At 37.6% G+C, this 288,358-nt stretch overlaps 2 protein-coding genes across 11 annotated transcripts; one reads left to right on the plus strand and one right to left on the minus strand.

Annotated features, from left to right (window-relative positions):
- Window positions 1–22,930: 22,930 nt before the first annotated feature.
- TTLL7 (tubulin tyrosine ligase like 7) lies at window positions 22,931–144,438 on the plus strand. Of its 10 annotated transcripts, none has more exons than XR_008550147.1 (24): window positions 22,950–23,035; window positions 56,682–56,882; window positions 57,101–57,232; window positions 65,429–65,550; window positions 66,350–66,417; window positions 71,463–71,621; window positions 75,264–75,480; window positions 79,872–80,036; window positions 82,617–82,775; window positions 92,727–92,821; window positions 97,506–97,653; window positions 97,739–97,812; window positions 98,906–99,041; window positions 100,499–100,585; window positions 105,100–105,289; window positions 108,220–108,422; window positions 110,183–110,317; window positions 112,288–112,368; window positions 117,760–117,828; window positions 126,796–126,956; window positions 133,098–133,271; window positions 141,220–141,332; window positions 141,692–141,785; window positions 144,115–144,438. XR_008550147.1 is itself a non-coding variant. In XM_054690887.1 (23 exons), exons 2-22 carry the CDS (start codon window positions 56,858–56,860, stop codon window positions 140,313–140,315), a joined length of 2,721 nt encoding a protein of 906 aa, XP_054546862.1. In that variant the 5' UTR covers window positions 22,950–23,035; window positions 56,682–56,857; the 3' UTR covers window positions 140,316–140,321; window positions 141,218–141,259. The 10 variants fall into 10 exon arrangements, 8 of the variants coding, with proteins under 8 accessions (XP_037354036.1, XP_054546862.1, XP_054546861.1 ...); XR_008550146.1 differs by having other exon boundaries at window positions 141,681–141,785; window positions 144,115–144,437; XM_054690887.1 differs by lacking the exons at window positions 141,692–141,785; window positions 144,115–144,438 and adding an exon at window positions 140,195–140,321 and having other exon boundaries at window positions 141,218–141,259.
- LOC119235086 (60S ribosomal protein L18a-like) lies at window positions 85,846–86,514 on the minus strand. The gene is given in 1 exon segment (XM_037498146.2): window positions 85,846–86,514. A coding segment is annotated over 1 exon segment (561 nt). The 5' UTR covers window positions 86,496–86,514; the 3' UTR covers window positions 85,846–85,934.
- Window positions 144,439–288,358: the final 143,920 nt, after the last annotated feature.

The following is a 288,358-nucleotide window of genomic DNA, read 5'->3' on the forward strand; positions in this document are numbered from 1 at the left end:
ATGAAATCACCAAAGAAATGGAGCAAGAACTTCATGAAATCTCAGCTTTCATAATTGAATCCATCTTTGACCAAGGTAAATTTGACCCACTAAGTTAAAAATTGGATTCATATTAGTGACAAACTAGAGAGGTGTGTAATGAAGTGAAGGGTTTGAGCTTTATAGTCATAATAATCTGGTTATGGCCACTTATCTGTGACCTTCACATAAATTACTTCATTTTCCTTGCCCTTAGTTTTCAACATGTGAAGTTATGTGGATTAAATCTATGAAAAGCACCTAAATTTTGTTATATCAGAAGGCACTCAATAGATGTTACCCAGGACCCAACCCCCAATAACATTGTATGTTTTCTTGTATTTGTATTTCAGCTGTCACTTAACAAATATAACAAATTTCAATGAGTTTCTAGTAGATGCAAAGCATTGTAGGGGTATAAAGTAAGCAGAACCTCATGACGTTTTTGTGGAAGGCAAGATAAACATGAAAATAAGAAGTATACAAAATAAGACAAAGTTGTACTATAGAATGACTATAAATAAATCACTGAGGAAAAGTAAAAGAAAGTCCAGTTAAGTGATCAACAGCGTAGAGAATTCAACTTTGGATTTAACTGTTAATGCATGTGGGGGAAATCACTGGAACTAAGAACAGCACAAACAAAAGTTTGCAGCCTTAGGTCATGCTAAGATGTCGGAAGGAAGTTGTAAGAGTTGCAACATTCCCACAGGAATGTAAGCTATTTTGTCTTCACTGTTTCTGCTATTTCCTTGTAATGTCTGGCACATAGTAGTTGCTCAATAAATATTTGTTGAATGAGTGAATAAATGAAAGACTGATGAGACAGATTATGCTCATTGGGGAAACTATAATGCTATTTAAGAAATGTGGACTTTGCAGAAGGAAAATGAAAAATATCAGATTGTCTCACTTACGGGAGAATACAGAAAAACTGAACAAAGGATCAAGAAAAAGACAAAACAGCTGGCAAACCAGATCTGAGGCATATAGCAGAGGAGGGGGAGGCAGAGAGGTAAAACAGGTGAAGGTAAAACAGGTGAAGGAAGAGCACAAGGGACTAATGGTGATGGCTCACAGGTACCATAGTGGTGGGAGAATTATGGGGACTACACCTAAGAGGAGAAATCAAATATTACGCAAATATTACCAATGATATAATAAAATAAATAATTTTTTGAAATGTACTCTGCGGGGGGTAAAAGGGAGCCTCCGTCCTGGTTAAGTCTCAGCGCTACCACTGCGATGGCCTACTATGGCAGCCTGAGGTCTATCCCCAGCCAGGGAGCTGACCTACATTGCACAGCAGACCTCTCCTGTCTGGCCTGCTGCTCCCCTCAGCAGTGTATTTCAGTTAAGCTGCCTGTTCTGCTCCCTACTCTGTCTCTGGTGAATCCTCTCATGCCCTGCACTTCTGGCCTAAAACCCAGTCCTTACATGCAAAAATTTTTTTAAATGTGGACTTTGTTCACCATGCAATAGAGAAGTATGATGATTTTTAAAATAAAGGAGTAATATAATTTCATGTTAATAAGCTATATAAGCTAATTTTGATAGTGTAAGGGATACAGCAGGATGATATCCTTACAGTCAAAAACAATTCATTAGAACGTTGATAAAAAAAAAAAAAATCCTGACCAATGTTAAACAAAATGTTACGCAAAATTACTTTCCTTACACATGGCCATTTTGCTTGAAGTCACAGTTTCCAAGAACCTATCAATTACATTAAGTGAGGACTTAACTGTAACTTGAATGAACAGATTGGTAATAAGCAGACCTATAAAGTGAAAATAATGTTAAATCATTGGGTAGTATAACAATAGCGGAAAAGAAGAGATTTTTTTGAATGCAAGATTAATAGGATTTCTTAAGCATGATGAACGATTGAAATTCAATTCCAGCTAGCATAATAAAACATAAGCAGAATTTGGGCCTCCCCGGTGGCGCAGCGGTTGAGCGCTGGGTTGCGAGGCTGCCCGCAGCCTCTGCAGCGCCGGTTCGATTCCCGGCTGCTCCCCGGCCACCGGAGGAGGGTCCCACATGGTGCGCAGACCTCTCCTGCCGCCCGCTGCTCCCCTCAGCAGTGTACTTCGGTTCTTCTGCCTGCTCTGCTCCCTGCTCTGGCTCTGGTGAATTCTCTCACCCTCCCGCGCTTCTGACTGTACCCGGTGCTTGTATAAATAAATGAATAAATCTTTAAAAAAAAAAAACATAAACAGAATTTATTGGGTCAAAGAACTTGAAAGTCTAGATTGAACAGGGCTTCAGGTTTAAATAGAACCAGGAGTTCACATTTGTTTATCTTTACCTATTCAACCTAATTCTGTTTATGTAAATAGAGCCAACATCCTCCCAATTTGTCACCTGAAAGAATAATGCTTTCTCTTTCCCAATATCCATATATTATAAATACACATATTAGTTCTGTATGGGTCTCTGTGAAGAGGAGGTAGGGTATCGTGATTGACATGGAATGAGAGACGTGCAATTTTCCAAAAGAAACATATAGGGCAGACAAAAATAAATAGTATAGTGAAATAAGAATGACTTAAAAGCTTTCAATGAATTTTCTACTCTGGGTGATTGGCTAACAAAGGTCAAGAATGAAGAAGAAAGGGTCTCCTGGTGGCACAAGGGGTTAAGATGCAAATTATGAAGCTATCCACGGCCACTGCAGTGCAAGTTCAATCTCCAGCACACCTCTCCTGTCTTGCCCTCCTGCTCCCCTCAGCAGTATATTTCAGTCAATCTGCCTGTTCTGTTCCCCACTTTGTCTCTGGTGAATTCTCTCACTCCCCCCGACACCTCTGACCTGTACCCCAGTTCTTGTATGCATAAATAAATAAATCTTTAAAAAAATGAAGAAGAGAAAAATCAGTTTTTAAATTAATCAAAAATGTGTGACTTTGGTCAAACTGAATTACAGCTAGTAGTGTGAGAATGATCTATACAGGGAGGATGAATTACAGGCAAATGCAGAATTATGAATACAAGGGTTGTGAATTCACTATAAAGATGAGTGTCAAAGTCACAGTTGCAAATGAAATCTCAGAAAATGTAAAGAAAATAAAAACAAAACCAGCTAAGAATGGACAGGTATAGAACAGAGAAGGGAGTCCTAAAGAATGTGTCACAGGTTGCATTTAAAATGTTTAAAGGAGGGCCTCCCTGGTGGCGCCACACTGTGAACTGTCCGCAACCTCTGCAGCGTGGATTCGATCCTGGCCGGCTGGCGAGAATCCCACATGGCACAGCAGACCTCTCCTGTCTCGCCAGCTGCTCCCCTCAGCAGTGTACTTCAGTCAGTCTGCCTGTTCTGTTCCCCACTCTGTCTCTGGTGAATCCTCTCACCCTCCTGCGCATCTGGCCTGTACCCTGGTTCTTGCATAAATAAATCTTAAAAAAATAAATAAATAAAATGTTGGTAAAGGGCCTCCTTGGTGGTGCAAGGGGTTAAGCACCGCACTATGAAGCAATCTGCTGTGCAGCCTCTGCAGCACCAGTTTGATCCCTGGCTGGCCAGGGAGCAACCCACATGGTGTAGCAGACCTCTCCTGTCTCACCCGCTGCTCTCCTCAGCAGTGTACCTCCATCAATCTGCCTGTTCTGTTCCCCACTCTGTCTCTGGTGAATCCTCTCACTCCCCCCATCTCTGGTCTGTACCCAAGCTCTTGTATGCATAAATAAATAAATCTTTTTTAAAAAATAAAATGTTGGAAAATATGAAATTACTTTTTACCTTATATACATGTCCTTGACTATCCAACTGACCTTTACTTTATATTACCTTTGTTTATACTTATATTTTTGGATATATGTTTAGCTCCTTAAATCAGATACCAAGCACTTTGAGGAGCAGGGTATTAGCTTAAACAGTAGAGTTTGGCACCTTGTTATATAGGATCTCGACTTTTTCCTCCTCCTCCACATTCTTCTTCTCCTCTTCACCTCCTTTCTTCTCTTTGCCTGTGATGATGGTAATCATAAAGATTTCACTTTCTATGAATGAGGACCAAACTAGGTGTTCTGGAGCTATCAACCCTGTGACACAGTATCCATATCCATTGATTTTCAGGGACAATGTCTACATAGACATAAAACATAAGGCCAGCGTTGTCCCTACAAATATTTGATACAAATTTGAACAACTTCTTGAAAGATTTTGGAGAAGAAAGGGGAAGCACAGCAGAGAGATCATCTGAAAGCCTTTAGAAAGGAAGTTGATGTTTTCTTTATAAGAGTAGAAGGAAAAAAAAAAGAATGTGTCACAGGGACCTGGAGTGCTCAGATGAAAGAGAACTATGGAATACAGTGAAAGAACTCAAGAAAGAAGGGTATCAGTTAGATTACATGCTAGAAATTGACTCCAAGTAATGTAAGCAAACAGAAATTTACTAGAAGACTCTACAGATACTTATAGACAGGTAAAGAAAGTTGAAGGAGCAGGCTTCCTTAGAATCTGTCAGAGAACAGAAAGCTCCAAGGAGTCAAAATAGTAGTTACTGCTTGCCATTTTCCCCTGAAATAGCCAATGGAACAATAACAACAACAACAACAACAAAATAGTGGTTTCAGTCTTGTTCCTTTTCCCATAATTCAGTTTCTGAGAAGAAAATTCAATTGGCCTACCTTGGGTTAAGTTTCTGCTTCATACCCAGAACAAGATAACTGACTAGCTATCCCATGGGACTCCTCAATTGGGAAGCAAAAATTTTCCAGTACCAAAAAAAGGATGGAATAGAAGTCCAGCACTCAATAAAAAACAGTGTCCACTACAGAGGATGTAAACAGCAAAAGTAAAAACAAGTGGTGCCACCTTTTACTGCCTCTGCTCCCATCCCAAAAATGTGGTGGACTTTATCATAAAACTGTATGCTTTTTTTGTTAAATATACCATAAATATTCTGTTACCTGATATGGTAAGCAGAATAATGCCCTCCCCGAAGATGTCCATGTCCTAATTCTCAGAATTTGTGAATATGTTATCTCACATAACAAAGAGAATTTAAGGTTGCAAGTGAAATTAATTTGCTAATTAGCTGACATTAAAATAGAGAGATTATCCTGGACTAGCCCCATGGGAGCAATGTAATTACAAGGGTCCTTAAAGGTGAAAGAGGGAAACAGAACAGGATGTCAGTGTCATGTGAAGTGATGTGAGGACTCAACACCACTGCTGACTTTGAAGATAGGAGAAAGGGGCCAGGAACCAAAGAATGTTGACAGCCTTTAGATGCTGAAAAGAGAAGACAACTGCATCTTCCTTAGAGTCTCCAGGAAGGTCCCGGGCCCTGCTGACACCTTGATGTTAGCCCAGTAAGACCCATGTTGGACTTCTGTTGTTTTAAGTCACTAATACACACCCCCTTTTTAAAAGTAAATAGAGAGTTAGGTTAAGTGATTTTTTAAATTGTCTAAGGCAGAAACAGGACTGAAAAAAGGAGTATTTCAGTTCACAAGTCAGTATTCATCACACTTTAGGCAGGAGTGGAAATTCATTATTTGGAAACACTGATCTCCTGGCAACAGGATAAAGACGGAATATTCCATATCAAACATTTTAGTTTATGTCGTGTGTTACTTATTACCACAATTATTCCCTAAAAAAATGATGAATCTTGCTAAATAAAAGATGCTGTTTTTTTTATGAGTAGTTATGCAAGGTTAGGAGAGGATAGAAAGAGTTGAATTGCTCAATCTAATCATAGGAAAATTCAACTTTAACAGTAAAATCACTATTTCCAAAATTCTAATGCTAACCATCTGCATTAATATGATTTGGGAGTATTTGTTTCAGAAATGAAGATATCTGGAGCTATTAAATCAAAGCTATTAAATAAAAATCTTTTGTGTGGACTCTTAAGTAAGCTGCTTTTTAATAAAGCGTGATCCTTTGTGTGTGTAGACTACTAACTTACACTATTGTATTCAAAGTCTTAACTGATGCAGATTAACAATCTTAACACAAAGTTGGTGAGCAACACTTGAGAATATTTAGAACAGTATTACCACCACCTTCTCCCACACCCAAATCCATAGAAGTTTCCAAATTGTTATACTTCCTTTTTTTAATAGTATTTATTTATTTGTTTGTTTGTTTATTTTTGCATAGAAGAACTCAGGTATAGGCCAGAGGTGCAGGTGGTGAGAGGATTCACCAGAGACAAAACAGGCAGAATTACTGAAATACACTGATGAGGGGAGCAGGGGGAAACACAGGAGAGGTCTGCTGCATCATGTGGGTCACCTCCCTGGCCAGGGACCAAACTTGTGCTGCAGTAGTTGTGGTTTGCTTCATAGTGCTGACACTTAACTCCTTGTGCCACAGGGGAGGCCCCTGGACCACTTCTTCGTGTCACTTATGCCTTCAGGGACTGCTTAGGCCCAATAGCAGCACTTGCACCACTTCCAAATTGGATGATACAGTGCTGCTGTGATGCTCAGCTTTATGGTTGGTGGATTATTTACCACCCAGTACATGATGGGTAGCTCAGGTCTCATGGTGAATTGATGGCCCAGGTTAAACAGTGTCTTTTAAGGCCCTGTAGCAGGCCAAAAATTGTTTTCCAATAAGAAAGTAGACAACGGAGACAGATAACAAGATTTGCTTCAAAATTTTCAGGGCCCGTGCTGCCATTGACATATGTTGACCTAGGTCTCCACCACTAACTTGTGACACCATGGATCTATTGGATCATATGGCCCTAGTGGCAGAGCAATTTGCATAGCAGACTGGATATATTACAGAGCCTTCTCCTGATCTGGGCTCCTCTCAAATATAGCAGATTTTTGGGTCACTTAGTAAATGGGTCAAAGTAATACACTCAAACGAGAAATTGCTGGAGTTACGAAAAATCCCAACATCTTGGTTGCATTACAAAAAGGATTCTTTCTTATTCTATTACATGTTAGTTAAAGATTGACTAAAATTCTGGACCACATCCTCTAATCTGAGAATCCAGGCTGAAAAAGAAGCCTGTTTCTAAGCATTGTTAGAATCGTGGAATCACATGAAGACTCATAAAATTCCTGCTTAGGGCCTCCCTGGTGGCGCAGGCGGTTGAGCACAGCGTGGTGAAGCTGTCCACAGCCTCTGCAGTGCTAGTTAGATCCCAGTAGGCCTCGGAGCAAAGCACATGGCGAGCAGATCTCTCCTGTCTCACCCGCTGCTCCCCTAACCAATGTATTTCAGTAAATCCTACTGTTCTGCTCCCCACTCTGACTCTGGTGAGTTCTCTTAACCCCAACACCTCCTGGTGGGAACCCATAGGAAAGGGACAGAGGGGGCCAGATTAGTTTGGATGGAGAAGAGCGAAATCAAAATCAAGAAAAATGCTGCCATTAACCTCCCACCGGTCTCTCCCTCAGGTCTGTTTCAAGTGTCTTCTTTCATGTCCCCCAGGGCTGAGAAGCAAGCACCGCTGCTTCACAAGTCTCTCCGCTTCATGTGCTTCCTTCAGGTCTCCTTCTTGCTCTCCATCCTGCTTCCTTCCTTCTCCAGACTCCTCTCCAGCTTTTTCTGCTCCCTGCTCAGCTCCAGCCTTCCCTGGGTGGGACAGAGAACCCAGAACCAACCCTTTCCCTGAGGATATTACAGTACAAGTTTGATTTTTTTCTGGTACAAGTTTGAGAGACTGAAGTTTGTTTTAGATCTCAAAGAGTTAACTATTACATTAGTAAATGTTCATAGTTTCTTTGACAATATAATTTCTACAAATTTAAAATGCTCTTGACCAATTTCTCTGCTGAAATTCCTCAACTGGTTTCTGCATGTTCTCCACCTTTTCCATTTGATATTTAAATATGTTAATGATAATTAAAGATTCTGATAATTCTAATACCAGGATCTCCTCTGCGTCTCTACTGTTGATTGCTTGATCTCCTCTTGGTATATTGTATTTTCCCCTTGCTTTTAATCTGCATTTTTTTTTTACTTAATATTGGACATCATGTGGAAGACAATAGAGACTAAGGTAAATAGAATTTAACTCCTAGATATGGGATTATCTCTTCTGTCAGGCCACTAGTGTGGGGTTGAGCTCATAGAATCAGGAGTTGAATTGGATTTGGGCATCCTTGTTTTGTCATCTTCAGGGCTAACAGACTTCCAGTTCCTTTGGCTATCAATCTATTTGATGCTTTGTGCTTTGGAGGGAAGACAAGAGTTCTTGAGGATTTCTCATTGTTTCTGCTCTTCCCTTAGTTTTCAGTCTCTTTGTCCACTCTCTTGCCCCTCCCCCATTGGCAGAAGCCTCCTGCAGTAGGGACTCTTTGTTGTGCTGCTCTCCTTTCATTCTCTGGGAGGTCCTATACAATTGTGCCTTGGAAGTATAACTTTTTCAATGTCTGCACTTCTTCTTATTGGCAACTGAACTCTACCGTGTATCTCAGGGTGGTCTTGAACAGGAGTTTCTTGCCTCTTCTCCAGAAATAGGTAGATTTTTCTTCTCATCTTTCCTCAGATACAATGAGTCTTTGCCTGTAGGCAAGAGAGGCTTCTGCCTCTCCCTATTGTCATTTAAACCTATTGTGATTTTGGGCCTCCCTGGTGGCATAGGCAGTTGAGCGCCTCACTGTGAGGCTGTCTGCAGCCTCTGCAATACAGGTTCCATCCTGGCCAGCCAGTGAGAATCCCACATGGTGCAGCAGACCTCTCCTGTCTCGTCCGCTGCTCCCCTCAGCAGTGTGTTTTGGTCAGTATGCCTGTTGTTTTCCCCACGCTGTCTCTGGTGAATCTTCTCACCCTCCCGCGCATCTGGCCTGTAACCCAGTTCTTGTATAAATACATAGAATCTTAAAAAAGAAAAAACCTATTGTGATTTTGCTTCATAAGAGAGAAGAAAACTGGGGAGCAAGTAAGACTTGAACCCATCACCCCTGACCATTACTTCCTTCACACCTGCATTTGTGAGGCACTTCTCTAAAGTCTCCTACCCTGGCCCATCTCTTTGTGAGGACTCTGTGGGGACTTGAGAGGGAGCGCTTGAGTGTGACTGCACTCTCCCCATGTTTCTGGGATGCTCAGCTCTCTTATGCTGATACCTTAACTCCTGTGTGGAACCCTAGAGTCTCCTAAGACTGCCTGCTGAAATTTTCACCACCATAGATTTAATGGGAAAAAAAATAAATAAAAGACAGTGGGGATTGTAACCTCGCCAGGGAAAGGGGAGGTCCAGGTTCCATGCACCATCATGGAAGGGAGGAGCTGAGCAGAGAGGAAGGGAATCAAGAGGAGACTGGGAGGAAGGAAGAAGGAAGAGAGCAAGACCTGGAGGAAGCATATGGAGCCGAGAGACATGCGAAGAAGCTGTGCTTGCTTCTCAACCTTGGGCTTGTTTCAGGGACTTGGGGGACATGGAAGGAGACACTTGAAACAGATGTGGGTGGGAGACCTGTGGGGAGGTTAACAATGGCAGCTTTTATCTTGATTTTGCTCTTTTCCTTCCAGACTTGTCTGGCTCCTTCCCTTCTCCTATGGATTCCCTCCCAAAGTTGCCTTAGACTTGTGACAAGTTTGTAGGACTCAGTGGTCATGCTTTGGGCCAACCTTGTTTGGCTTGGCATTTGCCCACAAGAGGATGGATAACTTTGTGTGTTTGATTTGGAAACTTTGTCTTTCTCTTCTCTCCTCTTTATTACAATTAATTGCTTTAAAGTTCCTTTCCATTAAAAGTCTTATGCACTAGATTATATTTTTTCTTGATGCAGTAGATAGCAGATCCTATTTAGAACAGATAGGTTTGGAGGGTCCTGAGGTGCCTTGTAACATTTTGAATTTAAAAAAGAAATTTAGTACTATTTTCTTACAATTTGTATGGTGGCTACTGTTTTTATCCATCCTCTGCCATGGTGAAAAGTTTTCTGTGCTCCATCTTTCCTTGAAGGAGATCAGTGGAATTTGGGTTATTCAATGGCTTGATGATCTCAGTTCTGTGAAATGCTAGAAAAAAATTATACTTTTGTAGATTAATTGCCTTTTTACTCATTTTTAGATTTATTCATTTCAGTTTTACAACTTTGTTCATCCTGCATCGAAGCTGAAGTATTCTTCAGTTCTAAGTAATGGAATTAATTCTGGCTAACTTAAGCAGAACAGAGATCTTATCATATTGATACTGGAACATGAACAAAATCCACAATGATGGTAGAGTCAGGTTCAAATTAAAGAGTACAGGGTAATTCCAAGAGTCCAGGCAATAAAGTGCTATCAAACTATCTTGTCAGGGGAGCTTTATTGGAAGGAAGGAAGATTCAAAGTCTTCGGAGAATTTTTGATTGGTCACTTACAATCCTCAGATTATCTCTTGGTTTAAGGAAGATACCATGGTTATACAAAGAGAAAACCAGGGTGTACCAAAAATAGGTATAATATCACTGCAACAGTATTAAGGGATTCTGGGCAAGCAAAAAAAAAAAAAAAAAAAAAAAAACCAACTATCAGTTTTCCACTATGCTTGTAGATGTTGCTGCTTCGTTGTTTCAGTTTGTTAAAGTCAATATTTCACTCACTCATTCAATAAATATTTATTGGGTATTTGCTTTATGTAAACCAATGTCCTTGTTGGATTATGGCAAATGACCACAAAATAAGGAGGGTTTCATAATTTAAATTAACAATTTAAATTTTCTTGAATATCTAGATAATAATGAGCATGTGAAATGCTAATCTATGTTGTCTTGGCAGTGAGTTCAAAGAATCGAGAATAATACCAGGGAACCTATTTTTGCTCACTGAAAATGCAAACTCATCAGCAGACTATTATAGGATGTTTTAAGAGAGACTAATTTTTAGAAGATGAATGCTCTGTCTAGTAGCAAAAGTACTTTTTAAAAAATGTTTATATAGTTAGATGAATGTCAATGATTATTCTCTATATCCAGAGTTTTATAGTCTTATTAATTTTGGCAGAGACTTAATGGAAAAAGGGCGAGGTCAGAGGCAGTACAGTAGTATATTTGATGGGATTTTTATTGTGAGTCAGATTTTCATTCATTGTACTTCTAAGGAAATTACTCTTCTTAGAACCTGAGAGTAGGTCAAAAGGTTACAGTTTAATTTTGTATTATTTGCTTTGCAAATGGAATGGGTTTTCCTAAGGAATTGACCCGGTGATAAATTATTCTCTGGCTGAGGTGTTTGGATCCACAGAGGGGATGGACATTACTAGCTTATCTTTCTTAATTAAGAAGTAGAATGGAGGGGCCTCCCCAGTGGCGCAGTGGTTGAGCGCTGGGTTGCAAAGCTGCCCGCGGCCTCTGCGGCGCGCTGGGTCGATCCCCGGCTGCTTCCCGGCCACTGGAGGAGGGTCCCACATGGCTCACAGGCCTCTCCTGCTGCCCGCTGCTCCCCTTAGCAGTGTACTTCGGTCCTTCTGCCTGCTCTGCTCCTCTCACCCTCCTGCGCTTCTGACTGCACCCAGTGCATGTATAAACAAAACAAACAAACAAATAAAGAAATAAAACATGCCTCTATTAAAAAAAATTGCAATAAATATTGTAGAGTATAATTAAAAAAAAAGAAGTAGAATGGAACAGTAAGGATGGGAGCTCAAGAATCGAAAAAAGCTAGACTTATGCAAACTAGAATATAAGACCCATTTTGTCAATTTCTAGCTTTATAACACCATGGAAGCTATTTAAAACTTTTAAAATTTCATTTTCTTCATCTATAAGATGGGAGCAATATACTGCCTTCATGGGGTTTACATGAAGATTGAATGAAGAAAATCAAGTACTTAACATGTGTATCAAATTTATTAAAAGGTCAATAAAAATTGCTGTCATTAACTTTCTTATGATAATAATCTACCAGAATTTTTATCCTCTATGGGTGATTAAGGTTGAATTGTTTAGCTTTTTTTTTTTTTTTTTTTTGAGATGAACTTCATGCACTGAAATCCTGTCATTAACACATTGGCTTGTTATAATTATCAACCAGAAATGTTGTAGTCTCACTCTAAAAATAACCAGACTTGCAAATTACAATAAAAAAAAAAAGGTGTCTGTCATTGGGAGCACCAAACAGAAAATTTAAGTCTTATCCTTGACTTGAAGAAGCAGAGCCATATTGCATAGGAAGGGTCACATTCCTTCTTTAAAACATCACTTTTGATAGGAATCTTACTCAAGACTGGAAATCGCTCTTTCTGCTTGAGGGCAATTTGTAGTCCCTCAAACCCAATCATAAACTCATGGAGTCATAATCAATGGGAAAAGTAATTGGGGAATTTTATTTTTTAACTGCAATTTTGATTTCCTTTGAATCCTTCTCTAAATGAAAAAGGGACGCTATGACATTATGGGTTTAATCTAGATGAACTAGACTTTAATCCTTGGACCAGGATTTCTTCTTTGTAGGTTCTAGCAGGGAAGAACAGTCACTCATATACCCTTGACAAGGAATGGTCTATTTCTTTTTGGGAAAGGCCAGCCTCTCCCTTGGAGCACACAGCTTTAGGGAGGGACACATATAAGTGGTGAGGGAGCAAGGAGACACCTGCCTAGCCAGCCAGCTCAGCCCAGTCAACCCTGGTGATCAATGGGGTGACAGATGTAGCCATATCATCTTGACATCCAAGTCTTTGATTTCTTATGTGACACTGACATGTGGTTGTGTGACTCAGTTTTCAAACTTTGATGAAAAAAATTGTTTCCTACTGGGGGAGGGGAAGGGAAGGAGGGGTTAGGGTCAAAATAAGGTGGGTGGGAATTGTATGGGGAATATAACCAAGACAAAAATGAATATATTGTGCATAAATGAAAAATGATGTAAAAAATATATAAATTAAAATAAAATTAAAAAAAATTTTCCTAGGGGGTCCCTAATGGTGTAGGGCTTGAGTTTCAGTGGTATCACTGCTAGGGCGTGACTTTGATCCCTCCCTTGCCAGGGAGCTAACCCACATATGGCACAGTAGACCTCTCCTGTCTTGCCCCCTGCTCCCCTCAGCAGTGTATTTCCGTATATCTGCCTGTTTTGCTCTGTACTCTGTCTCTGGTGAATCCTCTCCCCCCAACACTTCTGGTCTATACCCCAGTTCTTCTACAAATAAATAAATCTTTAAAAAAATAAATGTTTCCCTTAAAGAGGGTTAAAATGGAGATGTTGTAATGACAATCATTAGTATTACCATTTTCTTTCTCTATTTTTTTCTGTTTTTTTTTCCCCTCATTATCTTATAGGGTCCACTAAGTTCCATGCAATGTGTTCCATACAATAGTGCGTTCCAAAGTAATTTCAATGAAAAAAATGGGGCTGATGGAGTGTTGCTTGGAAACTGAGGCCAACCATTCCTCACTGGACATTTGCCATTTTCCTTCCCTTCTGCTTGAGTTTCCAAGAAATGCCTCTGGTGTGTTTCCTCCCCAGTTTTCTGCTACTACTTATGTCTGTGGTAAATGCCTGTCCTCCAAAAGAGACCATCTAAAATTAGGAAAACAAGCAGCATCAGCTCCAAAATTAAACAAAAGCCTCCCACCCATGTTTGTCATGGAGGTCCTAAATAATACTGTCGTGAGCTTTCAATGTCTTACTGAGTTTCCAGTAAAACAGGTTTCCGTTTTTCCTGAGTCCTCACTTGCCCCAGATTTGAATGTAAGTGCTGGGCTGGAGGACAGTGTGAGCAAAAAATATCAAGGTGTATTCAAATTTTAGCTCAGAGGGAAATATATTGAAACAAGTTTGTGTGCCTAACTTTTTCTGCCTTAGGGTGAATCCTTTCTTTACCAGATAACTCTTAAGACCATACAGAGGTATAGTTGGCTGATATTTCTTCCAGACAAGCCCTAAATGAGCTTCAAAGCACAGAATACCTGAGCTCAACAGAAATCCTCACTTCATTGTCCTTTATGTATCTTTTTTACAACATCAAAATAGATGTCAGAACATGTCATAATAACTAATACAGACAGTCTGGCTCTACACAGGTGGAGCCTGGAAATGGGTCAATGACTCAGATGAGATCCTCAGCTCCTCAGATGAAATTAGTCTGATGCTTTTCCCCTCACGGGATGGACAAAACATCAACAGGACGCTAATGAGGACAAAAAGCAGCAGACCTTAGAGAATCCTGGGAGATCAGAGATCTATGGATCTCCAGGCAGAAGACAATGATGGCTCAGATCTTCTTACCCTCACAAGGCAAAGAAAGAACAGGATGACTGGATCTCCCCATTGTTCAGGATGTGGGAGTACCAGGAGGTTGTAGAGCAGGACATTGCTTTTAAGATCGGCAGCAAAATCTGGGAGCCTTTCTGCTTTACACAAGCATAAAAAACTTGATACTACTGACCCTGGTAGGTAGTCATAGCTTCATTTTTCACTGTGAGATTTCTGTCCTTTAGCATCTGTGCTCCAATGAGTTAATATAGAAAAATAACCCAACCAACAGCTGAGAGAAGAGCAGTCATCAGAAAAAAACTACCAATGATAAAATACTACTGGAAGAGATAGTGACATCCCAAGTTAAAATTCAAGACTGGCATAAAAATTTCTTCTTGGGGCCTCCCTTGTGGCACAGGGGTTAAAGAAACAGCACTATCAAGCTATTACCAGCCACTGCAATATGAGTTCTATCCCGGTCAGGGAGATAAAACACATGGTGCAGCAGACCTCTCCTATCTCACCCGCTGCTCCCCTCAGCAGTGTATTTCAGTAGATCTGTCTGTTTTGTTCCCCATTCTTTCTGGTGAATTCTCTTACCCCCTGCACCTCTGGCTTACACCCCAGTTCTTGTAGAAATAAATGAATAAATCTTAAAAAAAAAAAAGAGAAAAAAGGGGAATACAGGATTTTTGGTAAGCACATAATTACTATCTTGCTCTCTTAAGATAGTCCAGTAGTATACTCTGACTCTGGTGAATCCTCTCACCCCCCGCATTTCTACATCTTTTATGCAAAATTAAAAAATGAAGAGTAGAAACATAATAAAAATATAGGTGTACTGGATTGTTCTGTATAACTTTCCCAAAATTATAATTAAATAGATTAAGAAAGAGCCTTGTGGTGGCGCAGCAGGTTGAGCGCAGTGCTGTGAAGCTGTCCTCAGCCTCTGCAGCATGGTTTCGATTCCCGGCCAGCCAGGGAGATTCCCACATGGTGCAGAAGACCTCTCCTTTCTCCTGGCTGCTCCCCTCAGCAGTGGATTTCGGTCCACCTGCCTGTCCTGTTCCCAGCTCTGTCTCTGGTGAATCCTCTCACCCTCCCACACCTCTGGCCTGTACCACAGCTCTTTTATAAAAATAAATAAATCTTTAAAGAATAAATAGATTAAGAAAAAACTACAGAGAAGATATTTGGGAAATGAATCATACAATTAATAAACTTGATTTAACACATTGCATGTTAAAATATAGAACATTTTATTCCTTGAGTAGGATATACATAAATATTTATGAAGAATTTTACAAAAATGAATCATGTACTTAACCAAAAAGAAAATCTCAACAAATTCAAAGAAAGCTATCAGTTTACATTCTCTCACCACAGCCCAATAAAATTAATTGGAAGTTAAGTAAGACATATAAGATGGCTTATGTGAAAGAAGAAATTAAAAAACTATCTTAGTCTTTTAAGGTTCATGTGACACTATACCACAGTGTAGGTAGTTCATACATCTATTTTTCACAGTTTTTTAAATGTTCAAGATTAAGGCACCAGATGGTTTTTTTAAGCCAGGAACGTCTTCCTGGCTCATGTAGGCACTTTCTTGCTGTGTCTCACATTGTGAAATGGGCTACGAATCTCTCTATAGCCTCTTTTATAAAGTCATAAACTCTACTTATGAGGGCTCCACCCTGATGATTTATGAACTTCCACATGCCTCACTCCTAATGCTATTATTTTCGAGGACTAAGATTTAAACATAAATTCTGGAGCACGCAAACAATGAGACCATAACAAGGAGAAATATGGGAGTGCCCAGAAGACCAATGAAATAAATAAACACCATGTAAGTCTGATAAGGAAAAGAGAGTGAAATCAAAATTAAGAAAGAATAACAAGATGAAAGTGGGAAAACGATGTGCAGGATTCTAAATAAATACTAAAGATTACTCTGTGGCAGTACAGTAAAACAATAAACCCTAGAAGAAATGAATATTTTCCTAAGAAAATATACATTATCACAAATGACAAGGAACAAATGAAACTTGAATAGACCAATTATTATAGAAAAGACTGGAGAAGTGATTAATGATTTCCTATTGAAAAAGGCAGGAGGCAGATGAATTCACAGCTGAATTTTTAATTTAACCATTAAAGAATAGACAATTCCAGTATTATTTAAGCTACTATTAGTCTTAGAAAGAGATGGAAAGTTCTCCAGTTAATTTTATGAAGTCTGAATAACTTGAACACCAAAGCCTAAGAAAGAATGTAATAATTAAAAGTTCAGACCTATTGCATGTATGACTAAAGATGCCAAATGTTTAAATCATATATTAGAGAATACAATATAGGAATGAATCAAAAGAGGAATAAACCATTATGAAACAGTCTTTATTAAAGGGATGGAAGGGCGGGGTGGTTCAATAACAGGAAGCCCATATACATACTGATTACATTAAAAATTAAAGAGGAACAAAACCAGATCATTACCATTATGTGGTGGAAGACTTGAGGTAAAGATCAAGCAAATAATTGCAAGGGAAACAGAAGGAATAAGAAGAAAATATTTCTCTAGTAAAGAAAATCTCATTTAGCAGACATTATCTTAAATGACAAAAATTAAGTCTTTCATTTAAAATCAGGACTCAGATAGGAAACACCGTAATCACTTTTATCGATGATTCTAGCAAATGTAAATAAAAAAGTAAATTATAAGAACATTTAATTCAAAAGATAAATGCTTGAAGATAATTTGGAATAAACTGAGTAAGAAAGGTGTAATATATATATGAACAAAACTATAAAAATATTATTGGGAAATGCTAGATAAAATATAAGCAAATGGAAAAGTCTGTTATTCTTGGGTGGAATGACTTACTGTTACACACATGTCACTTCCCCCAAAACTTACACATAAATTTAATGCTCTTCTTTCTAATTAGATTCTCCTTTCCTCTTGCATAAAATACCATGTAGAAATTGAAAACAGTCTTAAGTCCCAAGTACCTACATACAGTAATAATTGTCAAAAATAATAATTGTCAATGGATGTACTCTTTAACTAGAGTTTTTTTTTTTTAGATTTATTTTATTTATTTATGCATACAAGAGCTGGGGTGTAGGCCAGATGTGTGGGCGGGGTGGTGAGAGGATTCGCCACAGACAGAGTGGGGTGCAGAACAGGTGGATCTACTGAAATACACTGCTGAGGGGAGCAGTGGGTGAGACAGGAGAGGTCTGCAGCTCCATGTGGATCAGTGCCCTGTCTGGGCATCGAACTCGTGCTAAAGTGGCTGCTGATACTTCATAGTGCTGAGACTCATCCCCTTGTGCTATATACAAGTTAAAGGGAAGGCCCATTAACTTGAGGTTTGTGAAGAATTTTCTGAATGAACCCCACAGTATTGAAAAAAGTCCTAAGGGCCTCCCTGGTGGCGCAAGGGATTAAGCACCACACTGTGAAACAATCCACAGCCTCTGAAGCATGAGTTCGATCTCGGGCCGGTCAGGGAGAAACCCACATGGCGAGGCAGACCTCTCCTGTCTCGCCCGCTGCTCCCCTCAGCAGTGTATTTCAGTCAATCTGACTCTTCTGTTCTCTATTCCGTCTCTGGTGGATCCTCTCACCCCCGTGTCTCTGGCCTGTACCCCAGTTCTTGTATGCATAAATAAATAAATCTTAAAAAAAAGAAAAAAGAAAAGTCTTTAAATTTGATACATTCCTGAAAGTAAATGTGAAATTACATATAGTAGACTTTAAATATCAGTCTCTTTCTTTCTCAGTAAATGTTAAGACTATGGGATTATGTCTAGGAAACCAGAAACTAGATGATTCTGTGGCTCCATATCCTTCTGGTTGTGCATTAGAATCACCTACAGTGCTTCATAAGAACATTGGCGCGATTAGAATCTGCAGCAAGAATTTAGAACTCACTGGTCAAGTCTATGCTGCAATGATCATTTCTTATTTCAGGGTCTCCTTTGTAAACCCAGGCCTACAAATGGGTACTTCTTGTTTCCAGTGTGAAGAGATTCTTTCATTTTTTTTAAAAGATTATTTATGCATACAAGAACTGAGGTGTAGGCCAGAGGTGTGAGGAATGAGAGGATTCACCAAAGACAGAGTGGGGAGCAGAACAGGTGGGTCTACTGAAATACACTGCTGAGGGGAGCAGTGGATGAGACATGAGAGGTCTGCTGTGCAATGTGGGTCAGCTCCCTGGCTGGGGATGGAACTTATGCTGCAGTGGCTGGTGATGGCTTAATAGTGCTGAGACTTTAACCCCTGCGCCACTAGGAAGGCCCTGAATAGATTCATTTAAATCTTTGTGGGACATGACTCATTTCCTTTTAGGAATGAGAGTTGAAAATACATTGCAAAAATGAATAGGAATTAGATGTTATTTATTATAGAGACACGTTCATATATACCTGCTTTCTATGTTGCAAGAGACGCTATAAAGTTTGCTGAGAATAATGTATTGGGTAAGGTTTGAAATTCTGCTTTGCTTCTCTCCAATTGTGCTGCCTTTGACAAATTAACCATTGCAATGCTCAGTTTCTTTATATAAAAAGAAGATAACTTATCTCAAACATAAGTTTTAGCTAAAAGCAAACAAATGGAAATAACACTATTAAATACTGTCCTCAACATAAGTAACTTGGGATATTAATGTCATACACAGCCTTTGTCTGTGACCAACAAATAACAAGTACTTAATATTAAGTCTGTAGGCAGGGCCTCCCTTGTGGCACAAGGGGTTGAGACACAACCTATGAAGCTATCTGCAGCCACTGCAGCATGAGTTCGATCCCCGGCCAGGGAACTACCCACATGGCACAGCAGACCTCTCCTGTCTTGCCTGCTACTCCCCTCAGCAGTGTATTTCAGTCATTCTGCCTGTTCTTTTCCCCACTCTGTCTCTGGTGATGCCTCTCACCCTCCGCATCTCTGGCCTGTACCCCCATTCTTGTATGCATAAATAAATCTTTTAAAAAAGAAATAAATGCCTTTCTAACATTATAAAAAAATAAAGTCTGCAGTTAATGCTGGTTTGTGAATACAAATAAATTCACATAACAGCATTGTTTAAAATGATCAAATATTCATCTTAGTTTAACAAGCACCTCCCCTGACCCAAGCATCCTCATTTAAGACAGGAAATTCTCAACTGTGACTTAGAAACAATGTCACTGATTCTTACTACTCTGGTCTCTTAGACAAGTTATCTGATGCTGTCTTGGCCACCAATGCCCTTTATGAGATTAGTTCTTTGTTGGCAGAGCCATTTCTTATTAATGGCAACACTGCATAGAGACCTATGGCAGACTGAACAAGACAATGGTCCCTCCCCACCAGTTCTGTGCTAAACATTGCCACCAACACCCACAACATCAATTGTGAAAAGGATTTCTCAGTTTCTAACCCTGACTTCTTTCCCAAGGGGATCAAGACAATTAGGAAAGTCTATGGGTAAACAAGGAACGTACAAACCATAATGTCTATTCCTTCTGACAGTCTCTCAAGGCTTAATTCAGAAACAAATGCTCAAAGAATGTCAACTTAGACAAATATGTAGCTGGAGAGGTGAACAGTCCAAGGGCGTATAAATGATACAGTTCTAGTCACAATTTGGACTCAGATGGACCACCAAGATCTTACCCTCTCTTCCGATGTCCTTGTTAACCAGAATCTGACAGAGAACTAAATGCATCTTGTCTACTCCATGCTCCTTTGTTGTCTACTGTGAAAGTGAAACAACTGTGTATGGAAAGAAGATTCACTCATTTTTGAGGCTGAGGACATGTGACCCTGAGTCGCATCTGCCTGTTTTCACTGGGATCTAGTGTCCCAGTTCCTCAGCAACATGGAACTCTGGGGATTTCTGTTGTGCTAATGTGTGAACATTTATAAAGTTGACAAAGCAACAATGGAATGATATAGGGAAACACCTTAATTTTATTCTTGATTTCTTAAAAGCTTCCTTAAAATGTGAGTTGTTACTGTCCTTGCTATTTTTTTTGTTCTTGAAATTGTGCAATATATGAGGACCTGAGACAATAGGTTTATATAAAAAAAACTCTTGCTTCTTCCTGGGATTAGAAGAGTGATAGTGTCAAGTGGTGTAATAATATAGTGTCAAGTGAAAAATTAGAATAAATGATGTTGTAAAAATGATTAACTGAAAGGTATTAGAGAATTCCTCTTTAGTCTCACATGACCTTAATAGTGCATATTTGACATTGTTGTTTCTGGGTTATTCTAATAACCATTCTTAACCTCAGGGATTTCCACCTTAGATTTCTTTTTTATTTATTTATTTTTTTTTAAATAATAAATTTTATTGTTATATTCCCCATACAATTGCAGCCCCCCCATTCTGACCCCAATCCCTCCCCTCCCGGCCCCGCCCCCCTAAAAGTGTCTCTGGTTCATAGTTTTTTGTTGATTTTGATTTTCACTTTCTTATAGTTATTCATTTTCCTGGTTCCTTATTTAAGTTTTCTAGATTCCTGTTATGAGTGAGACCATCCGTTATTTTTCTTTTTCTTTTTGGCTTATTTTGCTGAGCATGATCCCTTCCAGTGCCATCCATGTTGCTGCAAATTGCATGTGTTTATCTTTTTTGAATGCTGAGTAATATTCCATGGTATGTATGTACCACATCTTCTTGATCCAGTCATCTATTTTTGGGCATTTGGGTTGTTTCCAAAGCTTAGCTATTGTAAACAGTGCTGCTGTAAACATAGGGGTGCAGGTGTTCTTTGGAATTGATGTATCTGTGTCTTTTGGGTAAATACCTAGGAGTGGAATTGCTGGATTATATGGAAGTTCTATGTTTAGTAGGTCCAGAAATCTCCACACAGCTTTCCATAGTGGTTGGACCAGTTTGCACTCCCACCAACAGTGCACAAGAGTTCTTTTTTCTCCACACCCTCGCCAACATTTGTTGTTGCTAGTTTTTTTAATATGTGCCATTCTCACTGGTGTAAGATGGTATCTCATGGTAGTTTTGATTTGCATTTCCCTGATGACAAGTGATGTTGAACATTTTTTCATATGCCTGTTGGCCATTTTCATTTCCTCTTCAGAGAAGTTTCTTTTTAGCTCTTCTGCCCATTTTTTGACTGGATTATTTTCTTTGTTGTTGTTGAGTCTCGTCAGCTCTTTGCAGATTTTTGTGATCAGTCCTTTATCATTAGTGTTGGGTGCAAAAATGTTCTCCCAGTTGTCCACCTTTGATTTCTAAGTGTCCCTTTCTCTACCTGAAACTTGGTTTTTCAGGAAAGAAGGGTAAACAAACCCATATTTAAGTGCCAGTCATAAATAGACAGTGTATCTTTCATAGAGATATTCTAGTGCAAAGACACAAGCCAACAATTCCTAGTTGTAACACTAGCTCTGTCACTCTTAATCTATAAAATGGGAATCCAGAACAAACTCCCCAACAAAAAACAGGTACAATAATACCAATTTCACAGGAGCTTTTAGAAAAATAAAGGCACGAAACTGGAAATACAATCAAGACAGTACTTTGTCCACACTAGGTGGCTCAATTTATGTCAGTTTACTCAAAAAGAGCACAAACACTTAACTAGAGAAAATGACTTTTACGTACTACGTAATTTCATATTGTTTGGGAGGACTTGTAACAAATTTTGGCTGCTTCCTTACATTATCTTTTAAAGGTAGTTGCAAATTCCTTTTTTTTTTCCTTCTGTTAAAAAAAGTGTACAATTGTATCAATGTTCACCAAGACTCGACGTGAACCTGGGTAAGCCTGGCTGTGACAGGGACAGGGAGCAAAAAGTATTCTCACAAGTTTAAGGTATGTTACGTGTTGGGACTTATCTTGCCACCTCTATGAAGCTCATTTCATCTGAGGACACGATTCCCTTCCTTTCCCAACACATTAATCTCTAACATGAGAGTCTGAAATATTCTTGAATTTCTTTACTACTCCTTTATAGACCCCGAAATTAAAAGTTCCTAAATCTACATTTTCCAATCGCCGTGGTCCAACGGTGCGTAGTAGCACTAACCCTGGGATTGAAAACTGCCTCTCCCAGTCTCTACAAAGCATCTACAGCATGTGAGCCCCACTTGATCTAATTGTCTAACTTTCAAGCGGGCCTTGGATACCCTTTTATTCTTTGCTCCACAAAGGTACTTGTATTAAAGATCTGAGCAGCCAGTTCAAGGACTCAAGATGCCTCCTCCGTTTCGTGACCAGACACCTGCGGAGCGAGATGCACCGGGAGCTGGCGCCACAGGGTGCGATGGTGCAGACGGTGGCTTGAAGCGCGGCTCCGGCCAGCGCCCTTTCGCATCTCCCAAGCAGGGACACCGCCCAGGCGCTCGGGTTGCTAAGTCCTCTGTTTGCCGCGTTCTAGAGGCGCCCCGAGCCGCACCAAGGCAAACCGGGAGGGGGGTGCCCCGCAAAGCCAAAGCACGATCTTCAGCCCAACAACTGGGACGAGCAGCTGCTCCAGTGTTGGCCGCTCCCGCCCACCAGCCCTCCTGGGGCGTGGGTGGGGGTGGGGGCCCGGAGGGTCCCCCCTCGTCCTTGGTTCCTCCCAACAGTCGCCCGCCCGACGCGCCCTCGGCGCCCGTTCTGCTCCGCACGGCGCACACCCCCGGCCGCAGCCCGCGAATGGTCTGTCCCGTCGGTAGCCACCACCACCCCTTCGGCAGCGACAGCTGCTCCAGCTGCTCCGGGTCCAGCGCCGGAGCCCGAGGGGTGGCTGCCACGGGCCGTGGGTGGGTGGGTGGAAGGGAGCATCGAACCAACAGCGCGGCTGCCGGGCCGGGGTACGGCTGCCCGCGGGGAGCCAGACAACGCGCGGGCCGCGGAGGGACCGCTTGCAGCTGGAGGCGAGGCACCGGGCTGGGCTGTCCGCACCGGGGTGAGTACCTGCTGCCCCAGCCTCCTCGAGCCCCTTTCACTGTCCCCTGGACCTCGAGGTCTCGGCCTCCACCCCGGAGCGCCGCTGCTCTGGGGACTCTGTCCCCCGCGGGAGCAGCAGAGCGGGGAGCTGCTGTGTTAGTGCACATGATTCAGCACCATTCGTGTCCCGAGAGGTTTGGACGGAATGGGGGAGGGTGGGGGCGCGAGGTCACTTGCCGCGCCTCACCTCAGTTTCCAGCCTCCAGAAGACCGACCTGGGCGGACAGGATTGAGTGGGGTGAGCTAGGAGGCTCCCCACGTTGGTCTGTTCTGTAATTCCGTCCTATTCCCACATTCTGGTACAAACCTCGTGAGTGTGCCGTGCAATCTTGAAAGTGTCAGATTCGTGTCTTTTTTTTGAACAGGCGATGGAAATGTAGGGCCCTTGTCAGTACTACTCACTTTCTCTACTTCTTGTGCTATTGAAACCCTAAGTCCACTCAATTTTACATCGCACAACGTTCCTCCCTTAATGTTTGGGCAAGATGCTGTACCCAAGTTGTCATGGATTGAGGATGGGTTTGATTCGTCCTGGCATAGGAGGAAAAGATTTGAGGGTGGTGGGAAATGAGTAGTGCTTTCAGAGCCTAGACACTTATATATGTATTATTTCATCAAATCATCACAACTCACAAGCAGATGGACTAAGTGCAGAGCAGGGAAGTTAATTTTACCCACTCAAGGTCATAGAACAGGAAATTAAATGCGAGTCCCTGACTCCAACGTTCATGAGACTTCCAGTGTATTAAGGAATAGTATGTCCGGGGGTACATATCTGCTTTCACATAGGAAATACAGAAATAATTTCCATGGGAGTAATCTCAAACAACAGCAACAATAGCCTGTAAATTTCCTTTATGTGGAATTATTGTTCTTTAATATGGAAGTAAGAATATTCTTTAAATCATGTGGACAAAAAACGATTTTCTTAGACATTATATACCAAAAAAATAAAAACAAAAACAAAAACAAAAAAACAAAAACAAACAAACAAAAAAACTGCCTAACTGGACAACACTACTTAAGGGAGTTATGTCATAACAAGAGATACTCAGTGCATTTTGTCAGTGATCTACGGTGGATGTGCAAGTGTTGGAGAAATCAATTAGGAAAGTAAAAAGATCTAGAAATCTTTTCCTTTTTAAAAAACTCTAGGGAAACATTTGCAGTTACAACAGTTGTCTAGTTCATGGCATGTGTGTCTGAACTACACCCCACAGTAGGGTGACATAGAAATCTAGACTGATAATTTGTTTTTTGGTTCATTACAACTCTGTAAATTTGTATTACAGGTGACAACTCATTTTACAGACTAAACTGAAATAAAGAGAAGGTTCAAGATCACCCAACTAGTAGTAGTTGGTGAACACACTATTAGGTGCCATGTTTCCCATTTAAAAAGTCATGTGTGTTGTAACAATAAGTATTTCTGTATAGTGGGAAATCAAATTGATTTGTGTTTGCCTCCCCTTCAGATTCAACAATTATTGATATATTGACCTTGTATGCTCCTGTTGCAAAAAATAATGGATGCTAGGTTGTTTTTTGGTTCTTTGCTTTATCGTTTGACTTGCTTTCATTTATGATTTATGTGTTTTCTCTAAAGATATACAACTGGTATTGATGTCTCAGGAGGCAAGTTGCTATGGCACACAATGCTCATTATCTCTAAGCACTGGATTAGTATTTGATGGCAGTCAGAAACATAGTCATCTTAGTCATCATTTCTAAAGTATTGAGCCATTTGCTTTGGAGAATTTTTTTTAAGTTAATGGGGATATTGATAGACTAATGCCCACAGCCTAAATAAGGCCATTGAGGATGGAGGCTGATATTTACATTCGTAGTTCATACAACACTATAAGGGGAGTAGGGTCCTGTGATGAGTCTTAAGTTTGATTCACAGAAGCTCATTTCTATTTGTTGTTTATATGGCTGTCTGAACCTCAGTGAGGCATTTTACAGTCTGATCTGTTCAATTCCAACAGGAACAGAAGAATTGGTATGAGATAAGCAAAAACACAATACCACCGTTATTAAGACAAAGGAAAGTGAATGTCTTAGTAATGGGTGCCAGCCAGGAGCATTTTATTTTTCTATTATTTATTTATTTATTTAAAAAAAGATTTTTATTTATTTGTTTGTTCATTTATTTATTTATTTATTTATACAAGCACTGGGTACAGTCAGAAGCGCAGGAGGGTGAGAAAATTCACTAGAGCCAGAGCGGGGAGCAGAGCAGGCAGAAGGACCGAAGTACACTGCTGAGAGGAGCAGCGGGCGGCAGGGAAGGTCTGCGCGCCATGTGGGACCCTCGTCTGGTTGCCGGGAGCAGCTGGGGATCGAACCAGCGCTGCAGAGGCTGCAGGCAGCTTCGCAACCCAGCGCTGAACTGGTGCGCCACTGGGGAGGCCTCCAGGAGCATTTTAAACAGAGGCAACACATATATAGATGACATCACTTAGAGTATGAATACAATGTGATCTTTTTTAGAACTACACTTTCTTTCTCTTTTTCTGTATGTGTGTATGTATTTGTCAAATGACTATAGTCTGTACACTATCTAAGTTCTTGACTTCAAGGAACTTAAAGTCTAACCTGGGGAAGATATTTATTAATCAAGAGCAATTAGCAAAATAATTAGAATTGATTTAGTACCAGAAAACCAGTGGTGCAGACTTAAGTGCTGTATCAACACCTTAAGTAATAATAGAGGCTATGATCATCAGAGGGTCAGGAAAGTCTATTTGGGTGGTAGTGAATTAACTCACTTTCTGAGAGATGGGAAGGACTTTAATTGTCAAAAAGAAAGCCAGACAAAGAGGTTCAGTTAAGAAGTGCTTGCATGCTGTTTGGATATACTGTGAACAAATTATGAAGAAACTTGAATATCAGGCCATGAAATCTGTTCCTTATCTGCTAATTATAGGGAACTAGTTTAGGTTTCTAAGCAGGTCAAATTTCTCCTTGGCTGGTTTGCTCATGATTTCCATATTCCTTGCCCTATGTTCTCTTCCTAAAAAAATGGTATATTCTCTAGGTACTGATAATAAAGGGATTAGTTGTCAACTAAACCTAGAAAAAGTTTTCTATGCAAGTAGAATTTTTACATTGCCAGAAAGATTGCTCTTTAAAAAGCCTTCCCTCTCGGGCCTTCCCGGTGGCGCAGCGGTTGAGCGCTGGGTTGCGAAGCTGCCCGCGGCCTCTGCAGCACCGGTTCGATCCCCGGCTGCTCCCCGGCCACCAGAGGAGGGTCCCACATGGCGCGCAGACCTCTCCTGCCGCCCGCTGCTCCCCTCAGCAGTGTACTTCGGTCCTTCTGCCTGCTCTGCTCCCCGCTCTGGCTCTGGTGAATTCTCCCACCCTCCCGTGCTTCTGACTGTACCCAGTGCATGTATAAACAAAACAAACAAACAAAAAAATAAATAAAAGCATGCCTCTATTAAAAAAAAAAAAAAATTAAAAAAAAAAAAAGCCTTCCCTCTGCATTGCAGAATTATGAACCATTTAGCCTATAAAAAGGAAAAACATGACCAGATTCTTATAAAAACAACCAGTGTTAATATTTTGGTGTATTTCCTTCCACGCTTTTTTCAGTGCATAGTTTTAATCATGCTATGTATATTACTTTAAATATATTTTTACATTAAAATCTATAACATTAATTTTCACTTAATTACAACTGCCCAGTGAACATTTAAAATCCTTATATAATTTGCCATTAGATAAATTGTACCACAATTTCCCAATCCTTCCTTATTGTCACTATATTTTCAATGATACTAACTAGCATTGTGATTATAGAACTGGGGTTAATATCTTTGTTCACAAGCTCTTATCTATATTTTAGAAATTAATTCCTTAGGATAGTCCCAGATATAAAATTGTGGGTTTAGAGGTATGAGTTCTTAGTTTGGCTATTTTAAAGCATGTTTTGAGACTTGACTGAATTCTGTATGTTGTCTTTGGAACATTTATAAAATAAGCATAGAATATTAGTATGTTAATAATTAAACACTAAATCCTGTTGAAGCCTCCTCAGATTACATTCCTCCAGGCAACCTTTTCTTTTTTTTAGATGTATTATTTTATTTTATATAATTCTTACATCATTTTTCATTTTTGCATAATGTATGCATTTTCATATTGGTTATATTCCCCATACAATTCCCACCCCCTTTTTCTGACTCTAATCCCTCTTCTCCTCCCCCCCACCCCCACCCCAAGCAACCTTTTCTTTTGATTAGAAAGATTGGTTAAATCTTGGGAACTGAGAGTTTCCTAAAGGAAATCACTTGAGGTCATTGAGGAGAGGATATGTAAATAAACTTGGAGACTGTGTTTGATGAGTGTGACCAAGAGTTCATAGTTTAGAGAAGGGGCAAACTCTAGTCCTAGTTTTGTATTTGTGGACCTCAACTCCGTCTTCCACCAACATTTACCCACATTGCCACAAAATATCTGTCCCCTTCAAACTCAGCTCCTTCCATTCTCCTTTATCAGATTCCCAGGTCTCTGGCTTCATTATCCTGGCAATGTAAAGTAAAGATGTTCACTTATCTTGCACTCTAATTTTGAGAATCCTCATAGGTGAGAGCAGAAATTACACCTTTTCTCATTTATCAGCAAAAGCCCTGGATATCAGATACTAGGGGTGTGGGGTAGATATTGAAGACCCATAATTCCTTCCCTGTGCACATTCACCAAGATAGCTTTTGAAAACAGTGGTCAAGGGGAGACATAACATTCCCAATGTCACTTCCTCACATTCTGATGTTCTCCTCCCTTCATTCCTAGTATCTCTCTACTAGAGGAAATTCTTCTCATGGAGGAGACACTGTACCTCAGTTTCCCCATCAGTTTCAGGGACACATGTACTACTCCTTGTGTGAGGCAGGGGCTCAATGTTGAACAGATTGACCAAGTCCCTGACTTGTTCCCACAGTTTCTTTCTTTCTTTCTTTTTTTTTTTTTTTTTAAAGATTTATATGAGGCACAGGCCAGAGTTGTGGGGGGTGAGAGGATTCACCAGAGACAGAGTGGGGATCGGAATAGGCAGATTTACTGAAATACACTGCTGAGGGAAGCAGTGCCCTGTTCCCACAGTTTCTCAACTGAGTTTCCTTCAGGTCTTTTCCCATCCTCCTTGGAATAAAAGGCCAGGAAGTCATTGAGGCAGGAAGGAATTAAATTTCTCTGAGGGCTAGTGTAAGGAGAATCAGGAGCTCTGGACACTCTTAGAGGACATGAATAGGGATCTGAGAGGTAGGTTGTTAAAATATATAGTCTTAGTCTTAGGAAACCTGAGAGGAAATAATGAAAGCTGAAGTAATACGTTACAAACCAGAAGAACAGACTTCTCCCTCTTTGAGGACCCGCAGATGATTTCTGGTTGATGCTTAACAGTGAGGTCGGCTGATATTTTAGGCAAAATTTGCCCTATGCTTAGCTAAGGTTTTAGAAGGTGCTCAATATATTTCCTTTCTTTTCAGGCATTATTTTTCAAAGTTGAACTGGATTTAGCCAACAATTTTCCTAGGGTTATGTTAAAATTAAAACTGTAAACTTAAGTAAGCTTGCTTATTTCTTCTTCACTATTTCTTAGTTCTCTTAGTTCCCATTTGACATTTATCTGCTGACATATTTCTGCCCATAGTACACATGGTAGTTGGCAACGCCAAGGTATTGGGATGTTTTGGTTCTGGGAATTTATTTTTTTTTAATAATTTTTTTTTTATAGAGGCATGTTTTATTTATTTGTTTGTTTGTTTGTTTTGTTTATACATGCACTGGGTAGAGTCAGAAGCGCGGGAGGGTGAGAGAATTCACCAGAGCCAGAGCGGGGAGCAGAGCAGGCAGAAGGACCGAAGTACACTGCTGAAGGAAGCAGCGGGCGGCAGGAGAGGTCTGCACGCCATGTGGGACCCTCCTCTGGTGGCCGGGGAGCAGCCGGGGATCGAACCGGCACCGCAGAGGCCGCGGGCAGCTTCGCAACCCAGCGCTCAACCGCTGCGCCACCGGGGAGGCCCCCGGTTCTGGGAATTTAAATGATACATGTATTTTTCTGTCTTTTCTTCCACTTTTTATTTATTTGCATCCATCTGGTTGGCTCATATTCCTTTGACTTTTTTTTTTAAGATTTAGAGTTAGGTGCTCAACTGGTCACTGAGTCTTCTCTGGGGCTGACGGAAAGGTCTCTGACAATCCTTTCTTTTGTAGTTGATACTGCTGGTGCACTGGGTATGCCGAACCATCCACATTGTTTGATTTTTCTAAATTATTGTATTTGGCACCGGAGCTTTCAAACTTCTGTGTTATTTTTGTCCTTCTGTTTAGCCATGTGAAGTGGAATATAATGTTTGACAAATGATTATTTTGAACATTTTTGCTTCTTTTACTGACTACTTGCATTTTGAGCTGATGCCACAGCTAATTAAAAAATGTGGAAGTAGTTTGTTTTTATAAAAATTCTTCTCCCTCTTCTATTGGTATATTTGCAGTGAAGTTGATTTTTAAGTAAATTGAGCATTTGTAGATTTGGAAGGTAGATCAGCAGTAATGCAGGGAAAAACTTCAAGATTATTTTAAGGTACTTTGTTGGATTAGAATTTTAGCACTGTTCATTCCTCTCCTTTGTAAGGAAAGTATCTGACTTAAATTTTTTTGCATAAATCTGTTTTAATTGATATGGTTTTAATGCTAGATTTGACTGATTTTATATGAATGATCATGCATGTGAAGTATTGATAGGAAGAGTTTGCATCTATGAGTTTATTTTGAATGATGGCATTTGATGGGAAATTTTTCATGAGCAATTTTGTCATCTTTATTATCTGAAATCTGTTTTTCTAAGTACTTAACAAATAAAATCTGTGACATTCATAGTGATTGCTTGAAAATCAGGACAGTGATTTTAGCACACATCTCAGTTTATATTTAGAATCAGTCAATCTGCAGTTACCCAACAAATATGTGCTAACTACTCTAAGACAAGATAGAGATTGAACGTTTTCTGTATTCAACTTAATTTATGTGAAACTAGGTGGGAGCATTTTCATTTAGTTTTAGGTTTGATCACATCCAAGATGAAAATATTTAGTTACTTAGCATCTCTCAGTCTTGAATCCTAAAGATTTGCAGATATTATTTCCTCTATTTTACCAATAGGAAAAATGAAGTTAGAGAGGAAAAAAAGAACTAGCAACATATGCATGCAGAATCATAATAGGATTAGACACTGGTCTATAACCTCTCCTTTTAGATACTAATTCTGACACTTGATGCTCGTATTTCCTGTGATGTTTTTTGTATAGCTTATACACTTTTGCTTTTTTAGGGTATTTGAGGAAAAATAACTTTGCCAGTTAACTAGCTACTTTCCCCTAATCTTTTACATCAATTTTTAAAAAATATTTATTTATTTATACATACAAGAACTGGGGTGTAGACCAGAGGTGCCAGGGGTGAGGGGATTCACCAGAAACAGAGTGGGGAGCAGAACAGGTGTATCTACTGAAATGCACTGCTGAGGGGAACAGCTGGCAAGACAGGAGAGGTCTGCTGTGCTGTGTGGGTAGCTCCCCGGCCAGCCGGGGATGGAACTCTTGCTGCAGAGGCTGCGGATAGCTTCATAGTGCTGTGCTTAACCCCTTGCACCAACAGGGAGGCCCTCTGACATCAATTTTTAATGAATTAATGAATGAATTAATTTATTTTTAAAGCATTTCCTCAGAAGCCACATTTTAAAGATTTATTTTTATTTATTTATTTATTCAAGCACTGGGTACAGTCAGAAGCGCGGGAGGGTGAGAGAATTCACCAGAGCCAGAGTGGGGAGCAGAGCAGGCAGAAGGACGGAAGTACACTGCTGAGGGGGGCAGCAGGTGGCAGGAGAGGTCTGTGCACCATGTGGGACCCTCCTCTGGTGGCTGGGGAGCAGCCAGGGATTGCACCGGCGCTGCAGAGGCTGCGGGCAGCTTCGCAACCCAGTGCTCAACCACTGCGCCACCGGGGAGGCCCATCATCAATATTTAATTTAAGTGAGCTTCCCCCTTGGTCCAAATATATAAATTTCAACTTATATTTTTTTGAAAATTGAAGCAAAATTATTTCTATTGCTGCAAAGGAAATTAGATATCTTAAATATTAAGAAATGCTTAAAAGGGAGGGATTGATCAGTACTTCTTAGAACCAAGAAAACTATTTATATATGGGAAAGCTTTTTCACTTGTCAAAAATCATTGCCAAATGAGTTTTTAGTAGAAAGGTTTTTTTTTTTGCTGCATTTGTGATGGGACTGTTATTTCTGACTAGGAAGCATTTTCATTAAAAAATGTTTTCTTGGGTATATAATATATATGAAGAGGTATTTTCATCTTTGAAGACTAGAATATTAAGAATATTCTAGTATGGTATATTTTCTTCCATATGTACTTGAGAGTAAATGTGTGATTCACATGCTAAATGTAGGATGAATGGAAGGGCGAAAAGTGTGGCTTCTACTGGCAATAAAATTAAGCAAATATACTTAGGGATTTCTATGAAGATGGGAAATATACATATAAATAGAATTTTCCCCCATGTGTACAAGGTTGATTCAATAATCAATTCAATCTACCATATCAACAAAGTAAAAATCATGTGACATATTAATTGATGCCAAAAAGCATGTGATGTATAGTAATTCAAAATACTTTCAGGATAAAATGTCTCAGTACATTGGGAGTAGAGAGGGAACTTCTTCAACCTAATAAAGAATTGCAAAAGCCCTTCAGCTAGCGTCATGCTTAAATAGTAAAAGACTGAATAATTTTTCCTGTAAACTTGGGGGCAAGGTAAGGATGTCTACTTTCACCATTCTGTTTAACAAACACACACAGTTCTAGCTGTATTAATAAGGCAAGGAAAATAATTTAAAGGGACACTGAAAAAAAGAAAGACTACTGTCATGTTTGCAGTTGACATTGTTTACATAAAATAAACCCTCAAACTTCAAAGGATGTATAATTCTAGAACCAAGATGTGAGTTCAGTGCAATTTTAGGATGTTAAGATCAACACACAAAATCTAATTGCACTTCTGCTTACTTTGGAACGTTTTTATTTATTTTTCTCTTTTAGTTTCTTGAGGCTGGAACTCAGATGCTTGATTCCAGCTTCTCTTTCTTAATATAAGCATTTTGAGCTCTAAAAATTCTTCTGATCTTGGCTTTAGCAGTATCTCACAGATTCTAAAATACTATTTTTCATTTTTATTCAGTTTTATGAATATTTTATTTCCTTTGAAACTTTTTGACCCATAGACCATTTAGAAATATATTGTTTGAGTTTTAGTGTTTGGAGATTGGGCTCTTTCTGAAATTGGTTTCTAGCTTAATTCCATTATGGTCAGTGAATATATGGTTTAAATGCTTTTAAATGTCTAATCTGTGTTTTATGAGACACCATATGGTGCACATTAGTGAATGCTTTATAGGCACTTCCATCAGTGTGCTTTCCTGTTGTTGAGCAGCGTTCTTGTGTCAACCCATCATTGTCTAGTTTTTCCACGTTCTTGTTGATTTTCAGCCATTTGCTTGTTCTGAAACTTTGTATGTTTGTTAGAGCTGGGCATTCATAATTCTGACTCCTCTAACTTTCAGGCCAAGTGGGAAATATAAAAATACAATGGTTAATTAAAAAACTCATTCATGAGAAGAAAAAACCGGTTGTTTAAGAGGAACAAAGTTGTACTTGTATTAGATTCAGAGTGAAATTTCTGTTATGGTTTCTTTTGAGGTGGATTCAATATTGTGTAGTGCACAGTGTCCTCAGGATCATTATAGTGAAATGCAAAAGGATTTATTGTAATACTTTTTATAATATCCTTTGATGGAAGCCCCTGCTATGGCTCTGTCTTTGAGGAAAATAACCTCTCAAAATCTGATTATTTTCTTTCTAACGTGAAAATGGCATTACTGCATTGTATTGGAGGTAAATCATAGTACTTATTCAACAAATAGTAACTGCTATTCTTAAAGCAGTTCTGCTAGGGCGGCTGTGACCAGCAATGTGGTGTGATTCAAGTATAGGGCTCTCAGATGACTTGGCTTAAATCAGTTGTGGATGTTACAGTTTCTCAGAGAATGAAGGGTGTGTATATCTTTTAGAAAATCCATCGTGTTACAAGGTAGGGAGAGGGGCACACCAGAACCCCCAAACCTGCCCACTCTAAATAGGTTCTGCCATCCACTGCATCAAGACAAAACATATAAGACCTTTAATGGAAAGGAACGTGAATACAATTAGTGAGCAATACAGAAAAGACAAAGAATATAGTTTCTAAATCAAGCACTTTTACTTTGGGTAAAAGTCCACCCAAACAGGATTGGCCCAGAGCAAGGCCCAAAGCCAGGCCCAAAGCCTGCCACAAGTCTAAAGCACCTTCCAATAGGGACCCATAGAAGAGGTTTAGAAACAGCCAGACAAGTCTGGGAGGAAAAAGAGCAAAATCAAAATCAAGATAAAAGCTGCCATTGTTAAAGTCCCCACAGGTCTCTCTCCTACATCTGTTTCAACTAGTCCAGGACCAAAAAGCAAGTAGATTTCTTCATGTGTCTTCTCTGCTCCCTGTGCCTCCTCCAGGTCTCCATTTTGCTTCCCTCCTTCTTCAGTCTCCTCTGCAGCTTCTTCTCCTCCCTGCTCGGCTCTACCCTCCTTTGGGTGGGGCAGGGAACTTGGAACCTCCCCATTTCCTGGGCACCACCCTGTTACAATTGTAAATGTTGAGGTTTGTACATTTGAGGTTTTAGTTCCTGAAAATTGTACATTTGAGGTTTTAGTTCCTGAAAATTGACCAGCTATTATTTGTTTTCTGTCAAATGAAGAATTCCATAATTTGAGATTCTGCTGGGCTGAGAGAGAGGAGGAGCTTATTAGATATATGTACTTAAATAGAAGCCCACAGCCCCTCTGCACTAAAGTGGGCTAGAATGACCATACAGATTTTAAAATTTCCTTCAAAATCAGTTTTTTTTTTAATAATAAATTTTATTTTTATATTCCCCCATACAATTGCAAACGCCCCATTCTGACCCCAATCCTTCCCCTCCCGCCCCCCACACCCCAAAAAGTGTCTCTGGTTCATAGTTTTTTGTTGATTTTGATTTTCACTTTCTTATATTCATTTTCCTGGTCCCTTATTTAAGTTTTCTAGATTCCTGCTATGAGTGAGACCATCCGGTATTTTTCTTTTTCTTTTTGGCTTATTTCGCTGAGCATGATCCCTTCCAGCGCCATCCATGTTGCTGCAAATTGCATGTGTTTATCTTTTTTGAATGCTGAGTAATATTCCATGGTATATATGTACCACATCTTCTTGATCCAGTCATCTATTTTTGGGCATTTGGGTTGTTTCCAAAGCTTAGCTATTGTAAACAGTGCTGCTATAAACATAGGGGTGCAGGTGCTCTTTGGAATTGATGTTTCTGTGTCCTTTGGGTAAATACCTAGGAGTGGAATTGCTGGATCATATGGAAGCTCTATGTTTAGTAGGTCCAGAAATCTCCACACAGCTCTCCATAGTGGTTGGACCAGTTTGCACTCCCACCAACAGTGCACAAGAGTTCCTTTTTCTCCACATCCTCGCCAACATTTGTTGTTGCTAGTTTTTTTAATATGTGCCATTCTCACTGGTGTGAGATGGTATCTCGTGGTAGTTTTGATTTGCATTTCCCTGATTACAAGTGATGTTGAACATTTTTTCATATATCTGTTGGCCATTTGCATTTCCTCTTCAGAGAAGTTTCTTTTTAGCTCTTCTGCCCATTTTTTGACTGGATTATTTTCTTTGTTGTTGCTGAGTCTCATCAGCTCTTTGCAGATTTTTGTGATCAGTCCTTTATCATTAGTGTTGGGTGCAAAAATGTTCTCCCAGTTGGTGGGGTTTCTCTTTGTTTTTGTTATTGTCTCTTTTGCTGTGCAGAAGCTCTTTAATTTGATGTAGTCCCAGCTGTTTATCTTTGCCTTCACTATCACTGCTTTGGGTGATGTGTCTGTAAAGATGTCTTTGATGTGCAAATCCCGTAGTGTTTCGCCTATATTTCCTTCTATGTATTTTATGGTTTCAGGTCTTATGTCTAGTTCTTTAATCCATTTTGAGTTGATTTTTGTGTATGGTGTGAGGTAGTCGTCAAGCTTCATTCTTTTGCATGTAGCGACCCAGTTTTCCCAGCACCATTTATTGAACAAACTTTCTTTGCTCCAATGCATAGTCTTTGCTCCTTTGTCAAAGATTAGTTGACCATAAATCTGTGGGTTTATTTCTGGATTTTCTATTCGATTCCATTGGTCTGTATGTCTGTTCTTGTGCCAATACCATGCAGTTTTGATGATTATGGCTTTGTAGTATAGTTTGAAGTCTGGGAGTGTGATGCCTCCATTTCCTTCTTTTTTTTTCAGTAGATCTTTGGCTATTCGGGGTTTTTGGTGATTCCATATGAATTTCATCAATAATTGTTCTATTTCTTTGAAGAATGCCATTGAGATTTTGATTGGAATAGCATTGAATCTGTATATTGCTTTTGGTAGGATGGCCATTTTAATAATGTTTATTCTTCCAATCCATGAGCAGGGGATGTCTTTCCATTTCTTTGTGTCTTCTTCTATTTCTTTTAACAGTGTTTTATAGTTTTCTTTGTATAGGTCCTTTACCTCTTTTGTTAGATTTATTCCCAAATATTTGATTTTTCAAAATCAGTTTTGTGTCTTTTCAACACACAGAAGAGTAAGTGATGGGGGTCCCATACTTATGACATGGAAAATGCCTCCAAATGCCCATTTCAAGTAGGACAATATTATATAGAATAAAGTAATCAACTACCAACCACTTCTACCTCTCTCAAAGGGAAATGTGATTTTCTTCCTTCAAACTAAGATAGGTATTGGTTAACCCATCAGTCAAGTCACTATTGATTGAGCAAAAGTGAAAATGAAATTTTTGGCATTTAACAATTTCTCATTTAGTAAAAGTTAAATTATGCCTTAGGCTTTACCTGTATTTTTCACTTGAACAGAGGAAGAAAATTAGTTTGTAGTAATTGCACAGACATTGGAGAAGGTTGGTTTGCTTCATTAGTAGTCTTTTAAAATCACCTATGAAACAATGTAATGGGTGTTTGATTTTTAAAAATCTTTTGAGTCTTTGTTAGAGTAGAATTTTCTTTCATTAGTATTCCCTTAAGAATTTGCCTTCAGCAAGTCCTACGGTCAGTATACATTTTCTACCTCATTAAAAGCTTTCCAGGGCCACACACTGGGATTAACTCAGATTCACTGTGGTGTCTGCAGGCTGCTAAAGCTAGAGTATGGTCTTGTACCTGCCTCCAAGAATTGAAACTAATTTACTCGAAAGGTCATGCATGGTTTTAGAGTTGGAGTCAGTTAGGTACTTTGAATATGTTGAACAACTTAATGAATTAGAGTCAAAGTTTATATCTTACCCCCATAACTATTTTGAAATTATATGTAATGTAGCTCAAAATTTCATATCAGAAATTTCCATTTCCACCACTGCCAGATTAGTTTCTGGGTTTAAAATAAATGCTCATATGTTTATAATATAAATAATTTAATGTATTATCATTAATTTCTAGTGAACACTTATTAATATATAACATTACATAATATAATAATTAATGAACTATCATTCTCACTTATCCAAATTCCAGAACAATTCTTGATTTATTGGAATGTCATTTTGTATGATATTGATTAAAATTAATTCTTAAAAATTAATTATAAAATGAATTGTTACATCAGTTATAAATATATGTATGAAATGTTTAAAGTCTACATTTATGCCACCTAGTTATTAGTTTTTCTTTCATGGATAAGATTTGTAGGTTCTCATTAAGAAATCAGTTGAATGTTTGATTTTTGGCAAGAACATTTGATTTCTATAATATGCAAAATCTCCTTAATGCCATATTCCTGTCTAGAGGGGCATTAAGAAGGATAAGCAACCAACCTCCCTTCCCCCCCCCTCCTGTCCCATCCTTCCCCCACCTCTTGTAATGACTGTAATTTTTCTGTCTCATTTAAATATTGGATAGGGTTTGGGCTTGCGGTCCCTTTGTTCTTGTTCTTTGGGGTCCTGGGCTTCTTGTCTGTGAGGAGTCAGCTAAATTGACTGGGCAGCTGAGAAAGAAAATTTCTCTGTTTCTTCCACTCCCATGGGCACGTTTATAACTCAATTTCCCTTTCTGACTAGTGTTTACATCATTTTAATCCAAATGCTCTGCTGAAGTAGCTGTCTCAGATTTCATATGGATGAAGGGTTATTATTTTAACGCTGTGATGTTTAGTTATATATATATATTTTAAGATTTATTTTTTATTTTTATTTATTTATTTATTTAATTTATTTATACAAGCACTGGGGTACAGTCAGAAGCTCGGGAGGGTGAGAGAATTCACCAGAGCCAGAGCGGGGAGCAGAACAGGCAGAAGGACTGAAGTACGCTGCTGAGGGGAGCAGCAGGCGTCAGGAGAAGTCTGCCAGCCATGTGGGACCCTCCTCCGGTGGCCGGGGAGCAGCCGGGGATGGAACCAGCGCCGCAGAGGCTGCGGGCAGCTTCTCAACCCAGCACTCAACCGCTGTGCCAACGGGGAGGCCCTGTTTAGTTATATATTTGATAGGTGAGATAAATGCTATCTAAAACTAAATGAACTAAATTAGCTAATGAACTAAAATGAGGATAGTAGGGAATTTATTGTTTCATTATAGGTTATACAGAGGAAGTTATATTCAATGTATAAAGTAAATATTTACCATAGTACAGATCACATAATTCTTGTTAATGGAATTTCATGAATAAGGAAAGCATTGTACTATTTCAAAAACATACCTAAATTGTCCAGTCCCGGGATCACAATATGACTTTGCAAATTTCTACTCTTTTTTTTTTTTTTTTAAAGTTTTATTTATTTATTTATTTGTTTGTTTATACATGCACCGGGTACAGTCAGAAGCGCGGGAGGGTGAGAGAATTCACCAGAGCCAGAGCGGGGAGCAGAGCAGGCAGAAGGATTGAAGTACACTACTAAGGGGAGCAGCGGGCGGCAGGAGAGGTCTGCGCGCCATGTGGGACCCTCCTCCGGTGGCTGGGGAGCAGCCGGGGATCGAACCGGCACCGCAGAGGCCGCGGGCAGCTTCGCAACCCAGTGCTCAACCGCTGCGCCACCGGGGAGGCCCGCAAATTTCTACTCTTACCCTGCCCTGAACTTCCAACCTCTGCTGCTTTTTCTGGCCTCAAAGAGTCACATTTAAATTGAAATTCAAATGTAGCAAGCTGTGAGCTTTGTCTACTTCCAGTTCTCCTGTCTGTGCTTCAAGAGGAAATATTTGCTTGTGACCGATTCTTCACTCTCTTTGGACATCATCAGAACTGTGGATGCTGAAGCCTGTTTCTTCTGCAGAAGAATCAGCAGTACTCTGTTTAGCTCATATTTGATCCTAGTTCTCACTAGGATCCTACCCTTTCCAATAAAGACCTTTATTTATTTATTTATTTATTTATTTATTTATTTATTTATTTATTTATTTATTTATTTATTTTTGTGGGACCCTCGCCGGTGGCTAGGGAACGAACTGGAGCTGCATAGGCTGCAGGCAGCCTCGCAGCCCAGCGCTCAAATGCTGCGCCACCAGGGGAGGCCCTCCAATAAAGACCTTTAAAACAAACATATTTTTTTTAAAAGATAGTTTACTTATGCATACAAGAGCTGGGGTACAGACCAGAGGTGCAGGGGGTGAGATGATTCACCAGAGACAGAGTGGGGAGCAGAACAAGCAGATCTACTGAAATACACTGCTGAGGGGAGCAATGGGCGAGACAGGAGAGGTCTGCTGTGCCATGTGGGTCACCTCCCTGGCCCAGGGATTGAACCTCATGCTGCAGTGGCTGTGGATACCTTCATAGTGCTGCAACTTAACCCCTTGCACCACCAGGATGGCCCCCAAAACAAATATTTAAAAAATACCACACAATGTGGTAAATACTGTAACACTGATATGAAGTTGGTTTGGAGAGGTTTTGGGTTTGGATCACTAGGTCCTTTGGTTAACTCTGGGAAAATTTTCATCAGAGCGCCTCTTTCAGCAGCACTCAGCGAGTTTTTCACAAGACAGAGTCATTAGTTATATCCAAAAGGGCAGGTTTATTATAAAAGGGAGAGAAGAATAAAGGACACTTGCATAGATGCAAGTGGGCAGAAAGAGCTGCCCCTAGGTTTGTTAAAATAGAGGCTGGCATAGGCGGGCAGGAGAGCTTCAGTCTCTTGCCAGAGCTAAAATTGCACTGATACAGTCTACTTCTCTTTGGGAGGGGCTCATTCCTTTATGGAATTAAACTTTTGTTAACCTAATTGCTTCTAGGGTTTGACTAGTTTGATCTGTGAGGACCAGTGATTCTCTACCATGGCCCTCAAACTCCATATCCCCACCGCTGGTCTACGCTTTGTGATGCATATTCTTTTTTTTTTTTTTTTAAGATTTATTTATTTATACAAGAACTGGGGTACAGGCCAGAGGCATGGGAGGGTGAGAGAATTCACCAGAGACAGAACGAGGAGCAGAACACTGCTCCGAAGACACTGCTGAGGGGAGCAGCAGGTGAGTCAGGAGAGGTCTGCCACGCCATGTGGGTATCTCACTGGCCGGCCAGGAATCAAACCCATGCTGCAGAAGCTGCAAACAGCTTCACAGTGTGGTGCTCAACCTGCTGCACCACCAGGGAGGCTCTGTGATACATATTCTATAGCAATCCGATACTTGCTATAGCAGTTGGCACCTAAGTTTAAGGATGTTTCATTTCTATAGCTGGTTTAATGACTATATTAATTACTTCGACCCCCAGCTCCAGCTTTTGGCCTTGTGTGAGCCAGGTGTCTGCTCTTGTGGTGCCTCCTTTCCAAGTTTTTTACTCTGTCATGATGCACCAAAAGGCAGTTCTGTCTAGGTGATAGAACGGAAGGAGGTGACAACTAAGTTTTGCTTAAGTACTGGGGAGAAAAGGAATACATTCAAGGATTAGAGGAAATCATAAGTAAGTGTATGCAAGTTTTCCAGGGGTGTTTTTTAAAATCTTACGCTCTTATGCATAGTTGGAGTATCTGCTACAACATATTGTGCCCTTACTAAATTGATTTTATGAACCTCAATGGGTCAAGATTAAAAATATGGTAAAAAGTAAACAAAAAATCTGTACTAGGTCTCAGAATTCAGCCTGAAAGGAATACCCCTTTCATTACCAATATGCAGATTTTCAAAGGAATGATTAAGGCTGTTTATCAGCAGGGTTTCAGGATTGTAAGGAAATTGATGGCTTCAGCATATTTGCAGAGTTCACAGACAAATTCCATTGATATTTTCAGTGGTTTTCAAACTGGACTACATATTAATTTGCTTGGGAGAGCTTTAACAAGGATGCATCTCTGACCAAATAATTTAGAATGTTTCTGTTTTTAATTATACATATATATGTAACATTGGAATATAACACCGTGTATGATTTAGGGGAATAGGTTCACACACCTTTCAGATGTTTGTCACCACACCACTTCCACCACCAGAGCACCCATAATCCTTCCATTATAATCCATTGGGCCCTCTTCCTTCCTATGTTCACCACCCCCTAACCTCCTCATTTGGGTAGCCTCCATTCTACAGTCATATATCCAGGGTTTGTTTTGGTTTCGTTTTATCTGTGTCTTTGTCTTTTTTTTTTTAAAGATTTATTTTATTTATATATGCATACAAGAACTGGGGTATAGGCCAGAGGTGCGGGGGTGGGGGGTGGTGTGTTGAGAGGATTCACCAGAGACAGAGTGAGGAGCAGAACAGGCAGATCTACTGAAATACACTGCTGAGGGGAGTAGTGGCAGACAGGAGAGGTCTACTTAGCCATGTGGGTCAGCTCCCCGGCCTGGCATTGAACTGATGCCACAGTGACTGGCAATAGGTTGATAGCACTGAGACTTTAACCCCTGTGCCACCAGGGAGGCCTGAGTTAGATATTTGTAAAAGAGGTTAAGGAATTTTAAGTTTTGTGATTGAGAATAAAAGTTGGTATTTTGGCTTCTCAGTGTAACTAAAAATGAAATGCTCTATTTATCAGCAGGGATTATATATTCAAAATTGAAATTGGTATTTAAAATTGAAGTGTCTGATTCCAGGAGACAAGGCTAGTTTTTTGAGGTCTTATGAGTAATTTAGTTTAAAAAGCCTCACTATTAAGGATATTTAAAAAATTGAATTGTTAGCCCAAAGAAATGCTTAATCCTTTACTTTGCTAGCCTTTGTAGACACAAGATTAAATTCTCTCAATAACAATAGAACAATTTTAAGAAGTATTAATAGAGAATGGAAGGACATTTTCTGAATGCAGGTTTTGAGTAAAGGAATATTTGTTTCTAAAGCATCCTAATATGATAAAAACCAAGCTAGGAAAAATCCACTTGGATTGTATTTTAGAATTTGTGGGAAGTATCCCAATCATTGAGTTGAATTTAATAAAGACTGACATGTGTTGTCAGAATGATTATCTGCCAACTGGTCTCATTCTGCTGTTGTCATTCTCAAATTATCTTCTCTGACATTGTGGAAATAGGAATCTCTCGTGATTGAAAATTGAAATCTAGTGTGTAACAGAGCTAGGTTTTGGGACATCATTGTCCGATGCTATGAGAGAAGCAGAAATCACTAAGAGTGATACGGAATAAATTTTCATAAGAATTAGAAGTCAACCACTGAGGGCTTGTATCTCTACGTCTGGTGGTAGGTTAGTAGGGTTGGCATTCATAAAGAACAGCTAGACATGAACTAGAACTCACTAAGGACAATTGGAACCCACAGAACAAACTGCAGTCTATAAATGACTCTTGCTCCTTGCAATCTTGACATGTGGGTCACCTCTTGGCACAGCTAGTGTTCTTTGCACTAGAGCTGCACATGTGCCTATCCCAGGGAGACTAGACATTGCCAGGATTCAGAGAGGCTGCAGAAGATCTGGCAGATGCTGGAGGAGCTCCAGGATCAGATCTGCTCCATGCAACAAGTGTCAGCACGTACTAGCTGACAATGCTTGGTGCCCTAGGTTGACCATCAGACAGAGTGGTTTTTGTTTACTTCTGCCTTTAAAATTGCATGTAGATTTCTTTTGTGATTAAGTCTAACTTGAAACTCTGTAGGGAAGGCATTTTTAGGAAATACTGGTTAGATTAGCTAAAGTGCCTAGCACCGTAGGTCCATTGAGAGTATCCAGATGGAATGTTTACTAAGCTGTATGATATTAATATCAGTCATTGACTTACTTTTTGGGAGCCTGAAACCATTTCTGAATTACTTATGGTTACTCAGTGCACTGTTCCCTAGTATAGACCAGGACTAATTTTTTGTATGTCCTTGCTTACTATATTTTGGCATAATCACACATTTTCTACTCTTTTCCAGGGCAAACCCTTTTCCTCTGTCAGTTTTTAAAAATATATTTATATTTATATTTATTTTTATTTATGCGTACAGGAACTGGGATATAGGTGCTAGGGCCAGATGAGAGGATTCATCAGAGACAGTGGAGAGCAGAACAGGTGGATCTACTGAACACTGCTGAGGGGAGCAGTGGGTGAGACAGAAGAGGTCTGCTGAGCCATGTGGACTAATTCCCTGCCCGGAGATTGAACTTAGACTGTAGTGGCTGGTGGTAGTTTGATATCCCTGAGACTTTAACCCCTGCACCACCAAGGAGGCCCTGTGTTTGTCAGTTCTAACTCCTTCTAGCTCCTAGAATGGAGTCAAACAAACTCCAGAGTATAGTGGAGTTGAAAGAAATGAAAGGTTCAGCATTTGGCACTGAGGGGTATCCTATAAATGTGGACCACATGACCATTCTCTATCATTTCTGTCAAAATCACTTAAAAATGAATCTAAGTAAATATAGAATGCCTGCTAAGCAAATAATGACAAATAGCAATGTAAGTTACTGTGGTGTACTTGCTGTTCAGTATCAGATCTCCTAGCAACACCTACCCAAACCAGATTGCTATTCCTAAATCCACCAACTAGAAGCTGCATCTTGGACTTTGCTAAGAACCAGTGCTGATGTTTTAACTGGATTTTATGATTGCTGGGCTGTAGTAGGTGGTAAATCAGTTGAATTTAAAGGCTATTTCTGGAATGGATTGCTATCAGGTAAGTGATAATTGAAGTTTTACATACAAATAATATAATTTGGGCGTAGGTGCTTCTTTGTCTAAGGGCTTTTGAGGTCTTTCTAGAAGCAGTGGGACTAGATGCCCCTGGTCCTTTTTTTTTTTAAATATATATAACAAGTTAGTTTCATTTTTTTTTTTTTTTTAAGATTTATGTATTTATTTATACATGCACTGGGTACAGTCAGAAGCACGGGAGGGTGAGAGGATTCACCAGAGCCAGAGCGGGGAGCAGAACAGGCAGAAGGACCGAAGCACACTGCTGAGGGGAGCAGCGGGCAGCAGGACAGGTCTGCGTGCCAAGTGGGACCCTTGCCCTGTTTGCGGGAATCCAACCGGTGCTGCAGAGGCTGCTGCAGCTTCGCAGCCCAGAGCTCAGCCGCTGTACCACCAGCGGAGGCCCTTGTTCTCAGAGATTCTTAGGGGATTAAACTCAAACAACCCACAGAAAAGCAGATTATAACATACCCCAATTGACAACTACTTTCCAGTGTGGGGGAACCTAAACTAAGACTCACAACTAAAAGGCAGAAAGGGGAAAATATGCATTTTACTTATTCTCTTCATTTCCAGCTGCTTCCTGGAATTTCTGCTTGAACATACCATTGATGTCTCAAACTTGACATTACCTGAGATCAAAGCTTGAAAAACAAACAGCTCCCACATTGATTAGAAAGAGGTTTCTAGGATTTTGTCTGTGTACTTTATTTCTGTTCCTCTCTAGAGGGAAACTCTTAGATGGATTCAGTATGTACTGTGTGTTCCTAATTTTCTCTGATTTGGGGTGTGAATAGCACTTCATACAAATATAACATGTACTGTAATTTCACTGCTAGCTATTTTTATGTGATGATCTGAGACTTGGCTTCAATTTCTAGTGTCTGGGATCACATTTTGATTTATTCTAGAAGTGTTAACCTCAGAGGTTGTTTAGCAAATATTCTAAGTACCAACATAAACACAAAATGTTGTAATTTTTAATCATAATATTTATGTAGTACTGGAATCAGTGTCTTTTAGAAGGGGCCAATTTTATAGATTATTTTAGCAAATTTTTTGCTAATACTGTAAAGTAAAATCCATCCTGGCATATGCTTCAGAATTGATGATTTTCATATCTTTGTTTTAAAATAATCTGAACTTACAAAAAACAAATGAAATATGACAGGTAAAGCAGATAGGTGTATTTGTTAGGTTTGGTAAGTTAAAGCAAATCTGAAATTTTATCATTTAATCATTTATGGTAGAATGAATGATATTATTTAATTTATGACAAAGCATTCATATCCTTATTCAAATAATTACGTATGTCCCATAGCAGTAAAAATTCTTTAGTCATTGAGCATACCATTGTTTGGCTATATTACAATTAACTTGATTTCTCTATTGTATATACTTAGGTTGAGGTCAGTTACAGATATAAATAATGGTTTGATATACATTCCTGCATTCCTGTTGACAAATGTGCCTCAACATTTTAGATGGTTTTATCAGGATTGAGTCCTAGAAATGAAATTAGTAAGCCAAGAGCATTAAGCACATTACTTATTTTAGGCTTTTGCTGTACTTTCTAGATGTTTTCTAGAATATTTTCCTCTTTATTCTTGTCATTAAAAAGAATAAATTGTATAAAATTACATAACATGTAGTAAAATGTAAAATAAAGGATAGACAGGGAGATTGCATCTAAACAATTTTAATGTTCATTATAATTATCCTCACTGCAATTTATAACTTCTTTGTTGAAAGAACATTTCATTTATCATTTATAGATTGATTTTATGGTGTCTATGTACCTATTTTGACTTGAGACTGAACTCTGTCAGGGGATAAACATGAGGAACTCATAAGTTGAGAAAGTTATCTCAGTTCCCTAGCCTCAGTACCACAAGAGGCCAAAAGAAATTAATTTTACAGGCCACAATCCTAACTGACTTTTATTAGTGTTTGTAATAAACCTCTTCAACTTGGAACTTAGCTGTTTTAAAGTTTTGTCTCACTGGAATCCAAGTGAAAATCAAAAGTAAGGAAAATTAACTTATGATTAGCAAGAATGGAGTAGTATCTATCCCTATTGAAAACATGAATTTAGATCTAACCGATGTGCCTTAGGATGCCATGCTAAAGTTTTAACCTCTCAGTGGACTAAGTACGGAGGGTAGAGAAAATGGCATACATCTTCATTTTGGGATTGGATGTGGTAGAGTGGAGATGCTCTTGCTTCCAGTATTTTCTGGCCCAATATTATTAAAGCCAGGATCACATCCATTAGGCAATTGTGATATTGACCTTCCCTGATTTTTTTTTTTTTAAGAATTTTATTTTATTTACGCCTACAAGAGCAAAGGTGTAGGCCAGAGGTGGGGGTGGGGGGCAGAAAAGGTGTGTGTGTGAGGATTCACCAGAAACAGAGTAGGGAGTATAACAGGAGGAGCTACTGAAATATTCTGCTGAGTGGAGCAGCAGGCAAGACAGGAGAGGTCTGCTGCCCATATGTGGGTTAGCTCTCTGGCTGGGGATTGAACTCATGCCATTGTAATTGGCCATAACTTGATAATGCTGACTTTAATCCCTGGGCCACCAGGGAGGCCCTCTGCATCCAATTTTATTTGGGATGTTGGAAGTTATATATATATGTGTGTGTGTGTGTGTTTAATTTTTAAAAATTTATTTATTTATTTATTTATACAAGCACTGGGTACAGTCAGAAGCGCGGGAGGGTGAGAGAATTCACCAGAGCCGGAGCGGGGAACAGAACAGGTAGACTGACGAAATACACTGCTGAGGGGAGCAGCAGGCAAAACAGGAGAGGTCTGCTTCACCACATGGGATTCTCACTGGCCGGCTGGGATCAAACCCGTGCTGCAGAGGCTGCGGACAGCTTCACGGTGCGCCGCTCAACCGCCTGTGCCACCAGGGAGGCCCCCTCCAGGAGATTTTGATGCACATTCAAGTTTGAAAACTGCTGTCTTAGAGTGAAGGCTCAAAAGGTGGTTGAAGTTGTCATTAGTCTGTACACCTAAAATTCTGATAGCCAGTATGCTGCTATTTTCCATCACAGTTATGTTCACATTCATTGTAAGACACCTGCTGCTGTTTGGCTTGCTTGGGGTGCAGGGGGGACGGCCCTCTGCAATTTCATCTATGAAATAGTAATTTCTTAGTACAGTAATTTTATTTTATACATTAGAACAGTCTTTTAAAGGCAATTAAAAAAGATATCACATCATTTGCATGCATACAAAAAGGGAAAATATAAATAAAATAAATTCATCAAGGAATTTTTTAAGCTTCTTAAAATTCAAGGACAGATTCTTGAATCTTTTCTTCATTCAGAGTCCTTTGTCCATATTTTACCACACATCATTCTTTGTTTCATCAAGAATTGGTGATGCAACATTTATTTATTATTTATTTTCAATAATTTATTTATTTATGCATACAAGAGCTGGGGTACAGGCCAGAGGTGTGGGGGGTGAGAGGACTCACCAGAAACAAAGTGGGGAACAGAACAGGCAGATTGACTGAAGTACACTGCTGAGGGGACCGGGGGGCAAGTCAGGAGAGGTCTGCTACACCATGTGTGTTTCTCCCTGGCCCGCCGGGGATCGAACTCTTGCTGCAGTGGCTGCAGTTAGTTTCATAGGTTATGTCTTAACCCCTTGCGCCACCAGGGAGGCCCTGATGCAACATTTAAAAGACAGCACTGATATAATTCAGAGGTGTGTTAGCACACACATCTTCAAGTGTGTGTTACCAACCACTCTTACCACCAAAGTACTAATCACCATTCACATTTCATTAAGCCCCTTCCTCCCTTGTTCCCCACATTTCCCCTCCCCTTCTGCTAGCCTCATTTCTGCAGTCAGATGTCTAACCTGTGTTTTGATTTAATTTTGCCTTTGTTTTGTTTCTTTATATTCCACGTGTGAATGAAAGCATCTGCTGTATTTCTTTCTCCTTCTGATTTATTTCTGCTCAACGTAATCCCATCCAGTTCCATCCATGTTGTCCCAAAAGGCAAAATTTCATTTTATTTTTTTATAGCTGAGTAGTATCCCATTGTGTATATATACCACTTCTTCTTTATCCACTCATTTATTGTTGGACATTTGCATTGTTTCAATAACTTGGCCATTGTAAATAGTCCTGATGCAACATTTGTTAAGAGAGTATTCCACTATCATGTCTGGGTTTTTCTCTCAGCTTCTGATAGTGATTATGCAACCTTGGATGTGTAGGTACAGACAATCAACTATCCCAGGACTGCTACCTGGCTGAAGGTGAGTGTAAGATGCATCACTGTTTGAGACATTTTTAAATGTTAAAAACAAAGTAAAAGAATATGACTTAGATTCAAAGAAATATGGTGGTAATCTTGGAATATATCTGTATATTCATTTCCTCATTTAGATTTAGGGATACATCCTCTAGCTTGTTATTTATACAATTATCCAGGTTGTTCTTTATATAGCCATCCTTATCCATTCTTTTTATAATAATCTAGTTTCCTTAGTTTATGCCTTAGTTTTACTTGGATTCATATATCTTTTGCTCCAGTATCTTCTTACCTTAAATGGTAATTAAAATCACATTGTTAGTCTTATAAGTGGTAGCTGACCCTGTGGAAATAATGAATGTATTAGTCAGTGTTCTTTAGAGAAACAGAACCATTATCTGTAAATGAAAAGGAGGGGGATAGTGGGGATAGATAGATATTTATATAAGGAATTTCTTCATGTGATTGGGGAGGCCGGAAAGTCCCAAATCTGAAGGGCAGGTTACAAGCTAGAGATATTGCAGCTTGAGTCTGAAGATAGTTTAAGGCAGTATTTCCTATTTTTTTGAAGGAATCTCAATCTGTTTTTTTCCTTAAGGTCTTCAACTGATTGGGTGAGGCCCATCCATCACTAGAGGTTCCACTGTGGAGAATGCAGATACTCGCCATGTGATAATACATCTTTATAATAACTCTTTACTGTGTGAAAAGGGAAGGTAGACAGCAAGAGGAGGACGATTAAAAAATAAATTTACGTGACTTAAGTATTGTATCTGTGGATATCATATTACTGTGTTAGCTTTAGGCACTGGTTCTGCTCTGCATTCCATTATTGTTTGTTTGAATGAAGGACAAAAATAGTTCTTTCCCTCTGCATTACTATAAAAGGGACTGTGGGCCCACATAGATACTGAATTTTTAAAGGTCTGCACAGACTTATGGGAAAGATCTTTTTTTTTTTCAAAATGAGCTAAACTTACTGAAATATAGTTAAATTTGATCGGTTTTCTTAATAGTTAGCCTATTTGATAAAGGCTATTAGTATTTTAATTTTTCCCATAGTTTGATCTTATAAATTCACATTGTTGCCAAATTTAATGCTCTAGAAACAAAATAGGCTTACTGTTCTTTCCTCCCTTAAGATGTTATGATTATATACTCAGCTGAACTCATGAAGGCATGCATGCAAGAACATTATGGGGATAGGCCTATACATTTTTTTTTCCATATGGATTGTCTAAGCTTGACTGTATGATTATCAACATGGCTTAATTTTACCAGGATTTAGTTTACTTTAGAGTTATTAAATTAAAAACTGCAACAAACTTATCTGACTTTTTGTATTTTAAATTCAAAAACCAAGATAGCTGTATCCCTGTGACATGGTAGCTCAGCACTTTAGGTCCCATGTTACTAGTTCAGTGTTTGAGATTTGAGAATATATAAATTAAAAGACATTTTTTTTAAAGCTGCTGCCTATAAGCCAATTGTCTCATGAAGGAAACTTGCTGGGAAACCTATTATTTCTCTTGAGTGATAACATTTCATGCAAGGATATTTTGAAGTAATTTTCTGTATTTAAACACAAAATTAAAAAAGGGACTGTTTGTATTGGTTAGGAACCCAGTTTAAGCAAAAAAATCAACCAGACAAACAAACGAAAAAAAAAACCAAAAACCCGGGGATTTTGTTTATTGCTGAAAAGTTCCAGAATCTGTTATCTCTTTCTCTTCCTGCCTCCCTCATGTTGACTTCATCCTCAGGGTCTGTTTAGGGGTATGATGAAGATCAGCAGTGGTAGGTATGTCCTTCCAGAATCAAATCGAGCTTGAAAGAGAACATGTCTTCTTTAAGAGTCTGAAAACAAGCCCTGAGCCTGAGTATCTCTGACCTTATTTGGATACTGTGTTGGTCACTGAGCCAATCCCATGGTCTAGCAATGAGATTCCACAATTGTTTTAGAGCCAGTTGCTTGCCCAGCTTTGGAGCTGGATTCTGTGTTAACCTCATCCAAAGCACATGGAATGAGAACAGGGGGAGTAACGCTTCACCAGAGGAAATGGAGATTACTGTTTACAGAAAATGGGTGAAAGGTAGGCTGTGGCAAAAACAATGTCCAAAGTTATTGTGCTGAGTGACTTTGCTTTTAGGCAGCTTTTCTTTTTTTTAGAAAATAAAGCAGTAATTTCTATTGCAGTAGCATGTCCACTAGAAGGTACATTTAACTGCTGGTAACAGAAGCATACAATAACAGTGGCTTAACAAAACGAAATTTACTTTCTCTGGAGGTAGACAGTTCAAGACTAATGTAGTGTTTCTGTGACAAAACCACTGTTACTTTGAATTGTTGCAGCTCCTGCAGAATTCTGGATTGGAAAGAAGAACAACAAATAAATGAGTGTCCACCCATTGGCTACGTTTCTCTTAAGATGTTTTACTGGAAAGTACTGCTCAACAACTTTAACTGCTGTTTCTACCTTATTGGTTAGAACCTGGTTACATGATCATATACACCTATAAGGAAGTTTAGGAAATGTAGTTAATTAGAAAGACACAATGCCATCCCTAATAATGACCCAATAGGTGTTTTGTTAGTAAGGAAGAACTAGTGAGTGGCTTTTAGGTGGGTAGCTGGCAGTCTTTTGATGTGTGTTAAATCATTTTACTGATATGGATGACATAGGCTTATTTAATAATCTAATGAATTTTATACATTTAAGATTCAAAACTCATTTTAGTAATAGGTGGAAATGTAAGTCAGAAAACTCATGTGTATCATAAAAATTTATTTTGTTTATCTCTTGGATGTCTGCCTATATAATGATGCCCCCTTTACCAATATAAGGAACATAAGAGGAGTACCAGGTATTCAGTGGAAGTTCAAGTGATAGCTTTTAGACATTTAAAACTATAAATGCATCAAGTGACATTTGGGTGATGCCATTTGCTGGCTAAGCAGCTGCATATTTTATTTTGATATATATTGTGTATTTTCTGGCTGAACAGTAGTGAACTGGATATTTCTCACTTTCCTCACTTACTCTGTTTCAAGTAACCTGTGATCAAGGTTACTGAGCGCCAGGGAGAATTTAGTCTAAAGATCCATCAGTTCCAACTCCACAGCTCAGTACAAGAAAGGTATTTATATAGTCAAGCATAGGTTAGGTTGAAGTCCCCTGTTTTAGATGGGTACGTTTCTTTGCGGGGCCAAGAGAATGAGAGAAAGTAAATGGACTTACAAAAGTGACTATTCAATGCAGAAGTTAGCTAATAGCATCACATGCTATTCCTAGGGGGCAAGCGACATGTTTTTTAAAGGCTTCTGGAGGGCCTCCCTGGTGGCGCAAATGGTTAAGTCAGCACTATGAAGCTATCAGCAGCCACTAAAGCATAAGTTCAATCCCAGGCAGGGAGCTAACCCACATGGCGCAGCAGACCTCTCCTGTCTGGCCCACTGCTCCCCTCAGCAGTGTATTTCAGTCATTCTGCCTGTTCTGTTCCCCACTCTGTCTTTGGTGAATCCTCTCACCCCCTGTACCTCTGGCCTACACCCTAGTTCTTGTATGCATGAATAAATAAATCTTAAAATTTATTTTAAAGGATCTGGAGAATTACATAGAACTACAAAATAAGCATTTGAGGAGAAATATACCCAAAGAGGCTTTTGGCTGTACTTAATGGTACACTATGAAATCACCTTATCTTTTGTCATTTTAATAATGAAGTTATAGCTGTTACTTTGAATTTTATTGAGATCAACAGTCATTGAGTGAGCATTTAGCCTATTTCATGATCCTACATACTGGAAATGTACCAATAAGGGAAAGAAACTTTCAAGGTATACTGTGTTATCATTGCCAACTTGCCACTCCCTACTTTTTCATTTCAAATTCTAAAGAGGATATTTCATAAAGCTTAGGAAACATTTTGCATGGGTGCTGTAATTTAAACATTCACAAATTCTTATGCAGATTATGGCAATTTGAAAAATAAATAAGCTGTGCATTATTGGGAGCTCCTGTTGATTAAGGTCAATATTGTTACTAGAATGAATAAATTGTTCTGTTTTTTTCTTACATGACCTCACGTAAGATACTTGGCTTTCAATCAAGTTTTTAGAAGTGGTTGATCACACGGTATTTTCAGGTCTAGAACACACCACAAATCTAGCTTTGGGGAATATACTCATTTGCAGAAAGGCAAACAAATGCTCCTATGTTTAGGGAGACATTTCTCTAAAAACCCTTTTAACTTGTACACACAATGAGTGGTGCCAATGTATCCTTGTTCTGATGGTTGTTTGTGTGATGTCATTTGTTTATCCATCAAGCAGCTGGGCACTTTGAAAATCTATTGTCCTTTCTTGGCAGAGAACATAGAAACAGGAGCAGTTATGTTTTAGAGGGACCTATCTATGTTTAGATAAAAGATTTTTATTTATAAAATTGAGGTTTTTCCTTATCGCCAATCACTAATTCCATTGTCTTATTTCAGTTTTTTTCCACATGTATCCTTTTCTACAAATAAGAAACTGAAATCATCTTTCCCCTCAAAGCGGCTCTTCTTTTTGTAGAGCTTCTTTGGGTAAATGGTGCCATCTTCTTCCCAGTTCTCCTAGGCCAGAAATCTACAAGTAATTGAGATTACTTTTCCCTTCTTGACCACCAAGTTCTGTTTGCTCCCGTAATAGCAATATTCTTTCTCCATCTCTCTGGCTTCTGTTATGAAGATTGTACCATCTTCTCCTGGACCTTTGGAATTTCCTCTTAAGACTCTCTGCCTCCTTACCTGTGCCTCTCCCTTCCAGTCCACAAAATAACCAGCAATGTAATCTATCAAAAAGAGATTTTACATTATGCTCAGTGAAATAAGTCAGAAGGAGAAGGACAGATACCAGGTAATTTCATTTATATGTGAGATATAAGGAAATAAAACAAGCCAATAAATAAACCAAATAAAACTAAACCAAACAAACCCTAGAAATCTAACTATAAAATTGAAGCTACCAAGGGGGGAAATGGATTTGGGAGCAAAAACGAGGAGGGGGCCCTGTGGAGTATGGTGGGAGATTATGGGCACTCTGACGGTGGGTGTGGTATGGTAACACATGTCTGAAGAGGTGTGAACCTGTATCACTGAATCATATATAGTGTTGTAAATCAATGTTACCTCAAAAAAAAAAAGATTTGGATTATATTCTTTTTCAAGTCCTTCAGTGACTTAGCATTACTTATGAGTCAGAGTTAGACATAAATTTCCAACACTGTGACTTAGAACTCAATAGTTCCCAGAAGATATATAATGGTTCAAACAAAGGTTTTGTGGTTATATCATTTCTACATATTATTTCGGATGGCTAAGGAATGATAAATATATATCAGTCTTTATATTAAGGATTATATCTCTGGTGTGTGTAAGATTACAGGTACACACATGCTTTCGAACAGAGCTTGATATTGCATCTTCCCCCTTTTGCTCAGCAGGTAACAATCTTGGAATTTATCTTTCCTGGGTAGTTCTTTACACTTTTATTTCCCAATAGTATTTCCTAAGTGATATATTTGCATTAATCCCTAAGTTTGGAGTTTGTTTGTTATTGCAACAATATATAGCCTGCCCTAACTAATAAGGATTCTTTTTGGGGGATTTTAAACCTGAGAAGTCATACAATATGATAGCAAGTATAGATGTGGGATGGGGTATGCAAGTTGTTCAAAATTAGGATGCTGTGAGCCAAGAGCCAAAAAGGGGTGATCAAGAATGTGTGAAAGTCTAACAGCAATCCTGAGGATGCAGGGTGGAAGGAGAGGTTGGTATCTTTCTGTCCCTTCACCTTCCAAAGAAAAGTTGTCAGGGAAGTAATAAAACTAAGTTTATGAAACTGGTTAACAGACATTGTGAAACATGTTTGTTCTGCTTATCAATGTGAAAATAGTAATCTCAAAATCTATTTAGAATACATACAAATAAATACATAAGAAAACCAGGATTTAGGAAAAAGAACTATGTTGACAAGCTAAAGATTGTTTGGTACCACAGAAAGTATTGTTTCACCATTCCATAAGTTTACATCCACACATGTAAGCATAATGCACAATAATTTTATGAATGTCACATTTCCAATGGGGATGACCTGGATACAGTATTTAAAAATTGTATTCCCTTTCCTTCCTTTTTCCCTCCCACTCTGATCTAACCAGTTCTGTTTCACACACCCCTCCCCCATAGGCCTTAGCATTTTCTAAACATTTAATGTTCACTATTATTGTTTGTTATTCCTTCACTAGAATGCAGGCTCCACAAAGATGATTTTGATCTAGTTTGTTCACTGAAAACATGCTGTTGACTTACAGTACATTTGTAAAGTGGATATGGGGAGATACCTAGATACAGCTAGCTACCTAGGTGTTCCAAGAATAGAAATGAAATCTGATGCAATTTGGTGATTTCACCACCTTATTTATTTATTTATTTATTTAAAGATTTATTTATTTATGTATACAAGAGCTGGGCTACAGGCCAGAGGTGTTGGGGGGGCAGTGAGAGGATTCACCAGAGACTGAGTGGGGAACAGAACAGGCAACTGACTGAAATACACTGCTGAGGGGAGCAGTGGGCCAGACAGGAGAGGTCTGCTTTGCTATGTGGGTTGCTCCCTGGCCTGTTGGGGATTGAACTCATGCTACAGAGGCTGCGATTGCTTTACAGTGCTGTGCTTAACCCCTTGCGCCACCAGGGAGGCCCAGATTTCACCACCTTTTAAACTATTCCCTAGCTTTAAAAGTAGCTCTAATCAAACAGAATTAAACTTTCTTTCTTTCTTTCTTTTTTTTTAAAGATTTATTTTTATTCATTTATACAAGCACTGGGTACAGTCAGAAGCGCGGGAGGGTGAGAGAATTCACCAGAGCCAGAGCGGGGAGCAGAGCAGGCAGACTGAAGTACACTGCTGAGGGGAGCAGTGTACACTGCTGAGTGCGCGCCATGTGGGACCCTCCTCCGGTCGCCGAGGAGCAGCCGGGGATTGAACCAGCACTGCAGAGGCTGCGGGCAGCTTTGCAACCCAGCGCTCAACCGCTGCGCCACCGGGGAGGCCCACTTTCTTTCTTTTTTAAAGGATTTATTTATTTATGCATACATGTGGGTCATCTCCTGGTCTTGGGATTGAACTCGTGCTGCAGTAGCTGCAGATTGCTTCATCGTGCTCACACTTAACCGCTTGCATCATCAGGGAGGCCCTGGCTTTAAGTATTTTGAATGAAACTGAAACATCCCTTCTGCTTTGGGAAAGTAGGTGACCATGCTCCCCTGAGTGGATATGGTCCTTCTCTCTTCTCATATCTCTTGTTTAGAATAAAGTGAAATAATTAGAATTGGGATGGTAGGATCAAGTCCTCAAGTTTGTTAAAGCACTTTTATTGTTATTCACCAAAGCATAAATGGAATTAGGTAAAACACACACACACACACATTGAGAGAAGAGAGAAATAAGTCTGAGGCCTTTTAATTCCTGTGTGAATTGGGGAAGAGATAAAAGGAAGTCGTTGTTTTGAACTGTATACTAATCAAAGTCATTTGACTCATTATTTAAGTCAGAATTAACAAGTCTGTTTTCACAGCCTGTAACAATGACTGACTTATTGTTAGCATACATTGAGAACACTGTTCTTAAACTTTTGTTGACTTTGTCACCTACTTTTAATGTAATAAGTACTCTGGTACAATGAGAAAGTCTTTTTGTTTACTCCAGTAATCAACTGTTGGACAAAGACCTGTAAACACAAATTGTTGCCTTCCTGGGGTATCAGAGAGTTTCCAGAAAGAAATCATATCAAGCTTCAGACTATTCCTTTTCTTTTATTCTGAGAAATGATCTAGTCTGTTTCTAGCCTAGAATAAGGGGCTGAGATCAGTTTATGGATGTTTACTGTTTATTCACTGTTTAGTTTGAAGTATTGTGAATTCTCAGACTACACCCATGTGTTATAGTACAGCAGAGTTGCAAAATTTATTTTATATCTATGTAGCATATTAGATTGATGATTGAAAATAGTGGATAAACTATAATCCACATAGAATTGGGTTCAAAGCTAAAGCTTTCTATTTATAAGCTGTGTTACCTTTGATTTATTTCACTTTTTTAACCTTTGTTTCCGCATCTGGAAAATTGGGGAGGTATGTCAAAGTTCCAGATTTGTAAATGAGATGTGAAAGATTTTAAAATTCTGAATATAGTGAATATCCAGAGTTAGTCTGTAATAAAAAATAGTTCCCTAGTTTTGATACTGAATTATTTTAGAAAATTATCCCAGTAAAAATGATACTTAAGAGTGGTGAACAGAACAGGTAGATCTGCTGAAATACACTGCTGAGGGGAACAGTGGGCGAGTCAGGAGAGGTCTGCTGCGCCATGTGGGTTGCTCCGTGGCCTGCTGGGGGATTGAACTTGTGCTGCAGTGGCTGCAGAGAGCTTCATAGGTTGCATCTTAACCCCTTCTGCCACCAGGGAGGCCCAGGTTAATCTTTTTGATCCCTGAGTAGTATTCCAGTGTGTGTGTGTGTGTGTGTGTGTGTGTGTATGTATGTACACCACTTCTTCCTGACCCACATATCTGTTCTGGGGTACTTATGTTGTTTCCGTAGGTTAGTTATAGTAAACACTTTGTAAAGATAGATAAAATTTTTTGTCCCTTTGAGCTTCATTTGCTTATATGTAACATGGGAATAAAAGCTTTTACCTCATAGTTTTGTTGAAAGATTAAGTGGTATAAGAGGCCTACGATAGTGTTCACTAAATGCTAGTGAATATTGTTATTGTTATTATTTGTGTGTGGAAATTATTGATTGTATGTAAATAGGTATGGTGCTTAAATGAGACCTCTTCCTTTAGACTCTGCACATTTTAAGACAGAGAACTATCACTTAGTGGTTGCATTAAGTTTAATAAAGTACCAACTATTTGTTGATTGAATATATGGTAGCTTTCCCTTTTATTTGACTTTTAAAAATATCAGTGGTTTATAGCAAAAACATTTCAGGGAATTTGTTTTCTAAATGCCTTTATTTTAAAATCCCTCCAGGTAACTTTTCATCCCATAACTCCGGTGTCTTGAAATCTGATGATTCCACCAAGATAATGTGATAGGAACACTCAGTGATTTGTGACAATATCCTCCTTAGACTAATGCTGGCCTTCCAGATTAGCTGAGAGCTTGGTACAGTAACACACACTGCTTGTTAACCTGCACAGGCAATAATGCCATCTCTGCCACAAGAGAGAGGTAAGCAGATTGACTTTCATGTTACAAAATATGGTTGTGTTATAAATTATCATTGCTAGTTTTTTATTTTTTAAGAATTAAACAATAACTGGGGTTTCTTAAAGAACCAGAACTTAAAATTTTCCTTGTTGGGTGTGGGTGGGTTAGGGGGCTTTTGTATCCTCTGCTATGGAATTCTTGTTTCAATGATGTTTCATTGGTTTGCATTTCTTTTAAAGTTATTCAGGGACCCTCTTCTCTGGATCTGGATTCAGAATTGTCTTACCAAAGCACTATGAAAGGGAAAGTAAGAAAGAAGAAAAAGAAAGGTACCATTACAGCAAATGTTGCCGGCACAAAGTTTGAAATTGGTAGGTCTCCTTAGAATCGTGACATTTTCATAATTGTTAGGAAAATTAATTTGATGTTGAAAACAGAGAGGCAGAGAGCTAATTCCCTTTTATGTAATGGATTTTTGAATGCCTTCTATAGAATTTTCTTTTTTAGGAGGCATTTAACATGTTCATAATCAAATAGTACATCAGTGTAAATTAAAGACTTTAGTTATTAATGAGATAGAATTAATTATATATAATTTTGATTAACACTTGATTTTAAAATTGAGTATAAAATAATAATATTAAACACCAATGGTTGTAACTCTAATGTTTAAATATAATTGTACTTAGGAAAATTTACCAGTGTATTTCTCACTGGAGGCTAAAGTTATGCTTCATCTATAATATTCATTATCTTGGATGTAATTTTTAAAACAGAATCACATGTTAAAGGTAAAATGAAAATTGCAATATTTGAGATTTTTATTAAACAATGAGTAAAAACATTTCGGAATAGAGTAAAAACACTTTGGAATAGAGTAAAAATATTTCTTTTTTATGCTTTAAAAATTCTTCAATAACTAGCTGTTGCTTTTTTTTTTTCAAATGGAACTCTTTTTTATATGTGTAAGCAATATCTTTAGTATAGAGGCTAGCTAAGAAAAATTAATTGCTTTAAATTAAGCATCTTTGTCCAGCATTGCAAAACTTATCACAAATACCACAAGTATTCAAATATATTTCCTCCATTTTCAATAGTCTTATTAAAAAGTTGAAGAAAATCTTGTCAACCTCAACGTTGTTAGTTATTCGTATCCTTATTAATCATTGGGTATCTCATTTCTATGTACAGTATTCACCTAATTCCCTCAGCAATCACTGGAATATTTCATGAGAACTGAGGCCCCCTAATACTCTATGCTAGCTAGTGTTCCTCAGGGTAAGTGACTTAAACTCGTTAGTATGGAAGGCGAGAAAATAGGATTGATTCAGGGTTTATTAGCAGCATATTTTCTAGAGCAAAAAAAAAAAAAGGTGAATTATGAGTGCTATTAATTTACCCCTGTACTTTTAAGGTTCTAGAGGGATTCATCGATAACCTTAACCTGAAGGAAAATGTTTAAGTGCAATTCCCTCTCACGTTCTCAGGACATTTTCTGAGGGCTGAAGTTGCATTAGCGGTGTTCATACTGATAGCATACTTATTTTCTGAGTTTAGCAAAATTCATGGCTACAGCAGGCTTGGTGCATGTACTGAAAACTGTTGGCCTCCCCGGTGGCGCAGCGGTTGAGCGCTGGGTTGCGAAGCTGCCCGCGGCCTCTGCAGTGCCGGTTCGTTCCCCGGCTGCTCCCCGGCCACCAAAAGAGGGTCCCACATGGCGCGCAGACCTCTCCTGCCGCCCGCTGCTCCCCTCAGCAGTGTACTTCGGTCCTTCTGCCTGCTCTGCTCCCCGCTCTGGCTCTGGTGAATTCTCTCACCCTCCCGCGCTTCTGACTGTACCCAGTGCATGTATAAACAAAACAAACAAACAAACAAATAAATAAAACATGCCTCTATAAAAAAAAAAATAAAAAGATTTAAAAAAAATAAAAAAAAAAAAAAAAAAGAAAACTGTTGGGAGAATATACAGAGCTAAGTATAGGGGAAGGAAAGAGAGAGGGCCAGGAGAAAGTGCTACTGTGATTTTCTGTTATTTAACTGGTTAAATGTAACAACTTGCTCTTGCAATTTAGTTACTGCCCCTTTAATAGTCTGAGTCATAAAATGAAAAGATTATTATGTTGGAGTAAGGACAACTGCCTCTTAGCTCTGGCATTGCCTGTTCTCTCCTTAGAATACTTTGCTACTAGTTTTAATATTAATCCTTTAATAACCGTTGACCTAATATTTTCAAATACATTACCTCATTTAATCTTCCAAATTACCCTGTGAAATAGTCTGTATTATTCCCTTGTTCCCTTTCCCCTTGCCTTTCCTCACACTAACATTGAATTTGGACTGGCTTATAGCTATATGAAAAGAAATAATGAAAAATACAGTAAGATACAGCATTGGTCTTGTGACTATGGTAAGATAATAGAATACATTTCATGAGATAGCTTCTGTAGTCAGAGATGGGCATGGAGTTGACTCAAAGCAAATATTGAAATATAATGAACTGTAGAATACGTAACTCCTGGTAGATAAAATCATTCTGGTTAGTCAAAGGAAATACAATCTTTTCTATTCCTGAGTCTTGAGCGAAATTTTTCTTATTGCTCATGGAGACATGTTCTGGAATAGTGAAATATAACCTCACAATATTCCTGTATTTAGTACATTATGAAATTTCACATTATTATTTCATGTTTCTTATGGAATAGTTGAAGAAACTAAAGTTCTGTGAAGATAACACCTCACTTAAGGTCTCACATGGCCAAAGTGGAACTTGAATCCGAGTCATTCAGTGGTCCAAAGTTCAGTGTTCTTTACTGTATCATGGTGTCCAAATAAAATATGGTTTGAATTTTTATTTATTTATTTTAAGATTTATTTTTATTTATTTATGCATTCAAGAACTGCAGTGTAGCGCAGAGGTGTGGGGGGTTAGAGGATTCACCCGAGACAGAGTGGGGAGCAGAACAGGCAGACTGACTGAAATACACTGCTGAGGGGAGCAGCAGGTGAGTCAGGAGAGGTCTGCTGTGCCATGTGTGTTAGCTCCCTGGCCCAGGGGTCAAACTCATGTTGCAGTGGCTGGTGATAGCTTGATAGTGCTGAAACTTAACCCCTTGAGCCATCAGGGAGGCCCCCAGTTTGAAATTTTAAATGAGAAACATTGAGTTATTGTCTGTATCTGAAATTCAGTGAACTGTTTAATAGATTGTTATTTTTAAAACTGATATCCCCGAAAGCTCTATGGGTCAAGGTTAAACATGTAGGACTAATTTGTGAGGACTGTATTTTTGGTAATTTTCATCAAATGGAAACAAGAAAGGATACATAAGTATGCAAAGGGAAATGTGAGAACTATAGTTGGTTTGATCATCTCTATTTTACCACAGGGAAGTTTGATTTGATAGGAATTCAATATGGAGGCAATTATTTCACCTCTTCTTTATAAAGAGAGCTCCTAAAAGACTGACAATTAAAAGCACAGACTTTGGCTTTAGCTGTCAGCACTCTATTTGGAACTGCTATCATAAAGGGATTTCTTTTCTTTGTAATGGAAGATGGTAAACATATTCCAACTGATTTTTAAAATTTCAGCCCAAACAGAAAACTGATTAGCTTAGCTGCAAAGAAAACGAGAGTTTAATACCCAACATTGCATTTTTCTTTGGAGTTCAACTTTGTTCAACTTTGTTCAACTTTGATTAATTGTGATATCCAAATCAGAGAGGAACATATAGCTAGTTTGTAAAAAGCAAACTTTCCTCTGAGCATAATTCTTTTTCAATGTGATAAGAAGGTTGGGAGCAGACAGAGAGGCCAGTATCCAGTCTCTGCTTGTTTCATTATTTTATATCCCGAGTCAAAATAGCTGACTTGGTTTTAACTACTAAAAATATTTTGAACTAAGCAGACGGAAAGTATAGGATAGGTCTGATGATCAAGGACTATTTTTATCTTTCCTCTTTTGTACTTAGCTCAAGGTCATGAAGAGCCATAAAAGTACATTTTTCTGAGTAGAGGTGTTGTCTCAGCTATGTGAATCTTTTCAGTGTGCCATGAATAATTACTAAACTCTTTAGCAGTGTTGTGTACCTGTTAAATCTCAGAGGATTAAAACTAGTGATTTTGGGTGCAACCAGAATGCTGTTCTCAGTTACTATTATTGAGTCTCATTTATCCCTAGATAATATTTTTTTCCTGTTGGCAATTAGTCAGTCCCCCTGCCTCATATTTTGGGATTCATGGAGATATCTTTTTATTTAGTTTTGTTGCAGATATTATCCATGGCTTTTTGGTTTTACTATCTTATTTTCTCTGTATTTATACCGGGTTTTGAGGAATTAAAAAAAAAACTAACATCTCTACCACCTTCCAAGAATTACACTGTTCATTAAGTTTTCATTGCAGTTATTATATTCTTCATTTTATAAGATACTAAAATAGTTTTCAGTCAACTTTTATGTTATTTTCATTTAATAAAATGTACCTATTTTATAGTTTAGTGAGTTCTGAAAAATGAATACACCTGTGTAACCACCTATGATACCATCAAGGAGAACATTTCTGACATTCCAGAAAGTTCCCTTGTGCCCTTCCTAGTCGATCCTCCCCTCCAATGGCTCTGGGCAACCATTCATCTGCTGTTATTATAGATTTGCCTTTTCTGGACTATCATCATATGAAAGGACTCAAACAGTATGTACTTTCTGGTGTGTCTGAATTCTTTTACTTAATGCTTTTAAGGTTCACTCATATGTTGCCTATATCAGTAGTTTTTCATTTTTAATAATGAGTATACTCCTTTGTATGGATATGCCACCATTTATTTAATTATTCTTTTATTGGTGGTCAGTTTGTTTGTTTTGAATGTTTGGCTATTATTAACTAAACTGCTATGCTACTGGTGGATACATGCGTTCTTTTCTGTTGAATGTTTACCTAGGACTGAAAATGCTGAGTCATAGAGTTGATGCATGTTTAGAAAAACTATTTCACATAGTTTTCCAATGTGCTTGTGTGCATTGCAATTAGAAATTATCAGAGCTCAGATTGCTTCACATTCTTGTCAAAAGTAGATATTTTCAATATAAAAAAAATAACCTTTTGTTGAGAGACAATTGTATTTTACTAATTTTGGAGGGATAAGCTGCTTATTTTCTTTGGAAAGTCATTTATGGGAATTTTTTGAGACCAAGGTAAAGAATATTCCTGGAGAAACTGTGTTTGTTTCTACTAGACCTTTATGGGCTGTAGTAATCTTGGGACCATGTTAACTAAATCAAGTTTTTTCAATGCCAGTTTGTATACATTTAAGTTGAAGTTTGTGAAATGATCAACCGATGTTCAATTTTCCAGCAACTTGATTCTCCCCTGTACTCTATTCAGAGTCAAGACAAGCTTCCCTTCAGTCCTCTGTACTTGGGTAGGGTTTTCTAATTTTCCCTGATTTATGTTAGTAGCCCTTCAGAATCTAATTAAAGGTACTGAAAGAGAGTATTTATTTATTTATTTATTTTTAAAGATTTATTTATGCATACAAGAACTGGGGTATAGGCCAGGGGTGAGGGTGGGTGGGTGAGAGGATTCACCAGAGACAGAGTGGGGAACAGAACAGGCAGTTCTACTGAAATACACTGTGGAGGGGAGCAGGAGGTGAGGCAGGAGAGGTCTACTGTGCCATGTGGGTAGCTCCCTGTTTGGGGCTCAAACTCATGCTGCAGTGGCTGCACATAGTTTCATAGGTTGCATCTTAACTGCTTGCGGTACCAGGGAGGCCCTGGAAATATCCTTTTGTATTCATATTTGATTGGTGCTATGACTAGGTTTTAAGTTCTTTTTAAAATTAATTTACCTCAAGATTTTAAAGTGCTGTTCTAGCATCCAGTGTTGTTAATGAGAAATCTGATGTTTTGAGGTTCCTTTAAAAAGAACATTTATTTTGTATTTAACAAAACTTACACTGTTTATATATATAAACAGTGGTGTTCACTGTTTCCAGACCCCTTTGTAATTATATTGGCCCCATGTGGACTAATTCTTGTCAATAGACTATGAGGGAAGATAATATGCATCAGCTTCAGTATGAGCTATTCAGGAGGCTCTGGCAATCACATGTTAAAATGCTTCACAACATGGAGGGAATCTAGATCACTGAGTTCCATATGAAGAGGCCTGGAGAGTTCCTTTCCACGTTCTACATGACTGAAACACAAACCTTTTTTGCGTTTAAGCCACTGAAATTTAATCCTGTTTATAATCTTTTTTTTTTTTTAATAGAGGCATGTTTTATTTATTTATTTATTTATTTATTTATTTATTTATTTATTTATTTGTTTGTTTGTTTATACATGCACTGGGTACAGTCAGAAGCGCGGGAGGGTGAGAGAATTCACCAGAGCCAGAGCGGGGAGCAGAGCAGGCAGAAGGATCGAAGTACACTGCTGAGGGGAGCAGCGGGCGGCAGGAGAGGTCTGCGGGCCATGTGGGACCCTCCTCCGGTGGCCGGGGAGCAGCCGGGATGGAACAGGCGCCGCAGAGGCCGTGGGCAGCTTCGCAACCCAGCGCTCAATCGCTGCGCCACCTGGGAGGCCCCCTGTTTATAATCTTATAAGCACCATAACTCCCATTTAGAGGAAAGAGGCAAAAAAAAAAAAAAATGTGTGGTAGCTTTTTTCAGGCTAAGTAGCACACCTAGGCTTTGAATACAGGCATCCTGCGTCTTTAACCACTGTGCTGGACTGGTTCTCACAAGAAGCGTCATACTAAAGTATAAAATTCAAGGAATTCATTGCCATATATCTTATGCTACAGAGATTTTGGAAATTAAAGCAGGGTAGGGTAGGGGAGAGAGTTGGGGGCTCAGGCAGCCCTAGATAGCAACTCCAAGTATTAATCCTTTTTTCCTAACTCCATGGGATAAACTGGTCATTTCCAATGTGATAAAACAAAGGGAACTTGGACTTGGATCCATGGAGTTCAATTTTATTTTTATTAACTAATTAATTAATTTATATTTATTTAAGATTTATTTATTCATACAAGCACTGGGGTACAGTCAGAGGCACGGGAGGGTGTGAGAATTCACCAGAGACAGAGCGGGGTGCAGAACAGGCAGACTGACTGAAGACACTGTTGAGGGGAGCATGGGTGAGGAAGGAGAGGTCTGCCATGCCATATGGGTTTCTCCCTGGCCAGCTGGTAATCGAATCTGAGCTGCAGAGGCTGCGGACAGCTTCACAGTGTGGCCTTCAACCTGCTGCGCCTCCTGGGAGGCCCTACTTATTTTTTTTAAAGATTTATTTATGAATACAAGAACTGGGGTACAGGACAGAGATGTGGGGGGGTGAGAGGATTCACCAGAGACAGAGAGGGGAACAGAACGGTAAACTGACTGAAATACACTGCTAAGGGGAGCAGCAGGCGAGCCAGGAGAGGTCTGGTGCTGCAGAGGCTGCAGATTACTTCACAGTATGGTGCTCAACCCCTTGCGCCACCAGGGAGGCCCCTTGGAGTTCAATTTTAAACTCCAACTTTTCAAATTATCCTTCTTTGAAAAAATTCCAGCCCGTTTTAGTTGGAAGACACTCACACTCAGAAGTCAGGAAGCCTGAATTTTGCTTCCAGGTTCTACTGGCAAAAGGTTGTATGACTTAAGTAATTGCTTATGGTTTCGTAGGACCACAGTTGCTGCATCTGAAATTTAGGGGTCATGATTTCCATCTCATAGGTTGTGTGGACAGTTCAGATTAAACAGTGCATGTAATGATGCTTTGGGGAGCTGTAAAATGCTTTGCAAAGGTAAATTACTACTTTTATTAAACAATCACAATTAAAGAGCCAGGAGGACCCTCCAAGATCATAACCCCTATGACAGGAAAACTGAGGTCTCAGTGACTAGCCCAGGAGTATTAGGCATTATTGGAGCTAGAGATGTTACATAATTGTTGTTGTTGTTGTTGATAATAATAACAAAAACATTTAAGTGCAAGAAACAGGAATGAGGATCTCAGGTCTTTAGCTATGCAGGCATCACTTTTCTTATGAGTCTGATTTGAAAGTTTCCATTTCCTTTCATAGTGTGTCCTGGATTGCAGGTCTGGGGCCAAAGCAACAGAGAGAACAGACAGTAGAGGGTAGTGGCTGAGAGACTTTGAGCCAGACATACCTAAGTTCAGATCTGATCCTGGGGCTGTTGATGGGTCTCCTTTTCTCATTTTGTTAGTGCCACTGGAGGTGCTCTCCCCATTCTTGACCTTAACTCTGACCCTTAGATCTTCAGACATCTCATCCACCTTTTCTCTTAGGGTGAACAGGAATATGATTTTTGTTTCTTATGGGTCACCTGCATTTTCTTTCCAGAAGCACTTATAATTTTCTCTATTTCTGATAGTGAAAAATTATACAGTGTTTAGATAGATCATTGTTGTAACAAAAAATAAGGTTATGCTATGACTGATGGATATTTTGCAAATGAAATGCTGTGAGATAAAATTTACGTATATCAAAAATGTTTCCACAATGAATATATTTCAGAAGTAATTTAATTTTGGTCTAACTTAATCATTTATTTGCAGTTCGTTTAGTAATAGATGAAATGGGATTTATGAAAGCTCCAGATGAGGATGAAACAAGTAATCTTATATGGTGTGATTCTGCAGTTCAGCAGGAGAAAATCTCAGAGCTGCAAAATTACCAGGTGGGAAATTAACTATGGTCAATTATTGGTCATTAGAAAAATTATATATATTGCATTAGTTTTCTTTAATAAGATTCTAAATATGTTGACATATTAAATTTCAGTTCTAACGTTTATGTTTTGTTGCTATCTGCTTATTCTGACTCTGTGTGAAACCCAAATCCTTTCAAAATTAACTTTTAAGCTCTTTACATCTTTAAGGAAGAACTTTGCACTGTACTTAAAAGATATGTGATATGTATTTGAAAGCTTAGAGAGATCAGGATGTAGAAATACCTTGTCAGCTCTGTATAATCTGACTTTATTCTTTTATTTTAGAATGAATTACAAAGATATTAAAAAATAGACAACAAACTGAAAAACCAAGGATTTTAGACAATTGACATTTTGTATAGTTCATCTGTTAGTGTAGAAGTAATGTAAAATTGACTGTATGGAACAAGTAAGTCAGTTTTCACCAGTATTTCTACATTGCCTATGTGCACGAATGTAGTATGCCTAGAATACCAAAATAATTTGGACATTGAATTATCAGTAATTCAACATAGAAAATTATGACTTTAATATTGATGTAATATCATTTTCTTATTTCTTTAAAATTTTGTAATTCTATTCTGATTACCATAAATTTTTTTAATTCTACAAATTCATTGTAGGTCATTTAATTTGAAATATTTGCATTAATAATTGTCACTTTATTAAAACATGTAACTCAAAGGACAAGTGTAACTATTGTGGTATAAATTAATATGTTCATTAAATTAATGAAAATTTTCATGTTTACCTTTTTATTTTCCAGAGAATCAACCATTTTCCAGGAATGGGGGAGATCTGTAGGAAGGATTTCTTAGCAAGAAATATGACCAAGTAATCTTCATTTTCTTATAAAATAGAAGGCTTGTTTGAATATTTTGAATATTATAGTGCTATCTTTCACAAGGATATATTGACATATTGATTTAAAATGCTATTTTAATGAAAGAAGTAGCATTTTAGAACTGCATGGGTTTTAAATGTTCCCTGGTTCTGTTCTTCCACTTTGCAGAGACAATAACTGAGGGTTGGAGAAATGAATTATCTTGAACAAAGTTAAATAAATTGTTAATAGCAGGACTGGAGCATAATCCTCCAAAATTCAGGAGATTCTTCTAGACAGTCTAGATTCTAGGATCACTGTACCTTGCTATCTCTCTAGCAACATATTTTTTCTTCTTTTAAATGTCAGAGATTATCTGTACATGGCATTCAGTATATATGTTTTTTTATTTTCGGTTACCTTGAAGAAACTAATTTTTGCATTATATGCTGTGTATGTTTGTGTTCTCACTGGTTATTGAGTATCTATTTGTGCCAGGTATTGCAGCAGATATGTGTGTGCAGACAGACAGATGTATACCTGCCCATCCAGGGGTGTACATGCACAATTTATTTATGTCTGAGACCAAAATTTAGAGTAGAATCTTTTTTTATGGGAAGAAATGTTAACAGCTAAACTCAGGTGTTAAGCCGAACGAATTATATGCAGTTTATGTTTGTGTTGATTCGCTTTTTTTAGTTTGAGAAAATTGAGTGATAAATTGAGAAAGATTTCTGAGAACATCTACAGGGGAAGGTTATTAAACTTGTCTGTGTAATTAAAGAAATACTTGTATGCATCCGTGTGAAAGTTTATGATTAGATAGCCATTCATTCAACAAATATTTTTTTCAAGTCTCCTGTATGCCCTAGAGACTGCTAATTTTGAACAGGACAAATAAGGCCTAGTCCCTGCCTAGAACTTATATTTTACTAAGAGAGGAAGACTGGTAGGCACAATATAATTTGATGGTGCCACATGGAAGGCAGTGTGTTGTGGTGACAAATACAGTGGGAAAGAATTTTTGGAGTACAGGAAACATTTCAGGAGAAGTTAAAATACAAGATGGATATTACAAAGTTTGTAGGAGTTGATTCTGAGAAGGAGACTAGGTATTGTAGGCAAGACAACAGTGGTAGAAGTATATGGAGACTAACCAACATATGTTTGGGGAACTTTAAGCAGTTTATATAGGCTATTGGGAGACCCAATCTGAGATGATGCTGGAGAGAAATGTGAAGAATAGTACATGTAGATCATGTTATTATATTTTATTTAATAATTTAATTATTATTAATCTTTTTTCTCAATAAACCTTTCTGTTTATCCTGAAAGAAATGAGTTATTTAATGGATTTAAACAGAGAAATATATGTTTTAGATAATCTTTTTTTTTTTTTTAAATAGAGGCATTTTTATTTATTTATTTATTTGTTTTGTTTATACATGCACTGGGTACAGTCAGAAGCGTGGGAGGGTGAAAGAATTCACCAGAGCCAGAGCGGGGTGCAGAGCAGGCAGAAGGACCGAAGTACACTGCTGAGGGGAGCAGCGGGTGGCAGGAGAGGTCTGCACGCCACGTGGGACCCTCCTCTGGTGGCCAGGGAGCAGCCGGGGATTGAACCGGCGCTGCAGAGGCTGCGGGCAGCTTCGCAACCCAGCGCTCAACCGCTGAGCCACTGGGGAGGCCCTGTTTTAGATAATCTTGGTGACACTGAAGGTAATGGATTCAATAAAAGTAAGATTGGAGGGAGAAAACCCTGGAGGAGATAATTGTGAACATCTAGGTAAGGAGTAACAAGCATCTAATACAGCAAAAAAGAGATAGTGGAACCAGGAAAAGAACATAAATCTGAATGATATGAAGGACATAGAATTGGAAACTGTTGTGATATGAGAATTAAAGGGTAGAAGAATTCTTTAAGATGATTCCTAGATTTATGACTTAAGATATTGTGTATGTGACATGATTTGTCATCAGAGGGATTCTTGGAGAACAGTGGGCTTCAGAGGAAAGGGAATTATCTTGTTAAGTTTTAGGCATGTGTTTCATTTAAGCCAGTTATTTTCATATAACACACATTTATTAAATATTTATTATATCTCAGGTATTATACTGGTTTCTGGGCACTTGAGTCATCAAAAGCAGATCTATGACTTCTAAAACTTTGATTTGCAATTTTGATAAGTGCTGTGAAGCAGAGGTACATAGTTCTGAACCAATGTGTATATTAGTAGGACATCTGACTTAGGGAAGTATTAGTTTCTCTAAGGAAGTAACCTGAAAGCTAAAATATGAATGATAAGTTAGACATTTTCTTCTGAAGTTGGTAGACAGGGAGACTAGCATGGGCCAACGTCATGTGGCAGGAGCAAGAATGAATAGTCAAAATACTAAAATAAGACCAGTTGTAACTGGAGCTTAAAAAGATTGATGGCATATCAGGGAGTGATTAACTGAAGGGTGTTGTTCCTGAGTATGATGTTTATCCTAAATGCCATAGAAGAGAAGGGGTTGAAGTTGGTAATATGATCAGCTTTGCGTTTTCAAAAGATCATGTGGTGCTTGATAACAGAAGTCTTTATGGTTGGGAGATATGAGGTGGTTTAATGTAGACCATTTGCAGGTTATTGCAAATAGACAACTTCTCATTCTATACATCCTTGAAATTTTCCGTAAGGAAAAAAATAATCTATTAGATGAAAGTTATGATCTAGTAATATAAAAATAATTAAGTAAATTCCATGTTTAATAGCGTTCAATAAATCCATGATAGGAAGAGGAAATATCCCACCAAATTCTTAAGTAAAATTACATGTATATTTTGAAGCTATACATTTTTTTAATTCAATTTTATTATTTTTTAAAATTTTTTTTAATTGAGGCAACATTCATTTACAATACTGTGTATGATTTAGAGGTATAGGATCATTCCCTTCAGGTATATGTTACCACATCACACCCATATTTTAACATCAAATGGAATATGTAAATGGAATAAAGTATAAAAATAAAGTATAAAGCATAATATACTTTATAAAGTATATCTCTAGTATATCTGTGCTAGGATTTTTTCCCCCTGAATACCTATCATATTCAGGAGTGCTATCATTCATAAATACTTGAATAGTTTTAAGCTATATTGTTCTGTTTAGAGGTCTGTTTTTTTTAAAGATTTATTTATTTATTTGTTTGTTTATACATACAAGCACTGGGTACAGTCAGAAGCGCAGGAGGGTGAGAGAATTCACTAGAGCCAGAGCAGGGAGCAGAGCAGGCAGAAGGACCGAAGTACACTGCTGAGGGGAGCAGCAGGTGGCAGGAGAGGTCTGCCCACCATGCGGGACCCTCCTCCGGTGGCCTGGGAGCAGCCGGGGATCGAACCGGCGCCGCATAAACTGTGGGCAGCTTTGCAACCCAGTGCTTAACCGCTGCGCCACCGGGGAGGCCCTAGAGGTCTATTTTGATCTAATTTTATATCATTGTTAAAAGTATACACAGTTAGAGGTATTGGAAACAAAAGGGCTGTTTCACCTACTTTAGAAGTGTGTGTGTGTGTGTGTGTGTGTGTATGTGTTTCAAATCAATCTATGTTAGTCTATTTTATGTTGAGATTATTTAGTATGTTTTGATTATTTAGCATGAATTTGACAGAGTTGGTAGTTATTTCCGTCTCATTGTGGAAACTAGCTTTTTACAGTGTTCTATTGAAAATGGACTTGAAGTTTGATAACTGTACTGAAACTTCAGTTATGAGACAAAATTACTTACTCCACAACTTAGTGTTGGAATGTAGGTCCTATCTCTTTACATACTATACCGTTATTTGCTTTAGTTTTTCCTAATCTCATTTGAGGACAATATCTGCTCATATTTGAAAGATTTGTATGTATTTATGAGACTTTTGGAGAAACAATCAGATTTTCTTTGATAGGTAGCATTTGAAAATACATTTTCTATTATATTTTTATTGGTAATCAGTTATACACAACATTTAGAGTTAGTCAAAGTAAACATCTTTACTTAGTATTATCTCTAAGTCATGTGTCAGATAGACATTCTGATTTGTAGCAAATATGAAAATACCAGAGCATACTTTGTAACAATGAAACTGCATGCATAGGCAACATAGTTCATATAAGTAAAACTTCTACTGACCCAGAGGCATCACAAGATTTTCTCAGAAAAGAGGTTACATTCCAAGAGACTCTGGAGTAGAAGTGTTAATGGCAGTTTCTCAGAGAAATCAGGTAGGCGCTCAGAGAGGTGAGAGAGATTTGTTGTACCAGTGGGCTCAGTGGTGTAGCTCCCAAAAAGTCTGAGCCCCTAATTGCAGGAATGGTAAGATTTTATACAGTTTGTATGAGGAAGCTTGTTACCCCATCCATCATAGAATTTCTTTATTGTTCGGGAAGAGGGTCAGAGGCAGCCATAGCTACTACTGTGGGCACGCACTACACTGCAGGAACTTTCTGCTCCAACAAGCAGCAGACTCCAACCAGCAGGCTGAGCAACTTCCTGCTTCATAAGGTCATCAAAATCTTGTCCCTATGGGTGACTCAGATGACTCAAAATCATCTTTAAAGAAGCAGTATAAATGACATCTGCTTGTGAACCATTTACTGCTGCCTATCAGCATCATTGAGGCTGTTAATGACTCCACGTGTTATGTTACCTCATAAGCCTTTACTGTACTTACCACATTGTATTTAATTATTAGCCTATTTGTAAATGCCTTAACTCAGACACCATGTTAATTTATCTTAATGTCCCCAGTGCCTACTACATTTGAGTACGCACTCAAATAAATGTTTAATTTACTAATATATGAAGTAGTACGAAAGTCAGAAATTGTCAATTTTTTAAAACTGATGTATCTGCAATATTTAGCATAGTGCCTAGTACATAGTAGATGCTTAAAAGACTTTTGTTGACTGACTCAATAATTGAAAAAAAAATGGGAGGAAATAATTGTAGCAAGTGTCAGTAGCACATACAGAGAAAATTTACATAAGTTTGAATAGAAATTACTTTTCATATTATCTATGCTTTATAGAATGATCAAGTCCCGGCCTCTGGATTATACCTTTGTTCCCCGAACATGGATCTTCCCTGCTGAATACACACAATTCCAGAACTATGTGAAAGAACTGAAGAAAAAACGAAAGCAGAAAACTTTTATAGTAAAACCAGCTAATGGTGCAATGGGTCATGGGTAGGTATTTTTCAAAAGGGTATATAAATCTTTTTTTTTAATATGAGGAAAGAATAAATGAGTATTTGCTCATTATTGAATACTAATATAAAAGTTAATAAAATTGGTTTCTGTTGCTTTCTTGAACTAATTATTTGAAACTAGCCTCTCACAGGCATCAATATTAAACTAATAATCCAATGAACATGTTGTGAGACTATTAGGAGACAACAAAATAGAAATAAGCTTTCTTATTTTTTCTTAAACAAAAAGTTTGAACTCGACACTTTTAGAGTGTGCTTGGAGAGTAAAATCAATTAATTGGTAGACCCAAATTCACTTGGAGAAAGAAATGGGATGGGAGATAATAAATACTCTTTTCATGGCTAGAAATCTTAAAGCAAAATACTCCTTTGCTTTAAAAATGTGTTTTTTCTTCATGTAACCATGGTAATTGGATTGAAAATGAGTAGAACACTTTTTAGAATAAATTGTGGAGAAGTAGACATGTTAACTGAGAATAATTATACAAATTAATTCTGTTTCCTTTTACTTTCTTATGTTAGTTTTCTGCAGTATACTTTTTCAAAGAAAATATAGCTGAGGCAGCTTTTAATAAAAATATGAGTCATTTTAACATGTTGTTTTAAAATACTGTGTGGATAAAGATATTTGGAAATGTAGCTACCAGGTGAATTATTGTTCAGATTTCCATTTAACTTGTAATTACATTTTAATCAAACATTTTTATTGGTGATTTAGCAATTTAAATTACATGTACAAGTAATTACATGTACAAGTTCATTCATTAGATGTTAGTTATCAAAAGAAAAGTTTTTTTGGATACAATTTTTTTCAATGTTAATTTTGAAAATTAGTGTAAAGTTATTTATATTTATGTATTTATATTTAATGTCAAAACATAAAGATCTGATAGACAGTAGTACAAAAAGTAGCTGAAAAAGCATAATGTGCTACTGAGCCACCAAGGTTTATCCCATGAAGTGCAGTAGCACATAGATAAAGGCTGCCTCCCCATCTATGGAGTCTATTTCCATGCTGCTCTTTTTTGTAGTTGGTACTTTGCATTTGTGAAAGACAAATTATATTTGTCTTATAATAAGATGGTAGTATGGCTATTCCATAGCTGCACAAATTCTGTTTTGATTACTATTTTCATGGAATATGTCACCCATCTGTTTACGTCTATGTGATTCTTTGAATATAAAATGAATCTCATATAGTTGGACCATGTTTTTTTAAATACATTTGCCAAATCCTGTTCTTTAACTTAGAGACTTAACTCATTTGTACTTAATGCTTTTTGCTTTTCATTTTCAATGTTTATGTAATTTTAATTCCACAATTCCTCCATTTTCTGCCCTTTTGTGTGTTGAATAATTTTTTAATGTATTTAATTTCTTTTTTGTTTATTTTTGATTTTTTTAAATGGTTACCATGGGAATACAATTAGCATTTCAATTTATAGCAATCTAGTTTGCATTATTTATCAACTTAATAACAAAAAAACTGCCTGCTCCTATATAATTCTTTGTCCTTGTATATTGTAATTATTGCAGATTTCATCTATATACATGTTGTGATCATCAACATAGATTTATAATTTTTGTTTTATGCAATTGTATTTTAAATAATACAGGAAAAATGAGGAGTACTAACCTAGATGACACTAATAGTGATTATATATTTATGAAGTCACCTTTACAGTTGTTATTTATTTGTGTTATTTGAAAAGGCCTAGTGTCCTCTTATTTCAGTTTGAAGAATTATTTTTAGTATTTCTTCTAGACCAGCTATATTAGGAAGAAGCTCAGTTTGTGTATATCTGTGAATTTCTTCTTTAATTTTTAATAGTTTTGCCAGGTATAGAATTCATTGTTAATGGCTTTTTTTTTTTTTTTTTTTTTTGGTCAGCCTTTTGAATATATCCTTTCACTACCTTTTGGCCTCTATTGTTTCTGTTGAGAAACCAGCTGTTTATCTTATTGAGGACCCCTTGGGCTTGATTAGTAGATTCAGTGTTGTTACTTTCAGAATTCTCTCTTCGTTTTGCTTTTGATAGTTCAACTATGTCTCAATGGGGATCACTTTGAATTTATTCTACGCAGCTTTCATAACTTTTCTTGGAATGTAGACTAATGTTTTTCACCAAACTGGAAAATTTCTAGCCATTGATTCTTGAAATATTTATTCTGTTCCTTTTAGTCTCTCCTTTCCTTTTGGGACTCCCATTATGTATATACTGATATTCTTGATGGTATCCCACAGAACTCTTAAACTCAGTTTACTTTTCTTTCTTTCTCTCAGATTAGTTCATTGCACTTGATCTATCTTCTTATTTGCTGATTTTTTTTCTACATTCCTAAATCTTCCATTTAGATATGGTTTCCATTAGCTCTTTGAACAAATTAAAAATAGTTGATTTAAAAGATCTGTTCCTTAGACCCAATGTCTGGGTTTCCTCAGGGACAGTTTCTATTGATAATTTTCTGTGTATGGGTTATACTTTTTCTTTGCATAACATACAAGTTTTTGTTGAAAAACTGGACATTATAATATTTTGTCTCTGGAAACCAGATATTCCCCCTTCTATAGTTTTTGTTGCTGCTTCTTGTTGTCATTGTTTGTTTATTGACCTTTCTGAAATCATTTTGTAAATTCTATATTGTTTATTGTGTGTGGCCACAGCATTTCTTGTTCTGTTAGCTCAGTAGTCAGCTGATACTTGGACAGAAATTTTCTTAAACTCTTGGAACAATAACAAAATTTCCTGTGCCTTACAGGAGATTTTATGTGTGCTTTAGCAGTCACAACATCTGTGTGTGTGTATGTGTGTGCTTTGGCAGGCAGGCAGGCAGGCAGGCAGGCAGGTTACAGTTCTGCCTTAATCTTCATTTCTTGCATTTGCAGAACCTGATTGTTATCCAGCAGTAAGAACTTAGGGCCTTCTCAGATTTTTCCTTAGCATAGGCTTAGCCCTGGGCATAAGTTTAGCTCACAAATATATCAGAGCTCTTCAAAGCTCTTATTCCTCAAAGAGTCTCACTCCTCACTTTTTCTTTCCAGTCCTTTTAGTTATTATATTGGTTTCCTTGTTATTTTTTTGCCCTGGGCAGCAGTGACTAACCATTTGCATGTTTTAAAAAAATTGCCACCTAAGTAGCCATATAAGCACTGCGATAGTTTCTGTTTTTGCAAGATAAAAGTTATGTCCTTTCAGGTCTTTCAGGGAGCCACTAATCAGGTCAGAAAAAGCAACTGCAAGAATAAGGCCCATTCTGCTCTTTCCAGAACTGCTATGTTTACCTGCTGTTGTTCCAGACCACTGCTGAGCTGGGGGGCTTGGGGACAGGACCAGAGTATATTAAAATGCCACAAAGCTCTTTTATACTGATTCAGCTGAGGACTTTTATTTGTTTGCTTTGATTTTCTGATTAAGTACTGGTGGTTGCGAGCTTTTGGTTGGCTCCCAAAGTTCCAAAATAGTTGATTCTATCAATTTCATTGTGCTAATCATTGCTTTTATGGAGGGACACACTTTTGGAGTTCCTTACTCCTTCTTTTTTCCTCTTGAGTTTTATCTGTAACTGTAAATCTTGCTTCCATATCAAATTATTCTTTAATTCTTTCCTTTAAACTTAGGATTTCTTTGATAAGAAATGGTGACAAACTTCCATCTCAGGATCATTTGATTGTTCAAGAATATATTGAAAAGCCTTTCCTAATGGAAGGTTACAAATTTGATTTACGAATTTATATATTGGTAACATCGTGTGATCCACTAAAAATATTTCTCTACCATGATGGACTTGTGCGAATGGGAACTGAGAAGTATATTCCACCTAATGAGTCCAATTTGGTAAGTGACACCAGACAGAATCTATGATTTTATTAATTTGTTCAAAACCTACTTTTTAAAGCACCCATTATTTATATAAAGATTATATCACAGTCCCTCCTTTCAGGTTTTTATACAAGACTTGTATAAACAAGATTGCTTCTAGACAACTTTGTGAAAATTAGAAAGAAAAAAATGGTATCTGCTTTGGGAATGGTAATCAAGAAATCACCTCTGGTGCTGTAAGCACCAGACTGGATTTCAGAGCACACAACATGTACATGCAGTGTCCCTCTATGGAAGTGGATGTCAGAGTATATTTGTATGCGGTGGTTATGTATAGAAATGACCTATATAGAAATATAAGTCACAGATAACATGCCACTAAAAAGTTACCGGTCAAGTGCTGTGGAGTTGAGTGCGGGGATAGTTGTGTTTAGATCCTCGTGGAGGAGTCAGTATTTGAATATCTTCTTGCTATTTGTATTTCTCAGGTAAAGCTTAAACATCTAAAATGTGGGAGAAAGTATATGAAACAGGAAAAGCCAGTTAGAGGAAGTAGAGTTATTAATTTTTTCTGGAACAAAAGAGGAGTAGTAGTATAAAGATGTGAAATAAATACATAATTGACAGTTCCAGTGTATATTTTAAGTCTATCACATGGAGCTTTTTGTAGATATTTTTTCATTAAGATTTCCTTTGTATAATTGTGACATATTATGTCACATAATCAAGTGATTATGAAAACCAAAACTGTAATTTTTAGTTCATGAAAGTGAAACTATTGTGAAAGTCATAAAGTATAATTTATAGTTTACGAAAGACAAACTAATTTATCATCCATACTTGAAATTTTAGTTAACCTTTAACCCTATTTTGGGATCTATTAATCATAGTGAAAATTATTTCCCATTTTGTCAAAATCCTACCTATATGTGCATAATTAACCTCATTAAAAGTTATATTTTCAGAATTAAATAATGACTAATCATAAATTTGCTATCTTCAATAACTGAAAATATTTTAAACCTGGCAAAGGAAGAGTAAGGGAACTGTGAAAAGTTTTTGCAGGAAAGGAAGATAAAAGAAAGAATCATTTGGTGTGGATCTATTCAATCACCAAGTAATATTTGAACTCTACTGCGTTCTAGGCATTGTGCTGGTTTTGGAAAAAACAGTGACCCAAGACAGATACAGTACTTGACCTGACAGAAGCAACAGTCTAGTGGGGAGGCAGAAAATAAAATAAGCAATTATAATACTCTATGGTAAGTGTGATGGAAACTGAGGGTGCTATGGCAGTGCATAGCAGGGGAATCTATCCCACTTGGAGATAAAGGTTAGAGAGAGGGAGTTTGTAAGGTGAAATCTGAATAATGAGGAGTTAGCCAGGTTGGGGATGGTGTGGATTGGGGTAGGGTGGAGCTTCAGACAGAAGAAGAGCCTGGAGGTATGAGGAGCAAGCTCTGTGTGGAACTGGCAGACAAGTTCAGCGCAGACTAGAAATGGGTGGGTGTTCAGAGGTGAGGATGGAGAATTTGAGAAGCCATGTCTTTCAGGGTTTTATAAATCAAGTCTGAAATTTAACCCAAGAAGGAGGGAAACATTGAAAAGTTTTAAATAAAGGAAAGAAGAAATGAGTTCTGTGTATTAAATAAGTCACCTTTTCTGTAGTGTGGACAGTGTGAGATGGGAGTGACTATGGATGGGAACCACTGAGTAAGGGAGGCCAGTGGCTGTATTATATAGTCTGAGCACATGTGAGAGGAAGGATAACTTAATCTGATGTAATGGCATTAGGGCTGGACTAAGAGTAAGAAGATATATTTAAGATATGCTTAAGATAATCATGGATAACAATATCATCACAAACCAACAAGTTGGATTTGTAGAGTAAGAGCTAGGGAGAGAGATTAAATATAAAAGTCAAATTTTTTGGCACAGGCCTTTGAATGGACGGGGTGTTATTCACTATGATGGGGAATGCAGGAGCTATTAAAGGTTTTTCAGACAGCTGATGTGTTTGGTTTGACATGTCTGTGTGGCCTCTGAATCTGATACCATTGACATTTGGATATGCAGTATAGGTTGAATTCAGAGCTCTGAGCTACAGGCATAATTTGGGACTTGTCAGCTCATAGGTTATAATTAAAATAATTGGAGTGGGCAAGAAACTTATTTAGGTGAAAAAGTAATTTGATCTAGTATCTTAAGTTATGTGTATGTAATTTGCTTCAGTACATTTAAGCAATCACTTAGGCAATCACAAGGAGAGATTGGGAGTTTGGAAAGTGGTCTCTAGGTTTCACTTTGCCAACTGCTCTTGAATTACATAATCTCTTAAATTTTTTTCCTGTATAAGTATCAATGTTCCTCAAATCTCTAAAATTTCATGATCAAATTCCTAGAAAAATGTATGAAAAAAAGTGAAACACAAAGTTTTATCTAAACTGAGACCACAATTATGTAAAAGGTAAGTTTAAGAAAACAAGGCTGGAATAAATAAACCAAAATGCTATAATTGGTTGTTTTGGATTACAGACTCTTGTGTTTTTTTTCCTTCCTCCTGTTTCCCATTTTTAAAATAGCAAACATGTATTTTGCAATTAACTCATTTTAAATTAATAATTAATAATTAATTTTACTTATAATAATTAATTTTTATCTATAATTATTATTATATATAGTAATAATTAATAATTAATAATGAGCTTTAAGGGGAGCAAAAGAGAATTTTAGATATCAAAATGTTATAGACATTTTTTTTTTGCTACATGTATTGGTTGACCAATTCTTCAAAAGTCTTGCAAATACTTTATATTGAGCCTATTTGCTGAAAATAGGGCGGAGAATGTATATATCCTTTTTATCCTTTGCAGGTTGCTTTATGTTTCATATCTGCCTTCACTTTTCCTTATGGCAAGCAGCCAACTGGCAGTGATCTGTTTAGAAGGGAATTTTTGTCAAGGTGGATGTGAAACTGTGGAATTTCCAATCCTACTTACAAAGTTAATTTTTTTTTTTAAAGACAAAGTTCCATTTATTTACTTCTTCACTAACATAGCTAGTGTTTTTATTTCTATTATTATTTTAAGAAATTCTTGCCAGATGGAGAGTTCCTCAAATAATTATTTTCTAGGTTTTTTTTTTTAACATTAAAAAGACTTGTATTTGGGAATCTAGGGGATGTTATTCTTTGATTAATTTCTTTCTTCTTTAAATCAAGCAGTTAAAATTAGACAAGCATAAATTTCATGCACTTTCTTTTAAACATCACCTCATTTAAAGCTTTTTCTAAGTCTTATGAAGGTAGGGAGTATGTCTGTCTTGTTTGTATTTGTATCCCCAGTTCCCAGCGCAGAATTCTGCTGATAGTTGATACTCCTTAAATATTTAATGAGTAAAAAAATGAATTCTTGATTAGTGGTGGGCTCATGGATTATTAAAAAGCAAGTAACTAAAATGATCAATTCTATTACTTCAGAGATTTCAGTACTGTGAGACCTAAGTAACTGCAGTGAAAGTAAAATAGCATGTAAAGATACTTTGTTATTAGCAAAATAATAACCATGCACATAAAATATATGTTCATCGTGATGCATCAATGTAATTTCTAATAGAAAGATTCTGATAGTAGGCTATAGACCAGATGATTGTTTTTGCTAGATTGATATGGAGCCATAATTGACAACTATAAGAAGTTTTAAATTTCGGATTCTTCTTCAAGTTTATTTGGGGGAAGCAGTATCAACAAACATAAGAAAATAAAGAGACTTATGACCTAATAGGCCCAACGTGGAGCACTGAACCCGTGAGCCATTTGGACATCTGCACAGCGTGCCATGATGCGTCTGTCTGCTGACTCTCAAGCACTCTCTGTCTTGTATGGGAGTTTGTGTGGCTTCCCAGTCCATGTTGGAGAGGGCAAAGGTTATGTTTGGTAGTCCTGCCTCTTGATTTATGTTTCTTACTTGAGCTTTCACTTTTTATTTTTCTATGAAAAGACATGGAATGCTATCTCAGAAAATTCCTTTGCCAAAACAAATTGGGATGAAAAATGTAGATAATCAGAAACACTAAAAAACAATCAAACTAACAAAAATAAACTTAGAGCATTTTTTTTTATTTAGAAATATGTAGTTTTAGATTTTCATTTATTTGCTTTCATTATTTTAGTCTTTTTTATGGTAAGTGTATTTTGAATAATAAATAATTCTGTAGATAACTGCATTCTCAGTCTTTTTAAGGGAAATGTACATTCTATTTTATTTGGAATCTAAATAATTTTGAAATTGCCGGTCTGTTATTTTAAACTTGAATATTGTCTTTTGTCTTTGGGTGCTTTCTTTTCTGTGAAACCTCATAGTTCAATAGTCATAGGTGGTAACAACTTTGGATCTCACTTGTTACAGACCCAGTTATACATGCATCTAACAAACTACTCTGTGAACAAGCACAACGAGCATTTTGAAAGGGATGAAACTGAAAACAAAGGCAGCAAACGTTCCATCAAATGGTTTACAGAATTTCTGCAAGCAAATGAGCATGATGTTGCTAAGTTTTGGAGTGATATTTCAGTAAGATTTTACTTTTCCACAATTATAATTGTCTTTCCGGAGATTAATTCAAAGGGTTGTCAAATATTTTAAACAGTTTACTTTAGATTGGGTAGGTTAGTAGTGTTTTCATGAAGGACATGGAACTTGTGATGGATTCATTCTGCTTGAAGTGGGATTCTAACTGCTTAGAAGTGGAGAGGGGTAATTCTAGGCGAAAGCTTATGTCAAGTCATAGTGGCATGAGAATAGTAATAAGTAGTCCAAGTTGACACATATGTTTTTTTTGCGAAAGACTCATGGGGATTTAGGATTAAAAAAACATATTGAAGGTCCTCCCTGGTGACCTAGAGGTTAAGTTTCAGCGCTATCACTTCTATGGCCTGAATTCAATCCCAGCCAGGGAGCTAACCCACATGGTGCAGCAGACCTCTCCTGTCTTGCCCGCTGCTTCCCTCAGCAGTGTATTTCAGTAAATCTGCCAGTTCTGCACCCCACTGTATCTCTGGTGAATCTTCTCATGACCTGAACCTTTGGCCTCCACTCCAGTTCATCTATGCATAAATAAATAAATATTAAAAAAAAGAATTGCATACTTATAAAGGTAGCTATTTAAGGTAAACCCAAGGATATTATAAAAAGAGAATAAGTAGGTGGAGTAGGCAATGTTGCAGTAAGTTTTTATCTTATTTTCATAGTTTGGAAATTTCATGAAATTGACTTAAGATTACTTTTCAGTGACCTCTGTTTTGGAGGTAATTTTCTAAATTGCTATTGTCCATTATGAAAACTAACATTCAGTACCTACTTACTATGCAGCAAAGATGTGTGCTTATCAGGAATGAATAGGAAATTAATAGAAAATCTGGGCATGAAGATTAAAAAGAATCACTTATGAAATGCTTTCTGTATACTTTAGGTAAAAATCTTCAAATCCTATTGCAAACCAATCAATATGTTGAAATTTCTCAAATATATTAGTGGAATTTGATTTCTCTTTCCTTATATCACTCCTAATTTTCACATATACCTGTGATCTTGCCTTTAAATGCTCCAAAATATGTTGTTTTTCTGTAGAAAAAACTCAAATTTGTAACTCAGGGTCTATTAATAATCACTTTTACCCCCATATGTCTTGTTCATGCACACATTTATTTGCCAAGATTTTACCTTTTCTCCTCCTACTCTTCAGTGCTTTCACTGTGAATTTGTTTTTTTGAAAATAATCTTGAGAACAATCCCTCAGAGCATCTATGATATTTATCCCCATTGTGATCTGGTTTGGATTCCTAGTAACAGCTCCATTTCTGTCTTTTTTTTTTTTCCTCTCTCCCATGTAATGAATATTGTTCCCATCAGGTAGAAAATGTTTTGTGCTTGATATTACATGGAAATGGAGTTTTGGAGAAATGATGGAATAACTATAACTATGGTAGTCATAAAGTTGCTAACAGTTATTGAAGATTTACTGTGTTCTAGGCACTGTGCTAAGAGTTTTACATAAAGCCTATTTTATTAATATATCGTAGGAAAACATTAAAAAGCAGATGCATGCCAAAAAAAATAAATCTTTTGCAGCAGGTATTATTACTTTTGCCAGCTTAAGTTTGGGGGAAAATGTGACATGTAAGATGTAACCAGCACAACTGAGGTTGACATATCACTGAAGTAGCAAAGGCAGGAGTAAATCCAGAAAGTGTGATTTTAGAGCCAAGTTCTTAACTCTTCTGCTATGTTGCCTATACCTGTAGATGGGGTTAAAAAGACAATATATTTTAAGTGAAACCCAGTGAGACTTCTTTTCCAAAGCCTACAGATTATACTCAACTTGGGTAAACCAATTTAAAAAATTAGCATGTGTAATTTACCCTAGTAGTATTATGTGATGTATCGAATATTTACTAGCTAGTTCTTTAATTGACAGTACTCTCATCTCAGACAAACATACAAAATCATTACTGAGCAAGGAAACACTCTTAGATCCTGACTCCTAACGCTTTCAGTCTTGGTCTGAGTAGAGGTTCTGAATGTTGTTTGTGAAATAGTTAACCTTCCTTGGCATTTTTTTCTCCCTGCCTCCACTAGCCACTTCATGGTTTCTGAGAAGAGTCTATGATCCTATCCTTATAGAACAATTAGAAACCATGTTTATCAACTTCAACTTTACTTATCTGTTCACAAATGTTTTTGAGCAGCTACTAAATGCCAGTTGCTGTTTACAGGAATTAGGAGAGGGGTTGCATATAAAATAGACAAGGAGCATCCACCAAAGAAAGATTGGCTGGCTCTATGCTATGAGCATGATGCAGTGAGAATGGAGGCTGGGATGTAACCAGATGTGGGAATATTAAGAGAAGTGTGTCCAGGAGAGGGCCAGTTAGTACAGGGCCCAGAGAAAGAGAGTGTGGTTAGAGTGTATTGGGCAGAGGAAGTGCTGGATGAAATGAAGTTAGAGCAGCCGTGGGTCTGGCTGCCTTAGAGCTTTATGATCTTGGTCAGGACACCAGTTTGTAAGTCTAGGCCTTATTTCCAATATGTAAATGAGATACACACAGATAATGCATCTTCACATTTTTTTAAAATAACTCATAATTCTCCTAGGAACTGGTGGTAAAGACTCTGATTGTAGCGGAACCTCATGTCCTGCACGCGTATCGAATGTGTAGACCTGGTCAGCCTCCAGGAAGTGAAAGTGTGTGCTTTGAAGTCCTGGGATTTGATATTTTGTTGGATAGAAAACTAAAGCCATGGCTTCTGGAGGTAAGATATTTCTTTAGGAAGAAAGAGAAGTTATCATTGGGCTTGTGTATTAAAACAGATGTTTTTTAAATGTGTGCTTCGCATGTTGTCTCATTAATTGAGCTGAAAGAGGCTTGGATAGAGCATGTGGAAGGAAGAGAATAGTCAGCGATCAAATCAGTCCTAAGAATGGATCAATGCATTTGATATTCTTTATTTTAATTATTTTTAAAAAAATTTACATCATTGTTCATTTTTAAACAATGTTTGTTTCCTTCACCAATGCACCCGTGCACCATCACCTCAATCCCGTGCCCCTCCCTCCCTCCCTCTGATCCCTCTCCCACCTCCTTCCCTGCAGTATGTCTCTGATTTATAATTGTCCATTTTGCTTTGTTGTGTTTTGTACTGTTATTATTTTTTTACACTGATGTCTTATTTGGTTCCCCTATATTCCTGCTGTAAGTGAAACCATCCAATATTGTTCTTTTTCCTTCTGGCTTATTTCACTGAGCATAATTCCTTCTAGTTCCATCCACATTGCTGCAAATGTCATGAGTTTATCTTTTTTGATTGCTGAATAATATTCCATTGTGTATATATACCACATCTTCTTGATCCCCTGCTCATGGATTGGAAGAATTAACATTATTAAAATGACCCTCCTGGGGGCCTCCCTGGTGGCGCAAGGGGTTAAAATGCAACCTAAGAAGCTGTCTGCAGCCTCTGCCGCAAGAGTTTGATCCCTGGCTAGCCAGGGAGCAACCCACATGGTGCAGCAGACCTCTCCTGTCTCGCCCGCTGCTCCCTTCAGCAGTGTGTTTCAGTCAGTCTGCCTGTTCTGTTCCCCACTCTGTCTCTGGTGAATCTTCTCACCCCCCATACCTTTAGCCTGTACCCCAGCTCTTGTATACATAAATAAATAAATCTTTAAAAAAAAGAAAAAAGAATCAAAAAAATTAAAATGGCCATCCTACCAAAAGCAATATACAGATTCAATGCTATTCCAATAAAAATCTCAGTGATTCTTCAAAGAAATAGAACAAATACTGATGAAAATCATATGGAACCACAAAAAGCCACGAATAGCCAAAGCCCTACTGATGAAAACAAAGGAGAGAAGAGGTATCACACTTCCAAACTTCAAGCTATACTACAAAGCCATAATAATTAAAAGAGTTTGGTATTGGAACAGAAACACACATTTGATATTATTATCCCAATTAACTCTTGAATGTTTTTCTAGGCTAGGAGTTTTAACTGTATGTGTGGATCTCTTTTGCTAATTTGCCACTTACTTTCTCCACTACTTTCTCAGCTTAAGAATTCTGGATAGTCTTTCCTGTGCTTGGGTTTTAGGACCACAGCTTCCCTGTCTTCAGTGTGTCTCGCCTCCAAAATGTCCAAAAAGAGATTCCAATTGGGTTATTAGTCAGTAATACCTAACCCAGTGGCATGAATTCTCAGGTGGGACCACCTCATGTCCCCAGGGCTTCTTACCAAGCCTGTAGGAAAACAAGGCTTCCTACAAAGCCTTTGGTTTTGTTGTCAGTTCCTCTTATGGTCAGAGTTGTTACTATTTTTCCTTGATGATAAAAGGTCACATTTAAAAAATATGAGCTAATACAAAGGAAAACTAAAAAGGATTTCTGTTTATTAAAACCTTTCCTTCTAGTTCTATTTATGTTTATAGTTTATTGATAAAGGAACTTTGAACTTTTGTGGTCCAGCAATTCTCCATCTAGCAATTTTCACTAAACTCCCTGATTTGGGGTCATATAGCCCATGGTCATGAGATGCTGTCCTTAGCATTTTTTTTTTTTAAATAAATGAATGAATAGATAAATTAGCACAGTAAGTGATTTCTGGTTACCTTTTAAAAAGGAACATTTTGCTGTAGAAGATAGAATCAGCTACTTTCATTTTAAATTATCTTTTTTAAAATTTAGAATTGAAAGTTATGTCTGTAATAGCAACTTTTGCATAAGTAAATTGAATGCATGATAGGTGAGATCAAGACATTCAAAATACGTTTTTCAAGAAAGAACACTTCCAATTTGAGAGTTGAAGTAGTGTGTTCAACCTACTGTGGACAAATAATGTATATTATCTTCCTAACCAAACACAATTCTTGTAGGTGTTCAAATTTTGCTCCTGCTTGGTCCTAGAACTAAAATAATTGTGAAGAATTTTGCTTGTCCTTTTGCTTTCTCAGTTCTTTGTGTATAAAAGCACTTAATCCTGCCCTATGGGCCTGCAATACTGTAATTTGTAGGAAACACATTTTACTCATTCAGAAGACCAAAATAAGTATTTCTCAGATATATTTGTTCTCCATCCTGTTTCTGTTGTAACTCACAACTCACCAAAGGCCTTTGAACTTATTGGGAGTTGAGAGTAATAAAGGTGACTTTTGTTAGGCTAATGAGTGGTTTTCTTGAGGAAATCACCTGAGGGTGGTGGCTGGTTGTCAAGGATACCAACCTTGTGATTAGAGGGTGGAACTTCCAGTCCCACCCTTTGGGAGAGGAGAGGAGCTGGCAGTTGAATTAACAAAGACCACTGAGTTAATCAGTCATGCCTATGTAATGAAAACACCATAAAATCTCAAAAGGAGGGCTTTGGGAATTTCTAGGTTGGTGAACACAGAGATTAGGTCATAGAGGTTATGGGAGTTGTGTGCTTTTCCCAAGAGCGTTCCCTCTGCATCTCTTCCACCTGGCTGTCCTGGGTGAGTTATATCCTCTATATTAAATTGATGATCAAGTGCATAAATGTGTTTCCTGGGTTCTGTGAACCCCTCTAGAAAAGGAATTGAATCTCAGGATGGTGTCCTCTGGTTTACAACCAGCTGCTCGAAGCACACTTAATGTGTTTGGGAGTGGCACCTGAAGTCTAAGAAGAAAGTAGTGAGCATCTTCAGTCTGTAGCTGGTTGGCCAGAAGCCCAGGGGATCACCTGAGCTTGTGGTCAGCATATGAAGTAGAGGGCATTCTTGGGAAAGAGCCTTTAAGGTAGGAAGGACCACTGAGCAGGTTTTATATGATCCAGCAGACTGACCGGGTAAAGGAGGAATCGGAGTCTTCAGTGGTTTTGCAGGGTTTTTTGTTTTTTTTTGGTGAGCACCCGGGTTTCCCAGGACTTTATTTGTGCAGAGCCAAGATGGAGAGGGCCTTGCATCTAAAAGAAGGTGTTGGGCCTCTTGGTGGTGAAGCGTGGTTTGTGCTGGCCACGCAGAACCCGGTGGGGCAGTGGGAACTTGATCTTCGAGTTGTGGAACTGCTTGACTGCTGGCCGGCGGCATTTGCTTGCAGCTATCTCCTCCACCTTCATGATCTGGATGGAGTGGGCCCGGGCACGGTGTCGGGCACCCATATCTCGGTAGCACTGGGTGACCGCACCCGCGGTGGTCAGGTCTAGGTACTCTCGGTACATATTGTGGGTGCCACTGCGGGAGTCATAGCGAAGCCAGATGCCAAAGTTCTTCACTCGCAGAGGGGATTTCTCGAACATCTGCCCACAGTAGACAATTTCTCCTGAAGACTTCTTCATCTTCTTCAACTAAGACACGAAGTACCAAAAGCACGACTTAGTGACAACGTGATTAGGCGCAAAGATCCTCATTCGGTAGAGGGGTGGTGTGTGGCATTTGGGGGTGGGCAGGCAGCGCCCCACCACCTTGTACTCTCGCAGTGTTCCCGAGCTCTTCATGGCATCCTCGCCATGCTTGCCGCCACACATGGTTTTGCAGGTTTTTATGGGAATTACCAGGTATACGGCAGGCAGGGGTGCTGGGGGCTGGGAGGCTGGCAATACTCCCAGCCCCCAGCAAATCCTCACTCTGTCTGGGCTCTCTGGTGTTCTCTCTACTTCTCTCTCTCGGCTTCTGCTGCTTCTTTCTCGGCTTCACTTTCGGCTTCTACTGGCATCCCTGTGACGCCACCCTTAAAAAGCCCAGTCTTAGCCCAGGTGAATCCCATCTACCTATGCCCACACCCTACTCCAGGTGCCCGCCATCAGGCATGCATTCAGGACCTCAAGGATCCATCATCTATCCTGATGGCGGGAGGGCAGAAAAGCCTGATACCTTTTACCTTACCCTACAGTGCCCTTCCTTAGTATGTAGAATCTGATGCTCTTTCTGCATAGATAGTGTCAGAACTGAGTTTAATTCTCAGACACCTTGCTATGAATTCTTGCTGGTGAAGGGGACGCCTCCACACAGGCTCATTGAGCTTGGTCTAGGAAGCCAGTGCAGGCCTTTTCATGTGACAGTTTCTTCTTTAGATTTACTATTTTATCTGCAATCAGTCTTTTCTGTTTTTAGCTCTGTAGGGTAAGGAAAAATGTCAGGCTTTTCTGCCCTCCCGCCATCAGGATAGATGATGGATCCTTGAGATCCTGAATGCATGCCTGATGGCGGGCACCTGGAATAGGGTGTGGGCAGATGTAGATAGGATTCACCTGGGCTGAGACTGCTTTTTAAGGGCGGCGTTACAGGGACGCCAGTAAAAGCCAAAAGAGAAGCCGAGAAGCAGAGAGAACACCAGAGAGCCCAGACAGAGTGAGGACTTGCTGGGGGCTGGGAGGACTGCCAGCCTCCCAGCCCCCAGCACCTCTGCCTGCTGTGTACCTGGTAAATCCCAATAAAAAGCCTGCAAAAAACCACTGAGGACTCTGACTCCTTCACCTGGTCTGCATGGGATCAGAAAACCTGCACTGTGGTCCTTCCTGCCCTTACAGTTGGCGTAATTGTACAATTGGCATAAGTCAGCAGGATGATCCATGCATACGGGTATTGGAGCCCTCCGAAGACCTGGAGGGACTAAGAGTAACAGACTGTGTTTGACTGTGATGACGCTGGAGGCACCATGGTGCCTTAGAAGGTGGACACCGTCCGGGAACTGCGGGACCAGACCTCAGCTGGAGGAGGAGACGCCCGAGAGGACCAGCCAATGACTCCTGAGGCAGCAGGATCATCGGCGAAAAGAGGACCATGATTCGGAGCTTGTCAGTGCTGATGCAGGGAGAGGCCTGATGGACTAATGGAGTTGGCAGAGGAACTTGCAGGTTCATATGTTTTTGGGACCCTGGGGGTGGAACAGTTTCATTTGTAAACCCCAGGAGATGGGAATCTGGGGGTGGCCAGTGGGCCTTAATGGCCAAAAGCAGCCTGTGTATGCCCAGCAGCCAGGCAGAGGAGAAAAGCCAACTGAGAAGGCAAAAGCTGGTGCTAAAGCTAAGTTGCTAAGTTTGGGAAGCCCTGAGTGGCTGTTAAGCAGCCTGAGTATGCTGAAGACCTGTGAGTCTCGTAAAATCACCTGTGGGTGATGCCCTGCTCGTTGTCGAGTGAGGGTGAGTTGCTGAGGAACCCGTCCTTGGGGGACCGGTGGGGAACGTGGCTTGAGGTGGAGCCCAAGCCGAATGTAGAGTTTGGATCCCCGACCCATGTGCTTGTGCAGTGGGTTGGCCTGAGTGCAGGGGTCTGTGAGTCACATTGATGGCTATGAAGGCTGAATGTTGGAGTGACTGCAGACAGAAACCCTGAGGGTTGGTGATTACCCCCAACGGAATAGAATCGCCAATCCCAGAGCGAGTGCATCCTGGGGGTGGATGCTGTGTGTGGCTTGTAGCCGAGACTACAGCCAGAGAAGGCCAGGAAGCCTGACAGCTGGTGTGTTACAGTAGATGCCATGAGTGATTCCCCTCTCTTGTATGAGCAGTGCCTTTGGCAGCAGATTTGGTGGCTCATCTGCTGGTACCAATAATTGTCTTTTGCACTAGGTTGGTGCCCTGCCTGGACTTATTTGTGTTCTGTTGTATTTTGTTATCTTGTGATGTATTTGCTTTTGTGGGCCGTGGCTGCATTGCTTATGTTTGCTAAGAAAATTGTATATATATGTAGATTATATGGCAGAAAACCCTGAGGGGGTGGACTATAGGGTAAGGAAAAATGTCAGGCTTTTCTGCCCTCCTGCCATCGGGATAGATGATGGATCCTTGCGGTCCTGAATGCATGCCCGATGGCGGGCACCTGGGGTAGGGTGTGGGCAGATGTAGATAGGATTCACCTGGGCTAAGACTGTGCTTTTTTTAAGGGCGGCGTCACGGGGACGCCAGTAGAAGCCGAAAGAGAAGCCCAGAAACAGCAGAATGAACAGAAGAGAGAGAAGCAGAGAGACCACCAGAGATCCCAGATAGAGTGAGGACTTGCTGGGGCCTGGGAGGCCTGCCAGCCTCCCGGCCCCCAGCACCCCTGCCTGCTGTGTACCTGGTAAATCCCAATAAAAAGCCTGGAAAAAACCACTGAGGACTCTGACTCCTCCTTTACCCGGTCTGCTGGATATCAGAAAACCTGCACTGTGCCCATTCCTGCCCTTACAAGCTCCTACTACTTGTTTTTTATCCTTGATGGCATGGGGAAGAGGTGAAGGCATATGCATGAGGTGGAAATGAAAGGATAGCAGGGAATAATGATTTTATAGATAGATATCTTAGTGTAAAGTATTTTTCTGACAAACTAGCTTGGTAAATCAGAGTTGGCTGAATGGTTGAGTTCTGTGTGTGTTTTTTCAAAGGTGCAAAATACCCTTTCTTCATACTTCATTCTTTTCATCATTTTTATATCATTCAGAGCCCTTAATAAACTATTGTTTGCATTAGTATATTTTCATTTCCTATTCATTCTTTCATTTTCATATCCATCAAAACCATTGAAAAGCCTCCACAATAACTAACAGCCGTGGATAATGAACATTTATTATATTGAAACGGTTAAAAGAATCTCTTAGATTTTGCTTCTTTATGTTTCTTCCAGCTGAGACCTAGTGGTTCTAATCTACTTATTAAAAACATTTTGGCGCCATCAAGTGGAATAAGATAGAAATTGCTTCTGAGAATGTGATAGTTTTGAGTGAATTGTATTAATTGATAGTAATGATTGTACAGGCAAGATTGCAGAAATTTTCAAGCATAGAAAACATTTTTGGAAAAACATGGAAATTTGGTGGAGCATGGATATAACTGATAATGCTTTTAAGTGTCCTTGAATTAATTTCAGCAAGTCATTGTTCCAGGTGATGAAAATACAAAAATAAGACTGAATATTTGTTCTTGTCTAGTGGGGATTCCAATATATATCTGTAGGGTAAAGTCCCAAATGCATGCCTGATGGCGGGCACCTGGAGTAGGGTGTGGGCATATGTAGATGGGATTCACTTGGGCTAAGACTGGGCTTATAAGGGCAGCGTCACGGAGACGCCAGCAGAAGCAGAGAACAAACAGAAGAGCAGAACCATGAGAGCAGCAGAGACCACCAGAGAACGCTGGAGAGCCCAGATAGAGTGAAGACAGGCTCCCGGCCCCCCAGCACCTCTGCCTGCTGTACCTGGTAAATCCCAATAAAAGCCTGCAAAAGCCACCGAGGACTCCAGGACTTTCTCCTCCTTTAACCCCTTCTACTCAGATCATAGAGAACCTGCTCTGGCCCTTCCTGCCATTGCAATGTCTTATGATAATTATTATTAGGGACCAGGAAACTACCACAGACAACAGAATCATTACTCTTTCTGTGTACATGTGTGTATTTGAGAATTAAAAAAAAAAATCTTGCAGAAAGAGGAACAGTAAAGCTGTAACAGGTGGGATGGGGTTTGAGGGTAAGATATTGCAGTTAGGGGGCGGGGAAGGTACTGGGCAGAGGAAACAGACTAGGAGCTCAGAATCTAGTAAGGATACTTTGCTATGTGCATGAATTGATTGTGCTTGCTTTCATAATAAAACTATGATTTGGACAGTTACTAAATAGCATCTATTAATTCCAGTTGCTTTGTAGTTCTCATTTTTGCTTGCATTTACAAGTTGCTGAAATTTAAGACCGGCATCTGCTGGGTTTGTCTGTTTTAGAATTGGGGTAAGAGATAAGAACCAAAGAAGTCATCAGCACTACAGAGTATGTAGTTTTGGCTGGATAGAACTCTAATTTTCAGAGTTTCTTTTGTCAGCCATTTGTGGTTCTTCTAGTTTATATTTTTTAACATTTTTCAGAAAACTTACAAAAAATTCTGAGTTTTTACCTAAATTGAAAAACATATTTCTACCTTTTCATGTATCAGTTTACCTTGTATGGGTAAATTTTTTCATAGACCAATTTCTTTCATAGACCAATTTCTTATAAAAAGAGAGACAGGTCTGAGATTGTGTTGCATCAAAATCTCATGCCCTCTTCAATTAGGGGTATATCCAGCAGAATTCCAAATTGCACATTTGGAATGGAATACTTAAAGTCTATAAAGGTAGATAACATTTCAGTGAACCACCTAATCAGTTCTTGAGTGGTTTATTTTATAATTTTGCTACATGTAGTGGCAGAATTAGCATGAATAGTATCATAAAAATTTTTGCTATATTTGAATCAGTGTGGAATGGTTGAAACTTTTTTCCCACAAACTTTCGCATTACCCTTTCTTTGCACTTATAAGAGGAAATGCTTAGAGCTTTGAAGTAGCAGATTAATAAACTCCCTTTTTCAAATTTACCTGGAATAATTCAATGTTCTTGCACTTGCCAAGCTATTGCCTTCCCCTAAGACAACATCACAAGGATGGGCATATATCCATCACCTTTTAAACCAGAAATCAGCAAACAAAATACAGTATAGTAGTTCTCAATAAAAGGGGTTTCTTGCATCCATCAAAATGTTGGCATGAAAGATTTTCATAATACAATGTTAGGAGAAAAACTTGGTTTAGAAAATAGTATGGTTCATATAGCAGGTACTCATAATATAAAATGATTACGTATGCATAGGAAATTTCTGAAATACCCTTTATCAAATTGTTAACAATATACTAGGAAGTGGGACTGATTATAGGTGATCTTTTTGCTTGTTTAGCTTCTATTCACTGTTTTTTCTGCAGTAATTTTGTGCCATGTTTCTAGTAAGATTTGTATTTCTGAATCATTTAAGTATGATGTGGTTTCTTTCAGCTGTCAGTTGTAAAGTATATGCTATCAGTTGTCTCTTGTGATAGATTTGCACAAAACAGTACACTTTATGACTAGTAGCAGGCCTATTTTTTGAGATAATGTACAGGTTTAATTGGTGGACATGAAGCTAAGCTTGCAATTTTGAGTTTAATAGTGTTCTAACCTACTGAATTAACAATTTTCTTAAACAGCTGCTATTCCAGTTACATTGTCGTAACAATAACATCAACCAAGGACAAAACCAAAAATTCCAGCTCTTGAAGTGGTAGCATATTGTATAATGAATTTCATGGTATATTCAGTTAACTTTTATTTTCAATGTTAATGGAATACGGAAAGTGATATTGGAAAATAGAACAACCATAAGTGTCTTATGTTATTCCCGTGAGTCCTATCCAGTTAAGGATTTTTATAGAAATTAGTCTGCAACTACACTTAGTGGTGTCTTTTGAGTAATATAAGTAATGTAGTCAGTGCCTTTGGAAATGAAAGTTGATGAATTATTGTTTGAGCCAGGTGGAAAGAAACTATTTTTTTAGACCGTGATAGGCTAATTAATCCAGAAGATATAAAGTAATGAGAAAAAGGCACTGATGGTTTCCATATGCTAAATACATACATATAATTATTACTAGATTGGTAACAGTATTTTTTTTTGTCATTATTACTGTTCTTTCACTTTTACCTAAACTTAGAAACTGCAGTACCTGGGATAAAGCTGTAGAGAGCAGAAAGAGGGCAAATAAATGTGCTCACTAAAGATTCTGAGCAAAGGCAGAGTGGCGAGCGGAGGGGAGGTGGCACTAACACTCAGTTCCTTGACTTTGGGTGATAGAAGTGGAGGTATGGCAGTGGTAATCTGGGCCATCTCCCATGTAAATATCCACTGGTTGGGGATTCTGTGCCAGATTACCAAAAGTGTACTGAATATTTATTGACCTTCTGACATTTAACTACTCTCATTATTTTATCTGTACATTTTAGATCAATCGAGCACCAAGCTTTGGAACTGATCAGAAAATAGACTATGATGTAAAAAGGGGAGTACTGCTAAATGCACTGAAGCTACTAAACATCAGGTAAAGTTTTTCCTCCATCTTCTGGAACTTTCCCTCCCTACTTGACATATCCCTCATTTGTACATGGGATTTTCTTGTCATGTTTTGTATTTCGTATTTTGAATGTCTTCATTTTATTCATTAAACCCATTTGGTTGTTAGCATTTGTAAAAAATATTTTTTCTATGTTCTTGCACACTGCTTTTCCTTCTTTCCATGTAATACTCTGAACTTGCAGTAAGTGTGGTTAAATTATAGTGTGGCATACTTACTTATTGTAGAGTATGAGACTGAAGTGAAGAGTACCTTAGGAAATGTTCTAGATGATCTTTCTAGCCTTACAAGAAGAAACAAAAGCAAAGAGGTCCTTTTGGAAGTGAAAAAACAAAACCAAGTACTCAGACATAGATTTTCTACCTTTCTGTCCAGAGATCTCCTATCTTATAAGCTGAGTAAATAGAAAAGAAGAAGCATTTATAGGTGAGGATTAACTTTCCCACTGGAAATCAAAGATTAGAATTTGTTCTTTTTTGTATCATTAATAGTATTCCATTGTATGTACATGTACATTCTCTTTACCCGTTTATTTATGTTGCTTCTATGTCTTGGCTATTGTGAGTAATATTGTGGTCAACTTGGGAGTGCAGATATCTCATTGAGATTAAATCTTTTTTTTTTTTTTAATAAAGGATGGGAGAGTCTTATTTCAGCTCCCTATGAGCATATACTCTGAAGTGGGACTGCTGGGTCAATGGACTATTTTTAGCCTTAAAAAAAGGAAATCCTGCCATTTGTGACAACATGGCTGAAACCGGAGAACATTATGCTAAATGAAATAAGCCAGACACAGAAGAACAAATACTATATAATATCTCTTATATGAGGAATCTGAAGTAGTCAAACTCATTGAAGAAGAATGGTGATTGCTAGGGCTAGAGAAAGGGGTAATAGGGAGATAATATCAAAGAATACAAAGTTTCACTAACGCAAGATGAGTAAATCCTAGAGCTCTATTGTACTTCATAGTACTTATGGTAACAAATCTGTATTATATACTTAAAAATTTGCTGAGGGGTAGATCTTATGTTGTGTTTTTATTATAAATAATAATAAAGAGTGAGAAAAATTTTGGAGGTTACAAATATGTTTGTGACATGCTGTGGAGGGTTTCATGGACATTTGCTTATCTCCCAGATCATTAAATTATACACATTAATATGTTTATATCTTTGAATGCCAGTTATAGATCTCTTCATAAATGGTTTAAAAAATAAACACATGGCAATAGCAATAATAACAGTAACAATAAAAAGAAAGCATTGACACAGTGGGAAGTAAAGTTTGAAAGAAAGTTTGGTTGGTGTGGGTGGTAGACTACTTGCAGGTTACATGATCATAGATAGCAAATTTTTGAAATGTTTATTGTTTTAGAAAGCTTTTGGGTTACTCCAAAAGAAATTTATTAAAAGTTTTAACTGAACTACTTAATGCAGGTAGTGAGTTGTCTGCCATTATAAGTGTTCAGATAACGCTTAGGGTGTTGGATTGAAAAAGACATTTGGTGTTGGATTGAAGCACAAAGATTTTATGATTTCTTTATTCTGATTGTCATTTTAAGTCCGAGAAGAGTTGTGGGGTGCTTCTTAATGACTTGTTCTGATGTTTTCAAGCATTTAGCAGATGCCTGGTTGCAAAGTGGCTTTATATTGAAGGCATCATTTTTTAAAAAAAGGAGGTGGACATATACACTTGTTCAGAAATGTTCTCCAGTTCCCTTATTTTGCTTGACCAAAGAATGTTTTGATTAAATTCTACTGATACATTAATTATCCTAAAATAAATGAATAGAAACGGAAGAGATATCTAGAACTAGAATATTAAATAAATAATTAAATAAAATAGAGAATTAAATAAAAGTTGGAATGATAGAAAAGGGTGGATAAGAACATCATTCAAATGTGACTAATTGTAGAAAGATAGGGAAGTGTTTTAAACAAAGCACAGCATGTTCATAGAACTAATGAGTTCATGTTACAGGAGTCTAGAGTGTGCAAGGCAAATGGTTAGAGAAATTCCTTGGATGGAATGACAGCGATGGTTAGGAAAGGATTCCATGAAGTGGTAAACAAGACTCAAGTCAGTGTATGGATACAGCTGTATGAATAATTGCTGATTAAAATGCTAAGTAATAGAGATTGTTTTCACTTTGGTTAAATTTTATTTTGGTCTGGGAGAGATGTACTAAACATTATTGGTGCTTGTTTATGCCATATTTATAGAAATCTAAACTGATTTCAGAATGGCAGAATTCCTACAGGGTAGAATTTGGCAGCTTTCCTCTAGAGAAAAATTCTTATGGTGATTTCCTGTGTTTTTGTCTTTGCTTCTATTTTTCTTCTTTTCATTTCTATTCCCCTTCCTCTCTCTTCTTTCCTTTTATATGAGATGCTATATGGAAATGGTCATTCTAGACAAAGTGAAATATAAAAAAATAAAAATTAAGAACTACGTAAGCATGGCACACCCCTTTTTCCTTAAACAGGAAATTCAGCCAAATTTAATATTCATCTTTGGAAAAATGTTACTCTCAAAAAAGTAATCACTAAAAATCACAATCTTTTAATATCTAATTAATCATAAAGTGCATTTATTTCTCCTCCAAAATAATTCAGCTTTTTTCCCTTTAATGTAATTCCTGTTTTCTTGGGTTCCACCCTCATGTTTCAAACTTTCTGACGGAAGAAGCATTCCATTTGTTTTAGCCCTTTAGGACTGTCTTAACAAAATACCACATATAATAGCTTATAAACAAAAGAAATTTATTCCTTACAGTTCAGGAGGCTGGAGGTCAGAGGTTAGGTACCAACTGGTAGAAGGAGAGTGCTTATCTGGGTCACAGACTTCTTTATCTTCACCCCTTGGAAGGGTTAGGGAGCTCTCTGGAGCCTTTTTTAGTAAGCACCAATCCCTTTCAAGAGAGTTCTGCCCTCATGATCTAATCACTATCCCTTGGCTCCACTTACCAATTCCATCACCATTTGGGGCTATGATTTCAGTATATGAATTTGGGGGGGGCATGCTCAATACACTGTACCATCTTGACTGCCTAATTCTTCTTATTCTAAAACACTGTACATATTGCCAAGGAAATACACATATGATTCTGCCTTCTTTGAAATTTCGCCTCTTTCTTCATTGACTAAAGTTGAATTTGAGACTTAATAACCTAATATTAAAGCCCTTTTGACCAGCGGAATTCCCCGCATTCACCCACAGCTCCAACAAAACTGAATGACATGCAGTTATCTGCCTGTGTTTGTTTCTTTTTTAAAAAATTATTCCTTCTAACCTATTTGTCACTCAGATCTCAATATTATCAGGAAAGAGATCTGTTTCCTAGTACTCCTATAAGTTCAAGTTGTGAGGGAAAAGAATATTTTTTATTTATTTTATTTTTTAAAGATTTATTTATGCATACAAGAACCGGGGTACAAGCCAGAGGTGTGGAGGGTGAGAGGATTCACCAGAGACAGAGTGGGGAACAGAACAGGCAAACTGACTGAAATACACTGCTGAGGGGAGCAGTGGGCAAGACAGGAGAGGTCTGTACCATGTGGATAGCTCCCTGGCCGGGGATCAAACTTGTGCTGCGGACAGCTTCATAGGTAGCGTCTTAACCCCTTGCGCCACCAGGGAGGCCAAGAACAATTTTTATTGTGAAGGGTCTTAGCCCCATCATCTCAATGCAATTGCCTGATGAACAGATGGGATCACACGTTACCTTAAGCATTTTTTTTTACCTCTCCACACTAGAAGTTGATCAAATGGCCTTATTGTACCTGTTCCTTTGGTTTGCACCTTCATCTTGATCTTACCAGGCTAATGACAATGGAAGGCATAGGAACTTAAGCTCACGCATACAAATCCTATTTTTTCCCAAGGCTGAGTGAAGAATAATCTTTGCTTTTCCTTTCCCCACCACCCATGCGTTTGCCCTGCTCTTGCTAGATCCTTAAGGGAGGTATATATAACTGTGAAGCTCGAGGGAGTGTGAAGGAAAGACCTCAGGCTTCTCTTAATGCACCAGCTACATGAAGAGAGATAAGAGGCTTATAGGAAGGCACTCTCACAATAGGTCTCTCCTATAAAATCAGACAGTTGTCACTAAATTTTCATGATTTTGCTAAAGTAAGAAAGACTGAAAATGCTTTCAAATGATGATTGTTAGGCTGGGATTTCAGTAACACTGATAATCTTAAAGAGTGGCTAGTATAAGTGGAATGCTTAAACATCAATGGAACTGGTTTAGGAAGGCAAAAAGGAGCTAATATTTGTTAAGAGTCTATTAGTGTTACCATAAGTTAATCTTTGTAAGAACTCTAGGAGGAGGAGATGCTATTAACATTTAGCAATTAATTGACCTAAAATTGTAGAATTAGTAAATTATGTTGGAAAATGAAACTAGGCATGTCTTACTCTGAAAATTTATAGTTTCTGTTATATCTTTTTACCTTCAGAACATCTACATACTATGTGGAGACCTATATTTGATGAATGATTAAATGAATATTATATGTATGAATATATAAATTTAATAAACATTTATTCCTATCCCCACTGTGTCTCCTCTTCTGCTACTTCTCTCCACAGGTATAGGATCTGAGGTATTTGAATTCTAGAATGTAGCCTATGTTTTATGTTTTAGGACTAGTGATAAAAGGAAAAACTTGGCTAAACAAAAAGCTGAGGCCCAAAGGAGGCTTTATGGTCAACATTCAATAAAAAGGCTCTTACCAGGTTCCTCAGATTGGGAACAGCAGAGACACCAGTTGGAGAGGCGGAAAGAAGAGCTGGTATGAAAATTTAAAAAACATATCCACAATTTGAATTGCATAATTTATTTGTCAGGTTTTACTTGTGAAGTTTTTTCATTTTTAGAAAGAAAGACTGGCTCAAGTACGAAAGCAGGTCTCAAAAGAAGAACATGAAAATCGGCATATGGGGAATTATAGGTAATTTTCCATATTTTTAATAGATTGAAGAAATGAAGTGTCAACACAATTCTACATGTTTTTGAATTTTGTGGGCTTATTTTGGCTACTGTTTAATTTATTATGAGAAACTGCTTTTTGTTTACTCTTTCCAGATAGAAAACATAGACAGGAAGTTGATGGTTCAGACTTAACGTTCTTGCTAGCCAGCTGCTGGGGTGATGGAAGTCTTTTAAACTAGACATTATCCTGTGACTTTATTTGATTACAATTTGGTATTTTGAGAAAGTCATGTTTCAGATTTCTTAATATTCATTTTGCAGTTCAAAGTGGTTGCTGTGCTTTGTTTTAAACTCAAATGTATCAGGAGTCAGACAATTAATGAAAATGTGTGAAGGAGCTAAATATGAGATGATAGGGAGGGGTGTAGACTGTGCCAAACCAGAACTCTTCCACAGTATCACTTTTGATAGGATGAAAGGGGGATCCCCAAAGCTCTTTGTGTTCTTGAAAAGACTACTTCTCCTCCCAAATTTTGACCTTAACTCAACAGAATTAGGAAGATTTGAGGCCAGAGAGCTTCCTGCCCTCCTGGTAAGATATTTTCTCCTGGCCTTAACAATACCAAAGTAGAGATGAGGACTACTCCTCTCATTCTACTTCTACCCAATTCTTTTCTAGACAGGCAAATTCTAGCCCCTAAAAGAGATCATCGGGATTACTTACTTTATTCTTGTATACCTCAATAATCACAGTAAGTCCAAAAATTCCCAGTTATCTCCCATCACCTGAGCTCTCTCCCATAAAGCTCAATATTTCTCTAATATGCCCAATTGTAATTTTCCAGCCACCTCCCTCCAACCAAACCCTTATAGCATATACTTTCTGCAACTGCATTGTTTAATGAAATTCTATAGATAAACTTTACTTTTGTATGTGTAACAGATAAAAATTCATGAATTTATCATGGCTATACTTTAGCTTTATTTCTAGATTTCTAGCACTTAGTAAAATGTCTGACACAGAGAAAGTAAAGATTATTTATGTAATTGACCTTAACTCTTGTGCTATGATAGCTTCTTTTACACAAGCTGTTTTTCTGATTTTATTGTAGACGTATTTATCCTCCTGATGATAAAACACTACTTGAAAAGTATGAAAATTTGTTGGCTGTTGCTTTTCAGACCTTCCTTTCAGGAAGAGCAGCCTCATTCCAGCGAGAGCTAAATAATCCTTTGAAGAAGATGAAGGTAAATAAATCAGTATTTTTAAGGAGAAAGGAGTGATGCTAACAGTATGTTTTTAAAAACAACCTACCCAATATCCCACATAAAAAAACATTTTACTTTTAAAATGCACTTTCCTTCCATTTTAACAGTTGATAGCATTTCATAGTCAACTAAGTGATTCATAAATAAGTTGTTGTTTAACAGGGCAAAATATGCAGTAGGGAATGTCATTATCTTGTAATAAACATATTATAGAGATGTATATATATGTAACTGAACAAAAAGTCATTGAATTAATCTAGTGATATCCTCATTATTAGCAATGTAACAAACATACAGCATTTTCTTCTGCATAGACCTGGCATATTAGAGATAATTAAAGTACATGTGTGCACACATACACACATGCGATAATCTGTTTACCTTACTAAAAGGGCTATCAGTTATCTATTAATAATAATCTATAAAAATCATCTAATAATATATTATTATAGCATGATGGACCACTTAATTCTATTACCCACTAACCTGCCATCTTAACTGGGCTGAATTGTGCTGTTGTTCTGCTGGCCTTGCTTGAAATAAATCATACCGTTGTGTATATCTGAAAGCTTAACTGGAGCTGGAAATACAAGATAACTTTGTTACATTTCTGTTATCTTTGTTGTGATAGTCGGAACATTTGGAGAGCTGGATAGGTATGTCTTTCTCTCTGCATGGTCTTAGCAGGGTATTCACACCTCTTAATTTGGTAACTTGGATTTCCAAAGGGAGGATTTCAGGAGGACAAGGCCATTATGCAAGTATAATCAAGCTTCTGCTTGAATCATGCTTGTTAATATCCTGCAGGACAGACAAGTTTATCTGACCTGTTAAAACTGTTGGTACTTATATTTCTGGGTTGCTACCTACAATGATAACTCCCAGTATCTTGGATTCCATGCTATGAGTGATTGAAAAAATAGTAATAAGATCTATTATAGATCAACTTTGCTATGGTCTTTTCACTCAAATTCCACAGTCTGTATATTTCTTGTTACATTGTTTCTATATGAAACTGGTATAATGAAAGAAACAAAAGTTTTCTGTCTGAAGTTATAATGTTATATTGCAGTAATCAACATAGAAATGAACAAAATTGTGGTTTGGAAAATTAGAGTTAACTTTTGGAAATTTTAAATTGTCCAATAGGCTAATTTATTGAAGTATTGTACTCTAAGCTTTTAGTAGCATACTACAACACAGAGATACATTTGCTTATAATAATTAATACATAATAGATTTCAGTAATATATTATTTCTTTTGCTGATTTTAGGAAAAGTTTCTTCAAGAGATTTTGTTGTGACTTTTTATTTATTTGATCTGAGCTATCATTAAGTAATTTCAGGAATACTTGTACCCTGCTTTATGGCGATTGAACTTGGAAAAATTCAAGAGTCTGTTAGTGATCACAATTTTTATTAAATATTTTTATAAGGAGGAGGATATTTTGGATCTTCTGGAACAATGTGAAATTGACGATGAGAAGTTGATGGGAAAAACTTCCAAGTCTCGAGGACCTAAGGTGCAGTACCTCAAATTTCCTTAGTAGCAAAGTAGATGCTACTAATAAGCACAGCTGTTTTCCCTTTATATTTTGCCTAAGAATGACTGATACAACTTTCAAGGACTATATATCAAGAACTATATCTATCCAGTGTAGATGGAGTTGGGAAGATAATGTTACTTACACTCGGGCTTTGTTCATTTCCCTCATTATTGATACTTCCCCTAATTCAAGTGAAAACCCTGAGGATCAGGGGCCAAGAAGAACCTAGAACCTACTAAACTTATTTTATACTCAGTGTTAAGTTTTCTGCATATCTCTAGATACATATTTATTGGAGATATATGTAGCACTCTAGGAAGTGAGTCAGGACTCCAGAGGCCCTGTTTTTGGTATTCCAATGATATTGAAATTCTCTTACATAAAATAGGTTGTTTCTAGGACTAAATAGAATACTGTCATGCAGGCAAAAATGGACAGGTGTTTGCTTTACCTTCATCTGCTCTGTGACATCTAGTGTTTTGATATATATTAGAGTCTTTGCTAGTAGGGTAGGAAGGAATTGACTTTGTAGTGTTGTGGAAACTTTTCATTCTGTTCTTTCTACTTTATAGTTCAGCAATAATAAGCTTTTTGTTATGTCCTTACACACGTCATATTGTCATGTTTTTGGGCTTTTCCTATGTCTTAGGAATGCCTGAGTTAAAAACAATCATTCATTTGTTGTTTGATTGATCGGAATTCCCTTCTAATCCAGTTGAACCATTACTGCCTTTGTGAAATCTTCCCTCACTCTGCCAGTGAGACTCAGATCTTCCTTCCTCTTCTCCTGCTATACCACAAAGAACAGTTCTAAAGAGCTGTTGTGACAAATAATTGATGGCGTGTTTTCCTTAATTGGGCTCATAAATTCCTTCAGACTTAGAAACATATTTTTCTTCTTTTTATTTCTAGCACCTAACATATACGGCACCTGGCACTTAGTAGGTTCTCATAAGCCATTAGTTAGATTTTTGAATGTGTCCAAAGGATGTCACTGGCTAGTGGAAGACAAATGGGTGAACACAAAATCAAGGATTATTATAGGTAGTTCTGTAATAAAGGGTGTAGAAAGTACTGCAGTAGCATAGAGAAGAAAATAATTGCTAGACTGTATGACGTCTTATATAAAAGAAGCGCCATATGCACTGGGTCTCGAATGAGTAGTGTCTGAACATTTCAGTGGGCTGGAAGGTTATGTGGGGTAGGAGGATCATTAAAGGCAAAGCCATGGAGGTGTGACACTGTGTAATTGTTGGAAAAACAATGAAGAATTTGGTATGACTCAAGTGGAAAGTTCTTGGAGAGTAAAATGGTGCAAGAAGAACTGGTGAAAGATACATATCTAGTGGAGACTAGAGAGCTGGGATGTCAGCCATTTTTCTGAATTATGTGTTTTTTGTTGAAGAACTGTGGAAGCTGTTGACAATTCCTTTGGAACAAATAAGAGTATCTGTAAAAGTAAACAATTCCATGAGTGGAAACATTGGGAAGATCTATGCTTGGTATATTAATTGTTTCAATTCAGTAAAAGCAGATGTGAGTCAACCTAAGGGCAAATGCAGAGACCCTAAGATAGCCCTTTGCTTGCTTATATCTTCCTTTACTTCATCAAATTAGGATTATTCAAATAAAAATCTAATTTCCTGAAGAACAGAATTCATGTTAAAAATCTTTTCACTTCCCTTATTGATTAGTTACTATAGTTATTAAAAATGCCAGCAATATTTCACAGTGCTTAAAAGCTGCATAATCAGTCTAAAGTAAAAGCATTTTATTCTTCATTCTACACAGTTGGCTTTTGAGTAAGCCAAACTTCAAAGTAACCTTTCCTGATAGCACATGGCAAACATTGATTTCTACTATCTTTATTGGCAGAAGAATGATTGAAGATAATTAAGGTTAAATGAAACTTGTATGAGAAGAAATAAAAACTTTTTACATATTTGAGAATCTAATAATATTAACTGGCTTCACAAATAAAAAATATTAGCATTGTTCTTTCTTCTTCAGTTTGTTATTATTTACATGGGTATTTTATAATTTCTTATACCACTTACATATTTTTAAAATGACCCAATTTACATTAAAATTGGACATAAAACGTAGTAAGATTTGTATCATAATTCAGTGGCAGTTTTGCAATTCCATTTTATAGTTAATGTACTGTTTAGTGTTTATACAGCTGTGATTTTTTTTTTTAAAGATTTATTTATGCATACAAGAACTGCGGTACAGGCCAGAGGTGTGGGGGGTGAGAGGATTCACCAGAGACACAATGGGGGGCAGATTGACTGGAATACACTGCTGCAGGGAGTAGCAGGCGAGTCAGGAGAGGTCTGCTGCACCATGTGGGTAGCTCCCTGGCCAGCCAGGGGATTGAACTTGTGCTGCAGTGGCTGCAGATAGCTTCATAGGTTGCGTCTTAACCCCTTGCGCCACCAGCGAGGCCCCAGCTATGATTTTTTATTATTTGAACATTGTCTTGGTCAAACAGTTCCAAATGCATATATGACATATAGGTTCAGTTATCCATTTCTTGTTGTGATTTTTATAGGATTAAATATATTATCATGTAGTCAAGTTTCTTAAAGTTTAAAATGATTTATCTACATGAAGTAGGGTACTACTAGTCAGCCTGATTGTGTTACCACCTTCTGGGTATGCTAGACTTCAGAAGAGACAGCCTCTCTGTATAATTCATAACTGTCAAAATGTTTGATGATTGTGTTACTGGTAAATGTTTTTATGCATATCACTTTGAACATTGTTAGTGCTCAGTAACTATTAGATCTCAAAAGAAGAACATACTTTTAAACTCAGTGTGGCACCTCAGTGTACTACTTCCCTGCTTTGGTTATTTTTTAATCCTTTGCAAAGGCAGTACATTTAAGATCATGTTTTGGCTTAATATGTATTCCAGGCACTTCATAAAATGCTATTTCTCTTTATCTTTCATCCTACACTGTTACACAAGAGGATACACCTTATTTCAGTGAAATCTTATGGTAACCAAGGATTTTATTATGGTGTATGCTAACATCAAAACGTTTTGTTTGATTTAACAGAGAAAAAGAAACTAGTATACAACTGCAGGGACTTTTCCCAGCAGGAATGAGAGGCATATGGTGTGTGTAATAAATAGTATCTTAGAATGACTAAGTTACAAAACTGTCTTGTTCTTGGCTGTGCAAGAACAAGTGAAGCCCTCCCACTTTCCCGTCTTTGTTCATTTAGTGGCATCATTAGAAGCAGATTGATTGGAATGTTTGGAGATAAGTGATTCTAATAGAGATATTGGAACACAATAGCTTGGCATTTTGAATCCTTACTGATTTACCCTCTACTTGGTGTACCTGTCCTCTAAAAACCTCATGCCATACTGATTTTTATACTATAGCACTAAAAAGAAAATGTTTTATAGGCAATGAAAAGTAGTGTTGTTCCAGTATGGCCAGAAGGTATATGTCAGAATTAGGAATTCTCTGAGAAAAGGCATGAGTTGTTTACAGGAAATTTGAAAATGGACAATTAACTAAAATGTTTTATTGTAAAAATGTACACAGTGAATTAGGCAAAGAATACCTTGCTTCTTTTTTTTTTTTTAAAGATTTTTATTTATTTATTTGTTTGTTTGTTTATTTATTTACAAGCACTGGGTACAGTCAGAAGCACGGGAGGGTGAGAGAATTTACCAGAGCCAGAGCCGGGAGCAGAGCAGGCAGAAGGACCGAAGTACACTGCTGAGGGGAGCAGAGGGCGGCAGGAGAGGTCTGCGCACCATGCGGGACCCTCCTCCGGTGGCCGGGGAGCAGCCGGGGATCGAACCGGCGCTGCAGAGGCTGCGGGCAGCTTCGCAACCCAGCGCTCAACCGCTGCGCCACTGGGGAGGCCCAATACCTTGCTTCTTAATGTGTATTATTATATTGTAAATATTGTTTTAAGATGTGTACTTCCTTTATTGATAGTGGTTTATCTTATAGTGGTTTATCTGGTTACTTATTCTTTTTATCCCTTTTCTTCTCTCCTTATCTTTTCTCACTTTCATAAGGACATACAGTGCGCTTACAGGCATCTTTGAGTGACTGTTAATATGAATGAGAAAATGAAAGGACATCTTTGAGACTTGATGAGTGATGAGTAAACTGTAGAATGAAGAAAAACTGATTGTATTTCTGATTTTTATATTTTTATTGTAAAAGTTTTTCCTTTTGTTATTCTTTGTAGATATTTGTTCCTTTATGCCAATCATGAAGAAGCAACATTTTCTGCATCATGACTGAGCTATAGCATTTAAGGAAGACTATTTTGCAGGAACAGAAAAATTAGTGAATGTCATTGCAGACTAATAGCAGAACTGTAGCAATAGTACTTTGGGAGAGTTTTAGCTTTCAGTGAAAATCAGCAAGCATATATAGGAAATTGAATATTCTAACTGATATGTTAATAGTCTTTAAAAAATTCTAACAAAATAACATTTCTTTCTACTTTAGCCTCTGTCTTCTATGCCTGAGAGTACTGAGGTAATGAGGAGGAAGTACTACAGCAGTGAGAGCAGTTACGACAGTCACAGCAGTTCTTCAGAATCAGATGAAAAAGAAGACTGCCAACATAAGAAGAGAGAAAAACAAGTTACATATAATCATAAACAGCCTAACCCCTACAAATTAATTCAACAATCCAGTAAGTTATTTTCTTCTAATTCGGTTGTTACGTGAAGGATTATGAAACTGAAATTACTGATCTCAATAAAAGACCTTGGGCTAAATGAACCCTTGTGTGTGAGCAGACCTGAATTCAACCCCTCCTTCCCTAACTCTACCAGGGCACATCCCACAGTCCCTTTCAGGACCTGCATATAGGAAACAAAAGTGAGGAATTAAGGATATCTGAGATCCATTCTTCTGTATTCACAGCTGTTGCTAAGTGCTAGATTTTTGCATGAATTTTATGGAATGTGTCACGTGACTGACCTGTCCATTGCATTCTAATTTAAAACAATATACTCTTCTATTCCTGCTTTCCCTACCTCCCTTTTCACTCATTTAAAAAACAAAAACAAAAAACATTTGGACAATGAACTAAAATGTTTTATTATAAAAATGTCCACAGTGAATTAGACAGGCAAAGGATACCTTGCTTCTTAATGTTTATTATCTGAGTAGATAGACTTTCACACAATTGTGTGAGCCACACAATTGGGAAGTAGGTTCGCCATTTGTGAGCCATGCAGTTGTGAAATACTTCACCACCTGTCCCCTCCCCCCATCCCCCCGCCCCATTTTCATCATGAATAAGCACTGAAGTCAGCACAAAACTGGAGAGTTACCAGCTGACTTTTCTGTATCCTTCCTTTCCTGCTTTCTTTTTTTCCTTATCACAGTTTTTCTGTTTTCCATTCATTCCTTCTTAGATTCCTGTGTTTCTTAAAGATGCCTTAGGTACTTTCAGTGGGTCTCTGTCTAACTGTGACTGTCTCTTTTGAAAGCTGACCTGGTCCCGCCTAGGTTTTATCAGTTTTTGACCCCTGTCCTGTTGCTTAGTGTTTGCCTCTAGTAGCAGCAGGTATTGTCAGAGCATTAAGAGTAGGGCTGAGAAAAAAAAATGCTAAGATTCCTATGGCTCTAAGATTGTTCTCTGCTCTTAGACCACTAGATTAGTAAATTGAGATCAGATAGTATAATAAAAATGTGATACAGATTTAAAGTATGTTTTTAAGTGTGAATCCTGATTTTATAAGTAGGCTAACTCAATGACATGTCTTTTTTTTTTTTTTTATTAGTTACACAGTTTTTGTAGTCATTGGGAATTAGAACAAGGGTTTCACTTTGTTTTATATTCTCTCTTTAATCTTGCAGTAAGGAATATCATAACCACAATTCCCCTTGAGTTTTGTTGATAAAATATTGCTGATGACTGGGGATAAAATCAAAATTATATGTAACATTTTCTGTTGTAGAGAGTTTACTTAGGAGAGTCAAGCCTGTTATAGCTTTAATGAATATATTTTGGTTTGATATAAGATAGCCATATACAAAATTATATAAAATATATTTTTTAAATACTTTGCTTGGCAGATTATAACCATTTTTTACTAATCTACACAAATATCATGGGCATGTCTAGCCTATTGAGTTATTTTCTCTGAATTTCCAGTGTATGTTGGAAAAAAATGGAAATCTGCAGAGTTAAAAGAAATTTTTCTTGGGCTTGTGTGATCAGGTTATGTATGTCTAAACCTTCACCTTAAACCCTCATAGAACAGGGATGAGATATAGATTTTTTCCCATGCTTTTGGGTATTTTCCTCAGTAGAAGTGTGGCCAGGGGTATGTTCCCCGCTCTAGAAACACTGTTCTTTAAAAAAAAAAAAAAAGTGTGATTTTTTTTTAGGTTCAAAAGGAAGTTGATATTTGGAACAAATGGAAGTGTTTTTTTAATAAAAACATCTTTTATAGCTTCAGTGAGTATCCTTTTTTTTTGTATTCTCCAGAACCTAAATGAGGGCTCTTATCATCTATTCAAAATATACTTTAGAAATACATCCCTAAATATAAGGTTTATGTCCATTACCTTTATAAAGGTTTAAATTTTTTTCAACAGCTAATGAAGAGAAATATTTGGGTATTCAACCTGCCTTCATGTGAGTTTTATTAAATTATTTAATTAATGGAGATTGATATATTCCCCAAACAGAGAGAATATAGAACAGAGGGTAGATAGAATATGACTAAAACTGTATACATTTTGTTAACACTGTATGGTATTTATTTCCCTGTGTTAAGTATCAACATTTACCTGGAATAGTTGGTTCTCTTTTTAAAAAATTTTTTCAGTATCCTTTGGGGAAGAAATTCTATGGTTTTCCTTAGTTGTTTGGTCTTATAGCATCCCTTTAGATCCTGCCTTTTCTTTTTTTAACTTACTATTACTCTTATATATTTAATTATATATCTAAAATCCATTACTATAATCTTTATGTTCTTTTATTTATTTTTTCTTATGGACCCTAAATTCTGTAACTTATCCATTTTTCCTGACTATTCTCTAGATGCCTTTCCATCCCTCTGTATGAATCGATGTAAAATATTCTATCTCTTACCTATACACAAGATTCTAGTAAATGACTGGTCTAATCCAGGAATAGTGGATGACATCATCAAGTAGGGAGTTCAGGATTTATACTTGAACTTGGTCACTTTCTTTTCATGTGACCTTGAGAGAGTTCTTTCTCTGAACTTCCAGGTGATGGATGGAGATCCTACATTAGAGGATTAGAGGGTTTCTGTGAAGATTAAGATAAAATGAGCACCTAGCATGATGCCTGTCTTATGGAAGGTGCTTCATAAATGTTAGTTTTCTTTTCTTAAGGTTCCTTTGTGTCATGTTTTGAGAATATTGCATTAAGTATTAATCACATGATAGTCATTACAAGATATGACAGGGCTTCAGTACCAAGTTCAACTATTTAAACTGAAGAATTACTCCAAACTCATATTCTTATGATAATGCCTATGCTTTGACATTTATTGTTAAATACAACTGTTAGTTTATATAGACCCAAATAGAGTGGAAACTTCTTCTAATACTATATCTCTTCTCCATCATCATTAGGCGCCATAAAGCGTTCAGTCAGCTGTCCTCGGTCCATCACTGCTCAATCAACTCTCAGTGGGGACAGTCGCCCCTTTTCTGCTCAACAAATGATAACAGCACCCCGGGCAACTTCAGGGTCTCGATCACATTCATTAAACCGTGCTTCCTCCTATCAGAAGTATCTGCCTCCCACGAATGATACCAGTTCTGACTCTCAACAAGTAAGTCATCTGTTACACTATTTGGCTATTTCAGGGTACACTCTAGTAAGGATTTAGGTGGCATAGGGGTCAGCTGGGTGGAAGAGAGATTGACCCTCAAATCCTTTCTATAATTCAACTTGTGGTCTTCTGAGTGGAGTTATAACTTAGTATAGCCTCTAAAAAGGCAGACACCACTATATTACAGATAAAGAATGGATACTGCAAAGAGCATTTTATTTTCTATTTCTGATGGAGTGGGCAAAGTTTACTTAAAGTCACCTGAGTAAATATATTGTTTTGCAGTATATTATGTGGTACATCTGTAAATTTGGAGAAATTTGTTACATGAACTTTTCCTTCATGTGACTATTGATGAATAAGTTAGAAATTGATTTTTTTTAAAGATTTATTTATTTATTTATGCAAGCACTGGGTACAGTCAGAAGCATGGGAGAGTGAGAAAATTCACCAGAGCCGGAGCAGGGAGCAGAGCAGGCAGACTGACGAAGTACACTGCTGAGGGGAGCAGCGGGCGGCAGGAGGGGTCTCTGCGCCATGTGGGACTCTCCGGTTGCCAGGGATCGAACCGGCACTGCAGAGGCTGTGGGCAGCTTCGCAACGCAGCGCTCAACCGCTGCGCCACTGGGGAGACCCTAGAAATTGATTTTTAACAAATTCTTTTTAGAACACTTAAATATGATTGTTTATGATGTTTCTGTTTTTTCTTTTAACTGAGGTAACATTTGGTTTACAACACTATTTATGACTAGGAAGTTTAGGTTCACACCTTTTCAGATGTATGTTACACCACACCCACCACTAAGGCAAATTATTATTTGCTTTAATTTATTTTAAGATTTATTTATTTATGCATAGAAGAGCTGGGGTATAGGCCAGAGGTGTGGGGGCTGAGAGGATTCACCAGAGACAGAGTGGGTACTGAACAGGCAGATTGACCAAAATACACTGCTGAGGGGAGCAGCGGTCGAGTCAGGAGAGGTCTGCTGCACCATGTGGGTTGCTCCCTGGCCAGTGTGGGGGCCGGGGATCGAACTTATGCTGCAAGGCTGTGAACAGCTTTATAGGTTGTGTCTTCACCCCTTGTGCCACCAGGGAGGCCCACTAAGGCAAATTAATACGTGATATTCCCTCCTTAGCATGAATCCCAGAGAGTGGATCTTAAGGAAGTCTGTGAATTTTGCTATTAGTCTACTTGTAGTTGTTCAAATACAAAGCTCAAAGGGATTTATTTAACTAATTGATTTAATATGAATGTTTCCAAAGGGTAGAGCCTAGAAAATATTAGTGAATGAATTTTTCTTGGTAACAATGAATGATATACTTCAGTTAAAAAAAAAAATAGAAACCTCAAAAATGTTAATATCTTTTTCCTGTTCAATTCCATTATAAAACAAAGTCTAAAGACTTATCAATCATAATTAATATAAAATTTTTAAACAAACAATTGCCTAAAATATATGTAGCAAAAGAAACTGACCAGGAAGTCAGTTTTAAATAATCATATTTTTATTTTAGCACTTTGAGCTAAATAAAATACAACTTTGTGTAGGTGTGAAAGACACTGTTAGGAAATCAGCCATTTAATCCCAAGAATTTAATCCTGAAGATAAGTGTAAAAAATTATTTTCTTCCTTTTTCATTGTTCTTTTTTTTCCCCAATTAAATCTGCCTCATTTTCACCTAGAAATATCTTTCAGATTATAGTGGCACAATGAAATAAGACCCCCTCCAAATATCTGTATTCTTTCAAATTTAAGAGTGAGTCTTTGCAGCAACTGAGAACAAAAGAACAAGAAGCCGCTATGACAAGTCAGACCTTATTTGTTCTCAAGGACATGAGGATCCGGTTTCCAGGAAAATCCGAGCTAGAATCAGAACTCCTGATGGAAGAAGTGAGTATTTGATTTATATAAAATTCCAGGAGCTCATGCTCTTTATTCTTTAGGAAATATTAAAATTTATTGACTGATGCCATTTTTCTCGATAACATGGTAAACTTAACTGATACTCTTTTCAACCCGTTTTAGGCAGTATAGGGGTTATTTAAATTAATATGATTCTTGAGCAATGAGATCACGTTCCTAATCAGCAATACAAATTTCTAGTGTATGGTCCTATTTTATGGCTACCACTGTTTCATCAGTGAGAATAATCTGTGTTACATAATTATTATTCCTAGTGAATATAGAAATAAAAATGCATCTATACAGATTAAGAAAGAAGGTGCATGGAATGAAATGTAATGAAAAAAGTAGAGCTCTGGGTATAAAATATTAAGAATATTTGAATGTGACACCTTGATTGATTTGGGTCAGATTTTGAAATGATTTTTGTTGTGTTTGTTTTTCTTGTTAAACACTCATTTGCACCATCCAGTGGAACTTTCTAAAATGTAGAGTTCTAAAATTCGTGTTAAAGTCAATTACTTCTAATTTAGAAAGAAGGTCTAATTATGAACATATTTTTGGCAAAAGAACATTTCTTCATTCAAAATTCTATTTCTTCATTCAGCTACCCTTTTCAAATTGTCATTTTTAGATGATCCTTCATAATAAACTTTGTTTTTTGGTCTCCCACTTTTTTTTTTTTTTTTTAATTTCCAGAGGAGAAGGCACCATCTGGTGGCCAATTGTAGAATAAAACCCACAGCCATGAATGGCCTTTTTCAGTTTTCAACATTCTTTAGACCAGTCAAAAGCAGCTGTGTAGGAAAAAAAAATCAGACAATAATAAAATTTTTTTTCATTAAAAAAATCAATAGTTTCAGTTTATATTTTGTAATTGACACAGGTATAATCAAATATTGTGCATAGTGTTGTTATATAAATATATATATATATTTTAAAGTGAAAACTATATTGTTTGTAAATTTGTTGCTTCAGGAGAAAAGGAAGAAAAATATACATGTTTAAAGCATGCTGCATATTTTTTATTTACATGTTCACTTAATCAATCAAGTTCTAAGTAAAGCTAATAACTTCGTACTAGACATTTTATACCACCTTGTAAAATTAGGTAGAAAAAAGTTAATCAGAAAATAGAACCAATATTTGTGGCTAATGTGATTGTTTTCTGAAGAACATACACGAACTAATGAAATTAGCAAAAACATAATCATCTTTGACATTAAATTGTTTAACTTTATATTCACTCCATACAGTAAATATTTGTTTGCTTTAGTATATACGACCACAGCATATATACGTATACATTTTTAAAGATTTGTTTTATTTATTTTTGCATATAAAAACTGGGATGTAGGCCAGAGGTTCAGGGGGTGAGAGGATTCACCAGAGACAGAGTGGGGAGCAGAACAGGCAGATCTGAAATATACTGCTGAGGGAGCAGCAGGTGAGACAGGAGAGGTCCCCTGCGCCATGGGGGTTAGTTAGTTTCCTTGCCGGGGATTGAACCAATGCCCCAGTGGCTGGATAGCTTGATAGCTCTGAGACTTTAAGCCCTGCGCCACCAGGGAGGCCCTAGAACATACATTTTTTATTCAATATTCTGTTATCTGGTAATTGCAACTCACAATTAAAATGGAAAAATGGCTTGGACTTCTTCTCAAACTTAATAATATACCTGAAGACATTTGAATTTTCTTTATTGGTGATTGTTTGCTTGGTAAAACAAGGAGCAAATGCTTTGAATCTTGATTGGTTCTTTACCTTAAGTTAGGAAATCTTTGTGTGTGTCTTTTTTATGAAAGTATACAACATTTATGCAAGAAATATTTTAATGCTTTCATTTCACAAATGAATTAAATTGATTTCAATTCATTTGTTTATTTTTTATTTGTTACCTTTGAGGAAAAATTTTTGAGGAAAATTCTCAGTTTCTTAATTTTTCTACCCCAAAACAGATGATTGATAACTGGAAGTTTCATAAAACAAAGGTAGCTTCATACTGGCTTATAAAATTGGACTCTGTAAAACAACGAAAAGTGAGTAATGTCTCCAAACAGGTTTGCCCTTTTCCAAATTCATGGTCAAGCTATGTTTGTTCACTTGTTCAACAAATTTCATTTGTTTACTTATGTCTTCAACAGATATTTTATTCTGTACCTACTATATGTGCATAATACACATATTTACTTGTACAACAGATATTTTTTTATGTACGTACTATGTGTCAGGTGCTATTCTAGGTTCTGAAGATAAAAAACATGAATTAAATCCCCATATTTTCATAGACATTATATTTTAATAAATGCATTTCATAAGCTATATCATTTATATATTAAATTATATACAGCATTTTTTATAACATTTATGTGTATTAAATTATTAAATTTTATATAACATAAATTATCTTAAGATTTATCTACTTTACAAAACAGTGAATCAAGATGAAAAACCCAGAAAGTAACATTTGTGCAGAAACCTAAATGAAGTATAATACTGTGCATGTATCTGCAGTGTGTCAAAGGGGAGTGCAGCTACAAAGACTCTGAGACAGTCTTGATGTGCCTCTGGCATAGAAAGCACCATTTCATTTCCTTATTTATAGATCAATTATTTTGTGCTGGTCAATAGTAAGTGACATGGTGGTGAGAGATGAGCTTGGACGAGATAGGCCGTGCTCAGATCACAACTTTATAGGATGTGGAAAGACTGGGCTTTATTTTAACATGGGAAGCCCCTGGAATCTTGAGCATGAGAGTTACATAGATTGGTTTATTTTATTTTTATTCACTTCATTCATTCATTCATTCATTTTTGACTTCCTCCTACATGGACTCATTTATAACTTACAAGAATCATGAGAACTGCTTGTGCAGAATAGAACTGGTGGAAAGAGGATGTGGCAGAATAGAAGTAGACACTAGCCAGAAGGCTTTTAAAGTAATTGAGGCAAGACTATGGTTCCTTAGCTAGGGTGGCAGTTAAAATGCATCCAACAACCCAAAAGAAGAGAGGAGTAACACAGGAAAGAGAGGTGATAGAAAATCCTAGAGTCACAAACTGGGAAGGAACATTTATTCTAATAAGAGGAGGAAAGGCAGAGTCTATGGCAGCGTGCTGGCAAGATAAGGTTTTCTTCTGATGGGGAGGGTCTTTGGACATTTGAGGAAGGAGTAAAATGTATTGACATCTGTCTTGGAGAGTGGGAGGAGGATGTGACCAGAAGCCTGAGCATGAACATCACACATTCATTTTTTTTGTAGATATACTATTTTAATAGTGTTAGTAAAATTGTATTCCTTCAGTAGTGTAAGCTATCATTTTCTCTTTCTAGTATTTACTGCTAATAAATTAAAACTTGACACTGATCAAACAATGACTTTTATTTTTTAAAATTTTTTATAGCTTTCATCTGCTTTTTTTTTCTTTTTCTTATTTTTTAATTTTATGTATTTTTAACATAATTTTTCTTTTTATTATTTTATGTATTTTTTACATCATTTTTCATTTTTTGCACAATATATGCATTTTCATCTTGGTTATAGTCCCCATACAATTCCCACCCCCCTTATTTTGACCCTACACCTTTTCCCTCCCCCCCCATAGTGTGTCTGGTTTATAGTTGCTTGTTGATTTTGATTTTTACTTTATTATAATTAGTCTTTTTCCTGGTCCCTTATTTAGGTTTTCTGAATTCCCGCTATGAGTGAGACCATCTGGTATTTTTCTTTTTCTTTCTAGCTTATTTTGCTGAGCATGATCCCTTCCAGCTCCATCCATGTTGCTGCAAATTGCATGAGTTTATCTTTTTTGATTGCTGAGTAATATTCCAGTGTGTATATGTACCACATCTTCTTGATCCAGTTATCTATTTTTGGGCATTTGGGTTGTTTCCATAGAGTTTAGCTATTGTAAATAGTGCTGCTATAAACATAGGGGTGCAGGTGCCCTTTGGAATTGATGTTTCTGTGTCCTTTGGGTAAATACCTAGGAGTGGAATTGCTGGATCATATAGAAGCTCCATCTTTAGCAAGTTGAGGAATCTCCACACAGCTTTCCATAGTGATTGGACCAGTTTGCACTCCCACCAGCAGTGCAGGAGAGTTCCTTTTTCTCCACATCCTCATCAACATTTATTGTTGCTAGTTTTTTTAATATGTGACATTCTTACTGGTGTAAGATGGTATCTCATTATAGTCTTGATTTGCATTTCCCTGATTACAAGTGATGTTGAATATTTTTTCATGTGCCTATTGGCCATTTGCATTTCCTCTTTGGAGAAGTTTCTTTTTAGCTCTTCTGCCCATTTTTTTTTTAAAGATTTATTTATTTATTTTACAAGCACTGGGTACAATCAGAAGTGTGGGAGGGTGAGAGAATTCACCAGAGCCAGAGCGGGGAGCAGAGCAGGCAGACTGATGAAGTACACTGCTGAGGGGAGCAGCGGGCGGCAGGAGAGGTCTGCACGCCTTGTGGACCCTCGCCTGGCGGCCGGGGATCAAACCGGTGCTACAGAGGCTGCGGGCAGCTTCGCAACCCAGCGCTCAACCGCTGCGCCACCGGGGAGGCCCTGCCCATTTTTTTGACTGGATTATTTAATCTGTTTTTGTTGAGTCTTATCAGCTCTTTGTAGATTTTTGTGATAAGTCCTTTACATTAGTGTTGAGTGCAAATTTTTTTTCCAAATCTGTGGGGTGTCTCTGTTTTGATTACTGTCTCTTTTGCTGTGCAGAAGCTCTTTAATTTGATGTAGTCCCAGCTGTTTATCTTTGCCTTCACTATAACTGCTTTGGGTGATATGTCTTTAAAGATGATACTGAGGTGTATATCATGTAGTGTTTCACCTCTATTTCCTTCTATATATTTTATGGTTTCAGGTCTTATGTCTACTTCTTTAATCCATTTTGAGTTGGTTTTTGTGCATGGTGTGAGGTAGTAGTCAAGCTTCATTCTTTTGCATGTAGCAACCTAGTTTTCCCAGCACCATTTATTGAACAAACTTTCTTTGCTCCATTACATATTCTTTGTCCTTTTGTCACAGATTAGTTGACTATAAATCTGTGGGTTTATTTCTGGATATTCTGTTCAGTTCCATTGGCCCATGTGTCTGTTCTTGTTCCAGTACCATGCAGTTTTGATCATTATGGCTTTGTAGTATAGTTAGAAGTCTGAGCATGTGATACCGCCATTCCCTTCTTTTTTTTTTTTCAGAAGAGCTTTGGCTCTTTGGGATTTTTGGTGGGTCCATATGCATTTCATCAATATTTGTTCTATTTCTTGAAGAATGTAAAACAATGACTTTTATTGTATTTTTCTTTAATTTTTATTTATTTATACAAGCACTGGGTACAGTCAGAAGCGTGGGAGGGTGAGAGGATTCACCAGAGCCAGAGCGGAGAGCAGAACAGGGAGACTGATGATGTACACTGCTGAGTGGAGCAGCGGGTGGCAGGAGAGGTCTGTGCACCATGTAGGACCCTCGCCCAGTGGCCGGGGATCGAAACAGCACTGCAGAGGCTGCGGGCAGCTTTGCAACCCAGTGCTCAACTGGTGCGCCACCGGGGAGGCCCCAGCAATGACTTTTAAATTACATACCTTCATCTGAGTAAACTGAACTCACTATTAGACATTAAGTCATTCAACAAACAATTACTTGGTGTTCTTCCATGTGCAAAATACTGAGCTGTTGTTGAGGAGGGTATACAGCAAAACTGGTAACAGAGGTAGATTGCAAAACATACTGTAAGCTGTGAATACATGCTCACCAAGTCACTGATGGTGGTCTTGATTTAAGGACCTTTTATTGGAGTGAGAATTCTGAAGCTCCCCAATTTCATGTACTTTTTGTAACCTCGATTATAGAGGAGACTGAATGAGCTGCTAATGAAAACAAAATATTCTAGATACAGATGGAATATTTGTAAGATATTTATACATGATAAATGTAATGTTTCAGATGGGTGGAGTAAAGATACCCCCCCCCCAAAAATATGATACTGAAATGATAGACTATTTAAGAAATTAAGTTGGGACCTTATCTCTCACCACATACAAAAGTAAATTCTAGAAAGATTACAGTTTTATATGCAGAACAGGAAAATATTACAAGCTTAAAAGAAAATATAGATGGCTATGTTTGTAATTATAGATTGTGGAATCAAAAGAGACCTAAAACCCAAGAAGTCTTAATGGGTAAGACTCACAGAATAGATTACTTAAAAAATAGGAAAACAGGCATAGATCAAGTTAAAAGGCAGAAGCAGTGAGAATGGGGGCAGAGGATATAAGAGGAAGGGAGACATTTCCAGTACGTAAAACACCAGTAACACCAGTAAACCAGCACCTCCTATAAATTCATCAGCAAAAGATAAATTGTGCTATAAATATTAGTAAATAAACTTGCAAAGTGTATTCAAAGACTATGAAAAGATGATTATGGATCTTCAAATAGCCCATTAACTTTGTAAATAGATACTTGACTTCTCTAATGAGGAAGATAAAGCAAGTAAAAACCATCACATTGGCAAAAATTAATAAGACTAATAATATCAATTGGTGGAAATAATGGATGAAAGGGCCTTTATTGTATTATTAGCAGACATTGGTGCAACTATTTGGAAAGGCGATTAGCAGTGTCTCTTTAAACTGTTAAGTGTTTATAACTGTTAAGTGTTTATAACCCTAAGATAGAATGCTGTCACTTCCAGCATCCTATCTTACAGAATAGTATGAATGTGTAAAAGATTGGTGTGCATGTGTATTCACTGCAGTGGCATTTGTGAAAGCAAAACATTTGATGTAATTTCAATAATTTTCATCAATAGATTGTTATATTAATTACAGTACATCCTTACTATTCAGTTGCATTATTCTGGAATCATAGATCTTACTCTGAGATGTAGCATAAGATTATGCCTCATGGCATATAAAACATACATTAGTAAAATTAGCCAAACTTTACTAATCATGAATGAGGGATACAAACAATAAGCTGTCACCAAATACATTGTGGTTGGGAGAGCATGGGCCCATTCAACACACACAGGCATTCTGGGTTGAGAGTGATAAGTGCCAGCTACGTGTGGCTCACACTGGCACAGAAGGAGCCTTCTAGATTTGGGTGACTTCTCTCATTTTACTCTCCTTTAATCACCCATGTAGTCTTTATGACTAACTTTCATCCTCTAGCCAAATGAAATAGAAATGCCAGGTTTATTTACTGTAAGTGTTGCCCCATAATGCTTTCTGCCATGATGGAAATGTTCTGTATCTGTGATGTCCTATACGGCACTGAAAATGCAGTTACTGTGATTGAGGAACCAAACTTTTAATTTAAATTTAAATCTAAGTATGTCTAGTGACTACTGCATTTGACATTGTGGAACTAGACAGACCAGGGGTAGCCTTCTAATTGCTTCTTTGTATTGTAGATAAGAACTTTCTTGGTTATCTTCCGGCTGAAAAATTCCATCAGAGGGTTTGCAAGAATGTCCAGTAAGGTCATCAACACTCATTGCTTTGGAAATCTCCAGGAACTCCTTCTGCCAACAAACTTTTTCCTTCCACATCCCATCCTATAAAGATATCAAGATAGTAAATTGAACATATAAGTTATACAATGATATGTATACAAGTTTTGTGTGTATACTGTTTTAAAAATATTTAGCATTAAAAAAAAACTCTAAAACTAGTTACCAAGTAATAAAATTCATTTGTGCAAGGTAAACTTACTGTGCCGGAGAAAGGAAATTGATGAAATTTGGTGTCATTTTTCCTTTTGTTGTGTATTTCTATGTAGTTTTCAAGTTAAAATAATCTTTTTGAAAAATAGAAGAATGATGGGGAGACTTTGGAGTGTCTGTGAGGCCTCTCCTAATTTCTTTAGAACCAGATACTATCTTCTCTTATTCTGAGTCCTAATGACACTATGTACTCAATTGTACTTACGATCTGCCTTGAGAGGTTTATATATTATATTATTTTTTTCCACCTCTCTAAAAGCTAGGTAGAGCATCATATTTTGTAGTCATCTATGGGAAGTTTTCTATCAACATTTGTTAAGTGATTCAAAATAGACTCTTTTATGAACTGTTAATAGCAAGCTAGCTTCTCTCTGTATCCTTTCTGTACTAGTGATAAGTACATTTATTTGAACAGCAACACTAAATTATGACAATGCTGTTTGCGTTTTATCTGTGGTATGAGAAGTTCTGAAGTTTGTGATTTGGAAGAACCAATTTATTTCATGATTGAAGGTTGTTACACTCAATTTGGTTTAAAAATTTCGAATAAAAAATGCTTCCTTAAAAAGAGATGCTTGTAAATTTACTAGCAAGTATTCAGGCCAGTTTATCTACTCTAAGAATATTTATAGTGAGATGTCTTTGTATAAGCCTTTCCTCTAGTTCTCAGATGTGCAAGCACATCTTTGAGTTTATTATACACTATTATGTTAAGGGAATGGTTGCACTAATGTGAGGGGGCATGATTTTTACTACAACTTATCCAGGTACCCTTCCTTTGATTCTCCTCCCTGTGTTGTTTCTTCTGTTGTGGCATAAATCAAGGTATTATACTCATAAACAGTAAGGTGTCCAGATTAATACAATATTTTCAAAACTCCCATAGTTTGTACTACCTAAGCAGTTACAGTCATTCTTTCATAAGGTAATTTAATACACAATTCTGATTTGGGCAAAAGAATTCATAGCTTGAATTTTGAAAACAATAAGGGCTGCTCCTAAATTTAGAGCAGTGGTCTTGAAAAGTGACCTATTTTAACCCTTTGCACTCCGAACCATTTTACGATATTTTGATTTAATTTCTTGTGCCATTTCAAGATCAAACTTGAGGGAAACATGCATGTCTCAAAAAGTTGCATTGAAATAACCTCAATTCCCCGTAATCACTAATAAATTGCAATGTCCCCTGAGAGGGGACATCCGAGTGATATGCTAGAATTCCGATGTCCCCTGAGAGGGGACAGCGGAGTGCAAAGGGTTAATGGGGGGCCTGAAAGGTGATGGAGGAATGGTAGGCCTACAACATGATAAGCAGGGGAACCCCAGGATTTGCATATGTACAACTTAATTTATAGCAATTTTTCTTGCTTCTTGTTGACCATTTCTTTTTCTTTCATCAACCATTTTATTCTTTAAGCTTTCCTACCCAGGCTCTGATTTATTAGCTATACAGCACGAGGTGGGTGCTCCTAGGTAAAAAGCAAAGGGTAGCTCTCAGCAGCATTTTCTTCTGTGATGACATACAGCCCTTTACTACACAGGTAATTTAAGAGATTTGTCCATGAGTAATTACTTGAACAATAAGGAAATTTTTTTTTGGTAAAACTTTCCAGTTTTGTAAACTTATCCCTACCAAACAATGGATTCTTTAACCCATATTCACATAAAAAGGCATGACGAATATGCACATCGTGAATACAAATTATCCTGCCAGCCAGCAATGGAGGTAATGAGCTCTAACATAAACAAAGGTTTTTTAATTGGGATTTTAAAAAACATTAGTTCACTTAATCAATAGCATTAGAATTAGTTAAGTGAAATACTTAAAATTCACCCCAGATGGGGGTACATTTTTTTTTAATCTTTCTTACCTTGTTTATTCCAGATGAAATCAAAGGTAAAGGGGGATTAGAGAAGGACTGACTGAAATAATATTTTCTTGACAAAAAGAGAGCTAGTGTAATAAATTGAAAAGTGCATTGTGATATGTAAAAAAAAAAATTGTATGTTTCAGCTAAATGAAAGTGGCAAAAATAGATAGTGGAAAGAGGTGCTGAACTTGCGACCAAGTGAACCCAGATTCAGTCGTGCCTCTAGGAGTGATACCTTCTCAGAAGTTCTCTGAGATTTGTAATGATTGGAAGGTTCTTGTGAGGAGGTGAGACATCATACAGGAAGGGGTTCTAGCCTGAGAAGGTTTAAAATACTAATTTTCTTTGTTTCCTATTAACAGTCCTCATACTAGGCTGTTTCTCTGATGCATTTTATTTTACTAAGAATTCTTCATACGTAGACTTATGTGGGATATGTAGAAATGAGGTAGAAAATGTCTGTTGGAGTGTTACATACTGACCATTGTACTGTTGCCTTATTAAGCTAGAAAGTGTGCAAGACAGCAAAAGAAACCTAGCTTGTAGATCAGCTGTGGAATGTTGAATTAGATAATATAGAAATTTCTCTGTTTTTAGAAGGCCAGTGATTTGACCAATTTATGACTAGATGTGGATTAATCAGATCTGTTCTTTTAGCTGTAATGATAGTCAATAATCATTAGATGGCTTTGTCAGTTCAGTTCTCTGGGAAGAAGATATAAGACAGAATTAGAAGTGAAAGAGATTTATAAAAACAAATACCCCAAAGTTAAAGGGGGGCAGGAAGAGCCTTCAGATTGCAGTGCAGGTCTGAAATCTGTGAATAGAAAGGAGGAAGTTTGGGGAAGAAGAACCTTGGACTTTAGTGAAACTGAGAAAATCTTAGGCTGATGGGGAGCTTAGAAAAAGATTGCCTTGCAGAGGGGTTGCACTGAGTGGAAATAGCCCCTTTCTGGTGTCTCTTGACCTGGAGCTGTCTAGGGAGAACATGAGCCTGGCTTGACTGTTGCAGCCAACCTTGAATTGGGGGGCAGGGAGGAGTGTGCTGTCAGCTAGCAGCGCTCTTGGAAGCAGGTTGATTCAATAGCATGTCTCCATGCTGCCACAAAAGCTGTGTGTGATGTGATTTAACTTGACAAACATCTTTTGGTTGCCAATTTTTTACAGCAACTATGCTAGGCACAATTGGAGATTTTGAAGTTGTGTGTCCTTAATTTACTTGCTCATTCAAATAGGCATTCAATAGATGTGGATTGAGGGACTACCACATCCAAAGCACTGTTCTAGGTGTGAAATGCACAATACTCTCGCTTAAGTCTCTTACTTCTATTGTAGACCATGGTTGAATTACATATCTCATTTTTTTTTTTCTGTTCCAGCATCCAAGTTATTTGCTGGTTGCTCATTAGAATGTTGTAAAACTCTGATTAGAATGCCATACAAACAAATTCTTTCATATGTTTTCCCTTTTAGTGTTCCTGGAAATAAAAGGAAATTATTTGCCTTATTTCAAATTTTTCTTAATCAGTATAAAATTTAAAGGTCAAGGATGTGGGAATTAGATACTGAACAGAATTCTCACTAGGTGAAAATGGAAACAGTTAATCTTATTAAATGCCATGTGTGATAACTCCACACTTAGATAATTTAGCTTTGTGCCAAGAATGCAGTTGCTTTATATAGTTTGTAAAGAATATATGTGAAGTCTGAAAATATGGCAGTGTTGGTGGTTTGTGAAGCTTTGCTAAAAAGTTTATTCTGATGTGATATCCAGGCATAAACTAAGATTTGGGGATAAAGAGGGATAATTAGTGATATTAAGAATGTACTCTATTTGCATTTATTATAGGATTTAAGAGATCCTTGTTTATCAAGTATTTCTTCTCTAAGCAAAAACTTTTTAAAAACACTGAGAGCAGTTGCTTCTGCATGCATTTTGATGTTACTGTTTTCCATCTTTTTTCATTTGGACTAACATAGGTGCTGTACAGAGCTGTTCATTCTGCATCAGCAAAGATGCCTTTACCCTATAGCCATGGCTGCATGCATCATTAGTGCAGCATGTAGTGATTTTAATGTTATTTCTAAGCCTCCCTCACCTCTTGCCATTATTTTAATTTAGGGCCAACTGTTCAGCCATATGGAGCAGTTTGTCATTCAACATCTGTATGTTCTTACAAAATATGAATTTGTCTGTGTGCTTTATGCCTTCAAATGTGCTATATTTCATATGGAAAAGACAAATCTTTTCATTTTATTAATGTTTTCATTGACTGAGTCTCCCATTTATTTTTTCCCTTGGGGACCTTAATGTTGGATCAGGGTGCTTTTAAAAGTCACAATGTCAGGAAATGGCGACCAATATTCTACAGGGGAGCCCACTTGAGTTCACAGATAAACACAAAGGGCACCTTGCTGACCATTTGTTTTTGTGTTTCACAAATTATTCATCTTCTACCCACTTACTTCTAAGCCCAAAGCACCCAGAAATCCAAAATAGCATTACAGATAGAACTGGTGCTGTTACCTCCTCCCAGTCTGATTTCTTGCCTGCCTGCTTTCTGTCTTAAAATTCTTCAGTCGGTCGTTTGCTAAAGGTGAAGTCATGTCTCTCCACCTTTATAGCCTGTGTAGCAAACCCGACTCTGCCCTGTGGACCTGAGGGAAGAGATGCCTGTGTAGCTGTTTGTACACAGTGACCCCATCCATCTCCCCAAGTTTTACTTGACTAGAGGCAAATCTGAATCTAAGAAGAGATAATTGGATTCTCTTCTAAGGTTTGCTATTAGTGCTGGTCAGATCAAATTGGATGTTGAGACAGTATTTCGTGGTGCGTAAGGTGTAGGTCTAGCTATACAGCTGTATATTTATTAGCTGTGTAATCTTGGGTTAGGTACTTATCTGCTCTATGGCTTAGTTTTCTGATCATAAAATGAAGTTCAAAATGTTTTCAAAACCCAAAAAAATCCATAATTAGGAATTTTTCCTAGTCAGGGAAATGTAACCTACCTGAATTCATGTGGTGACAGTGACCTGCTGGGAACTCGTGTTGTTTTTGTCTGTTGCTTTGAATGTTCACATGCTTTCCTGCCAAAATAGTAAAGGCTATGATTATGGAATCTAGCCTCAAGATTTTTGGAAAAGGACTGTGGGTCACCTGTATGTACTTTGTGTATTTGTTTTGAGGGTTAAATAAATTTTACTACCTGTGAAAGAGCTTTGAACAGTAGTGCCTAGTAAGCCCTCAGTAATTCTACCTTTGATATGTACCTTTTCTGCATAGCTTCCTTTTTTTTTTTTTTTTTTTTTTTGCAAGGAACAGTGTCACTCAGGTAAGCACCTACTAGGAGCTAGTTCTGTTTTGAGCCTTGGTGACATGATAAATTTACCACCAAGATGCACATGATTCCTCCCTTTATGTAGGTAACAACAGTCTCTAGTAATTGGACAGAAAATTAAATAAAGTGAGACAAATATTATTAGGGGGACAAATGGACCTTAGGGAAGCTCATGCAATAGTTTGGTGACAGGTAAGGAAGGGTCTCCCTGAAGATCTTAAAGATAGGGTATGTAAGTCCACCAGGTGAACAGATACAGTTTCAGGCAGAGAGGAAGGAACTAAGTGGAAGGCTCAAAGGAGAGATGAGGGATTTGGATTCTTGCTCACTTGGTTTGTCCTCCTCCTGCCCTCCAAATTACAGGTCTCCCTAACCATTCCTCTCCTCAGGACTAGAGTCGGCTTCCCTGGGGAAGCTCCTTTAAAATTGAAGGCAAGTAGTATCACAGAAGAATATATTTTCCCAGTGGGATGCTCTGGAAAAAAGTAGCAAGTTTTTGGGTTGTCCAGACCATGCCATCTCTCCAATCTGGTATATTGCTCCTCTTGTAGAGATGCTTGATGGGGCTCAAGAGGTCTGAAGATTTATCCATTTCCCTGTTGGAGGGACGTTAGGAATGGAACAAAAACATTCCTCACCTCTAACTCACTGGCTGCTTGCTGAAATTTGCTGCTTTTAGTCATGTGTGGGCTTGGACATTAGACATCATGCTTTTAAATTCCCTCTACATTAAAAATAAAATGTATATAGAGCAATGACTAAGGGAGTCTTTAAGTACATAGAGCAGACAACAATACCTGTTTGGTGGTTCTTCTCTTTAGTTCTTATACATAGTACGTAGTTTACCAGGCAGTGCATTCAAGAAGAAAATTATAAATAAGCCATAATCTCAAATGCTTTATCACTTGAAAGTTGAATAATTATGTAATAATTGAATATGAAAATAAAGTCATATTAAAATTCCCAGTGTCATTAACATTTTTAAATTTCATTTATTATATAGAACTTTTATTTAATCTTGAGACCAATTTATGGATTATCTTGGCTTCTTTTAAATATTTCCTACATTATGATTTTTGACTCATTATTACTAATACTCAGAAAGTAGAAAAGAAAATTGAGAAATTATTTAAATTTATTATTTACTGCCAATGTTGATTCTTGTATCACATCAGCCATGAGTACAGCTTTTTACTTTAAAAAAGAGTTTAAACTAGTAGCTTAAATGAAAGTTATAAAAAATAAAAGGTGTGAGTTAATGTCTGATATGCATATTATATCAGTAATATTGTGAATAATTCATACTAAAGTATTTTTTTAAATCCTTCTTTATAATTAAGCATTCATCATGTGTAGTAATGAGCTTTCCCAGGATAATTTTTTTTCACACGTTACTTTATTACAGATTGCATTCTCTTTCTCACTCTCTTCTCCTTGAATCTACACACCTGTGACCTGCTGTAGGATTTGCTTTACTGTTCTCACTTCACAGCAAAAGAAACTGGATCAGAAAGGAAAGGAATGATACCACTTACTTAATTCATCGATAACTAGACATTCTCCCACAAATAAAATTTATTTTGACAGTTTCTTACTAAATTGATATTTATACAGGTGTTTATTCTAAATTTGTCTTGATTAGACATGACTAGTATCACTTCTTTAATTATAGCTTTTTTAAAAAAGGAACAGTATTTTTTTTAGCTGATCCCAGCCCTCTATTCATTTGTGACTATTTGGAGAAACCATATCCTCCACTCAGCCTTTATGCTTGAAAAATCTCTCTTCATTGCTCTTTTTCATACTCATCTTGGATAAATAAAGTTAAATATGAAAAATCTATCATGGTGAACTGAAGTTATAAAACCTGTATTTGTTGATATTTATAGAAAAGAGGTTCATTAGAAATACCTGTATTTTGTAAATATTAAATACTCATGAATTAGACAAAGTAGCTTTTTGGGGTTTACAAATTATTTAGAACCTGTAGGATTTCTGTTGCCTAGAATTAGTGCAATTATAGTCATATGTTTTATAGTAATCTAATTATTGGTCTGTAAAATGACTGGCTTTTCATTAATTAATTTGTACTTAATTTACTTAGTTAACATTTTAAAGATTATTATACCATTTGTGATCCCAACACCTAATGTAAAAGCTAGGACCTTTGCAATAATCAGGTATCTAAACAAATGACTCCTCTCCATCCCTCTGGTTCCCCATATTTCACTTAGCCATTTTCTTGAATTCAGGGTTCACCAGTTCCTTGCCTTCTTTCTTTTTATATTCTTATTAAATCTATATGTATTTCTTATATGTCTTTTTAAAATTTACTTGCTCTTATTTCTAATTAAAAGGGTTACTTACTGAAATAATCTCTGTGAAGTATTTTTCTAATTCATTATATTACTAGATGCTCTGTGTTGTTATATTTCATTTATTTTAACTACTATATAATAGTATGTTATAACTCTTCCATTTGTTGGGGAGTTAGTTAGGTTGTTAAAGCTATTTACAATTGTGAACAGCTGCTATGAACATTCTTGTACATGCCTCTTAGTTTTAGCTTATAAGAGAGTTTTTTTTTTTTTTTTAGAAATAAAGTCAGAGTCAAGGAGTATGTGAATTTTCAACTTTAGGAGATAATACTAAGTTCTTCCCCAGATTGACTGAACCAATTTTTACTCCCACCATCAATGTATAAGAGACCCTATAAGTACATCCCCCTCTCTCCAGCACTTGGTATTGTCACTTTCCATTTTGTAAATTAAATGAACATGAAATGATATCTTCTTATAGTCTTGTTTTATTCTTTGTTTTTTTGGCACATTTATTTCCTCTTGTGAAATATCTGTTCATGTATTTTTATCCATTTTTTCCTATTAAACTGTTGGTGTTCATAGTAACAGACTATCATAGAATACCATTATATATTCCTGATACTAAACATTTTATTAGATGTATATGTTTTGAGGTTGCTATTTTTAAATCTCCATTTATTGTTTAATTTTATTTTTTTTAAAGATTTATTTATTTATGCATATAAGAGCTGGGGTACAGGCCAGAGATGTGGGGGGTGAGAGGATTCACCAGAGACAGAGTAGGGAACAGAACAGGGAGACTGACCTGAAATACACTGCTGAGGGGAGCAGTGGGGGAGACAGGAGAGGTCTGCTGTGCCGTGTGGGTTGCTCCCTGGCATGCTGGGGATCAAATTGGTACTGCAGAAGCTGTGGATTGCTTTATAGTGTTTAACCCCTTGTGCCACCAGGGAGGCCCTATTGATTAACTTCAAATTTAATGTAAAATCCAAATTTAGTCTCTTCTAATTTAAGTAGTCTGACTTACCAACTGTATCATGTACCAGAGTTTCATAGGTACATGAATTTATTTCTGAACTTTTTATTTTGTATTGTTGTTCAGTGAGTATGTGCCATTTCATCTTTGAATTATATGTATTCATTTGAATTGTAGACACACACCTAGATTTTTAAATATTCTGTTTTTTCCACTAGATTTTGGACATAGTAAAAACAAGTGTTCGTACAGTTCTTCCACGTATCTGGAAGGTACCTGATGTAGAGCAGTTATATTTATGTCGGATTTTCAACCGAATTTTCAATCACTTACTCTGGAATCATGGCCAAGGACTGTGGAACTGTTTCTGTGATTCAGGGTAAGTTTCAAGTCAACTTTTGTTATTGTCATTTTTAATATCAAATATCTATTTGTAGAGGTAGCCCAACAGAATAGTTGAATTTCTTTAGTGATCTCTTAAAATACGGATATTTAACTAATAATTTTTAGTTAGTCAACTATAATTTATAGCAGTTAAGGTGATTTAGATGAGATTGATTAATGTGAGTACAACACCACCTAACTAATTTGAATTAGGTGGAGAGAAGATAGTTTGTGTTAGTGAAAAGTCTCAACTATGAGGTTCTTCTGCTGTGGCCTTAATATAGCAACCTTAAAAATTATGGCCATATTCCTGCTCTTTCTCTGGAATTCCAATCCTGCCAAAGTTCTTATGACTCATGGCCATTGTAGCCTCAAAATATCTAAAACCAAACTTCATACCTACCTTTTATTCTGAAATGACTTCCCATCTGAACTTTCTTTAATCCTGTTGTTATTCTACCAGCCATACAGGATTTCAGATTAGAAGAATCTTTTTGGTAGAAGAACAGGGTGAAATTGATAGATTTCTAGGCATTTTTTTCCTCCAATTTTTGTTTCCCTTATCTATCCTGTGAAGATCATTTCCTAAATTGTGTAGTGATTTCCATTATTCATGAAAGTCTAGACACAAGATTTCAGTGTGCTGATTTTTCATTTCTCTCGTTTTCTCTCTCACTGCTTTCCTACTTGAACTCTGTTCAAGAAACTCTGTTTTTTGTTCAGAAAACCAAACTCATTATTTTTCAAATATCTTAAGATCCTGTGTAAAAATTCTGACTACCCATTTCTCTCGTCAAATCTTTTTTCTTTTATTTAAAGACTTATTTATTTTATTTATACAAGCACTGGGTACAGTCAGAAGGGCGGGAGGGTGAGAGAATTCACCAGAGCCAGAACAAGGAACAGAACAGGCAGAAGGACCGAAGTACACTGCTGAGGGGAGCAGCGGGCAGCAGGAGAGGTCTGCGTGCCATGTGGGGACCCTTGCCCGGTGGCCGGGGATTGAACTGGCAACCGCTGCACCACGGGGGAGGCCCCTCTTGTCAAATCTTAACAGACTATTCTAGTCTGAAATGATCTCTGAATGTTCTCCATTTAAATATGCTAGTCATAGTATACAGAGTCATCTTTACAATTTGCAGACTTGTTCTCACCACTGTAATTTTCCTCAACTGCCATTCACCAAACAGGTAGGATTCCCAAGATACTCCAAATTGGGATGAAATCTGTGAATCATTTTGGCGATAAACTTTTTTTTTTAAGATTTATTTTATTTATACAAGAACCAGGGTATAGGCCAGATGCACGAGAGGGTAAGAGGATTCACTAGAGACAGAGTGGGGAACAGAACAGGCAGACTGACAAATACACTGCTGAGGGGAGCAGCGGGCAAGACAGGAAAGGTCTGCTGGCCATGCGGGTTGCTCCGAGGCCGGCAGGGATCGAACCGGCACTGCAGAGGCTGCGGACAGCTTCATAGCATTGCGCTCAACTGCCTGTGCCACCAGGGAGGCCCTTGGCGATAAGCTTTTTATAGAGACATCAGTGAAACATTTGAACTGTACTCTACACTGCTTAATTAGTTGGTGGCTCTCTGTAGAAGTTCCCCCAGTCTGAACTCAGAATATTTTTTCTCCATTTGATGACCCATTGGTTGGAGTGCTGTGTGTGAATCCTAGCCATTCTCCTGTATGGAAGGCTGTGAGATTATCTGATACTGAGTTGGTGCTGGTGGCTTTGTGTGCATAGGTAATCTCCATTTTCAGACTATAAAGATTTCCATAAAGTGGTTCTTCTTTGACTGTAGATTTCCTCTTCCCTGAACAATTTTGATGTATATTCTAACTTCATTCAGAATCCTTTCTTCTTGTTTCTGGTACATGCTCCCCCAATACTATCCCCAATGATAGTATACAACAAATGCTGAAGACTTACTAAGTGCCTGACATTATTTTATATATTAAATATTCTTACAACCACCACTATAATATTTTGAGAAAACCACTAGCATTATTTTCATTGTACAGATGAGGTAACTGAAGCATGAAGAGAATATATAACTTACCTAAAAGTTTTTATATTGAGTGAGCCTTCCGTTAAACCCCGGGTCAGAGAGTACAAGCTGTTACCTCTGCTTTACTGACTCACCTCAAAGCAACATTGCCAGTGGTTGCCAAGCCCACATTACTGCTCATCCCGTATCATTAGCCAAATCCCCAGCCCATTGTTTTTGGGCCAGTTGAGCAGGAGTAGTGTTAAGTCCAATAAAAACTCAACTTTTTTTCCATTTCTTGAAAAACTTAGTGGTGTTTAGATATGAGTTTAACACCAGAGTTTATGTTGCAGCTTTGCAAATGAATTTCGTAGGCATCCTCAATCTAATGAAGTCACATAGTATGTTTGAAGATAAGTTTGGATCCAAAATAGTTCTACCTCTTATCCAAAATAGTTCACCTCTTATCCTTTGAATTATGTCTAATTAATATATACTCTCTAAACCTTTGCTCTAATGAACCGGCAGGCAAGGTAAAAATCTACTCTTAGTTCGGTTCTAATGGAAAGATTTTAATGAAAGGTATAGCAGTCTTTTGTAGTGAGGTATAAATAAAATATTGGAAAAATATAATCCAAATAACTCTGGGTCACTTTGATTCTTGGCTCTGCCTTTCAACACTTCAGTAATAAAACAAAATAAATTGTTCCTTGCCCACGTCAGAAACATCCATGAGAATGTAAATTTTTGTGGTAGTTTTCCCTAGAATTGGCCCAAGGGTTTCACTCTTCAGCAAATAGGAAATACCATCATCCAGGCTGCCACAGCCCTTGCTCAGTGACCCTTTTTATCACATACAGTCTCCAGGGAGTGTTATGATATCTTGAGTTCTGAGTGTGTTCTCTCCAGGGGTTGAGCTATTGGAGTTTTCATGAATAAAATTATCCACCATGTTTTACTGGGGACATAGGGGACTCAAAACTATGGGACTCAAACTGTGAGAGTTCAGGAAAGATGGCCAAAGGAAGTAATATTTCAGTTGAGACTTGTGGGAAAATGAATAGAAGGTTGCCATGTAAAGCAAAGAGGAGTTTGACAGGTAAAATGGGGGGTCATGTGGAGAAGGGATGTATTTTTTGGCAAAGCCCTTACTCCTCTCAATATGTAAACCACTGATATGTAAGAGAATCTGGTTTGAACCCTTTCTCAAAAGTATTTTCATGTGGAAGTTTGTTATGGAAGGACTGTCTTGAGGTAACATTGGTGTACAACATTGTGTATCATTTAGAGGTATAGGCTCACAGCCTTTAGGTATATGTTGCCACATCACACCCATCTCCAAGGCACCCATAGCCCTCTACAATAGTATATTGTGCCCCCTCTATACTTTGCTCTCTATACTCCCTCTCCCTGACTGGTGGCCTCAAATCTATGACGAAACTTTCCATTCTCCAGTATATACTCTTCGCTCCTTTGTCATAGATTAACTGCTCATTTAAATCTGGGTTTATTTCTGGACTCTCAATTCTATTCCATTGGTTTGCATCTGTTTTTGTTCCAGTATTACAGCTTTGTAGTGTAATTGGAAACTTGGGAGGGTGCTACCTTAAATCTTCCCCTTTTTTCTCAAGATTGCTTTGGCTGTTTGAGGTCTTTTCTAGTCCCCTATGAATTTCAGTAATGTTTGTTCTATTTCTTTGAAGAATGGCATTAAAACTTTGGTATGGATTGTACTGAATCTGTGTATTGCTTTGGGTAAGATGGCATTTTAGTGATGTTAATCCTTTAAATCTCCGAGCAAGGACTATCTTTCCATTTCTTTGTATTTTCTTGTATTTCTTTTAACAATGTCTTATAGTCCTCATTGTACAGGTCCTTCACCTCTTTCATTAAGTTTGTTCCCTCCCATTTCCTTGGAATTTATATTTAGAAAGCAGGCAAATAACATCCTGGATTTTTTTTTGATAAAAGGCACTGATATTTTAAATTATATATCCTTTCATCTTCATAAAATACTTTGTTAATAATAAAAATTAAGATACTGTGGTATTAGAGTCATTTCACACCCACTCTGCTAATCCACTGGTATGTAGGAGTATGGGATGTAATTCTAATATACTAAGTTTGGAGGATTGGTTTCCATTGTGCATAGGGGACATCAGTGGTCAAATGCCCATGAAACAAATACTGTCATGTACTTTTTTCTTTATGAGGGATTTTGGTGTGCTGACACTTAAAGGTGGATTAATAGAGTAGATGTGGTCTTTGGCCAGCGATGATGAACATATACCAAGAAATGGGTGAAGGACCTTGATTTGTATAATTCTTTTAGATATTTAGGGGGGGGGACTAAGATAATAATCTAAAGGTACTCATAGTATAAGTCACATAAGTCACATTTTATTCAGATTGTTACCTCAAATTACGGTGTTACGGAAGAAACGTTTTTTTTCTTTCTTCCTTCTTATTCATTCTTTTCTTACCTCTATACTCCAAGTCAGGAAAAGAAAATTTACTATGATATGAATGATCTGATAATGGACATAGTCAAATGGCTGCACAGGATCAAAAATATAATTATTCAAATTGAGAAGGGAGGATTTTCTGTATTTAAATTTATGTGAAAATTTCTCTGGGCTTAGATAGATGAATTTCATTAACATTTGATTAAGACATTATAAAATATTCCCTAATTAAATGATAATTTCCATTGTTTTTCTTGATCTAATAAAATGTTAGTTATATATTTTGATAAACATATATATCATCTAGTTTTTCTTACAGTTGATTAAAAATTAAATTTTATTTTTAGAGTTAATTTAAATACATTGCTGTTTTTCAGTGAAAGTGACTTACTCCTTTGTTAATTGTAAGTACAGTATTATATTTAGTTCTGAACATCTCAGAACATGGAAGTAAAGTTATTCCTTTCTGTCCATTTATTTTAATTTTATACCCTTTAATAAAGCCTGTCATTCACTTTAATCATTCTGTCTTTTTGAGACTGTGTTTCTCCTGAAAAAATAAACAGTAGCCTTTCAACTAAAAAATACCTTTCTGAGTTTCTAGAGCATTTTTTAAAATTCCAAAGATCTCAAATATCTACAGAAGATTGAAAATGGAGTCTTGAATTTCCCAATGGGAAGTACATTTCTTGAGAAAAATATTTTCCTTAATGTTTTTTTTTTCTTTCCGAAAATGTACTCTTTTTCTCTCTAAGGGTTAAGCAAATTGGTTTGTGTAAAATGAGACTTGAACCATTTACCAAATCTTGAACCAAACTTTCCCCTTGAGACTTAGTTTTATTTGTACTAAGGCAGTAAGTTTCTCTCTCTCTCTCTCTCTCTCTCTCTCTCTCTCTCTCTCTCTCTCTGTCTCTCTCTCTCTCTCTCTCTGTCTCTCTCTCTCTCTCAGTTCTAGTGAGGTGTTTCTTGATTTGGACTATGACAGTTAACTTCAGAATTGTGTGCTATGACACACACATAACTGAGGTTTATCAGCTCCACTCCTGGTTTGGAATAAGCTGTGTGTGCTAAAGGAGAGAGGGCTCTACTACAATGTCAGTGGGCAGTACTTGTGATAACATTACTTCTAGGATATAGAATCTGTGGTCTAAGAATAACATGGACACATAATTACTTTTGAAAGTGTTTTCAAGGGGGTGATCCTAATCCAGGGATTAATGTAAATTTTTCTATGGCAGAGAGGTCACAAATTAAGGAATAACAGTTTTTAAATTCTTTTGTGGGATCATTGTTAATATATGTTGATACAGCTTTCTAGTGACCTACCTAAAAATTCTTAGGATAATTAACTTTTGAGAAATTAGTTCAGCATTTTATGAATACTTTAATATAGAGTAACATAATTTTTAAGGTGTTAAAAAACAATCCTGTTACTCACCCAGAGTTGGTGGCAGTGATGTCTTTAAAGACAAATAGCACACAAATAGTCTGTGTTGTGTTTTGATAGTATAAAGAATAACTTCTGAATATTTATTGTATACTTCTCAACCATCTCTAGTCCCTTTAAATATGTGAGACCATTTTTGCTTTTCCTTATTGGTTTGTTGCTAAGTAAGTGATATAACTAGTTGTCTTTTTTAACAGCCACGTGAGATCATGTCTGTTTCCATGCCAACAGATCCTCTTGGGAGAGTATTTTCAGTAAAAACCCAGAGTTGATGACTCCTTTGCAGCTTCAATGTTGCCAGCGCCTGGTGGAGCTTTGTAAACAGTGCCTGCTAATGGTTTACAAATACACAACTGAAACAAGAGGATCTTTCTCAAGCATTGGTCTGGATTGGGGTAATTCCAGGTACTTATTTATATTCCCTAGTTTGAATCTTATGTAAAGTATTGCCACAATGCAGTTTGAAATTGCAATGGAAATTTATTTATATGGCTGGAGAAAAATCTGTAGACTGAAAATTCATACATGCTGTTACCTACATAATACTTCTAATTTGCATAATCTTTACCTTTAAAGGACCAAACGAGTAGAGCAATCACAAACCTGAAGGTAACAGAAATAACCCATGTGAAAATGAGATTATTCAGTTTAAATATTTTTGCTTCCATAGATAAGAACATCTAAGTGTAGTTATATATTTAACGTTTTTCTGGATAGGGATATTTCAGTATTTATCCTTCAGCTTAATATAGTTGAGAAGATGTTATTATTTAGTATGCCTCCACTACTCCATCACCAAATCTGTGGGAGGTGAATTTTATTAAGTTTAATTCAAAATTTGAAGTTTCATAAATGTTGACCAGCTAAAATCGGTAATTTTCCAAAACCATGAAGTGTAATATTGTTTTTAAGCTGCATGAATACAAAGAACAAACAATAAACACATATTAGCATTTTCCAAGATAATCATAGTTCCTATTAAAATTAAAGATGAGTGTTACTTTCTTTTAGTATATGTAAGTTGTAATACTACTCATGATAAGAAGAAAGTAAACCATGACTTTGAAAAATGAAGTGATAGTCAAAAGATGATAGGGTTCAATGTACAGTTGAATTGACTGTGAGGAAAATGAATCCATGATAGCTTGGATTAGCTAGCAAATCATGTTTGTTAAAAAATGCATAGGGAGCATAATAGAGCTAACTTTCTATAAAAATAACATGACAGCAGAATGATTTGGAATTTTTTTATACAATGTATTGAGAGATGTATTTTTAATCTTTCTTTGTCTTGGATTCGGTTACTATATTGTTGTACCTTTAACCTATTTTAACTCTCCTGTGAACAGAAGTTGACCACAGAAATGGTAGGGGTAAAGTTATCCATTAATATTTAAAATAATAAATCTATGGCATTTTTCTGTATCAGCAACAAATAGCTTGAGCATGAAATTTTAGCCATTTTTATAGCATCAAAAATAACTAATTCTATAGTAGAATAAAAGTAATAAATATGAGAAAATATAAAATATTGGAAAGATATACTTTATTCATTGGAATTAATATCAATCTTTTTTTTCTCAAATACAGCTATAAAATCAATATAATCCTATTACAAATCCCAACAAAAGTTTTTTTGAGGTGCAGTCTTTGACCAGTCTTTGACTTGTTTTGACATTTTACAGAAAAGAGAGGACTAAGAATAGATATGGCACTCTTGAAGTAGAACAATGTAATGTAGAATTTATTAACTACAATGTACTAAGAGTTATAATAAAGCTCAGTTAGTTTAAAACAATGTAATGTTACCAAAAGTAAAAGAGAAAGAGACATAAATGGAATCATTCAGAAAAATCACAAAAAGGCCCAGGCATACTTGATTTGTGATTAAAAAAGGTGGTATATTTGATTTATGTCAAAGAGGGGATACAGAGGTTTGTTTAAACAAATGGTACTGTGACAATTAGGTTTCCAAATAATATGAAAAGAGAAGCTTGACTTTATCCATACCATATATAAAAATCATTTCCAATGAGTTGAGTATATAGATGTGAAAGGAAAAACTAAAATTTTCAAAATAGAATATAGGAAAATATTTTCATGACTTTGAGGTATTCAAAGCTTATAAAAATAGGACCAAACTGTGAAAATTATAAATAGAAAGATGAATTTCATATCTTAAAATTAAGAACATATGTTCATCAGAAGATCCAGATAAATGGTGAAAATGCAAGCCACAGAATGAAAGAAGGTATTTGCAACCTTTTTAAGATATAAATGATTGTTATATAGATTATATAAGAACCCCTAAAAATTTCTAAGGAAAACAAAACTGTAGAAAAATGGGGAAGGTATTTAAGAATCCCTTCACAATTTTTTTTAAAAACCAACAGATATTTGCAAAAGTGTTTAAGCTAATATTCAGGGAACCACAAAACCATAGAAATACAACATCCCCATTGATGCATACCAAAGGTTGATGTAAACTTACAGTAATTGGAGCTCTCCTGCTGATGATAGTGAAAATTGGTGCCTTTTAAAAATAATTTGGAATTGCATGCAAGTCTGTACTTTTCATAAGATAATCTACAACACTCCCAGTAAATTCTCAGAAATATGAGAAATACAGAAATGTGTGTACTTGTGAAGACCATTATTAGAATGATCATAGCAGCATTTTTTATTTGTAATAGCTAAAAATTGGAAATAATGCAAATGTCTATTCATGGAAGAAAGGGTAAAATATGTTTTAATATTTGCACATGGATTTATTATACAGCATTGTGAGTGAACAGATTGCACATACCATAGCAACATGGATGAGTCTTATGTAAAGTTGAACAAAAGAAGCAGTCATAAAAGAAGACATACTTCATCCCATTTATTTTAAAATAAAAACAGGCAAAATTATGGTGTTTATAGAATGTGTATTTGGATGAAAAACGAGGAAATAATTATCATGAAAATCAGGATAGTAGATAACTCTATGGAGAGGGAATGTGCTATAACACAGACTCTGGGGTGCTAGGAATGTTCGTATAAGTAAATGTTATTTAATCTGGGCAGTAGTTATTACAAGTCATTACTCTATAATATTTATTAAAATGGACATTTTGTTTTATGTACTTTACAAATGTGTACTATACTATTAAAAAGTTTTTTACATTTAAAAAGTTAAACACTTGGTTCCATTTTGATGTTAGGTTAAGTGAACCTTATCAGAAAAGGGATGGTCTTGCTAGTAAGGAGGATGTTCATAGCACATAAATGATAGTATTTCACCCATGTGTGCTGTTTGACTCCACACTCCATGAACCAGGCATGACAAAAACCACCAAACTCTTCACAGATGAGAAAACTGAGGCTGAAAGAGGTTAAGCAGCTTATCCCAGTCCTCGTAGCTAGCATGTGGCAGAGCTAGGACTTGAAAGGAGGGCTTCACCATCCCCCAAATCAAAGTTAAAACCATAGGACAATGTATTGTATAACTACTACAGTAGTTATGACTACTATAGTTTTATAATACTACTACAATGTATTATATAACTATAACTATTATATATGACTATTATTAAAAATGCAAAATAGTGTCAGTGAGGATATTGAGACATTGAAACACATGCTGGAACATGAATAAACTTTGAAATGTGCTAAGTTAAAGAAGTGAGACACAAAAGAACAAACATAGTGTGATTCTACTTTGTATAAGGCAGCCACACATTCATAGAGCCAGAAAGTAGAATAGAGGTTACCAAGACTAGGAGGAGGAGGAAATGAGGATTTATCGTCTAATAGATAGAGTATCTATTGGGATGAAAAAGCTCTGGAGCTAGATAGTTGTGATGGTTACACAACCATTGTGAATGTATTTAATGCACTGAATCTTGCAGCTAAAAATGATAAAACTAGTATGTTTCATGTAATATGCATTTTAGAGATGAAATAGTAAATCATAATGAAAGTGATATTAAAAGGCTAATTGAAAAGATTGTTTTTGTAAAATCACATGTAAGGTGATGAAACATCTGCTTCATTTATATATATGTAGTCACAATAAAAAGAAAAATAAAACAGGGCAGATACAGTGATGAGCTTTAGTTACCTTGTGTTTGCCAAATTAAGATGCTTGCGTTCATTCTGGGAGGGGGTGGGATGGAGTTCAGGGGTCCTGGTCTTAGTTCAGGAGTATCTTAGAAGATGGGTATAATACCTGTTTTCAAGGTTAATTCCCTCCCAGTCTTTTTTTTTTTAAAGATTTATTTATTATGCATACAAGAGCTGGGGTACAGGCCAGAGGTGTTTGTGTGGGGGGGTGTGTGTGAGAGGATTCACCAGAGATAGTGTGGGGAGCAGAACAGGCAGATTGACCGAATTACACTGCTGAGGGGAGCAGCAGGCAAGTCAGGAGAGATCTGCTGTGCCATATGGGTAGCTCCCTGTCCAGCTGGGAATCAAACTTGTGCTGCAGTGGCTGCAGACAGCTTCACAGGCTGTGGCTTAACCCTTGCGCCACCAGGGAGGCCCCCTCCCAGTCTTGAAATCCTCCATTGTCAATGTTTAGTCAGTACATGACAAACCAGGCAATTCTACAAGGAGGATTTAGGCAGTGCGTGTTTTATGTCTTTATAATGGATATGCGAAGATGTTCCCACCTAGTCTCAGAGATGAGGAGTGAGGATATGTGTGTAAAGTGAATATGAACCCTGAAGTATTCCTCCTACCTCCACCTTAGCTACAAGTTAGACCTTTAAACATACTCTTTAGACAAAGGCTATAAATCCACTTTCTAGAGATATTTTTCCTGCTAAAAAATCAAGTTTCCTTTATTTAACTTCATTGCAAAGAACATTTCAAAAAATAATCTTTGATGTCCAGCTAGTGTGAATTCTCCCAAAACATATTAATGGAGATATTAAAGCCAATAATCCATTGTGGTCCCTGTAATGCTTTAAAATATTGCACACCACTTGCTTTAGGGAACCCAAGTGTTTCTTCCAATGTGATTTCATGTGCTTTTTTTTTGGGCACATAGTGAACCTCTTTTTCTTTTCTAGTCTCAAAAATCTACTTCTATTAACATTTAAGTTTTTGGATGTTTATTTTTTTTCTATCTTCATTGCTTCTGTTAGTTTTAAAATTGAGATTCAGATACAGAAATAAGATTATAGGTTAGCTGGTAGGAGCACTGATTCTGGAGTTAGACAGGTCCCATGAGTTTGGATCCCAGCTCTGTCACTTACTAGCAGTGTGACCATGGGCAAAGCAATTAATCCTTGTGTGTATCTGGAAAGGGTATAAAATGGAGCCTACAATAATTTCTACTATATAGAGTTGTTATGGAAACTAAATTAGTTAATATTTGTAAAGCAGCGATAATGGTGCTGGGTACATAGAAAATACTATTTAAATATTAAATAGTGTTAAATAAAATAGAGTTTAAGTTAACTGTAACCTAGAATTTGTGCTTTTATTTTTTTCATGTATGAAGTGGAGATCTTTAACTCAAAGATATGCTAATGTTACTGTAAAGTCAATAGTAATCTTTGCTTGGAAATTCTTCAAAAGAAAGTTGGTAGAAATTACTGTCTGCTGCGATACTATCAATGTTATCAGAATATGTTTTCAATAAAAGATAAAATAACTTTCAACTAATACAAAATAGTGAGTTTTGATCAAACACCTTTTTTTTTACAGCCTTTTAAATAAGAAGGGTGGCCTTTTCATGGTAGAAATACCAGATTAAGCATGATTTCACTAGCTCTTGACATAGTAATTAATCCATACAAGCTACTCATGTGATGTTAATAAATTAGATAATCTGTGATGTGAGGAATCAATTGTTTCATTATTCAGCATCTATTGTGCAATTTTGATTTAATTTGGTTTGTTGTATATTAGTTTACTGCTCTATTAGCTTAATTATTAGAGCAATTATTTATAGTTTGTGGTATTATGTAATAGATTTAGAAGATATCAGATAATTCATGAAGAAATGATGTTTATGAATAGTACTCACTATTCCCCATTTTAATCTGAATATTGCATGTAGTTTGAGCATAATAAATTATAATATTCTATAAAATTCATTTAACACAGCTATATAATTTTTCATTAACTTAAAGTATAGCAGTTATCACTGCTAATATTGACTAGGTAACTAATTGTACTAACCTAGCCATCAATTTCTTCATACTTTTGTTGAAATACTCTAACCTCAGATGAAAAAATAAATGATTTGAGGCTGTGTTACTGTTTATTTCTTCAGGACAGCTGTAATTACAAATCTATTGCTACTTGTGCTCTTGGGAATCCCTTGTAGGTACCTTTGTCCTGACTTAATAACTAATCTTCATCATTTCTAGGACTTAAACTTTTAATACTGATGTTTATTTGCATTTATTCTTGTGGATTTCCTTGAGAAGTTCTTACTAGACATACACTGGGCTGATGGAAATCAAAGTTTCCCAAAGAAAAACAGATTATATGGTATATCTCTGATTGCAATCCTAATTCCCAAAGCTTGAAAACAAAACAAAAGAAACCTTTTTATTAGCAAATCTCACCTGAATTGACATGAAATATACAGTCTTTAATCCAATTTATTATTCATGTCCACACAATTCACTACAAAATATTAATGTTTGCTTTCAGGGTGCTACCTATAAATCTTGATGGGGATGTTATAATAATATATGGTAGATGCACTATGTTGTACTTCTAATATCTGGAAAATTCATTCTGAAATATATTTTCTGCAAGGGTTGATGCAACCTTTATTCGTGATTGTTTTTTGCTATTTAATCATAGGCAAGGTGCAGTAAAAGAATATAAAAATTATAACTTAAGAATGATAGCTTTTTTTTTCAGATTATCTACAGTCATAGTACATCAATGAAATTTTATCAAGTTATACTCAATGGCTTCATCCTCCTTGAACAAATAATTATTGTTAATTTGGCCAAACTCTCCTATTATATGTTTTAAATAAATATTCAACTTGTTCCATGCATTATTTATAGAGATGATAAATTCCAAATTAATATGAGCCTCATAAACAGTTTATAAAATTTGAGTGTATTAGCTCTTTATGGGGATTTCCTGGAATGCTAAGATCATATATCGTATCTATATTCAACTCTTTGGGTGAGGCTCTATGACCCTCTCCCCTTCTCCGTGCCTCAGTGTAGAACAATGGCTGCTCTTATGTGGATTGCATTGTCTATTACAATATCATTTCTTACATAAGATATATAAATTTTAACCATATAATCCTTTAATGGGAGCATAATTTGTTTGTAAAAGTCTAATTTTTTAACTCTAATTTTTAGGTATTGGCTATCAGGAAGTGCACACATCTTCATAAGAACACCATCCTACAACTTGAAATACAATTCAACCGGAATAAATCGCCCCAGTGTTTTGTTTACATCTCGATATGGCCAGTTGTGAAACAGAAGGGAAGATCACCATGGGTTATGCATAATAGCATTTCATTTCCCCCCAATTTAAACATGCAAAGAAAGCAACCATTAAGTGCTATTTTATGTATATATGGCATAAATGTGTGTGAAACTATATACACACATGCATTCAAATAACATATATTTATTATAATATATGAATGAAAAATGAGCAGAAAACTGGATAGAGATTTAACCTTTCTGGACATGTAATAGACCATGTTAAATTTGTTTACACAAATAAGTGAATGTTTAGAATTTGCTAGGTTTACAATTAATTCCTTCCTACTAGAAATATTATTTTTGCTGCAGAGTATATAAAACAAAATTGATCTTAAAGATCCCATTACAGTGTTAAATTATTTTCTAGATGTCTTTTGAATTGAAAAGCATTCATAGTATAATATCTTATCAATTCTCTTATACACAGTAGCTATTTAAAATTAAAAAAAAAGTTAGAAGCTTGGTGTTACTTGATAATAGGGTTAAGTATAAAACAGGTTTATCATTACTATAGCACACTGTAACGTACTATAAAAATTCCAAGCTGATTTCTCCAACATTTTTATCCTTCTGTGTGGAAATGTAGTTACCTGTGATAATGTACATTTCCTGTAGGGATCCAGTAAGATCATCTTATGATCTAAAATGGAAGACAATCCAGTGTGTTAAAAGTAAATGTAAACTAGCTTTCACTCATTATTCATTGAGAGTCACATAAAGGAACAGAAAATGATGGTAATGACAAAGTCTTTTTATGTGATGTTTGTATCATGTACCACTCACTTTTATTTGGAAAGCATATCTCCAGTGGGTACATTTAGTCAGATACACTTTCTTCTGTTCTTCAAAAGTAGAAGAGCTGGCATTTTAAACTCATTTCTGTTTTACAGGATAATGAATCACACTTATTTTACAAGTCTCCAATGTTGTGACGAATTTTCTTTGCAAAGTCTAATACAGAGCTTCATATTATTGCACCATGGATAATTAAATTATTAAAAATGTAAGATTCTGATTACTAGATATTATTAGTCATCATTGTACCCTTGAGAATTAAAAAAAAATCAAAATAGTATTTTAATTGAAGTTTTTTTCCTGTCCAAAGTTATTATGTATAAATTTCATAGCAGTTTACTTCCTTTTCTTACTTACTATTTCAAAACCAATGAGTGAGCTTTAAGTTTTCCATAAAAATGTTAAGACCACTATCATTGACATGGTAATCCTTAGAAATTGCAATGTTCACCTTTTAGAAGCTTATTTAAACTTGCCCTAGCAATTTTAATTTCTTATAGATGCCAAATGTTTGCACAATTCATGAATATTTTACCTCCTTTTACTATCCTTAAAGTTTTTTTCCAGTAAATCAAGAAATGGCCCCAAAACAGAAGGAAAACTGAGAAAGGCAAATTGGACTGGTTTAATTCACAAGCTGGATAATTGGCAACCCAAAGTTGTAAGTTAGATATATTTTGCATTTAAAGCATATTCTGAGGATATGTTAGGCTAAAATTGGTTCTTCCTTAAATTATTGCTAGCTACTTGACTCTTTATGACTGCTTAAATCTATATTCTAGTAGATACTTCTCCTTGCTGGATATAGCTCAGTGAGGAAATTGTTATTAGTTTTGTGGAAAGATGGTAAATATATCAGGAAGAAGGGAATTTCAGTGTACCTCAAAATGTTTGACTCCATTTTGTGAATTCTTAAATATGTTATAGATTCCATGGAATATATAAAACAAAACTTGGGAATTACCAAATCATTATAAAAGTGATCAACAGTTAGACCCCCTCATGGAGTTTCTTGGGTCATTTTTCTTATAAATTCATGCTTTCCGCATGAATGTGACTCAACTACAAGTGTCTAGTATGTATGTGACATCAGCTGGTTTGTTGGTTGCTTACTTGCTTTCACTTAAATCATAAATGATTACTTAATTTGATGGAGTGGGTGCTTTGTAACTTCTGTCCTCAGTTGTACAAGAGTGAAAAAAAATTTTTTTAAATAAAGATAAATGTCCAATATGGGGAGGAGCTATTCTTCCCCTAGGAGGAAAAAACCCACAAAATTTTGGGGGAAAAAAAAACCAGGAAAATTAAATGTATGAAACTTCTCAAGTAATTGGTAAACAGATTTCATTTAGAAATTTAGAATGCAACTTAAGTTTTACTTTTTTGAGCACTAGAATTTTATTGCCCACACTTTCCTGTTTATATTGATCTACTTAGATATGAGGAAGTTGTGTATAAAAGCCATGTGCTCACTGTTTATATGTATTAACCTGTTATGCTGTCTGTGGATGACGGTTACTATACTACTTATTCCCTAATGAGAAACTAAGAAAGAAGATAAAGTAATAAACCATGGAAGTCTGTAGAGGCCATAGAAATGTTTCAGAGCTATAAAACATTCCTTAGTATTATTTGCTATAATTTTTTTTTATGTATTAGGTTAAAGCATATGAATATAAGTGATAGTATGGGTCTGACACACAACTCTATTCTAGGAGAGAAAAGAACTTTATCTAAAAAGCTCCAGAAGCTGTTGAATCTGACCAGGAGTTTTAATAGGGAATTTGGTTTATTTACAATGAAGGCAATAGTTTCATTCTATTATTAAAAAAAAAAAAATCCCTACTCATTCTGCAAATCTAAAATTAGAATGCTTTCCAGAGCTGCATATGATTTCCAGAGTTATGTAAACAGTCTTTTAATTTTAAATCATCATCTATGAATATAGTTTGAAATTAGAGTTAGTTTTAACTTTAACAATGCAACACTGACTGCAGGTTAGTTACCATCTCTGCTCAATGTAACCAGTTAAAGGGAACTGTGAGCCATACTATTTTTCTACTAGTAACAAATTTTATTTTACTATATTTCATTTGTTGTCTGTATTCAAAGTTAAAACTGGATCAAATATGAATATAACAACAGTGTCTCTGTGTAGAAGCTGAGTAATTGAATGTCACTGGTTATTTTTAAGCTGCAAAGATCTATACAGATTTTTTCATATGTTGAATTGAGATATAAATGCACAAAAACCTACTTCCTCCTCCCTAAAATTAAAATTAACCAAACTCAAGCAAAATATAAAAAACAAAACCACAAATAAACCCAACCTTCATTTCATCTAATATTTATACACAGCTAGATGATAGTGGTTGTGAACATCAAGAAAAAAGAATAGCATTTGAATTCTTTTTCAGTATGAAAAGTGTGATTGTAGAATTTTGTTATTAATTTAAAATTTTAGTGTTTTAATATAAAGTAATCCAAATGCTTTTTTCTTAAGAATGCAAAGCCATTCCATTAGAAACATTCTCTTTAAAACTTAAACATACACAGTACCTGACCTTTTCAAAAGCTAACAAAAAATTGATAGCTGCATATTTCATTTTCTGTAAAGCATGTATTCATTCTTAAGTGAATATTCTTTAAAAACAATAGTAAATGTTTTGAGAAGGGTGACAAAATACCTTCCTTTTCTGTTCTGTAATGATAATTTACATTTTGAGTCTATTTTGCTTGGTTTTAAGCATTAAACAATAAAAGGTGTATATACAGTTAGTTGTGTTCCTGTGCCATGATGATTATTGAAAATTGTTTTTTTTTCTTCAACTTGAGAAATTTAGCTTTTTAAGAGTTAGTTATCTGAATATTTGTGCTAATGTCATATATAAATAAATTTAAAAATTGGAACTATATTCATGATAAATTTCATTCCTTATATTGCTTTATCTGTTCTCTTCTTTTTTTTTAAATTTTATGTTCCTTTGAAGTTTTGACCTCTGAATGGACAGTCATGAAAAGAGAAATCCTGCCTTTTGAATACTGATTTTCCTTGCATTTTTTGGTGTTGTATTTTGCAACGGCAACAATAAAACTTAGAAAAATATATTATTGGATCAAGTTCAGTTTGTTTCCTGAGATTATTTTTTAAGAACCTGGTTGAAGTTTCTATGCCTAAAAAGCATCACTTGTCTGGATCCAAAGGAACCAAGATACATGGCTACAGATACCTGTCTTGTACCCCAAAACTGGCATATTAAACATTATGTACAATTTGAGATTACTGCCTCTTTTGTTTTGATGTTTTGCCTGTCATAAATGGGTCTGTGGGACACTGAAGGAAAACTATTTAGGTGACACATTCAGCACTAACTGGGCTGTATTATCTAAGAAGAGCTACATTAAGCATTCATTATATCCCCACCTACTAATTTGAATAGTATTGGTAAAAATACAATATAGTAGTATTTTTTCAATTAATAAGATTTACCTTACAAAAGTAATCATGCTGATATTTCTTTCAGGGTTGATAATGACAGTTCTTGGTAGTGAGCTAATCAGTTCATACAATACTGTATATGCTACAACACTGAATATTAATCAATTTGCTAAAGATTCTGGGTTTGAAGATAATCTTAAAAGGAAAATGTTTGCTAACATGAATCATGATTCAAATTATCCCCATGTGCTTTACTACCTGTATATAAATGCAAATGTTGTTACAGAAAATATGCTTAAAATGTCAACACAATGTGCAATTAGTATTGCATTGTCATGCTTGAGCATGTGATGTCTGTATGGTGAAGTTATTTCACTTACATAGATATGTTGCTATAATAAAATGTAGGAAGCTCCTGTATGTCATTAAATGGTTATTTCTGTTTTACACACACACACACACACACACACACACACACACACACACACAGATTTTTGTAGTAGCAGAGACTCTCAATTAAACTTTCAGGTGATGAAATATATTCATAGTAATTTTCTTCTGCGGTACAGGCAGCAATAGCACTGTGGGGATAACTTTACCTGCCATTAAAGTCAGGTTGAGTAAACAAAATTGGTGTCAGCTCCTCTCTCAGCTGAAGGCACACTGTTCTAAAATTTCTATATCTTTCTAGCTTCATGGATTATAACAGCAGTATTACTAATCTAATTAGAATAATGTCAGCATCTCAAGTGTGAAGCTCATTTTATTCAGGAACTTATCATTGTTAAAACTTAGCCTCAATAAGAGGCATATCTTAGTCTTACTGCCATTCATACCACCATTCTTTAAGGTGTTAATATATACAGAGATTAGAATATTTTTCCTTTAAAGAAAAGTACTTTTGATTAATATCCTATCATGTAGTCGGAATTTTAATGCATGTATACCTTATTTTTTGGAGTTGGCAACCAAATGGTATAAATGTTGACTTTGAAAAATGTATTTTAAAAATTACTTTTATAAAATTTAAGTACTCTATGAAAAACTTTAGGGTTGGATTTTTGATTTTTTTGAGATAAAGATTAAGCCAACAGGGGCCTCCCCAGTGGTGCAAAGGGTTAAGCACCGCACTATGAAGCAATCTGCAGCCTCTGCAGCATGAGTTCAATCCCTAGCTGGCCAAGGAGCAACCCTCATGGTGACGCAGACCTCTCCTGTCTCACCTGCTGCTCCCCTCAGCAGTGTATTTCAGTCAGTCTGCCTGTTCTGTTCTCCACTCTGTCTCTGGTGAATCCTCTCACCCCCCACACCTCTGGCCTGTACCCCAGTTCTTGTATGCATAAATAAATCTTTAAAAAAAAAAGATTAAGCCAACATGGGTAGTTTATCTCCTTATTTTAACATGTAATTTGTAAGAATTGCATATAATAAATATATGAATTTATATACATATTACATTTATATAAATTACACATATTTATATATAATTTCAATCATTTAAATGACTGAAAAATCTTAAAATTTATTTTCTCTTAACTTTTGAATAGTATTTTTTTTTTTTAAGATTTATTTATTTATATAAGCACTGTGTACAGTCAGAGGCACGGGAGGGTGAGAGAAATCACCAGAGCCAGAGCAGAGAGCAGAGCAGGCAGAAGGACCGAAGTACACTGCTGAGGGGAGCAGCGGGCGGCAGGAGAGGTCTGCGCGCCATGAGGGACCTTCGCCCAGTGGCCAGTTATTGAACTGGCGCCGCAGAGGCTGTGGGCAGCTTAGCAACCCAGTGCTCAAAGGCTGCGCCACTGGGGAGGCCAAATAGTATTTGATTTCTCCCTTCAGGCATAGTCCCCATAGTTCTCCCACCCCAACACCCATGAGCCATCACCATAGTCCCTTGTGCTCTTCCCTCCCCTGGTTTGACTCTTCTCCCTCCCTCTGCCCTCCTATAAGCCTCAGAACTATGGTTTGCCTTTCTGCCCATTTATTGCTTGTTTATTTCATTGCATTGTTTAAGCTCTTTGTAGATCTTCAATATCAGTCCCTTGTCAGATGTACAGTATGCAAATATTTTCTCCCTTTCTTAATGACTAAAAATCTTTATAAAACAAAATCTCCCTGAAATAATTAAAAGTGTCAGAAACCGTAATAGCATACCTTAGAGCAAAAATTTTGCTCTTTTGGAGAGAGTAAAATAATCTTTAATTTGGAATAATTTTAATGATTATTCATGTGTACATAGAATATGATCACAACACCCATCACCATGGTGAGGTAAATTTTGAAAACATGGGGTGTAAGTTGGAATGTGTTTCTTTTATTTTCAGGACCTTTCAGAGTCTTCAGTATCCAAAGTACATTGAGTCTCCAGCATGGGACTACATCATGCTTAGGCCCTAAAAATTTTTTTTATGGTCATGTCTCTTGCAGTGCATCCCCCAGATTTTGGAAAATAGCAAACTAAGTCAATTCATCCTCATAAAGTAATTAAGATATTTATGCAGTCAATTATTTATCAGATATACTCTGGTGGTATAATTACAATCATGGAAAGTCTAATGTAAGAGTTTACTTGCACTTAACACTTGAGAATTTGGTCATTTCTAGAGGAGTATTTGAACCAAGCTTTCAATAGCGTTGATTCACCAAGGAAGGATGGCTCTCAATAAATAACCTTAATGGTAGACATTTGCAACATATTGTGACATGCAAAGTAATGGAAAATGCTTAATAATGTGCTCTAAACATTTATGAAATGATATTACTGTGTCTAGCTGGTACAAGTTTGCCTGTTTTGACTATCTAATGTCACCCATCAGCAGAAGAGCTATATGACAATGTAGTTAGTAGCACTTCTCACCATCTCAAAGTGTCATGTATACACACGTAAAGGCCTGTTTTGTCTCCAAGAAATTTCCTTCAAAGCTGTAATTTATTAAATATTTGTTGTATTATCTGTAAGAGAAAAAATTTATTGAGCCAACTTTTTGTGTGTCTAAATTTTTCTTAATATGTTGGACACTTTGGATGCTTTAAAAAGTTTTGTTTTGCCCCTGTGAAATATTGTCAGCTTAATCTCAAAAAATAGAGTAAATATACTTACTGGCCAGTATATTTAGGGAGTTATATACTGACTAGTGACCTAAACTGCACTATATTATACAGTTAACAAAAATACTGAAATTTTTACTTAAAAATGTTTTGGATGTCAATTATATCTCAAAAAAGTAATGTTTAACGTGGTGTAGAAATGACACTATTTCTGTAATTTTAAATAAAGCAACTTAGAATATTTTATATAGTAACAGAAACATACAGTGAGATAAGTAAATTCCAAATCTTGTCTATGCACAAGTCTAAGTGAATATAAAATTTTTAAGTACTAAATTGATAATCTGTGACATAAACTTTCAAATATAATAAACCTTCAAATTTACATAAACCTATGTAAATTTAGTCAATCTCTCTTCTACTACAGATAAGCTGTTGCTTGTGGTAGAACAAGCTACCCTTTAAAAGGTCAAGATATCTAATAAAATTCATTTTTAAACATGTGATATGCTATTAGTAAACATGTTGATATATCTGCATGTTTATAATATATATATGACTTAGATGAAAAATATGACACAGTGTATGTGAGAAATCTGGTGTGTAAACCTTAGTACATTATAAGAAATACTATTTCAGGGATTACCTCATTTTCATTTAAATGATGAAAATGTGAATTCAGAAAATCACTTAGTCCTTAGGCTAAAAATAGGTAGATCATCAAAACTTAATATCATTTTAACTTAAATTGGTATTTTTCTTCAGTAAATGTTCTACATCATAATGTAAAAAGTACAAAGGATAACTAAAATTTGGCCCAGAAATGGAAGGGATTTTATTTTATTTTTAAAGATTTATTTATTCATGCATACAAGAGCTGGGGTTCAGGCTAGAGATGCAGGGGGTGAAAGGACTCATCAGAGACAGAGTAGGGAACAGAACAGGCAGACTGACTGAAACACACTGCTGAGGGGAGCAGTGGGCGAGAGGGGGGAGGTCTGCCGCGCCAGGGACAGAATTCGTGCAGCAGAGGCTGCGATTGCTTCATAGTACGGTGCTTAACCCCTTGCACCACCAGGGAGGCCCCAGAAATGGAAGGGATTTTAAAAATAAGCAAATCATTCCATTATGTTTTTGACTTTTCACAAACTGAAACATTTTCTATAAATAAAGAATAAGCAGATACCTCAGAAATTATCTTGATTTTATAGTGTAGCTTTGGGGTTTTTTTTTTTTTAGCTAAATATTACTTATATTTGCTTTTTGACTTTTTTCCTGACCCTTTATGTCTCTACATTGCAGTCACTTCTGCTTATGTCCCATGTGAAGCATTACCACATTATTCTCTCACTAAACGTGCTAAGGAAATCATTACATATGTGGATTGTTTCAACTCAAACATTAAGTTCTTACATTTGGAAAAAATGTATGGAAAGAGCAAAGACAGGTTCTACTTTTGCATTATTATTTACACTTTTGTGACTTTTCTTTTTTTATAGCTATTTGACCCAAAGTCATAATGTCCCAGTTCTCTGAACAACAGGTGATTACATGATTTCCACTTCTCAGTCTGTTAATGCATGTCCTGGAAAATCATGAGAGAAGCCCACTTGTAGACCCAAATTTTTAAAATACTGCTCTTGCTTCTTTCTATACATGCTAGAAATTCCCCCAGCTGTTTGCAGATCTGACCTAGGTGCGTAATTAATAGGGTCTTACAGATTTCTAAAAGACTCCATAGTGCTGTGACATTTTGTCAGGTAATTAATTGCAAGACTTTGGAAAAATAAGACAAAAATTCTTACAAAGATTGCAGTCTCTTCCTTAGCTAATAATCCCTCATCTACTTTATTGTTTGCTTTTCTTATGTAACAGAAAACACACCAGAATAGCAAGCCGAAGATGGGATTTTAAATCCTGGTTCTGCTATGAACTGCTTGGGAGGGTGAGGGTCTTTGTTTCCTAAAAATAAATACCAACTCTGTCTGCAGCAGACTTTTGTTGTGCGCAAAATAGGAAGCACTACTTTATGTGATCAAGTATGTAATTTCCTCTTTGTATATAAAAAATATCTAACTGATTATTAGAAGACTCTACATTGTGATTCTAAATCCAGGGAAGGGGGAGTCACTGGATTTCAGGTTCTGTAAGAATGAGACTAAGAACACTTGTTGCCAGGTGGCAATCATCTTCAGCCAGTCATTCAATAAAACCTTCAGTGTTTTCATGAAATTCAATTTCAAGCAAGATCAGCAAGTAAATTAAAGGTATTTTCACAGTCTGGAATTTAGACAATGAAATAAAATCCCTAGATTTTATGGTATTCATGGACATTTCCAGGTTCTTCCATTACATTTTACATCCTGGCTATCAGGCTCATTCTTCTTGAGTATGTCAATTTTGGATGAGGGGAATATGTGATTTGTAAATTCCCAAGAAGTTTTAACCATCAAGAGCTCTAAAAGAATTTGAATAGAAGGGTGAATGGAGCAATCTATAAGGAAGAGTTCAATATTTGTTCTTAGGAAATGCTTAGTACAAACATAGAACTTCCATGCATATGCCTTTTCTGAAACAAGGACAGAGAAAAATGACAATAAATGAAAGCTACTCCAAGGTTTCATGATTGACGTTAGCATCATGAACAGTAGGCCTACTTCCTACCAAGCTTTGCTGAGTTGTGCTCTGGGGTATAAAGATTTCATTCAAGGTAGGGAGATAAGAAACAATCACTGCTAGATGATATCGGTGCAGACACGTTGCACAGAAGAGATGAGAGTTTGGTGAAACTATAGCAGAAATCATGAGCATCTTATGTGGGAGAGCTGGGAAAAGTGACACAAAATGAGTGGTTGAGTCTTAATATGTCATCAGGAGTTCATAGGTTAAAAACAAAACAAAACAAAACAGTCCCAGTAGAAGGAATAGTAGAGAGAGAGCTCAGTGTGATTCAACATGGGGTGTTAAGTGGATGGAGAATGGTATGTTGGGGTCAAATCACAAAATCCTTAGCTGCCGTGCTTAAGAATTGGACTTTACCCTTTACACAGTGGAATAAAAAATAAAAAATTGAGCAGTGAGGAGATGGGCTGTACGTTTTCTGGAGCTGACCGTTTTGGTATGTGAAAGGAGAGGGAAAATATATTTGGGAGTGGTTAGTAGCAGGAAAGCAGTTGGGATGCAGTCACTGAAGGGCAGGAACCCCGGGAAAAAGGCCTGCATTTAGGTGGAGTGAAGAGAATCCAGATCAAAGACATTTCTGAGACAAACGCTTTTGACTTTTTGAATTATTTTGTATGAGGTATAAAAAAGTTAAGAAATGACAGAATTTTTTTATTGTGAAAAATTTTATTTAGTGTAAAAATAGAGTGTGCTTAATATAGAGGTTAAAGTTATTCCTTTCAAACTTGCTTTCCTTGGCTATGGCATGTAAATTCATTTTGGCCAACTCTTACTGAATATTGGCCATTAGGAACTATGCTAGATGCCAGAGAAACAAATTATTAATTAGATACCATCCTTAATTTCCACAATCTCAAATTCTACTAGTGCCAAAAGTCATCCAAATGCAATTGTAATGAAATGTAACAAGGATAAACAATAGGTTTATATAAGGTATATGGAAGGATTTCTATCAAATGTTCTGCTGCTGTTAGTACCTCTGTATAATGTGAGAACCTGGCTGTACTTCCCAGATGAAAAGGGCCTTATGATATCAGGAATAATAAGTGATTTGCTAAATAGAAAGCAGCATTGATAGTTGAAAGAGGCAAAAATCAGCTCAAGATAAATTTTCTCTTCAGAGAAGACTTGATTTTCTACAGCATTATCTTTAATCCAAATGATGACTTGTGTTAACAATGCTAGGGAGCTAAGAGGCAGGACTTAGGAGCGACACCACCATGGTTTAAATCTCGTTTCTGCCACTTTCTAATGGCCTGACCTTGGGTAATTTCCTTAATAGCCTGCTTCTCATTTTCCTTATCTGTAAAATGGGGATAATAATGATAATACTGATAAAAGTTGTATGTTTCTGAAATCGTCTGAAATCGTCTGTAAAGTCTCATTTTCATTCCTATGATAGAGAATCTCCAAAACCCTGAATCAGAGGTTAGGTTTTTATTTTATTAAATGGATACCTTATTGATTTGGTGACTTTTTTAAAAAAGTAATTTTTATTATGTGATTTCACAATAGGTTTTGATAATATGTTATATTTAAAACTGATTCTCATATATCTTCAACTTAGTGACTTTTAACATTGAAAATTGCATCCCCATTGATTGTTCTTTGCAGTGTGATAATTTTTTTTCATATTACTGACGTGATAATCTTCCTGTCCTTTTGCCGGTAGTATTAGAAACACTCTTACATCACTAGATATTTTTATTGTTCTGAAGTTTTAATGACAACTCTTGCTGTTTTATTGATTATATCTTCCCTAACAACTTTTCATATAAATTATGCTTTTGTTCTTGGTTTTCATTATGAGGAAATGCATAAAAAATTAATTTAAAAGACTTTATTTCTGCCCTTGATGTCTAGGACTGTTTATCAATTGTTCAGCTGTGCTGCCACTACTAGTGACATTGTTGGAGCTATTTAATTGAACTATTGCTCAATTAGTCTCTTTTTATTATTTATAAGTAATCGTTAATTAATATTATATTTTTTCAATAAAATATTCACCTTGAAGTATGAAAATCTTGAAGTGGATCCTGGGGACATAGACAGAATTGGAATAATAATCAATCAGACCTTCCCTTGATAATCCTCTCCACAATAAGCTGTACCTAGTGCAAACCCAGGCTACCAGACTGTGCATGATGAGTTCATTTCAGTGCCTTTGACATAAGTGAGTTGCAGAAGACTGTGATACTTTAGAAGTCAAGTTTTCATGTCGTGTAGATAAGAGGTCCTGCTCTAAGGTTTTAAAACTATAACAGTTGGGTTTTTTGATGCTATTTCTCTAAACTTATCAGCAAGTCTTACAAGTGAAAGGAAAACAGAAAATCCCAAGTCTGCCTTCAAAGGTGAGTGACCCCAATGAACTCGGCTTACGTAGCTTCATTTTTAAGTCTGTTAAATAAACTTTTGCTTACATCTTTTTTATCTTTTTTCACGCAATTGAATATCTACTTTATCTATTCTCATATTTAAAATACAAAACCTTCTTTCACATTGATTGAGTGTGGAATTTAATGGACCCTAAAAAATTTCCCAAAGAATTCTCAGCTCTATTTGACTTCTATAGAGAACTGGTTTAAAGTATGACTGGAGGGCCTCCTTGGTGGCACAGGGGTTAAAGATACAGTACTATCAAGCTATTGGCAGTCACTGCAGCACAAGTTCAATCCTCAGCCAGGGAGCTACCCACATGGCGCAGCAGACCTCTCCTGCCTCACTTGCTGCTCCCCTCAGCAGTGTATTTCAGTAGATCTGCCTGTTCTACTCCCCACTCTGAAACCTCTCACGCCCCTACCCCTACACCTCTGGCCTACACACCCAATTCTTGTATACATAAATAAATAAAAATAAATCTTAAAAAATATGATTGGAGTGTTTCTTTGAAAAGACTCTTGACTTGCAGAAAAGGAAATGAAATGGTAATTGTGAAAAATTTCAATATTGACAATAAAATGCTAAATATTGTTGGATTTACAAGTAGATTAAACAGAGGGGAAAAGATATTACTACTGCTTTAAGATACTACACTATATAGTAGTATTTTCCCTTACACTTTCTTTTAGTATGTAATGGTTAAAGAGAAGCCCTTTATTCAGAGTTTATAGTCATTGCAATTAGGAAATTTTATTTATTATTATTGATCAAAAGGAAAGGCATTTAGTGTGCTCTTTGGCATTTCTAGTGGTGTGCTGGTACATGCTTACAACCAGTTGCTAGAATGTATGTGTGTGTGTGTATGTGTGTGTGCGCACATGCACATCCAAAGTAAAACCAAAAAACTGGATTTTTAGTGTTTGGCAATTTCTGCAGTGTAAATACTCCTAGCATGACAGATTTCGACTATCAAAATTAAGTCACTGAACATGGGTCATTATGTAAGTAGTCAGTTCTTGTAAGCTACCAGTTGGCTCCCACAAACCATGGGTTTTGATTTTAAAATTTGTAATCACACAAGATTTTTTTTTTAAATATTTGAACTTCTATTACTTATGTCTTCCCAGCAAATTTTCTTTTCAAATGAACTGCAATTTGTTTCTACAAATATGTATAAGAATAGAACCCTTGGGGGGGCCTCCCCAGTGGCACAGTGGGTTGAATGCAGTGCTGTGAAGCTGTCTGCAGCCTCTGAAGTGCTGGTTCCATTCCCGGCTGGCCAGGGAGATACCCATATGGCACGGAAGACCTCTCTTCTCTTGCCCGCTGCTCCTCTCAGCAGTGTTTTTGGTCTTCTGCCTATTCTGCTTTGTGCTCTGTCTCTGGTGGGTTGTCTTACCCTACCGAATCTCTGGCCTGTACCCCAGTTCTTGTATAGATAAATAAATCTTAAAAAAAAAAGAATAGAACTCTTGGAGGGACTCAATAATATTTTCACCTTCCTTCAGTGAATTGGGTTTTCAAAGCTAAACTTCTCATGTAGTTTCTACCCTGTAGTTATTTTCACTGGTACTTTATTACAAAACAAAATTTCCTGGAAAACCATAAATGAAAACAGTTGAGTGTGTGCTCCAACAGGCTTTTAATTCATGTCAATTTAGAAACTCACAGTTATTTAAAGTAGTTCTAGCTGGTCTTAGGTTAGCTGTTATCAATAGCACTTTAATTCGTGCAAGCAGCACTGAAAATGCTGTATCAAAACAGACTGTTTCTCTTAAAAAGGAAACCTTTCAAAAATTTTTTAAAAATCAGTGGCAATCAATTGGAACAGTACTACTTTTTCACCAAGAGAGAGCAACATAAGCACACTTTACAAAAATACATGTAAGTGGCCATTTTACATCGTAAGTGGTAGCACAATGTCCAAGCTTTTCTTAAGAATCTATTACTTACCTGCCTCTGATGGTGCTGATTGAGGTGCGGCAATTAGTTAGGATTATAGCAGTTGATGATGAATTCCTTAGAGATCATATTTTTGAGTTGGTATTTTTATGCACATTGTGATTCTTTATTACGACTTTATTCTTTATTACGACTTTCTGCGTATTGACATTGTTTTTCCTGTCAAGATACATTTCCTATATCTGGAATAATAAGATTAAGAAAAACCTTGAGAGTTTTAAATGTGTGAGTGGTGGATTTTAAATGTCTGTGTTGTTTTCACATAATTAAGGTGCATAATATTCAAATTTAAGAAAACAATTTTGTCTAGAAATTTAGGAAGATTTCAGTACTATTAAATATAATGCAATTCTGAATAGAAACAACTGACACTTGACCAAAAAATGAAAGTGGGAATGTTTTGCCAGGAAATGTTGCATTCTCAAAGAATTAATTATGATTAACTTTAATTAGAAGTTTTGCTGGAGTTTTGGCTTAAAGTCTTGACTTAGTTATTTTAGGGATATTTGCCTCTTAAGGTTTCCATATTTTAGTAAAACCTAGCTTTTAGCTTACAGTAACTAAATATTAAACTTATATTGCTTCCATATAACAGCAGGAGTACCTGCAAAACATATCACTTAAAACTCGATAAGGCCAAATCTTAAAAATGCCAGTGAAAGATGATTTATTATACTTATTAAAGTCATGTTTTATGGATCTTTCGATACTTGTCAACCTGGGGGGGGGGCATTTAGCAGGGTGATGGAAGAAAAAGAAAGGTCATACCTACAAATAAATGCGTTGGTTCTGTGCTTCTAGCAAAGTTATTTTCATGTGATTTTAAGTTCAGGAAAATTCAGAGAAAAATCAAATACATCTAAAGCATTTATTTTTAAAAGATTTATTGTAGAAGTCTTTATAGGAAGAAGTTTGTGGATTAAACATTTCTGTGTCAATATTTGCATGGTTTCTGTAGCTTGCGGTTAGGAATGTTGTCAAGTTTGTGTCAGAAATGTTAATGCCACGTGGAGGTGTTGCCTGTGTCACTGTGCCCTTGAGGTCCAGTATCCTCTTGTCCCTTCATATCTGGTTTTGAAAAAGCAGTAATTACACCTAAGATCCTGGTTCTAATTCCATACTTGACATAGTTAATGGAGAAAATAAAAAATTTCATGTATTCAGTGAACCACCTATTTTTTAAAGCATTTCTATACATTATTTATATTTAACCCTATAGCTGCACAATTTCAATTTTAAAATTGTAAATTAGGAATGATTACACATATTTAAAAATATTTCACTTCAGGACTTCTTTACACATGCACACAATTACACAGACACATACATGTGCACATGTGTGCACACACAAGCAATTGCCTTAAAGAATTTTAAATATAAAATGAATGAAAGCTTAACTTACAGACTTGAAAGAACAATCAGTCGGTCCATTAAGCAGGACTTAACTGAGTGCATACTCTGTTCCGGGTTCTTCTATAAGTGCTATAGATCTGCCACTGGAAGAACATTCAACTGAAGTTCAAGGTTGTTAGGAGGAAATATTATAGTGTTTTTAAGAAACAGATAGATGAGTCAGGGAGGGGGCACAGAGTAGGGAATCAGAGGAAGGACTTTCAAGGCCATGCTCTGGAATTTGTATTTTAACTTCAGTGGAAAGCAACTGGGAGGTTTTGAGTATGTTTCAAGGTTTAAAGGAGCTATGTGCTGCCATACAGTTTACTTTTATGTGGAAAATAGATTGTAGGGTGGCAAGAGTGAATATAAGAAGGTTAGTTGGGGGGGGGGCTCCCTGATGGTGCAAGGGGTTAAGTCACAGCAGGATGAAGCTATCAGCAGCCACTACAATACAAGTTCAATCCCCAGCCAGGTTGCTGACCCACATGGCACAGCAGACCTCTCCACTTTTGCCCGCTGCTCCTCTCAGCAGTGTATTTCAGTAGATCTGCCTGTTCTACTCCCGACTCTGTCTCTGGTGAATCCTCTAACCCCACCCTCACCTTTGCCCCCCCTCTCCCAGCTCTTGTATGCATAAAGAAATACATAAAATAATCTTTAAAATGAAAAGAAGTTCAGTTGGGAGGTTACTAATGCTGTTCAAGTAAAAGATGAAGGTTGCTTTGATTTAGGTGGAAGATTGGCGACAAGGACTACTGGAGAGATTTAGGGTATATTTAAGAGGTAGAGTAGATAGGACTTGCTGGTGTTGGGAGTTAGTAAAAAGGATGATGAAGGGTTCTTTTTATATTTTTTGATTTCAGCATCTGAGTTTATTATAATGCATTTGTTGATATGGGGAGTAACAGATTCATGAGGTACTGGGGAATACAGATTCAATTTGGGTATGTTAAATTTGATACCCACTGGAAGTTTTGGGAAGACAGTTGTACATAAAGACATCTACTACTATCATCTCCATTTTCAAATGAGGGATGTAAGGCACAAACAGGTCAAACAACTAACTCAAGACCACCTTAGTTCAGTCAGTGAAACTGGGACTAGAAGCCAGGAAACCTTGCTCCAAAGGTGACACTGAATCACTCCTGTCACTTAGAGTTAGAGATACTGAAAACCGTGGTGGTGAATTGAGCTCACTTTGGAAGTGAAGATAGGTAGGGAGTAAAAAGAGGTTCAGCCATGCCAGGTTCCCCTGCATTCAGGTGGTGAGGGGAAACGAGAAGATAGAACTGCAAGAGAGAAGCCACTAAGATCCCAGGAAAGCCTGGAGTATGGAAAAACCAAGAGGAGAAACTGTTTCAAGGAGATGGAAGTTGTATAGACTTTGAGTAAAATGAGAAGAGAGAAGCGTTTGTGATCGCAGGGTTTGTGACCACAACTGCAGTTTCAGTGGAGCAGTGGCTAAAGGAAGAGTTTAAATTAGGTCGTACTTAGTATAGGAAGCGCAAGTGCTGACGGAATCGAGGGCATCTCACACTGCTACACATGTGCGATATGGACACTGAATTACATTCAGTTCTGAGAAGGCAGTGTGGCTAGCGTACACTCTGGGTTCCCAATGCAGAGTGCCAGCCACGATGTGATCATGCGCCCCAGGACCCAGTGCTCTGGATTCAGATAGACCAGAGGATTAACTCTAAATCTAGTACTAGTTCTGTCATCTCAGACCTCGAACACGACCTCTCTGAGTCTCTCTTTGCTTAACCATAACATTTGCTTCATACAATTCTTGGAAGAAGCCCTTGCATTTCCTTTTGTAAAGTGTAATTCCCTTTACCTGAAATGTAAAGGGAATGTGTCATAATTTCCTCCTGCTCCAACTTTCCCCATTAATAACTATCTCAGTCCTTTTGTTTAAGGCTTAGATATATTTCTGAAGTTGCATTAAAACTTTTTTTGTGACATCCACATTTTTTCTCCTATGAAATTATGTGCTAATTCAAGAAAGGTTGCTGTCTTTTTGTTATGGATCTCTAAACACCTATCAGATTGTGTGGCATAGAGTACGTATTCCAAAATTTTTGACTGAATTGAATTACTTTATCTTCCTGTGTGAGTTGAGCCTGAAGTCAGTAAGGACTCTTGTGGGGATAAAGAGAGGGCAGGGAAGGTTCGAGCTGCGCAAATGCTCTAGGTAGCAATGCAAGTGGTGCAATCAATTTTCAGTTTAAACTCCAAGCGCAGACATGTGACAAAAGAGCTTTAAAACTTCTCCCATCATCCAACATTGAAGGCAGCTGTCAGAACAAAGGATCGAAGGTCCCTGCAGAGAGAACTCAGACTTGTTGTACAGTGTTAGAGAGTCGGAGAATTGCAGCAATCTACAGCTGTGGCCGCAAGTTCATAAAGTAGATTGGAGGGAGGTAAAGTTTCCAGGAGAAACCAGTTGATAATATATTCACTGAGTCCTTTGAGCTAAACTGAAGCTAAGGCTTAATAATAAAGCATTCCAAAAGAAAGAGGAATAATCTGACTGATTTTAGAATATTGGAAATTCGTAAAATAGGGCGCAATTAATATACTTGTAAAATTTGATTTGATTTTGTACTGGGGAATTCATTATATAGGGCATGGAATAGTAGTGATTAAACCAAGTTTGTTCAGATGTTGTTGCTTTCTAGGTATCTCAGATTTTCTCTTCTTGCGCATAATCTGTCCATTTCCTGATTTCTTTTAAGGGAACTTCTTATTGCTCTCAAATTAAATCACTTTATCATGGCCCACATACTATGAACAGAAAAGAAACCGGGTCAAGTCTAATGAGAATCATGGAGTTAGACTTTTGCTATCAGACAATGAATAGAAATGAGAAATGAATGTAATCATTCCTCTATTATTTATGGGTCTTTATTATTATCATTGTATTTCATGGGAAGCTATTTATGATAAAATCTAAGCCCATCTCTTTATATCTATGAAACCTCAAAGTTGTCAACTCAGAAGACAGCTAACTTGTTTTTTTGGTCAAATTCTACTGACGTGTAAAGAGAGGAAATCACACAAGGACCACAAAAATAATGAAGAAACACATTAAGTATAAAAATGAATGTTTAAGATCAGGGAGCTCCAAAATCTAACAAATTTAATAAATATAAAATAAAATATGCTTTTGTTTCACTCACTAAGGAAAAAGAGAAGGGAGCTGAGCAAGGTTGAGGTGGAGGGAGGGAGGGAATCTGAAAAAGAGATAGACTTGACGTTTACATAGAGAGCCACAGAGAGAGGGAGGAAGAATAGGCCTTCCTCTCAAACACAGCTACATAAATATGAATGCAAAGTTTAACATGCACACCCCATCTTTTGAGATAAATTGAATAGAAAAAAGAAGAAAATACCATATAAATATACTAAATCAAAGAGATTATGAACTCCTTAAAGGCAAGTCTTGTTTCTCATTTATCTTTGGGCCTACAGCTCCTAGTACACCAAAGTAGCATCTTAGTAAATGTTTGTTAAAATATTCAAAAAACCCACAATTTTTATTGAGTAATATCTTGTCTTGTAGCTTACAAAGATACTTTGAAACTATGGGCATGAATAGAATATATAAACTATAGTCCCTCCTCCAAGTACTGTAAGAAACTGAATGTTGAAGGTTTTCTACCTCTGCTTTAATTAACCTAGTGATGTGGAAAACAATGGAGAGCTAAGTTGGGATTGTTGAGGTCACCACTGATAGGTTCGGAAATGGTCAATATAAATACATTTCAGAAGAGCTTCTGAAAAAAATACTTAAAAAATTTTTTTCCCTTTATTTTTGCGTAGAAGTTCTGGGGTGTAGACCAGAGGTACTGGGGTGGTTGGAGGATTCACCAGAGACAGAGTGGGGAGGGTGATAGCACTGAGCCTTAACCCCTAGGCCACCAGGGTGGCCCCACTGAAAAATAATTTCTAAGGGCGAAATACTTGCTTGTGAGTGTATCTAAAGAAATGTGGACCATACTATGACAATTTCCATTCTTGTTATCCTGCTCTTTTTGATTTTTTAAAGCATAAAATTTTACTTTTCAAAATTACATAAAATTTACATGTATTCTGATTTTCACTGTGGGTAATGATCCTGCTTTGGGGCAGATTTGAACCCCACACTTTTATACATATTTCCTGATTTTCAAATATTGGCAATTAATTAAAAGCTTTTTAAAAACTTATTTTTTATTTATTGAAGTAACATTGGTATGCAAAACTGTATGTGATTAAGAGGCAAAGATCTTGTTAACTTGCTTTTGATGTAGGGTAAATGACTGTCAGGCTTTTCTGCTCTCCCGCCATTAAGATTGACAATGGATCCTTGTGGTCCTGAATGTGTGCCTGATGGTGGGTGCCTGGAGTGGGCTGTGGGCATATATAGGTGGTTACACCTGGGCTGAGACTGGACTTATAAGGGCGGCATCACGGAATGGAATACGGAACGACCAGAAGGAGAACAAGCGAGAAAGCAGGAGAGAACCAACAGAAGAGAGAGAAATGAGCAGAGAGAAGGAGAGAAGAGCAAGAATGCTAGGGAGCCCAGGAAGAGTGAAGATTTGCTGGGGGCTGGGAGGCCTGGCAGCCTCCTGGTTCCCCCAGCACTCCTGCCTGCCCTGTACCTGGTAAAACCAATAAAAAGCAACAGAGGGCCCCAGAACTCTCCTCCTTTACCCTGTCTTCTTGGATCATAGAGATCCTGCTCTGTGCCTTCCTGTCACTACAGAGACCAAGGGAGAAATTGATTTGAAACCCAACTACCAGGAAAGTTCATTTTCCCACATTTTCCCACATGATCAGGCAGAGAAATGGGTTACAATAATTGGTGTAAATAACTTGTACTAAGTATGTACATACTTATCTCGCCTAATCCTTCCAAAATTGCCAGATTTTAATTTTGTAATGCTATTCTCCTAGGTGAGCCTTGGGTCATTGTTTTAAGGTTTAGACCATATACTAAGAGAATCAATATATAGCTGTGGTGGGTTTTTTTTTTTTTTTGTCCGTAAAGGATGACTCAATTGGGGTGGAACACAGACTTGGTCACCAGGTGATAAGTAGATAGCAGTGCACAGTAAGCTCCCCCCAGGGGGTAATGGAAAGTTGTGCTGATATAAATTCTCAGCACAGATGATGTGCCAGTGGGGCATAGATGCTCTTAGAATGGACATGAACTATGGGATGGTTCTTTCTGTCTCTATGGGACTGGTAACATAGTGCAAAGGCAAAGCATTTTGTGGGTGCACCCTGATTTTCCCCTATGCTCAGACCTCCATCCCAGGCATCCCTGACTTACCAACCTAGTCACATTCACCTTCATTCTTTTTTCCCTCTACCAACCACCTAGTCTTTTTTTAAAAGATTTATTTATTTACACAAGCACTGGGTACAGTCAGAAGGGCGGGAGGGTGAGAGAATTCACCAGCGACAGAGCAGGGAACAGAACAGGCAGAAGGACCGAAGTACACTGCTGAGGGGAGCAGTGGGCAGCAGAAGAGGTCTGAGCGCCATGTGGGACCCTCGCAGGCGGCCGGGGATCGAACCAGCGCTACAGAGGCTGTGGGCAGCTTCACAGCCCAGCACTCAACCGCTGCACCACCAGGGGAGGCCCGAACCACCTAGTCTTTACCTCCCCTGGAGTGCAGTAACCTGGCTCTCTTTTGGGCTTTATAATTAGAGTGTATAACATAAACTTCATGTCTTGAATTTTTTTTTTTTTTTTTAATTTTCTAGAGGCATGTCTTAGTTTGTTTGTTTGTTTGATACATGCACTGGGTACAGTCAGAAGCGTGGGAGGGTGAGAGAATTCATACACTGCTGATCTGCGCGCCATGTGGGACCCTTCGAACCGGCTGCAGAGGTTGCAGGCAGCTTCGCAACCCAGCGCTCAACCGCTGCGCCACCGGGGAGGCCCCATGTCTTGAATTTTTTCAGCACTTTGCCATTATATTCCTTGTCCCTTTCCTCAAACCATGCTTTTGGAATTAAAAGAAAATCTTTTTTCTTGCAAGGAAAAGCTTTTGTTTCCACATATTTATCTCTTCTGTCAGTTTCACAAATCTATTTAAAATTTTAAAACTGGATATTGCCGTTTGTTTCTTTTCTCTTCTCATTGCTGTTATAACCAGACTGAGCTCAGAGACAAAGAAGTCTATTTATTATTGAGTGATGGTTCATGAAGCTTTTGTGGGGCTTATCAAGTAGCCTGTGGGGGAGGAGAGGCAGCATTTTGTGTTCCCGTTTTTTGGTGTCATGTGTGTATGCACTTTTCATGGAGCAAGTACTCAAAGTAAGACTAACTACTTAGATGGGACCCTCTTAGTGGTGTGTGTGTGAATCAGAGAGATTAGATGGAGAGTTGTTCTGTAACCAAACCAGGCTGGGAAGGTTCACTGTCGGTTCAGGCAGCTTAAAAGAGAACCTTGAAGCCCTTGGCATCACCCCCACAGGTTTTCTATTAGATGCAGGGGGAACAAGCCAGCAGGGAGACAGCAACTTGGGCCCCCCTGTGAATCTCTATATGCTCTTTCCTCTGAGCTTCCTCTGGCAGACGTCTCTCGTCCTCTCATAGCTGTTTTCTGCTGCTCTTTGCTGCCCTCGCCACTCTCCACTGCTGTCATTTTCTGTGTGAGACCACCCTTATACATGTTATCTGTGTATATATCTCCAGGCTCAGGTGTGCACACTTAGGCACTCCCAGACCATACCCCAGGTGTCCACCAACTAGCATGGTACCCTGAGCCCATGCTGCTAGCACCTCCTGCATTCAAGGCTGCAGGTGATAGCCACAGAGGCCAGCAGTGTAAAAGCTTGAGCATCTTCATTTACCCCACGAGAATGTCCATCTACAACAGCAAAATAGGGCGCTCTTGTAACAGGTTTGGCTAAAGCTAAAAGAATGTTACAGGTGGTGGCCCCTGGAGGGGGTTACCGATAAGAATATGTAGCCCCAGGGAAAATGCTAAAAAGTATCACATTTTGGGGTGTGGGGCTGCTGATAAAAGATATAAGTGACTGCAGAAGGGGGCAGATTTATTCATTCTTTGGGATTTAAGGTTTTTTTTTATTTTTAGCATTTGATGTCAGCAAATTCTGGCCCCCACTGTGCAGATCTTCCAGGAGGCTGTTGTGGGCTACGAAGGTGGAGGCCTCCTGCAGCCAACCTCGGAGAGGAAAGGTTTTGAGGCTTTGCAGTTTATCAAGTAACTGAAACTGTTCCGGATTTGCTGTGATTACAGCCTGGCAGGGAAGGCGAAGATGTGGAGCCGGGTGCCTCCCTGAGCTGTGTGAGTGGGGCGTATGTCAGGTCATTGGGCTGCTGTAGCTGCTGTTTTGAGTGTCGCTTGTCTGGTGCTGTGCTGGGGTGTCCCAGCAGCTCCAGGAGCTCTCCTGTTGGGTCTTCTGTTGTCTTTGTGAGTCGTGAACCTGGCCTAGAATCTGGCTGCCGTGCTCCAGGTCAGCAGAGGCAGGAAGACACCATCTTAGACACCTTGGCCTATTGTTTGGGAGAGGAGCTCTGTGTTCTCAGTGGTGGAAGGACGCCATTTTAGCTGCCTCTACTTAAGATTGAAAAACACTGGGCACTGCTTCAGGTGAGGTAAATACACATTTTTGGCCTCAGTACCTCTTTGTTTTTCCCTGGTTTGTTAAATAAACCCCATTGTTGTTGTTCCCTGAGCCTAAGTAGTGTGACTGTGCGCACAGGTAAAGAACTCAGACAGTGACCGGCACAGTATTTGGGCACTGTCTTAGGCCAGTTTTAGTGCCCATGGGTGCCCTGTTTCACTGTGGAGTACCCATATGTGGACCCTGCCTAAAAAAGCTCATGTGAACACAGGGATGACATGTCATAGTCAGGAACAGCCAATACAGAACCATAAACAACATCACCTGAATGTGGAAATACTTGTTCCTCTCTCTAGATACTCCTCTGTCTACTTGGACTTTAGAAAGTCCAGAAGTGGGTGGTGGAGGAGGTGGAGGGAGAGAGAAGAAACAGACAATGCCCAGCTTCCCCATTACAGAAGACTGGCGTCAGCTTGGGTCTGAGCCCATATTGGCGGAAGGGAGAGGCTTTGAATGAGCTGAGAGATTAAAGTTTCAAATTTAACAGAACCTGTTACTACCTGGAAGTGAGTCATAATTACTGAAATGAGACTGATTTTTTTTTTCTGGTTGTTGAAAATGACTGGAAAGTTATAGGAGCTGTCTGAAATGTCATTAAGGTAAGGGAAAGAGGAATCTGACATGTTGAAAGGCAGTGGTAGGAGGAAAATACAGCTGCTTCCTTTTTGTGCTCATTATGTTCAGCCCTTTTGATAAACTGGTTACACATGTATTGATTCTTATGCAGTCATACAGTGAGTAATGGCAGCCCACGCCATATCTCAATAGCATGAGAGCTGAAAGATGGCCAGAGTTGGAAATGTTCAGATTGCTTAGCCCACAGGGAGGGACGAGAGAACTGATCTGTATGTACAATGCAGCTTTGCTATGTAGGGTAAATGGATTAATCAGGCTTTTTATGCCACTAGCCTCTGTGTCTATCACCTGTGGCCTTGATCTTGCTGTTGCAGGAGGCACTTGGGAGTATGGGGGTGGGCACGCGGGCCTGATGGTGGATACCTGGAGTGTGGTGTGGGCATGCGTGAGTATGCACACCTGAGCCTAGAGCCCAGCGATATAAGGGTGGTGCCACTCAGAGAAGGGAGGGCAGCTATGAGGGGACAAGCTGCTTGACTACTGAGAGGTGAGACCATGAGAGAACACCAGAGAGAGCCCAGAGAAAGGGTAAAAGATTTGCTGGGAGCTGGTGAGCTTTCCTGCCTCCTGGCCCACCCTGCGTGCTCTGTACCTGGTTGCCCCACAATAGCCTGGAACCCAGAACTCTATTTCTCCTCATCCTTTTCAAGCCCCCAGAATCTATCCACATTTTCCTACTTTTTTCTCATGTTATGTTTTATGATTTTTGTTTTGCAAGATCATCCTAACCATCACCTAGACTTGACCTTGTCTTTGATACAAGTCTTACCTTTACCATTCATGTTGAATAGTAACAGCTCACAAAACACCCTGCTTTAAAAATACATTGCTTCTTATATAAACCATTTATTACCTTATTCACAACCACTGGAGAACTCAATATTACTGATTAGCACCCAGTTAGAAAAGTGCTTCTCGTTCTCAAAGTTTATAAAGTGATGGACCTGTAATCATTGTAATGCAAAGTGATGAGGGTGATGGTGGATGATGTTTAAGGTCTGGAAACCTGGTGGAGGGAGTAGCTAACTGCTTAGCAGAATGGCCACTCAATGGGAAATATAATTGACCTGGTCCTTAGGATGAAAGAAACTAAAAGCCAGGGGAAGAAATGAACAAGCAGAAACTATCAAGCAGAAGACCATTTGCAAAGGCAAGGAGACAATGAGAACTGCAAGTAATCCCAAACAGTTGAAGCTAGAGTCAGGTGGGAAATGACAAGAGATGGGGTTAAAGGAGAGGTTTTTAACATTTGTGATTATTTCTCTAGAAAAGATTCTCAAAAACAAAATGCTAAATATCATTTGCATTTCTGCTGGGAGAGAAGGGGAACACAGGTTGTTCCATAAAGGTTAAATGGGCTTTAGGAAGTGTGTGTGTGTGTGTGTGTGTGTGTGTGTGTGTGTGTGTGTGTGCGCACAAGCACTTGAAGCAGCTAAAGCATGATAGGTTAAGCTGGCTTCCTACTACTTAGCATACCATGTCCTTTGATTAATAGGCAATATGGAGCTATCAACAATTTTGAAGTAAGGCATTACACATCTCAGGAGTAATGAGAAAAGCTGTTGCGATCTTCCAGGTGAGAGGTATTGAGGACGTGAAGTAGGGTAGTGGGAGTGACTATGAAGAGACAAATTGGATGAAGAAGATTGAAAGTAGTCAGTGGCTCCCAATCTGACTGAGAATAGGAATCACTTATGGATGATTATAGCTTTATACATTCAAAGACTGGACCCCAGAGCACCTCATTCAGAATCTCCTGAGTTGTATGAGCAACCAAATTTTCAAGCCATGGCACTAATCTGTCTGCCTTTGGCTTTTCTCCTAATTTCTTTTACATGTGGCTATGATCCAGCCACCCAACCCTTTAGTAACTATCAACTACTATCAGCTGCCATTGTGGCCCCCCTACTACCTTCTCTGCCCCTGTGCCTTCACATATCCCACTATTTTCTCCGGATATGTTCCATTCCATGCTTCTCTGCCCATTCCCTACACATCCCTGGATAACCACCTCATTGAAATCTGTCGTAAAGTTTTCCCATATCCCTTTTCCAGTCTTACCTGGCTCTGCTGTGCTGCCCTGCTCACCCCTCTCCCCACCTGTGAATGAGATGATAATCCAGAGATGGATTTTTCTTTAACTCCTGAACAATTTACCTATAAATAACGTATTTACCTTGCAATATAGGTACATGTGACTATATCTTACCTCTTCCATTGGTCTGTGTATTTCATTGGAAAGGGATTGTGTCTAGCGTGTAGTAGGTGCCATTTAGATAGTAAGTGAATATTTGCAGTAATTTTTGCCAGCTCATAAAATAAGAATACTATAAAATTATTTTTCCTTCTTAATGGGAAACACAACTTTACAAGATACAAAACAGATTGTAATGATTCCATTTTGATCAGTATATTTGCACAACTTTGGACAACTGAGAAATGTGTTTTATGACACTCAGGTCTATATATATCAATTCCTTTATTTTAAATAGAGATGAATTCCCTTTCAATGGAAAGCTGTAATCCTTTAATAGTAAACTCACAAAAATGACTCCCATAATGCTGTTCTAAGAAGGAAAGGAACTCTCAGAAGAGATGTTATCAGGCAACTGCACCTTATTATTGTGATGTGTTAGAACTCTCCAGAGAGCTCATATTAGCTAGTTTTGCTATTTTCTAATGGACATCTTTATTTTTACCCTGTATATTTAGTTGCTTGCTTAGGGTTTACTGGAATGCTAAGTTATTTCTAGCAAATTACAAGCAATATGGATGAATGGACATATAGTATTTCATTTTTGCCTCATTATGCTTTAGATTTGCGATCTCCAGTTTTGTAAAAGAGAGCTGAGATATCAGTCTATCTTTACATGTGCTCATGCTTGAGTGCATCCTGCTTCTCCTCCCATATAGAACCATGTCAATCATGATGCACAAGTCTTGTTAAGATACATCCTGTGTCTACAGAAAATAACCTGTAAGTACTTGTTATGGAATAATTCTAAGATTGCAGAAAATGCAAGAGTTGGTCTTGGTTTAAAGAATAAAAGCAAATAACAAAACCCCTTTGGTATACTTTTATAGTGGATAATACGAGGTATTCTTTTTTTTTTTTTTATTCAGGGTTACACCTTCCCTTCATAGCTTGTGCTTCTCTCTGGGTGACAGGGATTTTTTTGGCATCAGTTTCCTGTACCTCAGTTTCTTCATTTGTAAATGATTTTGGAGTTGACAGCATTTCATGGGGAAATGTAAAAGCTTTGAAAGTGCTTTGCTCTGTAAATGCTTAATGATAATAATATACAGTAGGGCATCTTTCCTTGAAAACAGCAGGAGTGTTTCCTTACATAATGACCTGACAGATGGGTTATGGTATCTAATCCCCTTAAACCCCCAAAGCTCTTTGATAGTGGATGTTGTAAAAGGCCAGATTAGAGCACATGCTGCTCTTTTATTGAGCCCTTTCTTTCAGTATCTATGCCATATTCAATTGCTTCCTTCTTTAAGTAAGTTACATGTTAACCTACTACCTGCAGGAACAATTAGGAGCAAAAATAGAGACTAAAGGACAGTGTACTCCAGCAGGAAAAATTAGTTAATGCTTGTTGTCCCCAATATTAAAAATCCACTTTGGCCTTTACATGTGGCTTTTATTGAAGGTTCCCGCCCTCCTAATTCCTGACTATTAATCTCAAGCTGTGGGTATTTGTCAATGTTGAGCACAGGCTGTGTGTGTGCGCGAGTGTGTGTGTGCATGCATGTGTGTGTGTGTGTGTGTGTGTGTGTGTAAAATAGTCCTGTAATAGTCCTGTGTGTGGTGAGAAAGGAGCTTAGTGATATTAATTCTAAACCACTGAAGCTTACAGAAATCGCAGGCAGTTTAGGATATTTGTAGTATTTATGTAAGAGTAGGAGCTTTCAATCAGTTCAAAATGAGGAAAGAATGATTAGCAGATACCCTATTGTAACCTTAATTCCGCTCTAAAGTATTTTCATGTTTCTCTTATATTACCCTTTTGAGAAGTTATTAAAATTTTCATTTTCTAAAACTTTTGTGGCAATCCCATATCCCAAGTTCATCATCCTTTTTTACTTACAAAGTTTTCTTTATTTGCATACTGGAAGAAGTGTAAATTGTGAAATGACCCATTTTATGGAATTCGTGAATTGCAAAAAATAAAGGATGGGATTAGATTTTTAGTAGTGAACTTAATGTGGTATAGACAGATGTTGACTTATAATCAAGTACACTTAAAAACCTATACAATATTATAAACCAGTGTTATTTCAATAAAGAAAAAGGGAAAAAAAGAAGGAAAAGCCACAAGTAGGGTTTTCTGGTTCTTTTTATTCTTTGTTGATAACCGAGTATATGGCAGCAATGCAGTAAACTTTATAAGTGCAGTATCTCCTTTAATTTGGGGATGTTTAAAGAAACAAGGCTTGTTGTCCAAATATTTTTATTTTTATATTTAAAAAATTACTGAAGTAACATTGTGTTATGACATTGTATATGTCTCAGGTGTGCATATCGTAAATCAACATCTATATACAATACATTAAGTTCACCACTACAAGTCCAGTTCTGTCCTTTTGCCTGCTTGACTTCTTTACCAGATTTACTCATCTCTTCCCTCCTTCCCTTCTGGTAACCACTAATTTATCAAAGATCTTTCTGAAGATCCCCTCCACTTACATACAAGGTCCATCCCAGCTCTCCTTCTCAAGAATGTCACTTTTACATTTGTGTCCTCGTTTCTTGCATCTTCTTATGGTTCCTGTTTTCTGAATCACAGTAGAAAAATGCTAGAATATCACCTGACCCTATGAAAACAACATGCCTTGACCCCACATGCTATTCATGGTCCATTATTCAATGTGTTGCTGCTAAGTTAGAGAATTATAATTGCTTTCTTTTTTTTTTTAAACTACCTTGCATCTAATTCCACCTGTGGTTGATTCTTCTCCATTTTTGCCTTGGATGGAGAATACCTAGAAATCTTTCCTTTTCTGCATTATAAGGCTACTCAATTTCTGGTGTTTATTTCATTTGTGGTTCTTTTTCTCATCTCTGTTTTGATTGGTTTATAATACTAAGATTTTGTTAGTTTACTGATTTAGTTGTCTGTATGAGAGCGATGGTCTATTGCAAGATTCTGTATCTAAATAGAAGTGGAATCATCCTTAATATAGTTTTAACATCTGAGGGATGTAGAATGATAGTCCCTCTTACTAATTATTTTTTGCATTGTCTTGACTTTTTTCCCAGTCAATTAGAAGTTTATCAAATATTCTTATTTTTCTCAAGTAACCAGTTTTTAAAAAATTGTGTACATTCTTTGCTGTTTTTTTCCCCATTGATTTCTGCTTTGATATTTATTTTTTCCTTCCTTCTACTTACCTTGATTTTTACCTGCACTTCTTTCACTAGCTTCTTAAGGTAGAGATGTAGAACTATAGTTACACTTTTTCCCCCTTACATACAGGTTTATGTAAACCTGTATTTTCCCCCCTAAGCACAGCATTTGTTACCTCACAAATTCTGATATGCTATATATTCATTGTCACTCAGTGTAATATTAAAAAAAAATCTGTTTTAGTTAAGTTGAAACAGCAATTTATTCCAGTCCATAGGTTATTTAGAAAAATGTTACTTATTTAAAAATATTTTGGTATTTTTAAGGATTCCATTCTGTTATTGATTCTGATTTATTTTTCTTGTATTCAGACAACATATTCTATAAAACTTTACTGTAATTAACAATTTTAAAAAAAATTGTCAATTATGCCATCTTTGTTATTCTAATAGTTTTTAGCCTGACGGATACAGTTGTGTAGTTTTTCCATCAATTGCTGAGAAAGGGTTGTCAAAAGAACCTACTGTGATTGTGGATTTATCTGTTTTTCTTTTAGTTTGGTCAGTTTTGATTCAAGCATTTTGAAGTTCATTGAGATTATTGTGTCATATAATATACATAAAGAACATAATTAACAGAAGGAAAAGGCAGCCAATGGAATGGGTTAAGGTATTTGCAAATCACATACAGGAAGGGATTGATATTAGAATATAGAAAGAACTACAATTCAACAATAAAAAGCAAACAACCCATTTAAAAAATGGAGAAAGGAATTAAACATTTCTCCAAATACAATATACAGAAGGCCAAAACACACATAAAAAGATACTCAACATTACTAATGAGAAAAATATAAATCAAAATTTTGTAAATCACAATGAGATACTATACATCTCTTAGGTATGTCATTATCACACTTACATGTGTACTCATGCATGTACATATGTGCACACACACACAAACACACACACCCAGAAATGGTATTGGTGAGGATGTGGAAAAAATGTGGTGGGAATCATAGTGGTATTATTTATAATAACCAAAAGGTGGAAACAGTCCAAATGCCCATTGATAGATGCACTGATAAAATGTGCTGTAGCTCTACAAGGGGATATTTTTCAAGAAAGAATGAAATTCGGACACATGCTACAACATGAAAGAAACTTGAGGACATTTTGCCCAGTGAAATAAACCAGGCTCAAAAGATCAAATGTTCTATGATTCCACTTATATGAGACAACTAAAGTAGTCAACTTTATAGAGACAGAAAATATCAATAGAATGGGGGTTACCAGAGTGCAGAGCAGGGGAACATGGGAAGTTATTTTTTAATGGGTATAGAATTTTAGTTTGGGAAGATGAAAGAGTTCTGGAGATGAATGGTGGTTATGGTTGCACAAAAATATGAATGCATTTAATGCTACTGAGCCGTACATCAGAAGGTGGTTAAATGGTAAGTTTCATGTTATATATATATATATATATATATATATTTTACCACAATAAAAAATAATGCTATGTCTTTCTGATGAATTTACTGTTTTAATGTTATAAATTGTCCCTTTTTTTATCTGGCAATCAATCTTGTCTTGAAGAATATTTTGTCTGATTAATGAATTAATGTAGACATAACTAGGTTTCTTATGGTTAGGGATTTTATGATGTATCTTTTGCCTTCCTACTACTTTCCATCTTTCTGAATCTATATATTTAAAGATTCTTATAGGCAGCTGTTTCTTGCATATAGCATATAATTGAGTCTTACTTTTTTAATCAGACTGGCATTCTCTAATTTTTAATTGGCTTAGACCATATGTATTTAATGTAATTATTGATATGGTTGGTTTACATCTTCCACTTTTTTGCCATTTGTCTCCTATTTGTCCCATCTGTCTACTTCTATTTTTTCCCTGTACTCTCTATTTTTTAGCATTTTATTTCACCTGCTATCCCACAGTGCTCACTCTTCTTGATCTACTTACTGAACAAGCCTAACATTAAGCCCACCTAAAGTCTGCTTATTAAACTCTGTCCTCAGATATCCATAAAATTCACTCCCTCACTTCTCTGCTCAATTGTGACCCAAAGAGGCCTTTTTCATTCATCAAACTTATTAATTATCCCTCTTACCCTGTCTTAGTTTCATTATAGCAGTTGTCACCAGCTGACATTATATTTGTACTTGTTTGCTAATTTTCTTTCTTCTCTGACTAGAATGTAGGCTCCAAAACCAGACCTTTGTCCTTTGTTGTATTCCTGAATATATTATCAACTCTTAGAATAAAATCTGGCAATAGATAGCTCCCAGAAATATTTTTGGAATAAATGAATAAAACGGACATGTGCAAAAGATTGAAATGACATTTAATCATAGTAATTAAAAGAGGGTGGGCTAGACCTATAATAATAGTGTGATCCAGATTAAAACAAAATATACTGAGATTTAATTTAATTGCTAAGGACTGAAAGAACTCCTTAATTGTTTTTGCCCCTATGTTAGCTACCAGGTAATCTTCAAACTAAATATGAGAGAACTGAAATTATAGAGGGAAAGTAGAACCAAAGACAAAAGATTTCAGGAAAACCTGAATGTTAGTTTTCTAGAACAGATAACCTGTACTCTAAATGTCTTTATAACCATAGGTCATGCTAGGAAACCAACACTGGAATGAAGAAAACTAAATGAAATATGTAAGAACTTACAGAAGATCTACCTTATCTATGGGGGAGCCATAAAGACATCCATGGTCCCTTACTATGAGTTGACAGAAAATTCTAATCTAACGAGCATTATGTGGGTGCTTAGAGACAACTTGTGGTGGCAGAGCAGGGCATGAGTAAGTCATATTGCTGTATAATTAGTAACACAAATATCAGAAACAGGATCCAGTCTTTTGTGAATAATTGAGTACCCCAAGCTTAGAGGTTAATTAGTGACAAGTCTCAGTTCCAGTTAAAAATTGGATTTGCGGGTAGTCAGATATATACTAGCACATAGTCCAACACATATGGTCAGTGTTAGACTAAGGGACTAGAGACCAGAGCTCCTTTAGATATTTAGGACACAAAATTTAATAAAGGATCACAGAATATGAAAGGTACAGACATAATTCACTGATTGAGAGGGAAAGGACTTTGCTATTACCACCTCAGGGACTATTCAAGATGATTCTTCCTCTAACGAGATATTGTTTCTGGCATAACTGGGACAGAGAACTTTTAAAGAAACTATGCTGAAAACAGAGGACTAGAAAGAGATAAATGCCGTTTTGATTTTTGAAAAATGAGAAAAAAGCAAGTTCACAGAGACATGTTCATTCATTCCCCAACCAACCAAGCAGCCAACATTTATTGAGTGCCTACTAGATGATGGACACTGTCCAGAGCTCTCAGGACATGAGAAAATTATGGTTGTTTGTTCTCATAGAACTTTTAATATATTAACTCCAAAATTAAACTCTAGAAATTGATGTCAGTTCTGAGAAAAATTATAGGATAATCATTGAATGGATGGGTGAATTGACTAAAAATAAGTCATGTTGCCAAAGCTATTTTACTAGAAGATCTTGGCTATGCATTATTTTACGTCACCTATTGCCAGCTATATCATGATAAGCTTGAACTGTGAAGACACAAAGGTTACATGGAAGTAAAATTAGGAAGTGAGGTCATTAATAGTCATAATAAGTAGACCAACTATGTCTAAATAGTCTTGATGAATTAATATTAGTCAGGCAGCAAGTTTATAATATTTCTGTCTTCAAACCTATTCTGTTTGGCATTTTGTTAATAGTTTGCTTGAAAATAAGAAAAAATGTGATTTTTAAATTTGCTGATGAGAATATAAAATATTTAATAGTGATCCTAAGAGCTGAAATGGAAGACCTATCCTCCACATCTCATTGGCCTGTATCACAAGTTTCATGTCTTATACTATCCAGTCAGCAAAGCCTTCACTTGTACGTAGATTCTTTTTTTTTTTTTTTTTTATATAGAGGCATGTTATTTATTTATTTATTTGTTTGTTTGTACATGCACTGGGTACAGTCAGAAGTGCAGGAGGGTGAGAGAATTCACCAGAGCCAGAGCAGGGAGCAGAGCAGGCAGAAGGACCGAAGTACACTGCTGAGGGGAGCAGTGGGCGGCAGGAGAGGTCTGCGCGCCATGTGGGACCCTCCTCTGGTGGCCGGGGAGCAGCCGGGGATGGAACCGGCACCGCAGAGGCCGCAGGCAGCTTCGCAACGCAACCCAGTGCTCAACCGCTGCACCACTGGGGAGACCCTAGGTAGATTCTTGCTCCTAATCCTAAGATTCTCCCTCATAGAAATTCTGTAACCTTTTTGATTTGGAGGACAAAATTACTAGTACAAAGATAATGACAAACTAAAGGGAGATGAAGACTCCAAGAAGAGCAGTTTTTACCTGAGTTAACTGTACATTAATACCTGTGGATCTGAATCAGAATTAAACTAGGGGCCTTGCTGGTGGCATAGGGATTAAGTCTCAATGCTATCATGCTACCACTGCTGTGGCCTGAGTTCGATGCCCAAACAGGGAGCATATGGCCACATATGGCTCAGCAGACCTCTCCTACGTTACCCACTCCTCCCCTCAGCAGTGTATTTCTTTTATTTTCCCTCAATTTTTAAAATTAATTTTATATATTTTTTACATCATTTTTCATTTTTGTGTAATATGTATGCTTTTGCCTCTCAGGTATAGTCTCTGTGAAGTTCCAACCACCAGTTTACCCGTGCACCATCACCATAATCCCTTGTGCTCCTCCCACCCCTATTTTGATCCCTCTCCCTCCTTCTCCCCTGAAGAATGTCTCTGATATATAGTGCCTGTTAATTTTGATTTTTAATTTATTATATTACTTTTTTTTCCTGATCCCTTATTTTGTTCCTCAACATTCCTCCTATAAATGAAACCACTTGGTATTTTTCTTTTTCTTTCTGTCTTATTTCACTGAGCATAATTCCTTCCAGCTCCATCTGTGTTGCTGCGAATGGCATGAGTTTATCTTTTTTGATTGCTGAGTAATATTCCATTGTGTATATGTACCACATCTTCTGGATCCAGTCATCTATTTTTGGGCATTTGGGTTGTTTCCATAGCTTAGCTATTGTAAATAATGCTGCTTTAATCATAGGGGTGCAGGTATCCTTTTGAATTACTATTTTTGTGTCCTTTGGATAGATACATAGGAGAGGAATTTCAGCAGTGTGTTTCAGTAGATCTGCCTGTTCTGCTCCCCACTCTGTCTCTGGTGAATCCTCTTACCCCAGGCACCACTGTCCTACATCCCAGTTTATGTGTAAATAAACCTTTAAAAAACTTTTAGAAAAAAACAACTTTCAGAAAACAATATTAAACTACAAAATTACAAATTTAGGGGATAATACAAAATTAGGGGAAGGGGACTGAGGTAAAGGGCTGACATGGTGTGGGGACAACTTCTGTCAAAAAATTACTTAGAGATCTTAGTGGATCATGTGAAATATGATTACCCATAAGCTAATATCTTCTTCATTTGCAAAAAAATGGAATTATAGTCTGAGCTAACCAGAGATCACTTGAAAGGTGTAAAAGTAATAGAATCAAATTGATTCTACTAGAGATTTCATTAGAGAAGGGCAACCTGGGAGGTAAAGAGACTCAAAATCTTGACAAGATCAGAAAAGCTGGGAATAACTGGAGGGAATGGTCATTAGTCATTTTGGTCCTAAGAAATAAAGCTTTTGCCAATCGGTAGAAATCTATAATTTATTGCATTTTGAGTCAACATAAGGAAGAATTTTCTAATAAGAGAGATCTGAAGGTACAATAGAATGCATCAGAGAGGCCTGGAGAGGATGAATAAATACAGAGACCCCTAAGACACCCTCCAGATTCCTTTCAGCTTCAGCAGCAAGCAATTAAATTATTTTTAAGATTCTTAGGTGATTTTGATATGAAATCAAGTTTGTAAATAATGGGTGAAACAATCTTTTCAAACATAATGGGTAATAGAATATCAGTAATAAGGGTTAAACTAGATGACCAATAAAACCTCTTCACTCAAAAACTCATAGTCGTTTTTTCTTTGTGAATTCATGATGGTTTAGGCTCTGGCCCTCACTGTTGCAGGCTTAAAAACTTAAATTTGTCTTTGTCTCAAATGTAACCAGCCTTGAGCCTCTTGAGTCACATTAAAAAAACTCAAGGGAATGTGTGGTAGTTATTTTCATTTTGGCCATCAAGCATTCTTCTGCTTTCCTATCAGTACTATTTTTCATTCTGTAGGGCTGGAGAGAGGAAATTACTTCTCTCATCCCATATATTCTTGGTGATACTGTGAATTCTGGTATCCTCTACTGCAGTAGATGCTCCTACCACATATCCTACCTCTCATTATTATGAAAAGGAGCAGTTATGTGACTAAGATTGGCTAGTCACATATTCTTTTCTGAGATTAAATTTTGAGTATATAACACAAAGGCTGGAGAGATGCATGGGAGCCACTCATGCTCTCTGCTGTTCCTGTGCAGATTTGTTCCAGACCCAAGACCACCATAGTGTTTCTGACTTCTACAACTGCTTTGATTTCTTCCTGTCCCCCAAACTGGACTTTTTAGTTTTTAATTATTTGTACATTGAATAAAATCTCATCTGATCAATTGGTCAGCATTTGCTTTTACTGCTTCATCCAAAGAGTCCTAAGTGATACAAGACTGGTAAATAAATCTTGAAAATTTAGTTGGCTAATTTACAAAATATTGGACACTTGATGACAAGGTAAAGCCTCTTCCTATAGGAAAACTCCATACAAATATGGATATTAGCATAGAGTCAGAACAAAGAAATTTATAGGTGATTTCAGATCTTTAGTTATGTGGCCTATGGTTGCAGTACTAGCCTCAATATGGATAGACTTGTCAAAATTACTATGTGTGTATTGGTCTGGCAGGGCATCCTATCTTTTTAACATTTTATGAGTACCACCTATGCATTCCTTCTGCAACTCTTCTTTTTCTTTGCTTTGAAATGATAGCTCCACTTTGGGTGTGATAATTCTTTCAATTAGGTAACAGGCAATTCCTATATCACATTGGCCTCATGTCCTAAGTAAATTTTGTGTTTGATTCTCTGCTTTGATAAGAGAAACTTTATTTCCATCTTTAAGAATCCTTGGTTCTCCTTTTTTATTTTATGCCTGTACCTGAACTTCTCAGATCACCTAAACCCAGGGATTTTGTCTCATTCTGGCATGAATGTGAACTATTTCAGCATCATTGACTACCACATAAACCTCAAAGCCATAGCCCATAGAGGAAGATAGTAAAAGAAAGACAGGTCTTTCTCTGAGTGCATCCAGTTGGCATTCGATTTGTAATGGAAGTAAGCTCAAGAAGAAAAAAACTTTCAGCTGGAAGAAAATATTTATAAAAGATGCAACTGATAAAATCTGTTATGTACAAAGAAGTTAAAACTCAACAATTAGAAAACAAGCAACTTGATTAAAAAATGGGCCAAAGGTGGGCCTCCCCGGTGGCGCAGCAGTTGAGCGCTGGGTTGGTCAGCGCTGGGCTGCTCCCCGGCCACTGGAGGAGGGTCCCACATGGCGCGCAGACCTCTCCTGCCGTCCGCTGCTCCCCTCAGCAGTGTACTTCGGTCCTTCTGCCTGCTCTGCTCCCCGCTCTGGCTCTGGTGAATATTCTCACCCTCCCGTGCTTCTGACTGTACCCAGTGCATGTATAAACAAACAAGCAAACAAATAAATAAATAAATAAAACATGCCTCTAAAAAAAAAAAAAAAAAAAAGGGCCAAAGGTCTTAACAAACACCTATTCAGAGACGTTATATAGATTACAAATAAGCATTTAAAAGGATACTTCACATCTTATATCAGTAGGGAAATGCAAATTAAGACAACAGTGAAATACCACGGCATACCTACTGGAATTATCAAAATATGGAACACTAACAGCACCAGGTGCTGACGAGGAAGTAGCACAACAAGAAATCTCATTCATTGCTGGTGGGAATGAAAAAATGGCACAGCCACTTTGGAATAGTTTGGCTGCTAATGACAAAACTAAACAGGCTCTTTGATCCAGCAGTTGCTCTCTGGTATTCACCCAAAGAGGTTGAAAACTTATGTCTACACAAGTTTTTGTGGATATTTGTAGCAGATTTATTCATAGTTACCAGAACTTGAAAACAAGCAAAATGTCCTTCAATGGGTGAATGGCTAAATAAATGATGATAAATGATGGTATTCCAGACAATGGATTATTATTGAGCACCAAAAAGAAAAGCGCTCTCAAGTCATGAAAAGACATGGAGGAAACTTGAATGCATATTATTAAGTGAAGGAAGCCGATATATAAAAAAAAAAAACCTACTTGCTATATGATTTCAGCAATGTGTCATTCGGGGAAAAGCAAAGCATGGAGATAGTGAAAAAGATCCGTGGTTGCCAGGGTTGAGAAAGGGGATGAATAGGTTGGAGGATAGAAGACATTTGGTGCAGTGAAAATATGCTGTCCAACCCACGGGATGTATATCACCAAGAGTGAAGCCTTGGGCTTCCCTGATGGCGCAAGGGATTAAGTCTCAGCACTTCCCTGATGAAGCTATCCACAGCGACTGCAACACGAGTTCGATTCCTTGCCAGGGAGCTAACCCACATGGCACAGCAGACCTCTCCTTTCTCGCCCACTGCTCCCCTCAGCAGTGTATTGCAGTATATCCCTCTGTTCTGCCTCCTACTCTGTCTCTGGTGAATCCTCTCGCCCCCCACACCTATGGCCTATACCCCTATGGATTGTACGCAGAACTAAATAAATCTTTTTTTTTTTTTTAAAGTGAAGCATTAATGTAAACTATGGAGTTTGGATGATTATGAAGTGTCAATATAGGTTCATCAGTAGTAAATATGAACCCCTCTCATGAGTGAATTTGGTAATGGGAGTACTTACACATGTGTAGGCGCAGGGACTTGTAGGGAATCTCCGATTCCTCTCCTGAATTTTGCTGTCAACATAAAACTTCTTTAAAAATATGAAAAAAATAGTTAAAAGTTTGCTACTCTATAATAAGCTTATCAAGTCTATGTGCCATTATTCAGGGAAAGCCCTATCAAGAATGTTAAAATTCACCAGTAGTTAGAATGAAGTGTTGTACTGGACATGATGCCATGAATAAATGGAATTACAATTCCTCTAGGGTCAAACTGGGTCAGATTGATTTTTTTTTTGCTTTTGCAGGGTATCTGTCCGGAATGTCAGATATGCTAGATCTAGTTTCACTAATGACTTTTCCTCATTACCTAATTGGCCTATAATTAGCCTGCTGTTTATTAGAGGATGTATAATATGAGATTGACTCAATCTGTGAATGTTTATATATGAACTATCATACTTAGTGACTTTGGACCCTCCTCACTTAACTAGATAACAGAGTCTTAATTTACCAAATCAATCAGAGTTGGAATATGAAGAAGCAATTTAAAAACGATTAGTCTTTTATAGAGAGAGGATCCAGCCATTTGTTTAGGTCAATATCCAAATTGCATCTACTTGAGATGCTAAAACTATGAATTTTAGTTTTTAGCCCTAGAAAATATTCATGCATGTAAATAAATGGATAATGGTTTAATAAGATCAGAGATTCACTATAAAGAGGAAAAAGAGAAGATATTGGTGACAGTATGTCAAGAAGTCAAACAGCAAAGTTCAATTTATGAGAGGAGTGAGGCAGACTATCATGTCTTTGCCCATTATTAGTTGTGTGATCCTTTGAGCAAGCTGCTTAACTTTTATAAGCTTCATTTTCATGGGGGATTGAATAGATATGGAATGGGGATAAAACATAATGTTGCTATTATACATTTAAAGTATTTTTACTGAAGTAGAACTGGTTTCTAACATGAAATTTTCAGGGGTACAGCATTATAATTTGACATCTGTATGATTTGACAAGTGATATGATCCCCACCAACAGTGTAATTTCCCTGTACAACTATAAAATTGACCCCTTTACCTGATTTGCCCTCTTACCATTCCTTCTCCCCTTTGGTGATCATTTTGTTCTCATCTAAGAGTTTGTTTTTGTTTTTCTTTGTTCAATTGATAATATATTTTGTACAAGTAGGATGGCAGTGACATTGATTTAAGGAGATTGTTGTTTGAGTAGTAGCATTTTTACAGTCCCATATGACATCCCTCTACTAAGGTAGCAACTGAATGTAATTAGATGCTGAACTGAACTGTTTATAAACCTCATGTTGTAGCTATATGCCCCCCAAATGAGAGCAGTAGGCCTCTTTTTTAAAAAAGTCTCCTGAAATCCTTGCAAGACTTACTTAAGGTGATCAAAGTAGCCTTCCTAGTATCCCATATGTTCATAAAAAGGCAGTTCAGAAGAATAGTGGTCAGTTTAGTGGTCAGTATATTCTTGGAGTACCTACCTCCCCTAAACACCAATTCAAGTGAGGGGAGATCTAAGAAAGTCTTTTCAGTTTGTAGGGGTCACTTATATATTAGAGACTAGCTTCTTCCCTCCAAGTGAACATCTATGTATGAAATGGACCTCCTGATTTGAATAAAGGAAAAAGGAGTTGTTGCGAGATGGCTGAAAGTTAGGGAATAAAGTACTGCCTACAGCCACACTGCTGTCTGGCCTACTCGGATTCTATGTGTTTCTTTTGGACCTTTCAAAATCAGTAAGTGCTATCTGGGCTTGAGTTATCCAGCCATCATCCTGACCATGGGCTGGATAAAGGTACAGCAGTGTCAGGGAGTCTGTGGGGAGTCATGCCAGAGACAGATAGGAGAGAAGGTTGGAAGAAGGCATATTAGAGCATCTCTCTACAAGAAAATATATAGCAGGAACTAAACCTTATAGTGTTCAGATTGTGCAGTATACACCTGTATTTGCTCTCTATGGGATTCTTCTATGCAATCACGACAGGATTACTGAAAAACAACCTCTGGCTTAGCACCCACTAGTGAAATCACTGGAACCCTAGTTCCCCCAAATCCTATCAATGGAAGAAAAATCCTGCCCCCTTATCAAGTTCTTTACCTTGTTTCTGCTCTGGCATTCTCAGCAAAGACCACCATGCCCCCAGTGTCTATGCTCTATTATTACCTTTATTTCCAAGTAGTTTTGTTCCTTTTCCTTTCCTTGCTTCCCTCCCATCCCCCATATCGAAACATTTATTTATCTTTCTTTGTTAGAGCAGAAGAAACTGCATTTTTTTAATTATTGATTTTTTTTAAATTTTTTACATCATTGTTTATTTTTAAACAGTATTTGCTTCCCAACACCCCCTCAGGTGTAGTCCCCATAGAATTTCCTTCCCCAATGCACCTGTGCACCATCACCTCAGTCCCCTGTGCTCCTCCCTCCATCCCTCTCATTCCCTCCTCCTCCTCCCCTGCAGTATGTCTCTTATTTATAATTGTCTTTTTTGTTTTGTTGTGTTTTGTACTGTTATTATTTTTTTACACTAATGTCTTTTTTGGTTCCCCTATATTCCTGCTATAAGTGAAACCATCTGATATTTTTCTTTTTCCTTCTGGCTTATTTCACTGAGCATAATTCCTTCTAGCTCCATCCATGTTGCTGCAAATGGCATGAGTTTATTTTGATTGCAGACTAATATTCCATTGTGTATATGTACCACATCTTCTTGATCCAGTCATCTATATTTGGACATTAGGGTTGTTTCCCTATCTTCCCTATTGTAAATAGTACTGCAATAAACATAGGGGTACTGGTGTTTTTTAAATCAATGTTTTTGTGTCCTTTGGGTAGATTCCTAGGAGTGGAATTGCTGGGTCATCTGGTAGCTCCATTTTTAGTAGACTGAGGAAACTCCAGACAGCTTTCAATAGTGGTTGGACAAGTTTGCTGTCCCACCAGCAATGTAGGAGAGTTCCTTTTTCACCACATCCTCGCCAACATTTGTTGTTGCTTGTTTTTTTGATATGTGCCATTCTTACTTGTGTCAGGTGGTATCTCAATGTGGTTTTCATTTGCATTTCCCTGATGATAAGGGATGTTGAACATTTTTTCATATGCCTGTTGACCATTTGCATTTCCTTTTTGGAGAAATGTCTTTTAAGTTCTTCTGCCCATTTCTTGACTGGATTGTTTACTTTGTTTTTGTTGAATCATATGAGTTCTTTGTATATTTTTGTGATCAGTCCCTTATCAGTTGTATGGAGTGCAAAAATTTTTTCCCAGTCAGTGGGGTGTCTCTTTGTTTTGGTTAATGTCTCTTTTGCCATGCAGAAGCTTTTCAGTTTGATGTAATCCCAGCTGTTTATCTTTTCCTTGACTTTCTTTGCTTTGGGTGATGAGTCTTTAAAGATATTACTGAGATGTATGTCTTACAGTCTTTTATCTATATTTTCTTCTATATGTTTTATGACTTCAGATCTTATGTCCAGTTCTTTTATCCATTTTGAGTTGATTTTTGTGCATGGTGAGAGGTAGTGGTCTAGTTTCATTTTTTTGCATGTGGTGGTCCAGTTTTCCCAGCACCATTTATTGACCAAATGGTCCATGTTCCATGACATGTTCTTTTTGCTCCTTTGTTAAAGATTAGTTGTCCATATAAGTGTGGCTTTATTTCTGAGCTCTCTCTTTGGTTCCATTGGTCTGTGTGTCTGTTTTTGTTTCAATAACAGTATTTTCTTTGACAAACAGTATTTCTTTGAGAAACAGTATTTTTTTTTTTTTTTGACAAAGATCTCCCAGGGGAACAAAGTAAATGTTTTTCCAAATTATAGCACAAGTCTTCTGTAATGTCAGTGTGTGATAATCAAGACAGAGTAGCAGTCTTTCAAATGTTCTAAAAGCTAATGTTAAGATGGTGGTTTTGGTCATTTGGTAACTGGTCCATCTGAGTTAGTTCTGTTAACAGTGTTATTTTCATCTTCTACATTATCTCCATCATTACTATCCAAGGTCTCTTCTGAAGCTACTTTCACCCAGTCCTGCATTTTCTGTTGTACCAGTGGGCCAAAGATCTTGGTCACCAGCTCCCTCATCTGGGCTACATAGGACATCAGGCCCCGGGAAGGATCTGGTTGCCTGGTGCCTCATAGGCACCCATAGCTACTCATCTTGTCTGACATACTCACCGAACAGCTCCATGGTGACCCCAGAGGCTCCATAGCCCGCCCTGCTTTGTTTCTTTTACATTGTTGGTGGCTTGACTCATCCATATGATTCAATGTTTATTACAAGCAAGTTCCTTTTGAATATAATGCCACCAAACTCAAAGCGATTCATCAACTATTGGTGCCCCTCATCTTCCCAGGCCCCATGTCTCTGGGTCAAATATTGGACTTCTGCCTTCTCTTCCCAGGTGTCTTGCTTCCTCCATCAGACCATGAGAATCATCCCCTTCATTGTGCCAGTGTGTGCCCCATGCCCTTCTTGGGTCTGAGGGAAGCCTCCTTCCTGCAAGTGAGGTTCTGTGGCAGTCTGGGTATTTTTAAGGCTTTCCTTGATTCCTTGGATCCTGTTGAAATAAAACCTGACTGGCCTTCCTTGCCAGCTGCTGGGACAAGCATTATCCTTTCGATTTTGAAGTATATATTCAATTTGAATCTTGGTTTTGGTATCTCCTCACAGAGCAAATAATTCTTGCTGGGGATACTAATGCAGAAAAAGAGCTGAAGGAAAGAGGGTGTGTTTATAGCATTCCAAAAATATCCTTTCAGTTTATTTTCTCTGATGAACTATATCTCATAATCCAGCATTACCATGTTGACAAATCTCAAGGCTTTGCTTTCTAAGTGCTTTCAGACATGCTGACAGCTATAGGTGCTTGCTAACAACCATACATGTTATTTTATAATAATAATGAATAGTTATAGAGTTTAATAAAAGGGAGAAGGTCCTTTCCCTTCTCCCAAGGAAAAAATTTTGACAAGAATAGGGGAATAGGGCTCTTAACAGGATTTGTTTCCAAGCTGTTACTTGGGAGACTTCAATAAATCCTCTTAAGTGCCCCACTTTTTGAGCTCCCAGTGCATTTTAGTTTAAAAATGTTATTTCCTTGAAGTGGGTAAATAAGAGTGTAAGGAAAGACCCTCCTACTTGCTGGGGGTGATGAAGTCTTCTCGCATAGATTCATGAAATCTAATGGAAAATGCTTTTACAATAATTGTACTGAAAAAGCTGTCTCCAAGTCTTGGCTTTAAAAAAAAATGCCAAAAAAAAAATGCCAGTATTTTCAGGATTCAATCATTTTGAGATCAAAGTCCACATTATGGGTCAGATTAATTTGGGCAGATATTTCAGTGTTTAACAATCAAAGATACTCTCAACTGTAAACTTCAGTTTCCTGTCACAGAAACCCCATGAGTACATCTGTCAACAGTGGAATAGTTAGATTAATTGGGCCTTACGATGGCATCTGACCCTAGAGGACCTCATTACCCCAGGTAGGCCTGGCTTGTCCTTTGGAAGACCTCCAGGCATGGAGTTTCTATAACCTCCTTCCACTATTTTCATCATCTAAATGTACTACGATTTTGAGGGCTTGCTTTCCTCATTTAATTTTTATCCCTGGTAGTGAAGGAACAGCTGGTTCATATCTGTATAAAATTCCTTTATTCATGGTAATCTTATCCCTCCTTTGCTTTGATTAAAAAATGAAATCCTAATTTCTTTATTTAAAATACTCTTTAATGAATTAAAAACATGAAATCCCAGTTCCTTTTAAGTTCAGTTAAATCTGCTACTTAGGGAAAGCAGAGGGAACACATTATTTTGAGAAATGTCATTCGCCACTAAATAAAGTTTCAAGTCTCTTTGTAATGAACATTTGTGAAACAGAGCAGTTTTATTCTCAGAGGACTGTCTTCATGGAAACTTAGGTAGGTAGATGTGAACCATGTGGTGGTTTTCAGGAAGTTGATTTTCCCAGGGTGGTCTCAGAGATCTTAGATAATAGAGATCCACATAGTCATTCCCAGGTGCTCAGACTTCCCAAACAATACACCAAGTATGACCATTGTAATTTTGCGTGGTCATGGGCTTTGAACTGGCCAATTCCAGCGTGTGAGAATTAATTCCAATAACAGTGAAGAACTGAAAAATCAATTAGAATAATAAAATCATGTCTAACATTCCCAAATGTTCACAAATTTTAATAATTTTGTAGTTGCTTCATGTATAGTTGAAGTTTTTAAAAGTCAAATTTTGGTTTGCAATAACTAGATGTTCACAGCTGCACAAGCTGGCTTTCCTCATCTTTCTCAATTTATGACCATTCAATGAGAAGAATGTTATTTCATATCTATAGACATTTTAATAAAAGCCTTCAGCATTTGAGCCCTTTTCTTCAAATGTTTAACAGATGACAGTGCATCATTCTTGATTCTTAAAGAGACAACTTGCTTCAAGCAGCATGAAAAACACAAACTTAATGTAAAACAGTCATGTATATTACTCAGCCAGAGGCTGAAGTTGAAAAAAAAAATTGTAACCATTTTAATGGTAGACTTTTGTCGTTTTACAGAAATTTCCTATTTTAACAATGCAGTGAAAGAAGTAATGTAACTTATTGAGTGCTTCTGAAGTGTTGATCATAGTACTAAGTTCTTTATGATATTTCCCAACCTTAAGAGATAGTTATTACCTTCCTATATATTGCTTTATTAAATAACTGAACTTCACAAGGACAAGTGACCTGTCTAAGGTCACTCATGTGATAACAGGGTAAGCTATGATTTGAACCCAAACTATCTGACTCCAAAGGCATGCGTTTAAGTCATCTGATGGCACTTCATTTTCCACTAGAGAAACATCAGTTATTCACTCTTTGAGGTCTTAAAAATCTCAAAGGTTTTTCATTTAAAACCGCAAAGTCATACGCAAGCACTTTTAAAGGATGTTGAGCTCAGCCATCCTGAATGTCAAGACCTTGTCTTTTCTGGGAGATTTAGTCTTGTCCCAGTGTTTCAGAGACACATATTGGTTGTAGTAATTATATTTCTCCATTAACAGAACTCAGAGAAGAACAATGCCTTATTCTAAAACATTTTTTTTTCCTCTTTTAATTGCTTGGAAGGAGACTGACTTTTCCTCTTGTTAAAAAAAAAAATTAAGCCTTTACCTATGTTATGCAAAATTGCCCATAACTGGTTTATTTCCTGTTGACCTTTGGTACTAATTTCACTTCACTTATTCCAGAAGGACTATTCCTTGATAGAGCAATTTGAATGGGAGCAATGACATATGAACATGTAATTCCAATTTGTTACATAACTTGAGGATACAGGTACCTCAAATATATTGTCTAAAGATCTTGACCATTTCTCTGTTTTCCTGTGTGGCATTTTTTCCTCAAGCATTTAAGTCCTGTGATTCACAAAAATGTAACCCAAGGCTGGAACCATCTTCAGTTCTTCATATTTATAGTTTGCTATCCAAAAGTTCTGGCTCTCCCTAAATAATATATTCGAGACAAAAGTAGTGAGATGTTATTTTATAATATTTTATTAATCCTGTCAGTGGAGACTTTGCATGTACTACCCTCATTACTTATGGAATTTTGAAATTTCACAGTTCACTATGTTGTATAATCAGGATTACCTGTTATTAGAATTACTACTAAATTCTTAAAATTAAAACCCCCTAGTTTTTTTCCTAAATGTTTAAATTTAATTATAAATAGAATTGTTGCTCTTGTTAGAATTTAATATTTTAATAATTGAGAATCATAAATTTGAGGAGGTAATGATAAGGTATTTGATCAAGTTAAATGAAATTTTCTTTAAACAATCAACATCATTTACAAACCTGGATGCCTTAGACTGTAGTTATAAATATAATAATTCAGTTTTTCCTTTTAAGTGGTTTGGTACTTGACCAGACAACTTTACATCTCTATTGATCTTGAGAATTAAAACAAGTCATTCCAATCTAACAAATAATCAACCTTATAAATATAGTAAATTTAGTTCTCTTAAACATTATAATTGTTTATAAACTCAGTTAAAAAATCTTATTTCAACTGGAAATTATAAGTCAATTACATATTTTAAATTGGAATCACAAGCAGATTTGTCAGAGCCTCTAATATGCCAATTCTAAATCAGTATAAATACTTTAAATACTGAATATACACAGATTATCCCAATGATTAAAACCCTGTTCTTGAACTTGTCACAAAGGTATGAATATATCATCATTTAAAAATTAATTATAAATCACTTTGGACCTGGAAGGCTGCTTACTAAGGGAATAGTGTTTGGTATCATTTTTTGGAATCTGAGGCTTTGTGTGTTCAGTGTTATTATTTTTTTGTACTGAATATGGACACCTGGAGCCCTTTTCAGTAGTTGCTGTGAAAACAGATGAGGTTTATTTTGCCATCCTTACCTCCTGGGGTCAAGAAGCACTTTTTCTCTAATTGCTTCATTGGATTTGATTAGGTGCCAGTCTATGATATCATGTGACCAGTACCTAACTAATTGCCAAATTTTGCTCTTTATTTTCTAAATTTCCTGATTAAATTCTGGATCCTTGTCCTATTCTTCCTGATTCTGTGGGCCATAACACTTATGAATATTTTAATGACATCTTATTGGATTCTTATATTTCTCATACCTATCTGATTCTACACATAAACATCATTTTTTGGGGAAATATATTACAAGTTGGAAACTCTTTTAGTAAATTCTTATTTAAAGATGATTGGGGAATATCATAGAAGACTACTATATATTTTTGTTTCTTCATCAATTAGTTTTTATTTTCAGATAATGTGCATCAAATGTTAGGGAATAAATATCTGTCAAGAAGCTTTTGCAAATATTACAAAGTCACAAGCAAAAAGAAAAGGTAGCCAAATTGGACTTCATTAAAATTTAAAACCTTTTGTGTATCAAAGAACACACTGAGAAAGTGAAAATACAACCTGCAGAGTGGGAGAAAACATTTGCAAATCATATAAAAGTCTAGTATCTGAACAATATAAATAATTTTTACAACCCCAAAACAAAATGACAAAAATCCAATTTAAAAATTGAGTGACACACTTGAATAGACATTTCTCCAAAGATGTGTAAGTGTCCAACAAGCACATGCAAAGATATTCAACATCATTAACTGTAGGGGAGTGCAAATCAAAATCATAATGAGTTGGTAGGATGGTTTTAATTAAAAAAACATGACAAATACAAGTGTTGAGGATGTGGAGAAATTGGAATACTTTACTATTGTTAATGGGGATGTAAATGACACAGCTGCTGTGGAAGACAATTCGGAGATTCCTCAAATAAAAATATAACATTAAAATATTACATAGAAATTTCACTCCTATATTTTTATATACATATAGCAAAATAATTGAAAAGAAATATTAAAAAAAAAACCCTCGTTCATGAATGTTTATAGTAACCTATTCACAACAGTCAAAAAGTAGAAACAACAAAAATATTCATGGAGTAATGAATAGATAAACAAGATGGAATACATACAATGGAATATTACTCATTCATAAAAAGGATAAAGTACTTATTCCTGCTGTAACATCAGTGGAACTCAGAAACTTTGTGCTGAGTGAAAGAAACTACAGCAGAGGTTACATACAATGTAATTCTGTTTATATGAAGTATCCAGAAAAAGTAAATCCATATGGACAGAAAATAAATGGCTTGCTTCCAAGGGCTGGGGATGAAAGAGTGGGTGAGGATTGCTTAATGGTTACAGGGGTTTCCTTTGGGACTATGAATATGTTTTGGAAGTAGGTAGAGGTGATGGTTGCACAACATTTTGCCTGCATCAAATGCCTCTGAAGTATATGCATTTAAATGGTTAATTCTTTTGAATCTTACCTTCATTAAAATTTTACCCCCAAAATCCTTTTTTGGCAAAGTCCCATTTTTTTTCCATTAAGGATAACGTTAAGAATCAGAGTATTATCAGTACTCTTCCGGTGAGATTTTGCCACAAATATGCAGGCTGTCTCGTCTGTGTAAGGGGTGAACAACATTTTGCAGAAACAATATGCTCCCAACTTTATGGGAGCAAAATGATCTGAATTATTCTTATAAATGTGATGATTGGCATAATGATCAGTTATGGATTTAGTTCTCATTTGGGCTACTTAGAGACAGCTTCCTTTATTCTTTAGTAGAAATTTTACTACACAGATAATTAAAAAAATAAACACAATTATTCAGGGTTAAGATCAATAAAGTTTTCAGAATAATTTATATGTGACACTGCCATCCCCCTGTTTTGTTTGTGTTAGCATCTGTAATTTATCTTTTGCAAATTAAATGGCCCAATTCTTGTGCTATCATGTTCTAGAAACTTATAAAACTTCCAACACATTAATCCTCATGAACCCAAGCTTATGAGATAGGTATATTATTTCCCCCATTTTATATAGAGGAGACTGAGGGACAGAGAGATTAAGTATGTAGGTTAAGTAAGGTGGAGCTAATATTAAAACCCAGACTCACTCCTAAGCCCTGGTTTTAAATTAATGTATTTTCTTATTCTAACTCTCCTAGAATCAGTTTAAGAGAGTTGATTAGAGGCCCACTATGTGCCTCTCTATTTTTCCCCTCCTTTGCAGTTGAGTTGAGGTAATGTGGCCAATTCTGATCTATTACCTATGAGCGGACATGGTATGTGTCACTTTCAATGCTAGGCAGTTAAGAGCAAGAGTGAGTTCTCCACTTTCTTTCTTACTCATCTGCAAGACTGGAAGGGAAGAACATTTAGATGATAGCATTGCCAGATGAAAGCAGTGTGGATTCCTAAGTCACTGCTGAGGAAAAGTTACCTTGCGTTTCCTGTCCCCCACAAAAGCTAGCAGACTCACATCAGTCTTTGCATGAGTGAGAAATAAAACACTTTTATTTTGCTTGGTTGTGAGTTAACTTGCTACCAAAGCATATCCTGTTCTCTTCTGAATAACAGGATTGTCATATGATGAATGACATTAAATCTTGAGCCATATGACAGGGCTTTTCAAAGGTCCTCTTGGTATCTCCTTTGTATTGTGCTCCCCAAATTCATATATTAAAGTTCTAACCCCAAGTACCTAATAATGTAAACCTATTTGGAAATAAGGCCATTACAGGAATAATTAGTTACAATGAGGTCATAATGCAGGCTGTAATCTAATCCAACTGGTGTCCTTAAAGGAGAAATTAAGATAGACATCATGAGAAGGAAGCCATGTGAAGATGAAGACAAAGACCTACCCACTAAGGAAGGAATGTCAGAAACTGCCAATAAGCCTCTAGAAACTAGGGGAAAGTCATGGAACAGATCCCCCTCATCAATATCAACATCAGCAGGTACTAACTCTGCTGACAAATATATGGATTCTGGACTTCTAATCTCCATAAATAGGACACAATACATTTCTGTCATTTTAAACCATCCTGTGAGCAGTCCTTTCCTATGGTGGTCCTGGAAAACATATAGTCATCTACATATGCTAACCCTACATGGAGTGACAGTTGTAATGCACTTGGGCATGGGAGACAGACCCACTAACTCCTAATGTGTCTATCATGGACTATAATACCCATTAGGAATCCTGTGGGACTGTGGCAAACAGCCCAAATGAAGTAATAATTTCTTTGTTCAAAAGAAAAATCTCTTGGGCCTCTCTGGTGGTGCTAGGGGTTAAGCACAGCACTGTGAAGCTATCCACAATCTCTGCAGCATGAGTTCAATCCCTGGCTGGCCAGGGAGCAACACACATGGCACAGCAGACCTCTCCTGTCTCCCCTGCTGCTCCCCTCAGCAGTGCATTTCAGTAGATCTGCCTGTTCTGTTCCCCACTCTGTCTTTGGTAAATCCTCGCACCCTCCCTGTGCTTCTGGCCTGTCCCCCAGTTCTTGTATGCATAAATAAATAAATCTGAGAAAAAAAGAAAAAAGAAAATCTCTTTATAAACAAACACGGAAAGCATCCTAGGGTGAAAAAAAAAAAAAGTTCACGTAGTGATAGGAAGTGTATTACAAATCCAGGGTATAGACAGAGCTTGAGGCCAAGCAAGACAATTTTAAGGTCTGAAATTGAAATTTCTCACTAATAAATTCTTTACCCCATGACAAAGGGGAACTGGAACAGGAGAGCTCACTAACCCCTGGGAGCTTGTTCAGACACCGATAGCAAACTCAGTCTTCCTGGGCCAGGCAGAGGTCAAGTCCAAAATGGAATCCTTTTTGTCTTCCTGCCAGTGGATTCTGGTGACACCCCTGCCTGTCTGAGTTACGCTCTCTGCATCATAAGTGGAAATACCTGAGGCTGGGCAGGAAATAAGGATGCCGCCCTCATGTTGGCAACCTGAACTCTAGAGAAGAACAAATCTCAAATTCGAAGCTCAGGAAGAAAATATTCTGCTACAAACCACATCCTTCCAATAGATTTGTACAATGCTAGAAAAGCCCTACCCTCTGGACCTGGTTCCCAAAATTGCCTGAAAGACATTTTTTTCCCCCAAAACAAGGGCTGTCAAGATAGTTAACAAATCACCCGGATAACTTAAGTGACAGACTTGAGTTTGAACTGAGCAATCCAGGCTTGTGTGCAATTTGTAATCTTTATTATTTCCTCCTCCCATACTTTGAAGAGATGTAGATTAACCACTCTGACTCATGGTTGGTCCTGATATTTATTTTCTTAGATGTTTGTATTCCCTAAACACTTGCTTTACCTGTCTAACTCATAGGCTCCCTGGCTATGTCTTTCGTCACATACCCTCCCGCAAGGCTTGTTTAGTGAAAGTTCTAAGTAACTAAGATATTGATTGCTGGGAGGTTATTACAACCAACAACCAGTCCCAACAGGGACTCCAGGAAGCATAATGAGTTATAATTGTTGGCTGAATACCCTAGGGGAAGGGAAATTATTTGAAAAGGACTTCAGTTCCCTCTCCCGAGAGTACAAGGCTGCTGTGCCGGCTTTCCCACTGTGCGCTTCTTTGTGCTAAAGGGGAAAATCTGACATATGGAAACAGTCGCCTCCACGGCAGGACACCAGGTCCCTGAGCTTAGAAAATATCTATGAAATAGAAAGCTTCACCCTTCAATCAATCTGCAACCATTTACGGAGCACATATGTTTAATTCAATCCATTTATTTGTTGGGCTTTCATTATATGCAAAGCATTGATAGGAGCTGTAGACATGTGAACTTGAAGCAAATAGAGTCCTGACCTCTGGAAGTTCATAAAGAAGGAAAAATTGACATGCAGTTTCCTAATGCAAGGCATATTGCAATGATTATCCTAATCCAATTCAATTTCATTAAACAAATATTTATTCAATTTCTACAAGGGCCATGGAAAGACTGTGAAAGTAAGAAAAATCTGACAAATTTACCTGGGTGGACTTCATGGAGGAGGTGAGATTTTGGCATAACCTGAAGGATTGGTCTTTGACTGAGCCAGATGGGTGAAAGGACATTCTACGGTAGAAAGGGTGGACAGAGGTGCTAAGCTGGACTGTGCAGGTCACTGAAGGAGTGGTGATGGGAGGAAGATGGACCGCAAGATGCACATGGTATGGGGCATGAGGAATGTGACATATCCTCTAGGAGACTGCAAAGAGTGCTGTACCTAAGTCTCTGTCCTGGAATGGTAGCTTACAATTTATATAATTTGAGGGGACTCCTTTAAGAAAAAAATAGAAACTTATGCATGTAAAGTTAAGTATATAAATAAAGAAATATTTAAAATGAGGAAAAAAGTCGAATCAAATTATTGCAGCCTTGACAAGTGAGGTGTTTATGCAATTTAACCAGAAATGCCTACATAGAAATGCTCATGATTGAACCTGGTTGACCTGTTCCCTCCAGAACACTCTAACCCCTGCATGTCCACCACTCCCATGAGCCTGTTCTTGTCAGGGGATCCTGAAGTTGAAATCTCTTTGGCTTCACAATAAATCCATCTGTGTGGAAGTCTCCAGATTTTCCTGATTTTTCATCAGTGAGAGTTTTGAGCATCTATCCTGAATGACCAAGGGCAGGGGTAGGGGTGAGGGGGGGGGTGCCATAATTGTCCCCTCAAGGTCAGGTGCATTCCCCTGTGTCTAGGAGGGGATATTTGTAATTAGCAGCATCTTCCCTCACTCCAAAATACATGATTAGAATAGGTAATCAGCAGTTCTCTTAAAGAATGAAAATAGAAGTTTGTGTTACTCAAGTTTCATTTAAGGAGACAACTCTGGTAAGGTTACAAAGAAGCAGGACAAGGGGAAGATTTTAGGTAGGAGGCCAGTTAGGAGACTATAGCTCAGGCCTGAAATAAAAATGCCTTGGATGAGGCTGGTGATGGTGGGAAAAGGACAAAAAAAAAGGAGCAGTCATGAATATTGCTATGAAGAACTGATCAAGAAAATGTGGATCTTATAACTTCGACTGCATTGGTTTATCCAGAACAGTCCACAAATACCCAAATGCCAGCCACTCTTCATGTACAGATGCAGCTGTTTTGAGTTTTATTTCATATCCTTTCAGTGGCCTGGAAGTCAACCATGCACACTAGCTGTGACTTATTTCAACCCCATAAATATATGTCCACTTACCAACATTCAGGGTAAAGGTTCTTTACTTTTTCCTCTCCTTTTCCAACAGGGTCGCCACACATGTTGTCCCTGCATATTGAGGTGGCAGAAAACTAGTGCTTTGATTACTCAAAATGATCTCCTAGGACAATCTTGGTCTCTCTTTGCAATAGTAACATTATTATTTCTTGAATACCAGTCTCTGGCCTCCTTCTAAGTAACAGTCAGGTCAGCTTCTGTGTATAATGACTCCCACTCAGGCCATAAAGCTTTGATATACTTAAACTAGTCTTTCACCAAAAGTTAGCAGTAAACAACTGGCCTATAAAGCTTTCCGAGAGGCAGGAGAACACCGCTGCGTTGCTATAATTATTACTTCTCTCTTTGTGATGACCCTTGAGGAATATAGTTAAAAAGCAGAGATATCACCTTCCTATTTTTCTCCATCTGTTTATTTTGCACAGTAAATTGCCAGTTCTGTGTTTGACATAGGAGTAAAACACTGCTGTGCCTTTCATCTGTAACTCTTGAGAGTGCAGCAAAGCATATTCCCTTTAATTCCAACATAATCAAGAATTTACTTCCCACAAACTGCATTTCATCTCTTTCCCTCTCACGTGCCCATTGGTGTTTGGAGTCGTTTCAAGCTGTTTGAGAATATACTTGCATCAACAAAATTGGCAATTTATTTTTGCACTTGGTGTAAAGAAAGAAATGGAGATCTCAGTGAGGTGAACAGGAAACCTACCTGTGGCTGACTTGTTCTTCTGGCCCCATTATGCAAAGAATCCTTCATTAGGTGACTCATTTATAACAATAATGCCTCGATCCTGAACGGGCAGGTCAAGTGGCTAGGATTCTGGAGCCATTCTAGTCTACTTAAGGAGGGAAATAAAACTTTTATTACACAAGGACTGCTTTGGCAGTATCAGCTAATGCTTCTGAGTGGCCTTGAGTGGGGCAAGCTTCTTCTTTGGGGGTTGGATTTAGGAAATTGAATAGTTGTGCTCAGAGTAGTGATGTGTTCACAGATTGTGGAGATGCTGATTAACACATACAGCTGTAACCATCAGCTCAGTTTTTTTTTTTTTTTTTTTTTTTTTTTTGATATCTCAATGTGGTTTTATTTTTTATTTTTTTTTTTAAATATTAAATTTTATTTTTATATTCCCCCATACAATTGCAAACGCCCCATTCTGACCCCAATCCTTCCCCTCCGCCCCCCCCCCCCAAAAAGTGTCTCTGGTTCATAGTTTTTTGTTGATTTTGATTTTCACTTTCTTATATTCATTTTCCTGGTCCCTTACTTAAGTTTTCTAGATTCCTGCTATGAGTGAGACCATCCGGTATTTTTCTTTTTCTTTCTGGCTTATTTCGCTGAGCATGATCCCTTCCAGCGCCATCCATGTTGCTGCAAATTGCATGTGTTTATCTTTTTTGAATGCTGAGTAATATTCCATGGTATATATGTACCACATCTTCTTGATCCAGTCATCTATTTTTGGGCATTTGGGTTGTTTCCAAAGCTTAGCTATTGTAAATAGTGCTGCTATAAACATAGGGGTGCAGGTGTTCTTTGGAATTGATGTTTCTGTGTCCTTTGGGTAAATACCTAGGAGTGGAATTGCTGGATCATATGGAAGCTCTATGTTTAGTAGGTCCAGAAATCTCCACACAGCTCTCCATAGTGGTTGGACCAGTTTGCACTCCCACCAACAGTGCACAAGAGTTCCTTTTTCTCCACATCCTCGCCAACATTTGTTGTTGCTAGTTTTTTTAATATGTGCCATTCTCACTGGTGTGAGATGGTATCTCATGGTAGTTTTGATTTGCATTTCCCTGATTACAAGTGATGTTGAACATTTTTTCATATGTCTGTTGGCCATTTGCATTTCCTCTTCAGAGAAGTTTCTTTTTAGCTCTTCTGCCATTTTTTGACTGGATTATTTCTTTGTTGTTGCTGAGTCTCATCAGCTCTTTGCAGATTTTTGTGATCAGTCCTTTATCATTAGTGTTGGGTGCAAAAATGTTCTCCCAGTTGGTGGGGTTTCTCTTTGTTTTTGTTATTGTCTCTTTTGCTGTGCAGAAGCTCTTTAATTTGATGTAGTCCCAGCTGTTTATCTTTCTCTTCACTATCACTGCTTTGGGTGATGTGTCTGTAAAGATGTCTTTGATGTGCAAATCCCGTAGTGTTTCGCCTATATTTCCTTCTATGTATTTTATGGTTTCAGGTCTTATGTCTAGTTCTTTAATCCATTTTGAGTTGTTTTTTGTATATGGTGTGAGGTAGTGGTCAAGCTTCATTCTTTTGCATGTAGCGACCCAGTTTTCCCAGCACCATTTATTGAACAAACTTTCTTTGCTCCAATGCATAGTCTTTGCTCCTTTGTCAAAGATTAGTTGACCATAAATCTGTGGGTTTATTTCTGGATTTTCTATTCGATTCCATTGGTCTGTATGTCTGTTCTTGTTCCAATACCATGCAGTTTTGATGATTATGGCTTTGTAGTATAGTTTGAAGTCTGGGAGTGTGATGCCTCCATTTCCTTCTTTTTTTTTCAGTAGAGCTTTGGCTATTCGGGGTTTTTGGTGATTCCATATGAATTTCATCAATAATTGTTCTATTTCTTTGAAGAATGCCATTGAGATTTTGATTGGAATAGCATTGAATCTGTATATTGCTTTTGGTAGGATGGCCATTTTAATAATGTTTATTCTTCCAATCCATGAGCAGGGGATGTCTTTCCATTTCTTTGTGTCTTCTTCTATTTCTTTTAACAGTGTTTTATAGTTTTCTTTGTATAGGTCCTTTACCTCTTTTGTTAGATTTATTCCCAAATATTTGATTTTTTTTGTTTCGATAATAAAAGGGGTGGTTTTTTGATTTCTTCTTCTTCAGATTTATTGTTTGTGTATAGGAAGGCCACTGACTTTTGCGTGTTGATTTTGTATCCTGCCACTTTACTGAATTGATTGATGAGTTGAATTAGTTTTTCTGTGGAGATTTTGGGGTTCTCTATGTATATTATCATATCATCTGCAAATAGTGATAGTTTGACTTCTTCTTTTCCTATTTGGATTCCTTGGATGTCTTTCTCTTGTCTTATTGCTCTGGCTAGGACTTCCAGTATTATATTGAAAAGCAGTGGTGAGAGTGGACATCCTTGTCTTGTTCCAGATCTTAATGGAATTGCTTTCAGCTTTTCACCATTGAGAATGATACTGGCTGTTGGCTTGTCATAGATGGCCTTTATGATGTTGAGGTATGTTCCTTGTATCCCAAGAATTTCAAGGGCTTTTATCATGAATGGGTGTTGCACTTTGTCGAAAGCTTTCTCAGCATCTATTGATATTATCATATGGTTTTTATATTTCTTTTTGTTGATGTGTTGGATAACGTTGATTGATTTTCGGATGTTAAACCATCCTTGTGCCCCTGGAATGAATCCAACTTGGTCGTGGTGAATTATCTTATGGATACATTGTTGGATTCTGATAGCTAAAATTTTATTGAGGATTTTTGCATCAGTGTTCATTAGGGAGATTGGCCTATAGTTTTCCTTTTTTGTGTTGTCCTTATTCGGTTTTGGTATTAGTGTAATATTGGCTTCATAGAACGTGTTTGGTATTGTCCCTTCCTTCTCAATTTTTTGGAAGAGTTTGTGAAGGATAGGCACTAATTCGTCTCTGAATGTTTGGTAGAATTCATTTGTAAATCCATCAGGTCCTGGGCTTTTCTTTTTGGGGAGGTTTTTAATTACCATTTCAATTTCGCTGCTTGTAATTGGTCTGTTTAGGTGTTCTATTTCTTCTTTATCTAGCTTTGGGTGATTGTAGAGTTGTAGGAATTTGTCCATCTCCTCTAGATTGTTAAACTTGTTTCCATATAACTGTTCATAGTAGTTACTGATTATTCTTTTGATTTCTGCTGTGTCCGTTGTGATTTCTCCTCTTTCATTTATGATTCTGTGTATTTGTGCTTTCTCCCTTTTTTCCTTTGTGAGCCTGGCTAGGGGTTTGTCTATTTTATTTATTTTTTCAAAGAACCAGCTCTTGGTTTCATTGATCTTTTGGATTGTTTTTTTAGTTTCAATTTCATTTATTTCTGCTTTGGTTTTTATTATTTCTTTTCTTCTACTGGTTCTGGGGTTTTTTTGTTGTTCTTTTTCTAGATCTTTGAGCTTCGAGATTAGGTTGTTTCTTTGAGTTCTTTCTTGTTTTTTGATGTGAGCTTCTATTGCTATATATTTTCCTCTTATTACTGCTTTTGCTGCATCCCATACATTTAGGATATTGGTGTCCTCCTTGTCATTCAATTCAAAGAATTTTTTAATTTCTTCTTTGATCTCCTCGTTAGTCCAGTGGTCTCTCAGTAGTGTGGCTTTTAATCTCCATGAGGTAGGATAGTTCCTTGCCTTCTTTTTATGATTTATTTCTAGTTTGATGCCTTCGTGGTCAGAAAAGATGGTTGGTATGATTTCAATCTTGGTGTATCTGTTGATGTTTGTCTTGTGCCCCAGTATGTGATCGATCCTGGAGAATGATCCGTGTGCGCTTGAGAAAAATGTGTACTCCGTTTTTTTGGGTTTAGTGTTCTATAGATGTCTGTTAAGCCCAAATGCTCTAGGTCCTTATTTAGAGCTTTAGTTTCTTTACTTATTTTTTGTTTTGTTGATCTATCCATTGTTGATAGTGGTGTGTTGAAGTCTCCCACTACATATGTGTTTTCTCTGATGTCTGTTTTCAGAGAGGACAACAGTTGTCTCATATATTTTGGTGCTCTTTCGTTTGGTGAGTATATGTTAATGAGTGTTATTTCTTCTTGAAGTATTGTCCCCTTAATCATAATGTAGTGACCATTGGGGTCTCTTTTTATTTTTTTGAGTTTGAAGTCTGTTTTATCTGATACAAGTATAGCTGTTCCTGCTTTCTTTTTTGGCCCATTTGCTTGTAGGATTGTTTTCCATCCTTTGACTTTGAGCCTATTTTTATCTTTTGTAGCTAAATGTGTTTCCTGGAGACAGCAAAAGGTTGGGTTTTGTTTCTTAATCCAGGCTGCAACTCTGTGTCTTTTTATTGAAGAGTTTAGTCCATTTACATTTAGAGTTAATATTGATATGTTAGCATCTGTATTTGCCATTATGTTTGTCTTTCCTTTGATTTTATTTATTTATTCTTTTAATAACTTTTTTTTTTTGGTCTTCTTTCGTTGTTATTCGTCCCTCTGAGGTTCTGGCTTTAGGATTCCTTGTAGTATTTTTTGGAGTGGGGGTTTAGTCGCAATGAAATTCCGGAGTTTCTCTTTGTCTGGGAAGGTCCATATTCTTTCTTCATGGAGGAAAGAGAGCTTTGCGGGATAGAGTATTCTTGGTTGGCATCTGTTTTCTTGGAGTCTGTTGACTATGTCCCTCCACTCTCTCCTTGCCCGTAGTGTTTCTTCAGAGAAGTCTGATGTCAGCCTGATTGGTTTTCCTTTGAATGTTATCTGTTTCTTCCCTCTTGTCAGCTTCATTATTTTTTCCTTGTCCTGGATTCTTGGGAGCTTTACTATTATGTGTCTTGCTGTGTTTTTCCTTTCGTCGTGGAAGTTTGGTGTTCTTCTTGCTTCTTGTATATCAATTTTCAGCTCCTTCTTCTCATTTGGGAAGTTCTCTTCAATTATATCCATGAATATTTTCTCTGTTCCTACATCTCTCTCCTCTCCTTCTGGAATTCCTATAACTCTTATATTTCCTTTCCTCATGGAGTCAGATAGTTCCCGAAGTCTTTCTTCATTCTTTTTCCTTCGTACTTCTCTTTCCTTTTCTGTTTTGGTTCTTTTTATTTCTGTGTCTTCAAGATTACTTATTCGTTCTTCCATTTCATCTATTCTGCTTTCATTGCTTTTCCCAGAGTTCTTTAGTTCCTCCATTAATTCTTTGATCTCCTGCATTTCTCTTACTTCCCTCTTTAGGGACTCAATTTCCTTCTTCTGATCTATCACTTTTTTAATCATGGCAATTTTAAATTCTCTTTCTGGAAGGCTCAGAAGTTCTTCCAAGTTGCTGTCGTTGCAATCTGGGGAGTGGTTTTCTTTTTGTGGTGTGCTTCTTTCCTGAGGAGTTTTTAGGTTGCGTGTGGTTCTTCTACTCCCTACTGTCTGTTTTCTAATTTGTCGTATGCGTTGGGACACTGTGTTGCTCGGACTGACTGACATCTTGGGTGAACTTCTCCGCTCCCCTCTGGCTCTTCCAGGAGCCATCTCTGTCTTCTGGGGGAGCTTTCTGCTGGTTTTAGGCAGTTTTTACTGAAGAAATGTCCCTGTTCTCAAATGGCGAAGCGGGATGCAGTCCCTGCGCCTCCGGTTTCAGGCACACTCTTCTGCGCACCCGGTCTGCCCCGGACGTGGGTGCCTGCTCCCTCTGTGGGCTCAGACTGCTGGTCGGAAGGGGCCTGGCGTGGAATAACTTCCCGGCTGGCCACTGGGTCCTCCAGAAACCTTCTGCCCTTTTCAAGCAGTCTTAAGAAATGTCCTGTTTTATAGGGTGTTAGTGACTTTTTTTTTTCCTGGTCGCTAGGTGGCGCCAGAGATCTCTCCTATTGTCCTTGGGGGGCTGTTTTTCGCCTCCCCCCACCCCGTGGGACAGAGAACAGAGCGGGAATGGTAGGGTACACCTCAACAGCTTTGGGGTGCTGTGTCTGCCTTATGCCCCACCGTCGTGGAGAAACCACGCCCCGAATTTTCGTGCCCCGGGTCTCAGTTCAAAGCCCTCAGTTCCAGGACGCGGGCTGTAGCCCAGTTCAGTGGCGCGGGAATGGCGCCTTTTGCACCGCTCCCGTGCCTGGGCGCCTGGATCCTGCTTACTCAGGGAGGGACCTTCACCTCAGTGAGGACCTCCGCGCGTCTCCCCGCAAGCCTAGGTCGTCTCCCCGCAAGCCTAGGTCGCAGGCGCGGGGACCTGGGCAGCCGCGATCCAGGTCTGCACTTGCTTTTCAAGCGCGCCAAGCACTCCGCGTTTCCGCGCCAGCTTACCGGCAGCCCGGGCTGTGTGCGCGTCTCCCGGGGTCTTTGTTCTTCTCTAATGGCGCCCGGAGCCGTTCGCTCACCGCCGCGGCGGATCCTGCAGGGTTCGCCTCAGCTCCCGTTCATGGGGTGTGGTGGCTGCAATAGTTCCTTTCTGCTCACAGTCCCGCTTGCTGCCTCGTTTGTTCTTGTGGGCCGTTTTGGTTTGTTGTTTCCTCCTCTCTGCGGGTCGGAGAGTGCAGCCTCTGTGGGCGGGGGAGGGGAGCAGGGTTCTGCGCTTCCCTCCCTTCTAGTCCTCTTTTATGGCCAGTTTCTTCTTCGGGTAGTTTGCTGGCGTCACCCGTTTATCTTCCGTGTCCCAGTTCTCACTGGGACCTGCCGCTTTTCCTCCCTATTCACTTTTTTTAATGGGAGATCTTACTCGCAGCGTCTCCTTGCCGCCATGTTGCTCCGCCCCCCTCCCATCAGCTCAGTTTTATTCAACAACTTCTTATTAGTTATTAATAGTCTGTACCAGATACCAGTTATGGACAGAATATGCAAAGCTGAATAAAATATGGCCTTATTCTTCTTTTAGTGCAGGTTCTGTTGGATGAGGAAAAATTATTCACAGATTATTTTGATGCAGTGTGGTAAACTCAGCCATAGCAATGTCTGTCACGCTGGGGCTGCCTAACCAATCTGCAGGTGAAGAGGATGAGGTCGGGCAGGGTTTCCTGGAGGAGGGACTACCAGAAGTGAGTAATTGAAAAGAAAACAGGACTTAGTTGAACAGGGAAGGCAAATGCTGGGAGGCAGGAAACACCATGAGTGTGTGGGCAACCTGTTCCAATTAAAAAAAAAAAGTTGAAATTTTTAGCAATTGAAGAGTGAGGTAAAGTATGGAGCAGATGAAGGTAAAAAAGTAGTTAGAGACAAATCCAGGAGATTCTTGTGTGCCATTCTCAAGAAGCTTGATCCTATAGGTAGTGGTGTGGGATTGACTATTAAAAGTCATAAAGTGAATGACTAGTCTGGTTAATTTGGACTTTGCAGCCTGCATAGAATGGATTTGAGGAAGGTAAAACTGGAGGAAGAACACATGAGACACTTCAGTAGTTCAGAGGAGAACATATGAGGACGGGGAAGGACAGCAGGAGAGAGGGGGTGGGTGGATGCAGGAAACGTTCTTGAGATGAAGCTCAGAGGAGGGTCCAGACTGGAGGTGGAGAGGTGGAGCTCACCTCTGTGTGGGCTGTGGTCAAGGTCAGATAAAGCCTGATCAACATTTTCATATGGAGTGTGTGCAGCAAGAACAAGAAGCTAAGTTCAGTCTTCTGCGGATACAGTCTCTTTGAAGGACGGAAGAGAATGCCAGTAAAGGGGACTGAGAAGAGAGAAAAAATGAGAATAGGCAAAGCATGGTGGGACAGAAGCCAGGGGAGCAGAATTAGAGATAATTCAACAAGATGAGGCATTTTAACCATGATGCTGACTCTTCACATCTGGCAATGTGCTGCTAAAAATAGGGTTAACTGATTAATCCAGCAGCGTTTTAATGAGTATCAACTATATATCATGTACATGATAGTTTACAGTATTTTTCATTTATGAGTTTGCTAAGGTCTACTTGCAAAATGCCAGCTACGCAATTAGTTGTTGGATCCTACTCTGTCAAGTATTTCTCTGCTCTTTTGTTTTGATCCCACCATAGATTTTAGTTTATTTCCACTTCTAACTTTGAGATCATTTTTATAGTACAACAAGGCAGGAACTTCCATTTGAGCATGGCATTCAGAAGGGCAATGGCAGAGATGTTGACTGCTGGTGAAATAAGCACAGTAGAATGAGAAAAGCATTGTTCTTTCCATTTCTCAAAATAAGCAGGCTGGACCATGTGGGAATATGGAGTTTTCTTTCTGTTTAATGAAAAAGGTTGCTCTTCAGTAGAGAGTCTCTCTGTCTCTGTCTCTGTCTCTCTCTGTCTCTCTCTCTCTCTCTCTCTCTTTCGCTCTCTCACTACCCCATAATAGTTTCCATAATGGTAATGTAAAATGCCTCATTCTTTCAACAGTATCACATGCAAACATAAACTAAGTTCATAATGCAGGGCACTGAAACCCAACTTAATCAGGTCAATCTTCATGCCAGACCTGTGAATTTTGCTTCTTTTATTTATTTTTAAAGATTTATTTATTTATTTATACAAGCACTGGCTACAGTCAGGAGCGCGGGAGGGTGAGAGAATTCACCAGAGCCAGAGCGGGGAACAGAACAGGGAGACTAACGAAATACCCTGCTGAGGGGAGCAGCGGGCACAGCAGGAGAGGTCTGAGTGCCATGTGGGACCCCCCGCCAGCGGCCAGGGATTGAACCAGCACTGCAGAGGCTGCGGGCAGCTTCGCAGCCCAGCGCTCAACCACTATGCCGCCAGGAGAGGCCCGAATTTACTTCATTTAAATCATCTCCTCTTGTGGCAGGGATGGTCTCTGGGCTATACATAGATAGTCAGTGATGTTTATAGTTAGTGTTTATCCCTTGGCATGACCAAGCTACATTGTAAAGTAAAAGAATCAACACATATCTGTTGATCGATGAGACCAGTCATTGTCTTTAGTCAATAGACTTCAGCTGAATAACCTGTTAGACACCACATTGGGAGTTGGGGTAACAAAGAAGGATTAGCTTTAGCTTCAGTCTTTGAATGTTTCATAGTTAATTAAGGTAATTCATATATGTCAGAGTTGTTTGTAAACTCTTAAATTCTTTCTCTTTACCACCTGGCCCTGAGATATTGCACGTCCTAATATGCAGATAAAAGCAAGAAGGCAAGAGGGTGTACATGAAAAACACAGTATCTTCTGCAGGCTGTCGCTGATCTTTGCCATGGCATCCTTATTTTGGCAACTGACTTTGGCTGCTCCCTTCAGACTTTCATTTCTTGTATAGTTCCTGGCTCTGTCCTCTAGGTTGGGGGCCCCTAAACTGTCATGGATGTGATGTTCTCTGCTCTGCCTTGTCCTCACGGCCCTTCCACTGAGAGAACTGAGCTCCAAGATTCATATTTCTGTATAAACATTAACTTCAGTAATTGTACATCAAGTCCCAATATAATCACTGCATTTGAGCATTTGTAATTTCATGATGACCAATATCATATTAATTAGTAAAAGATGTCTAATATAATATTCTCAGCAATATTCCCCATCCTCTTCCTAGCTAAGTGTTTATGTATATGGATTTGTTTTATGGTTAAAAATCTTATAATTACATTCTCTTCATGCTCTCAAAATACCATTTGGCTTAAAGAACTGATGTTTTCTCTGGTAACTTCCACATGGCATCTGCTCAAACTACCCTTCAAACTACTGCATTAATTTGCTAAATGTTTATCTCTGTACTTGCCTTGTGGAAACTTATCTTTTACTAATTCCCTTTTGCCTAAGTCAGCAAAACCTTAGTCTATTCCATCTGGCAAGATTGTTTCCCATTTGACAGCATGGTGCAGTGGTTATGAGCGTGGTCTTTAGAGTGCCTCAGGTCTAGGTATGTGTCCCAGTTCTAGAACTTTATTCCAGCTCTCTGGATTTAAGCCCCCATTTATAAAATGGAATGTTAACCATCCTGTAGGTTTATGGTAAAGTATCTCATCCAGAACAAGAGTTTCATAAAATCTTCTTTTCCTTGTTATTGTTATAATTTTCTTGGCATAGTTAGAGGTACACAGTTATGGAAATCAGATAGACTAGTTCAAACTAGGTCATGAGGAAAGTTAGTTGTCTTTCTGAGTTTCAGTTTCCTCATTTGGTAAATGAAAATAGCATACTTTACAGGGCTACCATGCTATTACATGAGCTTATTAAGATAAAAAACATCCATCATGCTAACTGGCAAGATAAAAATGATAAATATTACTTATCAAATACTGTCTTGGATTTCTGTTGTGACTCAATATCCACACCTAAAGCATCTGGACTTATAACAAATCTCTTGCCCAAACTACAATATATTAAGTACCATGGAAGATTTTAGTACATGTAAAATATATGGTCCTCTTGATTGGTGTTACATGCTACTCAGTTATCATGGAACCCTTTTTTAGTTATTTCTTCTTAGGCACATTTATAAAGGTTTTAATAGAGAATAGTTTCTTTTAAGTAACTTTGAAGTTGTCTCTAGTTTATGCTCTATTATTTGACTACTTTGAAGCATTGTTGTGTGTGTTCATTCACTCATTCAACATTATTTGTTGTACACCTACTATGCCTTCAACAATCTCTAGTTGTTTGGAATAATCACTGAACAAAACAAACAAGCATGTCTTTCTTTTTGAAGTTATAGTCCAGTGAGAGAAGACAGACAATAAGCAACTACAAATTTCAGTGATATAGAATATTGACACTTGTATTGATAGGTTTTATGGAAAAAGTAAGAGTAAGGAAGATTAAGGGAGTCAGGAACTTGGGGTGGAGTTTCAATTTTATTTTAATTTTTAAAATTTTTTTTAAAGATTTATTTATGCATACAAGAGCTGGGGTACAGGCCAGAGGTGTGGGGGGTGAGAGGATTCACCAGAGACAGGGTGGGGAACAGAACAGGCAGACTGACCGAAGTACACTGCTGAGGGGAGCAGTGGGCGAGTCAGGAGAGGTCTGCTGCACCATGTGGGTTGCTCCCTGGCCAGCCAGTGATCAAACTTGTGCTGCAGAGGCTGCAGACAGATCCATAGGTTGGGTCTTAACCCCTTCACCACCAGGGAGGCCCAGAGTTTCAATTTTAAATGGAGTAGTTAGTAGTTAAAAGTGACCTCATTGAGAAGGTGAAAATTAGACAAGATTCAAATATAAATTACTTAGTAACAATTTGGAGTATGCTATATTTTTTCTAACTACATGAATCCTCAAACCTTTTGACCACATTGCTTCATTCTTCCATGAATGCTGCTCTGCCTTTGTGTTACTTGGATGTCATTGTTTCAGTTTTGCTACCTTATGCTCTCCCTGTCTCCAACCCTGGTTCTCTATAATCAATAGTTACAGTTTACCTCAAAATAATATTCCAAAATTATAGCCTGAAGCCCTCCTTGAAAAATCTGGTGCCTCCCTATCAGAGTCAAGGCCATGATCCTGAGCTGTCCCATCATGGCCCTGGGTTGTTTCTCCAGCCTTCTCTGTGCCCTGTTACTCTCTAGAGCCATGCTTGATCTACTCTGGACTCCCTTCTATTTACACTTATTTCATTTTGCCATCATTATCATCAAAAATAGTCTTTTTCTGGGCCTCCCTTGTGGTGCAAGGGGTTAAGTCTCAGCACTATGAAGCTATTAGCAGCCACAGCAGCATGAGTTATATCCCTAGCCAGGGAGATAACCACATGGTGCAGCAGACCTCTCCTGTCTTGCCTGCTCCCCTCAGCAGTGTATTTCAGCAAATCTGCCAGTTCTGCTCCCTACTCTGTCTCTGGTGAATCCTCTCACCACCCCCCACCCCCTGCCCCACATCTCTGGCCTACACCCCTGCATAAAAAGAATAAATGATAGCCTGAAGCATAAATAGAATTGTATGCATAAATAGAATAAATCTTTTAAAAAATATTTTTTTCTACCTCTTATTTATCACAAATTGTACTTATCTTTCAAGTCCTGGCTATAATAGCGTCTCCTTCATGGAGTTGTATGCTTCTATATCAGTTTACGTGTTCCATGAATTTCTCCATTTCCCATGCTCTGAATGCTCTTTGGTTAGTTGATCAGGTGGCTGCCTTCTCTTGAAATTACTAATTCTTCTTCTAAAAAAAATGGTTCTTGTTTACCATGGAATCATCTCAGTTTCCTCACCTTAATGTGGGCTAATGATATATTTTCACGAGAAATGAAAAAGAAATAATGAGATAATGTCTCATTATTTGAATGCTCCTTGTGGTGGCTGGCATTTAGCATGCATTCAACAACTATTCTATGAATGACTGTTCACTAGATTACTATGTTGCCTTTTAATAATAATGGGGATCCACCATCCATTCTTGTTTCTTTTCTTTTTTTTTTTAAGTCTGCATTTTTTTAAAAGATTTATTTATTTATTATTTATTTATTTATATAAGCACTGGGTACAGTCAGAAGCGCGGGAGGGTGAGAGAATTCACCAGAGCCAGAGTGGGGAGCACAGCAGGCAGAAGGACCAAAGTACACTGCTGAGGGGAGGAGTGAGCATGGCAGGAGAGGTCTGCGCACCATGTGGGACCCTCCTCTGGTGGCCGGGGAGCAGCCAGGGATTGAACCGGCATTGCAGAAGCTGTGGGCAGCTTTGCAACCCAGCGCTCAACCGCTGTGCTACCAGGGAGGCCCTTTCTTACTCCTTTTCATTGAATAATTGTTTCATAAAAGTTACCATTCTTGGTTTTTATTTCTAGAGGAATTTATTTCTTCAGTTTTCTGTTTCTAAGCAACTTGCAATATTCGCTTTTTAAATTAATGATTTTATTTTTTAAAGCAGTTTTAGATTCATGGCAATGTCATGCAGAAAGTACAGAGACTTTCCATGTTCTCCCCCTCTCCAAAACCTCCCTTATTATCAACATCCCATACCAGAATAGTATATTTTTACAATCATTGAACCTACATTGACACATTTTTAACACCCGAAGTCCATAGTTTATGTTAGGGTTCATTCTTGATGCTTACATTTTGTGAGTTTGTATAAATAAATAATGACATGTTCCTACTATTATAGCATCCTTCAGAAAGAATACTTTCCCTTCCGTAAAAATCCTCTGTACTCTGCCTGATCATTCCTTCTTCCCTCAAATCATTGAAACCCACTGATATGTTTACTATCTTCATGATTTTGTTTTTTTCCAAAATGCCGTATGCTTGGAAACATTTACTAGGTAGACTTTTCAGGTCAGTTTCTTTCCCTTAACAGTGTGCATTTAAAATTCTTCTTTTCATGACTTGATAGCTTATTTCTTTGATCTTGGATTTACCAGCCTCCAAAACTATGATATCTATGTTGTTTATGAATCACTCAGTCTATGGTATTTTTGTTATAGCATCCTGAGTGAATTAAGTCACTAATCATCTATATACTACTGCCATAACACATCGGACATTTGTTCATTGGCTTTAGAAAACATTTTATATTTAAGAGACATTAGTTAAGAGGGAAAATTCTCTATGCAGGGAAGACATGGTTATAACTTAAGTGTTCATCCATTCTTTCATGTAATCTTCCTTTTTTTATTCAACAATTATATATTGGGTCTTGCCTAAGGCAAGCATTATGCTGGATTATGGATTTAAAAGCTGAATAGGCTGTAACCTCTCCCTCAAGTAGCTCAGGAGTTATGAGAAAGGCAGAGGTATGTGCACCAATGATCAGGATCCAATATGGTTCATGCCATTTTCCAGATAGAAGAGGGTGATGGAGGATAATGTAGCTCTTGGAGTAATGTGTGGCCAGAGGGGCACAGGAGTTGCCCACATGGACAGGAAGGAAGAGGGTTTCACCTTCTTTTTCATTGTCTTTCCCCTTTACTTGCCTTACTAAACACGTCTTCAATGTCTTGGTGGGGGAGATGAAGCTTATTAAGTGTCTTTGGGAGGTGCAAGGGAATCTATGCCCTTCCAACCAGGGGAGGAATGTGTCTACGACCATCTAGGATGGGATGTTGGTGCATAAGTGAGAACACCAGACTGCCCCACAGGGATGTGCCCTAGTGTAGGGGTAAGGACTTAAGCACAGGAGCCAGGTGTCTCCCAAAGACATATTAGTAGTGGCTATAATGATTGCTCAATAAGTAATATATTCTGAATAACATGAGGCAGAATAATGTGAGGCAGATTCCCTTTACTGCTGGAGAAAGGAATTTCACGTATAGAAATGAGAGAATAAATAAACATAAACTTTGTAATGTTGTATTAGAATTGAGGTCAAATGTGAACATGTGATTTTCAATATATAAAGAGATAAACAGAAAATAAAATAAATATAGGAGTGTGTGTTGTTTTGTTCCTGGTTTTGGGTGTGCATGTGTGTGTGTTGCGTGCACGCATTTCCCTGTTCCTATATTTAGGGTGTCTGAGATCACTGACAAAGCAGTGTTGATTAGCACATCAAATACTCAGATCTTTGACTGACTTAATAATTGGGACAGGGAAATTATAAGATGAAACAGCAAAATCTTGATCTGGAAGTGACAGGGCTGAAAGTATGATGAGAACATGTCAGACGTACACAGGATCCAGTTGGAAGGGCTTACTCTGGCCAATCCTGGAGTAATTTGCACATCAAAATAAATAACAATAAAAACAGATTGTAACCTGTTGAATAAGATAGGAATCTATATGTTCATATAGAGAGGATAGGATAGGCTAAGATAGGATGCTCATAAGATAGGAATCTATATGATCAACTTATGATATAAATTACTGGATAAATACATAGAAAGTTTGATGAGGAATGGGATAGCTACATAAATAAAAATAATTCCAAACAGAATACTTAACTGCAAAAGGAAAAAAGCAACTTCAATGGAGAAACCTGGCAGAAAATACCTTAATTAAGTCACCAGTGCTAACACCATCAAAAATAAGAAAATTCAAAATCATGTGTGACCTGATAAGGTGCAATGAGACACAATATCATTTCTGGGTGTTCTGCCAAAAGTGTAAGTAGCTGACTCTAATCATGGACAACATCAGATAAAGATACAATGAGATGGAGTCTGCAAAAACTTTCCCATAATCTTCAAAAGTGTTGAGATTTGAAAGTCAAATAAACACTGTGAAACTCTTCTACTTCGGATGAGAATATGATAACTCAATATTTTATGTGATTCCTGACCAAATTTTTCTGTGACAAAGGAGGTTTTGGGGAAAGTAGGAAATTTAATGGGGATTTGTGAATTGGATGGTAGTAATGTATCAAGGTTAATGTTCTGATTTTGATGATGATTGTATTGATAATAAAGGAGAAATATATTGTGGTTTTAAAATAATAATATGGGAAATTATCTTTGTTTATTAGATATATAGATTATAGTATATAGGGATCAGGAGATAGCAATTTACTCTCAAATGGTTTAAGGAAAACAGTTCTGTGTACTGGATGAACTATATTTTTACAAGTTTGAGATTATTAAAAAAAACAAAACTGGGGTGAGAAGCTGTTAGGAAGAGGCCTAAAAACATATTAGCTATCACGTTAGCAAGAGCCCCTTTGATCATCATTGAAAATACAGCTCTGGACAGTATCACACCTGGGTTTATGGAAGAGCAGGATTTGGGATTGTAGGGGTGAGTCCAGGACCAGCTTTGAAATTTCAAGGCAGAATGTCTTCAGAGAAAACACCCAATTTCTCTGGAGGGCCACATCCTCATCTGCAAAGTGAGGGGTTGATGTAGCGCCCTTCCAGTTCTGAAATCTGACACTGTGGTTCTACCTTTTAACATATTCTAGCTCAACACTGACTCTGTGGGTGTCTTTGTTGTGAAGTTCCCGGTTCTCTGTATCTGTGCCTGACTATGGTCAGCCCCAGGGAGGTCTCTGACTAATGTGCTGTCTCCTCGCTCGGCGGCTTGGTCACCTTGACCTAGTTTAATTTCTCGTCAAGCAGGAGGATTAGTGTCTCTGACATGCAGAGCTCCAGGAAGGGTGCACACCCTAGTCTAATAATACAGTGATGGTCTTCGAGATAAAGCCATGTTCTCTTCTGGCCTGTATAAATCCAGCAGCGTGACTTGAGGCTTAATTCGGTATTGCCACAGGCAATGTTTCCTTGGAGGGCCTCCAAGTGTTAATTCTGGAGATGATGGTGGAGCCAGAAGGTGACAAAACAGATGGTCAACACTGGCTCAGGATGAGAGGCTTGTCTCCCTACACTCAGACCCATCTGAGTTTTGGAACACACGAGGAAACTTTAGCAACCTCTGCACACATACATGTCAGCCACACATAAAGAACAGTCATTCCAGTTGACATTTTGCCAATGGAAATTAATATGCTGCAGTGCACTGAGAATGTTCTCTACTGGATAATAACCAGACTTAAGTGCATGAGGACAAGATGCAAGACTACTGAAAAATGAAGGGTAATAATCTGTATGTTATATTTTCTCATATTGTGTAACTTTTCAAATCCTAGATTTTAGATGTAATTTCATTTATAATGTAATTGGGGATTTCGTTTTATGTAATTATATATGTCATTTATAGATTTTATATATAATTGGGGATTTTCCCATCAGGTATTTGTTATTAAAAATCAGTGATATGTCAGGAGGATTTGGTTGTTTCAGAAAACACAAGCAGGATTTAGGAATTTCCTTGCCAAATGACTCAGGTGCCTGGCATGTAATTGATGCTCAATAAACAGTCACTGAATGAAGGTATAAAAGGATATTTTACCTGTGACAATGATATTAATGGAGGTGGGCTCAGACAGTTAGCTATATTTTAAAAACATTGTGAAATTAGGTTCTCTGTAGAATTCCAAACCAAATAGAGATTTAATAAAAATTGGTTAAAATTAAAGATAAATGTTTCCTGTGTGAAGCAGAGAGCTCAACCTGAGAGATCTTTTTCTGTTAATTGGATTTTGGTTTCCCATTTCAATTTCTTAGCTTCAGATAAGACAGTTTGGGAAAGACTTCCTTCTCCACACACTGCCTCTCCAATCCTGCAGGTAAGAGCCCCATAAACTAAAATGATGCTTCCCTGCGCATGCACTGCTATTTCTTTAGTGCAGCTCAGTCCTGCCACAGAAATAGTGGTTTGCTTATAAAGCTTGGGTAATGAATAGCCCAAGATTTATTTTCACATTTATTAGGACAATCTTCTCACAGTCTCTGTGCCAACATCATGAGCACAACTAGATGTTACATGAAAAAGTACCAGCTTTGGGGAAAATGAAAAAAATTCTGAATTTAAATGTGTACTCTTTCCTCTCATCAATCACATGAACTTTGGCTAGTTATTGAACATATTTGAGCTTCATTTTCCTTGCAGGGTTATTGTCCCGGTCAAACGAGATCACATCTATACAGAACCTGACACCTAGTAGGCCAGTGATGTTAATTTCCTCTGGGCCCTCTTTGCTTCTCATTACCTTAGCTTTCTTGTTTCCTGCCTGTCCTTCCCTTGTGCTCTCTTTTCTCTTGGCTCCAACCTGAGGCTAATATATTATCCCTAGTTCACTGTAGTGCTGAACCAATCCTGTGACTCTGTTACTTGGAAAGCATCTCCTTGTCTATTTCATCAGAAAGATGAGAGTGGGAATTTAGAGATATCCTAGGATGCTTTCTTCCAGAACAGAAGTCTATTATTTTGCACCATGACAGCTTCAATAGAAATGCATATAAATTTTCAGTTCATATTCCTGACTTAAGTTCACATGCTGGCTCAATTAGTAGAGCTTCACCTTAAGATGATTCCCTTCGGGCCACTTTAAAAATGAGCTTGTCTCAGTTTCGGTGGGTACTGCGGGTGGAGACACTAACAATCACTGCAGTTGACATTCAGCACCATGGTCACCTCCAAACCACTAAGTGGCTGTCACCTATCATTAGCATCATTAGTTATTATGATCTATTTCTGACACAGCAGCCAAAGCAATTCTTTAAAACATGTTGGAAAATAAACAACACTGTCCTGCTCATTGCCATGCAGTGGTCTCTCTCTTACCTAGAATAAAAACCAGCCCCCTATATCCTATGGCCCGGGTGGGCGGATAAGACCTGGTATTTCAAACTTATGACCACACTCACTCCTTTATACGCTGTGTGTTGACCACACAGACCTCTTTGCTATTTCCCCACCAGGCAGAACTCAAGGCCTCATTTCAAGACTTGTGCAAGTATTCCCCATTCCTGGATGCTTGTCCCCAGATACCCTTGCTATTCCACTAAGAGTCACCTGTTCAGGGAGGTCTTCCCTGACTACCCTGTCTAAAATAAGGCCAGTGAACAATACTCTCTCTCTCTTTACAAGCTTAGTTTTCTGCACACACAAACATGTGCTTGTTATTTGTTTAAAACTCTTCTCTCCCTCTAGAATATGGGACCTTTAGACTGTAGAGACTTTATTTCACTGCAGTATTTCCAGAGCCTAGTACAATGCCTGGTCCAGAGAATAGATTCAGCAAATTGAGTCTAACTTCATTCCTACTGAATGAAGGAATTAGCCCTGCAGCTGTTCTGTGGGCTGGTAAAAAAAAGGACTGTGAAAGCAGTTTTGCTCTAAAGATACTGAGATGTCTACCTCCATATAAAAACAAGAACAGTCGCAAAGTAATAGCTTCAATTTGTTAATATTATGATGCCTTGCTTGGTAACAATCTATAAGTTGCTTGTGATCATTCACAAGCTTATAATTTTATCACTTTGGTCTATGGGAAAATGTGCAATAGTTTATTATAAGGCTGTTATAAAGAAAATATGCACTTTTTGAACGATTAGACTAAGATAGTATGTGATGAAAATGATGCAGTCATCTATTGATCTACATAGATTGTTGTGTGACAAGAAGTTCTTTTACTCTCTCAGTGCTTCCCTTAAATACCCTCCAACACTCTACCCTGATATAGGCCCATTCACGTCCAGACAAATCTAGACAAAGAATTCAGGAGCATAAAACTGAAATTCTAAAACTTGAGTTCTAATACAATACAAATGTGGTTCAAACATGTCTGACCTTGAATAAGTTTCTTTTTTTTAAGATCCATTCATCTATGCATACAAAAGTTGGGGTACAGGATAGAGATGTGGGGGATGAGAGGATTCACCAGAGACAGAGTGGGGAGCAGAACAAGCAGATTGAATGAAATACACTGCTGAGGGGAGCAGTGAGAGAGACAAGAGAGGTCTGCTGTGCCATGTGGGCAGCTCCCTGGCCAGGGATCTAACTCATGCTGCAGTGGCTGTAGATAGCTTCTTAGTGCTGATGCTTAACCCCTTGTGCCACCAGGGAGGCCCCTGATTAAGTTTCTTAAAGGAGCTGTGCCTCATCTTCCTCACCTATTAAATGGGGAGAATAGTACTCTCACCTGAAGTACATACTATTTGAAGAGTAAATGAAATAATACATAAAGCAATTAGCATGAAGTCATCATTTAGCAATTACCAACATTAAAAAAGGGGGTTAAGGGCCTCCCCTGGTGGCGCAGCAGTTGAGCACTGGGCTGCGAAGCTGCCCGCAGCCTCTGCAGTGCTGGTTCGATCCCGGGCCACCGGGTGAGGGTGCCACATGGTGCGACAGACCTCTCCTGCCATGCCCGCTGCTCCCCTCAGCAGTGTACTTCGTCATCGGCCTGCTCTGCTCTCTGCTCTGGCTCTGATGAATTCTCTCACCCTCCCGCGCTTCTGACTATTCCCAGTGCTTGTATAAATAAATAAATCTTTAAAAAAAAAAAAAAGGGAGTTAACTATTGGTGGCTTAAGAGAGGTAGATCTTACTTCCCCCAAAGAATTTTTTTCTGAAGAGGTAATGAGATCATTTTCTTCAGGATATTTAATATTATACCAAGCTGCAGAAAGTTGTACAAATTGTCAGTATGCAAATTTGATTGATGATCTCTGCTGTATAAAATGCCTTTAAATATAAAGTGTAATGGTATTCATAGCTGTCCCTGGGGTCAGCTACATGCTTCAGGATCCTCAAGTCTCAACCTGTGGATAGGGTGAGTGAATTTTAGAGATTTGTTTTGTTAAGCCATTTTCATTGATTGCCCACCTGATCTTTTTTCAGCACAAGTTGTGCCAATTGTCTTTCAGAAAACCTTTCATTCCTCCTCAATAATGTAAGAGGACCATTGGCAGCAGTAGTCCTGGGGAGTGACTGGTTTGCCTGAATATAGGGGCAGATGTGCAAGAACTCCACTAGGGACAGATTCATATTAGGGGCTTTTGTGTCACTCAGAGGGAGCTGTTAAGAGCTCACGCCCTTCTCTTAAGCTGTAGCTATTGATCTTAAGCCAAATGCAAAAGATTGCATTACTGACCTCACCTAGGCACTAGAGTAATTTGATTAGTACTTTATTGAGCGTGAAATTTGGTCTAAAGAATGAATATATATTATTTCAAATGGCTACAAACACACACACACATTTATGTGCGTGTACGTGAACATCTGAAGCTGGGGAAGATTCAGAGAGTCCCCAAAAAGGTAAAATAATCTAACCACATAAATCTCAAATGATCTTGAGTCAACTTTTGGAGGCAAAAAAAAATTGCTCAGTAACAGCCCTTTGTCCCACTGGGGTCAATTTTATAGTCACATAGGAAATGTTAGTGCAGAGGTCTGCAGGAGCCCAGGTGTATATGTGTGTACGGCTGGAGGTGGGGGACAGGGGCACACGGATAAGGGAGAGGACAAGCAACAGATATTACTCCAACAAAAATAATTTCCTATTTCTTGCATGTCCTCCCACTCACAATAAAATATACTTTTCCAAATTACACATCAGCTGTTTGCAGTGTCTGAGACAGAATGCCTGGGCTGTGATTTTTCTTTTTCAAGCAGGAAACTAGGAAATGAGTCATAAAACATTAATACTGCCTTAAAATAACTTAGAGTAGGGTGATCCCAAGATGAACTCGAGTTGAGCACCAGAGGGAAGCTGCACCTCCAGAGGAGAAATTTCATTAAAGAGGACTTGCCCTTTCCCACGGAGAGTTCTGGGTCTGACTTCTTGAAGCTGGGAGGGCTGTGTCATGCTGAGTGGGAATCTGAGCTGCTTCACACATCTGTGGGATGCTCCTCTTCTTAGAAACTGAAATGACCGGAAAGGTGAGCCAATCTCTCTATTCTAAACAAAGGGTTTCGAACACATCAGCTGAGTCCATTATGAAGTGTTTTAAAGTTTCCACAAGCTCAACCAAATTTAGGCCTGCACTAATTTGGACATGTGATGACTTAGGCAGAGCCAGACTGAGCTGTAGAGTAGCAGTTAAGTGTTCAGGTTTAGGAGTCAGACAGACCTGGATTACAATCTAGCTTTACCTCTTCATGCCTGTGGCCTTGAACTATTTATTTACTCCCTTTTCCATCTGTTTTCTCTTTTGTAAAACTGGGACTTAATGTTGAATTATAAAGACGTTTTGAGGATTAAATGAGAATGAATGCATTGCACTCCATGGTTAAAAAATAAAGCAAATAGCCTTTCATATTTAAAGTTCCAAAAGCCCTTCTCCTGCTGATTATAGAAAGTTAAATTTTGCACTAGATGCCTCTTCCCCAAGTTATTTCTGGAAATAGCAGAAAAAAATACCTACAAATTCATTTTGCAAAATTTATTTCCTTGAAAGGTTTCTTCTCCAGCTGTTCGTGTAACCTCATGCCATTGCATATCTCAATACTCTAGGCCTGAATCAATTAAAATAAAGTAACAGGTAGCCCGTCTTGTGCTTTTGGGTGAATCAGAAGAGATGCCCCTCCAGATGACTTCCTGAGCAGACTAGGCCTATGGATGAGTTAGAAAATTATGTCCTTTTTATCCCAGTGAATTCAGTCCCCTAGCAGGATCCAAAGTGTGTTGTTTTCTGTTCTCAACCTCTTAACTCAACCAGATGCTTTGGGCAATAAAAAACCAACATAACCATGAGCTATAGTAGTTTTGACTGAACGCAATAGAAAATCCCCAAACAATACTGACTCAAACAAAATAAAAGAAGAAACCATGGAGCAGTAGAGATTACAGAAAGGACTCAGCTCTATGAGAGTGTGTCCACAGCATCCAATTTCCATGTCTTTTGGCCACAAGTGAACAGTCTGGACTCCCTGACAACATGGTTGTATGTAGATGATATAAATGCTCATGATCTTCATTTTTTTATGCTGAGCCAAGAATTCTAGAGAGAAATATAATGGGCCAGTATTGTGACTAGTAACATTAAATGGTTTAGATGTATTTATAAAAATCATACTGCTGAACTGAGAGAAAATCTTCAATAAATGTTCAGTAAAGACATAAGATGATGATATCTACTACTGCTACCATTGATCCTTTTGGGATTTATAGGTGCTGACATCCATTTGAAGGTCCTAGTTTTGTTTCTACTGGCTCCCAAATAGCAGAGACCCTTCTCGTGAGAATCTCTAGATTTTACCATCCTCTCATTTTCATCCCACTGTCTCTGTCCTCAGAATATGTAATTGGTGGGGGCTTTCCCCTCCTGTTGTTTTAAAATAAGATTTTATTTTGTTATTTTTACTTAGAAGAACTGGGGTGTAAGTCAGAGGTGGGGGGCCATGAGAGGATTCATCAGAGACAGAGTGGGGAACAGAACAGGCAGATTTACTGAAATACACTGCTGAGGGGAGCAGCCGGTGAGATAGGAGAGATATGCTGTGCCATGTGGGTTAGTTCCCTGGCTGGGGATTGAACTCAGGCTGTAGCAGTGGTAGTGCTGAGACATAACCCCTAGGCCACAAGGGAAGCCCCCTTTTCCCTCCTTCTCTCTAAGGCCATTTTGTTTCCCACCTGAGCATGACTGATGGTGGAAACTCATTTCCTTCAGGGAAAGCACCTAACCCCACCTAGAGGCATGATCTGAATTCATTGTGCTGACAAGACAATCACAAAAGTTGAGAGCACACTGTTCAAAAAAGTAGGGTTTATTTCCAACTTAAGTATAACCATGTGTAGGTTCTAAAAGCCTAAATCCATATTTTGCAAACACATTCCTCTACATCTGCAGATATAGCATAGTTGAAGTTTGATCTAGTTCATATAGTAGCAATAAATAAAGCACTTACTATCTTAGTCTATAACATCATCCTTAAGATTTATGATGTGTCACTTTTTCCCCCAAAAATACTATGGCTAGGAATTTGCTTTGCATTATTAAGTTTTTCTGAAAATCATCTCAATATTCAACACCGAAAAGCATTTCCCAAGGGTTTCCATGTGGAGAAACAGAAAACTGTCATACACTTACAAATTACATTACTGTTACTTAAAAGGAAAAAATTCTTCTTTCACTGGGGACATCACCATATATATGTGTGTGTATACATTATGTAGTATATATATGTATATATAATGTATAATTGCACATATATGTGTGCATATACCTGTATATGCATATATGAATATATAGAGATATGGAGATTTTGCCAGTGTTTAATATATGACAATCACTGAAATAGCAGCTTTCCTCCCTACCTGTTTCTTTGTAAAAGAGGCTGTTTTATGACTTTTAGTAAAGGACTTATGTAAAATAAGATACAATGTTGTGATATCAAGATCATGTAAAAGAAAAGACCTATGTTAATTGCCAAAGATAATATTTTTGTGTGAATTTCCTTGTAGCCAGGATAAAGTTATGTCAAATATCATAACTCAGAAATGACCTAAAATCACCAGTTCTTCAGGGGAGCAAATTTTTTATGAAAGTGCATTCGAAAAGGTATTTTCCCAATAGTCTCTTCTATAGAAGAACCTCAGAGACATCGTTTACTGTGTCCTTAAAAACAGATTTACAGATTCTATACTAACAGGTTTCATGTAGCTATTTCTTGTAAGAACTGAAAAAAAAGCTAAAGGGGCTGCATTTTGGTAGATTTTAAGCTGATTCTAAGGGTGGCTAGGATAATGAGGAGGGTCAGCTGAACTGATGAGTAGCATAAGAGTGTCTCAGAAAGCAAAGGCACAGTTTGTGCTTTGGATTTGTGCCCCCTAATATTCCTCCTACTTAGTGGTTTGACAGATATTTGAGGATGAACTCTATCTAAGGTCTTCTGTTTTCAGAAGATGTTATAAAGACCAGAAACATAGTTGCTAGAGTAAAATTTAATGTTTGGATTTTTTAAAAAGTTAACTGAATGTATTGAAATAGAGAGATTGTATATATATATATATGTATATATATATATATATATATATGCTTGAATACCAGTTTATCATTTCAAGTTTTTCATTATAAAAATAAAGAATACTAAAAAACTAAATTAAAGAGATATGTGTACTCCTTTGTGTTACTGCAGCATTATTCATAATACCCAAGATCTGGAAACAAACTAAGTGTCATTGACATTTGTCAATGTGGTATAAATCTTTATCCAATGTGCATAAAGATATGGTATACATACACAATGGAATATTAGTCATCCCTAAAAGGGGAATACTGCCATTTATAACAACACTGATGAAACTAGAGGATGTTGTGCATAGTGGAGTAAGAAAGATAAACATTCTATGATTTCACTCATATGTGGTGGATAAAGAAACAAAATGAATGAACTAAATACAACAAGAACAAACTTTTCCGCTATAAAAACAAAATAGTGGTTACAAGAGGGGTTGGGTGAATTGCTTAAAATGTGTCAATTATATGGTGATGGATAGAAAAAAGAATTTTGGTGGGGAACATAATGTGTAATATATACAGATGTTGATTTAAAGAGCTGTACACCTGAAGCTTGTATAATATAATGTTATAAACCAACATTATTTCAATAAAAAAATACCAAAATTGGGCAATAAAGGAAACATTTGTTCATGTAAGGCTATAATTATCATATGGTTACTGAGGTGATTTAAAAACATATCTATAATTTTGGGGATAGTTCCCATTCAAAAAAAAAATGGAAGTTATTCCTCCCACCTTACATGAAGGCTGAATTTAGTGACTTGATTCTGACAAGTGGAGCGGTGGTAGTTAAACTGTGGGAATTTCCAGCCAAGGTCCTAAAAACTGTATGGTTTTCTTCTTGTTCTAGGATCAGTTGCTTTGGAGGATGCCAGCTGCTGCTTTGTAAGGACACTTTGGAAGCCCTATGGAGGGTCCCACATGGTGAGGAACTGATTCTATCAACACACAACAAGAAATTTTAGGCCCCCTGCCATCAGTGCTGTGAGTCTTCTTGGAAGTAGATACCTTCGCCCCCATAAAGTTTTTGGAGGGCTGCAGCCCTAGCCAACAGTTTGATTGCAGCCTTATGAGAGATCCTGAGACAGAAGTATTCTGGGTAGGGAAAACCATGAGATAATAAATGCTCATGACTTTAAACTGCTAAGTTTTAGGACTAATTTAATTATGCAACAAGTAACTAATACAATCATCATCATGCACTTTGGTTTGTTCACTTCTATTTTTTTCTCTTCTGCAGAGAAATTTTGCTCTATAGGCCCAATCAAAATATACTTCAAGGGGCCTTCCCTGGTGGCCTAAGGGTAAGGTCTAACCCCTATGGCCTGAGTTTGATCCCCAATCAGGGGGCTAACCCACATGGCACAGCAGACCTTTCCTGTCTCACCAACTGCTCCCCTCAGCAGTGTATTTCAGTAGATCTTCCTGTTCTGCTCCCCACTCTGTCTCTGGTGAATCCTCTCACCCCCCGCACCTCTGGCCTACACCCCCATTCTTCTATGCTCAATAAACATCTAAAAAAATAATAAAAATAAAACAAACTGATATGTACATAAAGGTGTCTTATACTTTTTACTTAGTCTTTGAGAGGCAATATAGTGGAATGATTTGAGAATGCAATTGATAGGGCCAACCTAAGTTTGAATCCTGCATCCTTTCCTTCTATGTGATTTAGAGTTTGCCACTTCTTTGTTGTGACTTTTCTCCTATATAAATTGGGTATGATAGTAGTATATAAGGTAATTGTGACAAGTGAGTTAATATGTAGAAAATGATTTGAAGAATGTCTGGTGCCTACTAAGCTCTATAGAAAAGTGAGTGATTACTATGCTATGTAACTACTAACATTTACTTTCCCCCTCAATTTTTCATATTTTGGTGAAAATCACATAACGTGAAAATTGCTGTATTAACCATTTTTAAGCGTATGGTCAATGGAATTAAGTATGTTAATATTGTGTAACCATCACCATCTTGCAAAAAAATAATTCTGTGTGCCCATTCAACAATAATTCCCCATTCTCTTCTCCACACAGCCTCTGACAACTGATTCTACTTCTGACTGTGACTACTCAGAGTACCTCCTGTAAGTGAACTCATACTGCATTTGTTATTTGTGACTGACTTATTCACTTAGGATGAGGTCCCCAAACTTCATCCATGTTGTAGCCTATGTCAATATTTTGTTCCTTTTTAAAGGTTAAATAATATTCCATTTATGTATATATCACATTTTATTTTATGTATCCATTACTCTGTGAATAATGCTGCTATAAACATGGATGTAGGCTATATTTGAGATCTTGATTTCAATTCTTTTGAAATGAAATAGAATTTCTGTATTATATGATAATTCTGTCAGGAATCATATTATTTTCCACAGTGTTTATATCATTTTACACTTTTCCCAAATATATATGTGTTCCAATATCTCCACATCATACTAAAACACAACACTTGTTTCTTTTTTTTGTGATAGAGCTGAGACTAAACCCTTAGACTACTAGGAGGCCCCTTTTTTTTTTTCTTTTTTTTGGTAATAGTCATCCTGTGTATACTTTGATTAACATTTCCTTAATGATTAGTGATGTTGAGCATCTTTTCATATGCTTATTGAATCATTTGTATATCTTCATTGGAGAAATGTCTGTTCAAGTCCTTTGCCCTTTTTTTGGATGAGGTTATTTTTTTGTCACTGAGTTTTAGGAGTTCTCTATATGTTCTGGGTGTTAATATCTTACCAGACATATAACTTGCAAATATTATGTCCTATTCTTTGGGTTGGCTTTTTCACTCTGTTTTCTAGAGTCTTTTGATGTATAATTTAAAAAAAAAAATCATGAAGGAATTTATTTTCTCTTTTGTTAGCTGTGCCTTTGATCATATCTAAGAAATCATTACAAAGTATAATGCGATAAAACTTTTGCCCTATTTTTTTACCCAGAGTTTTATAGCTCTATGTTTCACATAGGTCATGGGCCATTTTGAGTTAATTTTTGAATATGTGTTATGTGAAGGTCCAACTTCATACTTTTTTTTACAAATATCTAATTTTCCCAATACCATTTATTGAAAATATTGTCTTCTTTCTACTGAGTTGCCTTGGCACCACAGTTAAAAAATCATTTGACTACATAATTGAGGGTGCATTTCTGGATTCTATTCGATTTCATTGGTCTTTATGCCAACTGTACCTTTTTGATTACTGTAGCTTTTCTTTTTAAAAAGTTGTATTTTTTATGGAGCAAATGTTGGTTAACAACTCTGTGAATTTTGTGTGTAAGTTTACACCTCTTCAGAGTTATATGTTAATATACCACACCAACCAAAAAATCACCCATATTCCTCCACCCTAGTCCATTGAGTCCCCTCACAAGTTTGCTCCCTAGCCCACTCTCTTCTACTAGCTTCAATTCTACAGTCAGGTTTCTGGGGTTGATTCTGGTTTTGTTTTGCCCGTTCCTTTGTTTTGTTTCTCAAAATTCCCCATGCATAAAAATATCTAATACTTGTCTTTTTTCTTTGAGGAAGTTTTACTTCTCTTCTAATTTGGATTCTTTTTTATCTTTCTCCTATCTAATTGCTCAAGCTAAAATCGCTAAATTTATATTGAATTATAGTGGGGAAAGCCTTTTAACTTGGCCTTGAGTCATAACTGTACATTCGTCATACATGTCCTTACTGTAACTTTGTAGGAAATTTTTATGTCAAGAAATGTGAGCCTTCCAGACTTGTTCTTTTTTTAGGATAGTTTTGGCTATTTGCAGCCACCTCTTGAGAGTCTATATATATTTTGGGATGAGTTTTTCCATTTCTACAAAAAGCATTTTTGGAATTTTAATAGGGTTAGATGAAATCTGGAGACTGCTTTGTGTAATAGTATTGATATCTTAATAATGTTGCCTCCCAACCCATGAAGAGGGATTCTCCTTCCATTTATTTATGTCTTCTTTCATTTCATTTAGAAATGTCTCATTGTGTTCATTATAAATAACTTTCACCTGCATGGTGAAGTTAATTCCTATGTATTTATTTTTTTTTGATGCTATTACAAATGGAATTGTTTCCTTAATATCCTTTTTGGGTTGTTCCTTGTTCGTGTATAGAAATGTAACAGATTTTTGTATATTGTCTATGAATCTTCCTTTGCTGAATTTATTCATTTGTCCTTTTAGAATTTCTTTAGAATTCTATATGAAAGGTCACATCATCCGTGAAGAGATAATTTTACTTTTTCCTTTCCAAGTTGGATGTCTTTTTTTCTTGCCCAAATATTTTGGTTAGGATTTCCAACATTATGTTCATTAGATGTGGTGAAAGCAGATCTTACCTTGTTCCTGATATTAGAGGAAATATTGTTTTTTTTAAATTTTATTTTAACACTTATCATTTTTTACATTTTTTAGACAATATTTGCTTCCCCCTACCCCCTCAGATTGAGTCCCCATAGAATCTCCTTCCCCAAGGCACCCGTGCACCATCACCACAGTCCCCTGTGCTCCTCCCTCCCTCCCACCCCTCTCCCTCCTCCTCCCCTGCAGGATGTCTCTGGTTTATAATTGTCTGTTTTTGTTTTGTTGTGGTTTGTACTGTTATTATTTTTTTTACACTGATGTCTTATTTGGTTCCCCTATATTCCTGTTATGAGTGAAACCATCCAATATTGTTCTTTTTCCTTCTGGCTTATTTCACTGAGCATAATTCCTTCTAGCTCCATCCACGTTACTGCGAATGACATGAGTTTATCTTTTTTGATTGCCGAATAATATTCCATTGTGTATATATATCACATCTTTAGAGGAAATACTTTTAGCCTCTCATCATTAAGAGAGATATTCTCTGTGGGATTTTTATATATTGCATGTGTGATGTTGAGCCATACAAACACTTCTATTCCTAGATTTGAATGTTTTTATCATGAAAGGGTGTTTTGTTTTGTCAAATGCTTTTTCTGTATCAATTGAGATGATTATATGGCCGTTTTCCCTTCATTTTGTTAATGTGGTACATTACACTGATCATTTTCCCTATGTTTAAAAATTCTTGCACTGCTGGAATAAAGTACACTTGTTCATAGTACATAATTCTTTTAGAATGCTGCTTAATTTGGTTTGCTAAAATTTTGTTTAGAGTATTTGCATCGATATTACTAAGGCATATTGAGCTGTAGCTTTCTTTTCTTGTGTCTTTGTCTAACTTTGGTATCATAGTATTGTTGGCTTCATACATTGAGTTAGGGAGTGTCACTCCCTTTTCAATATTTTGGAAATATCTATTAAATGGTTGTTTGAATTTGGACCTCCCTGGTGGCGCAGTGGTTGAGCGCTGGGCTGCGAAGCTGCCTGCAGCCTCTGCAGCACCAGTTCGATCCCTGGCCACCAAGCGAGGGTCCCACATGGTGTGCATACCTCTCCTGCCGCCCATTACTCCCCTCAGCAGTGTACTTGGTCAGTCTGCCTGCTCTGCTCTACCCTCTGGCTCTGGTGAATTCTCTCACTCTCCTGCGCTTCTGACTATACCCAGTGCTTGTATAAATAAATAAATCTTTAAAAAAAAGATTAAAAAAAATGGTTGTTTGAATTCACCAGTGAAGTCATAAGACTAAGTGATAATCCTTTGGCAGGAGATTTTTGACTATTGATTAAATACTTTTGCTAGTTATAGATTTATTCAGATTTTCTATTTCTTTGTGGTATAGTTATGATAAGTTTTGTGTTTCTAGGACTTTTAAAAATCTATGTTATCCAATTTGTTGATATATGGTTGCTCATAATACTTTCTCAAAATCCTTAATATTGATTTTAATAATTTGAATATTCTCTCTTTTATTCTTAGTTCATTCAGCTAAAGTTTTGCCTCCTTAAATTATTTTTTCAAATAATCAATCTTTGGGATTGATGGTTTTCTCTATTACTACTCTATTCTCTATTTCATTTCTCTCTACTCTCCTCTACTCTTTATTATTATTTTCCCTGTATTGGTTTTGAGTTTAGTTCTTCTTTTTCTAGTTTATTAAATTGTAAAGTCAAGTTGCTGTTTTGAGCTCTTTCTTGTCTTGTTTTGTATCTCTTCTTGAATCTCTGTAGTAAGTTGGCATAGCCTGAGTGCAGACAGCTGAGTGGAATCTTGGAGACCGCAGGTATTAATTTCAGTTGACTTTTGCTGCATCAAAATTCACAATTGTGCCAAGATCCAGATATCAGGGGAATGGTGTCCTCAGGACCAGGAAATCTGAACTAAATTTTTGTCATTGTTGCTGACCAGCTGCATGAACTTGAGCAAGGTCAAAGTGTAAGTTTATTTTCCTCAGTTATAAATGTATGAGATTATTATTCTCTTCTCCCAAGAATTATAGTGAGGGTACAATAAAATAGCTTTTGTCAAAGTACAAAATAAAAAATATAAAGATAGCTATTTCTCCTAGAATTGTGAACTTCTTGGAGGCCAAGAACTGTGCCTTTTCTCCTTTTAGTGAATGAATTCATAGCAGCTATAACTGTGTTTGAATTACATATAGGGGCCCTGTAGCTCTATCATTTAGCACATAATGGGCACTCAGCAAATGTCAATTGAAAGAATGAACTAATTATTCTTACCTTGAATGGTAACTTGTGTGACCTTTGGCAAGTCATTCACCATCTGGAGCCCTCAGTTCTGCCTCTTATTTGTGCTGTTCTTGCATCAACAGGAATTCCTTTAGGGGTCAGTTCTTCCCCGCTAAAACCAGACCCAATACTAACTATCCTGAAAGAAGCCCTAAGACTTCACTAGATATGGTCACACCGGGATGACTGAGCCAAAATAGGAGCAAAAGAAGAGGAAGGAGTAGTATTGGTTTACCTTGGTGTTTCTTTGTTTGCTTCTTATCATCGTTCTTGCTTCACTAACACACACACACTCACACATGCACACACTGAAAACGCAGACACATACATACACACACCGTCTGCTCTCTTCTATTCAGCAAGATACACGTGCACCTCCCAAGCGTTATTTTAGGGTTGGAATCCAACATCTTCTTTTATCTGAAATTCACTGTGCACTTGCCACTTGGCAGAGCCTGCAAACATCTCAGTGGGTGTTTTATAGTCAGCACTAAGAAAAAAAATTGCCACAACTCTAATAAAGTTTTCCTTATTGTTGTAACTGTTGGCAAAGGCAAATGTCTGGGGAGATTGACTGCCTGAAAAGCTTCATTATACTGCAAGAATATTTTTGATAGAATTTCAACAGTTCCTGACTGACTTGTCAACTTCATTGTGTAGATTTTTAAAGTCATCCTTTACCCCACCCTAATTGGTTCTCAAACTCACAAAAAACATTTAGGTCAGTTGTTGAGTATCTGAAACTCTCCAAGTCATTAGTAGGTGGAATTACTAGGTAGCAGGCAGTGTTTGCTTATAATCCATCAACAAGGGCTGCAGTGGGGGTAATTGTCGTCTTGAGTGGCCCTGCAAATCATGTCTAATTTAAAGTGTCAATAGAGAGTTTATTTCTGCCTTTTTTCTCATGGCCAGATTGTGGGTAATCCAGGCTTAAAGTAAGACTTTAGAAATCCAGGCTCAAAGTAAGACAGATATTTGGAACATGAATTTTAAGGAAAAATGTTCCCCAGCAACCCAAAATATGTGAAAAAGCATTTAGGAACAATTCATCTATCTATGTGACTTGATTGATTATTATATTCAAGGTAAATAAATAATATTTGAGAAAAGCAAGCGAGACTTTAAGTCTTTTACCAAGCAGCAAAGCTACACTTTACCAACTGCATTGGGGATAGGGGGGCATAGATGAGGGTCTTTTAATGCTGGTTAATGCTTGCTTGGTAATATCAGTGGCTGCTACTGATGGAGGATAAGGATAGGAAAATTGGAAAGGAGGTGCCACAAGATCAGAAAACTGGCTCACACAATACCAAGAGCTGGAGGTGGGGGTAGAAGGGATTAACATAGCCATTCACACAGCTGAAGGAACTAAGATCCTTAAGCGCCAATGCCTAGATCACAAAGCATAAGACCCAAGCAGGTATCAGACTTCTGGAGCAGGTGTCAGGAACACAGAGCTGAAGGGGAAGATATGGAGATTGAGGGCCATTATAGAAATCTGGCCCCTTTCAAATTCCACATAGTTTATTTAAAGTCAATAACAAGCACACTGCTCCATGAAGGAGTGAGCCCCTCCCAAAGAGAAGAATATATCAGTGCAGTTTCTGCAGTGGGACGGGAGAGCAGTCCTTCTGCCCATCTGTGCCTATGCAGGTGCTCCTTTTTGCCAACACTCTGTCCCTCTGTAGGGCAGCAGCCTTCCTGTCTGCCTGTGACCTGTACCATGCAGGGTCTTCTCTTCACTGACCTCCCTCAGCAGAGGCAGCCCTCCTGAAGGCCGCTCACCTGCAACCATGCAGGCCTCTCTCTTAGCAAACCTGTAACTTTGGGGCAGCCCTTTCTGCCCATTTGTGTCTATGCAAGTGTCCTTTATTCTTCTGCCTCTTTAATAATAAACCTGCCCTTCTGGATATAACTAATGTCTCTCTGTTGTGGAGAAACTTGCTTGGGAACTCACTGTTGCTGGTGAAAGGGGAGCTTTGGTGAAACTGTTAGGGGGAAAGGATGTCCTAAACTAATCCCATACAGGCTTTGTGGACTCCACCCCCACTCCAGACCAAAACCATCAGGATATTGGGAAAGACAAATCCCGTCACCACCAAAGGGAAGGTTGCTGGGACCTGAGGGTGGAGTTAAGCAGCTAGGTTCAGTATAAAACCAGACATGTGGGTCTTGGGGGCGCTTTTTGGCTTCACAGCTCTTGGCTTGCGGCCAGCTCTCAGAGTGCCATTGGGTTTCCAGGTCGTTGGATCGGGTAGGACGCATTTAAGACTTTATTTCCCTATTTTCTCCCTGAGTTGTACATTTCCTCATTTCCCCTTCCCTTGTAAATAAACCTTCTATTAACCTTTTGTGTGTGTCTGCAGTGGCGTATTAATAAGCCCCTTTAAGCGCGCGGGTGAGGACCCACAGCCAGGCAACCCGTTTTATATCGGGACTGCCCTGTAACAAGACCTTTCCCAGAGCAAACCCAAGGACCTCACTCTCGGAACCCAACAACTCCAAAAAAAATGACACCACTACCATATCGAGGCTTCTGCTTTTGACTATCATCCTTCCTCTCTTAATTCTGCACTGAACTGTTTCCAGTTTAAGATAGATTTGCCAAAACAACAGAGCCTATATTGCATATAAAACATGTCTAGATTTATAGAGTGCCAGTTCAGGAGCACATTTTTCCATCAGCATAGTCTGGATCTTGGCCGACTTCAAATTTTGAGACTGCTTGTGGGGAATAGTCCTGGTTCAAGCCCTTGTGAGTTCCCCTGACTGCTTCACTCTCACAAATACCTTCTCTCTTTGAAGTAACTCTTGATTGGAGAAAATTATCCCTGTTTTATATTTAAAGACAGGTCCCATTTTCTTCTTTCTTTTTTTTTTTTCTTCTATTCTTCTGGCTCACATATAGAACCAAGATGTTGGGTTCCAGAAGCCCATATGCTAATTCACAGATGGCTTTTAAGGATGATTTTTTTTTCTTGCCATTTGAATCATTGAGGTAATGTTCTTTATTTTCCAATACAGAATAAAAAACACTCTAAATAGACACCAGTGTCATATGGTGCCTAACAATTTCCTCAGGTACTGCAATCAATGTAGCTTGGTAATGGTACAGAGTGAAACACAAATTTTACTATGAGGTTTTTCTTGGACTTGCTTTCTTGAAGATTTCATTTTAAAGTTGAATTCTAAAAATGCTGCTGATACAACAGCTGGTATGCAGCATTTGTTTTGAATTTATTTCTAATCAAGATAAATAGATTCTCTTCACAGATAGAAGAAAAAAGTATTCTGGAAAAAAGTAGTACACATATAAAAAACATTCCTTTAATATATTTTAACTTTAAGTAAGGTATAATCAGTTTTTCTTTAGTAAGCAAATAGAGTGTGCAGAGAAATGTGTTTTTATGTGGCATTGTTGTTGACATTCAGTAATCTATTTGGGTTTAGTAGGTCATCACACAAAGGGAGAACCAAACTTGAGAAAGCAATTCCATTGGAAACTTACCTCTATAACATTCAGATGATTAAAAATCTAGCCCCCTTCCCCACTCCTTTTATTAAGCAGCCATCAGCAAATACAAGGTGATCCCTGTAACTTTTGGGGTAAAGAACAGAAAATGTGTTACAAGCCTATCTATGTTATAACTAAGCTTCATTGCTTAAGTCCCACGCTGATGGGGATTTCTGATAAATTCTGAGGCAACTTGACAGATGTGTCATAATGTCTAATCCCTTTAAACACCCAAAGCTCTTGGAAAGTGGATGTTTTAAAAGAGTAAATTGGAAAACATGCTGTTCTTGTATTGAGCTTTTTCCTTCAGTGTGCAACTGCCTTGAAATCCTTCCTTCAGCCAAGTACCAGGAACAGGCAACATGTAAATCTAGGCATCAAATAGTAACAGGGAAACAGGAGCTAGATGGTATTTCCCTGCAGCTGAAACAATAAAAATATAGAGAGGTGAACCTAAATGAGTCTTTCCTCAATTCAAGCCCCAAAGCTCTACCATTTTAGTAACGAGGCCTCCTTCCCCTAGCTGCACAGCGGCAGCAGCCAGCGTACCTGCCTGGAAAAACGCATTCGGGATTGGTGCCTTGGAGGGTCAGAGAATAAAAGTGGGGATATTCTAAATATCCCCTCATAATGAAAGAAATAAGAGCTGCCTCCTAAGGATCCTCCCAAACCTGCTGGGTGTTTTTGAGCTCTGGTCTGCATTTCTGGATTGTAGGAACCCGCTCTCAGGGCGTGGAGCAGTGCCAGATTCCGTGGAGGCCAGGAGGTGCTTTCACAGGCACGGGGACACCCTCGGAATTGCACACAGTTGTGAGGTCTGGTTCTCAGACATTTGGACAACTGCCATGAGGAAGGGAGGGAGGTAATCGGGCCAGTTTGCATTCTGTTGCAGACCAGACTTTTGGATGACAGAATTCTTTCCAATCAAAATGCCACGGATTACTCCCTGCTGTGAGCTAATAGGGTGCTAATTAGCATATTTCATTTATTTACTTAACTGGAATAGAAACCATTGGGCATGTGGCCCACTTAGAATGGTTTCCTGGGGAAGCCAGGAGCTGCTGTAGGCACTACCTCCATGTCTTAAGGACGCCAGTTCACAAACACACAGCCCCAGCCCCTCTCACGCCTGCATTTCTCTTCTCCCTTTCACACATCGGTTTCCTCCAAATGCTCACACAGAACACAGACAAGCACTTGAATCTAATCTGGTTTCACTTCAATAAGAATCCAAAATGAGAAATGAAATTGCGTGGTCATTTCCAATGGTTCATCTCCATGGATGCTTTTTGGCAACCGCCTGGGCCGCTCTTGACTTGCTGCTTCACCTGTAATAATGACTCTTGGGCATCAGCGGAAGCAGAAGCCTCTCCTGATCTCTTAATCACTCTTTCAGACCGACATCTGAACTCACAGAAGCGAGTAATGACCATTGCTGGGTTTCAGGGTCCTCTCTGGACTGCTACTTAGGGAATCTTAAAACACCTCTTTGCCGTGGCTTCCTCCTTACTCTGGGAAGAAATTACTTAGCAATTCTCACACTGCACTAAAGTACTTTTAGGTTCTTTGGAGTTCCATGTTTGTTAATATCCCTAATGGAATATTTTCAGTTTGTTCTGGGGCAAGCCATTAAACATGTGCAATGAAAACAAAGCAGCCAAAACCCACTAGGGAAAGAGAAATGAATCTCAAAATGCTTCGCTGGATGGAGGGGACAGTACCCTGGGCATAACATGAATGGCTGAAACAGGGGCTGCTGGAGCACTCCAAAAAACTCTGCCCGAAGGGGCCAAAAGAACTCAAAATGCAACATCATACAGTAGGACTATATCTCAATAACTTGGTAGAAATAAATCCGTGGAAAGGATCTGGTGGCATTCCTGCAAAAATCTCTGACTGAGGACTCTGTTGAAGGCACCTGGATGATCTACTCTATGATCCAATCCTAAAAAATCCTAGAGATATGATTATTTCTTCTTACCCCATTTAGTCACTCATTCTTGTCATTTATACTTCTTGTCTATTTTTTAGCCAACTATTCTATTCTGCTTTTCCCTGTCACTACTTAGTTAGATTACCTGTTGCCTAGATCTCTGCTGCTCCAAACATTGCTCCATAAACTAGAACATCAGCCTTAACTGGGGATTTTTTAGAAATACATAATTCAGTGACTCGCTCAGCCCAGGACAAGTCAGAGTTTGCATTTTATAATGTCCCTAAATGATTTGTCTGCACAACAAGATTTGAGGATTCAGGGGAGGGGGAAAGGAGAGGGATCAAAACAGAAAGGAAGAGCAGAGGGTCTATAGCTATGGTTCATGGGTGTCTTGGTGGTGGTAATTTTATGGGGACAACACCTGAGAGAAGAAATCAAACATTGTACAAAAATGAACAATGATGTAAAAATATATAAATAAGTAAATTAAAAATCAAGTAAATCAGATTTGAGGATTGTAGAGCTAGACTACCACAGGCTATTAGTATCCATTTGTTCTCTGTCGGCAAACTCCACATGCTTTTTTTTTTAATGGTTCATAGATTTGATTTGATCTTTTATCCACAGAATGAAATCTTGTAGCAGATATATATTATTTTCAGTCTATAATATCAGGTAGCCCATACAAGTTTATTTTTGTATACAGAACATAGCTGCTGTGTCAGGTTTTCTTTCTTTTTATGTATATATATATATTTCTTAAGATTTATTTTATTTATACAAGAACCAGGGTATAGGCCAGATGTGCAGGAGGATGAGATGATTCACCAGAGACAGAGCGGGGAACAGAACGGGCAGAATGACCAAAATACACTGCTGAGGGGAGCAGCGGGTAAGACAGGAGAGGTCTGCTGTGCCATGTGGGTAGCTCTTTGGCTGGCCAGGGATCGAACTCGTACTACAGAGGCCGCTCCATGGGGGTTGCTCCGCAGCTGGCGCGGATCGAACCGGCACTGCAGAGGCTGCGGACAGCTTCACAGTGCTGCGCTCAACCGCCTGCTACACCAGGGAGGCCCCCTATGTCAGGTATTCTATACTGTCTGATGATGGAAACTTTTTCTAGTCAATTCTAGCTGACCTCCATCTCTTCATGTTTTCCTCAGTCATTTCATATTTAAACTTAGTCAACCATTCTTTGCCATTCTTCACTTTTCCCCTTACAGTAGCATCGCAACTCCTAGGGACCTACAGAGTTTTATGGCATCATCTGGGAGTCAGTGGGATGGCGAAAGTCCTGTTGGAGGAGGTCTTCAGGTGTGCTCATTGTTCCATGCTGGTGTTCACAGAGCAGCTGGATCTCCATGTTTGCATACTGTCCCTGATTTCATTGTCCTTGCCCGTCTTTCTTGTGGCACTTTGTGACAACCATTGAAGTTACCTTTGGGTCAGTGACTTTCTTTCAGCTAATTTATGGATAGTGGAAGATCAAGAAAAGCTTGACTGATTTTTGTCCCTGAGAGAGATGCAGTGGGGCTGTCTAGATTCTCTGTAAGCCAAATGCTACCACAGCTTCTCTACCATATGCTGGCATTTAGACCTGGTACCTGAGGTGGTTTTTTTTTTAACCTACTTTTCAACTCCTTTTTGTTTTTTTTTTTTTAAGATTTATTTATTTATGCATATAAGAACTGGGGTACTGGGTAAGAGGATTCACCATAGACAAGGTGGGGAACAGAACAGGCAGATTGACTGAAATACACTGCTGAGGGGAGCAGCGGGCAAGATAGGAGTGGTCTGCTGCGCCATGTGGGTAGCTCCCTGGCCAGCTGGGGATTGATCTGGTGCTGCAGAGGCTGGGGATAGCTTCACAGTGCTGTGCTTAACCCCTTGCGCCACCAGGGAGGCCCTACTTTGAAACTCTTCTTGCTTCTTTTGCTACCCCTCAATTTTGTATTGTGCTTATTGAATTCTTATCAACTGGACACTTAAGAAGTAAGTAAGGTAGAAACCCTGGAATGTCATATCCAGATAGAAACCCTATTTCAGAGATGTTAAGTAACTTTCTTGAATCACTTGGTGCCTAAGAATTAGAGGAAAAAATAACCTGAGACCTTCTGACTCTGGATCTACCAATATTCCTTGCAATATTCCATAAAGCAAACTTATTTCTAGTTCTCTCACTGAACTCATATGGTTTTTATGCAGATCATTTAGATTCTCTACATCCCTGCCAATCACATTGTAAAATGCTTATGAGAATGATACTCTCAGCCAGGTAATTATGATGTGCTTTGAGCCCTCTGGGAGAGAGAAGACTGTATGGAGAATTTGCATTTCTCAATTTCTCATATTTTGTCCAGAAGTTTTCTCCTATTTCATTTTTACATATCTTATTTCTCCTAAAAGATACAAGGCAACTTGTCAGAAAGACTTTGTCATTTACTTCTTTTATTTCTTTGTAGAAATTATTACAATAGGGAGCAGAGAGTTGGTACCTAAGGAATGAGTATCAAGTTAATAAATAGAATCCTACTCCTGCATTTGTGGGATCTTGTGAAAGTCTCCATATCGCTATAAAGTTTGTGATATGTCTTGTAGCTTTGTTTCAAAAGTGTTTTAATTTTAATATCACAATTGTTTCTTAATTTAAACCACGGCACTTGACTTCAGAGTTCCAGCTGTATCTTGCCACAGGGTAACATCAAGTGTTCTTGTTGAGGAAATCATCCTTCTAAATTAAACAGCTGAAAAGTTTCACATATTTAGTAGCAATTTATTGTTCTCTCATTTAGGAATTTCTTAGTGAAGTTGTTAACATAACATCATTTGTCAACGAACGAACTTAGTCCCTCATTGTCTTATTTAAAGTCTTCCCAGAGTGCTCCTTTTGGAAATCTTCCTTTGTTTATCAAATCCCGAGTTGAAGTTTCCATCTGCATAAAGCCTGACTTCTTTTCTGTTGGTCTCAAATTGATGTGATCCTCTTAATTTTTTTTAACAATATTCTAACTTTTACATAACTTTATTATTTTTTCCTCATCAGAATGAAAGTTCTTTTAAGATCAGAAACAGTATACTCCTTCATTTTTGGCCAACAAAATTCCCTACATAATTGCCCAGTAACTATTTAAGTATGGTTAACTGAAATAATAAGACATTCTAGTTTTATTTTTAAACATGAGAAAGAGACCATTTCTTGTAGGAAATATTATGGCAATTATCAATTAACATTTTAATATTGTAGCCTCCTTCTCCTATGATTTCATCTTAGTAACGGAACTGTAGGGTAAAGAAAATGTCAGGCTTTTCTGCCCTCCCGCCATCAGGATAGATGATGGATCCTTGTCCTGAATGCATGCCTGATGGCGGGCACCTGGAATAGGGTGTGGGCATAGGTAGATGGGATTCAGCTGAGCTAAGACTGTGCTTTTTAAGGGCAGCATCACCGGGACACCAGCAGAAGCTGAGAAAGAAGCCGAAGAGAAGCAAAGCAGTAGAAGCAGAGAACACCAGAGAGCCCTTGAGTGAGGACTTGCTGGGGGGCTGGGAGGCTGGCAGGCACCAGCCAGCACCCCTGCCTGCCATATGCCTGGTGAACCCCAATAAAAAACCTGCAAAACCACTGAGGACACTGACTCCTCCTTTACCCGGTCTGCATGGGATCAGAAAACCTGCACTGTGGCCTGTTCTGCCTTACAGGAACTCTCCAAAAACATCAGTGAGACTGTTATTTGCAAGAAAATTACAGGAAGAAGGGAAAGAAGAGCCTCTGATTTATTTTTTTTATTAATGCCAGAGTGATCTGAGCTTAAGTGATTGAATTTATGATTCATTCAAAGTTGTTCACATACTAATACAATTATTTATATACCTTTCATTGCTAAGACCTTTAATCATAAATGTATCTACATCTGATATCCATTCTGTCCCTTGGAGCATCTTCCTTCTTTCAGTTGGAAAAATTAGTCATGGATCAAGCTAGTAAGAAGTAGCCTGATTGAAGACCCAAATAGAGAAAATGTTCCCTAGAGAGTGAAAGCTACCATCAGTTATGGATACATAACCCTAGTGAATATACTTCAGAATTAGATTGGGAATATATTTTCAATGTTATGAAACATTGAAGAGCATTTGTGACTATCTTTCATACATTACAGATGAGATAAGGTAAGCTTAGGGTAAGTAGTGGACATAAGAATGTAGTTATTGAAAGTACTGAGCTTGCACAAAGGTATAAATGAACTGGAATTTCCCTGATTTACTTAGAGAAAAACCTGATAAGCAACAATATGAAAGTAGGAGTCAAGTTCCTAAGGCTAGCTCTCTGTGCTACACTCTTTCCGAAGGACCCAATATTAAAGCAGGTCTTGACATCTGTATGAATCTTGATGTTATGAACTGAATGTTTATTCCTCTTCCCAATTCATGTTAATACTATTGCTGCAATGTGAAGGTATTACGAGGTGAGGCCTTTGGGGAATAAATTAGAAGAACTCCAGAACGTGAGGAATAAATTTCTATTGTTTATAAGCTGTCAGCCTGTAGAACTTTGTCACAGCAGCCTGAACAGACTAAGATACCAGCACTCCCTTCCTTGAAATGCTGGTTCTAAGCAGAATATGGTAAACAGAATATGAGGAGGCTGTTCAAAAAACAGTGCACTTGAAAGATTATAAACTGAGGGATATATCTTATATATATATATATCTCCCCAACTTCTTCCTGGGACTCAGAGAAAAGCCAGACTCTCTCTTCTGAAATCCAAGAGCTTCTGTTAAATGATGATCCCCTTCCTTGGCTACCCTATGATTTCCTAAAGGTCATTTTGAAGACATGTTATTTCTATATTGCGAAATATAAGGAGAAGGAGGGGTTCTCAGCTGTAGCTATATTTTCTGTAAATGGGGGTGTTGTGCTATTAGCAGGGCTGTGGGTTACTTAAGCCAAGGACGCAGCCCAGGCATGTGGTCCTCAGGAGATGGGCAGTGGTTATTCTTCAAGGGCCCAGTTTATTAATATAATAATCATTAGTCTGAGGACTGTGGGCAATACATGGGTAAATAAAATCTTGGAAAATATTAAACAGTTCTCTTGTGAACTTAGAGATTTCTAGGAGCTGAGTTGAATATTTTATGGCACAATATTACATGGAATCAGAGATTTTCATTAAGCAAGGAATGCAGTGTCAGTGTGGGGAAGATAAAGTACTTTTCAAAAGAGGGGTCATGGGGCCTCCCTGGTGGCACAAGGGGTTAAGTCTCAGCACAATGAAGCCACTGCAGCACGAGTTCAATCCCTGGCCAGGGAGTTAACCCACATGGTGCAGCAGACCTCCCCTGTCTCAAATGCTGCTCCCCTCAGTAGTGTATATCAGTAGATCCACCTGTTCTGCTCCCCACTCTATCTCTGGTGAATTCTCTCACCTATACCCCACACCTCTGGTCTATACCCCAGTTCTTGGATCCATAAATAAATCTTTAAAAAACAAACAAAACAAAACAACAACAAAAACAGAGGGGTCATATCCTGGGTACCTGATTTTTTTAAAGATTTATTTATTTATGCATCCAAGAACTGGGGTACAGGCCAGAGGTGTGGGAGGTGAGAGGATCCACCAGAGACAGAGTGGGGAACAGAACAGGCAGAGTGATTGAAATACATTGCTGAGGGTAGCAGTGGGCAAGTTAGGAGAGGTCTGCTCCGCCATGTGGCTAACTCCCTGGCTGGGGATCAAACTCGCACTGCAGATTCTGCAGACAGCTTCACAGCACTGTGCTCAATCCCTTACACCTCCAGGGAGGCCCAGGGTGCCTGAATCTTGTGAAATGGATAGGGAAGAGTGCTCAAAAAATGATTATTTCTCCATTCCCTTTCCTTCCAGGAAAATTCCACCTGCTACAGTCTGATAGACTGCAAAATTATGGGGGCAAAATAAAGAAAACAATGCAGGCTAAGTGGTTGGAAGACAGACTTAGTTTGGAGTCACTGGGTGCTTTTGGTTGTCCTGAGCTTGCTTACTCCAGAGCTATTAACATCTGGGGCAGAGCTCCCTCCCCAGATGTTTCAGTAAACAGATTATATTTCACAGTCTCAGAGTTTTCAAATAAGCACGTTGAAGAGTTGACCTAAAATGGAGGGCATCAGGTAGATAAAGACTCTGATTTATGGCAAATCAACTAGACTCATCATATTTGGCAAATCATCAGATACACTATGGCTCCTTAGTTTGAGTTACCATTCCAGATGTTGTTCAGTGAGAAATGGATGGTGATAAACTTAAAAGATCACCTTTGCTCATCATCAGACACAGATGAGGTTCTAAGTATCCTGAGTGTCTCATTTGGTAAAAGCTATATTCTTTGGAGCTGATGAATGACTGGGAACTGGTAATATTCTAAGACAGGTGATGTTCACATGGATAATTGCAGTTTTACTGGCAGAAATAGAGTACTTGATTAACATTTAAAAAAAAAAAACTTGACACTACTGAAAATGGAGCTACCATATAACCCTGCAATTCCAATCTACCCAAAGGACACAGAAACATTAATTCAAAAGGATACCTGCACCTCTATGTTTATTGCAGCAATAGAATACCACTCAGCAATCAAAAAAGCCTGCTCAGTGAAAGGAGAGATTATTGAATAGTCAATATGGGACCAAATCCTCAGGTTTATTGCTAAACAAACCTATTAGAACAGGGGGTATTCAAGATTCAGCAGGACAGGTAAACAAAGCTGGCAGCAGGTAGCTGAGATCCTGGAAAAGCCTGGGTCTTCTAGAGTATGGGTCAGGGAAAGACCTAGAAACAAAGGGAAGTATGGGCATCAGGTAATGTAAAATACCTGTTTCTTGCAAGGCCCACCTGATGACAGTAGTTTTCTAGATTATTGATATCCTAGAAAAGGAGGAAAAAGTTTAAGACAGGATAGGCAACTTGTGAAATGGCCTCATTTGTTTTTCATACCTGCCATTAGCCCCTGAGATTATTACTACTCATCTCTGGAGCAGATGCAGTCAACTGGCCACTCTGAGCAGTTTTTCCCTTCTGGTGGCTAAGGACTGAAGTGTGGCAGGGGCTGGAGCTAACAGCTTTCTGTTAGGATAACAGAAAGAAAAATATATCACACTTCTCTCCACTTTCTTGGAAAGGTCATATATGGGCAATGGTGCCTTCCCATTGCAATCATGGAACAGCTACCCAATCTGGAGGCACATCTCATCCCTCGGCATCAGTTAATTGGTGTGAATGACTGGCAGAAATGAGAGTTTTCTGTCTCTAGGTCATGGTGGACATCAATCTTTGGCAGCCTAATTGACTAGTTCCTTAAGGCCTTTGTAGCAAAGCTTGGGTTTTCCATATCCTTTATGTTACAGGACAATTGGGTAAGTGAAAAAATGGAATCCAGAGAGGGGGCAAACCTCCCCTTCTCTTTTCCCAGGCAGTCCCAAGAGATACTGCTTAGTAATATCACATGACAATGACCTGTGTGGATAGAGAAAGACATGATCCCTCTCTCTTCTTCTGCTGACTTATGGAAAACCCACCACTCCCTGCATGAACACACACACACACACACACACACACACACACACACAGACATTGCAGACAAATTGTAATATCAGAATTACTTAAAATTTAAGGGCATTTACTGACTCAGTAACTTAAAGGTGAATAAATAGAAGGTGTTTTCAACAAACTGACATCAACCACTTCACCAAACAACTGGGTTTGTTGTTGCGTCCCTAAATTCTAATGTTGGCTTTAGCTGAAGACTGGCAGACTCAAAATGGTTTTGAACAGTTCTTGAGGTGATATGCTTTTCTTGCAAAACCAACAAAATTCTCTTTCCACAGAAGCCCTAGAAACCATCTGGTGTTGCCTCATTGGTCCAAATTGGGTTACAAGCCCTTCACCGATCCAATCACTGTAGCCTACAAGATGAGCTAATGAGTGCTCTTTGTATGTATTTAAACCATTAATAATTTTCAGTACTTGATTAGTTTTTCTATTCTGTTTCATTGAACTGTTGACTATTTTTACAACATTTTTTGTTGACACATTTATATTTAATTACACTCAACTTTCTCATTTATTTTTATCATTTCTTTCTTTAAAATTAAAAAAAAAACCTTTCCTACCACCATCTCATATATTCCTTTGACACTTCTTTTTTCTGCCTCCTCTTAATCTCAAAAGCCTCACTTCATTTATTAATGTCCACTAGTTTTTATAAGTATTTTGCTTTGTCAAATTGTCTGCTCTGTAAATGTTCAATATTTGCCCTTGTTATTCTGACTTGCTTTACTGCACATAATTCCCTGGAACTCCTTCCATTTTGCTATAAGGACATTTTGTCTTACCTAATGGCTAAATAATATTTTATAGTGTGTATGTGTACCATATCTTTTTAATTCAATTCTCCATCAGTGGGTAATTAGGTTGTTTCTATATCCTAGCTACTGTAAATAATGTTATAATAAACATTGTAGGGCTTATAATTTTTTGAGTTGATGGCTTCATGTTCTACAGATATGTGCCCAAGAGTGGAATGGCTGGATCATATGATATTTCCATTTTTAATTTTTTAAGGTAAATGCAAATTGCTTTCCAAATGGTTTACATTAGTTTATTTGGGCCAACGATGTCACAGGGTTCTTTCTCCACACCCTCCCCCTCACTTGTTGGTGGGTCATTTTAATGTCTGTTAGTCTCACAGGCATGAGCTGATCTCACGGTGGTTTTGATCTGTATCTCCCTTTTTAAAAGTGATAATGAACATTTTTCTATGTATCTGGTCACCTTCTTTGGTGATATGGTGATTTTTCTACTTATGTCTGTTGCCCATTTGTTAATTGGGTTATTTGTTTTAATTGTTAAATGGAATGTTTTATATATCATGGATTATTTTTGTAACTTTAAAGTGTATATTGATCCTTAAGTATACACATCACTTTTAAAATACCTAAATTGTTTTGAATTAAAATATAAAAGAAACTTAAATTTCCTTTTAATGCCATGAAACACATTAGGTAGAGCATAAACTACTTGCTCATTTGGTTAAATTATATTTTAAAAAATATATTGTGCATGAGGTTGACTGAAACCACATTCCTTGATGATTTTGTAAAACACTGTAGGTAGATGCCTGGTTTGCCAGATAAGACCTATGTAAAATCCTGCATCAATACAGAGGATGGAAAGATAAAAGCACAAAGGTCCTTTCTTCCAAACATACTAGGAATATGCACAGTAAGTGTTCTACATTCATCCTGCCACAAAACAAACAAAAAAGTCACACTTGAAACATAGTATTTTTTTTCAGTAATTTTATTTTATTTATTTTTTAATATATTTTTTACATTGGTCTTCATTTTTTTTTTTTACAATGTGTGTTTTCTCATCTCAGTTATAGTCCCTGTGAAATTCCCACCACCAATTCACCTGTGTACCATCACCATAGTCCCTTGTGTTCTTCCCACCCATTTTGATCCTACTCCCTTCTCCCCCACTGCAGAATGTCTCTGATTTACAGTGAAATAAGCCAGAAAGAAAAAGAAAAAATATGGGATGGTTTCACTTATAGCAGGAATGTAGAGGATCCAAATAAGGGTTCGGGGGAAAAAAAAGTTATTATAGTAAAGTGAAAATCAAAATCAACAAGAAACACAATATCTTAGTTGATACTAACTGCTATTACAGAATCCTACAGACTATATAGCTTATAAATAACAAAAAGCTATTTCTTATGGTTCTGAAACATCCAAGATCAAGGTACCAATATGGCTCACTTTGGTGACGGGTTTGTTTCTTGTGGGTACCTTCTTGCTGGGTCTGCACATGGTAGAAAGGACTAGGGAGTTATTTGGAACTTCTTATAATTCACTATTCCCATTCATAAGAGTTTCTCCTTCATGACTTAAGTACCTGCTAAAGCTTCCACCTCTTAATACAATCAATATCAGCACCCTTGAAGCTCAACATTTCAACCTAAGTATTTGGATGGGGGAAGGGACACATTCAGACCTATTCTTCTGATACAATACAGAACTATTCTTCTGATACAAAATCTCCCTTGACTAACAAAAGGGTTATTTTTCAACACAGTCAACCTAAATTGAAAATATTGTTATATTAAATTTCATCTCTTCTCACCTGAAATAGGAGATACAGCTGGGCAATTTGTAGACATGATGAGATGCAAAAACACAAAACGTAATACAATCAAGCATCACATAACAAGATTTAGGTCAATGACAGACTACATATATGATTGCAGACCCTAAATTCTTATTGTCTAGTGACATCATAGCAGTCATAATGTAGTGTTTTATGCTGATAGCAAGCTTACACACCTCGCATTAACCAATTCTTTTGAAAGCATCATTTTCCCCTGTGCTTGACTTAAACTCATGTTGTTTTGTTCATTGTGATCCCTACACATGCCAAATCCACTGCTAATGTTGCCAGTTAGAAGCCACGTCAATTGATTGACCTGGAAACAAAATTAAAATAATTACAGACTATGAAAGTGGAAAAAAGTGATGGTTTTTGCTCTCCAATCAAGCATATCCCATTCCACTGTAGCTCCAATCCAGAAGAACAAGAACAAAGCACTGAAAGTTGTTAAAAAAAATCTGCTTCAATAAAAGCAATGAAACAAAAAAAAATTTGAGAAGGTTTTGATCAGGTATGGAGGTGCTTCTAATGACCTGATTGAAGGCCAGGCACAGAAGCATATCCCTCCCACTAACATGACAATCACGACCAAAGGAAAACATTTGTTTGCAATGTTGAAAGAAAAGTCTGGACCTGATGACAGTGCTGAATTTATACCCTGATAACTCAGGGTGGTTTAAATGATTGAAGAATCATTATTCATTACATAATGTGAAAGCAAGTCTGTGAGTGTTGATATAAAGGCAGCTAAAGATTGTTTGAGAGCTTGGACCCTGGAGAAAATTATTTGCCACAGCAAGTCCTCTATTTGAATGAAATCTTCTTATTCTGGAAATGGATGCCTGAATGGACTTTCATTCACAAGGAGGCCAAGTTACTGTCAGGTTTTAGACTTTTAAGGATAGGATAACCGTCTTGCTTAGGGGTAATGTTGCAAATTACCAATTAAAACCCTTTGTAGTCTATCACAGTGAGAACCCCAATTGCCTTTGAGCATATAGAGAAGCTCACACTGCCAATGTATTGCAATAAGAAATATCTTATATTATCAAATTATTAACAAAGATGTGAATCAATGGTACTTTATTAATAATAATATGAAAATAATAAAAATTCACAGATGACCCAGCCCCTCTTCCATGATGACTTCCTGAATTTTTATGAAAGGAAATGGAGACATACTGTTTGAAAAATAAGGTATCTTTTAAAAAGTTGCTTGTTTTTAAGAATGTTTCTGGACATCCTTCTTTTATGGGTGATCTTCACCCCAACATTAAAGTAGTGTGTCTTCCTCCAAATACCTCCTTTTTGAACCAACCAATGTACCAAAGAGTCACTAAGTTCCTTGAAGGTCTTTAAGCCCTTTTAAGACTTACTATTTAAGAAAACTTAATATTTGCCAAAGATATTCCTGCAATTGAGGAAGACACTGATCCAACACTGGAAGCATCACTACATCTGTCACTGACTGCAGCAGGGAGCTTGCTCGGGTCTGGGGTAAGGTTACCAAGGACTGTATGAGTGCATGTGTTGGAAGAAGATAACCAAGAAGTTCATCCATGATTTTGAAGATTTGCCTGGGACAATGAGGTTGAAAAAATTGTCATGTACTCTATGACAAAATCACTTAATGACCCATGTCTCATAACTTATCCTTAACATGTTCCTGCAGAATGCTGGCAACGCAATACACTGTGGCCCTTGGTTGTATACCCTCATGGTTATGTGGTTAATTGGTACTGCAGCTTATTCCCACTGTCCTACATCATATGAGATTGCTTGCCTGGGAGACAATCCAAATTCAAAATGTGAAGTACAATTTCTGCTGAATGTGTATTGCTTTTCCATCATCATAAACACAAATAATCTTAAGTCCATCCATAGTAAATGGAAGCATATTAAGTCAAACCATCATTAGTTGGGGACATGTATCAATGAGTTGATTTTGTAGTTTAAGAGATTAAAAACCACACATACACACACCAAAACCAGGGGATGGGAAAATAGAAGGAACTGGTTTCTGATCTCAGCTCTGCTACATACAAACTTTGTTTCTTTGGATGAATCATTTTACTTCTGTAAGTTTATTTTCTCTCTGTAAAATGTGGATAATAACACTTATTCTCTTTCTACCTCAGCATTTGCCATTAGGATTAAATAAGGTAATATGTCTAAAAGTGCTCTCTAAGCTATAAGAACTTTCTGGATATAGGGTTTTTTATTATTACTATTGCCATTACAAGGCTGCTAAATGTATCTAAAATAAATTTATGACTGTAGCCATCTTATTCAATAGCTTTTACGGTTCTTAAAAAATTTGAGAATGTCAGATGATCTCTAATATCTCTTCCAGGTAACTTTTGAAGTCCTTTAATTATATATACATTTTATTTTATGATGACTACTCTACAATGCTTGCACAATGGAGAGAATGTTAAGGGGGCATGATTTACAGTGGCTATCTTTGACCAGTACTGCTAGGGGTTAACTACAGCTACATCCTAGATGTAGTTTCTTAGAATTTTAATAATATTAGCTGCAATTTATATAGGGTGTTTCTTCAGTGCCCTAAGTTGTTTTTTTTACAGACAGACTTGAATGTATATAACTTTACAGGTTAGTTTGTGGATATACTGTTGACAAAGAATGGGCACAACTTGGAAAACTGGTAAGTTAGCTAGGGATATTTAATTTAGTGCAATTTCAAGAACTGAACTCTCTATCTTGATCTTCATAGGGAAGGATTTTCGGTTACTTTATTATATTTTTTTGTTTTAAAGAAATAACTGAATTAGTAAGAAATTAGCGTCCAAAGATAATGAGGATGAGTTGCCTTTGATGGTAAAAAGCTTAAATTCTCTAGATGGATAGAAATAAAAACACAGCTCAGAGCATTTGAAACAGTGAACTATTAGATTTGTGAACTAAAGGAATGTTATTTGAGAATCTTGCCTATGTGTTCATTATAGAGAAGGCTTTTATCTGTTTATATTTTGAGACTATAAATATGAATTCCTTTGGCAGAGGTGATGATGATGTTGCTAACTACTGCACAATGACAATAATAGTGAACATTCATTACTTGCTTATTCTCTGCAGGGCCCTAATCTAAGTGCTTTACATGTATTCTCTCATTTGAGCCTAAGTACAATTTCATGTGATAGGTACTATTATTATTTTCTCTTTGCGTATGAGGAGATTGAGGCACAGAATGGTAAACTAAATATAGCAAATAATGGGCAGAGCTGGGATTCAAACCTATGTAACATTGAAAGCACACTCTCCAAGTTGGGTATAGTGATTAATGTCATGACCAATATTTACTAAGTACCTATATATTGTATACCATTTGAGATGTGTCCATGGTTTCCCAGGTGGCATGTAAAATAGTGCCCAATATTTTCTCAACCATAGAAAGCCTCTAGAAGATAAACAAATGGTGGCAAAGATCTTTAAGTAAAGGTAGCCTGATAATGATCATTTTAGGCTTGATCTTAGAAAAAATTAACTGATTCCATTTTAAAACAAAAGATTTAAGTTTTCAAGTAGCAATAAGAAATCCACAAAAATATATAAAAGCAGATCAGGATAACTTAAAGAATTTCAAATACTTCCATAAAGAATCTCCTTCCAGGGCTTCCCCAGTGGCGCAGCGGTTGAGTGCTGGGTTGCGAAGCTGCCCACAGCCTCTGCAGCACCAGTTCGATCCCCGGCCAATGGGCAAGGGTCCCACATGGCGCGCAGACCTCTCCTGCCTCCCGCTGCTCCCCTCAGCAGTGTACTTTGTCAGTCTGCCTGTTCTGCTCTCTGCTCTGGCTCTGGTGAATTCTCTCACCCTCCCACGCTTCTGACTGTACCCAGTGCTTGTATAAATAAATAAAATAAATCTTAAAAAAAATCTCTTTCCATTAATGCAATAATTAAATGAGTAAAAATGAAAGAGGATTACCTCATGCCATGTTTTGAAAGAATATTAAATAGCTTCCTCCACTATGTTACTTGCAGAGGGAGTATTAATTGGATAAGGCCATTGTCTGTGGGATGGAAACTTGTTGGGAGCAAATAACTGACAAGAGTCATGGCCATTAGTCACTTTATGACTAGAACGGATCACAGGTCATCCTAGCCAAAGGATCTTTCTGTGATCTACCTTACTCTAACTCTCTTGTTGACCTTTTATTTACTTCTGGTGTATTCTGCCTGCTTGAATGCACTGAATTCCTCATTTCAAGGAGACATTTATCGGCAGGTCTTTAGTTGTTGCCTTTTCCTTCTGATTTTTTTTAAAAAAATTATTTATTTATGCATACAAGAGCTGGGGTACAGGCCAGAGATGTGGGGGGTGAGAGAATTCACCAGAGACAGGATGGGGAACAGAACAGGCAGATTGACTGAAATACATTGCTGAGGGGAGCATTGGGCGAGACAGGAGAGGTCTGCTGTGCCATGTAGTTTCCTCCCTGGCAGGGGATCTGACTCGTGCTGCAGAGGCTGGGGATTGCCTCATATTGGGATGCATAACCCCTTGCGCCACCAGGAAGGGGCTTTTTCTTCTGATTTTTAAGAACAAAAATATTTCCTAATTACTTAATATTGTGAATATATAGGTGAATTAAAACTTCTGTAACTAATGCCTATAAAAATAGGGCTATATGGTTAAAAGGTGTATCTATCTACCTTCCTCTGAATTTCAAAAAAATTTCACTGTATGACTACTAAAGGGTAGGTTTTCAAAACATTCTTGTTGAATTCGAATTTTTAAGTTTTACTTGAAAAGTAACTGGCATTAATGAAATGAACATATCTCAGTTATTCGTCTGCCGAATTTTGACAATTCTTTCCAACCATTACCAAATGTATAGCATTTTCACCACCCTGAAAGTTTTTATATCTCTTCTAGTTAGTCCTATCCCTAACAATGTTATTTAATGTAGAATTGGATGTCTTAACCAGAGCAATTAAGTAAGAAAAATAAATAAAAGATATCTAAATTGGAAAGGGAGAACTAAAATCATCACTCTTGCAAATGACACAATATTATACAAAGAAAGACTCTTTTGAAGTCTCCATCAAAAAAAAATGTTAGAAGTAATAAGTAACTGCAGTAAAGTTACAGACTACAAAATCCATATACAAAAATTCATTGTGTTTCTATACACAATGAACTAGCAGAAAGAGAAATTAAGAAAAAATACCATTTATGATCACATAAAAAAGAATAAAAAGTTTAGGGTAATTTTTAAAAAAAGATTTTATTTTATTTATTTATACATACGAGAGCTGGGTTGTAGGCCAGAGATGCGGGGAGGGGGTGTGAGAGGATTCACCAGAGACAGAGTGGGGAGCAAAACAGGCAGATTTACTAAAATACACTGCTGAGGGGAGCTGTGGGTAAGACAGGAGAGGGCTGCTGCACCATATGAGTTGCTCCCTGGCTGGGGATGGAAATCGTTTTGCAGTGACTGCAGATAGCTTCATAGTACTGAGAGTAACCCCTTGCACCACCAGGGAGGCACCTTAGCAAAAAAGTTAGGTAAGGAAGTGAAAGATCTGTATACAGAAAGCTTTAGACATTGTCCAAAGAAATTAAAGATGACACCAAGAAATGGAAAGACATTTTGTGCTCACGGAATAAAAGAGTTGACATTGTTAAAATGGCTATGTGATTCAATGTCCTGATGGCATTCTTTACAAAAAACAGAATAAAAAATCCTAAAAATATTAGGAGCCAATAGACAAGGTAATTTTGCGTAACAAAACAAAAACAAAAGTAGAGATACTAGGCTACCCAACTTCAAAGTAAAATACAATGATATAGTAATAGTTTTGGAATAGAAACAGACATATTATAGATCAATGTGAATATATAATCAAATATATAAACAATTCATAAAGAAAGTTGAGATCCTAGATATTCACCCACACACATATGGACAACTAATTTATGACCAGGGAACTCAAACCATATAATGGAGAAAGGAAAACCTCTTTAGTAAATGGTGTTGGGAAGACTGGAAACCACACATGTAAAAGAATAAAACTTGGTCACTATTTTACACCATACATAAAAGGCAACTAAAAATAGTTTAAACACTTGAAACTATACATAGAAGAAAACATAGGTGATGAGTCTTAGAGACGTTTGTGGATTAGTCTCCAAGGGCAAGGGAGACAAAACCAAAAGTAAATAAATGAGACTTTATCAAATTAAAAAGTTACTGTACAGTGAAAGAAACCATCATTAAAACAAAAAATGAAACCTACAGAATGGGAGATGATATTTGTAAGTCATGGGGTTAATAACCAAAATACATAAACAACTCATTAAATTGCAGCATAAAAGCAAATAACGCCATTAATAATTGGGCAGAAATCCAAACAGACGTTTGTTTCACTAAAGAAGATATACAGATGTTTTCTAAATTCCTGCTATGAGTCATGTTTTCTAAATTCCTGCTATGAGTCATCCGGTCATTTTCTTTTTCTTTCTGGCTTATTTCACTGAGCATGATCCCTTCCAGCTCCATCCATGTTGCTGCAAATTGCATGAGCTTATCTTTTTTGATTGCTGAGTAATATTCCATTGTGTATATGTACCACATCTTCTTGATCCAGTAAATAAGGGACCAGGAAAAAGACTAATTATAATAAAATCAAAATCAAAATCAACAGGGGGTGGGGGAGAGAAGGGAGTAGGATCAGAACGAGGGTGGTGGGAATTATATGGAGACTATAACCAAGATAAAATGTATACGTTGTATAAAAATGAAAAATTATGTAAAAATATATAAAATTAAAAAAAATAAAAATAACCCCCTCCAAAAAAAGAAGATATCCAGATGGCCAAAATATATGAAAAGTTGTTCTTCACTACCATTAGAGAATTGGAAATCAAAACCACATTGAGATATCCACTCACACTTAGTAGAATGGCTATTATCAAAAAGACAAAAAAACCACAATGCTTTGGGTAGGATGTAGAGAAAAATCCCTCATATACATTTGGTGGGAATATAAATTAGTATAGAGACTGTGGAGAACGACATGGAGTGTCTTCAAAAATTTTAAAATAGAGCTACCATATGATCCAGCAAGACTACACTAGGTATTTATCCAAAGAGATGTGAATAACAATTCAAAAAGATACTTGCATCCTATGTTCTTTGCAGCACTATTCAGAATAGCCAAGATAGGGCAACAACCTAAATGCCCATGATACATGAGTAGATGAAGAAATTGTGTATAGGGCCTCCCTGGTGGTGCAAGGGGTTAAGACGCTATTCACAGCCTGTGCAGCACAAGTTCGATCTTTGGTCAGGGAGCTACCCACATGTTGCAGCAGAACTCTCCTGCCTCCATCACTGCTCCCCTCAGCAGTGTATTTCAATCAGTCTGCCTGTTCTGTTCCCCACTCTGTCTCTGGTGAATCCTCTCAACCCCCCACACCTCTGGTCTGTACCCTAGTTCTTGTATACATAAGTAAATAAATCTTTTAAAAAAAGTGTGTATGTACACAATTGAATACAACTAAGTTATAAAAACTATTAAAGCTTGCCATTTGTGACAACATGGATGAAAGAATTATGCTAAACCTTGAAAGAATTATGCTAAATGCAGTTAAGTCAGATGGAGAAAGACAAATACCTTATGATTTTACTTATGTGGAAGATAAAGAATCAAAGGAAACAATCAAAACAAAACAAAGGCAAAAATCTTAGAATCTGACAATAAAATGGTGGTTAGTGGGGTGGGGGAAAGAGAGATGTAGTGTCAGTGGAATGGATAGAGGAGATCAATTGGTTACTGGTGGATGGAAACCAGACCTTTGGTGGTAGGTGTGGTGTGATATATGCTGATGTGTAGATATGAAGTGGTATACCCGAAACTTACAGTGTAAAATCACTGTTACCTCAATAAAGAAAAAGAAGGAAAGGGCCTCCCTGGTGGCGCATGGGGTTAAGATGCAACCTATGATGCTATCCGCAGCCACTGCAGCACGAGTTTGATCCCTGGCCAGGGAGCTACCCACATGGCACAGCAGACCTCTCCTGACTCACCCACTGCTCCCCTCGGCAGTGTATTTCATTCAATCTGCCTGTTCTGTTCCCCACTCTGTCTCTGGTGAATCTCTCACCCTCCATACCTCTGGCCTGTACCCCAGTTCTTGTATGAATAAATAAATATTTAAAAAAAAGAAAGACAAAGATTTAAAATTAAAGCTACAGGTTCTAAATACTCCTTTACAGTCTGTGGTTGGCTATTAATTTTGTTAATGGTGTCTTTTGATAAGCAGAAAATATCATTTTGAAAAAGCCTAATTTATCGTTTTTTTCCCTTGTGGTTATCGCTTTTTGTGTCCTATCCAAGAAATCTTTGCTTAAACTCAAGATTGTAAATACACTGTGTGTATGGTTTCTTTTAGAAACTTCATGTTTCTGGGTTTTTTGTTTAGGTCTGTAGTCCATATAGAATTAATTTTTTATATGTGGTAGGAAATAGGAATTCAGGTTATCGTTTTTTTCATATAGTTGTTTCAGCCTCATTTGCTAAAAAGATGTCTTCTCTCCATTAACTTGGTGGTATGGTGAAAAATCAATTGTCTTTACATATTAGGGTCTGTTTCTTGACTCGTTTTTCCATTGATTTGCTATCCTATGTTAGCACCACACAATCTTGATTACTATGGTTTATAAGTCTTGGACTCAAGCAATGTAAGTTCTGAAATTTATTCTTATTTTCAAGATCTATTGCATTCCGTATAAAGTTTAGAATTGTCAATTGCTTCATTAAAACTTACTCAGATTTTGATAGGGAATGCATTGAAGACATAAATAAATTTGAGAAGAATAAGCATAGAAACACTATTGAGTCTTTTAATTCATGACTATGATACATTTCTCCATCTGTTTCTTTTTTTCAGCTTTGCAAACTATGGAATGCTTGCATACTTATTTTTCCCCTAGGTATTTGATTTTTTGGTTTCTTTTATAAACTGTATTTTTATTTATTTTATAAATTATTTTCAAGAGTTTAATGATCCAATTATTCATTGCTCATTAATAGATATGAAAATGATCTTTAAATATTGATATTGCATTCTGCAACCTTATAAATTCACCTATAATTTGTCTTTTTTTTTTTTTGTAGATTCTGTAGGACTCTCTATGAATGTAGCCATATTGTATGTGAATAATCCAGTTTTACTATTTTTCAATATTTATGTATTTTAAATACTTATCTTCCTTTGTTGTAATAGTTAGAATTTCCAATAAAATGTTGAAAAGTAGAATTGTAACTAACCACAAACTTAGCAGCTTAAAATATCACCTATTTGTTATTGTACAACTTCTGCGAGTCAAGAATCCAGGCATGGCTTAGCTGATTTCTCTGTCTCTCACAGGGGCGTAATTGAGGTCTTAGAAGGACATGGCTCTCATCTGTGGTTCAAATGGGGCAAGATCTGTTTCCAATCTTATATGGTTATTGATGAAATTTAGCTTTTTAAGGGACCTCCCTGGTGGTGCAGGGGTTAGTCTCAGCACTAGCAAGCTATCAGCACCACTGCAGCCTGAGGTTGATTCCCAGCCAGGGAGCTGACCCACATGGTGCAGCAGACCTTTCCTGTCTTGCCCGCTCCTCCCCTCAACAGTATATATTTTTTTAAGATTTATTTTATTTTTATACAAGACCCGGGGTACAGGCCAGATGTGCGGGAGGGTGAAAGGATTCACCAGAGACAGAGTGGGGAACAGAACAGACAGACTGACTGAAATACACTGCTGAGGGGAGCAGTGGGCGAGACAGGAGAGGTCTGTAGTACCATGTGGGATTATCACCGGCTGGCTGGGATCGAACCTGCACTGCAGAGGCTCTGGACAGCTTCACAGTGTTGCGCTCAACTGCCTGTGCCACCAAGGAGGCCCTCAACAGTAGATCCACCTCTTCTGCTTCCCACTCTGTCTCTGGTGAATTCTCTTACCACCACCCCCACCTCTGGCCTATACCCCAATTCTTGTGTGCATAAATAAATAAAAATAAAATCTTTAGAAAAATTTAGCTTTTTCAGAGAATATAGACCTTAATTTTTGCTGGCTGCAGGGGTTCCTCAGTTCCTTGTCATATGAGCTTCTCCACATGGCAACTTCATCAAAAGCAGCAAGGGAAAGTGTCAGTTACAGTCACATGTAACATAATCTTGGAAGTGACATCCTTGAACACTCTTGTATATTATTAGAAATAAGCACAGGTGCCAGCCACTGTCAAGGGAAGGAAATTTCATAAGGGCATGAATACTAGCAGGCGGGTAATTGTTAAGTTTGTCCAAGACATATAGGGCTCTTTTAGGCTTTCTATTTATTCCGATGTCAGCTTTGGGAAATTGTGTTTCTTCTTTTTTCATTGACATAATATTGATTCACAACACTGTATTTTAAAGATTTTTCCCATTTAATTTGTCAAAATTATTGGCTGAGAGTTATTCAGAGTGTCTTCCTATTATCTTTTAAAATATTTGTAAAGTGATGTTCCATTTTTCATTCTTGATATTAATGATTTGAATTTTCACTCATTTTAACTAGGAAATTATCAGTTTTATAAATTTTCAAGCAATCAACTTTGAGTTTGTTATTATTTTCTTTTAGCAGAACCATTTTCTAGTTCACAAGTATCTTATTTATTGTTGTTTTTTACTTTTAGCTTAGTTTGCTCTTCTTTTTCTTTACATAGACACTTAGATCACCAATTTTGTTATTTTTACTAAATAGATGGAAAAAATTAAAAACAATGTGACTATGTGAATACATAACTAGGGCCCCTCAGGAGGCTTTGGAGAAGACGTAGAAATTGAGAGGCCCTGATGCTCAAGCTTTCTCAGGATCGCCGTAAATCACCTCTTCCATGATTGCATTTTATTACTTTCAGATGCATTTTTTTTCACATTTTAGCATTTCTGAAAATGGAATATATCTTTTACATGATAGCATTTTATAATTGCTACCAGTCAGACAGAAATCATGGTAGCCATTATTGCCTGTGTGTGCACAAACGTGGTTATGAAAGTACATATTGTCTTCATTCCAGTTGAATCACATGCATTTTGGGTGCCTATGTTGAGTTTTAGTGTTAAAAAGTAATAAAAATAATTACAATATGATTCATCACTGAAACCAGAAGATAATGTATGTTCAGTAAGGCAGGAAAAGGCAATAAAATTTAACAGTGAAACAAATGTTATAGGAGGAATGCTCATAATTTAATGTTTTCTCACAAAGCAACAGTTGATTTAGTTCATTGATATTTCCCTTTTTATGTGTGTATGATAGTAGATAGTAATGTTGGAGAAAAACTGTGTCTAAATTGGAGCTAAACTAAAATTTAAGTGCCAACACACACTGAGTCATAGTGTAATATGTATTATTTTCCTTTTTCTTATGTATCTTGCAGCTGACAAGAGCCCGGATTTGATGAACTACAGATAGCTCATTTAATTATTGCATAAAGCCCATAAAGTTGCTATTATGCATTTTTGGAGATAAGTAAATTGAGATATGGTGGGTTGACTTGTCTAAGGTCACACAGCTAGTAGGTGGCAGGTCTAGGGTTAGACTGTAGGAATATGGGACATAAGTCTATGCTCTATTGCTTCAGTACATATGAAGAAAGGAGAAGTTTCTCTTTCAAGATATTCATGAACTAAAAATATTAGATTTTCCAGATGACTCTCTTATTTAAAACATTTCATTAGGGGCCTCCCTGGTGGTGCAGGGGTTAAAGTTGGCGCTACCAAGCTGTCAGCAGCCACTGCAACCTGAGCTTGATCCCCGGCCAGGGAGCTACCTACATGGTACAGCAGACCTCTCTTGTCTTGCCTACTACTCCCTTCAGCAGTGTATTTCAATAGGTCTGCCTGTTCTGCTCCCTACTCTGTCTCTGGTGAATCCTCTCATCCCCTGCACTTTTGGCCTACACCCCAGTTCCTGTATGCATAAATAAAAAAATGAATTTTTTTTAAAAGATTTATTTATTTATTTCATACATGAACCGGGGTACAGGCCAGATACATGGGAGGGTGAGAGGATTCACCAGAGATAGAGTGGGAAACAGAACAGGCAGACTGATGAAATACACTGCTGAGGGGAGTAGTCGGTGAGACAGGAGAGGTCTGCTGAGTCATGTGGGACCCTCACCGGCCGGCTGGAATGGAACCGGTGCTGTAGAGGCTGCAGACAGCTTTACAGTGCTGCACTCAACCACCTGCGCCACCAGGGGAGGCCCTAAAAAAATGAACCTTAAAAAAAAAAACAAAACCCTTCAATAGTTTACCACCACCATGGATAAACTTTTTAAATTTGAAACTTTCCATAATCTAACCTCAGTCAACATTTGCCTGACTCATGACTTCTAGCAACAAGTTGTCTCATATATTCATACCCAGGGTATTTCCTATCTTAGCCTTATATTTAATTTATTTTCACTCTGAAAAGCCACAAATATATTTATTTATTTATATATATATCTTTGTTTATCTGAGGTTATTCATATCAGCACTTTGTGCAATATAGGACAATATAGGTTAACATAGGAGGTTAACAACATAGGAGGTGATATAGGTTAACATAGGAGGCATTATTGCTGTCTTTTGAAAAGTCTACTTAGAAGGTGGTCCTTGGCTGGTGTCTGGAAATTAGGGTTTCAGGTGGTGATGGGTGGTTCCAACAATTTCTAGAACTGAAATGAGTGGTTAAACTGCTTATGCAAATAGTATGATTTATGCTGAACACATATTTTCCTTCTGAGAATCTGGCATTTTGGTATGTTCTAGGCAAAAGATGTCTACATGACTATTTCCCAGTAAAAACTGTGGGCTCTGAGTCTCTAAAAAGCTTCCCTGATTGGCAATGATTCACATGTGACATCATAGTCATTGCTGGGAGAATTAAATGTGTCTTGTGTGAGTCAGTTGGGAGAAGATTCTTGGAAACTCATTTGTGGTTTTCTCTGAACTCCCATGCACCTTTTCCCTTTACCAATTTTACTTTGTATCCTTTCACTGTGATAAATCATAGCTGTGAGTATATTCTGAGTTTGTACATCCTCCTAGAGAATCATAAAATGTGAGGGTAGCCTTGGGGACCCCTGACAATCACCCTCCCCTTGGAATTTCTTCCTGTGCTCATCCCCTTCCCTCTTCATCTGGATAACTTATTCTAGGAAGCAATATCTGAATCTCTCCCATACCATCTTCCTGTCATTTGGTGCTCTCTCTTGGAAAAACTATAATATACTAGGATTGTCTCTAACATTACATTTATCAGGATTTTATAATTTTGGGACATTATCTTGTAGCCTCTTAAGCTGTGAGTTTCTTGAAGGCAGAAACTATGTTGTGTTCATCTTTGTATCTATATACCTACCACACATGGTGGCCAATTTAGGATGGTTTTTGATTGTCAGTAGCATCCATAATTAAAGTAACAGAGAGAACATTTGGAATGGGCTGTGAGAACCCATTCTTTATGTACCTTAGCCAACACAGTAATTAAGTTGTTTCCTTATTCAGCAGACACTAAGGAAATAGCTACTGCATGTTACATATTAAGTAAGGGTTTTGGGTGGGTATTAGAAAAAACAGACAAAAGATGCTGACTTGATGTTAAGAATTTAAATAGAGGTCTCAGCTTTGTGACTCTAAAATGGTGCTAAGAATACCTATTCTTCTACATATATGACATTAAATAAAGTATCCTAGGGTGATCCTAGGGTGAGAGAAAGGTGTTAGGCAATTCCAAGTATTTATCAGCAACATGTGCTTCATTACTTCCAAAGATAATGCATCTAGTTTCTTTTGTGGATTACTTACTCATTGGTTGGAAACTTACGTTTTTATTCTGGTGCAATTCATTTCTTTATACATTCATAAAGATGGTATTTAGATTTATTTTTTTCTTCCTTCATTGTTTGCTAATGCCTTACTTTTCCCTCCCACAGTTATACAATCAGCTATAAAAATTGCTATTTTTAATACTGCTTTTCTGACAAAACCTAGTCTAAGCTTTAACAGATATACGTTTTCATATCTTGAAAGTTGCCTCAATGATTCACTCTGCTATGAACTGAATATATTATACATCTTTTTGATTGTTCTTACTCTTAAAAAGGATATTGGGTTTCCTGGGATGTGATTTTCCAAGCTAAAATTAGAACTAAGAAGAGAGTCCCTCCTTTTGGGTGTTGGGGGGAGTGTACAGCAAAGAGTGGAAGTTGTTGGTAACTCAGGATGGAAACAGTCCCAGCCAGTGCAATCAACACTGTAATTAAAACTTCTGTTTTATTTAAGTTTATATTTATATCTATTCACATTATGGATGTACATGTGGGAACGACTGGTATTGAATTGACCAATGTCTGCATCATTTAGTTTGTAGGACCCTAAGCTGATCTCAGACTACTCAAAACATCTTTCTATGTACTATTCCTGAGCCATTAATTCCCCTTATCCTGTAAGAAGAAAACTGTATGTCGGACCTTCTTTTGGGACACACACATAAGGCTCATGAAACTGATTGCATTAGACAATTGCTTAGCTCTTCTATTTACCTTAGCTTTTCTACCAGTTTGCCTGAATCATAAAACTTTTTAAAAATATAGGTGATACATGGGAGTATTTTGGATTATTGTTTTAATATTAGCAAAAATATATATTTCAATATAGAAAGTCCAGATTGAAACTGAATAATTCAGACATGAACTTGCAAGTTTCTCCTGAGAAAATCTTTTAAAAGAACATTATTTGAATTTTTGCATCACTCAAACTTTATTTAATTTTTACCAGATTAAAAAAATGTGACCAAATCAAGTGCCATTCAACTGAGGAAAAAAAAATCCACAGAGGCTAAATAATAAATTGGATTTTAGAATGAATCGGCAGCCTCACTCCCAGATATTCCTGCTCTTGCATTTTCTTATTCTCCTCTCAATGAAATTTATTAAAGAATCTTTAAATTATCTGTTTTCTAATCATGGGCTTTTCCTTCCTAAAAAACACAAAGTTAGCATATTTTCAATAATGCTTTGATTTTAAATTCTGAGGTAGTTGAGGGGGTTTGTGCTCTCACTAGTCCTATATACTGGCCCACATTTTAGATACATGATTCTATCTAAAGCTATTGAAAGATGCCTAAGTATTACAGCTTAGTATAATCCTTTTCAGATATATTTATTTTGATACTGTTACATTGCTTGTTGTTCTCTTGTGTTAAGTCCTATTTTCAAGATGTTCCCTTTATAAAAGAAACAACTTCCTAAATTCTGAGATGGCAACATAAAATTACAGTCTTACATCAGAACAAGAACTAAACCAGCCTTACAAATTGCTTGGTGAAGAGAATACAGTGTAAGAGCCGAACGGTGCCATCATTCTGCTTCCTTATTTCTACTGTTCTTTTCCCGTTGCTATTGCTCAGCCCCGTAAAGAAGCAGGAACAAAGACCTATCCTATTAGCATAGTTTCTCTTCTATGGAATGTTCAACATCTTAGTGTGAAAATAACTATTGGGAGAACAAAAGAATCAAAGTAAGAATCTGTGATTTACACAAGAAGAAACAGTTTAGCAATGAAGTTCAGGCTGCATTATTAACCTGATTTCTTTTTGGTACTAAATACTGGTCTGTGGGCCAATAAACACAATTCTGAACATTATTGTCGCCTGTGCAAAGATTTCTCATTCTGGCCTTACATTTCTGATTTCTTATCAGAATTCCAAGCCTTTGAGGTAGATTGTGTGAGCCCTGACAGCTCTGGGAAACTGAGCAGTGTCTGAACATAAAATGATTGATTCTTGCTCTAATTGAGATAGCTTTTGAATGAAAAGTTACTGGATAAAAAACATGACTTATTTTCAAACAACCCAAATAGTCATATTTTCAAGAACACACTGGCTTGATCATCATCATTTTTCTGCAGTTGCAATATAACTATAAGTGTTGAAAATAAAGACATCGGGTAAAGACTAATTGAAATGTAAAGATATGCGTCTATTATTGGAGTAGCCAATTTATTATTTTTCACCACTTGTTTTATTAACATACATCTTATGTTACATGTTGCTTTAATCTCCTTTATTAAGACTAACTGAAAGGTCCTGTCATTATTTATCGTTTCAATGCCGTGGGTCCAATGTTTTGTTCTGAATTTTCGATGCCAACTTCTTTTGACATGAAAGTGAAATATTGTTGTTTGGGTAGATGTGCGAATGGGTCTAGGGTGGGTGTTTTATATAAAAACAATCACAGAAAATCAGTTGTGTGAGCAAATTCTATCTTCAGGCAAAATAACACTTTTGCTGCAAATGATATCCCACTGTAAATGTTCTCTGATCATAGCTTTCTCTGGGCTAATGTGCTCCTTTCTCATTGTCCCCCTCCCTTTCATGGCCCCCAACTCCAATAAAACTAGAAATACTGTTGTGCAAATGGAGAAACACACATATTTCTCCTTTCCAGGGGCACTTTTATCGAAAAGGGAATACACCACAAACTGTTTTACCACTTTGACGCAGCTTCTGTAAAGAAGAAAGAGTTAACTTCTCAGTCTGCAGCTGATCCGTGCTTAAGCAGTTCACTGGGGCATCATGGTTATAAATGTGATAGAGTATCCCAGGAGCCCTGCATGATTTTATACTATTTTTCATAAATAAGTAAAAATGCATCACCAGGCATTCCCACTTTCAAGGAACGCACAATTAAAGAAAGAGAAAAACAAGACCTAGAATATGGGACTCTGGCTTCAGCCCTGTGGAGGAAAATGCTTTCACTTTTTTTTTTTTTTTTTTTGCTTTTGCTTTCCTCAGTCCTCTGATTGAGTAATGACAATAGTTCAGTGGGAAAGCGCACAGAAAGAAAATAATGCCCCAGAGCACATCAGTAGTAAAAGTAATTAGCTCATTGTTAACATCAGGGTGCTGTTAACAAGCACGCAGGCCCTGCTCTCTGACTAAGCTGCCACATATTATGAGAGTCAACTCCAAAATAAAAATTATTTTGTGCAGAAGGAAGGAGAGCAGGGATTATAAGCTTGGAAAAGACTAAATTTGGGGATCGAGGATATTTTTCAAAGGCATAATCAGAATCCACAAATGCAGCCTTGCCTCCCAGATCTGGTCATTATGCACCACATGTGTATTCAAAGCATGCGTGCTTAGGAGCAACACAGAGACACCGAGAGAAAGCGAGAGAGCGCGCCAGAGTGAGCTAGCGAGTGCGAGAGACTGAGCAAAAACCATTATAATACACAGCACCTAGGGAACACAAGATCTAATTGGAGAATCAATAACTGAAACCCCATTTTAAATATTCTGCTCTATTAATTCTTCAGGTTAATAAAAACTGCCCGCGTGATGATATTTTGGGATATAGATATTCAGAGTTGGATTACTTTTGACAAGAGCGTAAGGAATCTATTCAAAGCTGATTTTCCCCCCTTTTGTTCACTGAGGACCTGCAGAATCTAAGATAAAAATGGCAGTTGTCCTGAGGGCACCCTGAGGCATGTCATTAAAATCGGAATTTGATCCTCTTTTCATGGTTACTTGGGACAATCAAGCACAGGAAACCTGAAAACTCATCAGTTTTCCAAAATATGACATGCCCTTGACTTTGTCAGTTTGGCTGCCATACAGCAGGCCTGGCTATTTCAAAATCCCTTTAGATGTCACTCTGTCTTCAAGAATGCACGCCGCTGCGCTGGTGTGAGAGACGGTCTCCGTGCTTCCTCTTGGAGCCTTTGCCCCGTTGAAGCACTTGTTTCTCTGCTTCCCATCAAAGAGAAATTCCATCACATTTCCAGTAAAGGGCCTGTAAAAATCTTGCATTTTCAAAGAAATGAAGCAATTGACTAATTGTAATTAATATTAGTCTGAGAAGAGTTTTCAATCTACTTGTTCAAGCATTCCAGGTAATGGTTATTTTGGTTTTTAAAGCTATGTGTGTGATAGATTATGGGGCCACAGAGAATTCTGGAGATAATTTGTTGCCAGATAAAATTAGGGGAGCTGGTTTTATCCATTTGCTTTTGTTTTCTTTGTTTTTTAAAGTTTCCATTTCCATTTATGAAGGTTTTCTTTATTGTTTGAAGTATGCTAAGTTAGAGATTCCACAGAACTAGAAATTTGTCCAACTTGGATTGCTAGGAAAATGAAAAATGTTATTTGCAAGGCAATCTCCAGGAACAGCATTTTCTTTTAACTGTAATTTAATAAATTCTTCAAGAAATCTGAACCGAGGCACTTTTCTACCTACTATCCTAACACTTGTTTTTTCCTGGATGAATGGCAAAGAGCACCTCCAAGTCCAAGCTGTGTATATTGCCTCAGCCTTAGTGACATTTCAGTATTCCTAGCCCTGAGAACAGCTTTTCATGAGGAAAGGCCAAAACTCTAACCCCAGGGCAAACAGGAGGTTTTTCCAAGCAGGAAGCACATGGGTTATCTGTTTTCCCACATGCCTTGCAACAAACTTTTCTTTCTATAAAGATGAAAATAAGAAAAGAGATTTGGCTACTGAACTTTACCTGCCCACTGAAGCCAGCTGCATTCTGATAGATGTTTCCTGCTGCAAGTGCTGTCAGTTAGACTGTACAGGGGGGCCATGTGACTAACCAGTGGGTACTTCACAATGAAAGTCATTCAGCATCACTGGCAAGTCTAGGAGATTCTTGCTGCACTTGTCTTGTACTTGGGATATTCCTCTGCTTAGAATTTTACTTCATGGAATGGTTGTACGTTAAAACTATTTAACAACAGGAAATTTCTTCATCAGTTTAACTCCTTTGTTGCTCTTAATCTACTACCTGTCATGTAAATTTTGCCTTTGGCAGATGTGTTTAGTAAAATCCATTTCCACAAATCATCTCATTTCACAAGACTAGCTTTTTAGAGCTTTTTTTTTTTCAGACTACAATTCTAGCTCTCAAGTTAAATAATGTACAAAAAACAGGAGTAATTTTCAGTAAGCAAGATCTTGTATAAATCTTTGACATTATTTTTGTTATTATTTTGTTATTATTTTTGTTACCGACATAACTGTTTCATGTAAGCTGATTAACTTGTTTTTACTTTGCTTTGTTCTATGACTTTGCATATATTTTTTCCTCCTACCTGGGATGCCTTTTCTTTGCTCTCTACCTCTATATTTCCTGTGTGTGCGCGCATGCGTGCCCGCTCGCGCTCGCTCGCGCGCACTCTCTCTCTCTGTCTTTCAAAAAGTATCTCTAAAATCCTGTCCCTCCAAACGCTTTTCCTGATATGTTCAACTTGACAAGGATCATTGGTATGTGCGTCTTCTCATTTTGTCATTGGTGACCTGTTTTATCTCATAGTTCATTATAACATAAATTATGCAACCCAGGGGCCAAATTTGGTCAGCCATTTATTTTTTCAATAAAGTTTTATTGACACTTAGCTAAACTCATTCAGTGACATCTTGTCTGGCTGATTTTGTAATACAACAGCTGAGTTGGGTAGTTTGGACAGAGACCAAATGACCCACAAGATTAAGTATTTATTTTCCAGCCCTTTATAGAAAAGGTTTGCTCACCCCTGCTATAAATCTTGGCGTTTGGGATAGTAAGAAGAAAATTAGTGACTTAAAGTGTAAAAAAGGCATAAAAAATCAATGTAGATAAACTGCTAGCATATAAATGATACAAATGTATAATATGTAAACATAAATTTATAACAGACAAGTTATACAAATGTACATTGTTGCACAGCTTACAAAGACAACTTCATTCTATAAATATATGTTTAGCAACTTATATTTTTAATGGGAGAAAATGTCCAAAATACAAAAAAACAAAACCTAGGGATAAAGGTTATCATTCCTCAAATTTATTTAGCATAAGCACTACTTCTATAATTGCCTGCGAGGTAGTCATTTAATTTATTGATGCAACAAATATTTGTTGAAAATTTGCTTTTTTTCTGGGTTCTAATGCCTGGAATCTAGGGGCAGCCAAAATGGAAGTAGGTCCTTTAATCCCCATTTCTTATATGAGAAAATGGAGTCTCTGCTATAAGTGGCATAGCCAGAACAGAAACCCAAATCTCTGACCTAACATGTATATGCTCAAGTCAGTTCTTATTACATGAGAGACACAGTGGAGAAAAATTATGCAGATTCATAATGATCATCCTTTTTCTTTTCAGTGGTAAATTTATTGGTTAGTGGTACCCTGACTATATTTTCTGGTAAGTCTCAAATATGAGATAATCTCAGAAGACATCTAAGTGTAACCTTGGTACTGAGGTTTATCATCTATTTGAACATATTTTCTGAGAACCTCAATGTTTTCATTGGTACAATTGAGAGTAAATAATATCTAACTTTTAGGTGATGGAAGGTAATTTGGTAGGATATCATACACTGAAACTAAATGCCAAAGTCTTCAGCAGCTTAAGGATAAAAATCCTAATTTTAAATCCTAGCATAGAGAATCTCTGTGTGGTATCATTTACATATTTACTAACAAATATTTACTGAGAACCTAGTTTACTAATATAGCCTAGTATGCCCATTTTCTAGCTTGTGACTTTGCTTGCTTAACTCTGAGTCACACTTTTCTTCATTATAAAAATGGGGAGAAACAATATTGATCTAACAGATGTAAGAGTTGCCATAAACTATGTGAAGGCATCTAGCAATATATCTACTGTGTACTAAGGATTCAAGATGTATTAGTCCCCTTCTCTCTGTACTATCTTGAATATTAAAATTCAATCAGGGTAATACTACTATAACTAAGGAAGCAAATTAACTTATAAAAATACTCTATCCAGACACAAGATGAAGCTGGTCTTACTTTTCAAAGTGGTGATGTTGAAAATGGCAGGAAAGTTCATCTGATGAAAATCTGTTACCACATACCATGAAAAATTCTTTCTTTGCCTTGGTTTAAAATTTAAGGAGAGAAGAGAATCCCTTTTATTGCTTAGTCATCAGAAATGATTGGACAAATTATACATAAAATAATATTTAAGCACCAAGTAATAATTTTAGTAGTTTTGGGAGGGGTAATCATGGTAAGAAAAGAGATGCTCTCTTATCTTTTCTTATTTCTGAAATCTAAAGTTCTTGAGTGCCAGGCTGCTTTAAAATCAGATGCCACTGCTGCTGGCTGTCGTTCCAGGATGTTCGAGAAAGTGCTGAGCACTTAATGAATTCAGGGGTGTACTTCCAGTGATGAGCAGTGCTGTCTTGTGTTAAGTGTCAGTGTGAGAGAGACTTGAAGGCACAAAAGACTATGTTTATGTAGGTGCTCTTTCATGTCGGGTGATACACTTATTGCTTTTGATTAAGATGTATGATTGAGTTACTGGATATGACATTTGTTGAGAGAAGGAAGATTACCATGGGTGAAGTGCTAGAGAGTAAAGAATGAGGTGGTGGATGAAGTGTGAATGAAAGGTTACAAGCATTGATGTCTTGTTTATTTGATTTAGGACTTTAAGATAGAATTAATCCATTTCATTTTTTAGCATGTTAGGAGAGCTATCTTCAAAATGTGCTTTCCAATACATAATCAAAATATATCATAATAGACTTTGGCAGGTAACTTGAAGTCAGTTTTAGTTGTGTAAAAGTGTGTGTTGGGAATGGGGATGAGAGCTGGGAATGGCTTTCTTAGGAGAAGCTTAACCTTCTCCCACATACATTGTTCTATTTATATTTATAACACTCCCGTGCAATAGGTAAAGCCAGATTTTTTTTTTCATGAAGTTTAAATGCTTCAATGAAAAACCATTTTATCTGTTATTTTTCTGAAACACTGTGAATGCAAACCAAAACTCATCATCTCTCAACACAGAAATTAAAGAATGAAATGGACTATAAACTGAAGCTGAACAATCTAATTTCACTGTTGCAGTTAATATGGTGAGAAAAACCTCAAAATCATGGGCATTTAAAGGGCAGAAAATAAAAAATGCAATGTTTGAGGTTGAATTCTCTAAATAGCACCTGGATTTTGGCAGCTGAAAACGATGCTAGAATTCACAATGAAGAACTGAAATTCTCCCAGAACTAATCACACGCTGAATGTACACACTGTCATTTCTCTGACTATTTGCTAATTCTGTTGTGCTAAAGGGTATGCTGGGCATATTATTAACTCCATTTTACAGATGCAGAAAAAGCAAAGAATGAAGTTCCAAATTGTCTGGCTTCACAAAGTGATTGAGTGGCTGGGTCAGAAATAGAACCTAGACTCTTTTGCTTCTGCATCAGAGCTCTATTCCCTAAGCCAAATTCCCACTCTCCAGTCATTCTAAATCCTTTTGTTTATTAGTATCTACGGAATACAACACAAGTATCCAAATAAACGCCAGAATTGAAATTATTAGCGGTTTTCAACTGACCTGAGCTGGCTTCCCGCCCCTGAGGGTTGATTGCCACTAAGGAGACCTTTTTTATGCTTCCTTCTGCTTTCTAATAAGACCGGAGACTGCATAGCAGTCTCTTGCTGCCTTGAAACCTGTATGCTTCCTTTTTTGAAAAAAATGTATTATTGAATGACTAAATATTTCTTACTAAATTTAAAGAAAAACTTTAAAAAGTGGAATCTATTTTATTCAGCTATGTATGTCTTCATTTTAGAAAAATATAAAAGTAGAAACAAAGTCTCACTGTTCACTAAGCAATGTTAATGCCTATTAAGAACAAAATAAAAGGACTACTTTAATTTCCATTTTAACTAATTTAGATTATTTTCCTCCTTGCTTTAAAATGGTAAGCTTTTATTGTATATATGTGTGTGTGTGTATATACACTGCATAGATATGTTTGTATATATATATATGTAGATACACAATCAAAGGAAATATTTACTCTTCTTTCCATAATTATTATTTTTTCTCTATTTTTATATGCTTTTATAATTAAGAGTATGGTGTTGCTAAATGTGAGAGGGAGCACAGTCAGTCTGGTGGTGAACTTCCTTCTGGAATCCCAGGAAACAGAGATGAGCCCTAATAAAAACCTCATGTTCCCTTGTCTCCCACACATGATAATTTAAAATTGCATTCATTTAAGATTTCTATTGAAACTCACAGAACCAAAGGACTGAAACTGTCTATCAGAACTGTCTGGAGTTTAGCAATGCCAGCCTTGCTCAGATGCCTGTCTGACTCACTGGGACCCCTGATCAAGTGATGTGCTAGAGGGCATGGACGGAATCTGATATTAAGGCAGCCTATTGATTCTTTAGATTACCTCCTTGGGAAACTAATTATCGTTTAATCATTATAAGGGTTGATTTTGTATTTTAAAATCAACTTTTTTTTTTTTGGCCAACAAGAGAAATATTAGTTTTGATCCTCAAAGTTCTCTTCTCTGATTTTAAAGGGATATTGCTTTCGCACTCCATCCTTTATGGTATCAATAAGCCAGTGGAAATGGTGGCGAATAAATCCCATAGAAAGTAGTTAAAGAAGATCAAACATAACCTTCACTGCAGACACAGAGGTGCCTATTCTTCTTTACTCAAAAAAAGATCCTGACTTGGAGATGCCCTCTTCTTTCAGAAAGCCAACATATCATTTTCTTCTTTCACTAATATTTACACAGAATATACTGCCCTTTTATAGTCCACTACAATTGAGCGGGAGCTTCAATAAATAGGGGGCAGATTTAAACACAGACCAAAATGCTTCATTAGATCATTCGTAACCCAACTGTCATTATAAACCTAGATATAATACCCTATATTTGGTGACCAGGGAAGGAATAATAATAAATGATTAATTTTTAATGAATGAGATCACTAAAACTCTTTTAACATAATTTAATCTTGCCACAGTGTTGAATCATGTTAAGAGATTACTATCCGACTTTGATATTTTGGGGGTGGTATGTCATTTTTCAATGTCATGAGCAGAGATTTAAAATATTTAGGAGACATTATTCTTTGCAGTGTATTTCACTGACCTTTCTTATAAACATGAAAAATGAATTTTTCATTTATTTTTGGCTTTGAAATTTCTGAATGCTCACATTGTAGCTGCAATATCATAATATTATTCCAGTTAGAGTTTTCATGACAGAAATAACTTAGTACCTTGACTAGAAATGTTATCTTGAAGATCTGTATGCTAACGTGGCAATTGGGTAATGAGGGGTTTGTAAACCGAGTCAGCGCATGTAATTCTCCTCATAGGTTGCTCTCTATCTCGATTTTATGACTTTAAGTACTTCATGATCAGTAAATAATAAATTCAATTTACCGGATAGAAGTTTTGTCACTTAGAAATACTCACTTGGAATATATATTTCTTAATTGGCATCAATGGCACATTTCCCAGGAAGCATAACAAAATGGATCATTTAATAGATGCCCAATCTCTCCATCCATCTATCTATCAGTGCGACACATGATGTTTTGACTTTAATATGGTAATTATCTCAGGCTGACTTCAGAGCAGGAAGCTGCCTCCCACACCGCAGTGCTTAATTACTTTAGACTTCAGCTTGCCAAGTGAAAAATTGACTGTTTTTTTGCACATTGCATGGAATTGAAATGATTTCATTGTCATTTCAGTTGAAATACAGCCTGACATCAGCATAGAATCTTGGGAAAGATAATGCAAAATTTCTCTGAAATTCTAAAATGGTCTGAAAGCTGCCTTATTTTTTTATGAAGCTGCATTTCATTTTCAGAATGTTAATGAAGAGCCACTTCATCTTGAGAGAAGCAAACTTTTAGGAATTCACTTCTGTGAATACATCCCGATAGTAACTCAGTAAAGGGCAACATCCTTAGGTAGCTACCACTGAACACGAATTTTGGCAATTAGGGGGCAGAAGTGTGATTGGAAGTGGTGTTGACTTAAATAGTAGTAAAAATGGACCAAAACTAATAAAATAAAAATGATAATCACCACCCCAGTCAGACAATTTAAGAAAGTGCATTTTATAAAGATGTTGGATAATGGTACCTTTCATGAGCTATCGCATTAAATAAACGGAACATTCGTACAATAAAGTTGTAAAGTAAATCCAGGCTCTTTGTGTTCAAATAGATCAAAATAGCTTTTTCCCCCTTCAGATGCTTTTTTTCTTCTTCTTTTAGCTGTCAATCACATACTACTAATTGAACAATTTTCAAGACACCAAGGATAAATTTCATGAAAAAAAGTCCACAAAAACGTGTTATTAGATAGATGGAGAACATAAAACTAGGAGGGAAGGCTTTGGTATAATGGAGCAAATCATACTCAAGCTTTCACTTTGGCCAGAAGCGCTCCGCGAGTAGCAATGACACCTTTGCCATGTAAACCGCAGGGGAAAGTAATTAAATTTAACAGAAGCTGCCCTTGATTTAAAGCCACAGGGGAAGTAATTAAATTTAATAGAAGCTACTACTTCTAAACAAAGATATATGGTATTTCTATCACCAAATGTTATTTTTTTAATGTGCCTATAGCTTCTAGTAGCCTGCTGAAGAAGCCAGTTTCAGAACATCTGGTGGACAATACGTGATTGAATATTTGAGTCACATTGGGTAGTAATCTCTAGTGTGAACACATCTGAGCTGCAGTTCACGAAAAGGCATGGTGCTGTCTCCATAACAGCCTACTCACAAACAATATGGGCCTCAAGATGGAGATACAAAATTTTTGGGAAAAAAAAAGTAGACTTGTAATTTGGGGGGTCAACTTTGATGCATTTCACACATCTGCTTAAACTGTTCATAATCACAGCCCCTGAGGCTGTCACTGATTTGTTGTGCTGACTCAGTATCCTGACTTGGGTAGAAAAAAAATTCTCCTTTCCTAAAATATGTGTTCTTGTCATATGGGCTCCCCAGACATGGCCACAGGGACCCACATGTTTTCTTTTACCTTGGACCAGAGCAGTTGAAGCTGGTCCCAGTGTCACCAGGGTTACCAATGGATACCTGTGTCAGATGCTCCCTGCAAATGAAAGTCACTTACCCAGACTTGTACCCCAGCTTTGATCATCTGAAAGAAAGGGAGTTTTTCAAATGTTGTGTGAATATCTCCTATTTGTCAAGTTGTGCTCCTTCTTGGTTTTGTCATAAACCTCACAAAGGTCTATAAAGACACACAGAGGGTGGCCCCTGTCTTCCTTTCCACTTTTTGTTAAGAACATCAACAATCAACAATGAATATTTCTTGACTATTTTGACCTAATCAGAGAGGAAGGGGTAAAACTGATTTGAGGGTACGAGGATTCATTTTCTGTTCTGAATTTAAGATGAAAGATAGTCAGAGGCCCTCCCTGGTGGCACAAGGGGTTAAGCACAGCACTGTGAAGCTATCCACAGCCTCTGCAGCACAAGTTCAATCCCCTGCTGGCCAGGGAGCTACCCACATGGCACAGCAGACCTCTCCTGTCTCGCCCTCTGCTCCCCTCAGCAGTGTATTTCAGTCAGTCTGCCTGTTCTGCTCCCCACTCTGTCTCTGGTGAAACCTCTCCCCCCCTGCACCTCTGGCCTGTACCCCAGCTCTTGTATGCATAAACAAATAAATCTTTAAAAAATATATAGAGATCTTTTGCTTATGTAGAATACCAGGGGTGAAGAAGCAGTGGAATGAACAGGTGTCATTCAGATTAGTGGCCCCAATGGCTAGGACAATTTCAGCCTTAATACAACACTATTTACAGGGGCAGAATGAACTGTCAGAGCTGGACTCTGCTTAGATGACCTGACTTTGAATTTGACCCATTCATACTAGTTGGGTGATAATGGTAAGTCACTATTCTGCATCTTAGTTTTATTATCTATAATGTGAGGACAAAAATAATAGCTGCCTTGGAGAATTGTAGAAAGGATTGAATAGGTTCATTTATGAAAGTGGCTGGGATGGCACCTGACACATAGTAAACACTGTCTAAATATTGACTCTCATTATAAACAATATATGATGAAGTTCATTGCCTATTGACAGAAACAATTCCACATCATATGCAGTGTCATAAAAGAATATCCCCCATGGTTTTATTTGAATTCCACACTCCAAACTACATTGTAAACATGGATCATTGTATATTATGTTTTAAGTAGAGGCTATGTAGCACAATTCCTACTGCTCAGATAGAAGAGTGGTGGTGGTCTAGCTGAAAAATTGGGGTGGGGCTTTGGGGTTTGGAGGTATTGAGGGGATGGAAGAGAAAATAAAGTTAGCAAGGAGGATTAGTGGTGAGGGACATGGTATCTCTTGCTGAATCACCAACAAAAGCCCAAATAATGCCTCCCTTGCAGTTGTGGATTATACCAGTTTTCCTGGTTAGCCCAGGACTGGCATCACAATGAATAAAATTAGTCACTCTTCCTTCCAGGACTGAAGCCATCATCACTATTTATCTGAACTCTATGTTTTCCTGTCAAGTAGTTGTTGGGTAGAAAGCCACCAAAAAAAGAATTTTTCTTTGTCATATAAACTTTTCACAATAGAAGAATGTAGTGAAGGCTTTTGAAATAAATCTAGTGGCACTGGGGAGTTTACAAATACTAGCATATTAATATACAGCTAAAATAATAATAAAAAACACCATGCTGCTAAAGATGTTTAGTATTATCAGCTCACTGCAGGAGTTTATTAGAAACTCCTGCTTTCTTTTATTAAAATTTCAATTGGCTTGGTGAATGAGATCCTATGTTAGTGTCATAAAGTGAGAAGCCAGAAGGAGAGGATATTGGCATTTAAGTGCAGATTTCATTTTAAAAACACTTTACATTATAAAAGAAGATTGCATATTGTAAATATTACATATAATGTGAGTGGTGTTAAGAGTAGTGTTTGTAATTTTTTTAAAATTCATCAAATTGTCTTTGTTTATGATGATATCTAGCAGATTTTATATTTCTGGGTAAAGGAAAGTTTTAAATTTATCCCAAGATGTTTCTAGTTATAAGCAGTGAACATGGTTTTAAAAAAGTTTTCATAAAAAATGATGCATACGTGTAATTTAATGGGAATCCTCTTTGGCAGTAGCACATGACAACTGCTTAATTTTATAATTAGCTGATTATATTCCCTCAGCATTTTGGAAGCTCTTGTTAAAGTAACTTGGTTTAGCTGGGCAGCTGGATAGATTGCAAACCTAGGCTATGGTTGAATATTTGGGTCAGCATTGCTGAGGTAAATTGCATGGAACACCTTTAGAAGTAAGTCTGTGATTTTCTTTCCCGGTATTAAATGGCCACTGCTTCTTTAACTAATGAAAAGCTGTTTAAGAAGATGGCGGCAGGCAAAGTTCTAAGGTGCAACAGCTGGGGAGCCAAGATGAAAACCTTGCTTCCCTGTCTCAACATCTGGAGTCTTCGTGGAAGTGAGAAGTTTGCAGGTTTGCAGCTGCAGCCCTTTCATGACAAGTTCGGTAAATTTTACACATGGTTGCTTGCTTAGAAAATATTTTCCAGATTTAACATGTTTACAGCATTGACATTTGAAGCTGAAGGCCCTTCCTTCTTGATTAGAGCAGCGCATACTCACAGACTGCATTCTAACTTTATGGGGTTGGAAATCTGGGAATGGGTCATTTACAATTTTCAAACAAATCAAAATGCACTTTGATCTCTAGTCCAAGTTTCTATAATAATAAATTAGCCCAACATAGCTATTTTCCCTTTAAATATGGTCATTTTTAATGTAATCATTTTATTGCATTTTAGAATCCAACCAACATATTTAATCCATCATATTCAAAGTATATGTTTTCTGAGAAGGAACATTAACTTAGTGAACTATGTAGAGCAGAGACTGTGTGTGTGTGTGTATTTGCATGTATTTATTTTTATATGAAAAGCTATATCACATTCTCTGAAATGATTTATTAATAATAAAAAACAGCATTTCTCTTTACACAGTTTCTAATTGAAATTTTTATTTTATTTACAAATTTTCATGTGCATTGTGTATTGTCAAAGCATTATATGGAACATTTCAACAATAAGATACATTCAAAACAAAGAGAATGTGCTTTTGGAGGGTTTAACTAAGATTCCTAATTTAAAATTTATCTTAGCAGATTAATCTTACACTAATGTAGTTTTGTTTAACATTGATTTTGATCATAACTTTGAAATAAGATGAAAAACAATTTGCATTGATACAATCTTTTTTTAAGCATCATAAACATTCCATTGACTGCCAAAATGCTCTTAGGTTATTAACAATAAAGTAAAAAACATTCATATAATGTGGCACATTTTACCATCCTCATCTCCACAAATGTAAACCCTGTTGCTTTAAAGTGGATTTACTAGAGTCTTAATGCATAATCCTAAGAATTTTCTTTAACGTTTGTCACAATGTTGAATACACTACTCGTGATTTAAGAGAAATGATGGCACACACCACATGAAAAAGCCTTTCATAGAATAGAATTTAGGTCATGATATTTCAAATACAAAACCAAATCCACTTCTATCCCTCCAACAAAACAAATCAAAACAAAATGCCTCACCATTGTGAAAAAATGCACTGGGTGGATATCAATATTGTTCCTAGAATTTGTAAGAGGCAAGGGCAGTTTGTATTTTATCATCCATAAAAAAAATGCTAGAGGTTTGCTTGGAGTAATATTTAACTCAGACCAGGGATAACTGACATAATCATTCAAATGGCATGTATTGATTTGATCTTTATTTGTTGAAAGATAGTTTAACAAGTTTTTTTTTTTTGCAAGAATAAAGTATTCAAAATCAAATCCATTGGGATTAATTGCAGAATCAAACATTTTAATTGTAACTGGAAAAAGACAGGAACAAATGAAAAATATGAAGATTCGTAATGAAAAGCAGTAAAATAATCTAAGTGAATCATTTTATTAAAATGTTTGTTTCACTATAAATAAGGAACCATAAAAATACAATTTGTATTTTCTGTTACAAAAAGCCTCACTCTAGGCAGCCAGCTACTAAAATTTTATACGAAAAAAAAATGCCCCCCTAAGGAAGCTGTGCATAGCTGCTATTTCTTTTTAACAAAGATTGAGATGCTTATAAAGAACTTAGCAAAGACTTCTAAAAATAAAACCTCTTTTGCTGTCCCTTACCCCCTCCGCGGCACACACGGTATATATAAGGGATTTTTTTTTCTATCCGATTCACGCTGAATTGTCTGATTCCAATTTAAATTGCTAGTCAGTGTTTCACAGCTTTGCACAGCACTTTCTAACCTTTACATCTTGGGCATCTCTATTTGAAATGAAGCTTTACTCTCTCTCCTATATCCGAAACAAACAAGTGTACCTTGATGGTTTAATCGTATCTGGCTAAGCTCAAAAAATGAGCAGCAAGTTCAGGAAAAATGCACGAGATTCAATCAGCCAACAAAACCAAAACCCTCAGCAGAGATGCAAATGATAATTTATTATTTGAAACAGCTGCTTGTAGCCTCAGACAATTATTTTTCCTTTACAGATTTTTCCTGAATAAACTTCATACTGGTGTGGTATATCTTTTCATGCTTTCCCCGGTGACCAAAGCTCTGATGCCGTTTACCTTGCTCCAGGTAATTTGGGGAAATACCACAGACGTGTATTATTACAGAATCTGTATAGTTGTTTAGCTGCTAATTGATTCTCAAAGGAAGCAGACGGATGCTGTCACTGTAACTGGATGTTAAAAATTCTTCTATTTAAGCATGCGCATAGTAGTAAAATTAAAAACTGCTAGCTATCCTGGATACTTGACTGCAGAAAGATTTAACAGAAAAGGTTATGATAAATATTGCTGCTACTAGCCAAAAAAAAAAAAAAAGAAAGAAAGAAAGAAAGAAAGAAACTGTGCAAGATTTTAGGACTGAAATGCCCTTTCTGTATTTTTAAATTTTATTAAAGTTTCAACTTTGAAATACTTGACATGTTCTTTAAAAAAAAATAAATCTGGAAGCTTTTCAAAGATTTCGTGCCCTATAATCAGAATCTTAGAAGAACAGTGTAAAGAATACTTGCTTTAAAAGTGGTTTCATGACTCCTAAGTCCCTACCAGTTAACCCTGTTGTCAGAGTCTGTATGGTAATGAACGCTGTGATATAATAGCAACTTTTACAAATAAAGTGTTCTTACTTTAAAAACAGAGTGGGGTGTTGATTTTTTAAAGGTACACTATATCTGTGAATGGGTTTATCAGCAGTACAACATTACAAGACAAGCTAAGCCATAAAAAGGATTAAGTGGTGCTGTGTAATACTGATTAAGTAACAGAGCAATACACGAGAGCTGTGAGAGTAACCAGGGCTCCAAGTCTTCTGAAACCACGCAGTAATAAAAGTTTACTTTCCTTGCAGACCCAGCTCTTTCCTTTGGGATCTTCTCTAACAATATTCAAATATCAGCTCTTCTCTAGTCACTACATTCTGCTTGCATTAGAAACAGTCATCAACCAAAAAAACCCTTTTTGGGTCTTTCTGTTTTATTAATGCTTCTGGAATAAAGAGACAAACCTGGCTTTGTCAGTTACTTTAAAGCATGATTTTTAAGCTCTTTTGGCAGCTGCCTTACCTGTGAAATGGGGTTAATAAGACTACCTTAAAAAAATTGATGGTCAAACAGATAAATACATATAAATTGCTTACAATAGTATCTAACATTTTAAGCTAAAATTATTGTTAACTGTTATTAGGCAACCAACTGATAAATATGTTTTGGGAAAGAGACCTGCTTTTGTTTTTTTCAAATCTACAGAGATTTTATTCTTTTATTCTTATTATAACATAAAATGGTTGGGCAGATCCTGCAAGAATTCTTTATAATGCTGTGCCCTGAAGTTTAGGATAGGTGCAAAAGGAGATTTCATAAGCACACACTTTAAAAATGTTTTTTACAAATAACTTGGATAATTTGCCCAAATAATATATTCAATGTGAAGAATATTCCAAAACTAAAGTTAAATCATTGAAGATTCCTTACCTATCAGCTGCTTCTGAGAAGGACTGCCTCCATTCAATTTTTATGGAGAAATTAGTTTCAGGAGATAATTTTATCCTATCACTTGAAATGCTTTGCACATGGCTACAGAGTATTATAAATTCTAACTTAATATATAAGGCAAAGGAAAAAAAGGAAGTCTCTGGATTTCACACACGGAATCCATTCTACATTGTTTTTGCTGGTTTTTCCAAGACCCTGAGGGAATCTAATAAGAATAGGTTGTATGGAGTGCAATTAGAATCATAATGCAGAAGCGAGTAAATTAGGACAGATGTTGATACTTCAAAACTAGTCTGCTTTCCTTATACCTGGACAAAATCCATGGATGCATTGGGAAGTAACAATGTTTCCTCTTCAATACATCAAAATTATTTTCAGAAAACAGGAAGAAACACCTATTTATGCAGCTCCAAAATCTCACTTCAACTATTGTTCTATAATATTAGCAAATGTTGATGATGTAGCGACACCTAAACTTGGAACCCTAGATTTAAATGTGTAAACCTGGCTTTGTATGTTCCCTCTCTGGTTGTGCTGTATACAGGTAGGGGCTGCAGTGGGGTCGCTGGGGGCTGAGGCCTGGACACCATAGGGAAAGGATGAGGAGCTCTGAGCTATGCTTTATTAGCCAGCTTTGTGCTGAGCACAGCTGCTTTTGATTTGGGAAGACTCTGCCTGGGCTGGAGAGAACCAAAGAAGGGGCCACTGTGGGAGTAAATGTGGGGTGAGGAGGGGCTTAGGATGCCAGCTACCTCCACAGAGAAGGAGGGTTCCTGTTAAGAGGAAGCAAGCTGATGTGGCACAAGTGCAACTGGGAGGCAAGCGAGGAAGAGCCCAGCTTTGAGTCCCAGAGGGCTTCCTAGAAAATGGCTCTCTAGTCTTTTGTCAAAACAGAGAACAACCGTAGAGGGAATCAACCCCAGAGGACCTCTTCAGCCAAAGAAACTCTGAGCAGCTTCGTGGGTGTATTTTATTTATATTTATTATCACAACACAGACTATAAATTTTAAAACTTGTTTGAGTAATTTCCCTGAGGAGGTGGGCTGACCCCATTCCCACAGACTCCCTTTTCTCAGAGTGCTAAGTGTGCCACAAAGCATTTGGACTGCTTTGTTAAAGTTCCAGATCATTCCATTGCTCCCACTGTGGCAAGTCTCTCAGTCTGATAATATGCTGGCGGCAGTGGACAGGCAGCTGCTCCGCTACCCCCTGTCCCAGGAGATTTGTGGCAGGTGGAGGTAGAGGGGGAGATAATGACCATTGGAGACAACCTATTTAAACAACTGTTTGTTCTACAATAAAAATTACTCCTTGGCTCTGAGCATGAACTCTCCAAGGGAGGGTGCCGTGGGAGGCAGTTGGAGACTTTGTTTTAGCCAAATGAGCAAACAGGAGCTCTGGGCTCTGTTGTGAGAAAGGCTGGCTTTGTGGCGGCCTTCCTCACTTCCTTGGCTTCATTTGCCTGTGAGGCAACAGAGCTGCCCTGGAGGGACTCCGGGGTGAGGCAGCTGTGGCGAGAACACAGGCTGGAAAGCTTTGGGAAGGGGTACACATCTCTCAAAAACTGTTGGAGGGGTTGAACAGAATACAGCTTCTGAACCACCTTTCCAAACATACCAAAACATTTGTCTCCTTAATATAACACACATATTCACATTAACAGGAGCAAATAAGATTCACCTCATTCCTTAAAGTACAGAGTCTGAACTGTGGCAACTGACACAAATAGTAATTTCCACAGCCCAGGGCCCCAGAGAATAGAATGTCAAAGGCCTCTGAGAGAAGGGGAGCAAGGAGCACCAGTGGCCCCAAGAACCGTGCTCCCAGGTAGCCTCCCACTGTCACTCCAGAGACAGGGGGCCCTGAGAGTCCCGGGCACCTGGGTATGTCTGAATGTTGAGGGGAAGAGTTGATATCTCAAATTCTGATACTGGTCCTCTGATCCCCCCCATAACTAGAGTGTTTTTAAACATATGCTATTTGCTTATTTCAGGGTAAAGCATCAAGCTTTCCTACAGCAGGGTTTGCTTATGGGTTTTTATACTGAACAAAAGACGAACAGCCAGTGCAAAAGAGAAAGGGAGTTGATGACAAAGAGTGGACCTGTCTGGCCATCGGAGTTGCAGGCAGGACAGCTGTGAGGGTGAGTTGGACTATGCAGGAGTTATGTTTTCTTCGTGTCTAGGGATGCCTTTCAGGGCTACCCACCAGCCTGTCAATCTCAGTGCATGTAAAATTGCTGATTAGAGGACTCGACTTCCACAGCTCATCTCTTTGAAGCAGACTCCTGGCTCAGAGAATCAATCTCCCTGCTGTAGAGACCGGGGAGTCTTCTGCAGGTCTCTCTTGCAAGCTGCTTGCCCTGCTTTGTATTAGCTCCCGGCGTTTGTACGTTCTCTGCTTGCAGCCAATGTATATTTATTCTCAAGGACCAGGAGCCTCAGCAGGTAACTGAAGTTTAAGGGAGTGAGTGGCACAGCGTAAGTGGAGGAGATTCATTATCCGTACATTTCTAGGTTACCTGAGGTGGGAGATTTTAAGCAGTTTACGTGGTGAGAAGAAGGCACAGTGACAATGTGGGAACCTCTTACGATATGCCAAAATGTGCAGCTGACACAGGATGGCCATTTATTGTATAATAAATGTGATGCCAAATATTTCTAAAGAGCAGCAGGGAAATAAATACTCAGACATGGGCCAAAGTCCAGGGATGAGTGCTGGGCCCCTATCTATGGCTCTCGGGCCTCCTGGGGACTTCATTTCTCTAGATGAGATTCAGCTCTCTTAGCAGCACCATTATGAGGCAGGGTACTAATACGACTCCTTTGAATATGAAAAACAGAAAGAAACCCCTTTTTAATCTTTGTTTTTATGGCTGCAAACATGATTACATAGAGGAAAATCAATCCCAATGGAACACAATGGATAATACAAAGTAATTGATTGGCCTTTATCATTTTCCGTTACGATATTAAAATAACACCATAATATCAAGCAGCAGTCACTGATACATAAAGGAAAACAGGAGTTGATTATGTCTAAGGGTAATCAGGTCAGGGAAGTGTGAAGGTAAGATAAATAAGGTAAATACAAAAATGGAAAAAGGTTTAAAAGAAGCAAAAGGGAGTTGGTGGCAGAGTCTACATGATAGAAGGGAGGGCTGGTGTTCAGAATATCATTAAGCAGTAAGCCACGAGAGACAGTCTATTGCAGCTGTGTGATTGCAGTATGTCTCGGTTGGTGTCCCAAGCCACGGGGGCAAAAGCTGAGTGACTTGAACTTCTCAGGAAGGGCAATAATCCTTTCAGAATACAATGCCTGCAGCCTGACTGCTATCAGGCTATGAAATTTAGAAAATGAAATAGGGACGCATTTAGCTTTTGGTATTTCCCGGCACTAATGCCACCAGCATGGCATTGCAAGCAGCCACTTAGAAAACCTCCATTTGCAGACAACTCTCCAAACTGCCAGAGACCAGTGCAGCTTTATCAGACCCCCCCAATGCTGTGGTTTGTGCCCTGGTGACAGACAGTTAAAGAGAAAAATCACATCAGTACAATAACTAGATACACTATTGCATATTCGTGCCTGTTTTATCATTCTGTGTATATTTATTCTCTTTCAGCACCATACTCATACTAACACATGCAGAAATATTATGCAGTATACCATTTTACATAAGAATATGACCATATTTTAATTCCTACCAACATTTTTCTTCTTTGATATTGCTTTTTCTATAAAAAATACATATAGGTATTCTGTGTCTGACCAATAAACAAACACATTTAGGAGTTACTTCATTAAAAATGCACAAAATATTTACTGTGGTCTCTGTGCACTATATAGCATGATTTTTAATTTAGATTCCACATCACAGCACCGTTCGTGTTAAGCATTCTTTGTGAACAACCATGTTAGAGGGGAAATCAGTTTCTTTGGCATTCACACTGGTGTAAAAATGTCATGCCCACCACTGTGATCCAGTCCTTTGGATAAGTAGTAATCAGGAATATAGCTTCAGGTGACAGAATAAATCACTCTATGGGTTGGGTGTATTAGAGAACTGGTTAGCTGTGATACCCTCAAGAGATGAGGGAAGTAGTTGCTTACTCAGCAGAAGGACACTAGATAGTACCAAATTTATTCTCTGACTTTTATTTTTAATACCTGGGGGTTTGAACTCATTTGTCCATTGATTCATTTGTTTGTTTCACTAATGGAATGCTTACTTTTGGTCTGGAACACAGCTTTGGTGCTATGGTTACAGAGAGGGTCTCAAGGAACATATGGACTATTCAAGAGCATCGACAAGGTCCTAGTAGTTTTAACAGAGGTGCAAGGAAATAGGAGTCAGGGAAAGTTCCAAAGAACTTGATAAGAATGGAGAAGATTTCCAGACAGAAAAGGTGGAGAAGGGCACTTTATGTGGCATTGCCTTCACATGAAGGGTCTAAAAGACCCAAATGGTGATAGTCGGGGGCTAATTTGTTGGGGAACATACGGAAGGCCCGATGGTGTACCTGGTGCATGGATGTGGTGGTAGGAAACTGAATGGATGGCAGATAGTAGCCAGATCCTCAAGGTTCTTGTTTGCCATAATAGAGAGGTGCCCCTTTAGAGAATCAAAAATCTGCATTGGTAGTTATGCAGGGAAACAATCTTGGATTGCTTTGGAGTCATGACCCTTTGGTATAAAGAGTAGATAGGGGGCCTCCCTGGTGGCAGCGGGTTGAGCGCTATGCTGTGAAGCTGTCTGCAGCCTCTGCAGTGTGGGCCCCATTCCCGCGCATCTGGCCTGTACCCCAGTTCTTATATAAAAATAAATAAATCTTAAAAAAAAAAGTAGATAGGAGTGGGGATCCCAAGGGCTTTCATATCATGTATTGATCACTTTCCTGACTGAAGCCCACATGAACAAACTCTGCTAACTGCAGGATGATGTCACACCTACTCAGTCAAACCTCATACATCAAAACCTCTTGGCAGCAAGTGACAAAAAACTGAAACTCAGCATCTCTTCCTACCAGAAGTTCGGAAGACAATGGCTCTGTGAGTGGTCTGTCAGGATTTCAGCGCATTTTCTTTTCTTTCTTTTTTTTTTTTAAAGATTTATTTTTTATTTATACAATAGCTGGGGTACAGGCCAGAGGCACGGGAGGGTGAGAGGATTCACCAGAGACAGAGTGGGGAGTAGAACAGGCAGACAGACAAAAAGCACTCTGAGTGGAGCAGTGGTTGAGACAGGAGAGGTCTGCCTCGCCATGTGGGTTTCTCCGCGGCCAGCGGGGATCAAACTGGCATTGCAGAGGCTGCGGACAGCTTCACAGGGCTGTGCTCAACTTGCTGCGCCACTGGGGAGGCCCTTCAGTGCATTTTCTCAGCCATCCTCTTAGCTATGCCTTTTGCATGTTTTGACTTTGTCCTTGGGCTTTGTCCATCATTGCAACAGTTCTAGCCATCTCCTCCAGACACCATGTACAGAGGGAGAAGGATCAGCTCTTCCTTTGATGTCTCTTTCAAAAGAAAGGGGAATCCTTTAAAAGAAATATCCAGGATATTAAATATCCAAGGATATTAAATATCCTTTAATAAGAAATACCCCTCATTTTTTATTAGCCACATCAAGTTAGATATCCATTCCCAAACCAACTATAAAGCTTTTACAATAGACATTAGAAAGTCAACTACTATGCATGTTCTTTAAATATCTTTCCTCTTCCATTTGCCTATCTCCACTGAAATGATAACATCTTGGTAGTTCTATAATAGATACATCCTGTGTATCAGTACTGCTTCAATTCTTTAGCAAAATCAAATTAAATCTGCTTTATCTCCACCCATGGGAACTGGTGAGATATCTTCTATCAGTCAATGCTTATGACTTCCTTTCCTCCCCTTATGTTGATGGGTGGTATTTACACAGATTTAAAGGCACACCCTGACCCTCAAATCAGGATGCTTGCCGTGATGCTTGTTCCACAGACCTATGAAGTTTAAGATCCTCAAACCCTCTCAGAACCTGCAAATCTCATGCTAGTCCCAGACCCTGGGGAACAAAAGTCCTTCTGGTATAGGGAGTTAACTTTGTCAGACAAATTCAACTTAATTATCTCAACGAATAATTAGTTAATAATTAGTTAATAATTATCTCAATGAATAATGGTTATCTGCTCAGATCCATCCCCCCACAGCTTGAGGACCCAAATACCTGGTGACTTAGCTGGGGTAATGGGACATGCACAAGGGAAATTCATTTCAACTCTTCCTAATGAGCCTAGAGTCACCAACTACTCAATTGTCCATTCCACTGCAGTCAGTATTCTTAAATGTCCTGAGACAGTGCCTCAGTGCATTGAAGAAGTAAATGCACCTATCTTGCTTGGTCCAACCTGAGTCTTAATTGGTTTTTTGAAGAGGTCTGATTTGGGGCATTCTTTAATCCTGTTGACTTTTCTCCTCAAGCTCTCCTCCATTGCCCCATCCCCCCAAATTTCCTGAGTTTATTTACTTGAGATACTTCTTAGCTGGAAATAATCTAATTGATTAATTCACACAAAACATTAAGAACCAACAATCCTGATTAAAGTGATATGATATTATCATCAGAGTATTTGAAAAATTGAAAGGGTTATCTTCCAGTCCAAATGAAGCAACCTGTAATGGCACATTTAGGCAATATAAAGTAACAAATTTATTGGCAGAATTGCAGGTGTGACCTCTTAAATTCACACTAAATGTTTGAATAACACCCTTTACAAATCTCTATTGCTTTATTTTATTTTACTTGTCTGCCAAAGGGACTTTCTTCTTCATAGAACAGTGACTTCCTTGAGGGCAAGTCAATGCCTCATTTATTGTTTTGGCCTTAGCCCCAAGCACAATTCCTATGACAGAGCAGATTAATGTTTTTTTTTTTTTTTTGGGGTGGGGGACCCTCGCTGGTGGCCGGGGACGAACCGGCGCTGTGGAGGCTGCGGGCAGCCTCGCAGCCCAGCGCTCAACCGCTGCGCCACCAGGGGAGACCCGCAGCTAATGTTTTCTGATGGTTGCTTTAAGCGTCTTTATATAATTAACTGTGACTTGGGTTCTTAGGGTATGGAAATGAAAATGAAATGATCATTTTTTCCTTTTCTATCCATGAAATAATCCAGATTTTCCTAATCTTTCACTGTATTTATAGCCTGCAAATCCCTATTGGCCTGTTTGGAACTGACTTAAATTCCTCATGATTCCCTTAAAAATACAGAACTTCTGGACCTCCCCTGGTGGTGCAGTGGTTGAGCGCTGGGCTGCAAGGCTGCCTGCAGCTGGTTCGTTCCCCAGCCGCAGGCGAGGTCCCACAAAAAACAAACAAACAAACAAAAAACACAGAATTTCTCTCCAGTTTTAGTATTTTACTGAGTGCTTAAGCAACAAGTTACTCCCATAGATGAGGTATTCATGTATTGACTTCGTGAGTCAGAGGATATAACTTGCCTCCTAACTTCTTTGGATGTCGTGTGTTTCGTAGAATGAGAGTTCTCTGATTTTCCTGTCATTTTTTTTCTAGACGGTTAGTAACCTCTATTTTAGTTTGAGCCCCTGTTTCTGTTTTAACTTTTCAGTGGCTCTTTCCCTTTGAGCTGGAGTAAGATGGTAAGTCCATACAGGTCCTAGGGAATAGTTCACACTTATTCTTATATATTTTTTTAGATTTATTTATTTATGCATACAAGAATTGGGGTACAGGCCAGAGGTGTGGGGGCAGGGATGAGAGGATTCACCAGAGAAAGAGTGGGGAACAACCAAAATGAAATGCATACATTGTGCAAAAATAAAAAATAATGTAAGAATTATATAAAATAAAATAATTCATAAAAATAAAATACAAATGTCATTTAAAATATTAAAAAAAAGAGTGGGGAACAGAACAGGCAGATTGGCTAAAACACACTGCCGAGGTTGAGGGGAGCAGTGGGCGAGTCAGGAGAGTTCTGCTACATCATGTGGGTAGGGGATCAAACTCATGCTGCAATGGCTGTGGATAGCTTCATAGTGCTGCATCTTAACCCCTGGAACCACCAGGGAAGCCCCCACACTCATTCTCAAGCAGAAGTGATCCTCTTGCATGCTGACAAGCAATAAGGTATCTCACACTCAGATACTTTTCTGGTCTAACTCAAAAATGAATAATGTATGATTGTTTCATATGATGAATTGTTATGCTGTCTGCTAACATCTTTTTCTTTTAGCAATTGTCCTTCCAACTTGGTGAAGGTGTTGCTCACAGCTCTGATGGTGGGTATGTGACTCAACTAGCCAATCAGGTTACTCTGCTCTCCTCTACTCTTGTGATTGTCCCACAGATGGGACAATCCATTTTATTCTATTTAAGTTAATCTGAATTAAGCTTCTGTAAGTATATCCAGAAGACTCCCAATAAACAAATATATTTCTAATTTATTTATACAAGTATACATTATATAGGCTTTATAAAATAAGATGCCTATGTTTTTAGTCATTTAAAATTTTTATTTTGAAAGTTGCCATCTAAATCTCTTGAGCTGGACATTATTAAATATTAACTTTGAACAAATTTTGAAAAATGATACGTGCTTTGTGCTGTAAAATGTGCATGACATTACATCAATATAAGTAGCAATTTCTACAGTGTTCACATAGATGAATATGGAATTATTTCAGGAACTAATAACTTCTGTGGAATTCAGCTAAATAACTAGTTGGTAATAGCTTTATCAGCAACTGAGAAGAATTGAGAAAGAAAACAAACTGTGGTTCAAGACTAAAAATAAAATTATACTCAGCAAAAAATTATCTAAGGGAGAATGAACATGATAAATACAGATATTTTGAACCAAATTATACAGAATACAAAGTAGATAATTTCCTCATGGATGAACAAGCAATGGGTGGCTTGAGGAGCATCACTGTTCTTCAGATCTCAAATTGGATACTATTACTTCTGAGGAAACCCTCTTTTATGGCACCTAGAACTTACCGCTTGGCCAGCAGTTAGTATGCCAAACACATTTACCTCTTGATTCTCAACTAGAAACAATCATCTTGACTGCAAGCACAATCTTGTTCCCTGCTATATCTATCTTATATTGTTCAAAGCGCAACATCTGTGTCACTGCCAAGGCATACTGGCAATGGGACATGTCTGTTGATAATGTTCCTGGGTTGACAGTGTAGAGGACCTGTATTCTGGGACTTTGTCCTCTGGGCCCCCTACTATTGTTTCTTGATCCTCTACCATCTCCCTTAAGTTGATTTTTTTTTTTAAGATTTATTTATTTCTGCATACAAGACCTGGGGTACAGGCCAGAGGTGTGGGGGGTGAGAGGATTCACCTGTGACGGAGTGGGGAGCAAAACGGGCAGATTGACCAAAGTACACTGCTGAGGGGAGCAGTGGGAGAGTGGGTGGCTCCCTGGCAGGGGATCAAACTCATGCTGCAGTGGCTGCGGATAGCTTCCTAAGTTGCACCTTAACCCCTTGCGCCACAAAGAAGGCCCCTCCCTTGAGTTGATTTTTACCCTCTATTTCTTATGTGTAATATGTAGGTGACTCAGAGTTCAAAGCTCAGACAAAATCATGACCATACAATGGACACTGTGAAGATTTCTGACCTTGGCTACTCTCCCTCCTACATACATACATGTTAAGCTGCTGTTGTTAGATCTAGTTTCCAGGGTTGGAGAGAAAGAGTACTCTAGAAATGCCAAGAATGATTTCAGTCAGTTACCACAAGCTTAATTTTACTTAGACCTATTGACTATGCAACAAGTAATAGTATTTCCATTTTATAGACAATCGAGTAAGACTGAGAGTCACTTCCCTAAAATAAAAAGCTCACATTGAGGCAGAATTCAAACCTAGTACTTATCCTCAAATAGTGGCTTTTTCCACAACAATATTTACACTACTTAGAAGAGTAGTGTTTAAAAATGCCCAGGATTTTTCAAGTAAATGTTAGAGTAAAATTAATTTGTTTAGAATAGCATACTGTTTGACCCTAAGAACAATGCATGATAAAGTGAATTCAATAATACATTTCAATTATCAGCCATAAAAAATGTTTATGGGAAAAGCAGATCACTACAAATATTTTGTGCATAAAACTCTTAGGTAATATGTGAATAACTGACAGCTGCCATCAGAACACATTTTCAACTATAAAAAGAGTCTGGTTAGAGGAAAGTGTGATGATTACCATGTTAGGTCAACTTATTCCTCCAGAGTTTATGGCAAATAATAATTTACCAGATGGAAATTTCCCTGAGAAATTTCATTGATTTGACTTTCTCTTCACTTATCCTATTTCTTCATAAGGTGTAGTCTACTTAAAAATAACTTCTGGGATACTGTTTGCTAGAGCAGCATGCAGTTATTTTGTTTCCAGAGGGAAAACAAAACATTGTCTAAACATCAGCTTAATCCATAGCATAGAGTGGAGGCACTATGTCTATTATCCATGAGGAAGTCTGGGAGAACAGAATAAATATTGTGTGGAAAATCCAGAAGGGACCTCTGTCGTAGAGTCTAAATTATGAGGTGTTTTCAGGAAACATGCATTTTATCCCAGGTCAAGGCCAGCTGGGCTGGAAAGGCAATCTCCAGTGACTTGACATTTCCCTGATACCTCCTGGAGGAAATATTCAGGTTCCTAGAGGGGAGAATGTGTTCTGGTTGACAGCTTATGTCTATTTTTAAGGCACCATTACCTATGTCAGGTGATGAAATACTCTGTAAATTTTGACATGGTGAAGGTTGGAATAACTCAAAAGAGGCTTGCTCTGATAGGCTGAGATTACTGTATTCCCTATGAGTCTTGACAGACCCTTACCTCATGTGTACAGACACAGAGAGCCATTCAAATGTGTGTGCACATGCGCAGTCACTGCTAACTTCCTAACTTTGCACCTTTAAAAAGTCTTTCAATTTTGATGCATGGTCATAGAGATAATATTTTGTAAATATTAAGCTATGTCTTTTATTGCCTCTTCAATCATGTTCCCTTGATGCCTTCTACCTTCAAGACTGAGCATGAATCATATGGTCCTTCGGAAGGTGTGGTTTAGGGGATATAACACACAGGACAAAGAGCTGCAAACTATGATTGTGCCCCTCCAAATGTGTGCACCCTTCCAAATTTCATATGTGTAAACCCAAATTTCCAGTGGTGGTATTTGGAGGTGGAGTCTTTGGAAATTAATTAGGTCGTGGTGTAGAGTCTTTATGATGAGATCAATGCTCAGATGAGAAGAAACTTGAGAGAACTTGCTCTCTCTCTCTCTCTCTGCTATATGAGAATACAAGGAGAAGATGGTTGTCTGCAAACCAATAAGAAGCAACTTACTAGGAAATAAATACCAAGACTTTGACATTGGACTTCCCATTCTTCCAGAACTGTAAGAAACAAGTGTTTGCTCTCTCAGTCTCACAGTCTACAGTAATTTGTTTGCAGTAGCCTGATCTAGCTAAGACAACGATGAAAGGGCTGTCCCAGCTATGGAAGAAAAGAAAATGGAAAGATTGTGCCCACTGTCTTGTGGATGATAGAAGAAAAAGTGGATGCAGGGAAAACAATTATTGGTAGAATATTCTCTGAGTACTGATCTAAAGAAAAAAAAGCTTGGAGGTCACCAGATCTAGGTCACAGACATCAATATAGATTCAATTTTGGCTGGTGGAACCCAATTTTGGAGTCAGTCATCAAGGTTGATGACCTAGTTCTCCAACAACTTTATGGATTATAGTTGCTCGTTTCAAAGGTGAATATAATAGGGTATCTGGCTATCGTGAGTTTGGGCCTTGGTACCAGCATGAAACCAGGACATCTCCATCCCCAAATCACAAGGACTACAACATATCTCCTATATCTAAGCATCATACAATGAAAGAAGAGGAGGGATGGGGAAGGGTTGATTCTCACTAGAGAGTGAATTTTGAACTGACTGAAAAATTATCCCAGAGGTTAAGCAACCCTGCAAATGGAAACATCATTAATAGGCAAATTCAAAGTTAGAACTTGTTGCTCCTCCTCCTTCACCCTTGTCAACTACTCAGCAGGACTTGAGAAGGATTCTATCACTTGTAGAAAATAAAGAAATTACTTTCTCTTTGCACATCTGGTATGTTAATTGTGACCTTACCAACATAAGTAATATCTGTCACACAGTATTGGAATCCCTGCTAGGACAAGTATCATTTTCTGGGTCTGTCATTCTCTGGGTGCCGGAAAAGCATCACCTAATAAAACTTATCCCGGCAACCCCATATTTTGGTTCTTTAAATTCAACAGCCTCCTAAGCTTGGTTGGTGCTTGTTCAGAAAATGAAAAATGCCTTTTGGCCTATGTTTCTCGGTGCAGATAAAGATCCTAATTGTGCCATTACAAGCTGGTACATAAATCTGTGTCAGGTTTCTCATAATATTATATCTGCAAATGAGATCTTGAAGGTATTGTTTTCCCTTTCACTTGATGGTAGAACAGAATGCTTCATTGAAAAGTGGTAAAGAAGGATGATTGATTTCAATTCAGACTGAGCGTTTGAGTTTGTATATTTTAGAGGACCTGGGTGTAGAAAACAGCAGATTTTTCAAACACACCAAGAAGACTGGTTGAAACATCTGGAAAAATCGCTTTGCGATTGAATGCATGTGATGTACATCAAAGGCAACAATGAAGGCTCAATCTTCATATTTTTATAGTTTCTTGATTGAAGTGGAAAAGCTGAGTTGCCAGCAATCTTCGGATTCTAAATTGGTCCTTGTTAATACCTGGTATTATTTGCCAGGATATTGAAAAACCTTGAAACAGTGAGAAAATAAGATGCTAAATACCTAATACACTTCTTACAAATTTAAAGGAGTCAGAAAAAAATAATCAAAGCATCGAGAATAATTGGATTAGGAGTTAGTAGATTTCACCCAAATCTTGTTTTTATTGTGGCTTTTTTTCCCCCTTGGCAGGATATTTACTAAAGTTAATAAGAAGCCTTTGTGTTTATTAGCATATTTATCCCAAGTAGCTCAGAGACTCAACAGACATTCTTTTTTTATTTCTCACAACATCTCTACAAGGTTTTTGGCAAGAGGATAGGTATTATCCTTAAACGTGGTGTAGGGAAAGTAACCGTCTTCAAATGTAATTTACAAAAAGTACCTCTTTGACTGAAATCTAAATTGCTGTTAAGGGATTCTCTCTGGGGAATGTTTTTCTCCCCTTTTCTCTTTAATTTAAAGTATGAGACTGTCATTTCTGTCATTAGTTATTGCAGTAACTTTTTCTTCTTCAGACCAAGGTCAAAAGTCTCCCGCTGTTAGTCTAGCCATGAAAGTGCTCGAACATCCACAGCAGCAGATCATGCATATTTATGCTGCACAAGTATTAGAGTAAACATAAGAGGGATGAATTATTAAGGGCAAAGTAAGACTGATGAAATGCTGTGAGTTTGGATATTTGACTGATTTGTACATTTATGAGCTTTCACGAAGCAATTGGAGGCAAAGGAAACAAACTTGGTCTTTCTGCTAAGCACATTCCTTTATATATTTATGGGTGAGTGGATTATTTCAAGAAATGCCCAAGAGTTTCCACTCCACATTTTCAGGGTGCCTTAGGCCCTCTGGTCTTTATGCCCCATGTGCGCTCCCAGTGTGTTTTAGTTCTCCTGGGGATCTTTAGTTGCATTGGGTTTTCTTTTTGAAAAAACTTTAGAGTTAGTATTTACTTCCAACGCCACTTATGCTCAACCACCAGTGCCCCTGTCTGGAATAAAGGTTCCATATCCAGATCCTTAGCTATGATGTGGATAGCAAAATGTCAAACCTCAGGTGGCTTTTTAGAGGCAATTCTTTTGCCGTGTTAAAAAGACCCAATTGGTTGGTGTTTAAGGTCATCATGCTTTAAAAAGCCGTAAGTCAACTCTATTGGATACTAAGACTCTGATAAACAAGCCACCAGAGATTTCAAGGGAAAATAGTCTTGTTCTCCCTTTGTATGATAATGCTGTTCTGCCTTCTTTTGTTGTGGATCCTCACTGATTGCAACAGGTGGGTTGGGTAAAGGCTGCTGAGTGGTGTAGACCCCAGTAGCAGTTTATTATAACCTATGCAATGGGTTGGCAAAGTTGGAAAGAAATATAGTGAGAGACAAATTTTCCCTTATCCTCTTGGTGAACTAGGTGCTGAAATGAAATCGAGGACTGGGAGATGTGGAGATGTGCTTAAAGCTAGGATCTGGAATTTATCTAGCGATATGAATTTTAGGCTCAAGAAGAGAAGGCCAGATTCTAACTACAAGAGCTGTTTTTTTGTTTTTGTTTTTTGTTGTTGTTGTTTAAAAGATTTATTTATTTATGCATACAAGAACTGGGGTACAGGCCAGAGGTGTGGGGGTAGGGGGTGGTGGATGGGTGAGAGGATTCACTAGAGACAGAGTGGGGAACAGAACAGGCAGATTGTCTGAAATATACTGCTGAGGTGAGCAGTGGTGAGACAGGGGAGGTTTGCTGTACCATATGCGTAGCTCCCTGGCCAGCCAGGGATTGAACTCTGCTGCAGATAGCTTCATAGTGCTGAGACTTAACCCCTTGCGCGACCATCGAGGCCCAAGAGTCTTGTTTTTGATGTTATCTCTTGGTTATTTCTCTTTCTGTGATGGGAGGTTTGTAAGTTGTCAAAAGGAAAAAAAAATCGCAAATTAAAACACGTCACTGAAAGTCATTATCTGCAAAAGATTTTACCCTTCAATTTTGCATAAAGAGAATCAGAATCCTTTAAAAAAAAAAACTGTGGTTGGTTACTATTGTCGTAAGAGAGAACAAAGAGGTCCTTCCACTATGCTCTTTAGGAAAATCATAACAGCAGTCAACACCTTATTGCTTGATGTGATTTGATTCTTAAAATTATTTTTCACACTGACAGACTCATGGCATCCAGAGTGGGAGAACCATGTACCTACTAAATAACCACATTTCACAAAGTTACATTGAAATTGTCATATTGTCCAGGTAGTGCTTATCATTTAAAAAATAATTATTTCTTCCCCATTGCTTATAATGACTACTTGAAAGCTCAAAAGTGAAATCTATTTCCTCACCTCAATTTTCTCTCCTCCATCAGGTTTGTACACACCGTGGGACTCTTGGTGACTGCTGGGCTGCTCACATTGATCTTTTTCCTTTCCTGGTGAAGAAAAAGCGGTCTTGAAATTTTTTCTTTGGGGTAAAATATCACACCTTTTGTAAGATAACCGGGTTTTCTCTTCTTTCTTCTGATTTGGGTTATTTTGTATTATTAAACAGGCTCATGCTGACTTAACAGTGATTTATATATCCTTTCATATATTTATATACTGAAATGTTTATTCACAGATTTTGATGCCTCTCTTGTGTCATGCATCATGCGAGGTGTTTGAGGTGCTGCAGTGACTGTAGCACATGTTGCACATACATTCATAGGGTCCATCAGGTTCTGTTACAGTGTGGGTTGAGGGGGCCCCCGATACCCCCAAACCTGCCTGTTCTAAATAGGTTCTGCCATCCACTGCATTGAGACAAAACATGCTCTAGTGTGTAAGACCATTAATGGAAAAAAACTTTAATACGATTATGTGCAATAAGGAGAAGAGAAGAAAAAGACAAAGAATATAGTTTCCAAATCAAACACCCAGGGCCCCCCCTCGTGGTGCAAGGGGTTAAGATGCAGCACTATGAAGCTATCTGCAGCCACTGCAGCACCACGAGTTCGATCCCCTGCCAGGTTGCTGACCCACATGGTGCAGCAGACCTCTCCTGACTTGCCCGCTGCTCCCCTCAGCAGTGTATTTCAGTCAGTCTGCCTGTTCTGTTCCCCACTCTGTCTCTGGTGAATCCTCTCACCTTCACACCTCTGGCCTGTACCCCAGTTCTTGTATGCATACATAAATAAATCTTAAAAAAAAATCAAACATCCAAAGTTACCCATCCCCATATGGGTAAATGTCCAGCCAAACAGGTTTGATCCAAATCAGGACCACTGCCTGCCACAAGTCTAGGCACTTTCTGGTCAGAACACAGAAAAGCGGCCAGACAAGTCTGGAAGGAAA

The sequence above is a fragment of the Talpa occidentalis genome, unplaced genomic scaffold, assembly GCF_014898055.3.
Source record: "Talpa occidentalis isolate TD23 unplaced genomic scaffold, MPIMG_talOcc4v2.1 talOcc4.9, whole genome shotgun sequence".
NCBI lineage: Eukaryota > Metazoa > Chordata > Mammalia > Eulipotyphla > Talpidae > Talpa > Talpa occidentalis.

Coding starts and splice junctions, on each gene's coding strand:
- TTLL7 (XM_054690887.1), top strand. CDS start 56,858: ATGCCATCTCTGCCACAAGAGAGAG. Junction 92,822..97,505: donor CTGAAGCTACTAAACATCAG/GTAAAGTTTTTC, acceptor TTTATGTTTTAG/GACTAGTGATAAAAGGAAAA. Junction 108,423..110,182: donor CCAGTTCTGACTCTCAACAA/GTAAGTCATCTG, acceptor TTCAAATTTAAG/AGTGAGTCTTTGCAGCAACT.